We start from the raw sequence: 286,738 nt of genomic DNA on the forward strand, positions 1-286,738 counted from the left end.
GAATAATAATTTAAATCTGATCTGGAAATAAAACCCACCCCCAGAAAGAGTACTTGTAGTCCAACTTGTAACTATGGAAACGGGGAAAAATAAAAATAGTATAATAGGAAAAATGCAACACATCAGTACTTGGTTGTTGATGGTGGGAGGCTTCGTGAAGAAATGTTGAAAAGTTTTCAAGTTACGCTCCTGAACTGAATAATGGATGGATGTGACACACACAAACACACACCTTCATTTTGTCAGTGGTGGGGGGTTAATAACAAACACCTAACACACATCACCTGAAGATAACGAGTCCATTATCCAGTTAATAGAAGGAGGAGGAGGAGGAAGAAGAAGAACTTGTTGGACAAACGCAGTCATAATCTAATAATAAAATCTTTAAACTTCCTGCTCTTCCTCGTCTAATCGGATTCCTGAGGCTGAACCAGCTTTAACGTCTTTAAGCCGGGAAGCAGCGGCTCATCAGCGGGTCTGACGCGACCCCGGGCCGAGGGGGGAAAGGGGGTGCGGGGGTTCCACTCCCTCACCGATGTGAGAGAGTGTGTGTGTGTGTGTGTGTGTGTGTGTGCGTGTGTGTGTGCGTGTGTGTGTGTGTGTGTGCGCAGCCACGTCTCACACTGATCATGTCAACACACACGGGTGTTTACGGCATTTCAAACGGCCTCCTCTTTCTGCGTTCCTGATTGGTCTACGTTCCTGATTGGTCTGCTTTCCTGATTGGTCCGCGTTCCTGATTGGTCTGCTTTCCTGATTGGTCCGTGTTCCTGATTGGTCCGTGTTCCTGATTGGTCCGTGTTCCTGATTGGTCCGTGTTCCTGATTGGTCCGCGTTCCTGATTGGTCCGCGTTCCTGATTGGTCCGCGTTCCTGATTGGTCTGCGTTCCTGATTGGTCCGCGGGCCGCTGCGGGGCGAGCAGCGCGTCAGGAGACGGTCGGTTGGATCTCATCCTCCGTTCAGCACAAATGGACCAACGGAGGTCAGTTTGCTCACAAATCAATAGTTGCACTTACCAGCAAACTGTTGTCAAAAACAACATTGATACTAATGGACCACTTTGGGCTGACAGATTGACATGTGTGCGTGTGCACACACACACACACACACACACACACACACACACACACACACACACACACACACACACACATCTACACACACACACACAAAGACACAAATGGAAACTATAGCCTCCACTTTGGACCAACTGAATTATTGAGTCACAGTAAACAGGAAGAGAAGATCCCATTGGGAAGTGTGTGTGTGTGTGTGTGTGTGTGTGTGTGTGTGTGTGTGTGTGTGTGTGTGTGTGTGTGTGTGTGTGTGTGTGTGTGTGTGTGTGTGTGTGTGTGTGTGCGTGTTGGATGGGGGTTGCCCCATATTTCATGTTTTTTTTCTTTTATTGCTACATGCTAGTAAGTGCTAACCCATACACACACACACACACACACACACACACACACACACACACACACACACACACACACACACACACACACACACACACACACACACACACACACACACACACACACACACACACACACACACACACACACACACATTCATGGGGAACTTCCATGAACTGAACCTAAATCTACAACCCAACCATGAAACCAGACCAGAACCATGAGTGGAAACTATTTTCCCAGAAGATTCAGGAATTCCTGATCTGACAGGAAAATGATTCCCCGTCCATTCCCTGATTCCCACCTCCTCTCCGTCGATCAGTCTTTAAATCTTGGAACTTAACAGTTCCTTCGTCGGCCTGCTTTTCCAACCATTTCCATGATAATCCAGTCCAAAGAAAACCTTCAATTATTTTCACATGGATGGAATAAAACACTTCCGGTTTCAGAATGACATAGAATCAGTTGATGGTAGGAGTGGGAGTGCTGGATGTCGTTCCACAGCCTCTCTCCTCTCTGCATTACCAGTCGTTGCCTAGCTGCCATATTCTTCGCTTGATCCATCCTCTGATCTGCTGGTTATTAAAAAGATATCAGTCCCAGTCGTCTATTTAAAGTATATTCTGACAGAGAATTTCCTCTAAATTAAACAGGAAGACAATTTAGACTTGGAGAAATCTGATGTGTGTGGAGGAAGAAACCAGAATAACTTCCTTATATGAGCTGGTAAAATTCAACATGGTGCATCATCTCTGCTGGACCAAGTCTCTATTATTAGACTGATGCTCATCTGTAGACTCACATGAAGCCTGAGATATTTACATGACGGCAAGAAACAAAGCAAATATTGACAATCCGTGCGTGACTGCTGGTCTGAGTCATGGCACCCGACTGCTCTCTCCAGCCCCCCACCCACCCTAAGGAAATCCAAGCCAGATGGGATGTGTGATCCCACATTGTGTTCCGGGTCCGCCTTGAGGAAATCCTGCCAGTTGGATGCACCTGAAAAACACCCACCGGGCGTCCAGGGGGCCTCCTCATCAGAGGTCCGTCTCAGCAGGTGAATTTTAGCACTGGTGTTAGCAGTTAGCAGCTAAATGTCAGTATATCCCTGGTTTAAATCCTTTTAGTCATTAAAGTGCCCCCTCTCTTTATTTTAAAATGGGATGAGTTTCGTCGTCGTCCCACTTTTAATCATTTTATCGCTTAAAGCTAACAGATATAGAGCTATTGAGTGCGTTCCTGGTCAATCTTGTTTCTTCTCTTCTTAACAAAGCTCTACCAATTTTTCCGAGTTCCTGATGTCATAAAAAAAGATCAGAAACGGTCAAAACAGTGACGACGACTGACTTCATGCACGTTTCCACAGGCCGTTGCATTGCTTCAAATGGGAATCATGTGGGATCTGCTTCCATGTGGATCGACGAGGCTCTGCCTCCGTAGAACAAAGCACCTCGACGTTCTCCATCTCCCCCCTTGATGAGAGGGAGATGAGAGGGGGATAAGAGCCACAACAGAGACGGGAAGATGTCTTGTGTGGGCTGAAGGAGAGAGTGGGATGAAGCATCAAGGGTCCAAAACAGAGGAAGAGGAAGGAAAAGTTGAAAAATGGTTTCATTTAATCTTTTTTTTTTTCCAGTCACATGGCAACAGAGATGAAAGTGAGATGAAGCCTTTTTATGTACGATCAGTTTGTAGTCTGATCTAAACCAGTGAAGTGTTTACTCTGCATCCAAACAAGGCTTTTCATCTAATTGTTTTTTTAGGCCACAGCCGTCATGCTAGCTGTCGCGCAGCATTTAATTCTCTTCACGATGATAAATTATTTTAACACAAGCTGGAGAAAACATCATGTTATCCGTAGATTGTTATCATTAGAAATACAGTTGCTAAAGTAGCTGTGACATCATCCAGAAAGGGGGTGGTCAAATGTTAACTGACCAATCAGCTTTTATTAGCAGAATGCCAACATCTTGTGGGCCTTACTGAGAAAAACAAAGCACATTACTATCGCTAAGTAGTCATTTCATTTATGATGTATGAGCTATGCAACATATTCGCAGACTGACGTAATATTTGGGCATCTTATCGAGAAATAGGTGAAAATTATTGTTTTAACAAAAATCCTTGAAAGGCATTCCTGGTGACTCAGCCTCACTTTCCACCTGTACCATAGATGACTAACATCTGAACCCTCCATTTTCCGCTGCTGAGGTCGGTGCAGCGTCGCCTCAAACACGTCTTCGCCGCGGGTTATGGCGAATTAACCCGTGCTGCACGGGTCAATCCAGCAGAACCTACCTCTGTATGGTTCCCTCAGCTTCACAGTGTCGCACACAAAATACATCTTTATTGTCGTGACACTTAAAGGTCATTAAAGCCTCGGTTTACTTGAACAGTAAATGCCTGGGGAGGGAGGGAGCCTGGGGCAGATATTCAACCTTTGGTAAGAAGTGCTATTTAATTTAACTACAGCTGCTCTGAATAGGGCTAACCTTGATGCAGATAATGTTTGAGTTAAATTATGGTTCATATAAGATCAATACTTAGCCATTTATTATTACTTTATAAGCTGTTCCATCTTTCATTTTTGTCCACAATATCAGCAGCACTTTAACTTTTACATGGTTGGATTTTATTCTGAAAGTGAGTTTATAGAGGCCCCCCTTTTGCATTCTTTACGATAAGAAAATATTGAATACTTGGTACTCATTAATTTATTAATACTTCTAGTGATTAGCTAGAGGTAATGCCACTTTTCTCAGTCATATTTTAGAATTCAAATCAGAACACAAAAGCACTTCTTTCAAGACAAAGGTTAGTTTGTGATCTTGTAAACTAGAAGTTTTAGCCGATCCGATCCTTACCCGGACCCTGAACCAAGATCAAATTTTGATCTTGTGACGATGCAGAGCTCCAACATCTGGTGTGAGATCAGTACAGAGACACAAATGAAAAGTCCCACCAATCGACACAGCATTTATTTATTTCAGAAACTTTAATACTGCGATCACTGGAAATGTCTTTTTCATACCTTTACATTTTACAAAGACAATGGATCTGGAATGTAAACAGTATCTTTAATTCTGCACAAGTCTCATAACGGTGTACTTTATCGCTTCACTGTTAAGTTTGTTCTTCCTATTCTGCTGCAATCACCAACCTCACAAGTTGTGTTCGACTAAAAACCAGCATCCCTACAGTACAAATAACACCCAGCCTGCTTCTTGCTTCATTTGTGATGCATAAGGAAAAGGTTAGATTTTTGTTTATTTAATGTGAATTAAGTCAAGCACCTTCCTCTTGTCGTCGGGAACTGCACTGGCAGAAACTCTACGGAGCAACATCTAGACAGGATTGCACATAAATGGATCCATTCATCCAAATACAACCATTTTTATAAAACACTGTGCAAAGGTTCTCAAAAACAGAAAAGGACTGGCGTTCACATTTTCCCACGTTACGCTGAAAAGCACCAAAAACAAAACGGAGGAGAAAGAAACAGGTGAAATAAGACGACGTTCACACCGGAGCGACTGGTGGTTCTGTTTGTGTCTCTACAGCCGGCCTACTTTTGCACATTTTTTACTTTTGGCCATACTTCATCTGAAATACTAAAAAAATCTAGAGCACTCTCTATGTATAGTAAAACATGAACTTTTAGGCATCATCTAAGCACTGACACAAGATTTACAGTAAAATCCTCCCTGATCAGGAACATTTCTGCGTTTCACATTACTGGACGACTGATTTTCACAGCTGGCCGATTTAAAAAAAAAAAAAAAGTTAAACAACAACCGAATCCGTTCACTGGTGTCGTTATCATCCACACAGAGCGATTCCTAAAACAGAACCGAGACCTCCTTGTGAGCGGGCAAATCTCATCAGCTATAGCTATCACATTTATTTGGGCTTATTTTTATTTCCTTTACATTCAGACCGGGCAGCACTTTGCGTCGTACGCTGCAGGGTTTCTACTGCATCACTTCTTCAAGAGAATCTCCTTAAATTCAAAAACTAGGAGTGTCATTTCATCCAAACAACAGTGAATTAAGGCTTATACATTTACGAACCACAGTTTTACTGCAGACCTGAAACGCCCTAACACTCTGGTGATCCTGTCAAACATACGGCCGCAGAAACAACTGCACTGCTGCTTGAGTTATAATTGGCTTTTGTGAGTTGGGGGAAAAAACAAATTCTTCCAATAACACTACAATTTTCAAGTTGCACAGAAATATATACTGCATGAAACTGCCTGCAAAGGCACACGCAGACACACACCTCACACACACACACATACACACACACTTTCTCATTCCTGGATCTGGAGGCAGCCCGATTGCGTTCATTAAAAATATTCTTGTAAAAAAGTAAAAGGCTGAAGCCTCGCAGCAGATTCTTCCCCCGCAAACGTCTTTGAGTGTGAAGTTGATTAAAACTCATAAGTGTGTGAGAGTGTGTGTGTGTGTGTGTGTGTTACCAGGCGTTTAAGAGCCCTTCCCTTTCATCTGTTCCCCAGGTGCTGGATTCAAAAAGGCACATCCCTGCTCTGCCTGGGAGGAAATGACCAAAATGACTTCCTGTAGGCACTGATAGACTGATGCACATTCACACGATGACAACAACACCCCGCCGCCGATGCAGCGGGTTCTGCAGCTCCTCTCCCCCCTTATGAGTTTATCATGGCTATTAATCTAACTGCATGAGTCATTTTCAGTTTGTGTTACTTTCTCAAGAGATCCTCGTGTTCCCATAAAAAACACAACCTGAGGTAAACTACGGATCTTCCGATTTAACGCCCACATGCATAAAAGTACAGCTGAGATCTTCTCCGCTTATCAAAAATCTACCTGTGATTGTCGCTCAGAGCTGGCTTCTGGTTCCCCTTCCTGTTCTGTGTCACTGAGGCCTCCCATTAATGTCGGACTGATTGCTGAAGAGGCGTTGGAAAAATACAGGATGACTGGCAGCACACTGAATAATCATGACATTTCCACTGGTCTTCACTAGAGGGCACTGTAAGCAACACAACAGCAGGCTCGGGCACCACGAAACAACAGAATACAGAAAGCATAAAGCCAGGCTTTAGCCGGTTAAGAAACAAAGCCATTTAAATAATATCGCTAGCAAACCTTTTGTCGAGGAACTAAACATTGATGTCCGTTGTACTGTACGAATAGAACAACTTATTTATTGGTTTATAATACAAGGAAATAAATTAACCTGGGGAAGAAAAAAAAAACACGTCCTGCTTTCCGTCCCCCTCCTAAAAAGCTCTTTTATATTTCTCTGTCTCTATTTTTCCAGAGCGGAGGATGATGATTCCTTTCTTTACTCGTTCTCATGGAGGCTCTTTGTGCCGGTGGTGTCGACCAAGTGCAAACTTGAAAAGAAACTTCTTCACAGAGTCTTTTTGGAGGGAGAGAAAGGGGGAGAGAGAAAGAGAGAATGTAGTCCCAACTTCCTTCTATTGCTTTTAAGATACATACAAATGGACCAAAGCTCTCTGGATATCAGTCAGGGTTTGTGCCACCACTTGTCGATGGCGTAGAAATATACTCCTCTATCTCAGAATGCTGTAATCCAGGAGAAAAAAAGTGGGAGGGCGGGGGGGGGGGCAACACACTGTACAAATCCAGGTTTCCCAATGCAGATGGATCTGCTTCCACGTCCATGGATTGGATTCAGTGCTCAAAAGCTTTGGAGAGGAAAGTTCTTTCCTTTCATCGTACTTGTGAAAGAAATGAAATCCTCTCCGGTCTCCAGGGGGTCCGGTGGCTTTAGATTCATCATTGTGCTTGCGGTTGGCAGATTTCTTTGCGTACCTGTTCAGAGACGTGGACGTCTCTCCGCTACCCTCCGATGCGGCGGAGTCGATTTGGCACGAAAAAAAAAATAAAAAAATTTCAAGTCACCTCTCAGAGACGCTGGGCCACTTTAAAAAACAGAAACAAACAAACAAAAGGAACCATAAAGGAGCGGATATCTACAGTAAACAGTCACTTAAAAAAAGAAGCATGGTCGATTTGGGCGTCTGGAGATTCGTCTCGTTCACATCGGGGAGAGAAAAAAACAGTTTCATCTTTGTTGGCAATTTTGCAGAATCGGTTCTGGCACAGCAGGATGAGGGAAAGATCAATTAAACGATTCTCTCGTGGTTCCGTTGGAGAGAAGAGGTCAGTCCTTCATAATCTAATAAAAAACATCAATTTTTCTCATTCGGAGAAGTTCAACAGAGGGTCTGCGGAGATAGTCGATTTTATTACCCGCTGACGCGTGGAGCCAATGGACGACGATCGAGGGGTTTCGGCATCGGCCGAACAACATGTCTCCGCTTTTCTTGTGCACAATTTGTCATATCAGATATGCCCCCCCCTCTCTCTGCACCTCCCTATTTAGGATTGTTGTGCTGATGGGGTCAGTTCATGTCGATGGTGTTGAACACCCATTCGGTGAACTTCTTCAGCTTTGCGGCGGAGGTCTGGGATTCCTCCTGCAGCCTCTGGTTGTCCTCCCAGAGCCTCTTGATCTGAGTCTGAAGTCTCCCCTTCTCCTCGCGCTCCTGCAGCGACAGACGAGGTCATTTAATGAATTCAAACTGAGAGAAAAGAAGACATTCGAGATGAAAAACAGAAACAACAAACATTATTATCCATACAAATACAATAAACTATCTGTTTGGCCTTGAGGTCTGCAGACGTTGAGTCATAGCAGGAGGACTGAAGGGCAGCGTGGGTAGGCTGCAACGGCTGACATTTCCAGTTCGCCACAGGCGATAGTTGGGGTGCACCAACAGAAATATCTTGTCAAGTTAAAGAAAATAATGAGACGGACGGAAGACGTTCGCTTTTTTGCTGTCAATCAGCTGCGGCCCGCTGGAGGCTGGTGGAGGTAGAGGAACGAGTTTCCCCGTCCGGCTGATCGATAGCTACTTTAAAAATAAATCACGCATTTTCCCCAGGATTTCACAAGTTGAAGAGGATTTAGTGAAAAATTCACCACCAGTAACACCAGTATGGATCCAGTGAAGTCAACATTGTTTTCTTGAGAGGTCAGCACCAACTAAGAATTAAGACTGGATCTCTTTTCTGACCTGGCACCTGCGTGAACAGTTCATACTGTACGTTTACACTGCGTGTGTGCACATGGTTGTGTTTTATCTCCCACCTTCTTCAGGTCTTCCTGGAGCATCTTCACCATGGCCTCCAGCTTGGTCACCTTCCTCTCCAGCCCTATGTGGCCCTCACTGTGAAAAGGAAAGGAAAAACACCATTATTAGGGTTGTTAATGAGCTCTGTACAGAGGCAAACACTATTTTCAATTAATCACTTAAAATGGAACTAAAAGAGTAAAACTAGATTTTATATTATGTCCCCAAATCCATACAGACAAGCTACGGCTCAAGGAACAGGCCATTAGATTTTGTTCATGTACCGAATCTTCATATGCATCCAAAATCTTTTTATAAATATTTAACCATCTTTTGGTTCTTGCTACACCTGACATTCTCTGTCAGGTATTAGAAACACACTAGAGTAATCTGAGTGCGGCGTTACCTGGATGAGGGCCGGGACAGTGGAACCGGCTGCAGGTCTATGTGGGGCTGCTGGGGGCTGGAGGCACCGCTGCTTCGGTGGTTCGCATCTCCAAATACATAACTCCTCTGAACTGGAAGAAGAAAAGACAAAAGTTTAAACACATCAGTGTAACAAATACAAAAAACTTGAGAGACACGGCTGTCGCAAAAGTGTTGTTGCTGTTTTGTCTCACTTCCTGTAAAAAAAAAGTGAGTTTATTTCACATAAAGGAAACAGAAGGTGAGATGTTTGTGTTAAAGAATGCCTGTACCATAATGTGTGTTCCTTTCAGTCTCAAAAGTGTTGGCCACATCCACTAGGTGCGTCCACTCGAGGGGGCTGTCCCTGTCTCCTGATGGCAGGGGCATCAGCTCTGGAGGGAGGGGTCCACGATGACGTTCCACCAAATCCACCAATGAGGTGTCAGATGCTGAAAGGTCACCTATAAACCAGAGTAAAGTGGTGGGAAAAGTGGAAAAAAAAGTTGATTTTCCAAATGGTTCCTACAAACATTAGATGTTTTCAGTTAAAAGCACCGTCTACAGACTGCCCATCATTCCTCACCATGGAGTTTGACTCCTAGTTTATAGGAGGGTCGTCGGAGGGGGACTCCCCGGGTGGTGGGTGAGCGTGGGAGGGTGGAGCAGCTAAACAGAACATCGGGGCCGAGAGTCGGCTCGGCCACCGAGTCGGCAAGGGAAGGAAGGCGCTGACCGCGATAAATGCTCTCGTCTGACAGCGTCCGGTGGAGGGAGCGCCGCTGGCTGAGGGACTGGGCCGGAGGAGATTTCTGGGCGTGCTGCAAAGGAGGCACGAATGATGAGCTCCATGGATGAACTGCAACAGTGCAGAGGCCAGGAGCAGTGGCTCTGATTCACTAACCTTTTCCTTGTGTCTGCGTGGTGGCGGGGGGCTCTCGGGGGCAGCGTGTCTCTTCACGTCCTCCTCCATGGTAGATTTAGCATGAGGCTGGGGTGAGTGCATGTCCCGAAGAGAGGGCCTAATAGCTGGAGTTGGAACAGACTCCGCTCCACCTTCTCCTGGAGACTTCCTAAAACACACAGACGCAGAAGAAGCCTGATTAGTAAACAACCAGATTAATTACATGTGCTGAAAAATCTGTTTTCTAATGATAATATGGAAAAAGAATGTAGTCGACAGCAGTTATGCTACAAGTGCAGTATCGTCTTGAGCCACAAGGGGGTAGTCAAGTCATTCATATGTTCTCGCTACCAAACAGAAGTCAGAAATGTACAGGTGTTGGACAGACTCCCAAACTCATTCATTCATTCCTCTGTCTCTAAACCCTTCTTTCCCCTCCATCCTTACTTGCGTGTGTCTCCAAAGTCCACAGAATTGATGGTGGAGCCGGGCTTCCTCCAGCCAATCAGGTACTTGGATTGAGCTCCCTGCCGGGGGTAGAAACTCTTGGGCCCGGGGGACGCCGAGGCCTGGGATGAAGGGGAGGTGGCTGAGGAGGTGGACTCATCTCTGGGGGAGCTGTGGCCTGAGTGCCTGGCACTGGTGGAGGGGGATGATGAGAGGGGTTACTCATTCACAAATGACGAAAGCTTCAAAGATGATGTCCGAAGCAGAGCAGAGTTTGCATCATAATCCTGAAATTGAACCCATCTTGAATAGTAATTCTTTTTAAATCAAACAGTGACCCACATTCAGACCAAAAAAATCGTTCTTATAATTCCGTCTTTGCAACAATAACAGAACACAAACGGAACACTAATGCCAGACCGATTAAATCCAGGTCATGAACTGTAATTCGATCTGAATGAGTGACTGATTCTGACTTCCTCAAGCAGGAAGAGAGAAAAACTTGTGTTCTCACAGATCAGGACACCAGTTGAACTGTGAAAAGATGGACACGTGTTCCACATTTCCTGAGCCGTAATGTGGAAAGATAAGGGGGAGTTAAAATTACTCCCGCTCTTGGTTTGCAGGAATGAGGAGGTCGAGAGCGAGCGCTGCTCTCAGGCTAAGGAATACTGGCTGCTTGCTAAAATTTGGAAAAATTCTGTTGTGCTAGATCACAATTTGGGAGAGGTAAAATTAAAAATTTCAACTGAAAATGACTCAAACCTGTAAGATGCAACTCCTGATTCATTTCTAATGCTTCTGTGCTGATGAGGGGCGCTGGATTTATCTATTTTCAACTGCTTCTTAGACTTATTCTGAATATTTTGGGGTGCAGGCCGGTGACCGTGTGGATGTTGGTTAAAACTTCATTTCCTTTCAAGGTTACAGACTCAGGATTTATTTCAAGAAGCCCACCGATAGCTGCTCCCTCATAATGACGAGGGAATGAAACATGTTTAAGTTTGTGTTTGTTTGGCCTCAGGGCAACACATAAAAGGTTACTCTGCTTAAAGCACTGGCTCCTAACCTTTTTGGGCTTCAACTCAGTGCGGGATGCTTACATTTTTGAGCCGTGAGCAGTTCCACCAAAGGGGAAGATTTATCTGACAACCCAGATATGTAACCCTCCCTTAAAACTTTATGTGGTACACAGTTCTTTAGGTTTCTACATTCTCCATCCCCCCTAAAAAAAAGCCGCATATATATGGCCACAAAAATTACAGGCAGACCTCTGATGTTCGCTCAGACTGTAGGTGCTGCTGTCTCTAACGAGGAGATGGGTGGGGGGCGTTCGGACAACAGCATCCATACTCCTTTCTCCTGGAGGGCCTGCGGACTCCGCTGCAGCAGGAGACCTCTCCAGCATCCTGCGGCCTCCCTCTGTGGGGCTGTGCCACGGGGACACCGTGCGATCCCTGCCCTCTCTGCCTCCGCTGGGGGCCAGCAGGGAGGTGGTGCTGCCATGATGAGAGTGGGGGTGAGAGTGGCGCGAGGCTCCGTAAGAACTGGTGTCGATGCCGCTGTCTGCCGACGCCCCCTGGAGGTAGCCTCCTCCTCCGAGACCGTTGGGCTCCGTTTCGGCCTGGTCTCCACTGGAGCCTCCACCCGCTCCCATTTCGTACCATTTATCGCTGTCGCTGTGGCCCCCGCTGGAGGCGGTGCTGGAGAGGGTGTTGCTGCTGGAGTGTCCGGAATATGGCCCGTCCGACTGCAGAGCAAATAGAATGGAACGTTTACCGTACGCTAACAGACACAAGTCTTAAATACACAAAGATATCTATGCATGAGAGTTAGAAGAGGGACGGACGGTCAGACGGGTGGAAATCCTGACCTGGCTGCCTTTCTTTGGGGAGAGATGGATGACCTGCTCCTGCCTCTGGATGCGGGGAGCTCCAGAGTAGCCCTGGCCAGACTTAGAGACTGGTGCTTCTGCAAGAATAAGAACCAGTAAGAAACCAGCTGGGGTTGGTGAGTAATCACGCACAGGCCCTGTGGCACAAACAAACGATATGTTCGTGTTTCTAGACAGAAGCGGCGCTCCCCTCTCACTGTTGTGTATTTTACCGCTGCAGCAGTGATGCTTCCAGGAGGCCCATAATGCCTCTGTTTTCATTCTTCCTCTGACATGTCGACAAACAGAAATCACCAATCATCAAAAGGAGCACTTCAAAAAAAGAAACGTGTCCCCAGGTGGTCCCTGCTGGGTTTGTTTGTTCTGGGCAAGCTGCGCATAGTGATGGAAAGTACGTATGTGTCCTAAAGCAAAAGTCGGGGACTGTTGTGTAATTGTCGAGATGTTACGCAACGAGACATACAGAGTAGGCAGCTAATGACCACAGCACCAAGAGAGGGAGAGCAAAAGGAGGTATCATCACATCTGCTGGGTACAAGTACAACAGAAGTGTAATGAACTCCTGTATATCTCTGAATATTCATTACTGTGTAACGTGCCCACCAGGGCTCTGTGTGCTAATTAGAAAGAGCACCGACTGTACGGTACACATTCAATGTACTGTATATACCTAAACTGTGAAGGAACATTTTATTCTTTACTATACAGCAGATGTGACTGCGTACTGAAACATGATGAAACAGAAGTGGGATTCCTCAGCAGCTTGTGTTAATGTCTGCTCCAGGCTTCATTACAGAGTAAATCAAGCATAAATAAAAAAGGAAGAAAATTAATGACACATTGCCTTTTGCTGCAGCTCTCCAACCAGTGCATGAATCAAAATGGATCAGATATGGTATTAAATAATGCACAGACGTGGAAAAAAGTGATGCAATATTTAGTCGCACGCAAACCCTTTTTGTGGCACACATTAAGGGTAAAGACAAAGTCCGGTTTTGTGTGACATCCGAAATGAGAACTGAGTATCCGACCCTCTGCATGACTGCAGCCACATCATTATTGTTGAAGAATAAATGGTCAAAGGGGTAAAAATAGAAGGCCGACCAAAGCACAGAATTCTCAACCACAGAGGCAAGTGCTTTTTTTAAAGGTCTGGACACTTGGCTGACATCGCCTGAACCGACATGGTCCACATTGTTCTGCTGTGACCAACAAAAACACAACCGCTCTAAATGACCACAAAATGAGAGAGTAGGATTCTCCTCTGTGACTGCGCCAGGCGGGGACAGGTCGAGGATGCGGGTGAAAGTCAGCCGGTCAACAATCAACCAAAGCAGCATCCTGCTGGGGATCAGAGCAGCCAGCAGAGGAGCGTGTGGTCTTTGTGGCGTTCAAAGACGAAGCTGGTAAACAAGAAGAAGAAACCCAAAAAAGCAAGGCATGGAAGAACCCTCGTAATTACATGAAAGCCAGTGTTCGAGCACATAAAAAGATGAATGAGAGGCGAATATAAAGAGGAATATAAACGGGAACTGACTGGAGGAAGGGTGGGAAGTAAGGAAAGACATGAAAACAGAGAAGCATGTTGAAAGGAAGGAATTTATCTCCTTTGTTTAGAGTTAGAGAGAAGAAAAAAACACGTACTTAAATTGCAATCACTGATCTAATTTTCACCTTTCCACATCTATGTTTTTCCCCTTTTCTGTTTGCATCATTAGCTTCCCACCTTTTCACGTGTCTGCAGACACATTAAGGCATTCTTTATAAAGACAACATAATTCACAGGGAGGAGGATGAGGAGGAGCGGGGAGGGAAATAAGGGGGAGAGGAGTGCTTTTTAGAGGCAGTGCAGATGCTGTCAGAGTTGGTATCTCAGCTGAGGAAGGAGCATCTCCATAAAACTGTCATGAACCGATGAAGAGAAGCACACACACGCACACAAACACACGCACACACCTGTCATTTCAAAGCCTTGAGCAATGCAGATAAATATGGGTGATTTATTTCCTGTGCTACGCCTTCCTCCCCAGGATGAGGTTAAAACTAAGCTTTGAGTTTTAAACCTCAGCACATTCCTCTCTTATTAACTTTATCGTTATCACATTATTTCTCCAGGCGCGACATTTACCTGAGGATCCTCGTTCGGCTCCTCCTCCTTCCTCCATTCGTGACCAATTGGGAGTGGACTTGCCACTGGCGCCGCCCTCTCCGACCACCTCTCGTCTCTCTGCAGACATGGGAGAGTGTCGGCTCCCCACAAACCTGGGGAATGAAAACAAAATCGCACAATTATTTATTCATACTTCTTATCGAAACCAAGGAAATAAATTTCCATGGATTAAAAATGCAGACTTAAAAACTTTAAACAATGACTTCAAAAGAAAAGCTGATTTGGTTGCTTTCTGTAAATGAAATCAAGAGACTGAGCATCTCAAAGTAGCAAAGAACATTACGTTGAATCCATCATGTTTATGTTTAAAAACTGTCTCCCGTCTCTCCCTTACTGTTCAGGCATGGATTTCTGCCTCCAGTGAGCCGAGCTTCCCGAGGCGTCGCTGGAACAAGACAGGTTGCTGGGAGAGCTGCGATTGTGAGGGGAACGACCCAACGCCATTGACGAGGCCAGGCTATAGCTCTCACTACCAGGGGACATCCTGGAACAACAACAAAGAAGTTAACACACAAAGACAGGAAGTGGAAGAACTTACAGGCGTGTAAAGGTGCATTTATCTGAAGACGAAATCAAAACAGCAAAGCAGTGAAGGAGCTAAATGTTTTTCCTTTCTAGGGAATTTCATTAATTTTAGTTTTTTAGCTACGGTTAGAAAAAAATGAAAACTCATCTCATTAAAAACCCAAATCAGGAGTTGTTTTTTGACACTTCTGTTGATAAACTAGTTGGTAAAATTTTAAAATCCTGAAAGTACAAAAAATAATCAAGCTGTAGAGCCCAGTTTTGGGGCCCTACAACTAAGTAAGCATTGACATTGCACTACATTCAGTCCAGTAGCTTGAGATGTGGACAGAGTGTTCCCCATACCAGATGACTACAGTAACCTCACATGCCCCCTGTTGGGGAGGACACAAAATCTCAAAGGGCTCCAACCTCTTGGTGTCCAGGGGTCGGCCGTCGCTGCTGACGCTGCGTGGGATGACAGCGCCCCTCTCCAGCCTCTCTGCTGACAGCGTCTTCCCCACGGAGCTCCCCAGACTGATGGCCCGGTTGGGGGTGTGAGGCTGAGGCGAGGCGGTCAGTGACTGTTGAGGGCTGCTGGACGTCCGCTGCCACTTGTTGTTGTTGCTGCGGAAGGGGAACTTGTATTCAAAGGAGCCGCTATCACTGCTGCTCCCTTTGTATTCTGACACCGGCGTCCGATAGAGCTCTGAACAGCCCCTGTAGAAGGACGGGAGGCATTTGGTGACAACTCATTGTAAGCTTCTTCTCCAGATGAGCACATTAATAAAAAAAAAATGCATTGCAACAAAGGAAACTATTTTGTCCCATTTCTCCCTACCTGCGAGGAGTGGCATCATCATGTGGCGGGATGATAACAACTCGCACTGTCACCGATGTCCTCAGGAGGTCAATCATCTGTTCATGGGTCAGTGTTGCCACGGCAACTTTGCAGATTTCTACCAATCGGCTTCCCTGTCGCAGTCCTGCCTGCCAGGCGTAACCATATGGCTCCACCTGTTAGTGGCAAGTTTTGATAGCATCAATCTTAAATCAATCAATTTTTGTGACCTTGGCTAAAGACATTTCTGATTTAACATGCAGAAATGTACAGACAGATACCTCAGCCACAATGCCTTCGTAGTTCACGTGGAAGCCGAGCTGGCCCAAGCCATTTCGACGAAGAGTCATCTCTGACGTCTCGCAGCCCTTTGTCAAGAACTGGACATGAAAGAGGTCATGAGAGGAAAGATCAGAGGAACAGGAGGTAGAATAAAAGGCAAGAAGAGAAAAATAAGACTGCTGCTCTGAGGCACATTAATGTATTTTGTTAAATTTGCATAACCTCTAAAAGCTCTTTTATGTACAGAAACTGTTGTTTGAAAAGCCTTCATTTGCTAATGGGTCTGAAAATGTGTAGGTCTGAAAATGTGTGCGTGCCGTGAACATGTTCAGAGCGTATGCACATATGCTTCCTCTCGCCAACTTCGAGGAGGGACTTAAAGTAATCTCCAAGAGATTTATGGCCACATGTAAAGATGAACTAGTGCACCACGTTAAGTGGTAAACATCTCGCAAGATGCGAGTACTCAGACTGATATTTTATTGTGGTCGGTCACAACGTGTCCCTCTCTCTGCGCCTCCCTAATGACGTGGCTGACTGCTTTGGGGTACCTCACATCTCTGTCTGAACAGGATGTTACCAATGAGTCTATGGAAGTGTGAATACACCATGATGAAGACTGGCACCTGAGTGGAATTGTTATGATGCTGTCAGAAATCTCTGAATGTGAGTGTGGGAGAAGAACAGAGTATGAGAGAGGGAAAAAAAGGGAGGGGGGGAAATCATACGGAGCGAACAAGAGGAAAAATAGAGCAAAAGCAGCAGAGAGAGAGAAAGGCAGAAAGAGAAAGCGAGGTTCTCTGGCACTGAGGTTATCCAAATGACTCAAGATTAACACCAGATGCATGAACTGCAGCATGGAAGTGATACACTTCTGAGTTCTAGGCAGAATCCTGCTCTCTATGTGTGTTTTGTGAGTTTTGTATACTTGCAATGCTAATCAAAGAGGGTAGACTCAGTCCAGGTTGCACACACAGCTTGAAGTTAGGGAGAAGCTGGGGAAATCAATGTATTTCTAAAGCACTGATGATTACATAAGAAAGCACCCCCCCCCCTCCAACCAGTTCCCATGGAAACAACCGAGGAAGAGCTAGCGCCATTGCGCTCTGCATGTAACTGTGTGAGCCACTGGGAGTATGTGTCCAGATACGTTTCTGAAACTCCCCTAATAAACTGAGACGAATAATGAGAAAGCCGCTTTGGCAAGCAGACACAAAGATGTTGTCATTCTGGCGTTCTGACAGTCAACAATAAATAGTAAGAGAGGCAGTGAGTGGGCCAGGTCAATCAGTGTACAGCACATAGCAGCCTCAAGCCTGCCGATCCAGTTTCTCATGATTGTCTGCATAAATGAATTAAATGTTTGTCATCTCAAGACAAGCTTTGGCCCTCAGAAACACGCGATGACCGCAGAATGATTTCACGGCCCAAACTAAGACTCTACTGATGCTGATGAACTATGTCATGTCGCTACTTTTGGCAAATAAACAACATCAATGAACCTCATATGAGTTTGAAGATGTAGCTGCCATAACCTGAATCATGACAACAGACAGCCCGAAGTACAAGCTTTAAATAACACAAACGTTTTAAAACATTCATTTTCTGAGCAGGGTGAGCACACACTCTTCAGTCTTACTACATATTTACTGTATTTGTGTGTTTCTGCTAACCTCGAGACGTTTGACCACCTCCTTGAAGTCCTCAGTGTTATTACTGATACTCCTCAGAGAGACGTTTTCTCCACGTTCGTAGAAAATCCGCAAAGACGCAGGGCTGCTGAGTGTCCAGCCAATCACATCCTTAGTAGCACAGTTGAACACCACAGCCTTGGCCTCCTGGTCCACCAAGATGAGAAAATCGTTAGAGATGGCCATCAGGGCCTCCAGTTCCCCTGCGGTCCCATGATCCTCAGCGTGAACTTGCCAGGTCACTGCCCCCAGGCTGCGCAGCTCTGCCCCTCCATACGGACGGCTTTTTTCTTTTTTCTTGTGGGCCAGCGAGATGAAAGGGAACTTCCCAGAGGGGTCAATTGGAGTGCTGGTGGTGTGGCGCTCCGCCAGGTCGCGGAGGTATTCCTGGCGAGTTCGTGTGGCCATGGCACGGAACTTGTGTGATTTGTGGGCGGCGTTTTCCGCGTTAATGACCTTAGCAAGCAAAAAGTCTCTGAACACAGAGGATTTGGGGAAGGTCACACCTTCTGGGATGGGGGGGCCGAAAGAGGGCATGTCTTTGGAACGGGTGACCGCCACGCTGCAGGGAAAGACCAAAAGGAGATAATTATGAATTAGAATAATAGATATACGTCTAAGTACTGGTTATGTGAAGCTATAAATAATTATCATCGTGGAGTGCTGTCTGTATTTTCTATTCTTTAAAAACTTTAGTCTTCTGCTTCTGTTTCGCCTTTCACCCCTGTTTTTTCCCTGCTCCCTTTCGCCTCCCTTGTCTTCATCCCCCTTTTCCTTTCACTAAGTCTGTGGAATGGCCATCTGAGGCCGTTTGCCCTGTCTGGTATGTCAGGAACTCAGTTGAGCAGCAACAGAGAGGAAGGAGAGACAAGGAGGAGGAGGATGATATGAGAAGGGAGAAGACCATTCCAAAATCTTCTGCTCCCAAGTCCTGTAAATCTGACAGTGGGGGGGAAAGGAGAATATGGATGTGGAAGGAGGACAGCGTGGAGGGAGTCAGACAAGAAAGGGAAATGGTGCTTACTGCAAGAAAGTCTCTGAGTCTCCTGCAAATGGAAAAAAATCATTTTGTTTTGATTCTGATAGATAGGTTGATTTAAGAGAGACAGAAAGCTCGTGTAGAAATAATTTAATCATCAGTGGGCTTAAAACTGTAAAAGTCAGTAAACTGAGCAAACTACAGGTAATTACAATGTGCACGACTTTATCAGATAAAAGTGAAGCCTTTATCTGCATCTGTGAAATGTTAATGAATTCTGTGTAGCTGTTTGAGGCAATGTGCATAGACCGGAGTCCCTGGATGTGCATGAAATTATATGAAAATCACCCGCGTTCAAATGTATCTAAAAATGCAAAAACAACTGAATTAAAGCAACCAATGACATGCACACATGTTTAGGGTTTCCTATAAAGCATGTGTGATTTTATCATTAAATTCTGACTAGAGATTTTAGAGGAGACGAGAGATTATTCCCAATTAATCTACCTGTATACTGACTAGACTTGCTGATCGGTGGAGCGTTCAGGTCTGAAGCACTAAACAACAGAAATGCTCCTTTTATGAAATCCTAAAAATACTTGAATGTATTTACGGAACACCTACTGCAGACTCGATCTCATCTCGATTATAATCTCCATTTCAGATCCCCCCTCAGGTGATAATTACCAGCTGACATGAGTGGCACCGGATGTCAGAGCCCTCACCCCACACATCTGCTGGCTGGCAAGCAGCAGCTCACAAGCTGACACCAGGATGATTTAGCTTTGTCTAATAAACAACAGCCCGTGTGAGACAGACATATGTTTAAACATGAGTTCAACAGAGACGTGTGACTTATAATGACTGTTGTATTGTAAAGACCTGATTTGCCACCTTTCCTTGTCTATACCGTAGAGAAGTAGGAAGTATTTTTCCAGTTGAAATTGCCAAATCAAATTGCCATGTCAAAATGGCACTAGCACCCACATGCATCTGTCACATTCAAGGATGAAAGCAGCGAGCAGGGAAGAAAGCAGTACACGAATGTGTAGGTGGACAATTACATCAACATGTTAATAACATGAATATCCCCGCAGCTGATGAAGCAGAGGTTTGCGTCGGTTTTCCTTGAACCACCTGAGCTTTTATCATAAAAAAAAACATATTCCATCATTTCTTTGTCAGAGAATAATTCAAGCATAGATTAAAAAAAACAAATCACACATTTCATTTCAAGTTGGTCATTTTTTATATCTATTTTATTTGTTGCTAACTCTAAAATATTATTTTGTCTTTAGAAAGTGGAAGAAAGATTTTGTTCTCCGAGGTCAGAAGCATGAATGCGTGGAATTCTATAAAATCAGCCACCACATATAAAAAGCATGGAGAACAAACATCTGATTCTGCGTGTCTTCCTTAGATAAACTGCTTGAGCCTAAAACTGCATCATTTCCACATTTTTATCTTTAATTAATTGTGGAGTTCTGGAATTCTGGAGCGTGCAAATGGAATACACAAATGTTAAGTGCTGGTTGTCCTAGTTTAAGTTGCTAAAATCATTATTTTTATATGGATCACTGGATAGAGTAGCCTGTAGTGATGAAGATATAATTACGACCAGCTCTAAGGAGCACGCTTCATTTGATAGCTTAGATTTTCCTCACTTGCACTCAAATGTATTGTTCTGAATAACCATCGTCGTTCTCTTCAGCATCATTTCAGTTATTATTCAGATGCTCCAAAAACCCAATACCTAACTTGCCCAATATCAAACACCAGACAGACTACATTACTGACTCAATGGTGAATATAGTAGAACATTAAGCCGTGCTTCAAACATTACACTGACAGCACTTGTGCTGATCTCAACCATCTGTGAGTCAGTCAACCTGACAAGTGACTCGTGCAGGACATTGATAAGAGATGGAAAGAGTTATGACAGAACAAAAGCATAAAAACACTAGATGACACAAGAGACTGTGGGAGAAAATAGGGTGAGGGTGTGAAAGAGGGGAAAGGGGGAATGCAGTGTGATTGGGATTGCGGGTTGGTGTGGCTGCTGTGTGATCTACATGGCAGGAGGTTTAGCGCTGAAAATGAAAGAGCGGAGTGCTGTAGTTTGTGGTCTTATAAATATCTAATGTGTGGGCTGCTCCACTCGTCCAGTATCAATCACCTGCTGCCCACGGAGCAAAGGCAAGAAAAGAAAATGTCAATACCTGTCGGAGTGGGTGGTGGAGATGTTCTGTATGTGTTTGTTGTTGTGGGGAAGGTACTGTACATGGAATTGATTTAATCCATGTGTGACAAAATTGATGTTTTACTGTGTGTTTTATTTATTTATGCTTGCGAGTAATTAGAGATTTGAGTCATTTTAAGACAGTACATATTGCAGTGTAAACCATAGGGATACACTTTATGAAATTTTGCAGTTGATGCAGAAAATTACTGGTTTCCAGTGACAGATACCCGTAAAATATTGGTGTAACAGTTTGTCGTGAGTCATGAGTGTGACAACAGCGTGTTGCACTTCTTTGTGTTACTGACAGATCACAAAATAATTTGAAGTTTAGTGTGTCAAGCTGTGTATATGCTGCGCGTTCTAAGCCAAGGAAAGCAGATTGGCTTTGTTTTAACATTTTGTGAGCCTGCTATTGTTTAAGTAAATTTATTTCAAATTTATTACACCTGGATTCTTTGGAATAAAAGCCAGACTGAGCCTATAAAATGTATTTTTAATGAGTGACATGGTTCTAAAAATGCATAGGAAGCACAGCCAAACTCCATCAGTAAAAACAAAAGAGCTTCAGAGCATCCTTTTCTTAATATAGTGAAATGAGTCATAGTCAGACTCCCTGTGGTGTCTGCGATGAGCTTTACTTCTGAAAACTTTTGTTCCAGCGTTATTATATGTGAGAAATTAATTTTCATGTCATAAAACCTGATTTACATTCACAAATAAAAGATTATTTGCTCTATATTCACTTGACTGCTGGGCGCTTTGTTCATGCGTGTATGTGTTGCTCTTGCCAAGAAATGAAGCGGCACATGGGGGACAATTAAAGCCTCACACAATGTGCTCAAACAGCAATCAAAGCAACCATTAGTGTGGGGAGAAAAAAAAACACAGAAAGGGCAAGATAAGTGAGAAAAAAACAGATAATAAGACAGAGGAGTGAATGAAAAGAGAATGAAATGTTCTCCACAGAGCATTTCAAAAGGGAAAGGGAGGAAAGGCCCACATATTCGTATTTTCTTAGAAATAATTTCGGGTTTGTATTACATATTATAAATGTCTTACAAATTATTAATGAATTGTGAGGAAATGTCCATATATAGGCGAGTATATCTCACCTGTAAGAGCTGTTTTCAGAACATGGGTTATGAGCACGCACAATCACAAAAACATGCTGGAAGTGCGAGCGGATATTTTTAGGGGTGAAGGGGAGAGCCCCGGGTTCCTGGAACACAATTGTGACGATGTCGTTCCCAATATGACGCTTCCGCAGCAACTGGAAAAAACACAAGGACAGTAATTTAAGTTATATGAAATTATATGCGTAGAAAATTTAGAATAACGTCGAATTTAAACCACAGATAAATCATCACTTTTCTTAGCAAATGACCTTAACCCTATTTGAATAACATACCTGCTGTTTATTGTTTGGGGTGTAGGGCAGCATGGTGGACACGTGGAACATGATTTCATAATCCTTGTAGGTGGTGTACAGGGAGTGTGTTCCCGTCGAGTCAGCTGAGGATAACAATTAAATGTGAATTATTTCATGGTTTGGAATTTTAAAAAAGTACAGTTAACATTTAATTAATTAACATTTCTATAAACACTGGCGGTTTTAGATATGGAAAAGTGTTTAATACAAGTCCAGGAGCAAAAACCATTATTCATGATATACATTATTCATGCTGTGAAGCATTTCTATTATTAAAGTACATTCTATTATACAACTATAAGCAAACCTGACCTCATGTTCTGAATGCTACTGCTGATTACTTGGCCCAGTGAGCACAGAGGGGTTAACAGGTCCTGGTCCTAAAACAAGCCACCCACATGAAAAAGCTAGATCTAGCTTGATCACCAACATCAGTTACAATCTTTCTACAGAAAGAACTTTCCATGGCTGAAATAATTTTATTTTGGGCTAAATGAAGGTCGCATTACTTGTCGTGCAAAGACAGACTATTTTTTGTGTTATTAAGTTGGAGGCTTTAATGAACGTAAGACAATATCTGTGTTTTCCATGGGATGTAAAGAGACAAAGGAGAGTGCCTGGTATAAATTCAAATTCATCACTGCTGTGTCCTTCAGGAATGGGGCGGCAGTGGCTCAGTGGTAAAGCGGGCGGTAGAGCGGGTCGTCCTATGATTTAAGATCGGCGGTTCGATTCCCGCTCCCGCCCCCCCAAAAATACCCAGAGGTGAGCTAACAGTGGGAGGTGTCAGCTCATCTCCGGAGCACTGCCGAGGCACCCTTGAGCAAGGTGCCGTCCCCTTTACAAATTGCTCATTTGAGGCGCACCAAAAAGGAGCAGCCTGCCACTCTACCTCCCCTGCATGCCTACAGGCCCCTTTGTGTGTGTGTGTGATACAGGGGCCTGTACTCACAAATATATATGCATGCGTTTGTAATCAGTAGCTAGAGTGTCCTTTCTTAATTTCTTAATTTCCCTTCGGGGATCAAACCAGTATATAAAATTAAAAAACAAACAAACAACATAATAGAGAATAAAAGCAGCAACACTGACAGAATAACCTAACATATAAGTTCACGAGTGTCACAAGAAGTTCAAGGAATATTCGGTTTTTGACAAGTGTTACAAATTAAACTGGGGTCAGGAAGGGGGCTCTCAGTATATGAGCACTTACTCATAAATGCAGCATATGTGTCCCACTTATACACCCTCAAGACAAGAATTGTCAAGACCAAAGAAAAATCAGTATAATAATCAATAACAACATTGACTTCTAGTCATAACCATCGCGCACAAATTATGTGCTCTTTATAACTCTTAAAAACTTGAAATAGAGGGGGGGGAGGGGGGCATTGTTATTCCAACTCACAGCCAGCAGCAGAAGCAGTGACAGAACCAAAAAGATATGTGTAAGTGAAGAAGAAAGGCGGTGGGAGAGGTTATGGGTGTGACATTTTGAGGCTATTGTGTGTCAGACATAACCAGGAGTTTCATAGAGCAGTAGTTTGCAGCTCAATCAAAGAAGACAAAAAATCAGCCGATAATATCTTCAAACTGGGGAGAGAGCGTGAAGCCTGGCTTACCATTTGATCACCAAATGAGATCAACTGCCACATAACAGGAATGTAGAGGGATTACTTTTGCCAAGTTAATTTGATGCTTACAAAGACAGATGATAGATGGATGCTGATGCTGCTGTGCGATGCAGCATCAGCTTGTGGTGCATTGACATGCTATTTAAACACACACACTGGTTTTTACAGTGTGAATAACAAAAGCTCTAGTGGAGAGTTCTCTGTGTAAAAGGGGCTTTTGTTTACACTGCTGGATTAGGATATAGCTTTTGTGTCAATGTAACTCCATGTAGATGTTTTTCCCACAACAATTGCTGAACAACTAGCATTTTGTGTGTATTTACGTACTCTTTGTGTCCAGCTGGGCCCTGTACTTGCTGAAGCCTTTGAGCCTAACTCTCTCCCCCAGCAGATGAAGAAACTCCTCCAGGGCAGCACCCGCTGAATCGTTGTTGTACATCTCCTCCTCGCTGCTCTGGCCGGCCATGCAGTACATCACACCCACTTTCCGTTGGAAACTCAACTGCGATAGAACAATGGGTAGAAAATTATGCTGAACAGATAGAATGATGATGACAAGTCTGAGAAATGGCCTTTTTTTTAGTAAATGTATGAAAAGGAGAAAAAAAGAATTCTTAGATAAGAGCAATCAAAGGAATTAATCAAAATCATCATTCCTGAATTAGTTTCTTCTGTCTCCTTACCCCTTGCTCATCAAGCTTCATCAGCTGCTCCGTGACCTTTGGCGTGTTGAGCGCCAGTCGTAGACAGTGGACGTTGAGCTCTGGCACCAGGTATTCCAACACCTCTTTGAGGGGCAGACCGCGAGCTAAACCGTGCTTGGATGTAGAAGGTACCGCATCTTCCAGGATGGAGCCCCTCAGGGTGTTAAGCTGCAGAGCACAATAGAATAAGAAAATAAATATTTTATATTGCAGCTCTGCACAAAATGTCAGGAAAATGACATTTTGTGCAGTGTTTCATTACTTAAGCATGAAATAAACCACATTCAAAAGGAAGAGGCTGCTATCATGGGAAGGCCTGTAGAATATAAAACATGCTATGACAGCAAAAACAGAACTGTTGCTACGAATAAAACAATAAGGGAATGCTGATTATGTAAGTTCATACAGCCGTATATTTAATTTATTACAAAATTCACTCCGAACGCTTCTTTTATTAACTTTAAATTTGACGCCGGATATTGAAAATGTATCCTCAATTATATTTTAATTCACACACTGACACTTAATAAATGATGTGTGGAAATCACCTTAATTTGTGGCCAAATGAAAGTGCCATGAATTTGTTAGCTGGATATTATCTGTGACTATAACCATTTGATTCATTTTATTAGTCACTGTTGATTTAGATGCAATCCAGGCAGTGTTAAACAAAATGTGCAGACGAGTGGGATGAAAGATAAAAATGTAATTCAGAGTTGTATACTGTAGTTGTGTCTTCACCTTTATTTTATCGTATGAACTATTTGTTATGTAGCACACACACTCAGAGATACGTTCATCGGCTTAAGGCTTAAAATATATTGCTAAATCATTAATTACAATTACCACACCAGTCAGAGTTTTCTTGTTGTGATGAAACCTCATGAACTCAGCAAAATTTTCAAGCACCAAGGCTTGTTTGAAAGGGCAATCATGGCCATCTCAGCATAGTTGCAGAAGAGCTCGTCTGTTTTTCAATAAAAATCCATGCCAAAAAAAGAGATTTTGCTTTGCCAGTGTTCCATGCAAGTGTAGAGAACACGAAGTGCAGAGAACCGTCTGCCTAAGTGAGAAAAAAGGATGCATGTAGGGTTTGCTGCTGTAGTTTCACTATGAAGAGTCTTGAGCTTCAGACTAAAGCAAACTTGATAGATTCATGAATAAATCAGGAGGATTGTAGTAGGGCCAGGACCTGAATATCTATCATAAACCAACACAGTCAACATCTGTATTGTTACCAGTGCTCTAAGGAATATCTTATGGTTTTTTTCTTGACCCAGTGTTGCTGCCAACACCCTCATGGTTAAAAAAAACAAAACGGAAGACCTCTCATTCAACAGTCAACAATAATTGCCCTCGGTGGACATTTGGACATATCCCTTCAACCTCAATTCATCCCACTCACTCCCACGGAGACACATACATATGTGTGTATAAATCTGCTACTCTCTGCTCTCAAAATAGCAATTAGAGAGGAGAGAGGAAGGCAAGAGAAGAAAATAGAGGAACACACAGCACTGTGGGTCATGCATCATCCCTTGAGATTGAAAGGGCTGTTACTCATGGTGCACTTCAGCGTGAGTGCAATGCATTTTCTCCTCTACTCAAATACCTTTGGCGCTATTTTAGTCCTGTTTAACTGTGAAATGGCACAGCTCAGTCCTTCAAAGATGAAGGCTGACAAAGATGGCGGGTGGGCGTTCAGAATGAGGACATGAATTTCTGGCTCTAGAGCTTCCAAAGGAGGAAATGGTAGCAATGCTCAAGTGATGAACAACAGACTTCTAATCACACTTCAGAAGGAATATCGTGGGAAATCTAAAGGGAAAAAACACAGTTAATAAAACAGCGGTGTATCTGTCCACTTCCATGTACCTCACTCGTTCTGAAGATGACCCTGTAGTTGTACTGCTGGCCATGCTCCTTATGTTCGTCCAACTTCTCCCTCCTCAAACTCACCGCTACTGGACCCAGGTTTTCATCCACCCCCAGATAGTTCCAGTGTTCTAGGGGTGAGGAAGGCATATATGGACACAATAAATGAGCAGAGGAAGAGTAGGGGGAATTGTGTTGTCTTTATTGTTCAACAACAACCATTGTTGAAATCTACTGAGTAAAAGTAAAAACAATCGTAAGTCAAAAATTCTGACCGGACCATCATTTTACACTCACCTCTGAGGTAGAAGTACTTTCGGTAGTAATAGGCTCCGAGGTCAACATGTTCCACAATGTATCGTTTAGATCTATCAGCATGTTGGCTTGGTCCGTCCTTGGACGCCTCCAAAACAGCCACACCAGCATTGGTAAAATGAGTCGTTAAGGTGGCATCCAAGAGTCCCTCCTCGGTACTGCCAGAAGAATTGCTTGAGCTTCCCCCACTCCCTATACTGCCCTGCTGAAGGATGGAATTAAAGAAAACAAAAGACTTACTGAGAATCTTTTCAGTCCATCCTTTATGCACTGTGTTATTCTAATAGTAAAACAAAAATATACCTGTTTAGCAGGAGAAATGTTCCTCTCGCCCTCTCCTCCAATCTCATTCCTGAAACAAGGACAGCTGAGCACCAGGTCATTGCTTTTGTCATCTCCAGGGTCCAGGGCGGGATTGGCACAATGCCCTCCTGTTCCCTCTTTGCTCAGTTCTTCTTGTGAGCCACAGGGGGACCCATACACTCCACTCTGATTGGATGAGAGGGAGGATGTGGCTGAAGCAGAAGCAGCGGCGGCTGCTGAGGCACCAGTAGTGGTGTTCTTGCGTTTGGACCCAGATTGACGGCTTTGGATGACCTCATTCAGGTCAAAAAGTAAAGACTGGACATCATAATGAGAAAAGCCTTTTTGACATAGCCACGGTTTGGGAGCTGGGCCACTCTCGTCCCCCTTTCCCCCATCTTCAACATCAGAACCAGCTCTCGATGTGTCCCCCTCCACCTTCACACTGCGCAGTTTACGGAATATTGACTCTCCACCCGTCTCTGACTTTGACCTCCTCTTTAAGTGTTTTTCTCGTTCCTTCAGACGACTGGCGGGACTACCTCTGGCTGGACCTAAAGGTCCATCTGGGAGGTCCAGGGCAGCTTGTTTTATCGGAGCCACAGTTAGAAGCTCTGTTAGCCTCTCTGGAGCTGGGCTTCTCTGATCAGGAGCCTCAGAGGACTGGTATCCCTTGAGCATGTCAAAAAAGCTTTCTCCTGATACACCATGTTTGTCTATGGATGACGTGCTGCCGTACTCACGGTGCATCGGTGTCCATCCAGAGAAAGACCAGCCCTCATTGCCATCACCATCCAGCTCACTAATAGTGATATCACTGTTACTGCGTTGGCGGATGCGCCTCATGCCTTTGCGAGGTGATCCCAGGTAGCCGTCAGGTGAAAGGAAGCGGTTGTCTTTTCCCTTGCTCTGCATCTTGTTCTTCAGGGTGTTGTGGATGTTGCGCAGCATGGATGAATCCTGTGGGCTTATCAGGTGACCCAGCTTGGCAGATAAATTACTGTGGGTTGTGACAGTGGGGCCCGTTCCACCTCCACTGCCACCGCTACTACCGCTTCCTCCTCCACCACCCCCACCTCCACCACCCCCAAGTCCGAGTCTTTCTCTATCGCCACTTCCTGATCCTGAGGAGCTGGTGGTGTTAGTAGAGCTGGGGGAGTCCGTTTCCACAGTGATATGCCAAACACCCCCTCCTCCTCCATCTTTCCGTGGTGGCCAGTCTGCTACACGAGCCCGAACACCCATTTTGGGGACGCCAGGATTGGTGCCGGTGGTGGAGGAAGATGAAATGTGGGCGCTCTCGCTGCGGGGTGGTGGCGCCCCTCCATTGGGAAGCCTCAGACGGCGAGTGTAGAACTCATCTGTAGCTGGTACTGAACCCCCAACCGAGCGCTCAGTCTGAGAACGCTTAAGACTTGTCATGATGGAGATGGGAAAGGGTGTGGGGAGGGGAGATGGGAGGGAATGGTAGGGATGGGTTGCTGATTGGTTCAGATCAGGGTTAACATAATGTCCACTGGGTGAAAAGTTGAGTCTCCCAGACACATTAGGGGCTACAGAAACAGCAAAGGACAAGCAGACAGAAATAGATCTTATTTTCAGAAAATTAATAATCAATAAAAGACATTAAATGAGTTTTAAATCAAATACTATGCAAATCCATACACAGGGTGTAAACACACTTCTACACTTATGTTCAAGACTTCACAATTTTGTTTTCTTTTCATTCAGAGGTGTCTTACCTTAGAGAAGATGTTCAATTAAAAGAAATGTTGATGGGGAATTTTCACAGTGAACTTCACCAAAAAGCTGTCTGCATTGCAACTCAATTCATCAGGAGGGATTCAGCTCAGCAACTGAGGCAGGCAAAACAGCTACAAAGAAAAGTCAGAAGAGAAGAGGGAGAATTAGAGACCAATAAAGAGAACCCGATTTGGCATGTTTTATCATATAAAATCTCGCCTTAATGTTAGAAACTTCAAGAACCACCTTTATAAAGTAAAAAGTTGTAGAATTTCTGTGACATGCAGAACAATGACGTCTGTAATTTAATGTTCAAAATACAGAAACACAGACAAAACATCAGAAGAAATTAAAAAGGTGTAGCTCTATTTTAGGGGTGAGCATTGATTTTTGAATTCTTGAACTGTCATTAACTAACAAAAATTTCAACTGGGAACGTGTGCTCTGTAGAAGACTGTCCCAAAATAAACCTGATTATGTCATCAGATATAATTAACACACATATTACATTTTCTTCAAATACAAAATTAATAAAATTACAGACAACTTGATCATAAAATAGTTCCTTACAAAAAAGGACAAAGCTGAATTTTAATAAAAATGATTTTTGCTCTTGCTATTTTGAGACTTAAAAGAACAAAGTATATCAGCAAAAGTCATAGAGTAGTAACACGGCTTTGCCCTCCATTATAAGCCAAAGACACCTGTGAAACCTCACTCCACAAAACTACCTGCAGAATACATTTCTGTTTTCCCTCGGAGGAGTAGGAAGTGGTTTTTTAATGAGAGAATACAGTGAAACAGAGAGGAAGAGGATTATAGTGCATGTTAGTTTGGAGGAGTGGGAAATGATGCAAATCGAAGTGGCGCCATGTGCCTCTCTGCCTCCCCAGAGGACCAATTACATTGACAGATACTTGGTAACCTTTAGTGGCGTCTAAATGAGGTCAATTCCTGACATATATATGTCGCACTGCTTGATGCACCAAAGTTCTACAGAGGATGTCTACAAGCTTGATAACAGTGGACATCAATGAGGAATAACTGCATATTAATCTCACTTAAAATGGAATCATGGACCATTAGCGCTACATTAAAACTAATTAAACATACTTATACCACGTTATCAGTCGATATTAAAAATACAAATGTAGCATCTCATGAGCGTGAATTTAGGTCTACAGAGGATATTCTGCGATAAAAGGATAAACTTTGAAACTCCCACAAATCCAAGACTGCTGAGGTCTGGTGAAATGTAATGGAAGAAATGAAAACTTATTCTATGGTGGGATAATGCCTTCAGTTCCCAATGATACTTCCACTGAATCTTGCTGCAACTTTGTTTAACGCTGGTGGTACTTTTCTATGAAATTAAGTCAAAGCAGTGCTTTCTATAACTATTAGCATGCAATTTCTACCTAGAAACATCCCATAACTGAACCATATGCATAGCAATTCATTTTTTTATTTAATTCTAAGTCTGCATAGCAAACAATGATGAGCAATATGCAGCAATATTTATGCATGGATGAATTCAATGCTAGCAGGGTGCTTTAACTAATCAAAACATGTAACCCATAGTGACGCTTTGTCGTCTTTATAATGTGTTACTACAGTCAGAGACGGTTGTCGAGCTGCACCAGGTGCGCCAGTGTAGACACTGTGTGACTGTGAATCTGCTGCAACACTAATCAAGCCACAAACTAACAATTACCACGCAGAGAGGCAGGAGCAGGGAGAACCAACTGAGTGAGGAGAGGCCAATGCCAACGAGAGGTCACAAAGACCTCAGAAGAGGGTTCTTTGAATATTTTGGTTTCTACAATGCATTTGTGATTGTGTTCAGTTGTAAAAAGTGACTCCATTTTCAGAAATATGGTGAACTGGAACCACTTCATAGTTGCATACATTTGCTGAGTAAATCAGTGTTCAGACCACATTAATCAGCGTGCATTGTAGCCGAAGAGAATAGAGAGATTTTTATACAGGCTTCTTTTTAATTAGGATTTCCACTTTGCAATCACAGGGATGTTACTCAATGGAGCTGCGGAAGAGATGAATTTTAAAAAAATATGAATTAATTGTACGTAAAAAGAAGAAACTTGAGTTGGATACATTATTTTTCCAGAACAGTAACCTGCATCTTCCCTTATCCCTAACTAAGACTTGTCCCAATGCAGCAGTAGTAAAACCAGATTTTCATTGACCATCCTGACAATATACACTTTCAAAAGGAATGACAGAGTGAGGTTTTGGCCAAGAAGAGGAGAGGATCTTGGGTGCAACAGACGCTGTAGGTGAAATAATGAATGAACAATCACTCAAACTTTGCATGTCTTTCCAAACACCTGCCATTAAGATAATGCTTGTCATAAATGTAAAGGTTTAGGTAAGATACTGATGTGTATGAGAGCACATATTTGTTTGCTAGTGGGTAGAAAGTCACTGCAGGTAACAGCTTTAGGTCCAAAATAACAAGAACAAAAGTCCACATTATGTCTCAGGGATTCGATGTGTTCCCAAAAGTGTCTCCATCTCACACAGAAATACACACACAAAAAAACAAAAGACCCACATGAGGACTGTGACACCACATTATTCTTTCTCAGCCATATCATACTTGCCCAGGCACAGTGGCACTGGTGTCTCAATTATCAGGTGGTTAAAATGACGATTGTAACAAAGGTAACACATTACACGGTTCTACAATGGCATGAGATGGCTTCACACCGTGTGTGTGTGTGTGTGTGTGTGTGTGTGTGTGTGTGTGTGTGTGTATGTGTGTGTGTGTGTGGCAAGAAAGCTTGGCAGTCTGTCCCACCTACAAGGATATCTTAACACCAACTACTGAAGGTTCAAGAAGTTCAGATCAAAAGGATAGAACAAAATCAAGAAAAAAGGTTGTCATCTTACTTTTGTGACAGTTTTTAGATGTTTAATATACTAGGCAACAGTTTCATGCAGTGGAAAAACCCCACCTACCATGTTGTTTTGAGGAGACATTTCGCATAAGGCCCAAACCCAAAAACAAAAATCAGCAAGAAGCAGGTCGTAACTAACTCAAATAAGAATAACTTCAACTGGAGCACCAAATCCTTTGATACGGACACACGATGAGTAGTCACTGTAGATGGAAACGAATACCGTTTGTACTCATACGCAATTATTTTCACAGAAGATTAAGTGTATGCATAAACTTTTAAAGCAAGTAATTACAGTTTCAGATATTTCCTTAGACTTACACTTCACAGTAGATCAGTAACTTTAAATGGTCTGTTCTAATATGACCCACAAAACAAAAGCTTTAGATAAAATGCTGTTATTTCAACTAGTTTCCAGCATGTAGCCGCCGTGGCTTTACTGGTCTTAAATGCTACAGAGCCGTTTGAAAGGCAAGTGGCTTTTCATCTCAGCCTGTCTGAGTGTAGATGAAGAAATGGCAGACCAAGACACAGTGGAAAGATAAGGAAAGAAAAATAAATCAAACATTATTCTCTTTGAATTCTGCTAGGCAGCAGTCAGTCCAATGCGTTTCAGTCGAGAGCCTTTCAAAGTGAAATTGTAATTGTGTGGAAAGATAAATGTGCTTTCCCATTTCTTCCCCTTCTGCAGGGCTCAGCAGTGGGGTGGGACCTCTTCTCAGGCTCACTCAACTGTTAAAGGGGTTTTTTTGGTGCTCTGAAGTGTGCTGCAGTTGTCTTCTTCTGCAGCGTGTGAAATTGCAAAGGCGTCTTATGGCTCACACTCCCCAGTCCACAGCTATCACAGAACGGCAACGAAAGAAGTGGGTGGAGATCAGCATGGAGGATTGACAATGTGATCTGAGACTTATTCCGTACGTACATTTATGTGAGATCAAATTTGATTTGGCGCAATTAGGAGGCAAGGTATGCAAATAAGAATTATTAAGAAAATATTTATAATAACAGAAACAAACTGAAATGGCACTAGATGAAGCACATAATGATTAACAGCTATGATGAAGCTTCCCTCCACAGGGAGAAGAGATGGGAGCGATAGGAAATAGAACAGGGTAAACAGGATGGGATTTAGAGAAGGGACTAACAATAAGTACTACTTAGGGTTTCAGGTCCACAATGTGCAACACAATGACACAAATAGCTATGTTCTTCCTACATTCCCTACATGTAAAAGTGTCTAGCTGGAACCACAGCAATGCAGCTTAAAACTGGACAGCAGTACTGTACCCCTAAAATATGTACAGGAGGTTTTTACTTCACATATATGAATTAACTTGGCATGCACTTCCTTACCACCTTCCTACTGCGCTTAGCAGCAGTTCAACCCTTCTCCATAACTTGGAAATACAGCATAGATACAGTAAGTTTACCATTAAACTTGTGTTCAACAAAACAGAGTAGCCCACTGCAGTGATATGATGGGATATTTTATTGCTTTGTGTCGTGATGATACATGTTCCTCTTATTTTATCTGTGATATTTCAAACAACAATGAATTAAACCACTGCAATACTTTGAACTATACTATATTTGAATAAGTCCCATGGAGCTGGATAAACATCAAACTTTAAAAAAAATCAAAAAAACCTCCAGACCACAAAATACCCCCAAACAATCTGTGATCTGCAGATAAATATATGAGGAACTTAGTTTTGCAGGTTAAAAATTCCACAAATAAATTTTGAATGCAGACTTTCTGATCTTGTTCCAGTTATGTGAGTTGATTCAGGCAGCAGACCCACGTCCATATCTAAGCATCAGTGTTTATTCATGTTTATTGAAAAAATGATTAGAAGACACTTTTGAGCACCGGACAAAAAAAAAAGTAGAACCAGCTCACTGTGATAAGTAGAAGGCTATGTACAATGACAATACAGGCTTCACCAAAGTCGGAGGATTGGAACAGGGCAGGGAACTGACTTCCTGCAAACTGTTTTCTCAATTGAAGGTAAAAACTTGAAACCTTACAGGTAACCGTATCAAGTATTTTGGATCCCACCATAATTGCTGCTTTGCTCGTCTAATTTTAATGAAATGGCAGGTATGACACATCTAATTACCAACATGCCAAGCAACTCTGAGAGTGCTGCTTAATCTGACATGTTTCAGTTGTCTGGTTTTAGAAAGATCTGTGGTGCTCAATGGAGGATGCTGTGTTATTTTTACTTTGCACTCCACACGGAGAGACTTGTCAAGCAGTCTGCCTGCATGTCTTTTTAATTGGAGCTAAGAGAACATGTATGCAGAGCTCTAGTTTCCTGCATCGTTAAGCCACAGTGCCCATCACTGCTCTAGCAAACCTACACACTTCCTGTCTTTGACCTCACTGCTGCCTTCACTGGATTACAATACTATTCACGAGAGTTAAATAGGAATTGAACATAATAAACGTGCTAATAAACTTGCTCTCAAACAAATAAGAGAAAAAGCATCAGATTAAATACAGTATATCCCTTCTGTACCTAAAATATAACACCAGGAAATGGAATCAGGGTTTGTGTCATTCTAATTTGATTTTTCATAGGGTACAGTGTACCAATTTAGTTTTAAATATTCACATGGGCTTAGTAAATATTTAAAAAATATTCATGAAGCCATATAAAGTGGTAAGCCAGTCAGCCAGACAGCAACTGACACAATACCTTTGAGAATTTGTTACAATTGGGACACTTTGTCAGGCAAATTCTAAATTCTTCAGAAAATTGCGATGCAAGTAAGAGGGGCTTATATTTCCTGCCTCTGCTTGTCAGGTCTGTTGCATCTGTTTGCTGTCTGACCTTAGTAATGAGGCGGCACCGCTAAAAATACATAGAAGTAACCATTTCAATATCTCCATCCATCTGATTACACTTGATAGAGTGAAATGTCAAAAATAAAATAGTAAAATCCACTCGAGGCGAATGGCTCAGTCAGCCGTGCTCAGACAGCAGTGATGAAGCCACCTGGTCCTCCGCAGAAGCCGCCTCCGCATCACCACCAAGAGCCCTCTAATCTGTGCCAATCAGATAACGATAAACAGCCTTTGCTGTTGAACTGGGCACCAGTACACACCCCTCTTCTCATTTCAATAGCCACTGCACATTCTGGCAAAACACTGGCAACAGCAGGCACAGCATTAATGATGACAGAACTGGCAGGGCGGTGAACAATGGTGAAAAAGAGCTATGGTATAATTAACATTGTGGCTGGGAGCTGATGTACTGTAGAAAGATAAAGAAAGTGAATGAAGAGAGAGAACATTGAGAAAAATGACAGAGACACGGAGGGTAAGCAGGGTAATTATGGGGAGTTTAAGAATGAAAGAATGAAAAAGAGTAGGAAACAATTTAGAGGACTAAAGCAAAAGAAGGAATAAACAAAATCACAGAACAGCAATCAAATTTAAGAATAAATACAACCATAGGAAGAGGCACCTGTAACTTTGTCGCACTTCATTTGAATGGCTGCAAACTCTACGTTTAACACCTAAATCTGAGGCCATTTTCAATCACAAAAATCCACATCACTGTAAATGTGATTTATTTAGCCAGAGAGAGAAAAGGCTAGCGACCACAGAAAAAGCTGCAGATTTTCAAAATGGCGCAGGTCTGCGTGGGCAACAGTGAGCTGGAACAGCATTGCAGCAAGAAGAGGAGTGAGTGGGACTGAGCACTGAAAGCAGCTCGCTTTATGCAAGAAGGAGAAGAACTGACAGACACATGGAATTCAGCAAAGAAATTGTAATAAAAGTGCTGAATAAGGAAGGGCATTATAAGTAAAGACAGAAGGATGTTACAGAATTGGACCAAAACTGTCTACATTTAAAATTACAAGTGCAACTTTAACATAATTTTAGCCATTTGTAAAATACTCTCTTTTTTGCATCCAACAGTCTAATCAGTCTCCAAAGCGGATGAATCTTTTGAAATCTGTGAAGATGTCATATATTTTTGTGAAACACTGACATGAGCTTACCAACCGAGTCAGAGACTGGCCTACAGTTGAGAAGAGCTTTCTCACTTGAGGCTCATCTTTAATTTCAAATTTCGATCAGGCAATGTCCAACCCTACTCTTAAGGAGAAACGGATCAGAACAACATTTACATTGAACATTTGTAAATTTAACAACAAGATATGAAAGAAAAGGGATTGATTTTATATCTGAAGGGAGAAAAGGAACTTGCTAGTTTGAAATCTAGTGTGAATAAAACTGAAGTTTATCAGGAGTGACTGTAATATGTAGTGAATGTATGAGGAAACCTCGCTCCTTCCTGCACTTTAAAACACATGGCTGTGCAAGCCTTTTGCTTCAGCTAAGGAAGTTGTCTCACATTCCAACAGGAAGCACATCTCAGCCACTTCCCTCCTCCCCTGAGGAAGTAAGAGATCTGACAGGGAATGGTTTATCCAGGCACATTCAAGATGGAAGAGTTTCTAGGAAAAATAATGCAATATTAAGTCTCTCTGGCTACCTCCAGCGTCTACTCAAAGAACACTGCAAAGTAATCATATTAAAGGACTGGATGAATAAATGCTGCCTTTTTTTAATTCATTCTCCTCTCAGGATAATTTAAGATAAATTTTATGACATGGTCTCATGTGCTCAGCTCTCGTTTTCACTATCAATACCTTACAATCAAAGTTCTCTTATCAAAAAAGTTTATGCAGACGATTTGTCACTATTCTACAGGTTTATTTGATTTACAAATACTTTAATGAGCATGAATGGTGCTGGAAAAGAAGAAGAGAAAGACCACAAAGAATTTTTTATATTTTTCTTTTTTTTAAAAAACTGTAGAAGAAGGGAGGATAGAACATGGGGGGAGAGACAGCATGCACACCATACTGATGAACAAAATTTCACCACAAAGTCATATGGGGGGAAAAAAACCCACAGTTGCAGTAAATTTTGGGATACGTACACAAAATGGACTCACCTGTGTTTTCACAATGATCACCTAAATCCAGTACAAATAAAATGATAATGGCTCACAGTCTGTAAATTGTTTACTTTGACATAGAAAGCAAGAATAAACTATTTACATTTCATTCAGCAAAGGTGAATGAGCTCTGACTTCAGGACGTTACTAACGTTGAAACAAGACCCACTGTGGTCTATATGTGACTAATTCCTACGGTTGTCAGAAATAAATTCCAATATTTGTATTGGGGCTCCTGCTGGCAGGTAGGCAGAGGTGTTTGTCCAATTACGAGGGAAAAGGGATGAAGCAAGATGAGGCGGATCACTAGAATAGACCTAATGAGAACGTGGTATGACTGCTGTGTGACTGGAGAGACACGCTCATTTGTGCCTACAGCAAGTGTATTCGATTGCCAGAGGATGGCCAGAATGAAGTGACAGAGACTGTAATAGAGATAGATAGGGAGAGATAATGGGAGTGAGAAGGATTGATTCCTCACTCAATGTGAGAGCCTGTGGGAGGAGATGAGTTGCCGAGACTGGAAGTGGGAGAGAGAGATGGATACAGAGAGTAAGTGAGTAGTCACCCCATCAAGTCAACTATTCCCTCACTCTTTTCACCCATCCATCCTTTCATAAAACTCATAAAAACAAAACTGGCAGAGGCGGCACAAGGGGAAACATTTAAAATGGTACAAGCTTCCAAAGTTGAGACCCATCTAACTCTGTACAACAAAAAAATTATACTTTAACTGGATTCCTCATAGATGGGGAAGTAGTCATCTCTTTTCCAAAGTAATTGCTGTTGTTGCTCTTCTTCTTGGGCTTTTGTTGGCAGTTGACCACCAGGTTTTAGGACTATTACCGCCACCTACTGGGCTGGAATGTAACGGTTGCAAAATAGACGGGAAACATTAGGTTTACACCCTGAAAAATTGTCAGGCACATTGGTCGGAATCTTTTTATATGAGTGGTTTCTTAATGCGAGCTTAACCAAGAGATTCTAAATGTATTCCTGCAGGAGTCTGTTGCTCTGCTATCCTTTGTCTCTGACGGAAAGAGTTCATAAAGTACTTCTCTTTTCACTCTTAAATGTTATCATGGAGCTTTTACATCATCTGCTGTCAACCAATTAAGTTTTGTGAAGATTAATAACAGGATAGCTATAGCACACTAGAGACTGTCCAGATGCTGCACTGTCCACCAAGCTTGCAGGGCACTGGTGGAGGATGGGCATTTCCTTCCTGCGAGGAATATTACTATTAATGACATTTCCTGCTTAGTCACTCTTCTTTCTGAGATTGATGAATGATTAGGTAGATTTATACTGTGCTGCACTGTTAAGTCTATATGTGATTCTCCCAAACTCACATTTCATGGAAATGTGAGTTTGGTACATCAGAGCATCTTTATGTGCATGTCTTGCAAAATATTTTGCCTAGCTCCAGCTTGAAGGTCACAAAATGTGTATAAATAACTAAACTGGCCTCTACTGATCAAGTTCATTTGTCAAATCCATGCTTGCAGCCACCAAGATTTCATTTTTCTGGTGGGGTCCCCTTATTAGATTCCTTTTTCAATTCCTTCTAAATCTGTCTCTCGTCAGTGGTGCGCTTTTCTTTCATTCTACATCTTTTATGTAATTCCTTGTCTTTCTTCTGGCTCTTCCTTCATACTTGTGTGACTATAGTAGTGTCTGTATCTGTGTCTATGCATGTGTGGGAGGAGAAGAGAGGAGCATTGCTGTCTGGAGGAGGATGCGAGAGAGAGGAAGAAAGAGCGTGTGATAGAGAGAAAGAACCAGAAGGGAAATAAATGCACAGACAGAGCATTTACTGGAACAAAACATGCTGTTTCTATCTCATAGATAGGACTGCCTACTCACAATTTTTATCTCAGAAAATACCTTAATTTTTACATTATACTATTCAGTTTTGAATCTTAATATCTTTAATTAAAAGATTGCCCTAGCAACTACATTAGAATGTAAAAAAAACCACCATCTGTCCAGTCTATATGTAGTGCAACCCCGTATCTCCACATTAGATATTTGTGTGTCAGCGAAGACCAGTTGACTACACGGTGGGAATGGGCATACCACTTCAAACATAACATAAAATAAATGAATGTTTTAAGTGTCTAACAAAAAACCAGTGTTGTAATGAGAATGTGATGCTTGAAATGGCTCATTAAGTCATTAAGTGGAAAAATCTATCATTTTCTTTAAAAAAAAACAACCTCCAATATGCAAAAAACAGACTTATATTGCATATATAAAAAATGATGAATTGAAAGGTTCAATAAACCCTTTGTCTCTAAATTTGCACTGTACATACTGTATTTACAAGATCATCTGTATGCATGGAGCACAATCTGAGGAAGAGAAGTCTATTTCTCTCCTGGAGCAAGGGGGTCAGTAATGACAACATTTCCAGGTTGGTGAACAACAACCTCAGATGACCTTGGAATCTGAATTATCCAACAGATCATCAGGCAGTTGTTTTGGGACATTCTGTCACATACAAACAAACACACATTTCATTTTCTCTCATTGGATGTTGGATAGATTTCCTGGAATACGAAGACAGCAGCTGCCAACTCTGCAGACTTCAGGCACGCTTGTTATAAACTCCATCTGTGTGATCCCTGAAGTCATTAGACTTGACTTGATTGGTGTTGCTTCTTTTCAGATAGGACTATACTGTCATTGTCTTGGTAGTCCCAACTCAGAACTACGAGTAAACGTTCTTCAATTACTGCTTCCACAACATACTCTCACGCAACATACACACTCCCTCCACTATTAACACAAACTGCTGAACCTTGGACCTCTGCAGTAATTGTTTCAACAGGCTTATATTCTGTCTAATCTGGCGTGTTGATGGTCTACCCATGTCAAAGTGGGGGGAAACTCTTACAGTGCATCCTGTAACAAATGCACACAGCTGCTAGGTACACACTCTCACTTGCACAAGCTACTACTATCCACAGTTAAGTTGATCAGTCATTCTTTCATACTGTTTCTCACGTTCTCCATTCATCTTCCTCTGCCAAAGATAGCTTCAATGTTCGAACAGTTTTCCCTGCTTCCACTTCTGGTAGTTATTTTAACCACTTAGCCACTTTTTGTTTTCTGGCTAAGAAATTTCATTTACTTTCACGAAAGACGGAGCTGACAAAATCACTACACACATTTTCATGCAGTAGAGTAAGAGGAAATGGAAACAAAGACAGCTGCTTAAATAACATTGCAATGACTAAGTGGACTACCTTCCATTCCATTCCATCCCATCATTGATCCACTGGGACACTGGTGCGTACTGCTGCTACATGGGCTAATCTGGACTGAGTTAGCGAGGCCACAGTGTCACAGGAACTTGTCCATTAGTCATGCTCTGCTAATACAACTACCTGTAGTTAATGATTGTGAACTCTGCGTCAACATGTTAAGTTGAGGTGGTCTCAAGCTGGGGCGAGCGATAAAGCCGAAACCATTTTAAACCTCTAACATGTTTGTTTTAGAGCATAAGACATCTTAGAGTTGAATATTACAATATCCTTCTCTGACCTCTTTATCTCAGCAGTTCCTGCCTTCATCTTTATACAAAAAACAAGGCCCACACTTCTTTTTTGAATTAAAATATATTGATGCTATCAGTATTAGTCTAAATATGCATCCATAACTGAGAGTAGATAGAATGCAATGAGAGAATTTCAGAGCCGAGGGAGACAGGTGTCTGAGCTATAAAGGTTTTGGAGAGCAGACAAAAGGAGAAAAGAAAATGTGGAAGGCAAACTCGGTCGGAGCTGGTAAAGTCATAGTGTGGGCTGGCAGAAGTGTTCATGTCTTAGGCCAAAGCCACAGGCCTCTCCAGATGCTTTAGCATCAGCTTCTGGAGCTCAACACCAGGCACCTAACTATAATAGGAAATGAAAAGAAAAGAAAAATAGACATATCTCTAAATCTGTAAAATAGCCAAGTGTGAGGGCTTCTCCAGACCATCAGCTTTCGTTTGCCATGAGAATAAAATGTCTGGTGTATTTTACTTGGACAGACCAACTGTTGGTTTGTACTTCATTCTAACTGTAGATTTGAAACATGTTCCAATCACTGAGTTGGTAAAATACAAAAGCCAATAAAGCAAAAAAAAAGTCTGATTAAGAAGAATGTGTGCTTTGGCACTATTTTTTAGAGACTGACAAGACAAATTACGCTGCATTATACTGGATTCAGACAGAGCATTAGCTTTAGTTGCGAGCTGTAAAATAGACTATGTCCAGATGTCTGGCAGGAGAAAGCACAAGAGGATTTATGCAGCTTGTTCTCTATCCAATCAGCTACTGATGATTGGAGATCCTCCTAGATGAGAATCCCATCCTTATTAGGAACCATAGAACAAACAAAGAATTTAGGAATTTGATTACAATAGTCAAAAAATACCAGAATAAAGACCAAACCACACTACTCAGAACATATGCATTGAAGTATCAACTAGGAAAAAAACTTCCAACATTGTAATTTCTAATAAAGCTTATAAAAGAAAAACCAGTATTACATTACAAGTGTCGACAAAAATTCATTATCTGCACCAGAAATAAATTTAATGTCCTGGTTTCATCTTTCCAGGGGACTTGTTCACTTGAACAAATGCAATTAAAACACTGAAAAACAAAGAGGAATGTAAAAATATAAGACAATGGCATTGGACCTAATTAACTGTTGCCGCATTGGACAAGTTGTGTCTACGGCCTCAAAAGAATTACATTCAAACGAATGAGAAACTAACCTTCCACCGTAGAAAGTAAAGACCTGATGCTTGTTGTAATACAGAAGATGGGGAATTACCAATCCAATTTCAAAAATATGCAATACTGGAACACAGTGTTGGATATAAATTTCATTATTGTCATGTTTGCCATTTGATTCCACTTCTTGTCCAGCATTTAGCCTAGAAGAATAATTAAATTGAACCCACTCTACCTAAACCTGGGTGCTAATCCTCAAATTCAAATACCATTACAGTCACAAGAAATCTGCACAGCACTGATGGCCATCAAAAACATTTTGATTTTACTATAAAAATTCCAATCTCGCATGCATTCATAAAAGACTCCAGCCACTTGACAGGAGTGAGTTAACAAAGTTTGGTGTAAAACATCACGCTTAGAGGTGAAAAGTAGTGTTGTATAAAGCCCCATGAAGGTGTATGAGAAAGCTCAGAGAACTTGAGACAAACTGAAAGTGGTTGGATTTCATTTCAAAATCCATCGTGAGCCAGCATAAGCAGCTTTGTTTTCCAGCCACCAATCCTCACTTTCTGCCCATTATAAACCTTCTTCATTGTTTTGGCCAACACTCTATATCAATTCTCAGTTGTCTGCTTTTCATATTGCTCAGTCATGGGGATATAAGCTTCAGTTTTCATCTCCCACACTCTTCAAGCCGTTGGAAAACAGGGATGTCGGCTGGCGAAGCCACTGTATCGAATCTATTCGTCGGTTAAACCTTCGTCAGAGTAGAGTCTGGATCAGGCCTTCTTTTAGCAGCTCTTGCTGTTATTCAGTGAAAGTTGGCATTTGTTTCTGCTTGCACTGGTAGCCAATGACATGCAATGGGCCAAACTATTTGTGAATCTCCTGATTTGCCAGCAGGAATTCACCCAATGGCCACAACAGCCCCCCCGACTTCATATAATTATCTGCATGTGACTGTCTCTGCAACTTCTCTATTTTGCAGAGCTTTAAAGATTAATCATGTCATTAATTAAATGACCAACCACAAACTCCTTTTGCTAATTGTGAGAATTTTTGAGGAACAATGCTGGTTTCTGCATTTAATGTAATAACAATATATTTCTTTTCATCCTCCATTATCCATATTCAATAAAGAATTACATTTTAGGTGGCTTTACAAAAAAAAAAAAATCATTTTAGGGCTAAATGATAAAATGTAAAATAAGCGCCGGTAATTTTCCAGTCAACACATTATGACTCTATTGAAAGAATTATTGCTCCTCACAACATTATTAGAGAAAGAACATTGAAGTTCCATTGTGAAGACATGTTTAAAAAATCAGAAGAATAAAAGGCAAGGGAAAAACAAGTCAAAGAAAGAAAAAAGGAGAAAGCCAGTGTGAAGAAGTCTGGGAATCATCAGTGCTCCAAGGGGAATTGAGAAAACTTTGAGGGAAGAGAAGAAAGAAAGGCATGACCGATCATCTTCAGCAACTGTAAATCACAACAGAGCTGAAGTCAACATGAGACAAAGATGAGGGAAAAATGGAAAAGCGCTATCTAAATTATCAGATTACATATCAGTAAAAATGGGGACTGCAGGCCAAATACTGATAAAAATTGGACAATGTGAGGCAGTCAACAGAGAATTTCAAGTTAGGACACCAGTCTGTTCTTCCTCTTTGAGTTCACAAGTTCAACTTGTAAAATCTTTCCATTCCTGCCGTGCCTCATGCTCAAAGTCAAGATTGCTGTGTGACTTCAGAAGCCCAGGAAAAGGAAAAGACATAAAAGATTCAGGTAGACACATGTATCTGTGTGCATCTACACAATTATATGTAAGTGTCTGTGGGTGTAGTGCCTCAAAAAACTATCCAATACTCCCCTTCTGATACAGACATGGAACATCACTAAAATATAATCCTCGGGATCAAATCTGCCCTAAACTCTTCAGCACCTCTTTTTTATCCCATTTTGAAAATGTACAAGCCTTCACAGTTTTCTTAGTGTGTGTAGAACTGCATGGTGTCAATTGGCAACCAATAGTGTGGTTAACCATTGACAATACACACTATAAATCTCTGCTATACCATCCCAAGCCTCAGAGCTCATAAAACCGGAGCACGCAATAGCCTGCCAACAAAAGATGCCATTTTCTTTTAAATAAGTTTCTTCCCTCAATCTTTTCTTCATTTGTGTTCACACTATGAACTTCAGCAGAGTTAATCATGAAGATTCTTATTTGATCCTAGTATATTTCTCTTTGCCCTTAGGAGGAGTCTCCAAGGTGACTGAATTTAACTTAATTTTTCTGCCAAGCACTGAGTCACAAGCTGTTCTACAACTTCTAGAGGGATGACAAATGTGACAGTCTTAAAAGAAAGGATGGACTGCTTTGTGACACAATGTTCTTCGTGTGTTGTCACTGCAGCAGTGGAAAAAATATTCATACTGTGCTTTAAGAAATGTTCAGAATCACCTAGGTGTCTGCTTAAATTTGACAGCCTGGTTCTGCTGAATTCAAATGCAAATGCATATTTATGTCAGCAGCATTCTGAGTTCCAGCAAACAAAAACTGCTTCATTACAAACAGGGTCGGGTCCTGTCTTCAATGCCTTCTCAAGGGGCAGTCACTTGTTTCACTCAGCAGCAAATTTCTCCAAAAGATGATACATTTGCATCTATGAATTATGTTTACTTTTATTTACATGTAATTCCAGATACATTAGAATAGTCATAATACATACTTCATTGTGTATTCTGGAATACTTGTTTATTTGCATGTACAGAATCAATGGCACTATTTGTAATTGATCAACAGAGTGCTGACCTTTGTCAATGGATTTAATTGTGTTCCTCCCAGTTATCAAACTTCTATCTGTCTATCTGAATCAGTTTAACAACTCTTCACATAATTTTTCTAAAAGAGTGTTATTTAGTAGGACACAAAGTCAGGAAACCTTAGATGTGGATGTGTGCCAATTCACCAACAACACACACTCTCTGAACCTCTTTGAATGAGACAGAAAAAACTGAACATCAGATAGAGAGAAAGCACAGTGTATGCCAATTCTTTATATTCTGACATCTGAAGACAAATCACAGTACTCACACAAATAGCTCAGTCCCGTTTCTTGCTCTTCTTTGTTTTGCTGACACTCTAACCAGTCTGAAAGCATCAGTCTTAGTGCCAGGTAGGATAATTAACAGGCAAAGCCAAAAAACACAGTCTGAAAAGCTGAAGGCAGACAGCTTAATTTAACCAATCAAATAAATACGAGAAATGTTTCAACAACAAAAAAAAAGAAGCTTTTTAACTAGTGGTGTAACTCCACATTTAAAGTCTAGTAGTTAAAAATCATTACAGTAAAGGCATCTGAAGTGTGATCATTCCAGCCACATTTAATGTCAGCTAAATCAAAAAAGGTTATTAATTAGTAACCATTAATATGTGGTGGTGCAGGAATGACAATATGCATAGATATGTCTCACGTAATTGTATATAGTTTGACACCACTGACGAAAAACATCTGTATTATTATTGATAAGTGGTGCATACCCATCGGTCACATGACAAGGATGCAGATTGACAAGTGCACATTTAATGGTCGTGAGAAACATTGTGCTGGGGTTCCTGGGTAATTACTTTGTAAGAGGAAGGAGGGGAGGAGGATAGGACTACTGACAGCAAGCCCTGTGACATTTTGACAGATGTGGGGCCTGGCACCTCCCTAAGGGGCAAAATAGAAAAGGCCTTCGAATAAAAGGCCACCGCTGCTGAGCATTCTGAGCAGCGCCCTTGGTCCTCCAGCTCACAACCAAAGAAAGGGTCAAGCCGTTGCTTGACTACAGGCATCTGGGAATTTTCCTAGCAAAACAAAGCAATTAAATGTGGGGGCTGGACCTTCTTGAGATTCACCTTACTCTCCTTCATATTCATCACTTTTAAACCTTTGCTTCTTTAATAGTATTTCTCTTTACCTACTGCCCTTCTTATCTTGTACAAATCGAAAGTCTTTTGCACTTTCTTCTTCACCCTTACCTGTCTAAATGACCTTCTTGTTCTCACTCTAAGGCCTCTTAAGATCTAGTCCTCCTACTTATCTCTATGTCCCTTCAATTTACTGTATTTGTTGCATTCATTACAGTGCAATGTGAAACGCTGTGTGTGCAGCCAGACAGCGCCGGAAGCAAAGCTCAAATTTTGCACAAAAAAACTCAGAAGGTACTGTCAATCTTCTCCACGTTCCCAATCAATAAACAGGTCCTCCAGAAATGGACCCATAAGTTGTAGATGGTTGTAGTGCCATGATGGTTGATGGATAGAAAGGATCTCAGGGTTCTGTGATGATGTCAACACATCATTGTCTTGGCCAACGCAGCCAAAATAAAATGATGCAGTTTATCACCCCAATATTATGGTTTCTCCCAACATGGCAGGCCAATCAAATGACGGTTTAGTCATAGGCATGCTGTTTGAGTTTGTCAGTGGTCTGGAATAGATTACAAAGTTCCTATTAGCAATGACGCTCAACAACACACATGTATGGATGAGCCATTATGAAAATTATCATATCAAAACTTAAACATTCCTCTGGAGTCTGATATCGTCATTTTGATTTTACTCTGCCTGTTTAATACTTTTAAAATGATTCATAAAGGAGGGGATGACTGTGTTTTGCTGTAATACCATATCAAAGACTGGAAGAGAAAACTGATATGCCTGTTCCTCTAAACTTGGATAGCGACTCTGATGCAAGCTTGTAAAGTAATGGGTCATTTCCTTGAAGACAACAGTGGTCAACTACTCAGTCTTTATTCAAGCTTCATGCTTCTTGCAGAGCATGCAAAAGAAACAAACCAGCCGACTGGGGAAATTAACAGTAACACTCTTCACAAACGTTCCTGTCCACAATCACTGTGTAACACATTGCCACATGAGGGTGAATGATAGTGTGCAGTGACACAAGCTAGTGTTCTTGTGGTCTGTTTTTACAGCACATGATGAAAGGGTAGCTTGTCTCGGTGAATTTTTACACCAGTGAGTGGATGTAGGAATAAGAATGCAACAGGAAAAAGCTTTTTAAAAAATACAAATGTCTCCCAATTACGGTTAGAACCCTGCATTATCATTACACTGCAAGGTTTCTGACAAAACAACAGAGCTGCCATGGCAATGCAGTGCCAAAAGAAAGTTGGTGTAGTCTTTAACAATACAACCAAATCAATTTCCATGCTTACTACATATGATGAGTGTCAATTCGCTGATCGACTTCTACTCTAACACTTTAACTACTCAGGTGAACACAGGTGGACGCATCATTCAGCTGGGTTGGCATATCATGCATGGTTAAACACAGCATAGCTGGGTTGGCTTGATATTATGCAACACAGCACCACCCCCGCAGGCCCTGTTCACACTACCCCACTCCTACTTCAACTCCCACTACTGCACCATTGGTCATTTGCAGGCAGGGGTGTATTGAGAGATAAGGGTGCTTCATTGCTGACACAACCTGTGTTGATATTTCCAGCTTCGGCAACCTCAAAAATCTCAAATGAAGCAAATTAGTAGAGAATATGGTGTAGTTATGACTAGAATTCCTATTTGGCAAGCAGAATTTTGTTTTTTCTTTCCTATAATCGTGTGTTTTTCAAATTAACTCAAGGTTGTATGGATAAGAACACAAACGCCATTCATTGAGTGATTAGATAGCAGGGTTGTAGCGATCATTGATACCGCCAATGATTCAGTCTTTACTCCACTAAACTATTTGTTGCTGAGCAAAAATTGCCAAAAACGTGAACCTGTTGCTAGGCAACATTACATTATTATATCTTGTATCAGGGGAGAATGAGAACCAGTGGCGCTTTTAGCTGCCACCCTCTAGATATGCTTCTCATCACAGATGCATACTCTGATGTCTTACTATAATCATCTGATATGCGAAAATATAAAATTACAAAATCACAACCTACTGAAAATCACTGGTAATCATTCAAAAACTCAGTTCTACATTGGAAACTGTTTTCTCTGTCATTGATCAAGTGGGAGGAAGGTTACAACACTAAATACAGAATCAGTAGATTAGGTCTGAAAGTATGGATGTGTATAGTTACCATTTTGTGTTACCCCAGCAGTTCAAGAATCTACATAGTGCAATGTATAACCTTGATTAAATGAAAAACAGACACTGGCTGCAGCAGACTGAAGCGAGTCCTTACATGTCAAACTCTCCTCAACAGTGGCCATTTTTCCCACAGTGCTTGATGGGATGTTAAAGGGCTTGGGCAGTCACTTTATTAAAAACAACTCTGTGGGTCCTTGTAGAAGACGCTTTACCTCTAAATTTGAGCGCTGTCATTAGAAGGCAACACTAGGGCAGTAAACTCCCCTCCCATGTGCTAGTTGCTTCTTAATGAAAAACAGCAGTTTACTTAAGCTCAGATGTCTCACATCCATAAACCAGATTGAGCTTTCCTCCTCGCAGCTGGAGGGACCCAACGGAGGCATTAGCTAGAAGTTGTCAGAATGCCACTGGATTGGATCAAAGTGCTGTAGGGTAATTTGCCCCTGAAGACCATTTAAAACACTGTTACGCCCATAGAGTTGCCCGCACAGAGTGAGCGATTGGATAAAAAGGCAACCAACTCTGTTTATGGTGCTAGGGAGAGAAGCAGAGGAAACAGGTGTGAGGAGAGAGGATTCAGAGAGGGTGGTGTTCATCACCTGCTCCCGGGAGCTCTTGGGTTTTTTTTAAGCATGACTGAGTAGTGGCAGCATGTTATTAGGAGGTGACAATTTGAAAGAAAAATAAGCCAATTCTGTGAACATTAGGAAGTATTTTTGAGGGCAGCATCATACAATTATTTTCATGATCAATTAGTTTCCCAATTATTTTGTGAATTAGTTGTTACCTCTAAAATGAGAGCGAGAAAAAAAACAGCAGGAGAATAATCTCCATCATAGCAAGAATGGTTTCTTCTAGCTTCTAGCTGTTAATTATAGTCGATCAATGGATAGGGGATTTATTCTTCACTTCTACTATAAATTTATAACACATGACGACACACATCATCCTTGGTGACTGAAACTGAATGGCTAAATTAGATATTCAGAGGAAAGGTTTATCCAAAAATCTAAATGGCAGAGAGGCCACTGAACATCACAAACAAAACCCCCTGCAAAAGGCTAATATGCACTAGTGCGCATATCCTAACACTTCCAACCCCGCTTGTTCAAATAATCATTAACCAGTTCAGTCCTGAATAAATATTTTAAGAAACTTTGTAAACCAGACTGTAAACACACACGTCAGATATGAGACCATACAAACACACACACATTCACAATTTAAAAATGGGGGGGGTTGGGTAGTGTAGCACGCAAATGTCATTGTTCTAAAGCATGCTGAGCTTACATGACACTGAAAACAATTAGGTCATCCATTCGCTGTGTACAGAGAGCATTCTCACACATTCATCTGTGTGCCAGTTATGAACCCATGATGGGATGAACACGAGTTACAAAGTCATGGATAAAAGGAATCTATAGAATGGAAACTTCGCTCCGGCCTTCACCTAGAATGCCAAAAAGCACTCCCTCCTTGGATGTGCAGTGAGTCGAAGATTTCAGCAATACAGGAGATCATGGCAGGCCACTTTCCTGTTTTGGTTTCTGCTTCCACCACCTGCAAGCCAGATGTTGAAGTCTGGGTATCGTGGCCTCATTTCACTGGTTTAAAGTAACTGTATACCTGAGTCAGACCGATAATGCAATCTGCTTTGCGTCTCACGCCATGAACAAGCGTGAGAATTAAATAAATAGTTCAAATAATTAATTAACAGAAAAATAACAACAAATTGTTAACGTATAAAAATCACATTAATTAATGAATCTGTTTCACATAAACGCCACAAGACAAGCATTGTATGCGGCTTCCAACAGCCTAGGAATTCCCTGCGAACAGCATAATCTCTGGCTTTGTGCTGGTGTATGGATCTGTTGTGCTGGATGATTGTTGAGGATTCAACCAAAAGCCACTGCTGCTTTCAGTACATCACCATGGATTTGTATGTTTACCTTCTCTGGCACAATGTAGGACCTCCTTGAAACCTACAAACCCAAGCAAGATGTCTCTCATTACAAGGAGTCAACAGAGCTCTTTTTTCCTTGGCACAAAGAGCAAGTGCAGGTTTTATTACATTTTTTAGTGAATCAACAGGGCGATGTGTTGATTATTCAAATAACAATGTTTTGTATAACCTGTTACCCAAATGAAACTATTCTTATAGGAGCCCTCACTCTAAATTTGTAGTGTTTTGTGCAGCAAAATGTTTGTAGCAGCATACGATTAGAATTTAACTTATCCGGATCGTCAGCTGGGGCAGTGCATGGGTTGGTGGGAGCGGGAGACGATCTTTTCATAATCATTGTGAGCTTTGTCTGAATTGTTCGTTTCTTTTTCTCCTCATAAATTTCACGATATGGACGGAAAGCGTCGTTTGCCATCCGTTCAATCCTTGCAAATGTTTCTATGTTCTATGTCCATTTCTTCAAAGTGTGCACGGAGTTTATTTAACAGGGAAAAGCCTTCTGACAAGCCTTTGGTGGTGAACATTTTTTCTGTTTCCTCCTCTTCTTTCTCTGCTTCTCTTCTCTCTTCTTCTTCCACTCTTTCTTCTTCCAGCGTGATCAGTTCTTCTTACAGCGCGATCATTCGTAAGTTCTCCAAGGAGAGGTTTTTTGCCAGTTTCACTATTTTTTCCCGAATCTGATCAAGTTCTTCGTCACTTTCAAATCCAGCAGAAGAGTTCACGTAACGCTTGACAGTTTTCCCATACGCCATTCATACATTTCTCCGTCACAGCCTCCTAAGCAGCCCAGCCCATCAGTAGTGGGCTGGGCTATTGATCTCACGGTGTGACTGAACAGCGTGTGTGCGCCGTGGTGACTGAAGAGAGCGCGGGAGCCTCAGAGTGTGAGTACTGTGGCTGGAGGGAATGCCCGCGTTGCCCGGACATTGTGGTCGTAAAGTCGGTCGGTCGTAAGTTGCATAGGTCGTAAGTCGACGACTACCTGTATTAGTGTACAGACTTTGAACAAACAAGCACACACACACAAGGGGCCTATACGTGTGCAGTTGGAGGTAGAGTGGAGGGCAGCTCCTTCATGGTGCTCCCAACTGCGCCCAAATATTCATACTTTAAAAGGTGTCGTGACCGAAAATCAGTTGAAAAACACTGTATAGATTGAGTCAGCCTCAATGCCGGGGCCCAGAGCCATTAATCAATAGCAATTAATGTCCTGTTCCTCGGTGGCACAGTGGTCTATTGGGTACAATATAGCATCACCCACAACAAAGTAATGGAATCAAATCGACCTGATTCTAACAGGACTTTGTGGAGTTTATAAGCTTTACCCTCAACTACCCTGTGTTCCATCTGGGTTCTCCAGCTTCCTCCCAAAGTATAAAAACATGCAATATTGGTGAACCGGTGACTCAGACTCCATTTACACTGGAGAGTAAATGTGGCCCAGGTCAAGTACTCAAATGCAATTTTTTCAGCATGGAATCTGATCTTTTTCCACTTTGGGCCACTTTCACGTGTTCCAAAATCAAACACAGGATAAATTTTTCTGAACAGTCAGACTGGAATTTTGGCGACCCCGATGTCATCTTCCATTGATATTCATCACAAAGGAGCCTCTAAGGCTTTCAAGTACGCAGTGAAAATGGAGGAAAGCAACAATGGTGGTCAATTTTGGTCCTAATGATTTAAATCTATGGGTGATACCTCCATACAATTAAAACTTCTGTGGCTTAAGTTTTACTTTTCATTGCCCTATAAACTTCAATTGCATTAGGTGTGAATAGTTGCTTGTCCTTCTATAAAGCCCTGTGATGTAACTGTGACTTGCTTGGGGTGTATTTTGCTTCTCACCCAATATAAACTGGGACAGGCTCAATCCTGCCCCGAGGCTGTAGAATATAAACTGTTACAAATAAATGGTTGGTGAATGGACTGACCATCACTGACCATTTCTTTCAGAAAAGAAAAACAAAGATCCCTCTTTCATTTATTTAAATTATGAAAACCTCTTCAAAGTTTACACATTATAAAAATATCAGCATAGCCACAATAATATTAAAGCGGGGAATTCCAGCCAAAAAGGCAAGGTTAAACTGACAAAATCGCAGACTGACTGTGCTCTTTTAATGAATCACTTTCAAGGATGGGAAGCAACTGAAAAGCCCTGTTGATTTTAAAGACAGACTTTCTGAATCATCTCTTCACACTGTGGTGGATCTAAAATGTGTGCTATGAAACAGATGAGCACAACTTCCCTTAACTTCTTGACTAATAAAACAGGCAGAAGCTTCAAAGTTTGCTTAGAATTTTATAGACCGTATTTACAACATACTGCATTTCACCAAAAAAAGAAAACTTACTGCAAACAGATGACAGCCAAGCTGAAGTGGTTTCCTTTGGATCAGAGAGGCAACTCCATCCAGCAGTGATGAACAATAACCAGGATATGACTTCCTTTAATCCCGTGGCTCTGTTTCCCCTACTTGTGTGACTGTCGTCAGAGGAGGATTCCCTGCAGCGGAATACAGCAAAAACAAATGTCTGTTAAAGAAATCTAAACACAATTAGACCAAGAAAGTTGTCAAAATGTCACATCAATTGACTGAAAAAAAAAATTAACACTAATCATGGGTGAACATATTAATAAATATTTCGAGGAGGACACTTTGTTTTTGGTGCCCTCTAATTCATCACATCAGGCATCAAAGACAAGACTGCTTGAGTGCCAGCATAGTTCCATAAGGATGGGTTTGACGTTGACGGGAATATGGGTGGTAAAGCTTAGCCATGCTCTGTGTAAACAGGATTGTTCTGGATGGCATAACATTGCCTAGCAGATGATTTCTGGTAAACACAATGTTCTTATGGTTTTCTGTTGTCGCTGATGTGCATCACCAGAAGAATTGAATTTGCAGACTCTTAATCTATAGGTACACAAACACAGCCTAGAGTTTGGATCTAGTGCTAAAGATTATCTGCTGAACTGGATTAATGTGCTGAAAAAAGCTTTTTTTTTCCCTAAAATTGATTGTACTCCAAACTTGTGAATTACCATGCAGAGCGATATGCCAGTTCTGTGATTCTGAAAAAGAAAACAGGGCTCCACAGGGAGAGGGGAAGAAATATCCAGTGTCGCTGCTTCAGACAGGAATATATTCACCCTTCACAACCAATTTAGTCTGAATGGGGCTTTATGGCTAAAGCTTCCAATTACAGGACTGCCTAAGGTAAAACAGTCGCATAAAACTTCTTTTAATCTCTTAATACAATGTACTTTGCAGAACTGTAAAACATCATCATAATCTCCTGTGTCCTATCACGATTATCATTCATCCAGTATCTTAGAATTAAAAATGTATGAGTATTATTCCTGTACCTTAGATGGTATGACTGTTTGATTCGGCACTTTGTCAGTTTAGATGGTCCTGGATTATGCAAATTATGTGAAGGGTGATTTGACAATGCTGCCATGGTTACAGCAGGTGAAACCTCCTGATTTTTTGTCAATGGTCAATCATACAATTCATGCTCTATTCTATTTTCCCTTGACTATGCGCTACGATGTGATATCCTCTAGAACACATTTATTTAAAGTGTTGAAAGCTCTACTAGTATTATATACAACAGTCCTCTTAAACTGTCAACACTGATGAGTTCTTATTGTGCTTTTGTGCAGAACTGGATGTAAAGCATACTTGTTGCAAACCATAACTGGTTTTTGTGAAATCCCCACAACAATAAGTATTAAAGTTGATGGTCCATTGTGTGTGTCACAATGCATGCATTCTTGCAGACTGGTAATTTCATAACAGGCAAACTGGTTCTTACTCTACCAAGCAACATCTGAATCCATGTAAAAAGTGTGCAAAAAAAATCTAATGTCTTTTTCTTCTTTCATGTTCTTGGAATATACAAATATTTGAACTTAGTTTAGCTGATAAGTTATCTACCAGATATGAATTTTGATGTAACACATAAACGTTAATCTCGTAATGAACTGGAATACCCATAAAACAAAAATATTACTTTTGCAAAATTTGCAGATTTCTGAATGTGAGAATACTGGACATTGTCAATGTACTGCATAAGAAATGCAAGCACACATACAGTACATTAAGTGTCTCATGCCAGTTGTGATAAACCTGATGATTTTCTTCTTTAAACTGGGATGATATTCGATTTGAGCCCAGGTTATACAAAAAAAGGACTTATAAACATAGCATGTTGTCTGACAACTTGTGTTTATAGCAGTTCTGAAGGACTTCATTCAAAACAGAAAAGCCAGATCTAGTATGAAGATATTCCATTGGTATTTTTGGAAGCGGCATTTCATATTTTGTGCTGGTTTGTGTTTTCATTATGAGCTGGAGTTGTGTGTGTTCAGAACACTATAAAGCAGGTTTTACTGATGTCTTGCAAATTGTACCCAACTTCCAATGACCCATTCCCTCCAAAACATGCGTGTGTTGCAAGACTTAACTAATGTCTTTCCAGATGCAGAGAAACATTTTATAAAAGTCAATTAGCATTCAGCCCTCAGTATTTTTGATGGAGATTAAGTTTGAGTTACCAAATCTGAATTTTACTTTGTGCGTCAAGTTGTAACAGAGATGATCTGGTCCCTGGCTGACAAATTACCTCTTGAGTGTGGGAATAGCTCTGTAATTTCCTGCCAAATAGCTTGCATAAATTTAGGGTTGCAGCTTCTCACACACTCATGTGAATTCTCTCAAAATGGCACTGGAGAGACAACAGCAATTACCAAATCCAACGGGGTCACAAAAGCACTTCTATCACTAATACCAGCCTAGGCAGTCAACCATAGCACTATTAATTTCATCACTCAGCAAGAAAAGATTTTGAGAGCACTGTCTGCTGGAAACAAATGGCAAAGCATTCAGTGGAAATTTTCTTGATGCGCTTGTTTTTGTTTTCTTCAAGGGTGGATTTATGGTTCTCCTCGTCAGGTGCTTGTGATGTCACCATCAATTGTCAAAGAATGGAAGACTTGAGTAAACAGTATCCTGAGAAATCAAATATGACAGGTGCCATGTTATGGTTGTTCTCCAAGCTCTACAAATCATTCATGATGGATCACAAATAAATCACAGAACCTAGCAGTCAACACATACACTCATGCAAAGTGACAAAATCAATGACAACATACTTGATGGTAGGCTTTGAGGCCTTTGGGTACAAGGAGATTTGAGTGTTGACAGTTTCTTAACGTTAATTCACTTATTTGTTATGTGATGTGTCCATAATCCTTTGTTGTGCCCTTTCTTTAGCTACAGCTAGACTGCCCTCAACCATTTCCAATGGTACTGCTTCATTTTATCCAACTCTTCTGTATATATAAGCTCTCTGAAAATGTTTCCAAATATGTTTGAAACTAAAGCAGAAGTTATGTTAAAAGGCTCCATCCACATATGTTCTAAACAGTACATAAACACATCTTGAGTCTAAAACATTTCATTCTTATAGGACATGAATATGGATTATGCATCCTAAACACATTACTGTTGATGTCATCAAAGCAAGCTGTTTGGAATGTACATTTTACTCTAACTTCTACAGTTGGAAGACATTCATGGCTAAGGCTGAAAGCATTTAGGAATTATTCTCATAATACCTACACTCTCTCTCATTCTCGAAGCTTTCCATCTGCACAAATTGTCCCTTCTGTTCACTTCTGCATGGATTAGCCTGCCTAGTCATTGTTTCATGAGGCTTGTATAATTTTTTGCTCATCTGTCACAACTGAAATCTAAGCTTTTATCCATAATACACTCTTCTTTAACATGCTATAAACCACTCATACTTTTCTAATTAAGAAGTTATTCCATTATCTAGGAAAAACTGAAGAAAAAAAGGGTATCCAATACAATGAATATTTAGATTTTATGTTCATTCATCGCCAGTGGAATTGTGAAAGTTAACCACCTCTTCTTGTGGCATCATTTTCCTTCTTTCAATAAATTTATAAATAAAAGTTCTGACATACATTCTGGTTAATATAAGAAATATACAGTGCTTTTGGAGCAAAGGCGTGAATTTGAATTCTTTACACAGACAAAAACTGACTCATTGGGAGCCAGTGGTTTGATTAAATCATTCTGCTCTGCACTGTGATCAGTTTACTGTTGATGAGTAGTGCTCTGGTATTTTTCAAAAGACAGCCCACCCCAAGACCTTAAACATAGGAAACGCATTCCAAATTCCAGCGTTCAGACAGACGGAGAAGCAGGGGGGGAAACAGAAATACATAGAAACTACAAACTGAAGACCTAAGACAGGGAGGGGTAATGGCAGAAAGAGAGAAGGAGAGATAAGGTAAGGGACGTCGATAGAGATGATGAGAATGTCAGAGTCCTGGCATGCTTTCCACAACAGGAAGGAAGGCAAGAGGAAAAGGCACCGACAGTGACGGGAGAAGGGAGGAGGGAGGGATTTGTGGGAGGTGTAGAGTAAAGAACTAGCAACAGAAGTGAGACAGGATGGGAGGACTAGGAGAAGATGAAAGAAAGAAGCAGGGCGAGAGGGGAGGCAAGTGAGTGAGGTTGTAAACAGGTAGGAGTCTGTTTTCAGCAGGTATCTGTGCTATTACATTGCATGTAAAGAGAGAGAAAGTACAAGTTGACCAGCCATGAAACAAACATCTTTTTTTTGCCTTTGCATTAGCCAGATTCCTCGCTGCAAGCGATGCCAAAAACTTTGCATTTTCCAGATATGCCTACACTCCACTTTACAAAAGTCTTGCAAGAGGGACCTCATCCCATCACAGTGCATCTGATACAAATTTCAAATTAAAAATTATGCTTATGAGCAGTAACCCAGGGAAAATCTTTATTTGAAATAACAAATAAAAACCCCTGCCATAATTAAAAATGAAAGAGTTGAATTTGAGAAGCACGCCACCTGCTAAATCTTTTCCAACAACTCCTACATTTCTCTTTTCCCTCGCCACCCTACATATGTTTCAGAACATGCATGTTTCCACCTACACGCTCAATTTCAATAGCCCACTTAATATTGGAAATGTAACACAGCCTACAGGCATTCACAGTCACCAACAAGGATGGGCTGTGGCATCCGATGCTCAAATTTTTTAGGGAGGCTTGACACAACAACTGAGGTACGCAAGGCGCACAAAGCAGCTGAAATGTTGTCTCGGTAACAGAGTTCCCCGAATGCTGCTGTTGTGTTTCAAGTAGAATTTGACCCACCCCGGCCACCCGATGAATAGTGACGAGATCTCTTTGACCTGTCTGTTTAAGTACTTGGCAAAGGAAGAAGCAGTCTCTCTCTCTCTTTGTGTGTGTGTGTGTGTGTGTGTGTGTGTGTGTGTGTGTGTGTGTGTGTGTGTGTGTGTGTGTGTGTGTGTGTGTGTGTGTGTGTGTGCCCCCTGGAGAACTGAAGCTGAAGTTGAAATGGCAGAAAGAACAGAAGACCAAGCAGCTACAGGGGGTCCCACTTACAATAAAACACCCTCACAAGGTGTCATTGGGGCAGAACAGAGCTCAGACCAGGCTCACAAATTTCCATATAAGCAAACTTTAAAAAGTCTTAGAACTTTATCATTTAAATGAAGCTCCAGCATAACCTACAAAAGTGTTTTACTCAGAGATTAGTTTGACCGGTCTGTGGTAAAATGCTTTTATTGTCGAGGCGTTTATGGCTTTATCACTTAACTGAAGCACAGTTACATCACTGCTCACATCAGACCCCTCCACACTGACGGCCATTTTGATTAATGAGGCTGGTTTTGACAAGAGAACTGGTTAGAAATGACGCTTTAACGTCACATTTGATCACCTGCGCGTCACACGACGTGCGTCGTTCCATAATCACTCCATAATCCGCTGGGAGAATAATCAATAAATAATCTGACTGACTGAAAAAGGCGAATTTTAAGAAGAGACGATTCACAAACTTTGCCTATAAAACAAACAAACAAACCAACAAACGGTGGCACGTCCCTGGAGGATGTCTGTCCATCCACATCTGATGCCCCAGAGAAAAACGACGGCAATGCGCTGCAACGAGTTGCACTGTTTACGGACGTGATTGTGCACAAGATGAGCTCCTGAGGAGCAAAAATAAATAAATAAAATAAAATAATGGACAGCAAGGTTGATAATGACAGGAAACCCACCGGAGCGGTTGTAGCTAGCCATCCCAATTCCACGGCGGGCAGACACGCACTTACCCGGGCGTCAAATACCGTTATCCGACGGGCATTTTCACCGGTTTCCTGCTTATTTATGGGTCGCTGTCTCACGTTTAAACTGTGGGATATCTCAAGAAGAAGCTCGTATTTAGCTAATTAAAACAACAAGGTTGATTTTTTTTGTTTTTATTTTTTAGCTACATAAATAAAGCCGTGACAAACTACGCAGCAATTTTACGACAGCGAGCTAAACTTTTTTTTTGGGGGTGTTTCTATACCTGGAATTCTATACCTGGAATAAAACGCGTGTTATTGAATAAATATTTAACAATAGACTGGTGTTAATTAAAAGATGACGGTGGTGACATCGTTCGTGTGTATCGACAACAGACCAAGTAGAGACTCACCTTTATTAGTTTCCACCTTATCGGCTCTTCACACAGGAAGAATGGGGCTCACGCAGGTCAGTCACCGGCGTACGAAATAAAAAAATAATTAAAAAAAAAAAAAGACGCCACGGCCGCTTCACAACAAACGAATCATGTGAAAAGAGTTGGTAGCCTAAAAACAGCTGGGAGGTTGTTTTTTTTTTACCTTCATATGTCCGCGCACTCCTCCGACCGCTTCTCGGTTTGTTCAAATCAGAAGTTCATCCAAAGTTCCGTCGGCTCGCTCCGCCTCGCGACGACGACGACGAGGTCAACGCCTCTCGGCTCGAAGTCTCGCGATATTTCCCGGAGAGGCTTGTTGTAAAAGGTTACAGTAAACGTCAAGTCTCGCGAGATCATAAAGAAAGGGATCTAAAAAAAAGAAAAAAAAAACAAAGAGCGGCTGGGCAAATTGCGGTCGAGAGGATGTAAAGAGAGGGAACGCGTTGCTCTGGCAACAGAATCCGAAGGGCTTTTTAGCTATAGATTTTTCTCGTCAAGCAACTGGTGACTTTTTTGATGAGGACTGCATACGACACGGAACAAATAGCTGTGTTACATTTATTATCCAGGAGAAGCAAAGGCATCATCCAGTGAATGTCCATATATGAAAACTGTGACGTTGCTGTGATTATGCAAATAAACAAACAAATAAACATACAAACACATTTTGCGTCATATGATAAACATCAAACATCACGCCTTCCTATGTGTGAGATATTTGGAAAAACCAATAAGAATTTGCAACAACGACAAATTTTGTGTATGCATAATACATATATAAACTGTTATTGTAACTTAAGTACTTTAAGACCAGCTTTGCTTTCCTCGCAAGGACTAATTATTTCAGCATAAACATTTTAATTATATAAGGGAAGGAACACAGCCCTAATTAAAGCAGCTGAGCAAGTACCAACATAAGGAGTGGGTGAATTATGGGTGTCACATGAATTCACTGCTCCCTCCTACACAATCACCTATGAATAGTTACGTTATTGTTCTCTCAATCCTTTCTCTCCTGTCTGTTTTTTTTCCTGTCAATAATTATACATTAAGTATTTCACATTCTCGTCTTGTGTCACTCTGTTTACATTTACCTCTGCCTTCTCTTTATTTCCCCTTTCCATCTATGCATCAATTATTCTAAAATGCCATACAGGATTACATAAAGATCCAATAATGACAAAGAAAAAGAGATTACCATCATGAAAACCTCTCTGTTCCTGCAGCTCTATGGGTCCTTACACTACCCACCCTGTTCTGTCATGGGGCGGAAATTTGTGTGGGCGATTTGTATTGTTCTCTGGTGAAGAACTGCTCTCCCAGGATTAGCTGAATTAGTTTTATTGTGAAGACCAGAGGATGAAACTCAGCACGGATTAAAGCATAGGAAAGAGACATCACGACAATAATTGACAATGAAACCAATAAAACAGTGAAGCATCTGTTCCTAGGGTTGGAGAAAATTGTGAAAATAGTTTATACTGGATAAAAAGGGTCCTATATCTTCATTCAGTTTGATTGATAAAAATAAAATGTTAGAGTCTTCCTAATTTTACTAAATTGCACCAACAATTAAGCAACACATTTTCATGAATTTAACTCCATTATTAGATTAAACTATGAATGATATAGAAGCAGATTATGCAGCACAGACTTCTATCACAAAGGAGCATGTGTGTATGTGTGCGTGTCTGTGTGTCAATGATGCAATAAACACTTTACAAGCTGTTGATATTTCTCACATCTCACTTTCCAGCTCATTTTCCTTGAATGTGTAACTGAAATTGCAAAACTGTTAGGGGAGAAAGAAATTAGCAAAGCCCGGATTCTGTTCAACATATCCGTTACACTTGTTACGGCTCCTGTAATGTGTTCATTTTTGCTGAAATTCAAATATTGGTCCTGTGATAACAATTTTGATCCCCCCAGCCTGAGGTATTTTGCTGATGCTGAGTTCAGATCCAGTTCAAGGGTGGTAATGGAAACACTTCATAGCAAAACATTTGAATGTATTTGTAAAGTATCTTTAGGACAAAAATTCAAATTGTGCATTACAAGCTATGGTCAGAATTAATATTTTCAGTTTGAGTGCAGATCGCATTATCTTGACTCAGTTTCATACAATATACTAATTATATTCACTGACTTCTTTTGTGATTTGAATTTAGCATTAGCATATGTCAACAATACACTCAAGCATTGAATGTTTTTTATGTCCTTCCTGATTTTGATTAGAATATTTAAATTCATTTTCAAACATGGACATATGACATTTTCAGACTATTTGTAAGCTTTGTTTTTATTCCATGCATCCTGTCCGATATGTTCACATTCATCTTTGAAGTTCAGTGTTTTTCTCTTTTACACCATGAACATCTGACGTTACAACATCAGATTGTGACACAGTAGCGGCCGACCACTACAATCTGTCTCAGAGTTATTAAGATGTTGAGTACCGAGGCCAGACATGCGACGACCACCTGTGGGATACATGTCAACAGTAACCCACAGTGGGAGAGTGGTGGAATTCCTGGCTGCGTTGTCCCTGGAGGCAGAGGAATGAAAAGAATGGGCCCCATTCAGCAAGTTCCACTCAAACAAGGTTCTTGCGCTAATAGAGATTGACATGAAGAATGGCGACAAGTAGTATTCACATACACTGGCTCTTTTGTCTTCGCCACTGAGGGGCATTATGCAGGGAGAGCACTCTCAAAATACACAGAATTTGATGCGCTTGTTTTTCACAAGTGGAAACCAACGTGACTTAATTGGAGTGTGCGTGCGCAATTAGTGTTTTGTTGCACGTCGCTTTTGTGCGAGTAAACAGAGTTATTCACCGGTTTGAGTGATTGGCAGACTTCAGTTACTTAACAACAGCTCATGGGGTTCATTCCACTCATTACTTAAACACACTTTCAATGTTTGTTTCTTGGATCTCACATGTTGTCAAAGACTGCAAGGACATCCTATACATTTATATACTTGAACATGCAAAGTTTGCTCCAAACACTGGAGTACATACCTTCAAAGAGACCCACCATTACCCTTTAATTTGATCAAGCTTTAAAATTAAACTGTTTGTCCTATAATTTATAATATCAGTTCACTGAATTAGTTGTAACCTGGTGGATCAGGATTATTAGGATCTGCATCATATCGCACAAACTCAAGCATACACTCAGTATCACCTAAATATGTATGCATTATTTTTGGAGAAATTAAAGGAAATGCTGAAAAAATACACCTTGGATGCCCTACAAATTCAGAGATGTATTACTATCATAACAAATATTGGTCTCCTAGTCAGAGAAGTGCATATATAGTAGGTTGTAGCCTGGGATTTATGGGTAGACAGGCTCAGTTTAAAGCAGAGTTCTACAAATGAATCGCTTCATCACAGGCCGTTTGCAGTCAGCCTTATTTGAACATGCCTCAAAGTCCTTTCCACGCAGCAGAATGCCAGCAGCTTAAACAAACAAACCACAGACAAGACTAAGGAAAGGCTGTCCATCAATTATTTACCATTTGTATATTTTACGGGTGAGGCTCCCGCCGTACGCCAGAGGCAATGTTGAATCAAGTAGGAAAAGTTAGAGATAAATGCAGAACCTTATTCCGTTGTTGGTTTTCCCTCACATTCAGTCTGCCAGTGGGTAAAGAACCATTAGAGACACGTGTATGAATGTAGTCTGTCTTGTCTTTGGAACTGTGCAGATCAACACCTGGAGCTGCATCTCAAAAGCAAATCTGCACCATGATCCTCACATCACAGCCTCCCTTTGTGGAGGATAGGAACTTACAGAGAACTCCTAGGATATGTTTAAAAAAGCAGAGGCACAGACAGAATTCAAGCTGAAAATACCTCCCATTTGCCCCTGCATGCTCACGCACACCTCCCCATGCAGAGAGCTGGAGCGACGTGACTCATGCTGGTGTGAAAACACAGCGGAGAGGTGGGAGGATGACATCACAGCACCCTGCAGGAGAACAAGTGCCTCAGAATTGGACCCCACTCAAGCATGCACACAAGGGCACAAACATCTATGTACATATATGAACACATTCTACTGCTCTGACACCTCTTGTTGGAAAAGCTCCTTCCCCTCCTTTGAGCATGCTCACAAACACACTGAACGTTTCCTCTCCAGAAATAATACCGGTTGTCCTGAGGAGACATTGGAATAATGTTTATGAAGGCATGAAAGGGGGCAAGCCAATGGTTGGACAGGATGTGGAAACACTCTGAGAGGATTTGGGGGTCGAAGTTGAGCAATCCAGCTCAGACGATCCACTCTCTTTCATTCCTTTGCACATTTCACCTGCATTCAGGAGAAGTTCAACGCCGGCTGCACGGACTCAGCTCCAGCCTCTGATGACAGCACAAGTACAAAGAAGTGTGATAAATCCACACATTCCGCGTGCAAACGTGAGGAAGATCACATGCTCAGCGTCTCTAACAGGATTGAAAAGGAGGAGGCAGGATTGAAGCTCGATCCGAGAGGCAAGTTGCCGATGCAGTGATTCACCAACAAAAACACATGTCGCCATACTTCCGACAAGCGATGTGTCCTCCTGGGTAGCGATTAAAAATAGTTAAACGCAGGCTGGCGAATGCACACTTGAGTCATGCAAACATACTCTAGTCGCATTCAACCAAACAATCTCAGCTCGGGTCCATTCAGAAGATGCCCCGGATTTTAGAATTATGGGATGGAGCACTTGCAAGAATAATCAGTTATTACCATTTTTATCTAGAGCTGCAAGAAAGAGATAGCCACACATGATTGCGATGATGTTAGCTCCAAAAGCTGATGTGGCAAACCAGTTGGGAACACGTTTAGAAAATATGGAGGCTCATTTGGAGGCTGCTTCAGTTGTTCTCCTTCCACAGTCCACCAACTAAGACAAATGTCTGTCTAGGCTGCTAAAAGCCAAGCTTCCGCTCAAGTCAGAATTCAGAACTCCACATGTGACCTGTGGAATCAGCGAAATCAGGAGTCTATCATGAAAATTCAGAGGCTGAAGGATGGGAGGACAAACTTTCTCTTTATGTCCCTTGATTTCTGCTTGATTTATAAGCATTTGGGGTGAACTTAAAGCACACACAATGTGGAAAGACAGACTTTTTACACTATAGAGTGTGATGCTGAAAGGAACATTCATCTATCTTGCAGTATCTTGGTATCTGAACTATAGTCTCTAGGTTGTCATTACCCTTTTCCTCTGATTATTTATCACTTTTATTTAACCAGGAAGTCCCATTGAGACTATAAATCTCTTTTACAAGAAAGGCCTGGCCAAGGTAGCAGCCGTCTGAGTGTTTTTGTAGGTTATTCCATGACCATGGTGTGTGATAGGAGAACGCTGATCCATCAAAAATCAGGGAACATTCAGAAAGCAACCACTTAAGAGGTTTACAGAATGTAACTAAAGCTGATAGAAAGAAGGTTGCTGAGGTATTCTGGGAGTTTACCCACTAGAGTTTTATAGGTAAGTAAATACAAGTGTTGTTGTATATAAAAGCTTATCAATGTCCTACCAACCCAATCACAAAGAATGCAGTGATGAGTGAGAGATTTTGCATTTGAAAACACAGAGAAGCTGAAACAAGTCTCTTTAAGGTAGAGGAGTATGCGTGCATCTAGAGAACAGTATATCACCGTAATCAATGACAGAAAGAAAAATTACTTCCACAAGTGGTTTTCTTTGCAATAGTATGTAAAGCATGATTTATTCCTGAAGCAAAAGCCGATCTTCAATTTTAGATTCTTTAATAAATTCTATACATGCACGGTACATTAAATGAAAGCTTTTCATCAGTCCATATTCCCAAGTAGTCGTAGGAGGACTCCCTTGCAATCAATGCCCCATCAGGGCAATCAATGAGCACTAGAGGCAAAAAACATCCCTACTGCTGGTATGTATGTGTGAAGTGTTGTAAGGTGAACGTGGCATAACCCTGAATCGACATGAACAAACTGGGATGTGTGCTTCCTGTAGGAAGATTAGAGACAGACGGTGATTGGATCACAGCCAGGCCTGACGTGAACCAGGAAGCAGTGCTGCTCAAGGTCGGCCAATCAACTACTTGGAGAAAAGACACTGGTTACTAGGAGCTTATAGGAGCTGTGACAAAGACCTAAATAGTGTAGTTGGCTGCAGCAGCTTTAGCTTCAGTCGATGCTAAAAGTTGCCATTGCTGTTGAATGATGAAGAAAACGACGCCACAGTTTTAATTCCCACTTTTACCATCAATCTGCTTTTCTTGTCCCAAATTTCTCCTCATCTTCATCTCGTGCTCTCCCTTGAAAGATCTGTCGAATATCCCCTCCATGCTGCAGACTGTACCCATTCCCACCCAGTTTAGTTTTTAGATATTGTTATAGAGGATCGATGGAGAGGCTTCTCAAGAAGGAGGTGGCTCTAAAAGCACGGTGTGACCACAGGTGGTATGGGAGGATGGAGGACAACATGATTCATTGTTAGATCGAGCTGTACACGAAACCTTCCACCTACACTGCTGCTGCACCATCTGAACGTGTGATTTAGAGTTTATTTTCGCCTCTGATTTTACGGCTCGCTGTGACGACGGAGCTGCAAGCTTCATTTGGACTGGAGGCAACTGTGAAGCCCAGAGTGGAGGGGGGGGTGGGGGAGGGATCTGGGCTTGACAGGGGGCTGCAGCAGTTAATTAAAGCTGCTGGCAGGTATTTTGGGATTAGGAGTGGGCGTGTGGAAAAGGCCTATGGTGGCCTCGGAGTGGAGTCGTCATCGGATGTGTCAGAGCAGCGATGGAACGTTCTGATTGAAGGGATTAATTTATGTTTGTGTTTTTCTTTTTTTGTTGCTATAAAATCATAGATTACACATTCTGAAGAACATTTTTTAAATAAATAGATGTACAATAATTAAATTCATCAAGCTAAGAAGATGTCAATGCATATTTTTTGTCCTTTTAGTGTCACAAATCCACATTTTCACTCTCATGGCCAGACAAGATAGTAATTCTAGTATGAAAATGTGCATGCATACGTTCATATTGTTGTAAATAAATAAATAATGAGTTGCGTTCATGCTCACAGGTGGGTGGTTTGTGCAGCCTGAGGGCTACTGGCACAGTGACCGGCCCCGGTTCTTATAGTGGCATGCCAATGGGAGGGATGAGGCCGGATGTTCTTCTCCTCCTCCTCCTCCTCCTCCTCATCATCATCATCATCATCAGCTTAGGGCGGAAGGATGGGAAGGGTACCTGAGGATAACATCCGGATTTCTCTCCATCCTCTCCTCAGCGACCACCTCCAGATTGCCCTCTAGAACCAAACTGGTAGCTACTAACAAGTTATCATCTTGTGTGGAGGATGCAGTGATTTTTCTGGTCCGAGCAAAAACTGTGATGATTCTTTAACGGTAGCCTTAGAAATAAACGTATTAATACAGTGAAAGTTATACCTTAAAAGATAATATAATTAGATACTCATTGATGCTTTTCATGCAAAGCCAGGCTGTTTTCCTGTTTATATAGCGGCAATGGACCAATGACCATTTTTATAATGAAATTTTTTTTTTTTTAAATTGTTTTCCCTCGTTTTTGGTTGGTTAGTTGGTTGGTTGACTGGTTGGTTGACTGGTTGGCCATCAGGACTAATGATAAACTTGGATGAGGGTTAATTTTGGTGTAGATTCAGGAAAGGAGCAAATCAAACCTCTTACTGATTATCAATTTTTCATTCAAACTTTGATGACAAAACAGAATCATTCATAAATCCCTACATGTCTTTATTTGTTAAAATGAAACATACATTATAAATAAGCAGTAACTAAAGCTTTATATATAACAAAACGTTCAGTATTTCCATCTAAAATGTACATACTAATAGAATATTAAAATTAAATAAATGACTAATAACTCAGTTTAGTACTTGAGTAAACGCCTGGATCACTGACCACGCCTCCCAAACACTCACTTCCGGTCACACCTGAACGCATCATATGGCCGGATGTCGGAACAGCTGTGAGACTCGGTCAGGTGTGGCAGGGACTCACCTGACGGAAAATGACGATGATGACGTTTCACCCCCCTCCCCCTCCCCCTTCCTTCCCGGGTGTAAATACACTATGCGTGTGAACATGGTCGCGCGTGGGCGCGACGTGTCAGCGCGCGAGGTGACTCGTCCTTCTGTACGTGTGTCCGTGTGTCACGAAGCCTCGTGATGACACACTGAGCTGTGGAGCGAACGTTCCGCATGCATATTCATGAGTTATGCTAATCCACCCGAGGAGCTTTAATGAATTCTCCGCATTAACAACTCAGATGAGGCGATGAATAAAAGCTTTGCTGCTTTTTTTTATTTTATTTTTTATTTTTTAAATTCCTGGAATTCTCACTAAGAAAACACCATCACTGGTGATTACTGACAATTTTACATGACTGCAGGTGTTATTGGTATTCAGTGCACAGAAACTGTCAAGACTTTGAAGCTGTTTAAGGGTTTGGGGCTATTTAAAGTATTCCAGTTATTTTAATAAAAGTCATTGCTGGACTGCGGTTAGATGATTCTGTGGTTAACTAATGGTTCTGTTTATTTGGGTAAACCAATAACTTTCTTACCAAGTCAGATTTACATGACATCTGGGAAATATAAACATTCCTGAAACGCTCCATTCTCTTATTATGGCTTTGGATAAACGATGTGCAAAGTATGCAGTGTGATGGTTACCAGAGGAGCACTTATATGTAATATAGCATTGGATATACACACCTACCAATCTTTATCTGTGTATATTTGTATAGTAAGTAAGTTTTCCTGGAGTTGCTCTGTTTCCTGGGTCTCCACAGAACCAAGAAGAGACGCTGACACAGAGTCAAATATCTGCAAGTATTTACTCATAAACATCTGACATCTTTTCCCAAAGACTAACATGTTGCATGTCATATTGTTCCACAAATACAAGAAGAAGTAGTCAAAAAGAAAGGAAAAAAATATCATTCTTTAAAAACAACACTGATACATTGCTCTGACCTGGTGACACATCATTCCAGCACATCATTCAGTAGCACACACACACACTCCCATTTCACATGGTGCACATAACGACTGATCTGAGTTGTAATTCTGCATCTGATGACGGTCGTTCTGTATAACGAGTCCTCAACAGGCAACTGTGGTCAAATGCTTCACCTCTGTAATGGTCAGTTGATTTTTAACTTCACTGAAGTTGCAGTAAAGGAAAGGAAAGAAGGGCGGATCGCATGCAAAACTCCTGTTCGTCCCTTAAAACGTCTGAGATGGGAGAAAATAAATAAATAAAAGATATCCTTATGTTCTAAGAGGGAATATTTTGACCATCTAGAATATCACTGTGGACTTTTTCTTATACAGCCCTCTAATGGTAATACATTAAATCCATAGCACATGATTCTCCTCATGATCCTACCTACTGTATCTACGATGCCATGAAAATCCTAGTATGTACAATGTCATGTGAGCTATCAGATCATCTACGCTCTAAAGAAAATGAGGGTTGCTGCTCCTAATTTTTCCCCTTTGCAATTTTCTAGTTTATGGCTGCAAATAATAAATTAGGTGTGGCATTGCATTTCCGTAAAACATCCAGTGTGGTCAAATCCTTCATGTAAGCATTAAAAAAATGTCTGCATCTAATTAAAATACACATTTATCAATTAAATGTAGTCATTGCAACACAGTAAGATTAGAAAAAAAAAATACAAGGAACTGTCAGAACTGGACCGTGAACGCGTCACAGGCGTGTGTCCTGTGTTAGTAATGCTTGTATCTCCCCCTGGTGGTGAGATTCTTACACTGCATCTACTGCATTTCAACGGTAGAAAGGCTTGACGGAAGGAGTCTCCACACCCACATAAAGGAAAACATTCTATGTATGAATGAAGGCGACCAATCACAATGGTAAATTGATCAATACTGCAGATAGGATTGGAAAACAATCATTACATTTTCAAGTCGGCAGCGGACAATTCCAAGTCCCTATCCGTTACGACTCGATCAATTCATAAGTCTTACGTAGAAATTTGAGCAGAAGAGATGATTAAAATCTTCATCTCTGGTTCTCCTGGACATTTTGGACTCAGCCGGTTCAACTGCCGATCCAGCAATGGAATTGGTAGTAAATAGGAATCGTGTTTGTTTACAGCAAAGACAATAAAAAGAGCAGGAATTAGTGTTTTAGACAATACACAATCCTTCCCACTGACTCAAACAATGGACATTTGGACTTGAAACTTCTCTCAAACCTCTCTTTTAGCATTTTCAGCCAATGCGCCATCAAACAGAAACACACAGCTTGACGCTTCTCCACATTTCAACTTACAGCAAAAGGAGCAACATCTTGCCCAAAGCGTGCAAAAGTCTTTGTTGTTAACACACATTTTACTTAAATTTCATTCAACTTTAAATGATTTCTTCAACACCAGCAGCTTTTGCCTTCGCTGCCGGCGACACCGTCGCTCAGTCCTTCCTCTTCCTCCAGAGCAGCAAGATTAATCTCGTCATTAAGGGACATCCGGAGAAGATCCAGGTCCTTTCTGTTGGCTGCCAGAACCTGTTCAGCCAATCGTCTGAAAGTCTGGAGAAACACGACAGGAGGAAGAAGACGCATTCTCATTTATCAAGCCATTTCCTCCTGTTACATAATCATGCATGCATCACTTTGTTCTGTATAGACATGACATGTCAGCCGCCGTCCGGATCACCTCACCTCTGTTATGTTGTGGTTGGTGAAGGCACTTGTCTCAAAGAAATCCATCCCGTAAGCCTTGGCCAGCTGCAGAACAGATAACCGAAACACATTTTAATTACCTGCTTTTCTTTCTTTTCTTTTCTTTTTTATTATTCAGGAGAACAGAGACGACAGACAAGTTATTTTCCTTCACACGGATGCCGTGTGACTGACTGTCAGACGCAGTTGCGCGTTCAGTGAAGCTTTTAATAGAAAATGTGAGGCAATATGAGGCAAGGAGAGGAAAATGTATTCCGTGTCGAGGCCGTCCATCCGCTCTAAACGCTCGTTTCTCAAACCTCATCCTCTTCTCATGAACTTGGAGACAGTTGCAGGGTAAAAAAGAAAGAGGAAGGAGAGGCTGACCTACCTTGATTCCTTGCTCCCTGGCCACCTGCCTCTTGTCGACCTCATCTGACTTGTTCCCTACGAGGATCTTCTGGACCTTCTCGGGCGCGTACTGCAGAGGTTTGTCACATGAAGGGATATTTACAGGTAAGGATGAATAAAAATATTGACAGGAAGAGAAAAAGATTTAAAGTACCAGGCGAGTCAGAGGGGAGAAAACACCGAAGAGTTCAGGAAATGAGAAATAGATTAAAAGTCAGTGTGAAGCGTGACAAGATCGATAAAGTTTATATTTGGATGGACCGGTGGAGGAAATGAGGTTCATAAATGACTGGATTAATGGAATAAAATCATGTGGAGAACGACAGCAGAGGCAGAGGAGACTTTATTCTTTTCTGGAAACTAAGAGACAGATCTGAGATCAGATCATAGAAACAACAGCAAAGCGTTTGGTCTTCATCTCATGAAGCCGGACATCTGTTCTTCCTCCACCAAACAGGAAGCAGTTTTGTCAGTTTTTCCATCTCTAAAAATGCACAAAAAAAAGCAACGCCTGTTGATATTAAATCGCCGTGACTCACCTCGTCCACGTCGCTGGCCCACTTCATGATGTGTTGGAAGGATCGCTCGCTGGTGATGTCATACACCAGGAAGATCCCCTGTAGAGAGAGAGAGAGTGAGGATGACACGTTCAGGGTCGCGATTTCCCAAAAATTGATTGATGAGTTCCTGGGGGGGAAAAAATGATTTTTTCTTCATTTCTATATCCAGAATTCTATTAAATACAGTCGATTCCCACCATCTAAACCAAAATCAAAAGAAAAAAGCACAACACACAACTACGTCTAGGCGGAGATGGTCTGTGGAGATCATCGTCTGCCGGTGTGGGAATGCAACAGCAGTGATCCACGGCATCCCCTGCCAATACACTTAAACAGTTCATTGAATGGAGTATGACAAACACATCTGTGACAGATTTCATTCCTGAAAAAAAAGATTCTCATTTGTCTCCGCTGTGAAAACAAGATGAGGAGAATCAGCAGCAGCAGGGAGGAGGAGGAGGAGGATGTCAGGTACCTGTGCTCGTCGGTAGTACTGCTTAGTGATGGTCTGGTATCGCTCCTGGCCTGCAGTGTCCCTAGTAACACAACGAGTGTGCATTAACACAAACACACACAAACGCAGGATAGGATCAGTGATGAATAATTCCTGAAATGTTTAAACATCTCTGACATTTAAACTTGACAGAAAGATCTCGGTCTGCTTTTATCTCACCAGATCTGTATCCGGACTTTGACGCCGTCGATCAGAAGCGTCTTCATTTTGAAGTCGACTCCTGAAGACAGAGGAGAGACAGGGAGGAGGGGGTGGTGGAAGAGAGGAGCTGTAACTGGGATCTGGATGTAAATACCGAGTATCCTCAGAGGAGCAGTCACCCTTTCCACACAATGAGCGACTGGGATCAATGACGCCGGCATGTTTTTTACCGAGCTGGGGTTTGCCGGTGTCTGCTGCAGCTTTGTAACATCACAGGAGGCTTTAACACAACCAGAGCGACATCATCCCTGCATAATCAGCCTCTTTGAAGACCGAGATGAAAGTCAACACCGAACGCACAAAAGCATCATTTAAACTCTAAGCAAACGGGTGACTGCAACAACCACCCCCTTTTTGAAGAGTTACGGTCACCACGGCGATGGTAACTCTGTGCTATACAACTAACACTCAGAGAGCAGAAAGCTCCATCAAGACGGCTCATCTTCATCCGTTACATCATTGCACTGAAGAGCAACAGTCTTCATCAGACGTAACGTTTTCATGTAGGCTTCACCAGTGGAAAAGAATCATTTATTCTACAGGTGAGGATCTGATGGCCTCATCATCAACCTTTAACTGTTCATTCTAGCGTCTCCTCCGCTGCCTCAGATGACGAACGGCAAAGCAACAGGCTTCCACAGACCGCACTCCTCATTTAGAAATCAATTCCCAGTTCATCCCAATTAACCCGACGCTCCTCGCCCAGGAGTCACAGTCGGGGGGGGGAAAGCCGCCGCGTCGATCGATTCACGTTGAGGAAGGAACCGCCGCTCGGGATTTTTTTTTACGGCTGACGTGTGGAAGCGGCTGACAGATGTAGCTTGGATGAACTCACATGGTGTGTTTTCAGGAATGATGGAAGACTCGCTGAAAAGTGGGAGGCCTCGCCCTTTGACCAAACACACCCAAAGGTCAGCGTAACAATCAGAGGCCCCCGGATGACCCGGGGGGGGACGTAATGAAATGTAATGCTTGTCTTCCTGCTACGTTCTCAAGCTTTATTATCACTTCATTAAAGCTCCAGGAAGGAGTCCTCCATGGAAACAGCAGCGATTTAAATATTAAACGCAGATATCGACGGATGGGATTCAGCTGTTCTTCGGCAACAGGGTGAACCAGCTCTGTGAGAATAAAGATGACAAAGATTAGAATTAGAATAAATTAGTATAAATAAAGATCTGTGTCACGGTCCACTTTGAGTGACGCTGAAAATTGTTCCTGTAATTGTGGTGATTTTAAATCTTGGATCTTCAAACGGGAGATTAATTATCGCCTTTTTAAAGTCATTTCTGGATTAAAATTAGATCATTACTACCATTATTTCTGCTAATTCTCCTCAAATTGTTGCGTTTTGTCTGCTTGTTCCCTTGTTCCTGCTTTCGGCTGTTAAACAAATATATTGTCTGGTTGCTCTGGCCTGTTTTCATAGCAGCTCAGTAAAATGAGGTTGTTTCACAGAGCGAGGTGCTCACCTGCAGGGCAAACCGCAGCGCAAACACTGAGAGAAGCAGCACGCCGAGGCTGCTGGGAAGTTATAAAAAAAATAAAAAAGTCTCCCTAAGAAGGTTTGATGATGAAATTGTTCTGGGTCTTTCCATTAGGATGGAAGAAACTCCTGCCAGCTTCACGACCTTTCAATCTGTATAAGAAGTGCAGATCGCTGTTGTCACGGCACGGATTGGGGATTTATAAACGTACTCTCAGCAAAAAAATGTTTTATTTACGAGTGGTTGTCAGTATTTAGGTATCTTTAACTGGATCCTGACACATGAGTTACTGGAGCCACACAGTTATAGACTGATAAAATCCAACCTTGTGACTCTTTATTAGTTCGTTTCCCTTCATTCACTCCAAACCTTGATCATCCACCATCAAGTTGTTAATGAAGAAATAACCAGAAAGCCACAAACGGACTTGACAGATAGCTGGGATGGTCATGTTTAGATATGCAGTTACACCTGTGTGTGTGTGTGTGTGTGTGTGTGTGTGTGTGTGTGTGTGTGTGTGTGTGTGTGTGTGTGTGTGTGTGTGTCAGTGTGCTGTAGGTGACGGTGACGGCCTGCTAACAGCTGTTGCCTCCAGAAACGAAAGGACTCCACTGGTTTTCTGTCCCATCACAGCTGCTGAGGAAAACGTCTGCATCTTAAACACCAGCGACGGGCCGGTGAAGTCAAGATGATTGTTTATCGCAGCAGATTTTACATAATTACTTTAGGACATCTGTCCTGATAAACGGTGAAGTCCAGATGGTGGTGGCGACGGCTGATGACTCCGCTGAGACTGAAGACATGATGAAGATGGAAAATCTGGGAAGACTGAGCCGTTACCTGAAGGTGGAATGGAGGCATAGCGGCAAAAGGGTCTTAAAAAGACAAGCAGCATGATGATTGGCTGAGAATGACAGCGTGTCGTTGTTATGAAAGACAAGATGTGATCAGCTGATCAGGAACGCTGATATCTCAGCCCAGAAAGAAGCAGCAGGAAATTAAGAATGAGCGTGTGACTGAACCTCACCAGACTGGACACCAACTACAATCCAACTACTGATAGTGGAGCTGCATTATGGGTAATGTAGGCACAAGTGAAGAAGAATAGGAGGAATTAAACAATAACAATATATACATATATATCAATAATCAGCAGGCGCTCCAGTTAAAAAAGACCACACAACATTATTTCATTATGAGACTGTTCAAATTTGAATATTAAAGTCGGTAATGTCCTAAAATGGTAGGATTTGATCAAGATATAGTGGTAAATGTTTTAAGAACTGTAAAAATATGCAGGAAAAAGAGGCTTTATCGTGAAAAATGATCAGTTTAATGATCAGCATTGTTTCCTGTAAGGCTCTACAGAAGTCAGAGTCATGACTTCATTGATTTCTGTGTTGAACTATGCATGAGCTGAGAGCTCTCTGTGGTTTGTGTGACCCACGCTCGGGCCGTCAGTCTAATGATCTCTCTGATGTATGGAGCGTACGACCTGGACCGCGAGGATAGCTGCTCATTGGGTCGTGATTTAGGGCAGGCTTGTATTTCTCCGACACCGTGACAACCGAGACCTCTGTGGAGTTCGGTGATGAGCCCGATAAGAAAGATTAAAATCATCAGTGTGACTAAATCATCTCTGGTGATGCTCTTTTTTGCAAATTTGAATGCAGACTCTTTCTTCTTTTCTTTGATTGTGTGCATAAAATTTCAGACTGTCCTTCATTTTCTAGTAGTTTGCAAAAATAATGGGCTGGATTAAAGGATGTTTCTGCTGCTTCACATGTTTTCAAAGGTTGCCCGGTGGATACTACCACAAAAAGTTCCTCTTCTTGTAGCTGAAATGGGTGAAATCCCTGCAACCAGTGGTCAAAGTCTTGCAAAGCAGCTACAGAAACAAATAAATGACACGATTGTGGAATCAGATGACCATCAATCACATAGGAGTCATGTTTGTGCTTAGTGTTGTATCTGCATACACAGACCCAAGCCTCCATATTTAGGATTTTACTATATAAAATCCTATATATAGTAACAGGATTTTTGGGTTTTATTCTCAAGCAAGAAAATAATATGTTAAGACGCTCATCCTTTTATTCTTCAGTGACGTTCATGGAAAATCTTTAGATCTCTTTTGCTCAATCTTCTAAGCGGCAGAGCTCCCAGGAGTTCTGAGATAATTAAGAGGAAAAAAACTGAGCGAGCAGACAGTAACGGGTACTGATTCATTACTGAGCTGCCCATGAGAGGGTCACGGGGGGGATTAATATCCTTCTGTCACCATGATGGTTGGGAAATTATCTATTGATCCACAGCAGGAAAACTCAGATGGTGGTCAGTCTTGCTGTTTCTCAATCTTTGGACTTCAGGAAGAAAAGGACTTTGAGTCGGACTTTGAATCTATAAACTCCTGGCACGGCTTATAGAGACAGAACTCCTGACTGGAGCGGATGAAACAAAAAAATAAATAAATTCAGAATTCAGAGTGAGACGCATGAAACTTTAGTTCGAACCTCATGCTGAGACTGTGGGATGATCGCAGAAGCTCCAAAATCATCAAGGCTTCTCGAGATCTATAAAGGCTTCTATAAAAACACACAAGAGACACCATATAATGTGGATTTGTATGTAAGGGATTAATTACTTGTGTGATGTCCTTATTTCCCATCATTTTGAACACCAGTTCCTTTGTTTATATTTTTTTTAAAAAAGAGAAAGACATCAATCCGGGAGGGATTTCATGTCAAAGCCACAGGGATATCTGTATTTTCTTTTCTCCTCTTCATGTTATGTCCAAATACTGCAAACCGTGTCAGAAAGTAGCTGCCGCCTCACAGGACCGGAGCTCAGTGAGATGAAATGTGTGTTCGCTCAGCAGACGCACCGACACACACAAAGAAATGACAGCCCAGTCTCCACAGAAAAAGAGATGAGAGACACCACTGCAGCACGAAAACACACACACACACACACACACACACACACACACACACACACACACACACACACACACACACACACACATGCACACAAAACCCACAGCTTGCCGTACATACTTATTTCCCTCACCTCAAAGTGATGCATTAAAGTCAAAAGCTGGTTCAGCTCATAAACATTTTAAACTGCTACTTAGCTAACATGCCATCTCCTCAGCAATTAAATATAACCAGCAACCTATCATGACTTCTATGTTCTGATCCACCGTGGCCCAACAATGACGTTTAATGAAATTAAACCTTAATACAAATTCCAACAAGGCCTGCGTGATGTTTTTTTTGCAACGCTAACGTCACAGAGATGCTGTATTACTGCAGAATTCCTACTTCTTCAGGTCATTTCACACTTTTCATCCAAGTTTTGTGGAAATCTGTCAAGTAATGAAAGGAAACGACCCCTCGAAACAAAATAGACGCTGATTAATTCAACCCCTGTTCTATTTGTTGTATAATTATCTATAAACAGTTGAAACCCGGTCAGGGATGGGTGGTCAGGATGTGTCACATGTTTGATGGGACATTGGGTTGATGTTTCTATTAGGGACGGAGACCCTTCAAACCCCAAAGAACAACAACTGTAACCTGCTGATCTATGAAACACTAGAATGAAACTGTTCTCAGTTCATTCAAGAATCTGTAACCACTGAAGAGACCCAGTATAACTGTGATGTTACCTATTTCCACATATAAAAGGATGCCTTTGCATCTGATTTCATTGTCAGTGATGATAGTTGCAGATGCAGTTCACACTGTTTGTTAATATCTAGTCCACATCAGTAGAAAAATTAAATATAAAAAGGTTTCTTTGAATATTCCAAGTCTGATTTGTTCAATTTTAATCCAAATAGGGATGGAAAACGAGGTGATGCACAAATCAAATGAGCAGAAAACACTGAAAGATCCAGCAAACCAGCGGCAATTCACACACGTGATGGAGGGAGACCGCACAGAAGTGAGTGTCTTACCGATGGTGGAGATGTGAGACGGGTGAAATTCATTGTCCGTGAATCTGCAGAGCAAACATGTTTTCCCAACCCCGGAATCTCCGAGCATCAGGAGTCGGAAGAGCACATCGTACTGCTTAGCCATGGTGTCTGTGGGTTGTCGCGTGGAATCAGAAGAGAAGAAGCTAACTCAGCTCACAAATGTCTCCCATGTTTGCTCACACAGCCAGCAGCAGGCTTCGCTTCTTTTTTTGTTCACTGATGGGTACCAGAACGAGGATGCTCCAGCCTCCCAGTCAGCCTCCAGATTCCAGTGGGTGCGGTAAACCCCGTCAAGCTAAACGCTGGAAAGACACTTCCGGTGGTGACTACCAAAATAAGAGCCGCTGGCAATAAGAACGGTTTCGTTTCGCAGGAGGAATTAGATCGATGCTTTTCACATGTTCTTCCCATGTCTATGTAAATTTTCCTCTGGGTTCTCTAGCTTCTCCCCACCACCAAAAACATACAACTGTTGGGAAATGGTGTGTCTAAATTGACCATCGGTGTGAATGTGAGTGTCCTTAAAAACGGCTTATACAAAGCAAATAAAATAAAACTTATTCACAGTGCATAAAGGCGATAAAAAGACATCATAATAATAGTGAAGAAAATAATAATAATAATAATAATAATAATAATAATAATAATAATGTTTAATGTAATAGCACCGCTTCTTGCACTATTTTATTTAATTTACACATAATAGATGAATATCAAACATTAATCGAACGCGTGTTGTGACATTTCTTGTTTAGACATCAGTGACAATCCACAAATGAGACTAAGTACAGTATGCTGTATAATTAGACCGTAACTTTCATTGCATATAACTTTATTGTGAAAATATCGCCCAACAACTGTGTGTTAACGTGTCAATTGAGCGATTTTGAAATTTGAAGTTTGGTCCTTCGGAGCCGCCGTCGTGAGCGTAACTTCCGCCCACTCCAGCCCCAGTAGGAAGTTAGCGGAAACCAATGAAAGTAAGCGACGTTTCAAAACAAACAAATCCCCCCTATATCATCTTCTCCTTTCCTCTCCAGCACCACCAAAGTTCTTACTCTCGTCATGGACGGACTACCGACGGCTTTGCGATGCTTCAGGGAGAATCACGCCGCCGAAATGTTCGTGGATGACGGGATGGAGTCGGTGACTTCCGTGGAGCAGGTGAGCGGAGCCGCAGATTAGCTCCGTTAGATCGGCGTGCTTGACGCTAACGCTGTGCTCGGGATGGAGGCGCAACCGGATGGATGTGAACCTAGAACTGTCCTGATACTTAATTTGGAATAAAAAACAAACTCGTTAACGTTGATTAGCTCACTTTTCTTTAGCTACTCTCAGTTAGCAGACTAGAGCTTTTAGCCCACACTTAAGAGATTAAGTGTGAATTAACTTGGCTGTCACTAATGAACTTAAACGGTTAAACCGGGTTGGGACGCAGCCCGCTGGGTTTACCTTTTTTCCGTGGATAGTGTGGTAAAATTAATCCGAATGTTCGCTAATGATCAAATGCCTTGTTTTTATTATTTCTTTCCAATACGATTGCGTGAGGATCAGCTCAAACAAACACATCAACTTTGCACACACCAGCTGGTGAAGTGGTTTGAGATGACTGAGAAGCTGTCACTCTGAACTCTTGCAGGATTTCAAACATTTGTTTATAAATTTGTCTTAAATTTAAATAAATATCTCGATTAAATCCAGAACCAACAAAAGAAGCACGACTAAAATGACACTAAAAATGTAAGAGCGTCATTTCTCAGATGACACAGCTGGAGCAGGGAATAATGTACTCGATTGTGAGCAGTAATCCTCCTCCTCATGGACTGGCACAACCTTGTGATGATGTCACTCTCATAGGCCGGCCCACTCTTTATAACAGTGATGTCATATCCACCAACTGTGTGATATGATCCGGTCGGTCCCGTCCTGACACGAGATCGTCAGGCGTTTAATCCGTCATGCGTCTGATGTTTTCTGATCGCGTGGGCACAAACGGGTTTATTACGCATGTGAACGCTTTCTACCGCCGCGCTGACAACCGGTTCGAACCTGTTTCCGAGGCGTGGCGGGTGGAAATGTCAGTCTGGAGTCTGGGTTGTTGTATGTGTTCCACCAGGGAGGGGATGATCTGTTATTGTGGAATGGTGTGAATTTACCTGGACACTCGTCTGGGTGGTGGCGTGATTCGATGGTGTGATCCCAGTCATGTTGCCCCGGCGACAGCAGGCTTGGGAAGGGGGTTTTGGTCTTTTTTAATAAAGTTTTCTGTTAGCATCATAAAACTCTTCGTAATGACTAATCCTCTGCTCTCGCTTGTCCTCTTTCTACAAGAAAAAAGTGGAGCACAGCATTGAGGAGGTCATCAGTGTTTACAAGCAAATACACAGTTTACCACAGTAAGTACCAGATTCAGGTTCAAAACATGGGAGCATGTTAGCGGATTATGGGATGGGAGGAAGTCAGGGTTCGCTGCAGGAAGAGGTGCAAAGATGTTTGTATATAAATCGGTCTGAATAGATTTCAAATAGAATTGTTTTTTTTTTTGTCTTGGAAAATCATTTATTGATCAAATATTTGTACTGTTAGCTGTTCTATTAGTGAACTATCTTCATCCCTCAGTATGTTATAAAGAGAATAAATAGCTCGGAGGAAATGTAAATCAGAAACTAACGAGGCGACAGGAGCACAAATATGATTAGGAAAAAAATCCTTGCGTCAAGAAGATGATTGTTAATTTGTTTGGACCGGAGTTTACCGGGTTCTTTTACTAATGAGTGTTTTCCGTTGTCAGAATTGCTGTCAGATCAGAATACCATTGTGTTTTATATTGATGACGACGATGGAAGGCTTAAATGTGACTTCTCTGTCCTCTGATTGGTCCTCAGGCCAACGTTGCTGCGGGAACAGCATTATCAATATCTCAAGAAGGGCTTACGTCACCTATCAGACGCTTACGAGGTAGGGCGTCACACACACACACAGACACACACACACATTTTTTTCTCAGATGTGCAATTAACCCAGAGAATTCTTCTTCCTGTTTTTCTGTAACGTGTATTTGTGTCTGTGTGTGTGTTGTGTTGTCTAGTGTCTGGATGCCAGCAGACCGTGGCTTTGCTTCTGGATTCTTCACAGTCTGGAGTTACTAGAGGAGCCTATTCCTGCTGCCATCGCCTCGGAGTGAGTCACACAGGATCCGGATCCGGATCTAGATCTGGATCTGGATCCAGTCCGTAGACTGTCTACACTTCCTCCTTCTCTTCCTGTTACGCATTCTTTCCGTCACGTCTTACTTTCTCTGTCCTTTCCTCTCCAGTGTGTGTCAGTTTCTGGCCCACTGTCAGAGCCCCACGGGTGGTTTTGCTGGAGGTCCGGGGCAACACGCCCACCTGGCACCGACCTACGCCGCCGTCAACGCCCTGTGTATCATCGGCACAGAGGAGGCCTACAACGTTATAAACAGGTACAGACGCACGCTACACCGCCATGGAATGACGTCAGGGTGAAAGAAAATGAACTTAATGCCAATGGATGTATCTCCCTCTTCATCCCCATCACCTCCTCCTCCTCTCCAGGGAGAAGCTGCTAGACTTCCTCTGGTCAGTGAAGCAGCCAGACGGCTCCTTTGTGATGCACATCGGAGGGGAGGTGGACGTCAGGTACAAATACGTATATAATATATATTTGTTGCATGAGAGTTCAGTTATTTTATTAGAGTTAGTCAAATTTCTGGGTGGAGCTGCAGGGTTTGAACAAGTAGCTTTGAGGTGTCGGCTTCTGTATCCACAAAGAGCATCAGCAGTCAGTTTGTGTTTCCTGTTGGGCCTCGGGTGGGGGGGGGCAGCTGACAGACGCCTCAGAGGAACGAGTCAGATTTAAAAAGACTCCTGTCGTTATTTTAATCGATTCGACGACTCTCAAACTTCAGACCTGCCTCCCGGCGCTCAGTGTAATGTGTCCCCTTTCCGCTGCTGGCCATATGCGACTTCTGCGGTGATGTTTACCATAATAACAGAATACTGTGTGTCACCACAAACACGTCGGACCTGTGGGATCACCGCTCTGCTGTTACAAAGTCATCAAAAGAGGATTTTTCTTGCAGGAGTGCATATTGTGCAGCTGCTGTAGCGTCCCTCACAAACATTATCACGCCCAAACTGTTCCAGGACACGACTAACTGGATCCTCAGGTACGACCCCCCCCCCCCCCCCCCCGCCGCCGCTGTTGCCGTATGAGTCTGTTTTTTATGCCTTCATTTCTCCATGAACCAGGAAGTCTGAGTGACTGTTTCTTTTGTCTGCAGCTGTCAGAACTGGGAGGGGGGCCTGAGCGGCGTGCCGGGTTTGGAGGCTCACGGCGGCTACACCTTCTGTGGTACCGCCGCCCTCGTCATCCTGGGCAAAGAACACATGTTGGATGTCAAAGCCTTGCTGGTGAGAAACTGACGACACTTTATTTTGTACGTCTCCTACAGTCATGAAGTTATATTTTCACTCCTGGAAAACATCCCACCCTTCTGCAAACAGTCGCACTGAAACACGCTCAAGGCCCAAACACACGCCCACAGAACACACACCCTCCACAAATACGTTTACCCCCAGTGAAAGTCTATAGACGTGGCTTTATTTCTTGTAAATGAAGTCATGATCTTGTCCTCGATCGAGCGATTCCAGAGGAGACGCGCTTCATAAAAGCTCCAGAAGGAAGAAGTATTGATCCAGGGATCGTTAACAAGATTTATTTTCAAATATGACGAAACGATCGGGAGGAAAGCACGGACGTTTGTCCTCTTTTTTTTTCCTTTTGGGTTTGAAGAGGCAACATCCAAGTAATTTCAGTAAAAACCATTTGAATTCCAGAAATAACGCCTCTCAGAGTCGATTGGACTTCAACCTCGCTCGTCCAAACATTCGGCGTGTTTTTGATCGTGTTGACGGTGTTTGTGTCGTCTGTCCTCCCTCCTCCCCCAGCGGTGGGTGGTCAGCAGGCAGATGCGGTTCGAAGGAGGCTTCCAGGGCCGCTGTAACAAACTGGTGGATGGCTGCTACTCCTTCTGGCAGGCTGGACTCCTGCCTCTACTCCACAGAGCCTTATTCAAAGAAGGTACCGAGTCTTCAGCAGCAGCTGGAAAATCAGCCAAGAAATGTTCTTTTGCACATAATTAATTCCTTAAGGATGATTTAATTGTATTTTTATTTTGGAGTAAATCATGTTTAACAATGATATGATGGATCCCGTTGGATCAGTGTTCACGTTAAATGTGGCGTTTATATTCTCGTGCATCTGCATTTTCTGCTTCCAGCCGTCACGCGCTGCAGGAAATTCTATCTTATTTGCAAGCGTCGCTTGAAATGCATCACGCAGCAGGAAGAGAAGAAAAAAATCAATTTTTGAATGATGAGTATATTTTTCAAACTAAAGGACTGTAATGAGCGTAAAACGTCTGCCTGCAGGAGAGTCGGAGCTGAGTCGGCAGCGCTGGATGTTCGAGCAGCAGGCCTTGCAGGAGTACATCCTCCTGTGCTGTCAGAACCCAACAGGGGGCCTCGTGGATAAGCCTGGCAAGTCAGTCCCACACCATCTGGACACACACACACACACACCCACAAACACGGCTTCACATTGAGGCGTCACATGGTTTCCCTCACGCCACATGGCTGTCCTGCTTTCTTGTTCTTCACGAGTCCAGGTCCAGAGATTTCTACCACACATGTTACTGCCTGAGCGGACTGTCCATAGCGCAGCACTTTGGAAACATGGGCCTCCACGACGAGATGATCCTCGGCAGGGAGGAGAACAGATTGGTGAGGCCCGGAGGGAGAGATGGGCGGATTAATTCAGAGGTGGATTAGAACGCGTTCCCGATACGAACGGGAATGATTTCAGGGGAAAGAGATGAAACCTCAGAGGAGAAAACAGTCAATTTTTGAGTGTTTTGGTGGAAAAACATGCAGATAAATGCAGCAAAAGTCATTCAGAAATTACATTTAGTGATTGAATGTCTTCTGTTTTGTTTTTTTTGCCTTCGCCTGCAGGCTCCAACTCATCCCATTTACAACATTTGTCCAGAGAAGGTGGCTCAGGCCCTGCAGTTCTTTCTCCAGCTGCCCGTCCCTGAAGAAAAAGAGCAACCAGGATCCTCCGCCGACAGTCCATCGGCCGCCGCCGCCGCCACATTGGAATCAGCTGACTGTCAGTCCTAGTTAGGTTTCCGTAGAAACGTCGCAGCGGGCGAACCGGCCTCCACTTGGGGAGCGGACTCGAACCATCAAACGACAGCCGGGTCAGATGTTAAGTCGAGCTGAAAGCAGCGCTCGGACCAGTCGACCCTCAAAGGCGGGGTTTTTGGACCGGGGTCGGGTGGATACGTGTCAGCAGCGGCGTGTGGAGAGCTTCACATTCAGCCGAGTCCTTTTGCTCTCAATGGCTTTTTGTTGTTTCCTTCTCTGAAATAAAAGTGTCTAAGTTAATAAACATTTATAGCACTTTTAATGTCGTTTTTGAAGTCATTGGTTGCCAACTGTTTTCAGAGCAGCGAAAATGTAGAAGTAGGATACTCTATTGATGTCTTAAGTGGAACACTCAGAGAGGTTAAGATTTCAGTCACCTACAGAAACTGAATTATCTGGGTTGGAATCATGTTTACGAAAACCAGAAGTGAAATGAAGTCCGACAGAGGATGGTCAGACTGATTTGACTACTCAGTTAAAACTACATTTATTTGTAGGCTGACTCCAATATTTATAATCAAACACATTTTAATTCGATTTAAATTGAGACAATTGAAGTAGTGCTTTACTCAAGAGTAACCAGATTCCTCTACAAAACACCAGAAAAAGACAACAGAAATTCTAATCTTTGTCAAAAGGAGCTTTTGCCTAATCAAATAATGTTGATGATTTGTCAATCTACATTCCATACAAACAGGATCGTTTCAGGCTGTTCCTGTCTGCATTAAGGACACAAACTCATTATTAACCATCTGCACACCACAAACTGGTCAGATTCACCCAACTTGTCTAATCGAACAATACACAAAAGAAAAATCTAATCCCAAGTTTATCCTGCCCCCAGTCTTAATCTCAGACATCTGTGCGTCACTGGAAACGAGAAAAACCTGACAGTTGGTGTCCGGTCCTCAACGCCTCGGGGCAGCCATCATGCAGGTCGGACGGAAGGCGTTTGACAGATCAATAAATCACGGCGACAGCTTGAAAGGATAAAATAGTTTATTTTATAGTCTCATAGTAAAGGTAGGCCTCAACTTGCAAGACAATTGTTGGCAGTATGTACAACATACTTGTAACTTCCATGGAATGGAATCGGACAAACAAAGACCTTTTACACTAATTATATCCTCCTAAATGGAAAGAAAATAGAAACAATATACATACACACACATTTCCTAGACACGCAAAATGCATCCTTTTCTCCTCGGGGGGGGGGGGGTCTTGGGGGTGGGCTTCAGCAACATTGATTTTTACCGTGTAAAGCACAACACATCAGCAAGGACTCTTTTTAGTCCTCGCGCTGTAAAAAAATGGGATCTACCTTTGACATTCAATAACTATTTCATACCCTTAAGGAAAAAACTACATGTGACAAATTGGCATTTTTTCCCCATAAATTGTGATTACTACAAAAATGCATAACATACTTTTGTACTTAAACATCCAATCAATGCTTTTTTTTATAATATATAAAACGAGATGCCTAACGTATTCAGCCACCTAAAGTCATTCAACTACTTCAAGCTAAAGGACGAAATACGATACAAGTTTAGGAATATTCTCCTTTCAAAACATCAAATTTCATCATGTTTTCTTCTTTTTGTTCTTTTTCGTTTTTGTTTTTTTTTTTAAATCGTGTGTTAACAAAACGTTTCGGGGCAGAAAATATCTGCGATCCGGTGGGCCTGAGGTGGGTATCGCTTCAACACTTAGCTTCAAAAGAATCTTCACATTCTTAAAAGTGGAAAAAAGTCAGCTGCAAACGCTTGATTCTGGTTATTTTAAAAAGGTAAACTTCTCCAGGATCATTTATCTAGGGGTGTGTGTGTGTGTGTGTGTGTGTGTGTGTGTGTGTGTGTGTGTGTGTGTGTGTGTGTGTGTGTGTGTGTGTGTGTGTGTGTGTGTGTAAAATTCAAAGTTTTTTTTTTTTAAAATCAAGAATAACAAAGTAAACAAAAACAAAAAATATATATAATATCGCAGTGCTTGGAGAAGTATGCCTGCCATGCCCCTCGCCCACTCCCAAAAACCCACTGGGGAGGAAGGAGGGCTCTACTGAGGGGGACATAAAAAGCATCGAGTCCTTAAGTAGCCAAGCTGCCTCTTTTTGGGTTTTGGATGGTTGACATTGCTAGAGAGAAAAAACCAAAGACAGAAAGCCGCAGAAAAGGGGAGAAAGTGGGGGATGGGGGTGGAGAAAACAATCTAAAGCTCTCTGGATGGATCGAAGAGGTCGCCCCCCCGCCGTGCTGGTTTCCTCCCTCCTCTGTCTGGAGATCGGGTGAGAAGCTTGTGAGGAGGTTTGAGGGGTCGTGAGTCTCCAGTACCGGCCGACCCATTAATTGAGAGGGGGGCTCTGAGGGTGGGGGTAGGAGTTGTTTTGGGGAGGGGAGAGGTCGATGAGCCTTGACAGGTTTTGGAGGCTGCGTTGATTCCCTCCCTCCCGCCCTCCCTTGTGCCTCGCTGTCTCGACCTTGACCGGGTTGGGACAGCCGACCTCTCTAGGTGGCCTCCACGCGCAGCTTCTTCCTGTTGGGGGGCTCCTCGGCCTCTGACTCGGAGCTGGAGTCGGAGCCCCCGTCGAACGCCGACACGGCGCTGCCTTTGGGGTTGGTGTACAAGCTGCTGTCGGAGGACGAGTAGTTGGCCTGGAGCTGGGTGGAGCCCTTCACCTTCTCCAGAGCGCGAACTGAAACACACAGGACGACAAGGGGCGTGAACGGAGGGGGACACACACGACGGGATTTCAAAGTGATGTTGGGGGGGGGGGGGTTATATCTGACAAAACAGCTCCCCTGACAAAACAGCCTAAACACATGGGACTTGAGATCAGACGACGCTCGAGTTTGAATGATCAGATTCTGCTTTTTGGCGCCCACTTACAAACACAAAAACAAACGTTTAGCGTGACCTTTACCGTAGGTCACCAGGGCGAGGAGCCATCGGAATGCTAGCTAGCTGAGCTATGTTGGCTAATCCAGCCTTTGTTTTAGTGTCGGTAAACTTGCTGCTAGCGTTAGCAATCTGCAGACGTTCAAACACACCTCGTCGGTTGTGGGAGTTCCACTGTTTCCACTCAAAGCTTTTAGCTACTGGTCGTCAAACATTCAATCGTGGAGACGTGAAAAACAGAAGCCTCGCAAACGCCACAGAAACAGAACCATAATTTAAACAGAATGCAATTTAAAATGTCTTTTAAGTTTTAGAACCGGTTACTCATGCCCAACCCCAACAGAGGTGCAGCCTGAACACATTATTTTCTAGCTAATCTGGTTCACGAGCATTCTTTACTCAATTTCTTTATTTTCCTATAAAAGAGTTTGTGATATTTGTTACTGTCCTGACCTGCAGATTTAACTCTGAACACCGGGTTAAAAACTATACATATGAAACAGTTTTAACCATAAATAAATGTTTTGTTCAACCGAGATTTTAAACTATTTTAATGCAATTACAGCAGTACCTTGAGTTAATCCATTCTGGGACTGAGTTTGTAAGTCAAACAACTTGTAACTCAAGAGTTTCCCTATTTAAAATATAAAATCATTTTAATCCATTCCAGCCTTGGAAAAAAAACAAACTCCCTAAATTATGAAAAAACAACAACAACAACAACAAAACATTTATCAACCAATAGACGTGCAGGCTTTACTTTTGCATGATTAATTATATAAAGGTTACACAAACGATGATAATGTATGAAAAACACAAAAGTCCCGATCACACATGAGCTACGTCTTTTACTCCACCAACAAGAATAAGATCCGGTCTCAGCTGATGGGAGTTTGGATTTTATCTCGTGTGTCCAACAAAAATATGGACAGAGCGACGGCTCGTATCTCAAGGTACTAGTGTATTAGTTAAACAGATACACCACACAGATGTAGTAAAACATGTGGGATACCTTGCTGCTCCAGCAGAGCGTTCTGCCTCTTCAGGTCGTCGATGTCCTGCTGGTGCGTGTGGTTTTTTCGCCTCATGTACTGGATGTACTCTGTGGCTTTGTCTAGGATTTGAGCTCGAGACGCCTGTTTGGTAGACTGCTGTTAGTGACACATGCAGAAATTGAAGCAATGACGCAAGTATACAGAGATCTTTTCACTCACACGTCTAAAACACACACACACACACACAAAAAACATCTGTTCCCAAATATGATGCAACAAAAACCAGGCCGAACAAAGACGCGCCTTAAACTCCCAACGACTGCAGGGAAATCTAGGACAACTCGGTGTTTCTGCACAGCCTGCTTTCTTTTCAACGCTCAAAAACCTTCAGCACTCCTGACATTTGCAGGCCAGGAGACATTATGGGGTGTTTCACCCTTACAGGAACAAAAAGGAGTGCTGGAGTCTGTTCTGACCGACTGCTCCAAAATGTTACAGCATTTCACACATGCTTGCATATCACAGAATCAGGCTAACATCGCCTACAACACCTCCCCGTCTGTCATATCACAATGCAGTAAATAGTTAACATTTAAACTCCTCTGAGGTCGCTCATCAACAGTCGTTCAGGTAACACAATGGCAGTTTAGTCAACAGATCTATTGTTGGTTGTTACAGAAGTGGTTGGTTTGCCTGACGGAATATTTATGATTTCACTTGAGGAGAGGCGTGAACGCTGGTGAAACTTCCTGGAAACGCTCCAATAATCGACTGGCTGAGTGACGATGATGGAGGAAAGCACGGTTCAGACAAATAAAACCCATCCAACTGTTAAGTGTGACCGTAAGGACCACCATTGGTTTAAATTATATGCTCGTGTAAATTTCATAAAATGATACTGATGGGATGTCTAGAGAAAATAATGAAACACGAGTCTTTTAAATTTCAACATTTCATTCCGTTCCAAGAAGGAACAAAAGTTTGGTGCCCAGCCTTGACCAACTATTCATATTCTGTTCTGCTTGTTTTAGCAGTCTTAAAAAAAGAAGGATGCTGGACCTAAATCTGGCAATATGGACCAGGAAGAGAGACGTAATGAGACAGTGTTTTATAAATGAACACCAAACAACTATGGCCTCGTCTCATGAACCAACTGCCTTCACGCTGCATCAGGTTCCTTAAAAGAAAGATAAACCACAGCGGCTCCAAACGCTCAGTAGCACAGATGTCAAAACAGGAAAAGAGTAACAGAATGTCTTCATAATAACTTCCTGACTCTGGTCCCAAGTTATTTAGACGATGCTGCCATCTCAACGCTAACCTGCCCTCCACCCAAACAGCAAAGGAACAACTTTGCATGTACTGGAAATGAACTAACACCTAGCTCACGCAGAACATTAAACACTTCAAGTGACATACTTAACCTTTTAGCAAACACATAGCAATATACAAGTTGTAAAATATCTTACATGAGTCATTTGTGTGCCTGAGGACCTGTCAGGCTGAGCTTTACCAACCTTTTCTCCCTGAAGGGCAGGTACCGAGTCCCGGAGGCTGTGAAAGCTGTCTTTGATGTGGTCCCTACGCTTGCGCTCCAGCGCATTGTGGTGTGCCCGTTTGTCTGCCTGCAATGAGAAGAGTCACAAGGCCTTCAGGCTGGCAGCACAGCAGCGTGGGTAGAAGACAGCGGGCGTCCAGCTGTCCCTGATCCACCGACGCAAACCGCCCTGCTGCCGAGGCCGACAAAGAACGGCGGCGTCGACACCGAATGTCATTCAAATGTCTACAAGGTTATTTTCATTTGGAGATGCTCAAGTAATTAAATGTTTGAAATACACAGGTGACATCTTTCACTTGTTGTGTCTGGACCGCTAGACCATTTATATATTTAAAAAAAAAAGATCAGTTCAGTGTCTGAAGGCTCATTTTGTGCTAAATGATTAAAAACAGATTGGGACGGTGCAAGATGTCAACATTTCATCCAGATTTGGGCACATTTCCTAAAAGGTTTAGAAAAAAAGAAAAAGAAAAAAAAGGATGAAATGGCGTAGTACCACCAGTGGTCAATGGGGGCAGTGTTGCCACAATTCCAGAGCGAAATGATGTGGCGAAGGAGACATTCTGGTTGCAGCGGTAAAAATATTACTTTTCATGAGTTCACGTGAGAGAATGATGAATTTTAAAAAAATATTTCTAGTGTCACATTGACAAGAGAGGAGAGATCAGCTCAGAACACGATGTGCTCCCCCATACAGACATAATATGCAGCTGGTAGATAACAGAGCAGACATCCTGGAGGCCAAATTAAGGAGGGGGGGGGGACACCATGCCAATGTCAAGGTTTCAAAACAAGAGCATCCAAATGCAAAGCATGTCTGAGCACTTCAGTGCTCACAGGGGATGATTTCATGATGTCGAACATTTAGGAGAATAAAGTGGTAAAACAAAACACTAAATGTAGGGTCTGTATTAACGCTACACAATCTTTCTATTATAGTCACTATTATTCCATTCTACTATCTGTCTTTTCCTCAAACCTGTCTTCACCAGATCAAATTGATGTTTAAAAAAAATTGTACAAGCAGTACAGCAAAAATAAACTAATGATAAATCTGTTAAAAAAAACCAACAAAACCGTCTGGCCATCAGTAGTTAATCCATTGGGTTAATAAATCAACTTTATTTGTAAATCCAGGGTAATGGTAAAATTTCTTTACACCGAATTCAACTCGAACATTAATTTTCTCATTGGACACCTGATAACCTCTAACGCTCTGATGTCAAAGTCCAACTAAAGGTGTAATAAATATCTAATATCCAGCTTTATTCAGAAGTTTCTGCATTCTGTGATGTTGTGGCTCCTTCCTGGGCTCCCATCCCCCCATCGTCAATCTGACCCACACTGATTTACCCCCCCCCAACCTTACATTTCTGCCCCTCCTTTCTCTAGGAGTGTACCACAAAAGTGAGTTTTCCAAATTAGTCAAGTCAGGAAACTGAAGCCATTCAGATGCTGGGAGGGGTCAGACGAGGATCAACGCAGCCGAGTCGTCAACAGGTAAACGTCCATTTAAATAAATACTGAAGCTTTAGATTTTGAATTAACGAGCGGAATTTATTTTCCTGGTGGTCATCACTACCTCTGGGTGCGCTGCTGTAATTATAGAGGTCTATTTCAGGATGTTGTACAACATCAACTACATTTTTATAAAATCATTATCTTGCACAATCATAATCCTACCCTCATTAAATCCATGCTGAATTTATGCAACACTCACCCGGCTTAAAATTTCACCCATGCATTCGTATTTCAATCGGACCGCTGAGGCACAAGATCCAGACCAGAGTTCCGCTTGTTGCCCGTAGTTCAGCTAGTTTTCAGGCTGCAGCATCACGGCTCCCAATAACACCCAAGTCAGGCCTAATCCCGTGTTGACATCGAGCTTCCACATGTAGTGAGACAACCAATCAAATTCGTCCCAACTCGAGCGATCGCCTCCCTCCGTACGAGCAAGATCTTATTCAAATATTGGTAATGAAAACCACGGTGTGGTTTGGGCACGGCTGCTGCCCAATGAGAGTTGAGGAACATGTCAGTCAAGTTACCCGGTTGGTGTCACATGACTCATGTCCTCAAGTCACACCAAAAAAAACAAAAAAAAAACAAAGTAGCCACAAGCGAGACAACGCGCAAGTCTGGTCAAGCCTTCATTCGCTCGACGGAGAACTGTGACTCAAACATCTGCAACGTGAAACAAGGAAACAGGAGGAACCGTCAGAGTGACCGTCATACCCGTCATAACCCTCAGTTCCAGAACTCGCTATGTGAATAGTGAGTCTGGCTGACATGGTTACGGCTGCTCCAGTCGCACAAGAACCAAGAACCATCGAGCAGCCGAATCCACCAGGACCAGCAAAATTCCCCCATTACCTCTGGTACAAACACACCCCACCGGTGTGGACAACACGTCACCCCACGAGTCCGACAGCAGCATCCGTTCAGCAAATAGGAGCGTCTGCGGACTGCAAGTGGTCGGTCCATTCAAGGGCACGCCGCTCACTTTTAGATTCACTTTTATTAATTAAAATACTCCATTTCAGAGTCAAATAGGCAGATGTTCTGTTTCACCCAATAACAGCAAAATCCACATTAAATTCCAAGTAACATCCACCTCTACAAAGACAGGAAACTCATTTATTTGACATAGATTCTAGACACATGCATCTTATTTCCTACTTTACGACCATTTCACGTATAAATGATGCATGTTCTCCAACTTTAGCAGTACAGCTAAATAACAAGCTACATGATATAGGCCTCGTAACGTGTTAAAGACACCAGGTCCTGGTATTTAATTACCTACGTGCAGCAGCGATCATAAAACTGATGCCTTTAACTGGTCGCCTCAGAGGACACACCAGCAGAGCAGCTCCCTCTGTTCTTTACGCGTTATATAACCGCTCCAGGTGACGAGGAGACGAGCTGGTAACCGCCGATTCCAGGCCACCGGGAGTCGTCTCACGTTCTCTGAACGAAAGGCTACACCTCTGGAGTTGGTGGAAAACCCTCCGGGCTAATAACTATGGAAACATTAATTAACCGGACTCTCCAGATAGCTGCAGGAGCTTTGAGATTTTTCCCTTATGCATGCACAGGATGAAAAATACTTTGCATTTAAATAAAAAAGAGACTTTATTGGTGGTGTCTGAACAAGCTGCATCAAGCAACGGTTTCAGATGGGAGTCAAAGGTGCTATTAGACCTGAAGTTGACCCAACAACTTCACTCCATTTATGGATTGTGCATTCACCACCCGTGACAAAATGATCAGACTGACAGAAAAACGACTGCTGAGCCAACAGTAATCATGATCCAGAGAGGGCACCATTATTTACACCTTCGCTTATACAACACGAGTGTTTCTAGGCTCTAATTCTGGTCATCTGGAGGCGAGGCGTCGTGTTGGGCATCAACCAAGTCGTGCAGGGTGTTTTTCGCTAGTGGAGCTATACGTCATTCATTTAGGCCGCCAGTCCCTCAGTGGCCTGCAGACAGAAGATGGCTCTGATCACTGGCTGCAAACACGGGTAAACATCCCGCAGCACCTCTCTTCCTGACACGAAGATGCAGGCGCGGCTTCCAAGACACAACCCTGCCTCGGTTTCGCATGCAATATCACCATTGTGCTTCAACTGCAGACGGCTTTTCTTGTCTTATCCGACTTGTGGGGAAATTTGCAAACGCCCGATCACAAGCGGAATCCCCGCGGTGAGACGCGAACCGACGGGGAGGGGAATGCACGGCTTTGCATTTCAGAGTGCATTAAGATTTAAATCGGACGTAAAATCGTGATATATTTGCAACAAGAAGAGCCAGTGAAGCGGGATAAAGGGGTCTAAATATAGATGTCGTGTCACCGTCTCCCTATGGCTGCAAACGCACAGGATGGGGGGGAACCCTGCAGTACACTCCGAGCGCTGATGCCGTGGCACAATCACGCTGATGATCGAAAGCACCGCGATCCAACAGCGCAGAAAAACACGATTAAACCTCTGTGCAGCCGCTATAAACAAACATGCATGTGATCCCTACAGCAAAAAGAAGAGACCAATACTTTCCACACTCTTTTAAGTAGCATCGACCCCCCACCCCCCCCATAATGATCGACTAAATAGCACAAAGATAAGCAGAATGTGCTAAATTATTCAACTTTGCAGCAACGTTGACACATTTTCCGACATTGGACAAATCCCCCCAGCATTACGCACCACAGAGTGATATCTCGGCGAGTCTTCCTGCAAAGAAACAGAACAAAAAGTACAATTGTAGCCATAATTGTTCAGTAGATCTTACTGTTTCGCTGAGGTCACTAGTAAACACAGTGATTTAACAAATTAGCAAAAGTCTGGTTAAAGAAAGGTCGGTTTTGTTTATTAAATAACAAAAAATCGTGATGAGAAATTCGTATCCGAAAAGCAAAAGTAGCCAGCTTATAGTTAGCTAACGCTAGCTTCAGCCGCTAGTTCAGCTAAACCGTCAGCGAGCAAAATAACATTTTTCAAGCGCTAAAAGTGGCGATACTTACGTCACTGTCGACTTCGATATCATCGTTATCGCTCATTATTCGATAAAATGGTCTAGTTTAAAGGGACGGGTGGCTAAAAAACAACATGAATTAATTTAGCACCGAACGGCGCTCCGACAGGCAGCTAAATGATCACGTTCTGTTTGGACAGAATCGAGGTGGACTCAACCATTTGCACGTGACTACACTACACACACGCAGCTACCGCTACGCACCACGCATGCGTAAAGAAGGCGGGTGAACATGGGAGTTGTAGTCATGTAATAAGATTTTTGTAGATTTTAATGAGAAACGTCGTTCTTATTTGATTTTTATGTACATATATTCAGAAAATAAGATATTTTAAAATCTAGTAATTATACTAATGTCGGTAAGATACTTTTTCTTTTTATAATTTGCAAGTGACGTTTATTTATAAACTATAAGGTCCAGGAAGCTTTCGGCACGGTTGCAAACCTATAACGTAGTTTCTACCCGAAACGTTATGGGAATTGTAGTTTAAATATAGTTGCTCGCAGAGGATTAACCATGGCAGAGATCAGCAGATTGTAATACAGTAATACATAACAAAAATACAAGCACCCGTTCAGGTTCAGCTATACTAACGTACAAATATATGTTACAAAAGAACTTTATTTTGATTATCACTAATGCAGTCCTTGTAATTTTGGCTTTTTGTATTTTTTAAGATGATATATATATATATATATATATATATATATATATATATATATATATATATATATATATATATATATATATATATACACCTTATTTATCTGAAAGTAAAATTAGCTTTTATCCCACAGTCAAGTTTTACAAAATGAATTTGGAAATAATGTTTTATGACTGACATATTTTTTTCAAAATATTATTTGAAACTATATCTATGTAAATATTTAGTGCGGGGGTTTTTTCTGCTGTAAAAAAGAAGCTTAATATAAACTCATGTTTTATTGCTGTTGCTTTATCATCCATACAGGAATATTATCACACATTTATTCATATTTACAGCCCTAAGGGGTGTAGTGGTCACATGCACATTCCTGCAATATGAACTGTACTTTTAAAATTTCTTACAGATGTAACATAATGCTGTAGAAAAAAAATTCTATTTAATCTGGGTTGGTCTCTTCATAAACTGCTATTAATCTGCTGCTATGCATCCTTTGTAACAAAATTGTGCTGTAGATAAGGAGCTTACTCTGCGGATTATTCTGCGCTGTAATAGTGGGTCACTACATGTGAAAAAACAAGCAGAAAACAGCCTCTTCTTTTCCCCCCAGGACGTCAGGAGGCCACACATTGCCCTCGTCTCCCCTGCAGTGACATGGATTTAAACCTGAACCCACCTTGATCCCACCATCTTTTCCCCCTACCTCCTAATCCATGTATCATCCCTCTTACTGATTTACCTCTATATCTAGTCCACATGCCAATTTTAGCCTCCACCTTTCACTCAATAGACATTTACAGCATTTCCTACAGAGGCAAAGGCAAGCAGGTCACCTAGGAATATGATGGATAACAATATGTAAAGGATGGAAACACAATGTGGCTACCCATTAATGATGCATCCAATAACGTGAAAAATACAAGAACCAATCTAGCAATATTTGTAAAATGTAAATGCAAATTTACATTGTGCACTACAATCAATCTAGATATCCTCCTGCAATGAGGAGTGTCACAGAAAATATGATAATGAAGTAAAGCTCTGCAGAAACCAGCTCTCTCTCATCTGCCTTGCCACGCCCGTAATGCTATTCCCCCTGGGCCCTGGGCTGAGTTATGAAGTGGTTTAGCTCCATTTCAGCCCATAATATTCCAGCTTCAGGGAGCTCAGGCATTGATTAGCTGAGGCAGGGGCTGAAGGAGGAAAAGTAGTAAAAATTCAGGGATGTCAAGTACTGGCCTGTAATTACAGCTGGAGGTTGATCAGTCAAGGCAGGGCTTCACTCCCCTCCCCCTACTGTGTGTCCTTGCAGGGCCAGCCTGTGGAACCATTAAAATGTCCTCCTTTTGTCCCCTTCTAGTATTTTGAAGACAGGAAAATATTTGTTCTTGTTCTTGTCATTGTCATCAGTGCATGACTGATGAGAGGGAGGTTTGCAAATATACACTCAGATGAAGGTTGGAGTGTTTTCCCTTTTGTCATCAAATGCCACGAAAGAGCAGAAAGCTTTTAAATGCCGTGCATGCAATATTGAAGTTTACATGTGCAGCGTCAATGCAAGTAAATCATTTACAGAAGTGAAAATATAAGTAATCATAATGAACTAAATCATTATGTTAGTTTGAATGATGAATCCAGTGTGGAGCCCTGTACAGAAATTTACAGATTTTATTTACAAGACGTTATTATATGTTGACAGTAAATGATACAATATGTTAAAAATAAACTGCAAGTTTTAGAAGCAATTTAAGAAAATACACTATAACTAATAATAGTTATAATAATAATATAATAGTTTTGATTCTCCAAGGTTTTCCAAAAAGATGACAGATTTTAAAGAACATGCTTTAAGAACCCGCCTAATGACGGGTTGATATGATATTACCACTGTAATATTTTACTCCAGCTATTCTTGATCAACCGCCCATTACAACTAGAATCTCCAACAATTTCTGCCTGTCAGAAATCAGCCTGACTCTTCTCCTGAACGCTGATTTGGACTCTGTGTTGGGTAACCCAACAACTCCCACTCCTTGTGTCCACTTGGGGGCAGATTTACTGACTCCAGTTTCTGTTTTATTTTCCTTTGCCTGACTCTGCTGCTGTCCAAGTAGTTTTTACCCTGGAACTTTTCCTGGATACTGAGAATAAATCTCTTAACCATCCACTTTGTGTCTTTGTCTCATGTCTACATGTGAGTACTCATTCTGAAATGCCTGAAGCGTAACAGAAGGTGTACTGATTAAAGCCTAGCTTTGAATTCCTCCTTTGGAAAAGCTACACGCAAGTCAGACCAATGACCTCATCGGCATCATCTGAAGTCTGGAGGGAGTTTTAAGTTGTTCTTTCTCAGTGTGGTTATTTGTGCTTCTCTGCGTCAGAAAGAGGGCTTGAGCCTGCATGATGGGAAGTCCCACAACAGGCAGAATTTAAGATTTATCAAAAAGGAACGTTTTAAACCTGCTCTTGCATGTAGAGAGGGAATCTGCCTTCCAGACCCAGGCTGGAAAATGTTTTCACAGAGCAGGAGCTTCATAACCGATGGCTCACATTCTAGTTTTTGAAGTTCTAGGATCACAAGAAACCCTGCATCCTGGGAGTGTATTTATCTACTGTAGATATATCCTAATCAAGAATAACCAGAGCCATAAACTTTCTCACAGAGCTTGAGGCAAAATTAATGCCATCCGTAGTAGTTTTATCACCAGATGATGTGTTTCTTAGCTGTTTCCTGTCTGGGGCTTTGGGTGAATGTTGCTGTCTAGATACAGTCCTTGACCCTCTGAACACATCTTTGTATTCTCTGAGGATGTCTGGTTCCTCTTCCACTTCAGAAAATCTTTTATTTAGTCTCATTTGTGCACAGGACCCTCTTTGAATTGAATCCAGATACTTTTAACATCGGTCTTTCATGCATCAAGTCATTCACCCTTTCATTGGACCTACAGGACGAACCAGAATTTTCCCTTCAGTAGGTCCCAGTCAACATCATTACGAGTGCAATTTTGTGAAAACGCTACCATTCAAACATAATCCGGTAAAAACGTTGTTGAAATGTCCAGCTTTGTGCTGCTGACTCTGTTGAGCTTATTGACTTTCTTTCCATAAAGATTTACTCCACCAGTGCATTAAAATTTTGAAAACTTCTTTCAAATCCATCATTTAAGAGCAGTAGAGAAGTGATGCAAAGTTGTTGACGTAAGTTAGACAATTCCTTACCCGACCTTTTGCAGATGGGGAGGTTACATTTGTTAGCTGTTAGATCTATACAATCAGTAACCTTCATGTCATTTATTACTGTCAATAAAAGTCACACAATGCAGGAAACTTTTTTTTCAAGTACGCAGAAGCGTTTACGGAGCTCAAGGCCAGCAGGTAATACAATTTATTAAATTCTACAGTATACATCATAATATAATGTATATACTACATGTGTAAACTATATTGAATCAGGCCATATTATGTTTTTGACTCAGTAAAGTATAAATGGACCAGCTGTACAGTAAATGAATTATTTAAGGCTTTTTAGCTTTAAGAGTGGCCCATGCACTCAGTAAAGCACTGTTCATGTCTTTTGATTACAGTTGTGTTAAACAAAAATATATTAGGTCCTCAATGTGTTTTCATTACATTAAATACATATAAAAAAAAGATTTTTCTATCTCGCAATCGTGTGTGAAATAATAATGTTCTGGTTGTAAGAAGAAACTGTAGTATAAACTATAATGTGTTAAATAAGTTGTAAGAATTTCAAATTGCTGAAGGATAGTGTCCATCAACAAACTCTTGTCTGTGAACAACTACATTAAAATGTAATATAGACCTTTTAAAACCTTGGTGTTCTGCTTATAAACGCTAAATAAAGTGTATTTAAAGTACTTCTATAAAGTGGACTTTTATTTGCATGTGGCACAGGCTGTGAGATCGACTGATGTTAATTCTGAAATTGTCGGTCTTAACAAACCACCAAGGTGCAAAAGTGTAATCAAAAACAAAACAAAACTGGAGCCTAAGAAGGAAAAAGATAATCTGGCATAAAAGGAAATGAAAAAAAAATTCACAAAAGGAAGAAAATGGAGCTAAAAATGCCCGAGACAGTAAAACATGGCAATAAGAGGAGAGATGGGACTTGACTCTTAAACTGTAAAATATTAACACCATAATGGTTGAAAAGAACACTAAATTTTTTAGAATTTTACACTGCTGCCTGATTGTTTCTATGCTTTTAGCGTTATGTCAAGTCATCGATGTGAGCATGTTGGTGTCAGAACCCCAACAGTCTGGAGGTGACGCTCAAACAAACAGCTAAACCACAGCAAGCCAAACTGCAAACTAAAGCTAAACCACAACTAATAAAAATAGAAAACATCTAAAATCACCAATTTAACAGACTAAATACTTCACAAACTATAACATTTACAGCAATAACATCTACACAAACAAATCAAGCTGGAAATCTCAACAACTGAGCCGCGAAACATTTTTTCTCCAGAATTTAAAAAGAAAACTACACCCATAGGGTTATTATGCTAATGGTCAGGACCATATAAAATGTACTATGAACTTAAAGATTATGATCACAAAGTCACTTATGAGACATGCTTATCAAGAGAAACTATAACTGACTGACCTGTTCAGAAACAGAGAACATATGACAGAGAGCCATGGAGCTACCTGAGGTGAATGTCCCCACAAAGTATTTTATCTTGTTTGTGTTGAAAGTATTCTGATTTCATGAAGAATATAAATATAACTGATGCTTTTCTGAGTATGATGCATTTTATTTCAGGAAAAATTAAAAAGTTGATCAAATTTTAATATTTTTTTAACACCTAATCTGCACCACTGAAGTAAACGATAGTCTCTAAGGTAAAAACATGATATCTCTATTCTGTAGGAATCAAACACTATTTGATTGAGCTTCTTTATTTTAGTTGGTTTTTATTTTTAAGAGGAAATTAGTTGTTTCTACTGTATAAAACATTTTTATGCTACTGTAAAAGTATGAAAACTGTGTGTGTTTTCAGATCACAGCTCAGTGTGTGTTACTACCATGGAGGCCGGTTCTGACTTGGGAGCAGATCCGCTGTCTGATCCAGATTCATGGCAGAATGACAGCGTCTGGTTCAACATGACGGATGCAAACAGCACCTCTGTTCACGCGGTCATGATGTCACCGGCCATCAACAAAGCAGTCAACATCTTTCTCACCGTCTCCCTCGCCATCAACATGGTGTCACTGGGGTGCACCATGGAGGTGGCCAAAATCAAGGTGACGTCAGGCGATGTGTATCTGTAGAAAGCTCCATAGAGGGCTTAAACATCATATCATCGTTTCCCTTCTTTCCAGCATCACCTGATGAAACCTAAAGGGGTGGCCATCGCACTGCTGGCCCAGTATGGGGTGATGCCTCTGTCTGCGTTTTGCTTAGCTAAGGTTGGTATAGATTAGGACTGGTTGAGACAATTTCCTTCGCTTCTGGTCTGACTTTCAGATCATTACATGGAGCAGATATCGTATAAATCTCTTCTCATTTCGTGCTTCAGGTCTTCAGGCTCTCTGAAATAGCTGCTGTAGTGGTTCTGATCTGTGGATGTTCTCCTGGAGGAAGCCTCTCCAACGTCCTGGCCCTCCTGCTGCAGGGAGATATGAACCTCAGGTGCACAAACCACCTACTGGAAACGAAACGTCAACCGTACAACTTTATATTTGGTGTCTTTGTCTTATTACTTATTGTGTTTTCGCAGCTCATCTCTGCAAAACATGTTCTATTTTGTATATTAGGGGCCGAATCAACGTTAAAATCATGTGTTACTGCTAGAAGAAGCTTTCAAGGGTTGTTGCTTGTTCTGGCGTGAAGCGGACCCTGTTAAACCCACATCTTCACAGCTACCTCACCAGTTTGTGTGCCTGGGCGTAAAGATGGAACTAATGTTCTGTCTCCCCTCCATCAGTATCGTGATGACTTCCTGCTCCATGATCCTGGCTCTGGGAATGATGCCCCTGCTGCTCTTCATCTACTGCCAAGGCTTCCCTGAACTGCAGAAGTCCGTGCCCTACTTGGACATCGTGGTGGCGCTCTTCTTGATCCTCATCCCGTGTGGCATCGGCATCCTCATCAACCACTACAGGCCGCAGAATTCCAAGATCTTTAAAAGGGTGAACTGTTTACAGTAGTTTGTCACCTCAGACACGACAAATTACTTCAGTGAAGAACAAAGTTTGTTCTCCTGCGGAACAAATTACTCCTGATCTTTAGTAGTCATGTCTAATCTGTGCTCCTGCTCTCAGGTAAGCGCCGCTATAATGGCGGTCATCATCATGGTGTCTGGCATCCTCGTCAGCGTTGGCATCGGCGGGTCCATCCTGACGGTTCTGTCTCCTACCTTCATGTCCATCAGCGCTCTCATGCCCTTCATCGGCTACTCCTTCGGATACATCATCTCCTCCATCTTCAGACTCAAGCAAGCGTGAGTCCGGCTGAAACGTTCGGTTCAAGCTGAACAAACATGTACACTCACAGAAAAATACTTCCAGAGAGCGGAGGACAATCGCTATGGAAACAGGATGTCAGAACGTCCAACTGTGCATCACCATCCTGAAGCTGTCCTTCCCCCTAGCGACGATCGGGCCTCTGTTCTTGTTCCCCATGGTGTACGCCTCCTTCCAGCTCATGGAGGCGGGGGTGCTGATGGCGCTGCTCATATGTTACCAAAGATTCAAGCCCAAAAAGAAAGGTAGGAACACCTCCAGGTTTAATGCCTTACCCAGCTAAAACTCCCAGAATTCCCTGCCTTTGTAACCCTCTGGTCTTTCTGACCTACAGAGATGTACCTGCCAGCCCTGAACGTGGAACAACCTCCTGAGACTTCATCAGGAACACACGCTTAAGGGATTTGAAAATACAGAATTTTTCAGCCCAATATGAGAAAACCTTCAAATTTTGTCGTTATTTGTACATCAAGCACAGGATTTATGACACTGAAGGCCACATTAGTCACAGAAATAGAATTAAAAACCGACAAGACACAAAAAACACTACTTTATCTCTACAAGATTAAAGTTTATCAGTCGTCCTTACGATTGGAAATCCTTAAAAACTACCAAGGAATTTTTCCGTATAATTCTTAAAACTACTGAAGCTGCCAATACAGTTATGATAGTGGTTTGTATCTGACTTTTAATGATCAAATTTTTTTTAACAAACAAAAGCACATGCAGCCATTTTAAGTTACAGATCTCACACACACACCAGCTGAGGTTGGTACAGTAGATCAAAATAGAGGTAACGAAAATGTAAGAGATAATGACAAAAATGTAAAAAAAAAATTTGTTTCAAAATTCTACCACCGACAAGCAAAGATATCGCAAAAACAAAGAGAGATGTCCCGCGTCTTATCAAAAGTATTGTGGTTCAGCTAAAGAGCAGATTCCCTCTTCAAAGTATAGGACTAACTAACTTCACAGGCCAGGAACCGTGACACTAGATTATGGCGTTTAGTTGTTGGGTGTAAACACGTGTGTTCATTCCAATTTGATGATTCGTTTCATCTCTTTGAAGTTATTCGACTCAGAAATGCCCCTCATGACAACAATACACTTTATAATGAACGGACCAAATTTAGAAGCGGTGACAATAATCTAGACGGGAAAAGAACTTTACTGAAACTCTCATCCTGGCCCTCAGAATGGGTCACGGGACGTCAAGTGTGCCGACTCCTCCAACTGCTGGAAACCAGTTGGTCCGACTGACGATTGGTTGAAGAACAAACTCAGCTTTAGCGCTGGCTGTCAGTGGAAGGGGATCGGGAGCGGGAACGGGAGCGGGAACGAGAACGGGAGCGGGACCGAGAGCGGGAACGGGACCCTGAGGCTCTTGGAGCCTGCATGGGCGAAGGAGGGGTGGCAGACTTGCTCATCTTAGACTGTTTGGGGGGCTCCTTTGATTTGGGGGTTGGAGAGGAAGTTCCAGCAGGAGAGCCGGAGCGAGAACGGGAACGGGAGCGGGATCGGGAACGATCGTGGGCCTTGGCGGGGCTATGGGGACTACGTGGACTGCGGGGGCTACGGGGACTGCGGGGGCTACGCGGGCTGCGAGGGCTACGGGGGCTGCGAGGGCTACGGGGGCTGCGGGAGCGCCTGGGGGAGCGGGATGCGGAGCGACCACGAGAACGGGACCGTGAGCGGGAGGAGCTGTCAGACCTGGAACGACTTCTTGACCTGCGAAAACAGAAAAAGTTAAGTTATTATACGCAGAATATACTGTATATAAAAATATAGATTTATATACTATATATATATATTAACCATTTACCAATAAAAAATTATATACTATATATTGATTTTATACAAATAGTCTATCCATTTAATCTACACACCATTAACAGATTAGGTAATTGGGGAGGGTTCATAAACGTTTAAATTACCGTAAATAACAGTTTGCTGCTCTATGGCGGAATTTTGTTTTCCCCGGGTGGTCCTGGATCGCATTATCCACAAGTAACAAGGGATTACTGTATACTTTTACTTTCTCGTCCGTTTCCCACCAGCCTTTGCATTAATAATGACACTCCTGCTGGGCAGCAGACATGCATGCCTTTTCCAGGATTATAAAATGTCTCTGCGTCTCTACATTAAAATAAATGAGCTGTTTCAATCTGCACCGGCTTGCCTGTGGTAACTGACTTGTGACTGCTTTATTCAGTTTAACATGGAACTGATTTCTTCTTACTGCATATGAAAATGAAGCCACTGTCAACTTCTTTTCAACTAAGTGGAGGTTCCAGCAGATAACTCACCTCTTCTTGGCTGCCTCAATGAGCTTGATTTTTCTCCCATTCATTTCCTTTCCAGACAATTTCTCAAGGGCATTTTTCAGATCACTGTAAGAGGCAAACTCAACAACCCTGTAAAAACACCAGGACACACGTTCGGTCATGTTGTTTGAATAACAGCTTGGGATGATCCATACACTCCTTGTGATATTTCATTGGCTACTTAATGTCACAGCTGAGGCTCTTACCCTTCGTTGACCTTGGGGCGATGTGCATCTGCAAATGTCACCTCTCCAGCTTGTCTCATGAAATCTTTCAGGTCCTACACATGTAAACGTCAGTTAACTGAGGGTCAAGCTTCAGACACAAACACAGCTTAAGATACAATACAGAAAATATCAAAAAACAGAGCTGGTTAGATTCACTGTGAGGTCTACACAGGCTACTGCAGATAGAGGATGAGTCCAAGAACCTCTGACACCATTTAATCAGCAGCCTTATGGGTTTTACACAAAAATATGAAACCATAAAAATAAACGATAAAAAAAAAAAGGCATACTGTTTAGAATGAATAGATAGACCAATTTCTTTAAGTGTCATGACTGGATAGGCTGAGTGTTTGCACCAGCGGTGAGATTCTTGGACCCATTGCTCATTATAACTAGAGACATGAACACCATCTGCATGAACTGAACTGCAGTGGCGCCACTTGGGCAGCGTTTGGCACTAAGAGCCCCATTTTCCCTGGCAAAGAGGGCATAGGGCTCCGCGCCGGGACCGCCCTGGTCTCGGCACCCCGCCTCATTAAAGAGAGTGAACAGGGTGGAAGAGAGGAAACTACTACCTGAGAGTGAAACCCTTTGGGGTGGGCCGCAGGCTCTCCGAGCCCACCATAACATCAGGACAACAGCAGATTATATCCACGGGCACCTGGGTGGAATTCACACTCTCTCGCTCACGATGTGCGGGAACACCAGAAGGGGGGAGGGGAGGGGGGATATCGATCGATTGAAGCCCCTCAAATTAACGAACCATCGATCAACACGCCACCACCATCACCATCGACTCTCGCTCTCTCTCTGCCAACTCTCTGTTTCCTCTCTCTCGCTCTCAGCCTCAAACCAGGGGCGCCCCCCTGCGAGCGAGCGAATGAAGAGGCCGCCAGCACCTCTAGTGTGAAGCGAGCGCTCACATGACCAGCAGGCATCAACTAGGAGTAGGACAGACTGGCTGACACCACAGGCTCAACCCAGACAGAAGGACCCAGAAGGGGTTAACTCCACCAAAAGCGAGCTCTTCCATATGACACAACAGTGAGGCTGGCAAATAAAGGGGTGGAGAATTGGTTAAAATTTGAAAAAAGGTACAAATTTAAGTCTTTTCTTGTTGTTACTTCTTTTTGATTCATTACTTTACTGCATTAGATGCAGACAGCTGTGCTTTTAAAAGAACTAATAGGGCCTTACAACAAATAATGTAATTGTTTACACATGTAAATATATTAGCAGTAATTCCAGAATTAAACATTATGGATATTTAACAATTATATATGTATATTGTTGGAGGCAGACTGCTGGAGGTGATAATACTTATGATGTAGCATGTAAAAAGTATAAAAATCATGCAGCAATACTAACCTGCCAGCTGACGCGAGAGGACAAGTTCTCCACAATAAGACGGTTCTCAGTGCGCATCGGAGGAGGGTTTCGACTGAAAACAAAAAAGGAAATGTCAGATACACCAAGCCAGTGTAACCAGTTATTTGTTGCATCATTCAGTTTTTGGACAGCGTTTGCTGTGCCAAGTTCACATGGTTTCACACCTCACACATTCATTTCCACCATTAAGCAGCTCAACAACATGCTGGATAAAAAGAATCTCACATTCATGAAATGATCTTCTAATGGATAAATAATGATTTAAAATCATCAGATGACACAACAATCCTTATTGATCATCCACTGGAACATCCGAGCAGTAAAATGTTCCTTTCTCACCTGAATCACATGTTCAGAGCCTATATGCCATTGTAAAGCAGATGCTCTGTGATTAAACTGAAAATGTACCTCCGACTGCTCTGTGAGCCTCGGCCATAGCGATCAGAAAAACGGCCTCCGCCGCCGCCGACTCCTCTGCCCCGGCCGCCACGCAGACGCACACGGGCATGTTCAATAGTGACCCTGTAAAAAGAATCCCAAGAAAATGGTATTTCACACTAATCAATCCAACAGGGTATGTGGGGGAGGGTAACACACACAATTTAAATTTACATCACATTTACTGCAGTGGAAACACACACCTTTCGTTGCATAACTCTTTGCCATCGAGTTCATAAACCGCATCCTCAGCATCTCTGGGGTCGTCAAACTCCTACAATACAAACATCATGCCAATGGAACAATAGCATCCATCATTAACAATACGTACAAAGAAAATTTTGAACATCCCCACAAACACGCCAGTATATCAATGTTGAAATCTGTGCACAGATAACAAGCTGGATGGTCCTGCGCCTCTGGCCAAGTCCTCTGGGTCAGAGGAGATTCCAAAAAGTGTTTTAATATTGGTTTTCAGTTTCATCCGGATTTCCTCAGATTCTGAATCTTTTAAATATTCTGTGAGTATAGATGATGAAATCTCCAAATTCTTTGCAATTTTACAATGCAAAGCATTACTATGTTCACCTCAGGATGACTGATGAACATTCATCATTCTCAATCATGTTATTAACGTGTTACCGACGTGTTAAAAATGAGTACAGAACTTCAATTTGTAATTTCAACATTGATATGTCATATTTGACCTACTTTAAATTAAGTGTGGGAGTTAAACTTTTCCAAATTATCACTATATGTCTGCAATAACATTTTACATGACTCGAAAACTTTTTTGAAAAAAAAAAGATTTTATAAGAGCAGACAAAAGGCGAAGCAAATTTCATCTGAATTGTGCCAAAAAAGAAAGGATCCCAGTGATGTCTGTAATGTTTTTGACATTTAAAGCCTGACTGAATTTAGCTTGCTGAGCCCCCATCAAAAAGTAATTTTAACAACGTATCATAAAAATAGTCCAGAGGCTTCATATTAATCATTTTGAAGTGAATGAGAGCCAGATGTATTTTTTTGCCCGGATATAACTAACTGATAACGGTGCCGTGTCTCTAACAGTCTCCATTTCCTTAAAAGCCAAGTACATTTTAATTTTAATTGACTAGATATAGATTATAATTCGATCACATGTTCCGAATGAACACGCACACAAACATGGGCGATGACATCATTTCCTCATTAGTTTAGGCAAATGAAGGCCTGCGCGATATCTAGTGGGGATTTACGATGAAGTGAATAAAACCTGGATGATAACGTGTAACTCTAGTTATTATTTAGAACATTTTTCCGCACATTTGTTAACATATTCCCGTGAATGTGACTCACCACGAAGCCAAAGCCTTTCTTGAGGTCAATGTCTCTGATGCGACCGTACCCCTTGAAGAACCTCTCCACATCCTTCTCTCTCGCCGACGGGTTGAGGCGGCCGATGAATATCCGACATCCACTCATGATAACGTAGTTATCTGAAAACGGGAATATATGATATACTGTTTAATGTTTAAGATATTAACAAGGCAAAAAAAAAAACCAGAGATATAACGCTAAATATAAAAATTTTCCCTATTGTAGCAAGTAAGCTAGCAGTCGCCTGTTGGGCCTCGCAGGCAAATTTTAGTTATGCTACAAGCTAAAGCTAAGCTTTACACGTAAACGTTTAGCTTCTTGTACGACACTCTACCGTTCAATTAATTTAAATTATGGTACATTTAAGGAGTCCTGGTGGTAGTTTCTGTCTGAAAGCCGACGCTGACCGCAAACCCCAAAATAAAACAAAATGGAGACTGTATTAACGGGAGGGGTCGAATTTACGAAAGCTACTCCGGCGATGACATCCGCTTACCTCTGCCTATGGTGGCTTGTCTTGACAATGACAGCGGTGACGTATGCGGAAGTAATATCAGAGAGGGGGGGGAACAAAGGTAACAGCGGTACGGGTCCGTTCCGTGTCCTGCCCAACCACATACGTACACAAAGCAAAACAATAATCATCAATAAAATATTGATCTAATTTATTGATATCTGCAAGCATGCAAACATAAATTGTTAAAGATAATAGGATCGACAGGAGTTTTGCGCATTACTGATATCTCATTTATTGTGCAAAAACAAATAGTTTTTTTCTGTGGCCCACTCAGGAGAGGAACATTATGTTCGTTAGATGAATTTTGAAATTTTAATTGCACACACATGAAAACATGTAGTGATGACACTAAAGAACTGGTAGCTTAAGGGCAGGCACTCTGCGTCGAATAAAAATTGCAGTATCTAATTCTGACCACCAGGTGTCACTCTAAAACAACAGTACTGTATTTTGGCGTCAGAGGCAGGACACCATTCATCCATCCATTTTCTTCTCACATTATAATCAAGACTATTTAGGCATAAATATTAAGACGTGGCTTTGATGAGTTATGTGAAATACAGTAGGCCTTTAAAGGGAGCAAAATTCAAACTCCTTTGACTTTGGACAAATTTCATTTAAGGAGCAGATGACCTACCACCCTATATAGAGATTTAAAGGTGATCTCATAGGTAACATTACATGAAACACAGCAAAAACAGAAAGATGCATGTTGCCATGGATTATACTGAAGATGTCTTAACTTCTACCATACATTTTCTGTGAGGAATTGTGTACTTTGTCTATTAACAGATAACAAAACTTAAAACAGCAATGATGACACAACCTAGAATGAGAATAAATAACCACACTTTATATTCCACATTCAAAAGAAAGCTTTAATTAGAAAGTTATATACACACTGTAAAATTAAATTAAACTTTATACAAATATTAAATTACTATCTTCACACCCACTGCCATGTACAGAGAAAAAACAAACAAAGCTGAAAGCATTGAAACTTAAAAATCGGGAACCTGTACTTCTTTTGACCAAATATTTTCAGGGAAGCAACACCGTACAACAGTGTCTCTGAATGAAGTCATTTTCATATTTATTCATTTCAATCCCATGATATTTTAATGCCTTGAAACAGAAGCAAAATAATAGTGAGATATAGGTTCATCGTCATTATCATCATCATAGTAGCTGGAAAAGCTAGGGAAGGACAGAGATGAGATCATGTCCACAACAGAAGAAAACTTATTGATAAATACACAAAGACAGCTTTATGCATAGGAGAGAAAAGAACAGAATAAGGCCATTTGGAAAACAGAACACGCTGCAATACTGAAAGCAACCAATGAGGAGGCTTAAGATTATACTACCCCCCAAAAAAGAAAAAAAAATACATATAAGTCTAAGGCAACATTCTGTTAGCATTAATAATGCAGCTGTTGACAGACAGCCACAAATGCCAAATAATTTTTCCCGATGCCTTGAGTCTAACTGTTTTCAGGTTGACCAGCTCAACTGCCAAATCTTTTCAAGCGGCAATGAAGACCGAACACTAATCCTAACCAAATAACCTACGTCTCCTTTACGATTGCACTCGACATTAGGACGGTGATTGAGTGTGTGTGTGTGGCAGGGGTGGGGAATTTCATAACAAAAATTTCAAAAAAATATTTTCGCTGCAACCAGTTGCAGTTGTGTCAATAACACAAAAAAGTAGAGCGCTTTGCTCCGGTGTGACGGTGGGCGAGAGACAATCCCTCTAAGGAAACTCTTGTTTTCTAGCCATTCAGCAGAAAGTAATAAATATTCGAGCTAGGGAAGAGATAAATAATGCACGCATTGTGTAGCTGACTCGTTGCCTGAAGTCACGTTTGTTTGCTTATGTGACTTATTCATTGCTGGGAGGGATGTTTTCCTATGGTGACAGACGGGGACATTGTGCAGCCATGTCTCTGATAATAAGAGACAAATCAGACAATCGTTGTGTCCAGGCCAAACGCGTGAGGACATGTCATCTCCTTCCTAGCAGACCCACAAAGATGCACGCACACAAATACACACTTAGATTCAACAATTCCAAGCAGAACGAGCCACACACGAAACAATAAAAACATCAGGGGAAAAACAGGGCAAACAACCTCAACATCTTATTAAGACAACCCTCTCCTCAGCTTTCAGACAAAGCGTGACATCATGTCTCCCTCTTCTCACACAGGTAAGATCTACGGCCCAGTCCAGGAAACGGAATACCGATCCGTCCTGCCGGTGACAGGAAAAGCACCTTTACGGCCGGATCGTAGGCGCAGCCGGTGACAGAAAACAAAAGGAGCAAGAGAGGTCTTTTTATAGTTGTGATAAGGTGCTCCATAAAACACTGCATCCTGCTTTTAGCTCTTGTGAAGTGGTTCACGGTCCCACGAATCCACATGCTAGACGCCACCCAGATACGGATAGAGGGAGGGAGAAAAAGAGAGAAAGAGGAGGCTTCATGCGTCAATCAGAGTGGGACACCGCGCTTTGACAGCAACAACTAAAAACAACATGCAACATTCACAAAGTGAGCTGCAAAAAACTCAGCCGCCACTCACAACTTTTCAAGTACAGCGGGAAGACGGTTCTGGACGCCGCAGCGTCAGGAGCGAACATCAACAGTTATTTTTGTGGGGTTTTTAAAATTGAATACTCCAAGACTGAGTTGATGGGACTTGACTGCTGAAGCCTTCTATGATGAAGCCTCTGTAAGCCTTGTTAGTATGCAGAACGACACCTGGGAGGAGGTCAGTGTATGATAATACATACTATAATACATAACCGTTGCTCAGTATGTATGTTTTGTTCATATACATAGGATCTACAGGATTTACGTTGAGCTGGCACCACTTCCTGTGTCTGACTCTCAGTAATTTTTATCCAGTTGCCGGGTGCAGCGGTTCTCCATCTTGTGATGCAGGGAGTATTGTATCGTTGCTCTGCATGGGCAGTAATGGCAGAAGAGGTTGCATGGGCAATGGGTGTAGTTGTAGTCTTTTCTCTGCTGCTGCCGAGGAGAAGTTTTGGCGGGCGAGAAGGTGGGGGGAGTAGGTTTGACAGCCACAGTCAGTCCTGGTCAGCAGTGAGAGAAAGGGAAACAGGGGCTCTGCTGCTGATGCTGACAGCAACCTGGCAGGCTTCATGCTTCCTTCAACAGGGGAATATCTGCAGGGGCACAGAACACACATTAGAATGGAGTCATGGCTCTGGAGTCAGCTGTATGTCCCCGCCACACACATGCAATCTTTACTGAACTGAAATTATTCTGCTCCGATACTTTATGAAAGCTTCTTTTTGGACTTAATGTCTTGAAAACTAGCAAAGACTCTATGAAACAAATGATCAAATTAGAAAATGCAGAACAATGTACATGTTAAAAAAATTGGATGCAAATGCTGATGCTGCATTACAGGCAACTTGTGTAATATGAATTCTCAAGAAGACGTGTAAAAAAACAACAACCTACCAAAGCCTACCATAAAACTAAAAACTGCTCATTTCTATCTTTAGATTCAGTAAGTCCCTTTTAGAAAATCTGTATCGTCTTACCATCAGAAAAATCATCTGCAGAGGTGACAGAAAGCAGGCTGTGCTGGTCACTACTGTCAGAGTCTCTACGGAGTGGTAAGGGGCCAGCGCATGCACCCCCAGGGTGCTCTCTAGCCCATGATGATGATGAAGAGGAGGAGGAAGAGGACGAGGGGGCCTGATGAACCAGCACCGTCTCTGCATGACGCCGGGAAGAGAAAGATGAGGACGACGTGGATGGGAGACAGAAGTCTAAGTCTCTGTGGTGGCGGGTTCTGGGGGGGTCCTGGCCTCCCGTGGCCCCCTGAGGAAGACCCTCAGAGAGCACGATGGGAACTCGGGACTCAGGCGGAGCCGGAGGTGGTGGTGATGGAGGAGGAGGAGGACCGGAAGCAGCACAGTGTCCGCTGCTGCCGTATACAGCCTCTTCATAGGAAGGCAGCGCCACCTGGACACCCTCCACCATGATGGAACTGGGCTGGCCCGACACCCCCTGCTCCCTCCTGGAGGACAAAGGGGCAAAGACAGAGTGAGACGCACCGTCCCGTGACACCGGACTGGGGTTGATGGCATAATGCAGCAGAACTCTCAGGAGGTAATTAGCATTTCGGGTGCACTCCCTTCATAGCAGGTAAGCTCTCAGGCCCACAACATAATCAACAAGAGTGACAACGAGAATCAGATCAAATCATTCTGGACTTTTTATCTGCGTCACAGCAGAGACATTCGTGACTGTGATAGGATTAAATCATTTATCTTACTTTTGCTTTCATTTCTCAAGCAGTGCATGAATGTGTGCCAGTAAAGGTACCTGCAAGAACTTGTACAGTGACATATCTATGAAGCTAGACTCCACAAAACTTCAAAATAAAAAGGGGTGCCTACTGTAAGGTTTCATAGCACAACCTGCTTTTTTTATTTTCTGACATTTGGAGAGACGGTTGTCTCATTCAACAGAAATAGAACTAAAGCTTCAAGAGTTTCTGATGATGATGGTTTGTTTAAGAAGCAGAGGGCTGATGAAGATTCTTTTAACATTCTTCTTTTTGGTAAAACACAAAAGGTTGTGCACAGAACAACACAGAGATTCAGGAATAATAGGGACAAAACTAATGGGACATGTCTCATAGAATGATATTTTACGAACCTATTATTTTACTTATGTGATCTGGGAAAGAATTCTTTTAGTTTTCATAAAGAGCAGCAGTAAAATCCATTGAGCAGTTGGGTCATCATATAAAAGCTAATATACCAAGGATTCCTCATTTAATTTTTCTGCAAGTGGGTATCTTACCTGCTGTGATGGAAAGACTTGAGTCTGGGCTGTACCAGAACAAACAGCACTACTAGAAGCAGGATGAGCGCAACAGAGCTAGCTGTGGATGCCACAATAGAAAGCGCTGGTATTCCCAGTGGAGAGTTCGGCTCCTTGTCTGAGGGAAGAAGAAGAAGAAGAAGATGGAGGGTGAAAGGGTGCTCTGTAGACCTGGATTTACATTTCTTGCAGGAGGTTAAGACGGACCTTGTGTGAGTCGGCAGCTAATCTGCATGGGACTATCCCACTCTCCGTTCTGACAGGTGAGGAACTTGTACTCTCCCTTCAGGGCGTAGCCTTCGTCGCAGAAGTACTCAATGACGGTCTGCTGGGTGAGGCGGTGGCAGGGAGATGGGCGACAGCGGTAGCCCCCGTTCTCTGGTTCAGTGGGGGGCGAACATACTGGGAGAAGATGGAGCGAATAAGAGAGTTTAACAACAGTGGTTGATTTTATGTGTTTAGTTTGTGTACGTGTTGTGTTGCTCACCATTGCTTCTGATGCAGCGTGGCGGCTGAGGCGCCCAGACTCCAGAGCTGCTGCAGATTATGCTGGCTAGTCCATCTGCAATGTAGCCGGGCTCGCAGCCGTAGGTCAGCATGGTGCCCGGGGGGAACGAGTCCCGGTTAGCTTTGGTCTGGTTCAGTAGGTCTCCGTGCAGCACGCTAGGCGGCCGCGTACAACCTGACGATACGGAAACAAGAGAGCGCAAAGACAAGAGGGTTTAGTTGGGTGCTTGATGGCTTGAAGGACAGAAGACGGTCAGGTTACAGAAGAAACAGAAGAAGCATCTTCGTCTGGTTACGAGTAATCATTTTCGTTTTCTGCTTATTGCTGCTTCATCTGAGTGGCATAACCGCAAAATGACTACAAGAATAGAGCTACACACTCTTCTTAGACAGGACATGAAGCATCTTAATTGTCGATTTATTAGTAACTTTGTATTGCAAGCCATCCGAGAAAACAAGGACACTTTTTTTCCACAACGGATTCATTTAAAAACAATGTAACACGATTATGTGAAATAAACTGACTATTCCATTAGTGTATCAATAACGAGGCCTGTTGTGGCTGGCTCCATCCCAGTCTAACAGAAAACCCCTTATATTGTGTTCATATGGTTCCATCATTGCGCTGACATCCACTGCCGGCTGGTCTCCTCAGCAGGCAGCTGGGTCAAACAACTTTTCACAGGGAAACACTAAAGTTGACAGGTTGAGCTGATAATTAAAGCTCAGAGGTATTGTTACGTGAAACTAGGCTACATTTTACCCGGGCTTGGGAGAAGCACTGCATCAACATGACAAGTTACTGTGGGTGTCGACGACCACGCTCTGCAGCATGGAAAGTGTCTGCTGCACGGCGGATGAAGACGTCTCAAGAAGCTTCACATGGACCTAATTTATCTCGATTATCTCCTGCTCATTAAATTGTCTGTATCCTACTCCACCGGTGGCTGGTATCCGTCTGGAGGTGAGGAGGCGTCTTTGGTCGGGCTCGTTTGCTCAGCTCTAATGGGCGATTCGAAGCTCTAAGCCAGTCAATAAAGACGGGCAGAAAAAGAGTTAATGCTGCTTTCACCCACCTCCCAGTGCTTTATCTATGATGTGATGTCGCTTGTCGGTTCTTCTTTCTCGGTGTACGTTTGACGGTTAAGTTTCAGACTAGCTCCAAACCCCACAGCTCCAGACATTGTCCACACATGCACATGCATTTGGAGCTCCAGTCTGGATAGAGCCAAGCATCTAAATCTAGCACGTCTGTCATAACATTGCAGCACCTGTGTAAACGGTGGCTTGACAGCAGGAGGGCGAATTTACTTTCTGCGCTGCTGATCTTCAAGAGAAGGATAGATACAGGCATACCAGCTTTATTATCACTGATCTGGCTCATCTGGGAAGAAGCTAACCAGGAATTTTGGCCTCAGCTTGTTTGGAACACTTCAAACCCATCAGGGCCATTGTGCAGGAATCAAGTCTGTCATTTTTGTCAGTAAGCAGACAAAATTCAATATGAAAACACCCACACAATAAGGATCATTAATAAATCCAATCAACACTAATGGCTGCATGGTTCATTATTTAATCCTTTGCCTGATTTTTTTAATATTACATATTAGGGATCTTCTATTACAGGGCTTCATCATTTGCTTGACATAAACCAACACACCCGACGTTACAAACAGCCAATTCCCCCTTGTGTGTGTGTGTGTGTTTATGTGTGTGTGTGTGTGTTTGTATACTGAAAGGGAGACTATTTCCACAGCAGAACCTCCAACATGCTCTAATCTCCTGGGAGAAACGTCACTCTAAGCTGGCGGCACAAGATTAAATGCAAACACTCAAATGTGCGAGTGCCTCCTCCGCAACACACATGCAAATACAGATGCAGAAAGTCAACATCCACAAACAAAGACACTCCCGGGACTAAGTGCGACACCAGAGGGTGAATTATTGAATTCAGATGGGGACAGATTGCATGTGCTGCAGAGGTACACACAGCTGACAGCAGCCATGCTGGCTAACAAAGGTTCAGATTTGACTGCTTACAGCACTGGCGGTTGGTTCGAGTCTACTCCAACCCCATCTTTATCCATCACAAGACGGTCCGTCACATGACAACAACGAGCTATCAGTGTTGTTATCAAGATGTTAAAAGGGTAATTTTGGCCCGACACTGCCCCGTTTTATTCAGTTTTCCATCCCAAACACAAACTGAACCTTTGCCAGCAGTCGTAATAACTATGCTCTTCCTCTCACACGCAGACACACCATCTGCACATGCATATCTTTGGACACCATTTGACATCGAGACCTGAACAGTTGTTCACCGAGCTGCTTCGGGGCAGCTTAAGGCTCTCTGATGGTGGTGATGGTGCTAATGGAGGTGGTAAAGGTGATGAATTGATGACCCCAAGCAGGGAGGCATCAGGGGACAAAGAGGCCATAGGGGGCATTTTGAGAACAATTGCCTGTAGCCGGGGGCTACTGTTCCCATCGGTTGTGGTGTGTTGCAGGACAGTCAATAAAACTGCAGAAGATTGATGAGGGTCAACAGTACTCATTGTTTGACTATGAATCGCAGGTTTTTTTTATTAGTAACATCATGTGCCAAAAAATGCAGTCTTTCAAATACAATGCAATTCATTTAAAACACACAATCATGCCAAAAACTGAAGAAACTGAGTTATAGAAGTAAAAAAAAAAAATCAAATATGATGTCAGGCTAAGGACGACTGTGGCTTAATTATTACTGAGTATTTGGCTCACAGAGGTCAGAGAAGTCAGGTCGGTATAAACCAACGATGCAGGAAGTGAAAAGTCCATTTAGAAAATCCTTTTTTCAGAAGTGGATCAAACCAGACGCTCTCTTTAGATGCCAGGAAAACCTTGCAATCTTAAAATGCCCATCATCTTTTCCAAATACCATCTGCATCCACTGCACTTACGCACTTATACTCCGGCTGTGTGCTTAGGAGGCATTACAAAGACTTGCTGCAAGCCTTTACCTGTCATGGAATACACACAAGCGGGTTTTTTATTTCTGTATGTGGAAGAGCAAGAGGCAATAAAATAATGTTGCTGATCGGCTGTGTTAACAGAAACCATCACAAAAACCATGAAAACAAAATCTAAAACAGCTCAGGCCTGATGCTGATATGGTTTCAAAGCTGACAGATAGATCGATGCACTGATGTAAAACTAAGCACCTCCAGGCCATGATAATATACAGACCATAATGTAACATTTAGTTGTATTCCAGATGAAAAAGAATTTGAAGATAGATCTTTAGTTATAGATTGGCATAGATTGGTTAAGCAGTTGTTTTATTGTTTCATTGTCAAGGAAATAAGCCAAATTTTCATTGATTACTATCAACAATAGACATGCCTTTTGCAAACTACATCCTGCGGTAAAAGAACAACTCGTACTTATGGTGCCTTAAAACGGTAGATTAAGACAAAGCATTGGAAAAAAAAGACGTAATTCTCCCAAGAGATTAGACTTGTCAAAAGAAGTCAGAGCCTAACTTTTAAACTTTTAATACCAGAAAAGAGAGCAAGGAAAAGAGAGAAAGAAAGAGGGAGAGGAAAAAAAACTGTCATATTTTAGAGTTTGCCATTTTATTTTGGCATATATTGACTTTTAAAAATACAGGCAAAGAAGCACATTGTTTTCATCAATCTTTTTTCACTTTTGCGTGTTATGTTTTGTCCAGTGCTACAATGTTGTTTTGCCATGCACTGTACTGTATAAAATATTCAGTAAAGATACAAAATTTTGTTTGGGAGAGGGAGAGAGAGGGAGAAAGAGATAGAGATAGAGGGGCTGGAAAGAAGAATTAAGGCAGAAAAAGAAAGATGCTGACCGACAAACGCTACTCATCATCAGAAAAGCGTTACGAGGCAGAAAAGGAGGAGACTGCAAAACAAAATCATCAGCATCATGGGGCGGCGTAGTTCCGAATAATTATAAGCCGCTAAGAGTCGAGTCATGGCAAGTCCAGCAGATCTAGTATGAGCAGCAGTGGAAAGAGGAAGCAGCTACAGTACATACCACACCGTGGGTTGGGCTCGCAGGAACGGAGAGACTGTTTAAGGAAAGAGTGAACACTGCCTTGGTGGTTCAGATACCTCGCTGTCTTTTTTCCCCATTGGTCTTTCAGCCTAATGTTGAAAATTAGCTTTGAAAACACATGGGGCGGGGGGAAGAACAACGATTAAAGCACTAAGCGATGGCAGAGTGGATTTCAGAATGTCATGTTTTGTGCTTATGAGGAAGGGAATGAGTCACCGTTAGACACAAGCTGTTCTCCCACGGGTCTGATGTTCAGGGTTTGTTCAAGAGAACAGGCGTTGTAGAAACACTGTAAACAGTAATGACTAACATGGCGACACAAGTCTCTTGTGAAATACGTGGATTTTGAAACAGCAAACATACCCCATACATTTGGATTTACCACGCAAAAGATCATCCTCTCATGTCTGTGTGGAGGTGTGGGCATTTGACATGTTGAGCTCAAATAAAATAAGATACATAAAAAGGTGAGCCCATCTGAAATCTTCTTCACTTGTGACTTTAAGCTCATGAAGGAGCTTAACTGCCACAAGTTGGAAGAAACGCTTCTTTCATCGGGAGGAGCAGGACGAGGCGGAGCGCCCTTCAGGCTTACTGCCAGAGCAGCGACAGAGGAGACTCGGGCCATGGGGGGCGTTAAAATCCCTTGCCTTGCTCTAAAGCGCCAGCCTTGCTGTGAATATCTCCCTTTCTCCATCTGTTACTGGTGGCAATCGCCCGCCAAGAACCGGTAGGTGGGTTGAGGAAAGCATGGGTGAGGGGAAGACACGGGTTTTAGCCCTCCTTGCCTGGGCAAATTAAAATTCTAATTATCCTCTATTACAAACTGGGTACACTCTGACGAAGACCAGATACTGATGACTTTTGCAACCAGCAGTTTGGGTTCTCTGTGGAACAATAGGTCTCAAGGAGTGCATGTCTGTGTGTGTGTGTTGAAAAGCAGTTTGAATGTATGCTAAGAGGGGTTGTGCATCGGATTAAGCTTAAACCCAGGGGGATGATGATACCCTCTTTAGCCTGGTAAATATGTTTTTGTCCCTTTGATGGGATCCCTCCATGACCTCTGTTGTTGTTTGTTCTGCTGTCATACTCCAAATGAAGGTGTTTTTGTGGTCAGGTTCCTCCGTCCTGCTAATTCACGGGGGTGTTTTTTGTCAAGCTGTTCAAAGGTTCTAGGACGCTAAGATAAATAGAACAGTTCCGGTTTTTATTCTTCTTATATGAACTTTTGCCACAAAGAAGAGCTCAATTAGGCAATACAAACCAAAGAGAAATCTAGTGACTGTAAAGCAGTAAAGGGTCATGGGAGACGTTGTCTTCATTGTTGAACAATAACAGCTGAGGTCCGTTTATGTGACTCAGAAGTGCATAAAGGTTTTAAGTTTTATTCCCATAAGGTAAAACATGTTGAATCGTACTCTTTCATGGTCTCCCTGGTTTCAAGTTCAGTGTGGGTGAAAGTCTTTCACCTATGATTTGGTCTCAAAATCTAAAGCGTAGATACTATTAGTTGAGTCATAGTGAAACTCCTGAATGTGCTACTGTGTGGACGAGCTTCCTACATCTTCTTTCGTTCTTTGACACCAATGGAAACATCCCAGATGATCTTTCAGAGGGACACACTTTACACCCTACGAGGTGACTAGACTCTGTACACTGATCTGGGTAGGTGGCACGACATGGCAGCATAGCATGCTTAATGTATTGCTGAGTGACACCAGCAGTGTCATGTTCTGCTGTGTGCTATATGCCATCTTTCTGTAACACTCCTGCATACACACACTACTTTCTACTCTCATATTTTATCGATCTCAAACAGCTGGGCCCTGAATCATATTTCTCCAGGGTAGAAAGATGCAGAACAAAGATGAAACCCATTCCTTCCATAACAGTGCTGTTGTTCCATCTCCGGGACCTCTGGGAGAAGGTGGAGGGACCTAACTTGAAGAGGAAGGGGAGGAGGTGGATGAAGATGAAGAACAGGGAGGCAATGCAAAGGAGTTGCCGGTACATTTACACAGAATCCTACGTGCAGATATGGGAGGACTGTAATCTTACTATGCAAGTGTAGAACCCACGATGCTTTTGCAAACTGCAGGTTTGTGCTGCTTGCTAAGCGTCAGAAAGAGTGGTGAGCACCGTCACTCTTTTAATGGCCGGCAAGTTCCAGCATTGTAAGTTGGTGCTGCGGCAAATGGGAAATTTGTCGGAACACATGAATCATGCGCTCGCTGAAGAGAATTTCCAGGGAACTTGGCGGTCTACTCATAACATCCCTTCCTGCATCTGCAAAGCACAGCGGCAAACAAACATGCAGCACACACCCAGGGTGGAGGAAGTCTCTGAACAGACACATCCTCCACCTCCCCACCCATTCCCCTCATGCTGATGCGGTGCATTTAGCGAGCCACGTGTGCTGCCATTACGCTCCATTGTCCCTGTTTGCTGAGGGATGGGGCACAGTGACACATTTAAGCAGCGTGCCTCACAGGAGGACAACAGGCAACTTTGCATTTGAAGGGTTAATATGCATAAGGGGCCAAAATGGGTGAAAGCCAGTCGGGGTGGGATGGGTGGAATGGGGGGGTGGGTACTATTGTCTGCGACACCCTTTCTAACCCTGAGATACAAGCATACACACACACTCTGTTCTCCAGTAACAGATGGGAGGATGTTAGCAAATGCGAACAGTGATCTCCCCCTTCGCTCCTCTATCATCCTCACTGCCGAGGACAGCTGGGAGGCAAACATTCCTTCTTCTCAGCTTTCAGAGGAAAACAAAAGAGTGTGTGGGACCCCTCCTACACACACGTGCATGTGTTCAGATCCCCCCCAGCTCCCACCACCCCAAAACCCCCTTTCAGAAGATGTCAGTGCATTTCTGAGCAGATCATATTTCAGCAGCGAGCAAGCGAGGGAACAAGCATTGAGCTTGGGATAGTTGTGTGAAGTCGGGGTGATAAGCCCGACACCACCGACCCCGACTGGGACTAGAGTGCTCATGTGTTGGTAGGACAAGTACAAGTGGGTAGTTTCAAACCGATGAGAAATACGACAAGGCTCAGTCTGCAGGCGGTTGCTCTTTTTTTCTTACAGGCACATTTGAGTTGTTTGAACATGTTTGCATTCGTAGCACAGCACATCCTGTACTACAAACACTGCAGCATTCGTGTGCAGAATGTATCACAGTAGAGAGAAAGACCAGATTCATTATTAAGGATACAATGTTATGGACATTTATCCCTGTAAGTCAAGTCAAGTCAGTTTTATTTTTATAGCACCAAATCACAAAAAAAGATCCGACAATTCCCCTCGTGCAAGAACACAGAGTCAGTGGCCAGGAATCCTGGAATATGCACTTTACATTTGTCACTATAACGTATATATTACATACTATAATATACTATATTGTTATCATGAAGGTAACAAAAGGACAGACCTGTAAAAAAAGGATAATGCAAATCAGCGCCACAGCTTTAAGTATATTGACACGTTTGACACAACCCAGCCTTTTTCTTTTCTTATCTATTTATGAATCCTTGTTATGGATATAGCAGCAGTAGTGCGATAAGAATAGCAAATAACCAAAATCCCTACATATTAGCAAGCCAAATAATAAACTGCAAAGAGAATAAGGAGTTGATATGCATCAAGACTTTAATGAAGTCTGTGAGGGCATTCCTGCTAACTGGTACCACTATGACAGTTTACTGAAAGAGACTAGAAAGCCTGGCGTTAGAAGCAACTGAAACTTTGCATCTGGCAAACAAAACACAACTTAAAAGAAATATTAAGCCAGTCGAGTCACGTCGACACAAGTTCAATGACGTCTCAGTAGTCAACTTGAACTACCACCATTTTCTTTGCGATAATATATACTGCTACTAACTAACACTGAAACTGAGGATGTGAATCAATGCTGGGAGACGAATCACCAATATAGTAAAAGAATCACCAATACAGCAGTATGTTCGTGCCATCATGGGGAAGTTGGAGTTTTATATTGATCGCTACACATACAGTACGGCAAAGAATTTATGGATGCAACACAGATATGAATCTCCTTCTGGATGGGTGTGATGCCTAAATAAATGTTAATAAAATCCTGTAACAGATAGTGTATGAGAAAATGTGAAAAATAACGTGATGACAATTTTATATTAATTGTACAGACTTACAGAGTGATTATGAATAAGACGTATTGAGAGACTCTCATAAATCCTGACGCAATCATCTAAATGGACGCTGGTGAAACATACTGTAAATAAAGGCCTTGGGCATTTGGCTGTTTGTTACAGAGCGGTATTTACAGATGATGTAATGAGGACACAGGGCATTAGGTTGTAGCTCAGCCAACTGGCCACTAAACATGTCAGCACTCACAGTTTGAGGGATGTGACTAGAGGGGAACAAAATAAAACAACAAAACAGGAAGCAGTGACATGCAGACAGGAAATGAATGTTATTAGAACATCCTGCAGGCACAGATCCATGAATTGTGGAGTAAAAACAGAATAATAGCTGTGTAAAAAGGGTACTATGGCAAGCAAGTCAGCAAATGTTCACTAAACTGAAGTGTCTTTAACATTAAGACATTTATGACAGCTCCAACTGTTCTGCTCTGAATCAAACTTTTCAGAATCTAATTAAACATCTACTGAAGTGCAAATTGCACCAAAATAAGACAGGAAAAACAGGAATCGCTGAGTCATTTTTTTGACATGCAGTCAGTTAAAGTGAAACAGCTGTACACTACCTCCACCCATGACAAGCCATCCGGGTGAAGCGGAATAGCACATGAAGGCCTAGCCCTTCCCCTCTGCCAGATCATGTGGCTTTTTTTATGTCCCTGCCTTGGACTGGTTGACGTCGGCTCAATTATTTCCCCAAGCAAACTATTACAGAGTTTCTGACAAACTGGACTAAAGCTTAAACGCTGAATCAACACTTTGAGGGGGCCTGTGCCGGTTGTAGTACATTATCACCCCATTTCTTGTCTTGCTACAGTTGTGGCATGTTGAGGCATGACAGCATGAATTTCCACTCTGTGGATTCACAGCAGTTGATGACCATTCTGACTGCCAATATTTTGGTCCAAACATAACAGCCGCTGCTCTCGGCCGAGCTATTGTGCTCAACTGATGATCACGAGGGCGGCTAAAGCGAAACCACTGTTTGTTTGTTATCTTAAAAAAAGGCGTGTTATATCCAGCTGTCAGTAATTTAGTAACTGCAGTCTGACCTAAGAATGTCTGTGGCTTGGAGTTGAAGCTGCTGTTTAAAGATACCATTAATGCAACTCAAGCATTTATTGCTACTGCGGCTTCTCATGAAATGCCCAGAAATGGTAAGATAGCTTTATTGCCATTCAAAATGTCTTCTAAATGACATAACGATGAAAGGGGAAACTAGTTAGATCCATGAATTTCACCACTGTTTTTCCATGACGCTGCGTGTAAAATCATTCATGACGTGCCTGCATCATCAGCTTTGTCACGGTTGCTCACTGTCTAGCACAGACTGGATGTCTCAACCGTTGGTGAATCCAGCATGTGGTGGATGCTAGGTGCCTTATGTGTAAGATGATGAACTTGTTTGAACAGGATGCTGCATTGACTAATGGTGCAATGAAAAATTAGCCCAAATCAAAGAGTAGATGGCACAGGAGGGGGAAAAGAAACGACATCAGAAATGAAGAAAACAGGACATGTGAGTTTATTTAGCTTAATTTTGTAATATTTGGCAAGATGTTGAATAAAAATACCAACAACACAGAAAGGTACAAAGAGGTCAAAACCCCAGGAATAAAAGCAGAGAGAAGTAAAAGAGTGAAAGAATGAAATGAGGCAGAAGCAGCAGAAGACAGGAGAGACTGGGGGATATATTTAGCAGCTCATTAGTCAGAGATGTTCTCTACTCAGCAGGCCGGTCCCTCAGATGAGGTCCTTTGGAAATCATTATGACTGCCTGCTGGTTCAGACAACCGTACACATTTCACTGAAAAACAATTTACAAACTGCCTATCTTGTCCCCGGCCCTAATGTAGCTTCAAAATAATCCCCGTGTTCTGGAGAGACGCCTGAAAACAAAGCTGTGTGAACGAGGAAAACATAATGCCGTGGATTTTAATATCACATCCACTGCATTGTCGTAAAAAATAACCACTTCTGCTGTGACTGCGTGCTGCTTTGACATTCATTAACCTTTACAGTACAGCTCCTGTCACTGGCGGAGAAGGAATTTGGAACCTAGCTAAACTATCTGCATGAAGAAGGAATTGTGAATGGGAGGGTAGTTTTCCAATAACAATAATTAGAGTAGTCAAAAAATTTTTAATCGTGTCTTGTGCTGTATGTATTTGCACAGCAGAAGCAAAATTTTTTTCTTGTCAAAATGTTTAAAACCTTCAATGGGCAAGAGACATGCTAAATTACAGGAGGAGAGAGCAGAGGGTTATGGCTCAAATGATAAATACACAGGTAATGGAGGAGAAAGGCTGATGGATTCGACCAGGCTGCCTCTAATGGGCTCTGATCTCACCTGGCTAATGGTTAAAGCCCGACAGAAAGAGACGAAACAGAGGTGTCTCAGAAAAGGGGGCTGTGCTGCACTCAGTATACTTTGTGACACACACACACACACACACACACACACACACACACACACACACACACACACACACACACACACACACACACACACTAATTGCAGACTGGTGATCTAGTGGAGCAGCAGCTCGCTGTGGTTTGGCCTCTGGCTTCCAACGGCCCCCTTAAAGACCTCTTTGTTCTCACATTTCAGAGAGGAGCTAGTAGCTAAAGTATTGCTTTACTCCCGCCTGCTTGCGAACCACGTCGCTAAGAGGACTTCAGGGGACAATTCTTAACAGTTAATTGCACAGGACCCTTTGTTTCCTACTCCCTTTGGGCTATACCATTTGCAAACTCAGTCTATTGAGCAAACTGACTGTGAGGGGAAACCAAAAGTGCGCTCGTACTTTGTGGGTTTCTGGAAAAAAAAATGCGCTCACACACACAATTTTGGTTGGCTACAGAAGGCAACAAGTTTCAAAGACTGCAGCTGTTTGAAGATGCCAGAAGTAGGCAATGGCTCATTCAGATATCTTCCTCTGTGGTCAGAAGCAATGACGCTGCGCTGGCCACTAAAGTCTACTCTGCCTTAAAGAGGAAAGAGGGGAGTTGTCAAGTAATTTTCATTTGAACAACTTTCGAGAAAATATCACCCTTATCCTATCCAGTCCTGAACGCTGATGCAAGACCTGCCAATACAGAGCGCTCTCTCAATGTAATGTCCTTCATCAGGTTGAGAAAAATGTATTCAAGTCAAGCCAAGAACGAATAACAATCGATCGTCAAAAACAAACAGGTCTCAGAGGAAATTACAAAGGCGACTTTCTGCTTCTTTCCTTGGTCTCGGCTTTCAGCTCGCCCTTTTCTTTAACCGTATGACTCCACTTTTCTCCCAGGCTTAAGGAAAAGTACTTCCCGTTCTAACACATGATCATACATAAACTTCCCCACCAACACAGAGCAGACAGCAGGATTGTAGAGGGAAGGCTTCCAGCTCTGCTGACATTCCCCTGTATATCTTTAACTCTACTTCACATGACTTGGTGTTCAGAGAGCATAGTTTATCTCTCTAAGTGGATGCACAAGGAAGATTCCGGTCATTTTCCTCCTGGGGTGAAAACATGGAATGTGCCCAGAAGAATACATCCTTATGGACAGTTCCCGTCGCTAGTCTCTCAGCCCTGAGTCATTGTCTAGGTCCACTTCCTTAGATGGAAACCACAAAGGCTCATTGTCGGAACTGACACAATATTAGGAACTGAGCTCCGTGAAGCTGACATCAGAAGGACGTCAGATAGGCTGAGAAACAAACAATATTTGCGCCGTGCCTTGAAAATCCTCAACACTGATGTCGTTTATCCTGCGCGTACGTAAACCCAGCGCTGCTTTGTTGCTGTTTGTTTACTGGCGTCAAGATGTTTTGTTTGTTGCATTTGTACTTTGGGAAGATTGTTCTGAATCACAAATACAGATGTAATCATACACAATCACAAACACAAACTGAGGAAGCCATTTACAAAATACCCCACTGGTAATCTTGTTTACACCGAACGACTGAACGTCACATAAAAAAGACGACTTGAACTGCTATCGCCTCTAAAAACACATCGCTCCCGATGAAGCTTTGTGACGACTTCCGCACGGGATGTGTTGACGGATATGAAAAATTGTTGTCTGACCTTTCCATGAACATGAAAACCATCGCAACCTTTTCTTTATTTGTTCAATGAAGTAAAAATGAGAAAAAGGAGTCTCATTCTATTCTTCCTTCTCCTTCCTATTTCCCTAAATGCCATATTTTCTGAGTAATATCCACCATAGGACCAAACTGACAGTAACTTCCACATAGTAAAAATAGAAGTTCATTGCTCTGTGGTGTATTCTGGTCCACAGTATGCAAATCCCATATTATATACATTTCTTTAGCAACCATTTCTATTCATACATTGCAATGCTATTTGCATGAGGAGCAAGCCTGTCAGCAGGGATGAAATTTCATATTCATGAAAAATTTCTGGACCAATCGCCATCCCTGAAATACGTCTAGGGATTACCTACTGTTTGTGAATTATGTATGGAGAGGAGAGAGAAAGGGAGGCCAGTGAACAGGAGAATTAATAACACAATTACTTTAAAGCTTCAAAATGAGTCTCGCTTTTGTAGTAATATGAATAATTACAAGCTTGATTTCATATTTTCATGCTTTGGAGGTTTGTAATTTATGTTTCGTTGTTTTGGTGCTGTAATTGCTGTTATATCTAATGTTGACATGCACCCCATTTGCGCTGTTTAAATTTATGTTTACCCTTCTTGGCAATATCCTCCTTTTCTAAAAATACAGAGAAGAAAGCCTATTCCTCATCAATAACAAAGTTTTATTAAGAATACACCATTCAGCTGAGGTGCAGCTCCTGCACTGTGAGTCAGATTTAATAACGACTTGCTTATTATGAGGAAGTAGCTATGTTTGGGAAACACCTAAAAATAACCAGTCGGTTCGCTCAAAGCACCATCCATAATGTTCCAGTGCAATTTGTAAAACAAGGGCAATGGCAACAGAAAATGGTACGGGTTTTTAAATGAAAACAAGAATAAAGTCACATTAAGTACAAAGAGGAAGTTTTTTTATAAAGGTGCTTAAACTCATCCTTAAAGATGCAGCACTATTCTTACAGCTACAGTAATTTCTTCAGTATTTTATAAGTGTCAGGTATTAAGCATCAAATAAAAAAAAAAAATTACTGGGATGTTGACAGAAAAAGCCATTTCCACCACATTAAAACATATTTTATGTACGTAACATGACATCGTAAATACATCAGGGACGTCTCCCCGATAATATGTATATCACGAAAAATAAGTCAAATCCCCATCTGACACGTGAGGGTGACACCAGCCCCTCTGGCCTCCACATGGATGTGTGTTACATAAGACAAAGTGAGAAGAATGATACACGGGATCAGCAGCAACCCCCCCCCCCCAGTCTCTCACTACACAAATACACACATTTATTCACTCGAGACAGTTAACAAATTAAATTAATTCACGTCACAATCTTAAACTGCCCCGGAATACACATGCAATTATTCACACACATATAAGCAGTTCACGTCCTTTCTGAGGCAAGGACATCTGGTACATCTCACAAGCTGGCTGTGTGAGGGGTGTGTGTGTGTGTGTGGGGGGGGGGGTTAGGGTGTAGGTAACTTGTATCTGTTTGGGGGAAGGGGGACCAGCATACGAAGGCTGAACTGCAAGGAAAGCTGGCAGAAGTGAGGGGTTCAGTGAGTGCATGCCACCCAGATGAACTCTTTTTGAAGAACAGGAGCTCTATGAGTCCCGCCGGAACTGCCTGTGTTTCATTTAACCTCCAGGATTGTTGCACTACACAATATTCGACTCATTTGATGATTTGATGCTTCAGATAATAATCAAAGCTCACAGGGTGGAATATAAAGCCCGATCTGAAGGTTGTTGTGGAGTAATAACAAGAGCTGGCTAGCCACGCTAAAAGCTCTCAAAGGACAGTAAATGTCATGGCTGATTAAAACCTTATGAGAGCAATGTGACCGCAGACAACATAATTTCTCTGTTTCACTCAGCAGCGGGGGAAAGCTGTTGTGACTCATTAGGACACTGAATGGATTCACAGAGTATGTGAGATTGAGCATCCTGACAGAGGCAAGGGTAAAGGAAGCCAATTTAATCTAACTGACCCGCAAAACGAGGGGAAAATAACCTCAATCAATTCACAAGAGATCAGCAAAGATGGCGTCGGAGTCGATATGTATCTTGTGGGAGAAGGAGATGTTATATGTGGATTTGTGTGTCCGCTCTTACCTGATGCGTGAACATGAGGGAGAAGGGTGAAAAGGAGGAGAAACACAGAGGCAGCCAGCCTGTGGGCTCGAGAGGAGGTGAAGGGCGAGGAGGACGGGGCTCTCGTCTGAAACGCTACCATTCCATCGCACATCTTTTCCTCCGGCGACCAGAGAGAGTCCTCTACGGCTTAACCTGTTCGGACCACAGAGAGAGGAAGGGATTGAGTGGGGGGTGGGAGGGAGTGATGCAGATTACTATCAACATTCAACCAGGATTATGTAACCAAACGCAACACAAAGCGACACAAGGGAAGCGAACAAGAGAGCTGTACTATAAGTCTTTTCTGCACGCCATCAAGTCACAGTTAATGATAGCATCCACTGTATGCTTTATTTTAGGCACATTATCTCTTTGGGATACTTGAGTTCCTTAAACAACTTCCTGGTTTAAAATGACAACTGCTCACACTCACACCTTTTCAAAAACAATCACTGGCAGCAGAGAAGGACCCTCTAATCTCTACTGGATCCCCACATTTGGCTCTGAAACAAAACCTAACTTAAAAAAAAACAGTCACTGTAGATGATGTAAGAGGGAAACAAATCCCTGCCGCAAGTGAGTAAGCAGCATAAGATGAGAGAAGCTAAAAATGTGTGTGTGTGTGTGTGTGAGAGTCGAGGTAAAACTAAACGATGCTCACGAGGTACCCGAGGTATGGGTTCGGCTTAATCATAACATAAATGAATTGTCTATAGATTTATGAGTTCACTGCTCCCAGGTTGGTGTTATAATAGCACAATAACAAAAATACTTGTGACACACAAGTATTCCTCAAATATAGCTTATAAATGAAATAGAAACAGGATTCAGTAGAGATCGGTAATAACCAGATTCCATACCACCATCAGATCAGCTGTGATGTTAATCTGTTATACTGCAGACTGAAGCTGCTTTCTGTCATATCTCCAATATTCTTAGGTTGCAATGTATGCAAGATGCAAAATATAAGTCTATGGTTTCTTTGTACTACTGTTTCTGTGTGTATGTCTACTTTGTACGTTGCCTAGACAAAGTGTAAACGTCAAGTCCATACACACTCGCAAAAAATTAAACCTCCATCCTTTGATAGAAAGTCTCTCTCCATGACACCGACTCAAATAACTTCCTAAATGCACTTGTTGGCTGATTGGGGAGACGTGATACCCACTCTGCCACCACATAAAATGAGTTGCCGGTGCACACAGTCTTGGTCATGGCGCTACAAGAGGAACTGGGTTAAATATGCAGTTGCTGTGTTTTGAACGGACCTAGCTTGCTGGCAGGCAGCATATCCTCAAGAGAGGGCAGAGGGCCCATTACAGTAACACAAGGCTGCTGAGCTAATGGCTAAAGTAATGGGCATAGCAGGGTTAGAACGACACAAATTTGATTGCAGATCTGCTGCATGGACAGTCATGCTGCTACAGATAATCTGGAACTAGCGCAATGAGGAAAATTGCTGGACAGATGCAGAAACAGCTTTGTGAGAGTCCCCGATGGGTCAGGTAACCTTCTAGGTGCTCAGTGGAAATTCTCTCAAGGTATGAAAATCAACTTGGATATTCTTAGAAACAATTCTAGATACTTGATGTACAGACACCCAAACTGCTTGCCACCTTTCTGAAGAGTGAAGGGTATACCTGGTTGTGACCCAGGCATGTGGGATTGTGTGACGTAAGTAGGTTCTGGCAGAACAGTTTGGCCATCGCGTTAAGCCAAGGAGGAGGCAGTCAAAAACACATGCCTGGGACCTGCGCCAGCCAGTTCACAAGACTAGCATACACAGAAGCCTTCTATTAACTCAGGTGACTTTATTATCAGATGAATCTTTCAGAAGCATACAACAAAAATAAAGGCTAATTGTAGGTCAACGACAACAAAAAGCATGTGCTCCATGAAAGGCTAATTTTTTGTTGGCACGTAAATTTTTTTGGTATGGTGCTTGCAATGCAGTGATAACCTTCAAGGGAAGCTAAGGGCAGAGCATTAACCAGCCAGTAGGTGTGCAAAGTGACAACTTAAGCAGAAACAAGTCTAATTGCTTTCACACAAGAGTGTCAGAAAAGGAGAAAGTCATTAACACTGTGCTGCAGCATCCTACAAAGCACAGCAGTCCGTTTTGAACACCTGAACATCATAGCTCCAAACCTTGAAGGTATTTCTGTGTAGATCTTCTAATGCATTGGCTTCCTGTTTGTGCATTTAAAATATTATTAAGACAGCAGGCATTTTGACAGCAGCAAGGTACGGCAATATTTGATGTTTTGGATGTCAGCTATGAAACTTGAAACTTCTTTGTGTTTACTGTCAGATACTGGCTATGATGTTCAGCATGATTTGCCATATTAAAGTCTGTGCTGCTATTTTAAACTCAGTGACATGTAGTTCATGTTTCCTGGAACAACACTTCAAAATGTTAATTTTAAATGCATGGCAATCAAGCTATTGCTGTGTGACTTTTAGTTACTATATTAGTATCTCTGATATGGGAGAGTTGACATAATACAGAGTAATATAAGCTGAAAAGCTATTAAAAGGAATACAAAAAGAAGCACAGACTACTTTTAATAATTAAATAGAATTAGCTTTTGATAAGACACCAGAAGACATATGATGATTAATGTCAATATTGCATGGCATGTCATTAAGTGGTGTGTATAATTAATGAATTTATATAGCTTTCTGTGCCTCATGAGAATAAAGAGGCAAAACTAGTACAGAACAAAACTGGTGTTACTAGTAACACAAGGAAATGGAAGAAATACTATCAGAATTACAAAGAGGGTGCTCTGAAGTTGTCCACTTCAAAAGCTGTTAAGCATTAATGTAGCAGTCCAGGTTCCAACAAGTTATTGACACAATCATACATATAAGACTAGAACTGATCTTATCTGTTGCTTAGTCACAGCACTCTTTGCTTATCAATATAACCAATAAAGTAATTTATCAAGAAAAAACTCCCCTAACAGAGTTCCACATTTTTCAATAAGCGGATTTCTTGTTGCTGCCTCTGATTTACTGAGTTTATTTGGTATCTGAACTGTAGGCCAGACACCAAATTATCACCAATAATGAAAATCAACACCACTGTACCTTTACAAAACTTTAAGTAATTCCATTTCCCGAACTGTTTACTTCATGCTTCAACCCACTGCATTCAGGAAGTAGAGTTTAAACAGGATAACTACACTGCATTTTCACTTCTCGGAGAAAAAACAACATCAAACTCTCCTCTTAATGCACAAGCGAGGCAGCCGGCCATCCAGCCGGCTGCTACTGCCGCTTTTCAGCTGCCCAGGACTCCAGGAATGCAAAGGCAGCCAAGGAGAGCAGCAATGCAGACATGTGTCCGGGAACAGAGAGCACTCAGTGTGCCAAAGAAACAGCCGGGAGAAGATTTCCACCCGATAGGCCCCAACGCTACTGCTGCTAGCAGCCCCCTCCTAGGCTTGCAGTCGGAGCGTAGAGATGTGGCTCTGCATGCAGCACAGAAAGGAACCTTTGTTATGAAGTATTATGGAGTGTTAAGCCCCAGAGTGCTCGGGCATCCCACTGTACTGCCGCAAGGGGGTACAGTGGGACAGACAGATAGGGAGATGGAGAAGGGCAGATTAATTATAGCCAGAAAGAATACAAGCAGAAAGGAGTAAGATGAAACAAGAGAATACAGGGGGAAACACACTAAAAATGAGAGCAAACATGTGATGTCGACAGTGGTGAAAGACAAGGAAATCTGAGAATGGGACTGAAGCCAAACAGTTTTCTTATCTTTTGTCATAAGATGTTTCCTCTGAACTATGTTGTCAAACATAATTCTGTTTTGAGAGTTATTATGAGACAAGCTCACTGCCGCTATAAAACGGGTTTTAAAATATAGTTATAGTCTGAGTTTGTATAATGTGTACAAACAAATATCTCAATGTGTAATAAAAATGTATTGAATCAAGACAACAAGAGCAAAACTGCAGGAAATAAATTGCCTCTAAATATTTTTGAAATCACTAGATTTTTTTTTTAAAATAACAGGCATACAGAGGTAAAAGTGTGACCATTTTATTAGAACGTCCAAGCAGCTGCCTAAAAGTCTTACTGGTTTAATTTCGGGGTTTTCCCACTAATCAAAGAAGCTCACTGAGAGATTATTGTTCTCCAGCACTGGGTTTTACATTTGTGAGCAAAGAATTAATTTACAACACTTGAAAAAAAAAATGACGTAGAAGCTGGGTTCACAAAACGATCTTGATTAAAATTATGACCTCAAATGTTGACTTCATTGGAGATCGTATCAACCTAAGCCAACAGAAATCGAAAGGAAGTTTCGCTGAGATGGAAATGAAGGTGTCGTAAATCAAAGCGCTAGCACTATCCGAAAAATACTTCCCCACTGTAACTGTAGGGATCGTGGTCAACTAAGAACCTTCATACAAGAGTCACACGCTTCAACACGTGCTGACTATACAGCGAGCTATTTAAACAAAAGGGTGGGCTAGCAAGACACACACACACACACACACACACACACACACACACACACACACACACACACAAGCTGTAGGACAACAACAAAGACGAAACCAAAGCATTCCTCAATTCAACAAATGAACACGACAACGCATACAATTTTAATCTTTTCTGGAGTCTGATGATTTTAAAATCTAATCGTCATACTTCCGCAATGACACAGGTAACGGCTAAAGTACGTTTTAATCACATGACCAGAATGTAACAATACAGTAATGCTGTTCTATTAATGGTTAACTAGCTTCTCGATACGGCTTTCTGTTATTTTATCTCTAAACTCGTTGCCAAACTAGGTTATGATAGCTTATACAGAATATAACAACCCTGGTGAATGTAACAACCCAATCATGACAATGTATTCAGGTTTGTTATCTTCATGTCAACCATTGTCGATACCTAAAACTAGCTTAATTATAAAGACACTTCGTTAGGTTGGTAGACCAACAAAAAACTGACACCTTACTAATGATTTTGACAAATTAATAATTTAATACCCCATGATGAACGACTTTTTTTTGGTTTTTTTTTAATTAAGGTAGATAATGAACAAACATTAACAGACGAAAGCAAGATATCTCGCAGTGGCCTATCGGTGCTTAGTTTGCGAAAAAACAAAAGACAATACTCACGATTAGCAGCGAGCCGTCCTCTCAGTCCTTCACATTCGAGGCATTAACAGTCTCAAAATTGAGTTCACTCAAACCAGAACGTGTTAAAATAATTGAATAAAGGGCTTTTGTTGTCTTGCTCCGTCACGACCACAGTCCTTTTCGTTGTCCTCGGCTCACCAGCTCTTGATAATGTAGGTGTGCGGAAACCCGACCAGCTGCCTGGGTCTCGCGCGGTCTCCATGGCTACCTCTTTAAAAGGGCGGGTCCTAATCTGTCAAACCAACTGCACGACAAGACTTCAAAATAAAAGCACGCAATCTGGTGGGGAGACAAAGGAGTCGATATAAAAGAAAACGACGTAAATAATCAGATGAATAGACATTTCAGACATTTCCTTCAGAAATAAACAAACAATGGGAATATTATTAAGTTTTCGCAATAATAGAGAAATTTCCAATAGTAATATACATACATCTATCTTGTGTGATTATAAACTGATTCTGGAAACTGAGATACTTAGCCGTAATAATGGAAACTGAATTGACGGATAAATAACCTTCATATTGTGAACTTTATAAGACATATAGCACGATTGTGTTCATATGTTCTGACTGTCCTAATCCTTAAACCTCTTTTAAGATGACACCACTAAGCCCTTCTAAATTGAGTTGACAAAACAAAACAGTACATTAAAATAATTTTAATATTTAAAGTAAACAAAAATGAAATTCTGTACTGCGCTATCAATTATATTTACTCTTACTCCGACAGAAAGGACACGTGAACCTTTCAAACTTGGTCAAATGTTAACACTCTGCCCGTGCTGACACCTAGTGGTCAGTTCATCTTCTTGCATATACGTATATAAATTACATTCCAGAATCGATCATGCTCCGCAAATGAAAAAATAATGAAACAAAATAAGATCTTGTAGATTATTTTATATGACTCTAATATATTTGTTTACTTGCCTCGAAGATAAACTGTCAAAAACATGGACCGTTCGATTCCAAGGGTGGAATCAATAGTTATTTTGCTCTCTGGGTATTACTACTGTTTTGTCTTTGCATTTTACTAAACATACTGGAATTAATAAATGTTATATATGATGAGGTAACATTAAAAAAATCCTCCCATTAAGCGAATAAACATCGGGCATCGCTAATTCCAAAACGGATCCCACTTCTAAGGAAAATGGTTGCGACAAGGTTTCATACTTCCTGTTAAATTTCCGCGTTCTGTAGGCGTTTAAACTCCACATCTTCCTACTACTGCAGGTAGTTTGTTGACCAAATGAGATTAACAATAGTCGTTTTGCTTAGTATGCAAGCGGGGGGGAAAAACCCATAACGTAGATAAAGCGCAAATCTGCATAATGACTAATTATTTATCTAGATAAAAATCATTTTAAGACAGTACAATTGCATCGTAGTTTACTTCTATTCTAAACGCTACATCCTGATTAATCTTGCTGAGATCTTTCACCCACTACCCGCTAGCCTGTCCCCAGATGATCTCTCCATAGGAAGACCTTCCTGACCTTCACTACAACTTGTCGGTGAGTAGCCTCTCAAATACTCTGAATTGATGGAACACTCTTGTACAGAACTGTTCAGATAAAACGATATTGGGATCCTACATAAAAACGCACAAGCTGGTAAATTATATTGTACACTAGCGGGAACCCGTGGAAATTCCACGATGAAACAATAATATCAGACTTAATACCCAACATATGGAAACAAATGTATTGGTATTATAAACCAAGCGCACCTAACGTAGTCAAAAATCAACGTGGTGACGTCACGACTCTGTCGGCAAATCATGGATTGCGCTGGGAGGGCATTGCGAAGCCGTAGATGAATGTTTGCAGGTTAACTGGAGAAAGACAGTGAGTTTGGGAAAGGAGATAACATTAAAGAGTAGCGTAGAGTGTAAGTTTATGTATCCCTTAAGGAGGTTCCATCAGGGAAATTAATTTCTCCGTCGCACACAGCACAAATAAGTACACAAAACACAGATTTAGCTCACAGAAAGCACCAGCACATAGAAAGTAGTACAAAACCAAATAGAAAGATTAATAAATAATCCATCAAGAATATACAAATAGAAAATCATAAATAAGTGTAGAAATAAAAAAAATAAACAGGCCTAGTTAAGTATGGGTATAGTGAAATGTCTATAGTGTTTGCATTGTTTTTGCTGTATTGTTTGTGTCATCCCTCAGCTCTCGTGTGGACTTTCTTCTTCCTCATCTCCCCCTGAGAGGAGTTGAGCAGTTCAATTGCTCAGGGGATGAACAAGTTCTTAAGTCTGTTTGTCCTGCACGTTGGCAAGACAGTTGAATTCTTGATTTCCTCAACAGGTGCACTGACAGCAAAGCTATTCTGAAGTAAAGGCCTAAGGAAAAATACAGAAAACTGACAATCTTATGAAGCTGAAATGGCGTACTCACAGATTCGCCTCAATATTCTACCCAGCATCCGTTCTCTGTTCGATAGAATGGTGCAGGTAAAAGTAGAAGGACTCGCTCCTCACAAATCAGTTGAACTGAGGTCCAAACTGGTCGATGACAGAGGGGTGACTTTCAGAGCTTCTGCCGTGTACAAAGCAGATGAAACTGGCCAGGTGGACGTCTGTTGTTCACCTGCTCTGAGAGGAAGTTACACTGGAGTGGAGCCCATGGGTTTGTTTTGGGCCATGACTCCAGACACTCCACACAGTAAATTCCTGAAGAAGAACGTTCTCACTCCAACACGAGTGGAGCTTGAAGCACTGAGCGGAGAGAACGGAGAAGTCTTGGCGTCTGAAGTCAATGAAAGAGGATACATGATAGAGGGGATGAAGAGAATACCTGTGCAAGACGGATCAATAAGAGGGGTCCTGTTTGTACCACCAGGTTGGTTTTGAACTGTGAGAATGATGCATAAATGTTGGCGTGATGTCTGTATTGTGCTAAACTTTCCCTCCAACTTTTTATTTTACTGTTTTTTTCCCCCCAGGAAATGGTCCATTCCCAGGAGTAATGGATCTGTACACATTTGGTGGGGGTCTGTGTGAGCCCAGAGCCAGCCTCCTGGCTAATAAAGGTTACGTCGTTCTGGCTTTGGCCTATTATGGTTACCAGGATTTACCCAAAAACCCAAAGACCTTGCACTTGGAGTACTTTGAAGAGGCTGTGACATACCTGAGGACACGTCCAGAGGTCAGTTTTGAATAGTAAGACAGTAAGACATTAAGTGTGATTCAGTTTTCTCCATGTTGGAAGTTTGCTTTTACACATTTATACTTTTTGTTTGTATGATGATAACCACTGAATTCAGTGACCACAGACGAAATTTCCATTTTACAACAGTGCTGCCATCTGCTGGTTAATTTTAAGGATGTGCTGGAAGGTGTTTATAGTCCTTTGTAAATCCTAAACATTTAGGATAATTTTTAGAATACATCAGTAAACTAAAATTTAATATTAAATTCCATCTTCATGTCACAAGAATGTGCTGTTTCAAATCATAATGGGATTAAGCGAATATGTTTGTATTAACGTTCTTCACAGGTCAGTGGTCCTGGGATTGGCATCATATCCATCTCTCACAGTGCCGGCTTGGCTTTGGCGATGTCATCTTTCCTCCCTGGGATTTCAGCAGCAGTCTGCATTAATTGCTGCAATGGAAATACTGTGATTCCCTTACATTACAAAGACATTGTTATGACCTCTCTTCTTCCTGTGCTGAAGAATATTAAATTCATGGAGTCTGGGCTTGTAGACATCCGTGATGCCACACCAGACACCTCCTTGGAAGAGAACAGGGCGTCTGTGCCTCCGATTGAACGCGCCAGTTGCCACTTCCTGTTTGCAGTTGCTGAAGATGACCACAACTGGAATAGTCCGTTGTTTGCACAACGGGCTGCCGCCACGCTGAGAAAACACGGAAAAGAGACTTTCCAGGTTGTGATGTACCCCAACGCTGGTCACTTTTTGGAAGTCCCTCACATGCCTTTCTGTCCATCTGGGTTTCACGCAGCAGTAGGGGGTAATGTGGTGTTTGGTGGGGAGCCAAAAGCTCACTGTGAGGCTCAGGTGGACTTGTGGGGGAGAGTCCAGGAGTTCTTCAGGAGACACTTGTACAACAAGAGCACTCTTTAGCAAACAGAGCAGCATCAAGTGCCTCAAACATCCAAGAAAGGCTGCTCTTAACAATGCTGAGCTTTTCCTTCAATTTGTAATGAATTAACTGTGAAAAGGTCACTAAGTTAAACTGAGTATAGCTGAATGCCTGATTTAATGATAACTGAGTATCCACTCACTGCTACAAAGACAGACATAGTTTGGTGGAGGGAAGGTGTCAGAAATAAAAATCAATTCAATTTAAAATATTGTTTTATTTAATGGCAAAAGTTTTCTTGTAGTTCAATAAAGGTTAACTTTTAATTTGTGTCAGATGGAGAGCACCGTGTTAGCAATGACAAGTGTGTGTGGTGCTTAAACAATAAACTGTGAAATAAACCTATTGTTAGGTCATCAGTTCATTTGTTGGAATGAGGCCAATGTATTAAGTGTCCAAGAAAATTAATCATGCTTTAAGTTTTTGTCCTTTTTCACAGTTGGTTACGAGTGAAAAATAAGAGATACTTCTGATGCATATTGACCTTTATATGATATGAAAATATTTAATCCCAGTGGTTTTGAAAATTATACCAATATGTCTCCTAGAATTGGGGAGTAAGCTGAACACAGTATTCTGCTATTTTGCTCATTCATGGAAATGTGTGTATTGAGAGCCACTTTATCCAACTCCCAATTAATTGATCATTGACACAGGTTGAACATGTCGTTCAAAGTCCTTTCTGACCAAGTTCTCTTGTGTAACACCTTGATCCCCAGACTGCATCTTAACTCTCCTTTCACTGGAAAGGACGGGCCTTCAAATCGCTCTTTGTTGATGCTGACATCCAGTGGCCGATTCGTCATCCTGCGTAATTTATAAAACTACATAAATAACTGCGTATATGATGGAAAATAGTTAGAAATAAACATAAAGGACCCTTAATTTTCTTTTTTATCACATTTAAATGTGGCTACTTGGCACTTTTTTTTTTTTTTTTTACCAATACAGTATAATACATGTATGGAGCGTTTAATTCCACAGGTGGAGTCCGTCATTTTTATTCATTTTCAGAATATTATTATCTTATTTTAATGGATACATTTCACTACATAAAGACTAGATAAAGTTACTTTGTAAATAGACGTGTAAAAAAAAAGTGAGTTATAAACAGAAACACAGCCGAAGCATCTGATTTAAGAACGGAACACCCCTATTCTAGAAGAATGGTTGCGCTAACTTTTTTTTTTTTTTTTTAAGTTCTTTAATATCCGCGTTCTGTTAAAATTACAAACATTAGCTCTTCCTACATCTACAGTTAAGGTATGACAGACATTTTCATATATTTCAGTAACTAGTTATTACAAAGTTATTAAACGAATTGTCAATTTGTTTGAAATACAAGCAGGAAAGTAAAAGAAGACTGTTGAATTTAACTCTTTTATGTTCACTACTGGTTATCTAGCTAGCTTTAGCTCGATCAAGCTTTACCTTCGAGAAGTCACGTGTTATATTCAGCGCTGTCGTGTTACCCGGATGCTCCAGACTCCATCCACACTGACAACATTGGAATGACCTTCTCAGCAACTTCAGGCAACTCTGTGAACAGATGCTGTTGTCAAATGATTAACAGCTCGACCTTTGGTGTTGTGAACTGTCTCTAGGAGGGTAAAACAAGAAAGAAGCAACTGTCATGTAAATTTTATAAGATAACAATTGAAGTTCCGTGCAGTTTGTATGTTCTCCACCTGTGTCTGCGTGGGTTCTGTCTGGGTACCCTGGCTTCCTCCCACCTCCAAAAACATTCACTACAGGTGAATTGATAGTTCCAAACTGTCCTTAGGTGAGAGTTTGTGCCTGAGTGGTTTTTCTTGCCTGTGGAGTGCCCCCCAGCTCTCACCCATAAATCAGGTGGAATAGGCTCCAGTGACCCACAAAAGCAGAAGATGAATGAATTATTGAAGCATTTATTGTTTACACTTACACCTATTTCTAACATGGGGACTACCAGTCTAATAGTTTGACATCATATAACAACCTTTGGGGCTTGAATTATCTGCATGTACAATGCATGTAATTGCTGTGTACTGTTCTGACTGTTTTTATCATTTTCTTTACAGACAAAGTAGCTGTTGTCAACTAGAGAATTGACAGCAGTCGACAGTTTCTGTCTTGAAGAGCTGAAATGGCGTACTCACAGATCCGCCTCAAAATTCTACCCAGCGTCCGTTCTCTGTTTGATGAAGCTCTGCAGCTAAAAGTAGAAGGACTCGCTCCTCACAAATCAGTTGAACTGAGGTCCAAACTGGTCGATGACAGAGGGGTGACTTTCAGAGCTTCTGCCGTGTACAAAGCAGATGAAACTGGCCAGGTGGACGTCTGTTGTTCACCTTCTCTGAGAGGAAGTTACACTGGAGTGGAGCCCATGGGTTTGTTTTGGGCCATGGCTCCAGACACTCCACACAGTAAATTCCTGAAGAAGAACGTTGTCACTCCAACACGAGTGGAGCTTGAAGCACTGAGCGGAGAGAACGGAGAAGTCTTGGCGTCTGAAATCAATGAAAGAGGATACATGATAGAGGGGATGAAGAGAATACCTGTGCAAGACGGATCAATAAGAGGGGTCCTGTTTGTACCACCAGGTTGGTTTTGAACTGTGAGAATGATGCATAAATGTTGGAGTGATGTCTGTATTGTGCTAAACTTTCCCTCTCACTTTTTATTTTACTGTTTTTTTTCCCCCCAGGAAATGGTCCATTCCCAGGAGTAATGGATCTGTACACATTTGGTGGGGGTCTGTGTGAGCCCAGAGCCAGCCTCCTGGCTAATAAAGGTTACGTCGTTCTGGCTTTGGCCTATTATGGTTACCAGGATTTACCCAAAAACCCAAAGACCTTGCACTTGGAGTACTTTGAAGAGGCTGTGACATACCTGAGGACACGTCCAGAGGTCAGTGTTAGATTAACATGTAGCTTTTGTCCATTTTCTTGATCTGATATTCAGTGAAATCAATGACAATGTATCGCCAAGATTTCCATTTTTTTTCTGTGCCGACATCTCCTTTAAGGCTGTGAAGTTCCTTCTTGGAAAATCCTAAATATTTTGGATAAATTCTGAGTAGATTCAATAAATTCCTGAATCAGTTTGGTGCTTGACAGGTGATCAAAATACATTTTTAAGATCCATCTCCCCGACTTTCTGTCATATTTAAACCTTACAGCTGAAGCTTTCAGTTTCTTGGGGAAAGTTTGATGGAAAATTATTGTTATTAATATGTATTGATCTTATGTTGGAGTATTGAAAATAAGTTCTGCTTTCATGTTGAATTTAGATATTTATTTATCAGCTGTGTTTCATCACTTTTTGTGATTATAGTTCGTGAGAGCTGCTTTAGATATAACATGATATTAAGTCATTAATGTTCTTCACAGGTCAGCGGTCCTGGGATTGGCATCGTATCCATCTCTCACAGCGGCAGCTTGGCTTTGGCGATGTCATCTTTCCTCCCTGGGATTTCAGCCACAGTCTGTGTCAATAGTTGCATTGGAAATGGTTTAATCCCCTTGCATTATAAAGACATTGTTATACCCCCACTTACCCCTGTGATGGAGAATGTTAAAATCACAGAGTCTGGGCTTCTAAACATGTATGATATCTTACCAGACAACGCCTTGGAAATAAACAGGGCGTCTGTTCCTCCAATTGAACGCGCTACTTGCCACATCCTGTTTGCTGCTGCTGAAGATGACCTCTGTATCAAAAGTCTGACTTGCACCAGATGGGCTGCTGACACACTGAGAAAACACGGGAAACAGTCTTTTCAGGTTGTGACATATCCGAAATCGGGACACTTTTTGGAAGTCCCTCACATGCCTTTCTATCGGTCTGGGTTTCAGGCAGTAGTAGGGGGTAATGTGGTGTTCGGTGGGGAGCCAAAAGCTCACTGTGAGGCTCAGGTGGACCTGTGGGAGAGAGTCCAGGAGTTCTTCAGGAGACACTTGTACAACAAGAGCACTCTTTAGCAAACAGAGCAGCATCAAGTGCCTCAAACATCCAAGAAAGACCTTTGTGATCGCCAGCCACACATGGTAATAGCCACACCTCACCACTAGTACATTTTTATTTTGCAGTCACAAGCCTCAATATTAAGCATCATGTTATACACTATTTAGGTTAATATTTTCCAGTATTACGCCTGGACACTGACAGTTCAAATCATGTTTGTATTAACATTTGTTTCTTTTCTTTTGAGTTACCTGGAGTTTTATTTCCTGGTGCAGCAAAGGCGTGGCCGAGGGCTCTGATAGGCTGCTGCCAGCCTTATTGGACTATACCATAGCCTGCTGTGTCATGGGGGGGGGGGTGTGGGGATTTACATTGAGTTTTTGGCCGGTTAAGTATGTAGTGGCTATTTTATTTTCCCCCTCTGTTAATTCTTTGTTTGGCTTAACTAGTAATTAAATTCATCTGTTTGGTTGTTTGGGAGGTCAGTTTGTTCTGTTGTGTCCATTCTTTCGCTTCGGTTCTGAGTTCTTACGAGTTTGGTTATATTTAGTTGACCTCTTTTACTGCTGCATTTGGTCAAACTCTTTTTGTTAGTTGTTTTGCTTTTTGGAAAATTAAAAGAAAAAGCCTGTGTTGGGACCCAAAATCTCCTGTGTCCTGCTGCCTTACTGCTTGGTCCTTCACAACCTTCCACAGAGATATTCAGAGTCCGTCATCTGTTTCTCTCAGATTATAATTGTGTCTCATCTTCCAGCAATCTGATTGTAATGAGTGCAGCGCTGATAATTACCAGCCTCCCAGAATAAACATTATCAACGGCGTAAATGACTGCATGGTGACAGCTCGTCCTTTTTGAATTTTACATAAAGCACAGTTTCAAATTGAAGTGGATTGACTTTGCTGGTGGGGGCTGTATTTATTCACAACATAGGCTGCATTCTGATTCTCGCGTATCAAACAGTGATGATGGCGTCTCTCCCACCACATCTTTCATCTTTCTAAAAAAAAACAAAAAAACAGTGGAGAAAAGCCTTTAAACGTGTTAGTCTTAATTGCAGCAAAAATGTCAGTCTCATCTGTTCTATACTGATTTAGTAAATCTCAATTTAACACCGTTCTTTTCCAGCACTACCTCTGATTCTTGATTCTCATAGGTGGGAGTAATCAATCACTGCCGGCTTCCACAGTGGAAACTGAATGGACTCACTTTTACCAATCAAGCTGTTCAGGATGCAGTGTAAACAGTGAAAATCTGTTTTCCTTTCCTGTCCACTCCTACTGTGGTATTTTCATCAAACCAAAGAGGAATGTCACGTGCTGCTGCGAGAGGACAGCCTGAGATGAGACAACAGTTGTGTTGTTCTGGGGGGCAAACCTCAGGTGTGCAGAAATTCTGTTATGTTCTGTGTTAAAGAAACACCTTTTGGGGGTTTTACGTAATATCACAGATCAGCTCCTCTATGGTTCAAATCCAGACTGAATATTTTCCGACACTAACAATTTGTATTTTTGGGTGATGGAACACTATTGGCTGCTTTTCCATGTGTATTACTGATCAGCAGAAGTATTTTTTTTTAGTTAAAGTCACTGTAAAGGTTCACATGGCCCAGTATGGATCTGCTGCTCCTCCAGTAAAGACTGATTTGGTAGTGGATGAATTTAAAATGATTTTTTAAAAATTAATCCACAAGATAATACGAATGTGTTTGCCATGGCATGTTAATGGATTTCAAGGTGAGATTTTGTAGAATATTTGTGTAAATGTGATGCCTGTTATATCCAAACACAGGGGCCTGGGCCCCTTTGGAGCGCCTGATGTGTCACATCAGGTTCCTTTTTATTATCTGATTGGATTTCCTCAATGAGTGCACGAATACTGTTCCAAGACTTACTCCTGTTCATTATGTATCTCCATTCCTACCTACTTGTCATTCATAATACTCCATCGGAGTTTCTTGGCGCTGCGAAAAGAGGAGGAAGGGGGTGGAGGAAGAGGAGGAGGGAGGAGGGGCTCTCCTCTTCCAGTCTTGCACTTTACGCGCTGCGATATACAGTCGCAGGATCTCCATCCCTCCAGTCCTCCAATAAACAGCTCCAGGCAGGCATGGCAGCCGGAGTACCAGCCTGACAGACACCGCCGTGCTGCGCGGCGGGAGATGACTGGTGTTTTTCTCGGTGCTTCATTTTGCATCCAGACAGTCTGTGCGTCCATCCAGCGTCTCTGCGCACGGACTCCAGTGGCTTTCATTTCATCCGCATTGTGTCAACGCGCGTTTGCGTTCGGCCGGTCGCTTCCATGTGTTGTGGTGAATGAAGATTATTATTACACCATGTTTTTTAATTTGGCAGTCATTTGTCCATCATCCCTCCAGCCTTCTTAAAAAAAAAAAAAAAAACAACAAAGACGGAAAAAATCCCCACCGGTCTGAACCGGCGATGGCTGTGACGGTGGGGGACGGTGAATTCAATTTCACAGCAGCCCAACTCAGACTGGATGTTCTGAACGCTTCGAGCCCGCCGACCCGGTGGGACAGCATCACCCCGGCCCAGGGGACGGGTCCGGGTCCGGAGGGGCAGGAGCGGCTCGTCCGGGAGCAGGCGTACCGGGACTTCACCACCGCCATTCAGGTTTTCATCCTTTTAACTTCTCTGCTCGGTAAGTCGACCCATATTAATAAACCTATTAAAGGTGGATTACCCCCCCCCCCTCCAAAATTATTCAAATTATGACCATATATTTTTAAATCGGATGTTACATCATGTTTGCCACAATAAGCAGTTCAATCTGTGTCAGAGGAACCTACTATGAGGACATTTGTGACATTTATAGATTTTTTTTTCTCTCAATCTGGATTGCCCTCATCCATGCGTTTACAGTAGTTAATATGTCAATGCATTTAAGTGACTAATGAATATGAAAAAAATTTCTCAAAAATAAGATGAGAAAATATTTGCAATCAAAAAACAAACAAACAAACAAACAAGTGTGCATCTTTACATTAACTTCCTGGATCACTTCAAAACATAAAGGCCAGTCAGTCAACCTCATTGCACTGCTAAATTTATTAATTATAAAACAAAACAAGTATTTATCACTTAAGGTGGCTAGCAAACTAATAAATCAAAATACAGTACAGCACTTATTCATCTTTTTTGAATTAGTAAGAAGATTAACACTTATCGCATCAGAGAAGTAAATATGAATCTATAGCTCGCTTGTTATCTTAGATTTTGGATAATGATTCAGCTAAATCTAAAAAAAAAAGGTGTGAAGTGCCCTAATTCAGAGGTGACACATGCACACACACACACACTTATACACACACAAAACCCTGCCTCAGTCTCTACGCTAGCGTAGGCTAATATTCCCCCCTGCTTACACATGAGACACATTTATTTTCATATCTAACTCTCAGCAATAAATATAACCCAACATTTGCCCAAATATTATACTGTATTACGTTTATAAATTTCCCCACTGTGGGACAATAAAGGATTATTATCTTATTATCTTATTATAACATGTCTGGAGTAGATTACTTATATAATTTAATTCTAGGAGATGATTCTAGACATTCCTAGGTAATCAGAATCAATTAGCCACATGGCTAACGTTGCTGATGTAAGGCCCTTGAGACATCTGGATCTACAGTTCTGTTTCTTTCCATTCATAAAGTCATTCATTGAATTCCATTAATTTTTGCCTCCACAGGGAGGCAAGTAGGAAGGTGTTAAGCAATGCTAATGATGTTTCACACTTTCCATTATAACAGGACACGCTACTATGGATAGACTACAAATGAGTCATAGTTGTAAGTGTCCTCACTTATAACAGCATCTTATGTTGTTATCACCTTGCCCTACCTTTGTATTGATGTATGTGTGTGTGTGCTCGTGTTTATGTGTGTGTGTGTAAGTGGATGGGTAGTGGGGTAGGTAAGGTAATCATGCTTAGTGTTTACTCGCCGGTTGAGTTCAGTCGATACGAGTATGGTTACCGAGGCATTCTACAAGTAGCAGGTGAGCGTTTCAGGCGCTAATGGTTGTAGTGATTCCACAGACAATGGAAAAAAAGTCCCAACGTTGTCAGCATGAAGGTATAAGCATTTTATCTCATTATATTTAATCATGGCTACATGAAGCCACTGGTTACCCTCCTTTTACAAACTGCTAAAATATTTTTATCAGTATTCTTAAAAACCACAAGCAGTCTTTCTCACAATATATAATGGTGGTCGAGGTATTTTCACAATAAAATGCAAGATTATTGGAGAAAATGCAAGTTTATCGGATAAAATCTCTACATTGGATATGATGCAATCCAAACAAATATTCCTTTCTATTCATGGATTCCTAGTCCAGCACAGATTGATGGTAGAAATAGTGTTCAAGCTGTGTATTCGCATACATCACACACGCTGTAAACGCAGGAAGGTGTGACCTCACCCCATCGCAGCTGTAATAAAAGTGAGATTCTCACCGCTTCTTTCAACAGCCCTTCTTGTGCTATTATTACCACCAGTGATTCACAAACACCCAACATGATTTCACTCTTTCCTTTGCTAGGAATGGTGAATTTTGGCAAGTGTTAAAGGCATTATGTCCGTTTGAACAGATTGATGCACTGAAACAATTTATTTTTGGTGGGGATCTGAGGGACCAAGTTTATTCATGAATGCCTGACACACCATTTCATCATTGACATCATTTGACTCATGAAATCACATCAAAGCATGTGTCTAACATATAAAGGTTGGTCTGGGATGGCGTCTTATTGTTAATCATAAATTAAATTCTGCAGAAAACAATTGAAACCTTAACTGGATTGATATCTGATTATCACCTTAGGTATTAGCCACAGTAAATAGGAACTACTATAGGATCTACATCACTGTCAACATCCTGGTTTATGTCATGTTACATAGTAAACAATAAGTATTTGTGGTATTTATTCAGAGCCTCGTGAAGGCAGAGCCTGAGCACTGATTACAGCGACGTTGGGGTTTCCCTGAAACACTAATCGTGTGCTGCTCTGTAAACTAGACCGTGCACACCATCAGCAAAGCACACCATGTTCCCCACACAGCTCCGTCTGAGGCCCCCCCAGGCCAAATTTCAACCACCTAATTCACAGTAATTGATTTTTGTATATAAAACCTTGCTTTTTCAGAGGCGAGCCTTGTTTTTCCCAGAATAGCTACAGCCTGTTTGTGAACATTTACACATGTCAGGCATAAATTCGCTCCCCCGGTAAATACTCTTTTACTCACCGGATGTCTTGTTCCATTTCTGACAGGGAGAGCACAGCGTTCAGGGAGGGTAATTACGTTTGGAGAGGCTGCCGTGTGACATGACATTAGTTAATGCGCCACTCAGGGGGTATCAAGATTTTCTTATTAAACCTAATTAACAATCAGTGTGGTGTCATTGCTCTGAATGAAGAGGAGGTCTAACATAATGGTCTCTACCTACATGATGGAGGAGGGTTTGCACCTTCAAATGACTACTATTACTATTCTTTTAATAGTTGTGTTTGTGGTCTTTCTTTGCTTTGCACTGTAGTCGCAATTTTATATGAAATAAAATTATTCATCATCCTCAAAATGTAAGGAGTAAAGGCAAGAGGCTGTAAAATGAAGTCCTTAAAACCAACATTTTGAATGGAATTCTCTCATTTTGAACTCTGTGGGGCAACTTAAGTGTACATCTCAGTTAAATTTAGAACATCGTTCGCTGATGGCAATCCTTTCATTCCATAATTCATTCAGTCAGGATCTCTGCCCTTGGTGGAAGATCAAGTGTATAAATCATCCATCCAGCTGCTCTGAGCCGCTCAGATCATACAATTCTTTTCTATAAATTCATGATCTACCGTCTCCAGGTGACCCAAATTTCTTTGGGGACTGTAGGAGGAAAATTTAGTTGCAAAAAAGATTTTAGATTGCCTTTTTTGCATGAATTTTAATTATAAATAATGTTTTGATCAAGTAAAAGACCACCTTCAATGTTGTGTCAGTGTGCAGTGATCAGATGAATGAGGTGTGATTTATTAAAGGCGATAGCATTTGACTAAAATTTATGACCCAATAATGCACAAATATGTGCATTAATTTGAATGCATGTAGTTTGGATCAGATTCAATCAATCAATCAATCAATCAATCAATCAATCAAACTTTATTTATAAAGCGCATTTCATACTAAGTGTGTATCCCAAAGTGCTTTACATAAAAACAATATAAAAACAGTTTACACAGGTTTGATGCATAAGGAGCAAACATGATGACATTTGTGTTTCTGGAAATGGTGACAAGTGAGAAATCATGTTAAAATGATGCACTTTAACATCGAAATCAGTGTTTATCTTTAGAAAACCTCAGTATAAAGAGCAGTCTGAGCTGCTTCGCCATGAAATTCTCTTGATACACGCTGTTCTAGCAGTTAATGTGGCATTTTAACCCCCATGTCAGTAGTATAGGTTAAAAACCGTTGCAGAAAAATTCCTATTCTGTGACATTTCGCCTGGAAGCCATAGGCAATCGCAAGACAAAGTGTGTATTTGCTCTTATCCTAACGCCCCTCTTTCCTGCTCCTCACAGGAAATGCCACTGTGCTGTGGTGCACGTGCTGCACCAATGTCTTTAAATCCGTCACCAACCGCTTCATCAAGAACCTGGCGTGCTCGGGGATCTGCGCCGGCCTCATCTGCGTCCCGTTTGACGTGGCCCTGGGGGCCAGCCCTCGCTGCTGCTGGTGGCTTCACACGCTGGTGCTCTGCAAGGCCATCAAGTTCCTGCACAAGCTCTTCTGTTCGGTCACCGTGCTCAGCTTCAGCGCCATCGCACTCGACAGGTATACGCATCGATTATGCAGGATTTACTCATCGCGAATCGACGCCGGCGCTTGAAATGAGAATTCACCTCTTGCAAAAACAGGTGAAAACCAAAACAGTCCTTTGTGTCGGATGAGAATGATGTTTCATTGTTGGCTCATTGAAACCCCGCAGTAAGAAGCACTTACTTTGAAATGAAAGAGGCTACTCCTCCCACTCACTACGTGGGATTTGAAACACTGCCTCAGAGAGGTGGAAGATTTAAATTAAATCTCTAATCAGTTTGTCAGTAGACTGCAGGGCCGAGTCAATCGGAGTGATTCTCCAAGGGAAAACAAGATGTGGATGTGTGAACATACACAACGCAGAAAACCCTGTTATTTGTTTGTGACGTGAAGAAGACACGTCCGGGTGGGGGTTGGAGGGTTATGATCAATCCATAGCTCAGACCGAGCAAAATCCCTGCGGAGTATTGAGCTATACAGGAATTAATTACCTGAACTAAACATCTCTGACTTTATTTACAGCTTCAGATTAGCTGTCTAAAGTCATTTTAATTACAAGTAATCCTCAAGATGTGTTAGAAACGATGTCCTTGTAGAACGTAGAACTTGTTTGTGATCAAATCCACCCAGTGAACAGAAATAAGACGTGATGGATGTGATGTTACCGTGATGTCATTAACGGATGCTGCAGCCTGGCCTCCTGCTAGTACTGCTAACAGTGATCCATCTGCAGTCTCTCAAGAGTATTTCACGCCCACCTTTTTTAGTTTTTAGTGTCTTTTTCAGGCGTTTTCATGCAGTAGGTGGATCAGATAGCACTCTTGGTCCACAGGTGGACACAGCTTCCGCTACTATTCCATCAAATCTGGTGTTTTGGAGCAGGATTTTTAAGGGTATAAATTTTGAACCCCACTTTAAAGTAAAAAATCTGGAAAGTTTCAGCACAGAGAACAGATAATCCTTCCTTTTCTATATTTTTTAAGCTCATATTGTCCATAAGACTCACATGTCCATGCAAACATCTGATCATCTTTGCTTCCAGAGTGACTTGAACTCTCATTTTCTGCCTCCTGGTTTCTTAATGTTTAGAAGATTTTTCATTAAGTTGTAAAGTGGAAGCAACAAGAAACTGACTTTATCATTCAATGCCAATAAATACTTTTTTCCATCTATTCTAGGTCACATGCACAATATTAACATTAAAATTCCCAGTTATCTAAATATCGTGAATTGACTCCAGGATAACCACATAGATCAAGATATCAAACCTCAGCTTTGGTTTCATCTTTCCATGATGATGTCTGTCAGGTTTTGCCGCCACGACTCATCCTTTCTTTCACTGCTGCAAAGATTGCATTGGCACCATAGCAACTAATACAGTTATGATGTGTTATGATGATACCGAAGTGATGAATTATTTATTGTCGAGGAGGGCGATTGAGGCTGCGTTAATATACATGCAGCCTGAGACTGCAGCAGTTACAGGCTCCTGCAGCCGCCCGCTGCGATGAAGGGATACTCCAGGGAAATGAGCAGGTTGTGTGAGATATATAACGCAGTTACAATGTGATGCAGACACGATGAGATGTAATATGCATTCATGATATTCATTAAAAACTATTTCCTTACAAGATTAACGGAGGGTAAATCCTTTTATCCTGAATCATTCTTTTCCTTCCCCATTTAATCCAGTTTACAAGATTATAGGTTGGAGTCATTTTCTTAAATTTGTGGCATTATTTCTGAGGTTAAACTTGATTGAAAATAGAGCCAAGGTGTTTGGCAGATGTAGCTTTTCTGGCAAAAAGCCCAACATCTTGTGTTTTGACTGCAAGTGACCTGAAAAGAGATCTTCTTTGGCGTGACATTGTTCAGTTTTACGCTGCAGACTCTGGTAGCCATGGTGTCGCTAATAGTTTTATTTCAGAAAAGACCTATTTCATCATCACAAACCTGAATCTGCTGCCTTTAAAAGTCTTGCTGCTGAAATATTTTGTGCTTTTTTTTGACCAGATACTGCTCTGTGCTCTACCCGCTGGAGAGGAAGATCTCGGACGCGAGATCACGAGATCTGGTCATCTACATCTGGATCCACGCCACGGTGGCGAGTCTCCCCGTGTTCGCCGTGACCAACGTGACAGACGTGTACGTTACGTCGTCGTGCTCGGACGACCACGCCCGCTCCCTGGGCCACATGGTGTATGTGTTGATCTACAACGTCACCACGGTCATCCTCCCCCTCGCTCTGGTCTTCCTCTTCATGCTGCTGATCCGCCGGGCGCTCAGCGCCAGCCAGAAGAAGAAGGTGATAATCGCGGCGCTGCGGACTCCCCAGAATAGTATCTCCATCCCCTATGTGTCCCAGAGAGAGGCCGAGCTTCACGCCACTCTGCTGGCTGTGGTCTTGGCGTTCTCGGCCTGCAGCGCCCCCTATGGAGCGTTGGTGGTTTATCGCACCATTTTGGCAGAAACTAAAGAACTACCGATTTCACTGTATCTGACGGCCCTTTGGTTGCCCAAGGTGTCTCTGCTCACCAACCCGCTGATGTTTCTGACTGTTAACCGCTCGGCCCGTCACAGCTGGCTGGAGCTGCTGGCCAGGATTCACAGACGGTACAGCCGCCGTAACGTGGTGACCACCGGGGGTCTGGTCTCCTTGGGAGCAGAAGGGGCGATCAGGGAGCCGGCGGGACTGGAAGCGACCGGCCGCTCCGGGAGCCAGCTCCTGGAGATGTTCAACATCGGACAGCAGCAGATATTCAGGCCAGCTGAGGAAGACGAAGAAGAAGAAGACGAGAATGAGACTCCTTCTCAAACGTCAGGCAGCTGCTCCGGACCGAAAGAGGACCACAAGAATGGGTCGAGGGGCGGAAGCCTCAGAGAGGAGACGATGCCTAAGAAGGAGCCTCAGCAGGGGACAGGCGGAGCGCTGGTCATCACTAAGGACGGCCCCCCTACCGTCACAGCCCCACGAGCCTCTCAGGTCCACACGTGCGTCTACGCCTCTTCATCTCAGGTGGCTCCGGCTACACCTACAGAAGCCGACGACTCCACACAATTCGGTTTCGGGCCCTTTGAACTTCCACCTCAGTGGTTACCAGAGACCAGGAACAGCAAGAAGAGGCTCCTCCCTCCGCTGGGTAACACACCCGAGGAGCTGATCCAGACCAAACTGCCCAGACCGAGACCAGAACGGAGAATCAGCAGGAACAACAAGGTCAGCACCATCCCCACTGTGGACTCCTGAACTATTCCCACGGGTCATTGATCTGCAAATGAATTCAGCACAGTCTGACTCTTGGGTCGACCAAGCCTCGGCAGGATACTGACTTTTTTTTTTCCTTCATTTTATTGGATTTTTATTTTCAAATTTTCCCAAAACTGCAGCACCAAACTAACCAGCATCCAGGTTTCCTTCTCTAACGTACAGAGACTAGACGAGCGAGGCGCCGCTGCAACATCAATCTGATATCAAATATTTACAAATGCTGTGAGAACAAAGTCTGCTCGACCCAACTGCACTAGTGTTCCGAATATGGATCCCGTTCCATGATTGATGGCTCCTGCGGCAGCGACATGAAGAAAACGTTTTGGATTCTTTAATTACGGCTCGCATCAATATTAAATGGACACGATGTAGAAATGCAGCTGTCCTGAGAGATGCACTGACACGGGACGAAGTATTTCCAGAGCAAATAATTAAAATGAGGACATCAAAGCTCCTCGTAAAACATTTTGTAAAATGGTTATGATGTGATTGCACTTACTGTAAATGAACACATCTACATGTCCGTTCTCCTCCTAACCCCTTTGTAAGACTGTTTTGGTTTTTTTTGGTTTTTGTACACGTCTTTGCCAAGTTGTACTTCAAATGTTTGGGATTGACTTGACTTTTGCTAGTCTCTTTTCTCAAGTCTCTGTGTGTTTTCGTCATTTGTACTGTGAATGTGTCTGGATTTGATTTAAAAAAACAAAAAGTGCTGACGATTAAAAAAAGTTATGCAAATAAGTGTTTACAAAAATGTGAAAATGTCCGAGTGTAACTGTGCATTGAGAATAAAATATATATGAAACACACATGAAATCCGAGAACGTTACCGTTACGTAATGATAGGAATAAAATAAAAATAAAAAACAGCAACCATCCAGGTCAGACATCTGTTTAGTCTCCTTCGATCAATATTATTGATTTTTCCAAAGGTCTCCTGGAAGTCAATCATTCATTTAAATGACTGTAAAATAAAGAAGAGCAAAAACGTTTTATATCATCTGAATCTCTGTGAGTTTTGTTTTTTTTAAAATTTAAATTTCTCTCAATTTCACAATGTCTGCTGGGTCTTCTTTGTGATGAATAATGTGAAGCATCGTCCTCCACCTGAGCCTCCAGGCGAGGTAAACAGAATCAGGCTGCATTTCAAATATTTGTTAAGCCGCAACTCCCTCCTGGGCCTTCCCACAATCCCTTTCTGTGTCCACACAGAACCGGACTCTACGCTGCTTCCCATCCTCGCGCTTATCAGGCAGATGGAAACAAAATTTATTGCCACAACTTGAAAGAGATGAGTCATGTGTTTATTTTCAAATGGCTGCGTTTGTGATAAATTTACTGAATCGTTGCAGAAAACAGAAGCTGCAGTAGAGCGATCATTGATCAATCTGCAGAACCACGTGAGCCATAAGAAGCTGATGGTGATGTCACAAGAATATGCATGCACCAATCGTAATGTAGCAACAGAGTGCGGTGTAAAACCTTTGTGTCAAATATTAAAACTGATGTTCTACCAAAAAGCTTGTTTCTTGTTCGTTCAAGAGCACAAAATCTGAAAAGAAACAACATTTTCAAGACTTCAGTTCTTTTATTAACTCCAAAGTTGAATTAAATTATGTTCATCTTGAGTGCAACTGTCGAGAAAATCGACTTAATCGACTTAAATCAACATGTAAGATGTTCTTTTAATGAAATGAGAGACAATATTCAGCTTGGACATCATTTTTAAACTTTTAAGGTGAAATAATAAATCTTAACCCAACTCTTTACAGGAGGAAGGTTATTATTGAGTGACTTTTCAGTGGAAGTAATAGTTTTAGTTACACGTGTCAAGGACTTTGTGTTTTGGACTTCATGGGGAGTGAATGTCTAGACATGTTAACAACAGATCAGAGGCTTAATGCCTAGACAAAAGCTCCAGTGTACAGCAGCAAAACCTCCTTCAGCTGCACGCCACAGATAAAACACCAAAAACTCACATTGTCTTACACTTTCTGTCAACTCTGTAAACCATTTACAGAAGAAAAAAATATTATTTGAATCATATATATTATAGCAGCAGCGATTCAGACTATAAGTAAGCTCAAGCGGTTTAATCTGGCGTAAGAAGGAGCACATGAGGGGCTTTTTGGAAACACCAGCAAAGAGAACAAAGTTCCTGCTTGTTATCAGCTGAGGGTCGTTGTAACGTGAGCGGGAATTGTCGTCAGCGATGTAATTCCATGTCGTCACTCATGTCGTCATCGTTGCTCTTGATCTGCATGAACTGGACACATGTGGAAAGTCACATTGCATTAATGAGGCCGTGCAAATCGATGGGCTGCCACCGACTGAGCAGAGAATGTGTGCAGGAAGGTTTCAGTTTTGTTAAGAAATGTATTTCTAGAAACGTCATCCTTTCCTTTCGTGAGCTGCTCACCATAAAATGCATCTTTCTGCACATCAGACAGCAGATGATAGAAAAGCTCCATTACGACCACATGAGATTTTGACTCATGAATTGAAATTCTATCACTTGCTGCTGACTTCAGATGCAAAACCGAGGTCAGCACGAGTGTCGGGCTGAGGGCGTCATATGGAATGACGGCGTCCGTGTGGACTCTGGCTGTTGGAGATGCGGCGCTGTCCTTTCAGTTTGTTTCATGAGGACCCTAGAGGCACAGGAACACGCCTAGATGTTGATTTTTTTTCCAAACCAGTTTGTCCTCAAGCGCCTCTGAAAACCTATGTGACATTTGATCCTTTTTCCTAATGCCTCAATTCAGCTTCTACAAACACTTCTGAACTGTAAACAGCCTCAGTTTGCTGATTGGGTGTCCAAAAAAATTTAAAAAATTCCAAAACACATTCAACAGATTGAAAATTTACATGCAAATGTCATTATAATCTGATATTTAATTCATCTGATATTCTTACTGAGAAAAAAATGAGTATACTAAGCACAGCTAATCACATCCAGGTTCTGTGGTAATACAGAAACTTGTTATATTACACCAATCTTTTCATCTAAAAGTGTAATTCTTCTTCTAAATGTTGAGAAAGAGACTGAGGTTGTTCCTGAAGTCAAGGTGTTTTCACATGTACCTAGAAGTGTAACATGTTTGTCCGATTCCACACTGGTTGTTGTGATCTTAATGAAGAAAGGCAGCGCTATCAGACGGGTGGAAGAAAAGCGTCTGAGTGCCGGAGGTCAGGGAGACACAGCTTTTCTCTCCAGCTGGCCTCACACTGCGAGACAGCCCAGAAAACAGAATGGTAGTGAGTCACACACGTTTTCTAGTTCCACACGAAAACAACACGCAAAAAAAACCCCCAACGTGAAACACGCAAACCGTTAAGCACGTGTGTAAAATGACAACTGAATGATCACCTGACAAACCACACAGGATGTGAGCTGATGGAATAACACGGACTCAACAGGTAGGACAGCATGGCTGCCTTTCAGAACCAATGGTCGGTCTAGTGTGTGTGTGTGCGTGCGTGTGTGTGTGTATGTAGTGTGTGTATGCACATCATCGGTGGTTGCGTCAGGTCATCTTGACTCTCGACCACATGTGTGAAAAAAAATTTCCTGTCCGTGTCTCTTGTTGTCTTTCGTCTTCCTTTTTTCCCTTTTAAATTTTTTTTTTTTACCAGATTCTATTTTTAAATTTCAACTTAAATGAGGAGAAAAACATTTTCACTTACAGACGAGGCCTCGGGTCTCACCTTTATGTCACCCTGATAGTCTCCTCTTCAATAGTCTTGTATTTACTTTATATGATCTAATGTCAGTCTTACAAACAAACAAAACAACTAAACAAAAACAAACACAAGTCTCCTAGCTGGAGGTGACAACAGAGGTTTTCCTGAACCTCCCATTCCCATCTATTAATAACATGCGCTTCCTGGAACTGTTACGCAAGATACTGAACCACTACAGCAGTAAACAGCACCTTTCACATTTAAGTGTGTGTGTGTGTGTGTGTGTGTGTGTGTGTGTGTGTGTGTGTGTGTGTGTGTGTGTGTGTGTGTGTGTAGAGAAAGTAGTCTATTACCCATTTGTATACACAAATAACGTGCATTAAAATCCAATAAGTATTCAAGTTTATTCAGGTTGGAGCTGGAAATTTTGGATAAAATTATGATATGGACCAAATAATCACTGGCCTAATAATTGTGCATTATGTGTAGATTGAAAATTTCACCCCAAAAGCCTGAGAGCTTGGAACATGATAAATCAATAAAATTCCTGTTGAGTTGCAGTTTGGATCGTCAGATGTTTCCCATGACAAAAAGATACAGATAAATCATTCTTTCAGGGTGATGGTGTGTTCAAATAAATAACTGATGTATATTTGCATTTGCATTAAAATTATTATGGGATGTGACTGGTGTCAGCTTCAGATCCAGTCTAATTATCCACTACTTGCAGCATCCATTGTTGTGCTCGTGCTGCCCCTTGTGGACAACTCATGAACTACATCTGTGAGATGTCTACTTTATGTAAGGCCAATCAACTTATTATAAAACAAAGCATCCTGATGAATCTGTGACGTCATCACAGAGTCTGCTGGACTAGCATGGGGCATATTTTCATAGTTACAGCTAAATTCAGTGAGAAGCTTTTAATCCAAGACACAAAAATCACTTTTAACATAATATGCTGCATACTCGCCGGCATTGAGGATTCAGTGCATCACCATTCTGACTTGAGATCTCATTCGTGACAGAATGAAAGTTGCAAATCAAATCTGAAAAATGCTGATTAAGTGTTTTAAACACACCCTTTACCACCTAATTACCTAACACTTCTTTAAAAAGCAAACAGCTCTCCACTCTAAACATGCATGGAGTGTTGGGAAAGTGGTGATGAGAGTGAGGAGGACTGAGAGAGGGAGAGAGCAACACAGTGAAGAGGAACAATTGCTAGTGGAGATGAATGGAAACCAGCACAGATCCCCATGACAACCTCTTCCCCAATTCTGGCAGTACAGTATGTAGCTGGTTAAAGATGGAGCAGATCTTTTTTTGATCACTGCTGTCAGATCACAGAGATAAAGTACAGGCTAGTTTCTTCTTCACAAAAATTGTTTAATAGTTTCTAACGTGTGGTTTTGTTTTTTTTGGTCAGTTTTTACCGTCTGTTGATTTTTATATGCAACCATTATGGTTTGGTTGGATTCCGACATGTCAGGACATCAGAAGCAGTTCTGCGGGAGTCACTGACCCACATCCAGCCTGCTTCAGGTGATGAAGTCATTAAACTAAGAGGTGAGTAGAATCAGAATCAGTCAAGACATTAAGTTAAGTAAACATGTAAGAAAATGAACAAAAAAACTAAAAAAAACCCTCACCTGAACAGAAGCTGCTCACACACCTGTGGGCAGAACTTGACTTCCACCAACAGGGGGCAGTAGAGCCCCACAGAAAAGATTTTTAAACAGCTGTTTTGCCAGCAGCATCCACAGATATGGTCATTTCCTAAAAAGCTTCCATGAATGGAACAAAGCATTCATCAAACTGAGACATGTTACTCCCCCTGGACATAAATAAACATCTGATTTCCTGGGACAGATCAAACCGGTAACATTCCCAGGTCATGCTGGCAGTGTGACAGATGACTGGCTGTGATGATGAGTCGTGACTCATGATAATAGGCTGTCGATCCTTCAGGCGCTCTCCCTCTCTCCATCCCAGACGATGGAACACACACCACAGTCTTCACACACACATTTGTCACGTCTGTCATTTACATGACAGCTAACCATCAACCCTTCAGAGTTTAGGAGGAACTGAAAACAGGCCCACATGTGGAACGTGGGCCACAGCTGTCATATCTTTTAACAGCTGCTCAGAAACACCATCTAACACGTGTTGGATGGGTGTTTGGGAAATGTGACGAGTAGCTTCAGCATCTGGTTAATCAGGCATGAAACATCCACTGCATCGCATTATGTATTATAAGAGGATCATGTCAGCTGGAAGCAGAAGAAGAAGAAGAAGCAGAAGAGGGATTTAAAGCTGCCAAGTGACAAAGAAAAAGAAACTAGCAGAATGAATGCATCTGCCAAAGATCATCTTTAATTCCGTCAGGTCTGATCCAAAATCAGACCCACGCTAGGTGATCTGGTTTTTAACAGTCACACAATTGAATTTGGTGGATCCAGATTTTTTTATTTAGATCCGCATCAGACTGCACTTTGTCATAGATACTAATCCACTAAACATGGTGGGTTTGTTTCATCAATATTCATCCAGCGTTCATTTATAATTGAAATAAAATGTGAGAAAATGTCTCAAAACGTTAAAGGAAGTGGAAAAAAGGGAGGGAGAATTCAGCTTTTAAAATTCTATCTGGACCAAGCAACTAAGCAGGCAAGACATAACTTCTTTGACAGAGATTAAAAACAAATCATCAATTTGAGAAGGATTTGTGAAACAAGTTGAACCAGATCGTTTGAGCTCTGATAACAAAGTCATTCCTTCATTTGCATAAGTATTATAACCTCTTACTGCCGTGATTTCCATGTATTCATGAGCCACGTTATCGAATAACTTTAAAATAAGACGTCACAGATGGAGGCCCCTGAGGGCACCTGATGCTGACTGGGGTGAAAACAAAGATGTGTTTTTATTTTAACCAGGTCCAGTGTGACCGGTTAAACCAGACGTAAATCAGACCGACTGGCCTCTCAGGTCTGGCTTTAGGCTGGGGGTCTAAACGGGTATGGAACAGGATGCTGCTGCTGGAGGGAGTTAATCACCAGAGTCTCAGTCAGCCACTGTGGCTGGAAACTGGAGTTCTAGTCCCACCTGCTGGATAAAACCGAGTAAAACAATGAACAGGTTTCATTCAGTGGATTGGACCTGTAGATTGTGACACCCCCAATCTGACACATTGGGGCTTGAAAAATACACAACTATGAATGCAAATCCTGAAAATAGAAGTTTATTTGTTTGCTCTAGAACGTGCATTGTGATCTAGAGCTAAATGATCCTGATTTACGGCTCTGTGGAAAGATTTACTGGCGCCGTGGATTGGAGAGAAGTCTTGTTTAAGAATCTTTGCAATCCTGGGGCACAGAGCTGAGTGGACATTTGCAGCTCGCATGAAACAGGCTCTCACCTCGGTGCCAGAAACACCTCCTGGGTGCCAAATAGACTTGTTTTTAGGAGAGGAGTCCCACAAAACGTGCAAGAAGCAAGACGAACCGTCGGTTCAGTGGCAAAAAACACTGACCCAGAAATATTACCTTCCATACAGTTTCAAGTTCTTTTCCTTTTTACAATTCCCCTCATATATGAATACATGTGACCTGTTTATTGCTGTGTAATAAAATAGTAATCACCATTAAATTACCAACTGTGAAAGCAACAACACAACACTTTGCATGCGATGTAATACTGAAGGCTTTATCCAAACTTTATGGAGCCTGCATGTTAACAACTGAGAGCACAAAGAGGTGTTCCAATGAAGTTTTTATGTTGCTCCCCTTAAGTGAGCAGCTTTCTGTGGATGTTCAGAGGTTGTATTCGTGTTCGTTTGGACCTTCCTTCCAATCCTTGTCTATTGTTCGAGTGGTCTCTTGTAATTTTAACAGAGATTCTCTGGTTTACCAGCATTCTCCGATCCCCACAGTAATTTGGCCGCTGAGTGGCTCCAGTTATTTCCATCCAATCACCTCTCCCTGCCACACGCTTTACTGTGTCTCAAATAAAAACATGCACAATGGTTCTCAGAGTCTAGAGTTGTTGTTGCTGCCGAGGTCCAATTTTATCATCTGGAAAAGTCACATTTTGTACCGTATTGAAGAAAAAGACAGGGTGGCTGCCGTGGTAACCACTGGTTGCCGTTAGGATTAACATGTGTTGTCCATATACAGTAGGTATGATTGAGGAATGTCAGGCTTGTTGTGATGCAACCAGAGAATTATCAGCCAAATCTGCAGACTGCCTCAGTACCAGGAATAACTTCAAGGCTTCTATTAATGATTTTACTTTCTATTGCTTTGTATTACTTATAGACTCCCCATTGGAAACCATAATGCAGGGGTGTCAAAGTCATTTTCATCAAGGACCACATTACTTCTTAATTTTAAATATCTGTGAATTTATTAATTATTCAAGTTACAAACGTTGCAGTTACACAGAAAAAAACTGTGTTTGCTTGTTACTCTGTTTTAAACATAAAACCTTTGAATTTGTCAGGTTATTAAACCCACACAACTCCATCAGTCAAAAGGATCAACCTGTTCAAGTGAATAAAGAAAAATAACATCATTTGTGCACAACGTTTTTGTCATTGTTAAAATGGGCTGAATTACTGCCTTGTGGGAAATGTAGTTTTTTTTGTCAAAGTACGCTTTTGACCTTTCTGTTTTTAGACGCTCTGAGATATTTTTTCAATCACACAGCAGACTTGTGAAACAAAACCTCGTTTAATCCCGCTGCGTAATCCCGGTTTGTTGTGTGCTACCAATCCCAAAAATGACCCGAGGCACAAAAATGAGCAGTCGTCACCGTAGTGACCACCAAAGTGGAGATTTGAAAAGGGATGAGTCACGAGTGTCGCAGCCAGCCTGTCAGCGTGATTGGTTCCGATCAATAGAACCTTGTTTGGAAGTTTGTGCGGTTTAGGAAAATATTTCACGCGGCAGTTTTTCAGTGTCGGGACCGATCATGTAAAAAATGCCTGCTGGATGAAGGATGAGCAGCGGTCTTTCCATCGATTGTTAATGTTTATGCGTTTGGCTTGGCGGCGCTCACGTGAGGGGAACTTTATTCCTGCCAAGCGAAGGTGACCTCAGAGAAGATTTTTTCTCATCTGTGTGTTTTTCGCAGTCAAGGGCCTCGTCTCATAAGACTGCCAACTTGTGCCTGGCCATGGGGGTGGATGGTTGGGTGAAGGATGGGGGGTGTGTGTGTGTGTGCGTGTGTGTGTGTGTGTGTGTGTGTGTGGAAAAAAAAAAAAAAACAAACCCGAGGGTTTCCCATGTGAAAGTGGTTCCCTCATACGCCGGCGAGAGCTCTTGTTCTAATTATCAAGAATGAGTTACAGCTGGAAAAGCTGAGCTCAGGCGGCGGGCAGGGTGCGATGGAAGCAGCAGCGCCAGAAGCAACGGCGCTGTTTGTGCGGCGAGACGGAGGCCGAGGCGGGACGGCAGGGGGACGTGGAAAACCTGGAAAACATCACGTGAGATGGAGAAAGATAAAAATCTGACGGGTTGAAGCGGGGTGAAGCGTACCGCAGGGGGTCCTCCAACCAAAACCCCTCCGCCGGTCGGTCATTGGAAGTGGACTCTGGAGATGATGTAAGACCCACAAGGCAACACAAAGACCTGCTTGTGCCACGCGGTACCACACCGTACCTCGCCGTGCCCTCCGTGTGCACCAGTGGCTTTCAGGGAGATTAGGTTTCAGGTAAAAATACCTTGAATTGCCGAAACTCCTTCAACGTGTAGCCCTGAGGGCAAAAAGAAAGGTCCAGGATGTCTGGTTATGTCGTCACATGTATGGATTATACACACAAAATGTTTAATTGTGTAATTCCAGCTTCCTGTTTTTATTTTTAGTGTCAATTTCAGATCAAATACCAGATTAAACGTCATTAAATTGATGCAAAAACAAAACCGCCAGATTAGAAAGACCTCAAAAAACATCATCCTGTCTGAAATCAGGAAATAGTTTCCAGGCTCTGTCAAAATAAAATCCCAGGAAAGCTGTTAATCAGGGAGGATGTGGGAGGCAGAATTAACACACAAGCGAGAGAACAGAGATGTCACCGTGACGATGTCGTTCTCATCAGGACTTCCTCGTGACATATTTGGTCATACCAGGTCATTCCTTGACCCTGAAAAACCACCTTCTTGGACTCATTACTGAAAAATAAAAAAAATATGACGCGAGTAATTCTAGACTAAAAAGTATTGACTGTTGATGTATTTTCATTTTGATTGGTCTCTTCTTATTTGTCGTGACGACAGCCGTTCTTTTCAAGTTTGTCGTGTTCGATCTTGCAGGCTTCTAACGCTTGCATGTCATTATTCCTATATTCGCTCTGACAGGCCCGGTTTGAAAAAAACCCCAAATAATCTTTCAAACAATGAGACTCAGAAATAAAAGAGGTTTTGTTTGACCAATTGTGCTATTGTTAAAATCTTGATCTGATTAAGATTATTAGGGGTGTTTACCTAACACTTCCGTTAACGGTCAAGAATTTGTTTGAAAGAGAGAAAAACTTTTATCCGGTGTGATAAAACGTGTGATTTTGTTTTCCAGGTGCTCCATTTAAAAAACAAAACAAAACAGAATCCACGTGAGCCACCTGCTAAACATCCTGTGTCCGGTATTCTAAAGCTTTTCCATCCATCATTAGGAACGTCTGTTGATTTTGTTTTTTCAATGCGTCACTCACATTCTTGGTTTGGTAAAGGCCGGTTCGTTCGTTTCACGTTGGAAGCGGACGGCGATGTGTTTTTTTTTTTGCTGTTTTTTTTTCCACGACACGTGCAGGAGATCCAGGAACTGTCTGGCTGCCGCTGCAGTAAAAACACGACGCGGCTTGCGGCCTCTCCTCCCTGCAGGAGTCTCTGCAGGAACGCCACGGTTATGAGACCTTCTCCACAGGTACAAGCTGCGACGTTTATTGTGCATGGCAGTCAATTCTGCTCCGGGTGCAAAAAAATAAAAGCATCTGCAGAAGGGGAAGTGGTTGTCTCTTAGGGACCTGTCCAAAATGAAGAAAACCACTGTCTGAATGTTGGCAGGGGTTACTCTGGATCGGTTTGCTGGGGTTTTATTTGTAGGATATTGGTTAACCATCTCTTTAAAGCTTCATTTAGCTCCTGTCGCATTAATACCGTAGCAAATGGAGGAATGAAAAGCATCTAAAAATGTTTGCAGGGTAATCGAGCAGAGCAAAACACCCAGAATGCACATTTAACATGACATGAAGATAAAACCTCTCGTGCAGAGCTCTTGCACATCCCAAAACGTTCCAGCGATGTTTTAATGAAGATAAAAGGTCCTCATCCTCTGCGACTGGAAGGTCGTGCTTCTCCAGCTGAGTGGAACAGTCTCCCTTTGAGATCCGGGCAGCTGACCAGGGTTTATTTGGGAGGAGGTTGACCTCGGCTGTCAGTCCGGGAGCATCCTCCACATCGGCCCTTTAATCTCTGAGGGCTACTAGTCAGCAGATCAGGGGTTATTAGGCAGCCTGCAGAGAGACCCCGGGGTAGCATTCATCGGCTGTTGATTAGCGGCAGCGTGCAGACGGGGGCAGGTAATGATGAGCGACCGTCTCCAAGAAGATTTAATCAGCGACCTTTTAGCATTTGAAGACAGGAGAGTTGTCCGAGCCTGTTATTACACCTGAAGCTGAGGGATGTCGCCGATCACTGACATCTACCTCTGGTGTATTCTAGATTTTTGGCACCTTTTCATGATTTCCTTTATCAAGCATAGAGCTTAAAGGAACACTAACGTTAATTCCCTTTATATCAAGGCGTTAATAAAATACACACCTGGTTATTTTTTCATCTTCATGCAAATCTGCAAGTTTGAAATGATCTCAAACCTCCCTCGCATGCAAAAACTTGAATGTATTAGACTTCCCTGCTGACAGTTGACAGCTTGTAGTAATCTCTACATCATGCATCCCAACAGATCCTGTTATTATCTGTCTATACATGGGTATTCTTTTTTTTCCCCCCCAAGTAAATTTCAGTGGAATTGGAGTTACGACATGCAGAACAAAACCAGAGCAGTCCAGGGCAGCTGCCTTATGCCAGACGTCTTTGTCTACAAGCGTCTCTTACTTTGGAGGGATTTGGAGCAGAGGTTAATTTGGACTAGTCGTGGTCAGAGAGAGAGGACATGATGCTGCAAACCAGCAAAACCACATTTGTTCCACCGCAGGCTGCTCGTAATCAAATGCAATCTAATCCGAAGATTGTGCAAGTCCTGGGATGAGAAAAATAAAAAAAAAAGAAGAGCAGATTTTTCTTACGGCGTCGTTGTAAAAAATAAAAGAAAAAAAAGGTTGTGAACAAATACTATAAGACCATAGCTGAGATGACGCCACGTTTCTCAAGTATCTTCTCTCTACATCAACAAATAACATGTCCTGTCATCTGCTGGTTAAACACACACACAGTGTCGGCTTCTGCTGAGCCACTACCCTCTTGTTAAAGGCCACATCAAGCCAGGGGGCAAAATCCATAAAATATGTGGAAAGACACCGAGACGACTGGCAGACTGCTTGGTTTTGGGTGGTGTGCAGATACATTTACGCTTCTATTTTGAAAGGTTTGGCCGTGCCAGACGGGAATTTCTCTGGCAAGGAAAAAGTAATGGATGGAGACGCGTCAAGGAGGAAATAATGATGGGTAGAGACGCAGAGAGCTGGCTGTTGTTCGCTGTGGGCTTCAGTTTGTGTAGCTGTCATGCCACAAAGTCATGACAAAGTCAGGACCACCTCAGACAAACAGACCGTTGACCTTTGACCTTTGTCAGGTCTTTGATGTTCAACATAAATAAGCGGATGAATGATGCAGCCAATCAATGATGACCATATATTTATAGTGTTAATATAACATGGGAATAAAAACTTTATTCATGTTTAGTCGTCACATCGCCCCCTATGGGCGATACGTGGAAGAACACTTTCATTTCAATTTGACCTCTGCTTTGCATTTTGACTTTGTGACTTCAGCTGATGATATGAACGCATCCTTCATCCGTCACATTAAAGCGACGTGTCACGTGTCACAAAAAGCACATCAGCGGTCGACGTGAACCACATCCATTACGATCAGGCTTTAATTTAAAAATGCATCCAGCGTCAGCTTTTGGGAATTCCCGATGGATAATTAAACGTTTATCCATAATCTCCGTCGATGTTTTCTTCCTGCTGGCGACATTTATATATATTGCGGTTTATGAAGTCACAGTCGCCCGCTGAGGGGACGGGTTGTGTGGCGAAGCCACGACATGGCAGCATCCAATTAATGGTTCCGACCATAATGACGGGTCGGAATCCAAACGCTCATAGAAACACAACAAACAGAGGATATTTTTTTCACAAGTCTGACTTCCTCATGCATGAGCTGGATTTCTTGTTTGGAGGCTTTACAACCTGGCATCTTGTTTTTCTGGATTTTAAAATGAAAAACAAACAAACAAACAAGCACTTGTTTCTTGATACCCGTCTCTGAAATGAAAATTAAGCCACCAAAACATGCAGGACCATCCTTCATTCATTCACTAAACACCTGTGTTCTGGTATATCCTGATGCATGGTTGGATTTTTCTTCCCAGAGCTGCATCAGTCAAAGAAAATGCAGAATTTCTGCTCTGGTGGATTGAAGATTGCATTTCTGGTCAAGTGCAAACTGAATTGTTGTTGAAAGGGCATGTAGGATCCAGCCAGCTGCTGAAAACAAACTAATTTTGTCTGTCAGATTCTTGGAGGAGCTGAAAGCATCTGCTTGAAATCAGCGGCCTATCGCCGAAGCTCCGAAAGCTCAGACTGGATTTGGAAAAAAAAAAAAAAAAAAAAAGAGGATGGTGGTTCTGCTCATGAGAAGCAAAAGCTCGATTTTAGCCAAGGTGGAGTTCAGGTCAGACCGGTGAATGCGTGTCAGAAGATCATCAAACTGTCCAGGAAAATACTGCTTGCTTCCATAGAAACATTTTATTCATAATCTTGGCGTCCAAAAAAAATTCCTATATTTATTATATTTCACTTTTCCTTCTTCATATGTTGTTTATGGAGCTGAAAGAATCAGAAACATTAAATGAGTGTTTTTTGTGGGGTTTTTTAATGTAGTTTCTAGAGTTTTATACAGAGTCACCGGAGTATGTAAGTTCTCTCTTCTTAATGATGATGATGATAATAACATTAGTAATAATGATTTCACACAACAAAACAAACTCACATTTGCCACACTTAACAAAACACAACTATTTAAATTCTGTGTGTGAATAAATAAAATAAATAAAAACATAATTTTTCCTAAAACAGCTCAGTTTGATCAAAAACAAAGTTTTACGGTAATTTTCTGTCTTGTTTTCCTGTAAAAATTATAGATCCAAGGAAGTTTTAAGTATAATGCCAATATTCGTAAATGACTTTCATTCTGTAGCTTTTGACAGAAAAAGCTTGTAGCCTTGTGGATTTAACGTTTGTCTATTTACGGATGGGCCGTCAACACTTCAATGCGTGCGTCTGGACGTCTGGCTGCTGTTCGTATCGTTGATCCCCCTGGACTGAATGGGCTGGACAGCTGACAGATCAACCTTAATCTACCAGGGCTTCATTAAATGCTCAACGTCTAAATAATAACTGGATACGTCTTTGCTTCCACGTTGGCCAAGAAGCTTATCTTTACACCGACATGTGCTGGGCTTTAGTGATCAAACGACAAATTGGAATCCCTTTGATGAGAGATGGAAAAATTTTACTGGCTATTACTTTAATTCTATGATTTTCACGTTACTGCAGGGATCCAAAAGGTCATCGGTATCAACGCTGTCCTTGGTGTAAATAATAAATCTGTTCCACATGAGTTCAGTAACTTAAATCTGAGGTTTGAAAATAGCTTCTGTTCCAATAATACGCACAGGAAGTAATTTTTTATTTGGAAAAGGATTTGACAAGATGTCCCAGGATTCCTTAGACTGTGTGCTTTATGTTTGACGTACTTTTAATGTGTGTGTCGGTGTGAGACGCTGGTTTTCTAACATCTAGTTGGAGTGAGTGTGTTTAGATTGTACAAGAAACTTCTTGGTTTGAACCTTTACACAACGGGACCTCGACTTTTTGAGCCTTTGCATGTTTTAATGGCGACGTTGATGATTTAAATCACGTGTTTCTTCATCAATAGATCCACATCCCTGCTCCCAACCGGAGCCTCTAATCCAGGCTCTTGTAATCTGGTCAGTTGGTTTTAGGTGGATGACGCGACAGGCCTCCCTCTTTCAGCCACATTCAAACGCCAGACTGACCGATGAAGACGAGCCCTGTCATTAACCCCTCGCCGTACCTCCACAATGCTAGGAATGGACTTTAATATTAAACGGCAGCGCTTCATCTGGGTTAAACAACGGGAAACGTGTCCTCGACCAATTTGCAACTGAGATAAATAAGCATTTAAAGTCATTTCAACATCTGGAAAGACTGAAAATAATTTCACAGTCCTCCTGATAAAAGTAAAAATATAGTCCTCTGTTTGTTTTGGGAAGAAATTAAAATTAGGAATCCCAAATTCACCTAAGCTAAGCCCGTGCTGTATTGATTGTGGGTCCTGACAGTTGCTTTATACAGTATGAATAATATATAATGTGATCTTCTTGAATAAAGTTCTGTCTTTTTGTGACTTTAACTCTTCTTCTTTATCTCCATTAAACAGCTGTTGTCATTCTGCAGGTGTCGGGGGCGCTAATCCCATAAAATCATGAAACTCAGTCTTCATGTTTGGCTAAAACCCTGAAAAAAGTTTAATTTTTTTTAACATTATGTTCATCTGTTTCCACGACGACGTCTGCAGATCCTTGCAGATTTCTCTGGACCCCCTTCCGTTTGTTCCTGTGTGGTCCTTCCCCAGCAGCCGTGACGCCGCAGCCCATCTCGGGTAACCCAGAGCACTTCTCATGCATTTGGGTTTGAAATTGTGACCTTCATGCTTGTGTGCTGCGTAATAAATGGTCCTGAGCTCATGAAAATTCTGAACAGCGTGTGATTTAACAGAGACGTCGTACGATAATTCCTGGTTGGTTTGCGTCCTAAATAGACGTGGGGAGAGGATGGCATCTGGCGTATCTCAGAAACTTTGTGGGCGAGGAAGCGCTAGAAATTTAATGTGTCCCGCCTCGTTTTCACCGATGCATTTACAGTTTTAAGGAGGATCAGTTTGGAGCCTTCATGTTCCTTCATTGCTTTAAGTTATGAATTCCTACAAATAGGAAAATGCATGATTGAAATCTCACCAATGCAATAAGAGGAGTTGGAATTTGGAACTCCATCAGGGAGACCTGGAGGAGGCACAGGGAGGAGGAGGAGGAGCCAATCAGGCACAGGTGAAAACAATGGAGGGAAAATGGAAGAAAGAAAACTAAATCCGCAGGAAATAACATGGCCCAGAAGTAGGGCTTTCAAAATAAAACACCTAATGCTGTGGACTCAATTAACTTTTTTGCTTTGATTTTTTGGGGGGGGGGGGGGGGGGGGCAAGAGAAGAAAATATAAAACGACTAGAAATTAAAGCCAACGTTTGTTTGACGATGCTGATTTTGTGTGCCTCGGATTTAGAGAGCTTTTGAAGCTTATTTATTATAAATAAATAGAGGAAAAATGGTTCCATGAGATGAAATCAATTTGGTTTGTGTGCCAGATAATTACAGCTGAACTTTATGATCACCTGAGGTCACTTAGAGAGAAATAAACCAATAGAAATTTCCATTTTTAAAGTTATAAAGTCAACCCAGGAGGATCTGCATCCAGTAGATGAAAAAAAAAAAAATCCACACGAATGAGGAGCAGCTGAATTATTTTTTTTGCCAGCTCAGAATTCCTGTTTGAGGTACAGCAGAGTGTAATCCAGAGTGTTATGACCACCAGTTTAAATTATTCCAGTTTTCTCTGCGAGAAACCCCGTTTTTGTTGTTGGTTTGGAAGGACAGATACAAACACTACACACCCATGAGTTTCATGTCACGGAGAAGAATCCACAGCACAAACCAAATCAAATTATAGCACAGTAGTAGAATATTCAAAACACTGTTATAGATGGGAACAAGACAACCCAAAGTAATATTTGAATTATGAATTCAAACTTAAATTGGTAAGTCAATAAATTCTGCTATAGACGTTAACGATACTCAAATTCAAATATAGTAATTCATTATTCTTTATTTTTACTATTTATTTTTTAAGTTATCCATTTAAAAGCCAATTTTGAACGCAATTCAACGCGTAGCTGTTGTTTAATTGTTAGTTTAGGTTCATTAGGTTGAGACTGAAAACGATTTGTCACTTTACTTAATTTTACCTAATCATTAGAAGTCAACAGGCGACGCAGACCGTGGATTAAACTCTTTGCGATCGCGATGGCGAGAAAAAAATCTGGGTGACAATAACACACACGGACCAAATGGACTGAAAAAGTCACATTTTCCTCAATATAAAAATGCTGCCTGCTAATGTTAGACCTGCTGTGGCTAATATAGTGTGTTCTGTGTGCTTTAGCTGCACAGTTAGACTGTTTTGTGTGGTTTGGTGGTTTTAACAGTGAGTAAATACACCAGTCGCTAGTTTTTTCCTTTCCCCTGACAGTCAAAATAAGTGACAGCGCCTTGGTGAAGACACTGCAAGGCCACTTGACACTATGGAGTGTGTTTTTTTGCAAACTGCATGCTGTGTGTGTCTCTGTTTGAAGCGTGCCAGCTTCTGTCGTGAATCTTTCCAAAACACGTGACCAGCACAGAGCCGAACGCCCGGCCATGACTTCTCAAGGCGTATGCAGGGTCGCTGCCCCTTTCCAATCCGTCCAAGGCCTTAAGTCAGCCTCTGGTCATCCGGGGAAGGGAGAGCAGGTGTGACGGGAACACTGAACACCATTCAGAGGAGAAGGCCACAGGGCAAAGAGGAGCGAAGGATTTACGCCGTGTACGCATCTTTACTGTATGACAAGATTTACAACCGAGCCCCACGCAAATTTAGAAACAGGGGAGTCGTCACCTGTTAACGGGACGGTCAGATGTTTACCGAGTAGGTCGGTGTTTTTACGGGGAGGTCAGACCTGAATGAGCAGCAGGTTGATTCGTAACTTCACCCTTATTGTTGGGTGATTTTGTAAAGACATTTTATTGGAATAATTTGCAATTTTACAAGCTAATTCTGCGCATGCATTTGCAGTACTTTCTGATGATTCTACAAACACACTCTTTACTTAAATGCCACATTTCACACGACCTGAAAATTCATTTGTGTTCCACTTTAAGAAATACCAGTTTCCCTTTTCTGCTTCTTTTCCCGTCATTTTTTGTGTAACAGTGAGGCTGTTATAAGAAAAAAAAAAAAAAGGATAATTCGATCCGCCGGTCAGTTTATTTTCCCGCTGATGTGGACATCAACCAAAAATGAAACAAAACATCTCAACCATCCTCTCTGAGGTCCGCTAGATTGTGTTAAAGTCTAAACCGAACGCCGTGAGCGATAGCGTTTGTGTCGGTTGTTTGGGACTCGAGGAGACCGACGTGGCTGCTTCTCAAGTTTCCCAAATGGTTGTTTATGGTTGGTGCTGCTGTGTTTACTTGAGATCTAACAAAGGTTAAACACATTTCCCCCAGACGGTTCTTTGGTTTGCGTTTGTTGGAGTGAACAGCTGTACGTTAATCTGTCCTGTTTAAACTTCTGTTTTGGCTCACGAGCGCCAGCGGAGTTCACCGTGTCACGATTTCTCCTGAGGATGGTTTGCACAGTTACAGCTGTGATTTTTATTCTCTGCCACCCACAGAAAATACACTAGAGAAGAAATATCAGTTTAGATTTTTTAGTTTAAATTAAACTGGGGCAGAATTGTGTGCAAAGCAGGTATTTACAGTATTTAAGTATACTGTCTTCTCTTGTCCCTATTTCTTTAAATAGAGGAATAGTCTTGCCTCGGATGAGTTCCGTCTGTCGTATCTGACAAAAGGTCAACTTGGTTCTCCTTTTTGGACCAACTTAGAAGTGAGGATACCATTATCTGTGCCTCCGAGGGAGCAAAGAAAAGGAAATACCAAGATTCCACAAAAAAATCTAATCTTTTTCAGACGAGCAGCAGAGTGCTGCAGCTTATTAAGTACTTTGTGTGCCCCTTTGTAGTCGAGTATCATCTGCATTTCCAGTTTCCTCTGAGAGAAACATGCTGAGGTGAACATTATCCAGCGCAGGTATGAACCGTCTTCCCTGTTTGATGCTTTTACACTGAGCAGGCTTGACTTTTTTACAAGTCATACCAAAGCAGGAACATATGGATTTATCTGGTTACAATCATGCCTATTATACTTTTTATTTCCATTTAATTCCATTTTAATAGGAAAAAAATGGACCTCTCCAGAAATGCCTCTCTGGTGCCATAAAGACTGGGAAACTTGTAAACTTGAGGGCCAGGAGTTCATAGGAAAGTATGCAGTAAAGGGAGCCTTCATAACAGGCGAGAGGTGGATTGAACGAGGGCCAAACTGATGCAGGGAGGACAGGGGACCAGGCATGAGGACTAGGGTAACCAGGCTACCAGACTCCAGGATGGGGTGGTTGCTAAATTTAGAGAGGCTAACTAAAAATCTGTAGAAAGTTATCATTTACTTTCCTTTCTTTTGGAAGGTTGAGCTGTGAAATACCCTTTACTAAGAGGAGAAGTTGATATAACTACGATGCAGAGCCGTTAGTTCAACAACAACATGGTTTGGCCGACCTCTCAGAAACTTTTACAAGAGCTCCGACTGACTTTCTGTGTTACCAGCGTGGACACGGAGAAACTGACAGCAGCTGCTCATGGCTGGTTAGCTCTAACTACCGGCTGCCTGCTCCTGCCTGGCTAAGCTGTGGACAGTCGCGCCCACACCCTCGGCCACACAGCGTATTGGCACAGGGCTACGCCCCACGCAGCGGCTGAACTTTGCAGTCACCAGCTGCAGTTTTGAAAATCTGCAGGGGCGGAGGAAGCTAGAAAACACTCCAACATCGATGTAATATGGGATAAAGGTTTGGGTGGATGGCAGGCGGATCCGTTATAGGTCTACCTGTAAGCATTTGGAGGAACTGATGACCTGTCCAGGGCTTAACGCGCCTGGTTTCAGGTGTATGAACAACTCAACATTTGTACTGCCTGTGTTGTACTGCCTTTATTGTCCTGCCTGTGTTGTACTACCTGTTGTACTCTCTGTGTTGTACCGCCTGTGTTGTCCTGCCTGTGTTGTACTACCTGTTGTACTGCCTGTGTTGTACTCCCTGTGTTGTCCTGCCTGTGTTGTACTACCTGTTGTACTGCCTGTGTTGTACTCCCTGTGTTGTCCTGCCTGTGTTGTACTACCTGTTGTACTGTCTGTGTTGTACCGCCTGTGTTTTACTACCTGTTGTACTGTCTGTGTTGTACTACCTGTTGTACTGCCTGTGTTGTCCTGCCTGTGTTGTACTGCCTTTGTTGTACTTCCTGTTGTCCTGCCTGTGTTGTACTCCCTGTGTTGTACTGCCTGTGTTTTACTGCCTTTGTTGTACTACCTGTTGTACTGTCTGTGTTGTACTGCCTGTGTTGTCCTGCCTGTGTTGTACTCCCTGTGTTGCACTGTATGTGTTGTACTACCTGTTGTATTGTCTGTGTTGTACTGCCTGTTGTACTGCCTGTTTACCGTGGGTCAGAGAGGATTGTAATTTCATCTGTGCTGTATGTCGTGCATATATTTCACACTTGACAATAAAGCTGACTTTGACTTTGACAGGAACAACCTCTCGTAACTAATTGTGTTGGTAGGTTGAGGACTACCTGTACTTCATTCCTGTCAATCGTGGGGCATAAATTATTCTACGTTCGTTTCTCTCCTTATAAAACACAGTTTCTCTTTCCACCCTGGTCTCCTGTGTCGCAGTGGAGTAAATCCACAACCAGGCCACAACAGGCAGCTCCATCATCAAGTTGTCCGTAAGCCTCCAAAGATGCCTCTGCCTTTGTGGTCAACGTTTTCTTCTGTGTTTGGCTTCCCTGATAAGCCGACAGAGTCGACCTGACCAAATTAGTTGTCTGGGGTTTGTTTGGGTTTTGAATTGCTGCTGTGGTGTAAATCAGCAAGGAACTGGCAGCCAATGAGACGGACAGAAGCCACATTAAAGGACAGGGGGGGTGGTGGTTTCTCTGCCGCCAAACACATTAATTGCTCAGCCGCTTCCTATTGTTTTGCCTCTGGGACCGGAGTAACCGCAGCTGCAGACTTTATCCCAGCATCTACAGCCAGAGACTTGGTTATAATTCTTCTCACTGTCTGCCCCCTGCTGATTTCTAGTGTTTTAATGTGTTAAGACTGCAATGTAGGTCGTATACCATGGAGACTTCTGCATGCGCCAAAGTAAAGGATAATAATTACACTGATACTCACCATGCACGGTGCACACAAACTATAAATCCACCGTTTGGATCATGCAAACATAGAAGCGGCAATGCCAGGGAGCGTGCATACGAAGTTTACGTTATGTATGGAGAATAAATGCGGCTGCTTCACCCTTGAAATGATAAAGTCGAGGCACAGACAGGGAGCCGGGATGTCTGAGTAGACGTACTTTTAGTCAAAGGGAAAATCTCGACACGTGCAGAAACAGGTCACCCCACGGGTCAAAGTGTCTGAGTGAGGAAAGTTGTTGGAAACACGCTAAATAGAAACAAGGAAGAGAAACCGTGGCTTTCTGGACACCCCTCCCTCCCACTGGAGATATTTTTACGACGCTCCCAAGGCTATAATCGCGGTTTCTTAACTATGTCTGTGGTATTGTTGGATGGAAGTGTTTATCTGAACCCCACGGAGGAGTGACAGGAATAGCCAGAGGCAGTATAACATGAAACAGCCCTCTGCTGGCCGAGCTCGACTTGGACTCGGCTATTTTGGTTCAGGAACCTCTGCGCTCGTTTTAGAGCCTTACGAACCGACCCTGTCATTAATCGAAGGATCAAAACCGCTTTACAATGAAAACTGGCGATTACAGTTCCGACTGCATTAAAAATGGCATCAGAAACCTTTGCTGCTTCGTTGGTGATGAGTTGTTGATTTTCGTCACAGCTGCTTTTTTTTTTTTTTTTTTAATCTTAATTTTTTTTTTTTCGGAAAACATGCTGACTAAACATTTGTCATTTAGACAAAGTTGACTAACATGCCGAGATTCAGTTGTCCTTTTTGTCAGCTGATTTAAAATTTTACTTGTTTAAAAAAAATTTCAAAAATTGTCTTTGGTGTTATGTCTTGGGATTAATACCGATGTAAACATTTTGTTTGTGTCTGTGCACAGGGAATACTGTTTGCTCCGTACCTTGACTCAAAAAGCAGTATACAGCATACATTTCTCAAAACGTAAAATTAGATAAATAAATAATTAAATAATCAAACGACGACACATACTGTAAATGGAATCTGTATAAAAATGCAAATTATTTCACAAACTTTCATTTCTGAAATCTACAATTATGAGGATATGAGGAATAAAAATGCTATAATATAGATTTTTTTTTAAATTTTGTGTGCACTCTTACACAATTCTGCCAACGTTGGTTGTTGACTAAGTATAAAGACTGAATCGATCAAGTGAAGAATGATTTATTCTCTGTCTAATTCTCTATCCTGTAAATGTTTTTCACCCATCAACATCAGTGGATTAAAGTCTGGTCCGTTGATCAAATTCCTTCCCTTGTTTTGATTTTCTGCAACTATTTTTGAGTCCTTGTCTGAACTTCATTGTGTTGCGATATCAGCTCACCCCCGCGTCCCCCCTCTTTATCCAAACACAGTCCATAGGGGTCCCCCATGAGAGGCAGTCATCCCCGCCTTGAGAAGCACTAAGCTCAGTGACACGGCTGTCAAACAAAATCTCTGCGCTTCCCTAAGTCCAGGTTGCCAGGGGTGAACATCAGGAATGTCGCCGAGTGACAAAGGACTGATTTCTCCATATGCTGACATTTGTGAGTTTTCGTGTTTTGTGTGGGAATTCTCTGAATTGAGGTTGGTTTGAACACCACAAAGGGTCCCGAAGGTCCTCTTTCACACGTCGTACACAAAGGATGTTGTGGAAACGTGAAATATTTGTCTCAATTTGACAAACTGGAGAAAGTGGCTGGATGACAGTTCTGGTTTTGTTTTCGTTCGACCGCTCTTTCTCTTTTTTTTTTATTAAAGTAATGATGGAAGGATATCACAAAAAAGGATGCTAAAAACAAATATGTTAATTTCAGCCCTGTGTTTACAACGGATAACAGAGGATACTGTCAATACAGTAGGAGAAGTTTTGATATAATAATGAAATGATATCTTATAATAAGTAAAATCAATCATTTACATAAATAAAACATCTCAAGCAAGCACAGATAATCGGATTCAGAAAACAATATTCCATAAATATTACCATTCTCCTATTGGTTTTTTTATTTTTTATTGTTGTCTGTTGATTTAGTTTAGTTTACAAAATGTTAAAATTAAATATGTGGTTTGGGTTGAAAGAACTTTTTTCAGTGATGTTTTGTACTTTCTGTTTTCTTTCAAACCTGTGGGGCTTTCGGAAACACAATATTTGCTGCAATGGGACATTTTTGAGACGGGACCTTGGAAAAAGGGCTTCTCGAAAGACGGTAACGATGGCACCAGAAATACACTGGTATGCATGAAGTCCTCCCATTAAATCCTGACAAGTCTGATCTGGATGAGACATGGTGATATTAATGATTTGTTCTAAATGAACATCACAATTTGTCAACGTTGGAAAAGGCTCTGAACTGCAGACGTTTGCTTTATATAACAGAACTGAAGCTCCAAAAGTCTTTGCACTGGAAGGCACTCCTGTTCCCTCTGTAAGAGACACACCGTCCTTGTTTACAGGTACATTTAATTTGTCTCTTTGTTTAGATGAATAATGTTTGCATGTTGCAGGAACCCAGTCTGATGTATTAGTGTTACCACAGTAGCTAATCGTTTTGATCCCGTATTTAATCCTCACCGTGTTTTGGGACTTCCTGCTAAGGCGATGTAGACTGTAATTACCCTGCAGAACTGTGAGGCTGTGCACTGGAGCGATGTAAACCACTTTTGGCCGAGCTCTGCTTTGATCTTATCCTTTGATACGACACGTACAAGCAGCAATTAGGTGTTTGCTTATTTCTTTTGTCAGAATAAGTTCCTTGTGCGAGTGCTGCCTGAAACAAAGGCCCTAATCCACCTACAAAGAGGTTTGTCTGTCAGACTAGCAAAAAAAATATTTTAAAAATCCCCATCAGGGATTTGGATTCATACGTAAGATTAATAGATGGTATTGTGCTAAGCTTTAACATGAACAGAAATATATATAGTAATAATATATAATAAAATCTTGGTCATGGCAATAAAAATCATGACATTATGCAAAATTATCTTTTTTAATGGGTTTTTTTCTTCAATCCACTCATTCCTGTCACCTGTGTTGCTGCAGCCACCTGTGTCCCATCTCCAATCAGACTCCACCCTACTTAAGCTCTGCTCAGCCCTCAGTTCAAGTTCAGTTTGTATTGTCTCATCCTGCTCTTCAGCATTTTTACCTTTTAGTTTGATTTTTGATTGTTTCCTGTGATTTTTCTTCTTCTCTTAATTCCTCGGTTTTGACCGTTTGCCTGATCTCTTGAATAACCTCTGCTTATATTAAAAGTATGAATGTGGATCAAGTGTTGTTTAATTGAAGCACTGAACCAAAACAAGTAAAGACATCTTAAAAAGTTATCAGAAGTTTCCAAAAATGAAACCAAATGTCACAAAAAGAATAGTTTCGGTATAAAAATCAAAGTAAAGACTGATATGTTTCTCTCCCATCAGATTCATTAAACTTCGACTTTCATGAGCTGAAAATATTTATTGGAGGTCAGCTGATGATAAGTTAACAAATGCATTTTGGTATGCATCCAAATCAAAGTAATTATTAGAAATACACTGACTTTATTACGTCCACCTTAGTCGTACCGGGTTGGACCCCCTTTTGCCTTCAGAACTGCCTTCATTCTTCATGACATTGATTCAACAAGGTTACTGGAAACCTTCCTCAAGAGGGTTTGGTCCATATTGATACGACAGCATCAGTCAGTTGCTGCAGATTTATCGGTTGTTATAAAGTGATGGATATGGTAACAATACTCATGCAGGCATTGTTGTTGCAACGATGCTCATTTGGTACTAAAGTCTGCAAAGAAAAAAATCCCCCACACCGTCACACCACCATCACCAGCCTGAACCATTCATACAAGTCAGGATGGATCCATGCCTTGTCTTCTGCACACCTCTGTTGTAACGAGTGGTCATTTGAATTACAGTTGTCTTTCTATCAGCTCGAACCAGTCTGGACAGTCTGTTCTGTTTTTCAGACCATTCTCTGTAAACCCTCGAGATGGTTGTGAGTGAAAATCCCAGTAGATCAGCAGTTTCTGCAACACTCAGACCATCCTATCTGTCACCAACAACCACGCCACGTTCAAAGTCACTCAAATCACCTTTCCTCCCCATGTCTGATTCTCGGTTTGGACTGCAACGGATCATGTTGACCATGTCTACATGCCTAAATGCATTGAGTTGCCGCCATGTGATTGGCTGATTAGAAATTTGTGTTAAGGAGCAGTTGGACAGGCGTGCCTAGTGAAGTTATTTATTTACACAGATATCTTAACAAGCTTTCTCGCCCCAAGTTTAGCCTCATCGTTGCACGTCTCAGCGTTTCTGTATTTAGGTGTGTAAACCCAGCCAGGTTCGCCCTTTGCCTCCAGGGGGGATGCGGTCTTTGGGACCACCTGGAACACCCTGCAGCTGTGGGACTGTCCTCCATTAATAGGCCTGAGGTTTGTGCCAGACACGGTGAGGGCTGAGCGGGACCACATCTGGCCTCTGCAGTGACAGCCCCCCCCCCGCCCCCGTCCTTCCCCTCTGCCTCTCTTTCATATTGTGCCTTAATCCAATGCAGGCCGTCCAGTAGCGGACGGAGAAGGGTTTCCTCAGGCACATCCAAAGAGCTCGCCTGGCATCAGCTGTGAAGAGCTGAGCTATGCACACACACACACACACAGACACACACACACACACACACACACACACACACACACACACACACACACACACACACACGCTGACTTGATTCTCAGTTTTTATGACTTACAGTAAAAAGTGAAAATCCGTCTGAGCATGACTCTGACTTGAAGTCCAGAGGGTGGTCTTTTGGGGATTGTTTCCTTTCATCAACTCTTATCTTTAACTTGTTTAGAACTTAAAACTGAAGCAAATCTATTTTAGATTAAGCTGCCAACCTCACGGTTAACGGAAGCCGTCCATAATGTCACGCCCTTCGTCGGAAACACCAGGGTTCAGCGTTAAATAAAACGGTCCGGTCTACAGAGAACCTCATTAGTGCCTCCTGGGACGAATTCAGTCTGCAAATAAAAGGATGGAAGCTCTGAAATTGTCTTTCTTTTCAAATATAGAGACATTTTCTATTCATTGCCTCCTCACTATTAAATTCCCATATCTGGATTCCCACCGATACACACATTGCGTTCCATTAAAAAAAGCTGAGGACAATTAATTATGGCGTCTGATACAATCCCTATCTGCGTTGAGAGGAAAGTAAAATGCAGTCATCCATTAGAGGAACATTGTCTCTGTCCAGCGAAGCCAACAAGAGAGAGACAAGAGCTCACGTCAGCGGTGCTGGAGACGAGCCGGGGCTGATGTAGCGTGGCGACCCCATTTGGAGGGCACTTGTCGACTGACGCACGGCGATGTCGAGCAGAGCTGAGGACAAACAAACAAAAAGGAATATCTCTAACTCTTCCCACCGGGTTGAAGTTGTTATCAGTGGTATTCTAAAATAAATGGGGGAGTTTAAGTGAAGTTTTTAGATTATTCAAACACCAAGATTTCAAGCTCCATCTTCAAGACCTCACGTTTTTTGGTGTGTCTTTTTTTCTAAATTACCTCCAATCTTGCTATGCTAATCCCGCTCACCGTCTCCTTAAGGGACATTTTAAACAGACTATCCGGTGAGTAGTTGTGTTTGTGTCTGGAGGCCCCGGACCACACACCTCTGATCTGTTCTGGTTTTGGCGCCCTACCTATCAAGCTCATTTGCGGTTCTCTTAAACCGTCGACTTCCCTCGACGCGACCCGCTGGGCTCCGGATCAACCCTCACACGAACGAACCAGCTGCAGGTTTAAATGGATCATTTCCACACTGATAATCACAAACTGGATCTCTGCGCTGGATTAGACGTAATGCCTTGAGTCTTATTTCTTCGGACATGTTTACAGACGTGATGGTTACACCAGGATTAACCCTAATCAGGCTCTGTGCTTTAAATCAGCGGCTCCCAAATGTTTTAGTGTCAAAAACCTGGAAACTAACATAAATTAAATCATGGTCCCCTTTTTAAATAAACCTTTTCCCAGGATAAATTGTCACTATCTTCACTTGGGGAACCCTGGAACCCCTTTTATAGGGTCTCAAGACCCCACTTACGTGTGTTCTAAATGGTTTAAAGGCAGATGTTAAATCCACAATCTGCTCTCTGGACACTGCTCTAAAATAAAACTTCATGCATTCTTTAGATGGATGGAAAAATGAGAACCATTCTTTTGCTTTTCTGTGGTCGGCATCCTAAAACGCTTTAATTCCTAAATTACTACGTAGATAACGCCGTAAAAACGTGGTCGCAAAGTGAGCGGAACACTTTAAATGTCAAAACACTGTAATTACAGGAGCTTTAGAGATAAAAAGAGCAAATCTGAAAGCGTTCGGTTCAGTCATCGGAATGAATGCAGATAAAGACACAAATCGCAGCTTGAGTGTGAGTCAGTTTTATTTCTGTTAGCTCTATTATTTCTAAATTACTCTGCAGGTGGATTTCACACCTCAATGGCTTCAGATAAGTTCTTAGATGAGATATAATTTAAAATATCCATTTATAAGTCTGCAATACTCACTCTTTTCCAGGTTGTTTGCATTCAGCATGGTGCAATTTGCCTTAAAATGTGGAAAAATTTCATGATTTCATACAGTTGTTTTATAACATAAGCACCACAATCGTTTTTATTTAAAGGTTGGTGTTTTATTTTATAAATGCATAAAGTCTGGATGATTTTTTTGGGAGGTTGGTGGACTAGAAAATCGAGAAACTGTTATTGAAATCGACTTTTACGATAATTCTATCCAAAATCTTGTCGCCAAATATCAGCTCTCTCCTTTAAGTGTAAAGTCCAGGAGTAGCTGTTTGTGCCCCTAGCAGATATACCTGGCCTTCGTCACGTGGTCATAAAATCCCTGAGTCTCCATGTAATTATGAGGGGTGTCCAGCTCCAAGCAGATGACAGCTGAAACAGTTTAGCGGTTCTTTAAAACGAAGGTCAAAGATTTTCTTTTCTTTTCTTTTCTTTTCTGCTCCTCAGCCAAAGTGTGCAGCAGATGAAAGACGCTGGTCGGGATCGTCCCATTAAACCCATCACGTGTTTGCACTGATGTTTCCCCCTGTCATTATTGATGTCTGCAAACCTGACGCTGGCGAATCGGGACACAACGTCTGTCCCCCTGCAGCCAGTGCTTGGGTCAGAACTGGATCAGTGTTGCAGAGGTTATAGGGTCAGTTTGAATGAAATGTAATGGTCCCACATTTATGTTCAGCACAGAGGATTTGTTAATGTTTTTACAGTGGTTGCATTTTTCTTCCACGGTCATTTATATTTCCCAAAACCCACAGTGGAATGTTTTGGGGGTTTTTTCAGCGGTTTTACTTTGTCCAGAAAATTGTGAAGTCTGAGGTTCAGTAAAAGAGAGAAACACTAAAAGTTCTTAACCACAGCGACGCTACTGGGAGCAATAAAGCTGTAGTAATATTGGTTAAATATCCTATCAGGTGTTTCCACTGAAAGTCGTGCTGCCTCACTGGTGATATAAACTCCATATAAACTAAACAGATGAGATGGAAGCAGGACAGAGCATGGGGGCCACACCCAAACACATGCAGGTACAGATGGAGGTGAACGGGTGGCCAACAATCAATACAATGCAGATGATTCCAGCAGAAATGCTAAGACTGAGGTCCACAGCCTCCAGATAGGATGTAATTTGTCTCATGCAATAATGTGAGTAACAGCAGGTGCATTCATACCAAAAATCCCTGCTTCAAAAATGATGCTTTTATTACTGAAACGAGTTTTTGTCGGCTGCATTCCTTCTTTTATAAACCTCATTGCTCATTAATGGATGCCTTATGAGAGAGAACAGCATATTGTCTGTGTACATATGTCTGGCTACAGTACTGTATAAGGCATCCACTGTTCTCATAAGCTGCCATGTTCCAAGCAGTGGCCTGTAAGTTCTCCAAGGAATGTTAGTAATTAGCTCAGTGATCACAGGCTTTAGGAAATCTGCAGGAAAACAGACCTTGTGTGTCAAAGTCTTCAGCCTTGCGGTATGGCTTTAAAAAAAGAAAAGAAAAAAGGTTTGATTATGACGGTAAAGCAACTTATCAGCTGGGGAGGGTTTACTGTTGGTCCAGAAGTTTGACCAAAGATTCTGGGTTCTACATAAAATGCTACTGCTACAACAGATTTCCTCATTATTATCTATGGTGTAGCATAAAATAGGGGGAGAGAAGTAGGTGTCCTCCTGAACTGCACTGTCCTACTCTTTTAACACCTACTGGAACAGTCATGACATCCTATTCTACAACATAAATTCATGGCATTAACCTGGACTTGCTCACCTTTTGCAGTCATTACTGCTTTAAGAGATTTCTGATCATGCATTCAGGCAATGCAGTCTCCATTCCAACTCATACCAAAGTTTGGGTTGTTCCTCAACACCAAACCCTGAAAAACAACCCTGTGCATCGTCCCTCCTCCACCGCACACTACAGTCAGACAGCTAACATTCTCTTGGCATCTGCCAAAGTCAGACTTAAGACTGATATGTCAGTCCATGGAACACGATTCCCCTTCTTTAGAGTCCAGTGACAGCATCCGTGATGCAGCATCATCCAACGGTTGTAAAGCTGACATGGAGCTGGGTGGCCATGGAAGCCCACTCCATGAAGCTCCTGGTTCAGTCTTTGTGCTGCTGTTAATGCCAGAGGAAGTTGGAACTCAGTTCTAGAGTCAACAGAGAGTCGGTGATTTTTCCGCGCTATGCCCCTCAGCACTCAGTGACCTCTCTCGGTGACTTTATGTGGTCTCCAGCTTCCTGGCTGAATTCCTGTTACTCCAAAATGCTTCCACATTTCAATAATACCACTTTTAGTTGACTATGGAATATCTAGCAGCGAGCTTTCATAGACCTAGAGACTTGAACCCAACGATTAAGACGTGTGTCTTAATAGTTTTGTCCATTTTGCGTAGTTTACATCCGGTTGTCCGCTCTGCTTCTGACTTGTGTCTTCTGTAAAACAGTTTATGGATATAGATTAGCATTTGAGCATTCCTCACATTCCCAATTATCAGAAATTCACATGTGGCTTTACATATGGATTTTCTTATTCAGGCAATCCTAAGACTCCCTTCTCCTTGATATGAAGGAAACCAGAATCATAATGTTTCGTGGCTTTATGTAATAAGAATGATAAAAATGCATCGCAACTGATTGACGAGATGCTGATAGATGTCTAACAGATGAGCTCAGACCTGAGCTGCTATGAATTTGACACAGAATGTTTGGCAGAACTTTCTTCTGGCTTTCACGTAAACACAAAGGTCTGTTTTTGTACCAAGACTCCGGGAGGCCAAAATGCCAGGATAGAGAGTCTGTTTTTTCTCGAAAGGACGCAGTATCAATTCAGTCAAGCCTTTCAAACTTTCAGATTTTGTTCTACCACCACACAAATGTGACTGTAAGGACAGTCAGGTGAATTTACACCAACGCAAAATACCTCAAACCCACCCTTGCCTCTCTGTATTGGGTCTGGCAAGCAAAAGAGATCCTCTGTATGTGTGTGTCCATTATCAAGGTGACCCATCTCCCCTCGGCGCTGAGTGCTTCTCCAAGGTGTACAGTCCGGTCCGGCAGGCCTGACGGAGAAAGGACTCCATTCTTCTACCCCTCCTGACTGCGGCAAAAGTGCAGCACTACCTCCATCTCTGGTTTCTGTGGTTCTTTTGTCTCACGCCACTGATTGAGGACAGAAAATGGGTCTGGAGGGAACCCAACACCGCGCCCTCATATTTTCTCATCGAAGCTACAGTCGAAGCTGGAATGAAAAAGAGAGAAGTTGTTTTCAAGAAGAGAGACCGAATTTGCATTTGCATCTTTTTACCCCAGCAAAATCATCCAGTACGTCTTACTTCTATACCCCCCCCCACCTTCAACCTGATATGAGATGGAGCGCTATCATCTTCCTGTAACCTTTAAATAGGTATTTCCTACTCACACTTGGAATGGTCTCACAGGGGCTGCCCAGTAAAAGAATGCCACTGACCCAGTAACGTGAACAGAATACCTTCCTTGTTAGAAGCTCCACAAGAAATTGATTTAAATATTACAGCAGCCAATCACAGCAGAGGTTTGTAAGTGGAGCTTGTTAGTGACAGAATGTTCTTCCGCTATTCACAGGTTTGGCACAAGCGACACCAGAGCTGACCTTCACAGTCAAAGGGATTTGTGGTACAACGGGGAGATAACAAACCAGGAGCCGACAAGATTGTATCCGCATTCAGGCGTGACTATCTGAACACTCCATCTGGAATGTAGTTCTCATCCAACTTGAGTTTCTGTTCAATATTATAAAATTAAATTGTATATCGGATTCATTTTTTTAAAGAATTAGTCAGACAGTCAGACACCAATCTGTGAAAATCACAGGTTCATGAAAGGACGACACGTAGGCAGTCTCTCTACATTATATGAGGAGTTTCAGAAGACATTCTGGATCTTTCTGTATACTAAAACAGACGCAGTTTTATAAGAAATTACTTCGTCTGTGTTCTCGTTTATAAACTGTCTATAAATGAGCAAAAAGGTTGACTTCTATAGACAGACGAGGTTAGCGGTTGGGCTGCTGGGATACCCATTTGTTCCCAACGTGTTGGCATCCACTGGCCAGTTGGCCTCATTTGGATAATTCCTCAATGACTTTACCCATTTTCAACTATGGCCCAGCCTGGCATTGACCCATGGGATGCTTTTGCGACCCAAGTGGAAACCTTGGGTCTGGATTGGCCCTGTTGCCCACATTGTGCAGATTTTGCCACACCATCGGCCACGGACTGGTTTGCTCCTTCCGGACTGGACTGGACTCTCCTGGTCGGATAACCCAAGAAGCTCAGGCTCAAATGTTAAATGTTTTGAAGGACAGCATTTCAAAAGGTCATGTTTTGAAGAACACAGCTCATAGAATTTGATTGAATTCTGCATATTAAACCTTGAGTAGTTCAGAATTTCCCTCCCAAAGTTGAGAAACCCTTAAGAGTAACAGACGTCTGTGTCATGATCTACATAGCATACAAGTCAACGGGTCCACCATCATAACACATGTCAATTCAAATAACCCAACGAGCGTCGTACATCATCCATGAAGCGACGAATAAACGAAACACAGGTGTCTCTATCTCAGCTGTTTACGTCTCTGTCTCTCACGCAACGCTAGCCCGTGGAAAAGGTTAGTGTCTGTGTGGAAATCCGTCTTCCACAGCTATCTCTAATATTTCACACCTCTGTGCGTAGAGCGGGGGTGGGCGATTTGCGGTCAACAACACAGAGAATGCTTGACTTCCTCTAGGTCATCATTCATTGCCATGAGTGTTCAAACGAAAGACATCACGTCCATTTTCAGAGCGAGCTCTGTGCTGAAGCCTACGTTGGAGACGGCTTGCTGAGGATGCACTCAAAATACCAAGTCAACGTGTTTACAGGGTCGGAGGAACAATGATAGCAGGATGATATTTACCAGTTCTAGAGATCAAACAGATGTAGAGATATCTGAGAGCATGAGTGATCACTATGTTGGATAAAATTGCAAATTAAGCATGCCAGAAAAAGAAGTATTAAATTTTAGATTTCTGTCTTACAAATTTTGGTCCGATACACTAATGCTGTTCCAATTAATCTGCTTTTCCAGTACTCTTGACTCTACTCACCATTTTTTAGTCGCTCCAGAAAACCGATCGCTTCAGCCAGCCTACTTCAGTGTAAGCAGCATTTAATATTTTGGATGGTAGCATGAGGAACTGATGGTTTGTCCCACTGCAGGTCATGCTGCTGTATAGGTCATGCCACAATGGCGGGGTACTGTCGCCCAATGGAAAACAACCTCAAGAAAAAAAACCTAAAGCCAGAGCTTGAGTTGAACGGGTACCACCAAATGGATTGAGACTCCTCAGGTCGTTTTTGGTGATGGCCGTACCCATCAGGACTCCAAATCTGTTCTTAGTGTTCTGACGTGCTCTTAATCCTCTACAGCTGGGCCCCTGGACATCATGGTCATTAGAAATGGTGACGTTCTGTGCAGCTGAATCACACTGGTACTGATAGTAGGGGTACACTGTTTGGGCACACTCTGTCTTTGCTGTGGCAGGGACTGTGTGCGTTTGAAGCTGAGTCTGTAACTCGACAGAAGCCCAGAAGGAATTACAGGCCAGTGGATAAACAGAAGCTGGAGAGCAGTAGCAGGGCGTACTCCCTCCAGGAAATTAAAAGCCATTGCTTCTTCCTTCAGTCTGCCTGTCCTCTCTCATCTGCTGCCAGCCAAGTTAATGCATAGCACACTAATAGTGTCTGGGGTATCTATTTTCTGCCGTTGTCTGTATACGACTTCCAGCCTCATACTTTCAGTGTCATATGAGTGGCATGTTACGTGTGATCAAAACCGAACAGTCAGCATCTGCTGTGTCAGGTTGTTGCGTAACACATCGCAGACATTATGATGACTCCACGTTTTTAGAGACATCAGATGTCTCACATTCTGGAATATAAAAGAAGAGCTGCATGTATTTAAAACAGCTGCCAAAGAGATGAACATGTCTTAACATTTAGAAAGACTTAAATGCCAAATAGAAGTTTAAGATTTATCAATTAATGTCACTTTATATAATAAGAGATGGAAGCTGGGTGCCAGATCCTATTTGTTAAGGGATTGTATTCATATACTGGATATACATCAAGATAAATTTTAAATACTATGGTTTCATTTAAAGATATCCCAATCTTCTGTATGGAACTGGTAAAATGTCAAAATAAGGCCAATAAGGCTTGATTATTCTGATTACTTACTTTTCACTACATTTCCTTACAAGTTAAGAAGTTTAGGTGAACATTTTTTGAAAAAGAGCTTGCAAAGAGATAACTAGAGCCAGCCAATCACCATGGAAAGGTGTATGAGCGCTCCTTTGTGTTACCTTTATGTTTTAATGCTTTTATGAACATGCCACACATGATGAAGGTGGTGTCTTCACTGCGGAGCAGAAGTTGGCCTTCGAAGTTTGCTTCTAAGCAACAAAATACAGAAAAGAACAAATATAATCCATTAAATAGTTCTGTTGTTTCCAAACTGGTCCTCTATGGGTTGTTTTGGAACTTTCACTTGGTCTGCTTCACTTTTGTGCTGGAGAAGTTGGAGGAAAAACAAACAGCAGCAACACACAAAGAACATACTGAGCAGATGTAAGAAGTGTCTTGGCGAGAACCTCAGAAACATGCCGGTGGTTGGGCTTTCATACCAGACACTTGAAAATTCTTCACAATTTTCACTTCTTTGTTTTGAATTATTAACGTTCTTTTCATGCCCTGTCATTTTATCGCCCCCGGAGGAGCCGAGAAGATTTATGACATCCTAAAAAAATGATGTTTGGAGATGGAGGTTTTTTTTTGTTGTGTATTGCTGCACCTCATTTGGGAGGAAGGTTCACCTTTTGAGTTTGAAGGAGCAGCCAACTCAGGGCTCACAGGTTACAGCGCAACCTCTTTAGGAATCCCACTGCTGCTGTCAGCAATCAAAGGACAACCTATTTATTCTTAGTAGGAAACTCAGCAAATGACGTTACTGGTCCAAAATTGTATTTTTAGCAAGTTTTGGTTGTTAAAACAGGGATCCAGATGAGGCATCATATTTTGTCCACTCATATAGACGCCTAGCTGTCTCACTCTTAAAACTGTATAAGGAAAGATTTCTATTCCTGAAGAACCTAAAATTGCACATCCTCTGCAATGTAATAGCAATTTAGCTCCCAGTTTAGCTGCTTCCTTCAGGAAAGAATAGATAGCATCCAGGACTTTCCAGTTGTGTGCTATAGCCTCTTAGCTCAATGTCTTTTTGTGTCTACACATTGAGGATTGGGGTTTTTAAAGCAAGTGAAATAACACCAAGCATGACTCCAGATGTTACGCAACGACCAGGGGGATTAAAGTGATTTTCTTACACTGTCAGCAGTGTTTTGCTGGGTTTTTTTTCCTAGAAAACGTAGCGTGCAGGTGTCATTGAGGTTTAGTTCTAATCCTACTTCATGCACTCACCTAAACATTATAATGGAAAGAAAGCACCCCTGCTAAACCCACACAAACACATCCCAGATTTAGTCTTTATTGTTCAAGAAAATGTTGTTCTATTCTTATTCGCGTCTCAAATACTGTATGCACAGGTGGTTTCGTCCGGCTCCTGCGCTTACAGATGTGCACGCTGGATACATGCTGCAGCATTCAGTGGGGGGTCCTCCCTCTTAACATAACACTTCAACACCTGAATACAACAGCAGCATGAAGCACAAAGGTGTTGAATGAAAGACCAGAGGAGGAGGGAGGCCGGATCAGATGTCTTGTTTCAAGTTTGAACTTTGAGGTTTGAGGCCAGTTGTGGCGACGGGTTCTGAAAATGGAGCTGAGTCTCCCCACTTCCCCGGGTGGATTACAGGAGCTAAATAAAGCCGTTGTTAACTCCAGGGTGGATCGCCTTTGTTTCCGTTCATCAGCACTTTGCATTAGTCACCACACTTCAAGGCTCATGTATTATCCTTTTACAGCAAAAGGTGCTTTTTGCAGCCCCATTAAAGGTGCTAAAGGTAATTGGGCGGGCCTTTTTAAGCTTTGGTCTCTCATTATTTGAGTTGTGTGTGTGTGTTTGTGTGTGTGTGTGGTACTTGATTGTGGACATGACTTGCTGCCAGTTGGTCTTGCTGGGAAATATCTTAAAAAGTGGAAATGTGACACATTGTGGGTTTTCATCAGTATTCACGCTCAAGACGATCAAAGTTGCTGCAAGAGACGGATCTGAGTGTGGGTCCGTTTTATGTCCAACCTGTGGGGATTCTCATTGTGGCAACACACATCCTGTAAACGTGGTGTTTGTAGACTGCTGGCAGAGGGCTGTGAGATTTACAGCCGATATTAAGATGTCTAGACATCATCGTTGCCATATTGTAATAATCCGTAATAACCCGGTCATTATGTTTACGGTTTTACAATCGACTTTCTGGATTAAAAGATGCTTTACTTTTATTGTGTAGATGTTTATTTGCTAAGTTAGAGAGGTCATCATTTTTTATTGCCTGTCCCCAAGTGTTTATACACGTGAAAACTCCCTCTGGTGAGATGATGAGAAAAGTTTATTGACAATTATCAGACTGATTTTACAGTTTGTGTTTTTGCTGACATTCCTCCTAATTTCCTGATATTATTTCCACCAATTTTGAGTCTTTTTTTCGCATGCTAATTTCCTCCCTGTGCTGTTTAACCCTCTGCAGAAGTCAATGCGGACCAGAGAGGTCAAGCAGATCAAGGTGAGCAGCAGGAGACAACGTCACATTCCTCATGCGGCCTTCATCACAAAGGTGATGCGTGCCTCGCTGCAGAGGAGGCCCGACAGGACAACTCGGTTTATTCCTTTGGAAAATGAACGACGGTGTGAAGTGTTGAACGTTTTGGGCAAAAGTAAACCAAATCTAACCTTCATGTTGTGATAGGTTCTGGTCGGAGGAGGTCGGAGGTCCAGTCTGAGTAAAGTACAGTTCTGTGATGAACTAAATGTTAAAATAAATCTAAGCAAGACACGATTAAAAATTTTCAAAACTATTTATTGTCTTGAAGTATGTAACAAAATAATCGCTATGAATAAAAACAGCATTTTGCTTTGTACACCTAAGAAAATGTTTACAGACAAGCAAAACTAATTGTACAAAAAAAAAAAAAATAACGGTAAAAATGATACACAATAACAAAGAAGGTAAAAACGATAAAGAACAGAACATCCTCACGTCAGTGTGCAAACTGTTCATACAGATGGACGTGCGCCCTTTGGCGAGGCAGCAGATCCTGATAAATTATTTAAATAGCATTTCTCTACACACACGCTCACACAGGCACAAATCACCTCTCACAATCAGCTAAGAAAAACAAAACAGCAATAATTTATCTGCTAAAGAAAACAATATTGAACATACGTAATAAAGGAAAATTATTTTGAAGTGAAAGAAATCTCCCATATTTCGTCATTTTCACCGGCGTAGATCACAAATTTGGGAGCTTGGTCTGTTTTTAGATATGAAATATCCAACTATTTACAGCTCATGCTACAGTAGCTAAAAAGAGTATGAAAACGTACTGAAGTTGTGTTTTGATTGATCAAATCATACAAAGGCAATGAGGTAACATCTGTACAACAAAGAATAGGTCAATGGCACACAAGCTGCATACACTTCATGCTCAACAGTTCTATTTGAAGAATAGATAATTCGCTTTGTACAACAGGAGATGATAGACAAGCATCCTGCAGCCTGGCTGTACCTGATTTTGAATTTTTCACTCTGATATCGGATAGATTTTTTTTTGCTCCTACTTTTTCAAAGCATTCAATTTTTCCTTCTCTACCTACATTGTAGGCAAGAGTCAATAAATTAAATGTATTTACAAAATTTCAATTTGAAATCCTCAAAAGCTGAGGGCGATAAATCTCTTCATTGACCAAGATTGTAATGTGAGATGGGGAGTATTTTGCATTTTTCGAGATCACTAGATCGAACAATTTCTCCACAAAATACTAGACTCATGTTTTCTTACTGCTTCGACGTGGGAAGGTCGTCGCTTCCATCTTACCCTGAGAGTTGTTTAGTTAACCAGACAACATAAACAAAGCCCAAGAAAGTTGTTAATTAAGAAGATAGTTAGCCTAAACTTAATCTTGTTTCTCTTCTCCATGTATTCTATTCTGCATAGAATTTAGATGCGCAAAAAGCACTTTCTTATTGCATTAACTGACAGCCTTCCAAATACAGTATATGCATGAAGACGAACATCTAAAACCCACTTAGTTGTAACTCCCAATGGTTTCAAGTTGTCATGACAACTTAATAAGTTTCCTTGATATATTACTAATGCCTTCAAGTCCTTGAGAGTTAAACCATTCAGAATGTACACCCTGGCAGATTTAGTAAAGCAAAGGGAATATTTCATCATTATTTTCTTTGGGATGTTCATCCAAAACGTAAGGTAGAAAGGCACACAGTCTACAGAGGGGAGAGAGAGAGAGAGGAAAAAGAGAGAGACAGAGAGAGAGAAAGACAGGGATGTAAAGACTTGGAAGTGCATAGTTGTCTATCTGGAGTCATTCCTGCACAGAGATGAATGAGGTCTTTCAGAGAGTGACAAAGCAGGCAGAGCCAGGATAGAAAGGTGTTTGTGTCCTACTGGCAAATCTCATTTGTTTTCTTTTCCCCCCAGCTCTCCCTCCTCTCATGGATGTTAAGGGTGGAGGAAAAGGGGGCTCTCTGATCCTCAACCAGCAGTCAACAGGTTGGTGCTCTGCCCAAACCAGCTTCAAGCTACCCTGATGCCGACCACATGCCCTTTGCCCCGTCCGAGTGTGCGTGCCGCAGAAGAAAGAGTTGCGGAGATAAAACGGTCCCTGGACTTTGCATCAGAATACATGTTCTTACTTTGTACAAAAAAAGGTGCATTCCTCAGAGCTTCCTGTGCCATGCATTAGACATCTGTAAAAGAAGAAGACGTCGTGTAAGGAGTTGGATATGGGCTCCTCTGGGCTAAACAATCCATGCTTTCACAAATTTGACGTCAATCCTCACCTCTGCATTCATACTTGAGGTCTGAGAAGTATACCATCTCCTGTGAGAATACAAAAAGACCTAGCCTGCCGCCTGCGTATGTCTTGTCATAAATGCTTCCAGAGTCCGCCATGATCTTCTTGCCTTCGTACATCACAACTCTGTGGAAAGAAAGAAAAATGAAATGTTGATGGCTTCCAGGAATTCTTTCATAGTGTTTCAACATCCAACCCATGTGAAATATATGAATCTCTATGAGGACTAGTTAGTAATCTTTGCCAACCTAATAAGTCCTGTTCTCGGTCTATGGATCAAATGCCATCTGTAAGCAGTAAAGTCTTTCCATCCAACATTCTTAGGGTCATGCCAGAGGGTACGGACCTACAGCACAGGGAAATGAACAGCCAAGAGTTTGTTATTTTATACATCTCTAGGTGAAGTTTATCCCCTGGATGACTGAACTTCCAGAATGTCACCAAATTTCCTACCTGGCCTGCGGTATGCCCTGTGTGCCAGAGGGCATTCCTGAGGTGCTCTCCTGGGCCAGTGGTGGAGTTGACCACTTTAATGGACAGACCAGAGTAGCCCTGGGCCTTGGTGGGTTTGTTAGACCAGTAAGTCTGCGTAATCTGCTTCCACATCACAACATAGAATCTAGAGCTGGATTGGTAGCCGAACACAAAGCCAGCGTAATCATCATCCCGCTCTGTGTTAATGAAGAAGGTTCCACTGAAGTCCACTGAATTGAACTCATGGTAACCTAAAGGAAAAACACATGTTAAAGGTCAGAATTCCAAATAAATAACATGTGCTCAGATATTGTATGCATTCTCTGAAATTTGGTCTATTTTGTAGCTAGCCACAAGACGCGTACATACCAACAGCAATGCCAGGGTCACAGTTGACAGTCTGAACCAGTTCTTTGCCCTGATGGCGAACAACCCAGTTTGGATCGATTTGTGAGGTACCCTTGGGGTCCAGAGGAACCATCTGAAACTTGCGGAAATCTGTCTCACTAATGTCAAAGTTCTCTGGACAAACGTCGTAGATGTCAGGCACATTGTCTTGGTCGAAATCATCTTTGCATGCATCTCCACGTCCGTCACCTGAAAGAAAAGAGTCATTAATGCTCATATCCTAATTGTTTCATAGATCTCCACACATGTACTTTTGGTCTTTTTTACGACAAACCCTTCAGGGTGGAATATGTTTTGCTCACCATCAGAGTCCAGTTGGTCGGGGTTAAAGGCCAGCCTGCAGTTGTCTTTTTCATCAGGGATGCCATCGTTGTCATCATCATGGTCACAGGCGTCTCCCTTTCCATCCTTATCATGGTCAGCCTGGTTGGCGTTGGGGATATATGGGCAGTTGTCCAGGTTGTTCTGGTGTCCATCCTCGTCAATATCTTGATTGCTGTCACACTTGTCTCCCACACGGTCATCGTCTGAATCCACCTGAAATAGAACAATGTCAAGGATATAATGTAAGTGTAGTTTAAGGGGACAACAATGCATTGCTATACTAACAATATTTTCACTGCAAAGTTTTTGGCTAACATTTTCCTCTCCAGTCCTGTCTTACTGTCCTTTTGACAGTATCGTGCAAAGACATTCTCTGAGGCATTGATAAAATATGTGGCATAAAGGAGATGAATGAAAGGACAGGGATGATCAGAGCAGGGATGGGCTTTGAGTATTTGGGTAAACACGCAGAATTAATCATTTTACTTTCGATACCAACACTATTTTCAGTCTTTAGAAAAGCAAGTATTGTGACTGGTCCATGTTTGAACTTGTCTCTTTTGGCCTTTATTCGCAGCATGCAACTCACAATTTAAATGGTACACCGGTGCACATTCAGACTCCCATCTCTTTCCCCCCCATCCTTTTCCTGAGTCCTGTTGTTCAACAAATTCCTATTTCTCAGTGTAGCATGGCACAGGTGGACTGACTCAGATTGTGGTGTGCAGAATGGGTATGCACACAGCCCAGGGCCAACCCTTTCCTCGGTGCTCTCCAGCCTGGGGCCTCTTCTCTCACATTAGCTACCTAACATCAATAGGACATTGAAAAGACCCAAAGCTCCCCACCACGCCCTATTGAGCTGATGCGCCCTAGCATCGCATGCAGGATTTGCTCCCCCTTTACATGGCATGAAAAAAGCTTAGACTTTAACTACACAGGGCTAATCACTAAGACTCAATTGAAAGACATATATATGCTGAGCTTCAGAGAAAAGCACAGAGATGAATGTGGATTATTGTTGGTTGGTGAGGTGGAAGGAAATGGGAATTGGCAATGCTTATGCGTATCCACACACCTGATCTGGATTATGTTCCAGAGGGCAGTTGTCACACATGTCTCCAACTCCGTCCAGGTCTGTATCTCGCTGGTCAACATTGTACACATAGGGGCAGTTGTCCTTCTCATTCAGTATGCCTGGGAAATTAATATTAACATTTGTAATGAATAAATATATACAGCATAATCCCATTCTGAAAATGATATAGACTTCATAAGGACTGTTTTTATCAAACTTTCCAGTTCTCACCATCTCCATCAATGTCCACAGCGCAAGCGTCTCCCTCTCCATTGTTGTCTGTGTCCGTTTGGTCTGGGTTACTATTGTAGGGGCAGTTGTCGCATCGATCACCCACATCATCACGGTCGTAGTCATACTGCCTTGGATTGTACACAAATGGACAGTTGTCCTGTTTTCAACAAGAGAAAGACAAAGAGGAAGAGTTGATCATAGTTTCAGGAATGCTGCTCATCATTTTCCCCCTAAACCTGAGTGGATCTTTTTACAGGGAGTGAAGTGGGATGAAAAGACGCTTTATTTTTAGGTCTTGTCCCAAATCTACAACTGGAATTTGCAAATGCACAGTGCTCCTTTAGAGCCGTCCATTGGTGTTGGAATTTGAGGTTTTGGCTCAGGATATGGAGAAACATTTGCTTTCCTGCTGAACCTCCAATCTACACACCACCACCACCCCCCTCTCCACCTGCCTACAGCATGAATGATGGATGAAAAAATGGCTAACGGAACTAACACACACTCCTTTTTCTTCCACTTTGGGCCAAATCTGGAGGGTTTCACTTACCCTATCGTCAGGAATGCCATCATTGTCATCATCATTGTCACAAGCATCTCCAATGCCATCTTTATCATAATCTTCCTGTCCAGAATTGGGGAGGTTGGGACAGTTGTCCTGAACAGACAAACAAACAAGGTATTTGAATTTAACTGTGAACACAATATAATTTAAGGGTCTCTCTCTCAGCCCTCTTGTTATTGTAGACTTTTTGCTTTGCTGTCTACCTTTTTGCAGTGGTAAGTGGCGTTCTCCACACAAACCAAGTCAGCATTGGGCCATCCATCCAAATCTGTGTCCTCTCCACAGATATGACCATTGCCAGCGTAGCCGGGCTTGCACTCGCAGCGGTACATGGGATCGGCAAAGTGTCCAAGGTAGTTGCAGCGGGCGTTTTTGTTGCAGTCGTGGCTTCCATCGAGGCAGGGATTACGGGGTGTGCACACCTGTTGAGTGAGGCAGGGTTGCTTAGTTTGAGGGATCAGTCATCAGGCTGACTATGCATAATCCACATTCATGACATTCTGTTCTTTAAGACGGACATTCATCTAACCCTGACATTGGAGTCAGGAGTCTATTTTCTCTTGCTCTGTGATTGGCTGCATTTACCTGTTTCCTGGCAGTAGCCTGCTCCACACCTCTGCCAAAGGGTTGGGGTCCTGAGTAACGGGGAGGGCAAGGCAGACAGTTGTATCCAGGATCCGTGTTCTCACAGCGGTGCACACCATTAAACTCAAAGCAAGCATCTGGGACCTCCTTGCACTGTTTTTAGGAGGAAACAAACAACTGTTATCATTAAGAGAAATTTGGTAGATGTTTCTAAGTCTAAAGATTTTTTTTTCTTACCTCATCAAGATCTTTGCACTTGATTCCATTTCCAGTGTAGCCAGCTGGGCATTTTCCACATTTCCAAGAACCATCGGGGAAACTGGTGCATTTTGCTCCAGCAAAGCAGGGATTTGAAAGGCATCCATCTGAAAACATTAAAAATATTAAAAATCAAACCAAGTACCGCAATAAATAATAATCATGGGAATATTACAGATGCATGGAACTCAATTGTTGAAGCTCTGGACGATGTCTCACCAACTGGGCAGGTTTTCTTATTGCACATCTGGCTGTCCTTGGCATCACCAACACACTCTTTGCCACCATATTTTGGTACAGGGTCATTGCACAGACGTTTACGAGTTTGGATGCCACCTCCACAGGTGAGAGAACAGGTGTCCCACGGTGCCCAGGGTCCCCAGTTTCCATTGACTAAAGGAGACAAGAAGGAAACATGATCCATTTCTATCTTTAAAGGACACAACATGTTAAGAAAAAAATCCACCACGGGAGGAACTTACTCGGGCATGGAGACTTCTGACACTTCTCAGTCTGCCGGCCCTCTCCCTCACAGTTCTTGCCCCCAAGTTGAGGGGTGGGGGAGTTGCAGAGGCGGATACGGGTGATGACACCAGCGCCACAGGTGACGGAACAGGATGACCAGGGTGACCAGTGGCTCCAGCTGCCATCCTGCTTGACTGAAGGATGCAAGTAAAGGTCAGAGGTCAGACATCAGGAAGTAAAGGCTTTACTTTAAGACATAGAAAAGATGATGGATGAGCGGATCTCAAGGTGATGGATGATGGATGCGAGTGCGTTGTGTTAACTCACAGCGTTTGTCACACTCCTGGAGGTAGCAGTCGCGGGTCTGTACAGAGGTGCCCTCGCAGTTGTTATTGATACGGTCGCAAGAGCGCCCACGCTGCTGGATGCCACGCCCACATGACACAGAACAATGGGTCCATTCAGACCACGGTGACCAGCCGTCCTCCGCATAGTCGCTCGCTGAGCAGAGGGAAAGAATATGAGTGAGAAGGGAAGAGGGAGACAATAACAGCTTATCCAGCAAGGCAGCACACCCTCACAAACACCCCCGGGGCTTAAATGAGGAGGGAAAGCTTTTTGAGCAAAATGGCTAATAGTGTGGATTCAGCTGGGACTTAAACAGAGAGAAGGACCTTCTGCTGAGAGGGAGGGCAGGGAAACAGAAAGAGCCACTGTCCTGGGGATACACAGGGATGCCCCCGTCGGCTTATGTTTTCCCAAAGAGGAAACAGATCCTGCAAACACGGCCCCGGGTGCGTAATGGCTTCAACAAGTGGCTGAGGTCTGGATGAATGCGGATCCCCTCCTGTTTATTTAAGTTTGAGGGAAGCATTGCAGCCAGGACTGCATAGGTATGAAGAAAATGTCACTTTTCCTCATGTAGAAGATGGCTTCGCTCAACAGCCAACTGATTTTTCCATTCCGCTTTAACCAATTTGGCAAATTGCAGCCATTTCAACTTGAAGATTCAAAGATGTTTGAAAGCACAAAGCGCCAATGTTCCAAACACACAAGCGTCCTTTCATTTCATCGGATATTATTGCAGTTAAACCGTCTGTAAGTTATGCCTTTGCGTTTACATCAAGAGACATACTTGTGTGTTGTTGTTTTTTTGCTTTATATGGCAAATAACGTAGAAACAACTCTTTCTTTAAATGGTGTCTGAATGCCGAGTGTGTTAGTTTAAGCATTTACATTCCCATCTTATAAGGGCCGTTTATGCAGTTGCATATAGTGAATTTTTGCATAACAGCGTATTTTCACGTATGTGTGTGGCTGACAATGGATTGAGCTTTTAATTGCTTACGTGTTCCACAGCGTGGGCAGCATTCTCCATCAGGAACAGTAGCATTAGCACAGGGGATTAGGGGGCAGGAGATTTTGCGGCACACGGTAGCAGAATTCTGAAAACACAGGGATTATATTCATGGTTAAACATATGGATATCACCTTAAAACTAATGCAGTTCTATTATGGCCAGCCGCTGGGTCGACCAGTGTTGTGCAAATAGAATTTAGATCTTACAGAATACTTTTCTAATGTAAAGGCGATTAATGTGCAAAGGTAAATCAGCGTCGGAGTGTTATTTCTTATCTAAGACCAATTCCGTGCAACCAGCTCATTAAATTATGTGCTTAACATCTGGGTTTGGACAGATTCTACCATGCAAGACAAACTTAATTAAAAAATTTTTTTTTAAATTCTGAGAATGGAGAGCCCTGTGGACAATCACCTGCTCACTCGGCCAGGGGAAGGTGGGAAGGAGGCCAGCACCCTAATAATGGAGGCTGGTTTCACTACTGGGCACCGCGCCCCACAGACAAGGAAAAACCAGTCTGTGTGGGTGCACTGTGGATGACTCAGGGATAACAACCCGCCTCTAACTATGCATGCTATTCTTCTCCATTCTGGATACGATCGCTAACGGAGAAGGAAAGGGGAAATAGGGATAACTAGTGTATCAATAGAAAAGGAAATCAGGAAATAAAGCACGTCTGCCAAGTATTTTGCAGCTGTAATCCATCTTTTCTTTCCACTTGTCAGAGCCAATTTTTCGTTCTTAATCGCGGTCGATGTTTCACGTGAGGTCTAGTCCGGCCCCTCTAGGCCACAGCTGAGTCGATGACACCACAGTAAAGGCTACTGACCCTCAGTCAGGCCTTCACACAGCTAATTACTAACCAGTCCAGCTGAGTCATGTAAGTTGTGTGTATGCAACGTCGCCACGGGGCGCACAAGTACCCCAGGTCTCACCTGACAGGTGCACTCTGTGCAGTCGTCCACGGTCCACTCCTCCGTGTTCTTTCGTACGATGCCGTTGTGGATGCAGACGCCGCTGTGGATCCCGATACGGGACTTAATCAGCTTGTTCTCGTCCGTCTGGTGAGGAGGCGCAGGAGACGCGTGAAAAAAAAAAAATCAATTGGTTTGATTCAATATCAAACCAGTATCAAACACAGACGCTGAGCCGTTTACCAGTTGGCGGAGTTCGTTGGACAGCTCCTTGACCACCACGCCGAGGCCCTTCAGCTCCTTGAACATGCTGATCAGGTCCTCGCAGGAGAAGCCACAAACCATCTGCAGGTCTTCACCGGGACATAAACACAGGGAGGGAGGTCATTAGGTGGGGGCATCATCGTCATTCTTAATCTGGTTAGTCTCCAGGAGCCTCTGACCACTTTCACGGTCTAATGGTAGGGTTCTAACACGTTAATGTCACTCAGCAGTGTTCACCTTTAGTCTTATGTCCCGTGTACTCGGTTCTGATGGCTGAGGAGCCGTTCAGGTTCTCCAGGATCATGGAATCTGTCGTCATGGCTGAAAGAAGAGCATCCCCATTAATCAAATCACATATCTGCGCTTCATCGTATTGTTCTTAACATACTCTACAATCCACACAGCTATAAAAAGTCATTTATCACTGATGATTCCTGTGGAGCGATTACAGCTTCACATCAAACGAAGCATTTAGACATTTCTTTGATAAGGATCTCCTCGGACTTGGCAACAGGCTGCATGAAGCAGGTGAGTCAATACGGGAGGTGAGTCATTACTTACAGCTTTGGCATCCTTTGTTGCGCAGGATGGCGTCCAGTGTTGTTCCAAACACAAAGTGCACGTTTTGCAGGACGCCCTGCAAGTATTAAAGCCCACTTTAGGCTGGGATGCAGTCTATCAGTAAATAAAAACGCTTGCATCTCACTAAAACGCGTCAAAGCATGCAACAGGTGAGGTTTACGCAGTTGGACCAAACGCGTTTTTGCATTAAAAAAAAACCCCTCTGTGGGCATTTATAAAGACAAGGATTAACAATAAAATCAATCTAAACCCTTAAAATCAAATCTCCTATCATATAATGTCGCGTTCTCTCACCATGAACCTGTCCTTCACGGCTCCCTTCCCGATCCTGAGTTGCGCGCCGGCCGGAGTCTCCTGCGTCAGGATGCTCTGGATGGGCGCGTCCAGCTCGGCGTTGTTCACCTCCTCGCATCCCGCGTAGAGCAGCGCCCGGTCCTCTTGTACGAACAGCGTGATATTCTTCCAGTGACCCGTAGCCAGATCCACATCTTCGATGGAAACCACCTGCTGCTTGTTCTCGGTGGAGTAAACTATGTCCAGGGTGTTCGCCTTGCCGTTGGAGACGATCTCGAACACGGGTCCGGAGCCGTCCTTCTTCTCCACGGTCAGGAGGCTTCCTCTGGTCCGTTTGAACTGCTTGAAGTTGAGCAGGAGGAGGAATCCCCTCTCGGCGTGGATGGAGTCGATCAGGTCCCTCAGGGCGCTCTCGGGTACCGGGGGGATCAGGTCAGGGTTGAGGATCTTATAGGCGGGGCTGTACGGGTCGTCTCCCTTCACCAGGGTGACCCCGTGGTTCTTTCTGGGTACTTTGACCAGCTCGAACAAGTCATAGACGCTGTTATCATCCCGGTTCTCTGAGGATGAGGGATGGATGAAAAGATCAACACTGGATTATCATTAAAACTATTTTTTTTTAAAACACACTCCAGGATCTCTCAATCATTCTCAGAGAAGACAAGTCTGCTGGAAAAGCTTCACAAATTCAAGCCTGGGTCCATCCACACTCACCTGCGACCCTCGTCCCCTCGCAGGTCCAAAGCATCAAGAGCAAAAATATCCCAGTCAGCTTCATGGTGGATCACCAAGCCTGCTGCTGAACAGACAAGAGGAGACAAGACAATCTAGGCATTTATAACAGCAATAAACCAAAAAAGGATCAGTGATCAACAGGTGGGAGGGAAATATTGGTTTGGCTGTAAATCAAACTCACGCTCCTTCAGAATATATATGTCACTCACCTGCTTCAGAAAAACAGCAGTTCAAATAATGCGATTTAAATCCCGCAAGATGTGTTGAGATCCAGCAGTAATCCTCAAGAGTGAATTATTTAAATGAAAAGAGTTCCACTGTGGAAAGAAATAAGTTTTTTGTTTTTTTTTTGGGGGGGGGGTGGATAATAGAATCTCGCGTTAATTTGATTCTGTCCTTGATGGAGAACTTTGCCCTGCTGGTACCGGCCGCTAAAAAATTTCCCTTTTAAGCCGAGGGGGGACAAAGTGCCATTTAAATAGTTTGATGCCATTCCTTTAGAAGTGACCTCGTCCAATCACGATGAGGGGGGAAAAAGGGACGAGCTTATCCTCTTAGAGAGAGAGAGAGGGAGGGAGAGAGAGAGAGAGAGAGAGAGAGAGAGAGAGAGAGACGCGCTCATTTTTAATGGACCACTGTTTCCTCTCACATCTTCCATCCATCAGTCCTCACAAGCGTGTGTGTCCCCCCCCCCCCACACACACACACCCTCCACTACAATCCTCCTCCAAGCACATCTGCAACTTGGATTTGCTGTTCAATACTTAATATTGTTTCATCTCATTCCACGTGAACACAGTCTGCTTCGTGTCTAAAATGTCCCACAACATACATCAACTATTCTTTTGGATTAAAATGATAGTTTTATTCTGTGTCTGTAAAAGCCACAGATTCATAAGCACTCATCCTTGTTTGGACTAAAAATAGGCTTTTTTAATTTATTTTTTTTGACTGAAATGATCCTGTGTCAGTTTTATTAACGTCCTCTTGTTGCAGTTCCCGATCCGGCCGCTAGGAGCCGACGTGAGGTCGCTGGAGAGGCGGCAGAGGGAGCGCTCCTGAACCGACACCAGAATTAAACTAGACTAAAAGAACAATTTGAGTATTTAAACATATGAAATTTCTTTTTCAAGAAACAAGTACATTTTAATGTATTATTTTATTAGCTTTCCGTCTCATTTTGCCTTTTTTTAAAAATCTAGCTTCTCATCAGCATTCCTGGAATACAGTTGTCATCTTTCATTCATTTGCCAGTATAATATTAACCATAGAGAAAACACACATCAGTATCGTCTAAAGAAACATTTCAGCAGACTTAGATCATTCAGGCTCTTCTCCCTGTACTTGATGCCAGTGATCTTCATAGATGACTTGATGATATTTCATATAATATGAGCTGTGGGTTTAACAGATATGACACCAGTGGAGCTGGAAGCTCGGTTCATTGTCTGAGGATGAGCACTTTAGCCTCAGGGGTCCTGAGGTCAAAGCTGGGTTGACTCCTCTGGTGCCTGAGAGTCTCTCCCTCTGCATGGCTCTTGATGCAGGCAGCAGGTAGCTTGTTTCAGCCTGTGGAGGATACATCGTCCGACCCTCGGGTAGCCGGACACTCGCCGTGTCTGTAATGTAAAAATAAAACGTGATTGGTCAGTTTGAGAAAGTGGCCAGGAGCTCAATGGAGTTTAGATGTGATATTGTAAGATTAATTTATGGAGTAGGAAAATTTCCCTGCTGTTTATGGAAGGAGAAAATATAAAGGATGGAGCGATTTCTCTGAATGTACACACAAATTGTTGCATGCAGCCAATGAAGTGTGTTGGTATCCGGATGCGAGCAATCATCATCTTCTTTTCCCTTTCTGTCTCTTTCCTGCTTTTGTTTCACATCCAAAAGGGGAGGGAAAAAATTAAGAGCAGAAGTAATGTGAAAAAGAGGGAAGGAATGGGAAAAAAAGATAACAAAGCAGAGAAGAACGAAGAAAGACGGATAAAACAAGGTTAAATGTGAGGGGAATAGCATGAAGAGAGATAATGAGGAGGGAAGAAGAGAGGAGGAACAAGGAGGACAGGAGTAATGTGGGAGGACAGGGCGATGGAAGTAAGGGAAGGTAAAGAGATGCTGAACAAAACGGAAAGCAGAGGAGAAGAAAATGAGAAGAGGAGGAATAAAAACAAGAAATGACATGAAAGCGAAGAGGTTGGAAGAGGACGGGAAAGGAGAAAAGAGATAGAAGAAGGAAAGGAAAGAAGTGAGGAGGAAGGAAAGGAACAGATACTAATGAGAAAATTGTAAAACAAACTGATAAATGAGTAAATTCCCTTGAATCCAACAGGAAGTCCTGAAGTCACAGTCATTTAACCCCAGGTGCCTTGTTTCTGTGCTGATGAGTTAAAAAAAAATAATTTTATGGTTTCCAGAAGAAAAAAAAATCTCTGGATGTTCACTGGAAGTCGTGCTTCCTTGGAAAACCATGAGAGAATAATTTACAGTCTGGTGGTTAGCGTAGCGGCTTGGTTGCGGCGGTGCATACATAATGATAGACTCGTCACCGGTCGATCGTACACGAGCGTGAGGTCATCTGCATTCCTGGTTAACCTCATTTGTCACAATAACCTCCTCACCGTGTTGGGATTAAACCAGAAGAGGAACTGAATGAGACACAGCAGGAGTTCAGCACCAAACATTTAGCAGAAGTGTTCAGTGTTTCTCTTAAAACGTTTACACGTTTGGATTCAAAAGAAGAGATTTGAAGATGAAGGGTAATCCCGTCACCTGTATCCCAAGTCATTTTGTCCACTTTGACCAGGGATGACCCTCCTGCTACCCGTTGGCGTACGGCGCTGCAGCAGGACCGTCAGCCCGGGTCGTCTAAAAATCTAATGGTGTCGAGGAATGTGCTTTTGATCCAGTTCCATCTCCAGCCTATTAGGAGGTCACGGCGTGCCAGCTTCTTTTCATATGAGCCTCCACGGAAGATGTAATTTGCATTCCTGAGCTCGGCCAATTGGGGAGCGAGACGTTAGTGCGATGTGAATTGTCAGATTTAATTGCTGCGGGGAGGACAGCAGGCAGTCGTCTTTTGTTTTAAACGGGTCTGCCTTTAGATATTTGATGCTGCAGCTGTTTAGCAGCTGTGTGTGCAGAACACACTCGAGATACAGTGTGCCCTTGTGCATCAACACGCGCGACTTCGCCTCATCGTGGATTTTTGCTTGGTAGGCAGTCACGTGATCTCATACGCGCATCCTATTGGCTGACAGCATCCAGAAGTGCGCTACGTTCCGTGAGTCTCGGACTTCCGTGAGACACAAAAGTGCTTTAAACAGTCGATAAGAGTGTGGGGAAAGGTAATACAGATATAAGGTGGTTTAATATCAGTATGGGGAGGGTTCATAAACGTTTAAATTACCATAAATAATAAGACAAATAGTTTGTCGCTTTAACGCGGAATTCGTTATTCGCGTGTATGTTGCTGGAACGCATACGGTTTAAACTGTATATCAATCTGTTCAAGTTATGTAGGATAATCTATAACAGAAACAAATGAATAATTTTCACGTTCACCATCTTTGTGGGGCCGTATGCTAACAACGGCTGATTACCGTTAGAAACAGCTGAAAAGTGGGAATGTGGTGAAAATCAAACAGTGGTCATTCCTCACGGCTCCATTTTCATTTTCTCCAGGAAACAAACACAAACAATCGTCAGCCGGCCTTATTTGGAGATTTGGAGGTCACCTGCCAAGTCCACATTCCTGACATACCTCTTTAACACACATAAATATCCTGGAAGCCTCTGTTAGTCTGTCCACTACAGCCGATCCTGATGGGCCGTGGTTCAGAAACAGGTCCCGGCTAACAGGCTGTTAAATCTGTGGAGTGACGTCGATGATGTTGTTTCTCAGAGAGAATTGAATCAAAAAGGAATGCGGTGCTGGATAACTGACACCAGGGCACGGACAAAAGGGAGGATGGGTCCAGACCTGCTCCGCCAAAATCAAGCAGCGCACAATTAGATGCAGCGGTTTGAGGGAACTGGCGCCCATCGGGACCTGGCAATGACTGGGAAAGGCAAAAATATTCTCTCAACACTTGCTGGTACAGGTTCTCCACACCTGGAAAATGACTTACATTGTTGGGTTGTTTCACGTCAAGGTTTTCCAGAACATTATGCATCACATTTCTGTGGAATTGAAAGCAAAATTGAGCAAACCTGAAATGATTCATTTCTGATTTAGAACCCATCATCATCTTCTTTTCTTTTCTTTTCCATCTGTTTCTTTCTATTCTGCTGCTATATCATTTGAAGACCTTTTGACTGACCTCTACGTGACCCGCCCCCCCCCCATTTCAAAAGTTCACGACCGCCCGGTTAAGACCCTCTAAGTGAGACGTCTCTCAGCAGCAAAGTGCCTGAGTGAACAAGTGACGGTTCAACAAACGTTCACTCAGCGAGACACAAGTTACGGCAGAATAACCCACCGAAGCTAACCAGCAAATACAAATTTTTATAAAATTTTTATAATATATCTGTTGCCACGGCAACCCTCCACAGTCACATTCCCACCTTTGTGGAATCTGGAGTTAAATATGCCGCTATTTCCCGTGTTTCTTCATGTCATCAGGTGAAACGCGGGTATTTGAAAAACCTCTCCATCCGTGTTGGTGGTGAAACCCTTTGTTTACTCAATCTGTCTGACAAAGTCATGTTGGCAGACATTGAGGGCTTAAACTGATGGGATTAATCTGAGAAAAACCAGCGCGGGATTATTTCTGTCCTTCTGAAATAATAAAAACATTCTGAATAACGATAGAAGAAAATTACATCTTTTTTTATGCTTGAATTTGGATTTTTAGTTTCTTTCTAAGCCACAATTTAAATGACCCCCCCCACACCACCACCACCACCACAATCTTTCTCACTTTGACCTTTCTCCATCATAACATCCTTTGATTTTTCCAGAACTATTCCAAACACATCTCATTGTGTGGTTCCTCCTTCACACAAACCAGGCTTGTATCTGCGGTTGTGTTGATGAGGTTGCCGAGCATTCAGACATGGGGGGGGGGGCAGGGGGCGGCAATTCTCAAGCAGCTGGTTCAGCCTTATGACCCCAAATAAAAGGTCACAAACTCGTAGATCGTCTGAGATGTTGACCTACACAGTTGTCAGTATTGTCTGGGTGACACTGATGTTCCACCGGTCTGATATTCTCCAGTTTTCTAACATGTTTTTTCTCCTACATTGTAAAAGTTGAATGATGTTGTTTTATTGTAATTGATGTGAATATATCATATGATTTTTCGTCTTGTTTCGACTGTCCTTGAATCTTAAACGCTCCCGTCTCTGGAGGACAAAGCGGAGCTTTAAACTTTAATCAACACTCTTGACGTTAATGTTCCTTCTTTAGCGCCTGAGTGAACTTTGTAGAACTTCAGAGTTGTTGTGAATCGCTGGAGTTTTAAGCTCCTTAACATATCAGGGTCACTGAAAACATGTCAGGCAGGTCGACATTTCACTTTCAACTCCTGTAACCCCTCCTGAGGATACGTCCGATGTAACCGAAATGAATGTTTCTGTTACCTTTTTTGTTTTTACATGCGGCCGCCTGACTTTTAAGCCTCAACACGGGATGGATGATTGTTCTTTTGGGGCTTCATTCTTTAAAATCTAGCTTTTAAATAGCCACAAATCTTTAAAATGGCTTCATTTTATCTGGTTTTGCAGTGCATTTAAAAAAAAAAAAAGTTACTCGCCAGCGGTCGATGGGTCAGTCGGCGCTGACGCTCTGACCTCTCGAGCGAAGCACAAATATCACCACCTGTCCAAGGTGCATTCCTCATCTTTCATTTGAACATGACTGGAGGTTAGCCTCGCCTTCCTCGAGGTCATGAGTTCAGTATGTCAGACGAAGACAACCGGCAAAGGTTTATTTCATGCATCGTAACAGCAGCGCTCCGTCCAAAGAGCGACTCTGCAGACGGAAAGGGCTCCAGTAACTAGAGGAGGTATTTCTGAACCAAGCGTGGGTGTGAATGACGGATGCAGAAGAACTCACGCCCTGTTGAACGACTTGAGTGTTGATGAGCAAAGGTTTAAGGCTTGTTTATTTTATTTTTTTGAGAAGCTAAAGCCAAAGTGACATTCAGGCTTCAATTTGTTCCATAAATGAAGAGGAATAATTTGTAAAGGGAACGTATGAGCTTAAAAAGGTGAAAATGGGTCAAGGAAAACGATGGCTGTTACTGTAATTCAATCCCAAATATGATTGGATGGCGTTACATTAATAAAACTCATTTATTTCTCTCATAGATTCTACTAAAAACAACTGGAAACTCATGAAAAAGTCATATTTGAGCGGCGGATTTTCATCCTTTAAAGCTTCTCTTACGACCTTTGAATGTGAAATACCTCCATAAATGCATTTTTTAAAATCATTTTTCCATTTCTCCTCTCATTTTTCCTTGAAAGCTTTGTGCCTGTTTTACGTTTTAGACCCAGACTTTTCAAATGTTTCTTTCTCTGAACTCAGTTTTGGAAACCATCCAGCGGAATGTCTGTGGCCCCGGCATCACGGTCCCGGATAATTAATCTTTTTGTTTGTCACTGCAATAACTCCTGAAATGGAAAAGCTGCTGTTTCTACTTTCGCAGCAGCACAGAGAGGAAGTTCTTTTAGAAGAAGAAGTCTTTTAGTTTCAGGATCATAAAACTCGTAAAGTTTCGATCCATGACTGCTGGGCGGCACGGTGAATAAATTAAAGTGTCTTTTATGTTTTTCATATTCTAGCAACAAAAAAAATTTGGCACATCATCTCCATTTTGCCACAGTTTATTTAATACCTTTTACCGGGTGACAAAAACAACTGTGACCCATTCTCTGCAGCTCTTTTGGGCATCCTAAAAAAAAAATAATTCACCTTCTCTGCAGGGGTCTAAGGAGAAATAGCTGCAAACTAATCACTCTTCATGGTGCTCTGGCCCGAGCCCAATAGCATCAGAATCCTGAATGGAAATGTCTGCAGGGAGGTTTATGACCCGGCGTCCCCTTCTGTTGGCGTCAGAAGGGTCATGTTTGTGTAGATAGCAACAGGATTTACGGCACAATAGCAGTGAAGTCTTTCACTTTGATCCGGAGGGGTGTGACACAGTTCATGTTGAATTTGAAGGCCAGACTCCTTGTTGCTTTTCGTCAAAGAGGGGAAGAAATTATTTTTAGAAAAGATGGAATTGACCTGCTAATGTATCACGTGTATTGTAATCCCAATTCTCCTCTTGTAACCGTATTCGGAGTGTAATCTCTGTAAAATAATGGTGCAACCTGACAGTGCAGTTTTATCCTATGAGAATATGAAAAAAAACAATGAAGAATTATACAATAAAAGGGGTACATTTTCCACTGGCGTGCAAAACAGTTGCATAATTTTGTTTTTGTGAAATTGTATGATTGAAAATTCCAGGATATTTTCTATTTTAGCTCTTAAATGCTGACATAAACTGACCTGCAAGTAGAATATTTGTGGATTCAAAACACTGGAACGCCACAAACAAATGCATAACACCCACATGCCAAAAATCAGAGATTTATTTATTTGTGTGGCAAATAATTTCCGCATTCAAACTTTTTTTTTTCCAAGTTTCCCTTTCAGGGTTTTCCATTTCTTTTATTCATTTCATGCTCTTGACTTTTTGTTCCCTAAATTATCAAAGAAGGCTTATTAAAAACATGGCAGAAGACTTTCTAAGTAAATATCTCGAGTGTGGACAGAATGCCCGCCATTAGGGTTCGATGACGTTTTTTGGAAACACTGAGACTTAAATGTTCCCTTCTTCAAGTCCTATTTGAGTTTCTCTACCAGGTGACATTTTTGTGTTTCTCCAAGGAAATGACTAAATAAACAAACCATAATGTTGCCCTGACAAAAACAGTTTGAATGTCTTGACCGTCCAGCGGTTGAAACCGAGTTGAAGCAGAGGTGACTGATGGGACTGTTGGATGAAATGAAAGATACAATAATCGAACTTGCAGGCCCCAAATTTCTTGACAACATGAATGATACCGAACCTTTCAGCAATTTCTAACTGGGAAAAGAAGTTGTGTATTTCATTGTTTAAAGTGATGGCTAGCATAATTCCTAGGGGGTCTAGATTCACACCGCTTTACTGCAAAATCACTTTTCAGACTCGCACATTTCCTGTCTCTCCTCTGCGATGGTCCAACAAATCCATAAAAAAAAAACTCCAGTTTGAGCTGAATATTCCACTGAACATAATATTTCATAGGTTGAGGCAGTGATGAAAACACGGAACAGCAAGTGATTTCACTGATAATCAAGTCAAAGACACATAAAACTGTGAAGTGACACAAATGGGTGGATTTAGTTTTTCAGGATGTGCTTTTCAATCTGTGAGTTTTGATCTGAATTTATATTCCTGGCCATCGATGCAAACGGAGTTTAACAGCATTATATACACTTTTGCAGATGACATCTAATTGTTCGTTTCAGAGAGAAAACAGCGGTTTTCTAGTTTTCGCTGATGATAACACCTTAACTGTGAAGCAGAGAAGATAAAGGTGAGTCTCCTTTCATTTTATAACCTTTTTTTACCGTCTTGAGTCGATTCTATCACCTTTGTCTGCTCCCTCCCCGCTGTGTGAATCCCAAAATCATTCCCTCTGCAGGTGTCTGTTTTGATACACCTCAGATTAAGCCCTTATCGCAGTGTCAGCTTCCAATCTTCTTTCCTGTATCTGTTCAAGTCATCATTTGTTTGGAGATGAAGCTGTCAGGAGGGAGCTCTGTTTGGCCTGGGAGTCATCCTGATCTCTGTGAAAGTATGTCACGGTCACGACGAAGGAATGCTTAAAGACTCCGAGGATAGGAAAACCTGCTGAGGTATGATTATTAACACAGCCTGGGTATTATATTAGGTTACACCAGCCGCGATGGAAACGATAGCAAATCTTAAAACCAAATGGTTAAAAGTCTTTTGTTTTTCACCAGCATCCATTGAGGGATGAGCCCTGTGGTGGACTGAATTTCCACCTGCCCAAAACATTCAAGCAGTCACCTCCAAGTCCAAGGCCGTGCTTCTCTTTCTGGGTTGAGAATGAGTCGCCTCGAGCAACTCGATTTAAGAACCTGTGATCAATCCGCCAGTTTGAAAATCATAAGTTTATGGTTACCTTAAGAATGAATAGGATCTTAAAAACCAACTTCACTGCTTTAATCCTCCTTTCATTTGTTTTCCTGACTCCACCATGTGCTTTTGTATACGCTGCTCAGGTCCATGAGGTAACAACACAATATGGCTTCACTTTTTCCAAATCTCTTCCTTCATTCGACCATCTAGAGAAAAAATGTTCTCCATGTGGGAACTGCCAGGTCGTGTCCTCAGCCACAGGTCCAGTGCCATTTGGCTTCAGGACTGTCCTCAGCCCAAGGCCAGCATGTTGAATCTTCCTCTCTTATACTTGAATTTGAAATGTACACACCAGCAATTCAGCAATACCTTGACAAATAAATACCTTATTACATAACCAAAACACATGCGCTCCAGCTGTGCACTTTGTTTTTTAATGGTGATGCAGAATTTTCCTTTGGCGTCTGTTGTTTGTTCTTTCAGAGCTGTTTTTATTGAAGCACCTGGAGATACCAAAAGGTCATTAATATTTACCATTTATATCCAGCACATTCCATAATAATCAAGAATTATCATGTCTTTTTTTGACAGAAAACCTACTAACTTTGAAGATTCACAGGAAATCAAAATTTGAACTTGCCATTGGCCTGTTCTACCATTAAATGTGTTTTCACCCAAGTACAACTGCAATTGTTGGTTTGTTCTGTTTAAAAGCCACTTGAAATGACACGACGAATACATTTTAATTCAATAAAGGCTTTAGCTAACTAAATAAATCTGTATTTTCTTCATTTCCTTGCCGCCATCCTTCTTCAGTGTCTGTCTCATATTTTTTAATAATCAGTCATACAGTATATTGACAAGGGTCTCCATTTCTGTGCAATTATGTCTATATCTGTAAGTTTTAATATATCTATTTAAAACATTATGTACAAACTTACATGAACATTTTTTAGACATATTATATACACATTTCTGTACTTCTAACACTGAATCTCCTCCATGTCGAAAAACTCATACGCTGGGTACGATTCGCTGCTGCGTGTATTTGAGCAAGAATCATTTTCCCACACACTGCAAAGCAAATATTTGGAAAACCTCCTGTGTTTTTTCCTCTGGAAAAGTGATTGCACAAAATGACACTGAAGACGGAGCAGAAGCATCAGACTCATGCATGTGGCTCACAGGTGTCGTCCAGCTCCGGCGTCTTGCGTGGATCTGCATAAAGGCGACAAACAGCAGACAGATGAGTCATTAGATGCAGGTGAGGCTTCCGTAAATTCAGATCCAAATCACTTTGAACACCCTACTGGTGTTTACTGGAAGGGAGGAAGAATGCAAAGAATGTCTGCCGTCTGAGTCAGGAAGGTTGCTCGTAAATGTTTTTCCAGATCAACATCGAAACAGTTTTCATTTCGGAAGCTGGAAGCTGGGATTCCCCATATTTCTCTATCCCAGGTGGGGACTGAAGAGGTCCCACACAGACAGCTGTTACTTCCCCCCTCCCACTGCGTCCTACTTATGGCCATACATAACCTTCTCATCAAGCACAACTATTAGCAGTGATAGATTTGATCCTGCTGTGTGAAACTTTTACTCGCCCCACTTGGAATGAGAAAAACTACACAAAGTTGTGACGCCATAGGCTTGGTAATAACGCTGTTTGCTCAGCCTGCTCTGTAGTTACTAATGCCCCCCCCCCCCCCTTTCACCTCTGGCACACCACTACTTACTGATTGACGTAAATCATCTTCCGGTTTCCACGGATTCCAGATTCATACAGAGAGGCTTATGGCTGCATTATTCTTATCCAGGACTGTGTTGCTTTTTTTTTTTTTTTTAAATGCAATGAATGTTAATTTGCATGCAGGTTTGACTTTGTATTTAATAGTACTTAATTTTTTTAATGAGTGAGGATTGATTTTATTTTTTATTTTTTCCTGCAAGATCTTTTTATCATTCAAAGAAACATGGAATCCAAAAGTCACCTGGTGCCAGGATCCTGCAGTGGTTGGTTGCCTCCTGCTTCTTGCTGAGACTCTGCAGTCCTTGCTTTCTAAAATAATATTGGCTTCATTCGCCTACTCCCATAGTTTAGCAGCTTAAAATAAAAGATGCCCTGAATAGGAAACAGTTATGGTTGGCACAGCGAACACAACGAGATGCTGACATGTGCAGGGCCTCAAACTTTCAACCAATGTCTAAATGTTTGGAGTCTGGTTTTAGTTTTTTTGTCAGGACTAAACTTGATCTTAACACTATGAGGAATTCAGCTGAAACAATCGTGCATATTGTTTCTGTTACTTGAAAGCTGTTAAGTTTGAAGGTGTAAACAGCCTCTTTGTGGGAAATCCAGTTTTGCAGAAGTTGTCAGCAGCCGTAGTTGTTTTAAAGTAAACAGTGCAAAAATTGCAATTTGGTGGCCAAAAAAAAAAAAAAAAAAAAAAGACGAGAAAAGGAAAAGAACCTCAACGACAGAACTTCCATTAACAAAAACAGAGCAAGATAGAAGACGTGACAGTACTGGACTCTGTTTGACCACAATGTTGGCAAGAAGAGGCCAAAGGAGAATTATTATTTTTTTGAGGGGTGGGGTTTCATACTTGTGAAATAGAGGAACAAATTGTTTTGAGCGCTAGTTAAAGGAACTGATTTCAGACCACTTGGCTTTGGGTTCCGTCTCTTCAGCCCAGCTAAACAGATAAAAGATTATAAAGGAGTACTTATCAGCTCGGTTTCTGCTGCTGTTAAAACATGGCTCATTCAAAATGCAGATTCCATTTAAATACACACCTTGTTTTAATTGGGTGAGATCCCTAAAACATTCCTTCGTCTGTTTTTTTCTCTTTTAATTCTTTTTTATTTCAGCTACGATCCACGCACCCGGCCCGTACGAGCACAGCGCTCACGTTGCCGGCCTTGTGACTTCAGCGTTCCACGTCGAAATGTTGTTCTGAAACGGTCAATTTAGCAGGAGTTGGAACGGAAATGGCTTTATTTCAGTGACTCATGCAGGTTCTCAGGCTCGTCAAATATTGGGCAAAGAAAGGTAACTGAAGATGCCCTCGCAGCTGGCATGAAAATGACTCTGCTGACAGTCGCAAATTACCTGAAAGAAGAGAGACAGGAGGCGACAGTAACAGGAAGGGGAAGAGAAAAAGTAGTGAGTGAAGGAGACTCGCTGGAGATGACTCCTAGTCATGGTATGCACCACTGCTGTGACTCAAATCTGGTAAATTAAAGATCCGTGGCCATCATCAGACCAGAGCGTGGTTCCATGTTTATTATCAGTTGAGAATGACATCCTTGCTCCTTCCTGGGGGAAGTCTGTGGATTCACTAGCTGATAATGTAAAGAAAAAAAAAGAGGGAACTTCCATCTACATTGTGGTTTTAACTACATTCAGAACTTTTGGCTGATTGTAGCAGCTATCCATTGCTGTAAAATCTATTCTTTTCCTTCTGTGTTCCTAAAGTAAATTTTCCAACCTTAAATTTGGAATCCATCCTGAAGCGAAACCACAAACTGAAAACATGGCAGGATATCTGAAAGTCATTCCTTGCACACCCGCTGCACTCATGTCCCCTTCACGATTACAAAGCACACTTGATGCACAAAGTGTAGATGACATGAAGAAGACAAACACGACATGTGATCCACGGGAAGAGGAAGTTGCAGCATCTTTTAATTCAACGATGGAAGTAAATAATAAGTAAAGCACCAGTTGTGTTTTGTTTGTGTGTAATTACAAATGTCACAAGGTCGTGGTTAGACATACCGTATACCGGCATTCATTATTATTTTATTCTGGAGAATAAGAATGGTAACAATGTCTGCTCTGCCGCAAATCAGGACTTCATCAAGCCCTGCCACAAACCGGGCGACCCTATCAGACGGTCAGGAGCTGAACTGCACCCACAAACTCTGTTTTCTTAAACTCGGTTTGGTACTGAAGTCCTGTTTCATTTGGCCGGGTCGGCTTTTTGAAATTTGTCCTGCATTTTTCGTACTTTTTTTTTTTTTTTTTCTTACCCATACTTTCTTTTTTACCTCCAGGGATGATGGTGAAACCATCGCAGCTCGAAAACTGCTTCCAAGTCCAATTCTAAAAGTACAACCCGCTGTTAACTATCAAAATGAAATGCGCTGCACCCTCTGCTGTCTGTCAGCCTCTCACCACTAATCATAGTGCAGGATTCCCTTTTATAATGGTGTTTGGATTTAAATTAAACAGCTTGCGTGCCGGCAGTGGATCATCATTTTTTAACAAGCACCAGGAGCAGTGGGAAACCGCAAGTTCATGGGAAATGTTATACACAAACATGACTATTTGAGATTAAATATAAATATTGCGATGTGCCTTTTCCTCTTATTTTTCACTTTCCATTTAAGATTTCAGCCACAGATGAAGTATACGTCTGAGTCTCAACTCATTTCGGTTGTATTGTTTGTTTAGTACCACACCATGGCACGGTTGTTTCCATGAACAAGAGTCAAAAAGACCTCTCTAAAGCTTTGCCTATGGAGTCTCTGTCCAAGCATGAAACAAAACATTAAACTCACTTCCAATGAAACAATACCAGGATGTTCAACTATATAATTTCCCTGAAATTCAAAATGAAACAAGTCCATGAGTCTGAAAGAAAGAAAACAGCTTGTAAACAGTAAACACTGAGGAACATCGCGTCTATAACGGTAAATATTCTCCTACAATATTGTGTCTAAGAGCCATTTGGGAGCCTTCGTCAAAAACATCTCAGTAGATTCAGTTTACTGTCAGTAATAGAGAAGAGAATGGATACCTGTTTCTTATTTATAAAGCATTTGATCAATATCGTATGCAATAAAAAAAAGAATTTAAAGCTAATGAATGTTTAGAATCATTACAGGCAATAAAGACTTTGCTCGATGTGTATTCGAGCAGGTGGTTCCAGAATTGTCTTAATCTGAGCTTTGGGGGAGCAGATCTTTGGATTGAGCCAGGCTTTACGCTAAGCTAAAATAACAACTCTGAGCTCTAAGTAAGGACATCAGTACTTGTGATTTTATCTCAGTTTGAAAGCAGAGGAGAGGAATGCTTTTAAAAGATACTAAGGCTGACACATTCCCTTTTGGTTAAGTGGTTAGGTCACCTCCTACTGGTTCACCAGGTCAGGTCATAGTCAGGTACCTATGGGCAATTCATTTATTTATAAGGAGGAAATGCCACGTGACATGTTCTGGCGTTACTTTTATCCGAGGTTTGAATCTGAATGGCTTTCAGAGATTACGTACCACTTTTTTTTGGATGTTCCGGTTTTATTAAAATCCAAACAATTAACACTCTTGGCTAGTTTTTTTTTTTCCAGATTTAACAATTTAGGAGAACCAAAATGAAAATGCTGGTTTAAAACTGAGGACATTTCAGGATCATTCTGACTTCTTTGTCTGATTTCCGTGACTTAACAGGACTTTCGTCTCTGCATCTCTACCTTCTTTGCAGTCCATCTCATGTTTGGGTCTCTCTCTTCCTGACTTCCCATATCCATCTCTCTCTGTCTATAAGTCTTGTTGCCAGTGCAGGCAGCATCTACGACTGTTTCTTTACAGATCAAAGTGTTAGTCACCCAGAGTGAGGAAACATTAACGCTGCTTATACCGTGCCATCAGACTATTTGCAGCATGTTCTCAATAACAGGAAGCCAGGAGAAATGAGGTCTCCCATAATTACTTCAGGCTTGTTTTCCCCTTCCTCTCCGTATGGTGTTCTTGGTGTAAACTAGCACTGAGATCAAACGCTGGAATGTTGAATCTTATCAGAGGGGGCTTCCACAGCACAGCACCAGTTTAATAAGCCCTAATACCGCTTCATAAATGGACCCTTCCATTCTGCGTTTGGACAGGCAGACGGCTACAAGTGTATAAGAAGGATACATCAGGAACAGCTGCAGTATTAATTATACTAGACAGACATGTTTGTTCTGGAACACAAGCTTTTATATGCATCTATAATTCATCCGCAAACCACCATACTTGTGTCCCATCCAAATGTTCGCCTATAATTTGTGCACGTAGTACAAAATGGTGAGGGACAATAATCCGACAACATTCCTCTGTTTGAATCTTAGACGCAGGGTGAAGATCATAATTTGAAAGAAAATACAGAAAGAATGAGAAAACATGCCGTATGTTGTCGGATGAAATGACACTCATTGACTTTTCTGTCCAGTCATTTTTGGAAGACTTGGGTTTCAGTTGACATGAGTAGAAAATGGGTTTACAATAGAGAAATTGGAAATGAAAATACACCCAGGGAGCTCTGTGAGGGCCGGTAATGTCCCCAAGCCAAAAGTCGATGTCCTGGGCAATCAAATTAGCTGTGAAGCTGCCCGAATGGCCACCGTCTCGTGGTGGGTTGGACGAGACGTAACTGGAATTTGCCAACTCCATTGACCCAATTTGTTCATCTCCTTCCCTCAATTTTCAGCTTAGATCAAACTTGTGTTGTGTTTCAGAGGGAGGGTAGAGACGTGACATGAGAGGAACAGCTGCACGGATCCGTAGCTAGAGGTTGGTTCACTGTTCAGGCAGAAATACAAGAGTATGAGAGGAGAGGAGATAGATGCAACGAGTCTGAGCACAAATATCCTGGTGGGCAAAACTACACAGCTGTGGTGCATCATGGGAAAGCATGACTTTTGACCTCACAAATTGTGGACATGGATTCATTGCCAAGGTTCTTCCCAGCAAGGGCAAGCAAACACCAACCTCATTTCTCGGAATGCGGAAATAAAACTTTGATGAGCTCCTAAATTTGGAAAAAGGTAACAAGCGAGAAGTCACATGATTCAACATTCTATTTTAGTTCTGTTTTAGTGTCTGTTTGCGAGAGCCCCAGAATTTTCATATTTAGCTGAGATGCTAACAAACATCTCAAACTTTATTTTGTGAAATTAAAATATTTAAAAAATATAAAGGAAATATATTTAATGGCAGTATTGCATAAATTTGATCAAATTCCTTAGTGTTGAATGTTTCCTTTTATGAAATATCTCGCAGCACTTTAGCATTTTAATCAACTAGACATCAAATACTTGACATATTTTCACTTTCAATTCAATTAAAAAAACTTAAAAGGAAATGCAAAGTACAACAAGCAAAAAAACAGACTCAATACACAGAAAGCCAACATTAACACTAAAATACACAATAAACAGATATGTACAATATAAACAGGTATGTGCAACGGGCTAAGACTGTAAAATTGTAAATCTATTAATATATCTAGACCCTTCGTATTGTGGCAGCATATTTTCCAGAACTTCAGGAGAAACCCTGACCCCTGTACATCATTCTTTTAATCAGTGTTTTAAATTAAAAATAACTGAAAATCTAAAATAAAATAAAAGAAGACAAGTCATGCAGAATCAATAGTAAATTCCCCAAAGAGTCCTACGTTTATAAGTAATAAACAATCAATGATTTCTTGCAGCGTGACAGGAAATGGCTTTGAGGGTTACAGAGATAAAATGTGCATGAAGTTCAGTGCATAACTATAAAAACCAGTAAAACACTGCAGAAATCAATGTATTCTGTGTGTATTTTTAGTAAAGGTGACAGTGTGAACACAAATAGCGTTGCATATGTGCCTGACTGAATGCACTTGTGTGTGCACTCAGCACACATGTTATAGTTGTTGTGTTTGTGTGTTTTTCCAGCTGAGTGGGAGGTTATATAGAGGAAGCTCTTAGCAGGTGCTACAGGCTCGCCGCTCGATAAAGACAGAGTACTTGACTTTACAGGACTCCGATTGGCCTTGTCTGTCTGGGGCCGTGAGGAGTGTGTCCCCAGGGTGCACTTGGTTCTTTGGCCCCTAGAAGAGAAGGCGGGAGGTGACGGAGCGATCGCTCCCATCGCCTCTTTCCCTCCTGACCTCCTGAGAGGCTCCGCTGATACCTCTGTGAGGGTTTGGGATGTCTTTGTCATCACCAGCTGTATTTGAATCAAATATTTTTTTCTGTCTGTAACTGTAATAGATTACTATTTAACAGTATCTTGTTATTTAGGCGATAAAAATCTTTTACAGTCTCCTGCACTGCTTATGGAACTACAATCACAGAAACAGAATCTCTGGAATGAGATCAGAGCCTCGACAATCAAATTATTTTTACTCCCACGGCCACACGCGGTTGATCCTGCTAAGAACTTTACATAAGAATACAGTTTACCTTTGATTCAACTTTAATTTAGCCATCAAATGGATTTTAATACCTTAAAACCGGCGATTAAACACATTCACAAGTCTCCGAGGTGACACTGCTTCGCTTTGAAATCATTCACGCCTCCTTGCGCCGTTTAAGCACTTAATGGCCTGTCCAGACATTTAACTGGGCGAGGGACAGACGGGAGAATGGAGCTGTTGTGCAGCTGACCGGCATGGGACAGCGAACAGACAGAAATAAAAGAAAGAGAGAAGAAGTGAAGGACGGTGAGAAGATCCACTGAGCTCTGGTTCTCTGTGACATAAGAATAAGGATTAGAGGATGAATGGCGATCACCTCCACGTTGACCTGCCAGCCACTGTAATACAGGACAGTGTGACTGATGCCGTGATTGTCCGAAGGGAAGAAGCCAGTGACAGTAATCCTTGGGAAAATGTAAGCCACAATGACAGGTTGTGGAAGTAACAGAACGGATGGCAGGTAAAAAAAAAAAAAAAAAAAAAAAAAAAGCAGCTTCCCTTTTCTTTTAAAGACTTTTAAAACCCTTTATGAATATTATAAAAACAAGCCATGGGGTAATGTCAAAGAGCCAAAACAAGAGGAAAGAACTTCACCGCAGACCCGGATGATGAAATACCTCAGCATAACATTTTCATAATAGGATCAGACTGTGCTGCTGCTAATTCTCTCTAATGACCCACATGATAAGCTAATTTCTATTGTGGCAATGCCAACCTGACCAGCCGCCCTCATACGCTTTTCTGATTATAGTCTTTGCAAAGATCTCCTTACAAACTGTATTTGCGTGAAGTGGAGAGGGATACTTCAAAACTATAATCATCTAACTAACACTGATTAGATGCTACATTTGCAGAAACTTGCAGTAAAATAAATCCATGTAGATATCCTGCATCAAGCTCTACATTTGTACTAAAAGCAGTTTTCATGTTCACAACCGGAATCCCTTCACACCTCTTCCTCTGCAGACTACGAAGGTCCGACGGCTCCTCGGCCTTTCAGGGACTCAGTTTTAGCGCTTGATGTCCCACTGATTCCACAAAGAACATGTCTTCATCCATTCAAACCAACCAAAGAGGAGCATTGTTCTCCTGTAATCCAACCTCGAGATAAAATCATAAGAGAAACCGAGAGTTCGGTTTCCTCAATGTCCCCAAATGCAGAACTTTTCAGCCTGTAAATTCACTGCTGTGGATCCATTATATAACTTATTTTGAAAGGTCTCACAGCTGGTGAGAGACTCTGAGCCAGACTTTATATCTTGTCCATCCTGGAATTCTGTGCTACCTCGGCGGTAATCTTCGATCTTGAAACTGGAAAAAGACGAGACGGGAAAGAACAATAAAGAAAAGGAGCCAGAGAAGGATCCAGTGTGTGTGTGTGTGTGTGTGTGTGTTCGTGTGCATGTGTGTGTGTGTGTGTGTTTTCTGTGGTCACTGAGACTTTTCTCTCTGTTTTTACAGGCCCACCACAGAAGCCCACACAGTTTACAGTAGAGTTTGACAGAATGACAAATATTTTGTGTCTAACTGTTGTTTGGTGACATCATGCTATGGTTCAGGGGCTCAGTCTGGGGTGGGCGTCGTATTTTATGCAAAATCAAAGGAAAATGTAACCGTTCCAAAGTTTGTTAACAGTGGGATCTTCTTACATGTGTTTAGAATTGGAATTCCAGACTGATTTATCTGTGAGGTTCTTCACCACGTCAAGGGGCAACAAACAAGAAACAGTTCCTTTCAGTTTTTCACGTTATTTATCTGCTAATTATTATCTGATAATCATTTCTTCCTTCTAAGCTCTTTATTTGTCTATAGAATTAGTCTGTGAAAAGTTTTGGATACTAGTTAATGAGGATCACCAGTCTTGCCTTCACTGGAGGCCGATAATCCCCAGAGTTAAACTTACTTTTTGGCTTCTTTTTTTTTTTTTTTTACAGCTGGAATGAGGCGACGCCCCCTGCACCTGACCACATTTCTTACATGCTTCAAGGATCCCAGGTGTAATCTTACATAAGATGAGCCACTGACGCGACCCGTTTCCCAAACGGAGTTATGCCTGGAATGGACTTTTTAATTAACTCATACAGTCTACATCTGGGTTCTTCTACCTCCCCCTATCTGTCATTGGCTCAAACGTACAGAACGACCCACGAAGGGTCCGTAAGACGAAGGTCGTTGCTGTATTTTCCTACGTTTTTTCGGCCGCCTGATTTGGCATGTACTCAAACTGATTTATTAACATTGGATCAAGTGCATATTGTTGTAATAATAATTTACCCTCAAATGATAATGGTTCTGCTCTGGTTACGCTCCCCTCTTTGGCGAGACGTTCTACCCAGGCAGGTGTTCGCTAATATAACTTACCGAGGAGGTGTTGCATCAGGGCAGGTTTCCAGTGAGTTCGTTTTCTAGTCTTTATGTGCAATTTTAATCCTCACAGCTACCGGTAACTCAATCCCGCTATTTTCTTGTCAAAAGTGAAGGTCGTTTTCTCGCCCGTGCATGAAAGCCGAGAGACGCTTCAGTTCTAAAGGTCGTCTCTTTTACCGATGAGTGCAGTAACGTACAAAAGAGAAACGGTCCCGATTTGAAGCAACTTCAGCGCTATTTTTCTTGTCTTCATCACGTGAAGCCCAGAACAGAAGCCCCTCTCCTCCAGCTGCGATGCTATTTTTACCTTCACAAGAGGAGGCGTCAGTTGTGGGTTCAGTTATGACACCAACTTTAAAACGTGCGGTATCTCACGTTTCGTTGATTTATTACATTTGAAGATTTTGTTTCCCTCTATTTTCCCCAGCTGACAAAGCGAATTACGTAATATACGAAACAGCGGCGGACCTGTGACACCCCCCCCCCCCCCAGGTCGCCACAGGAGCTGTTTGGCTTTCCTGAACTATGATTCCAGTGGAAACATCCACACGTCCAAAATAAAAGACTGTCTTTCCCGCCCAAAAAAAAAAAAAATGCTGATTGACTTCTCCAGAAACAGGCTGCGGCGGGACAAAGGTGGGTTTTGTGTAATGAAAATGGTCCATAAAGGCCCTTTGAGGGAGCAGGAGAGGGAAATAAATGTGAGCTGATTGAAGAGGGCGTGTTGTGACGGGACGGGACTAGTGGGGGGGTTGTGTCTGGAACAGGCGCTCAGCTGTGAGATGGCCATATGAAAGTGTTTGCCATCCTAAGAAAACCTGTGACTGGAGAGGTAGGTATGCCAAAAATGTGTGTTAAAGTGTGTGTGTCTGTGTGCACAACATAGATGTGTGTGGGTGTTCCATGTGGTTCCTTCTCATGCAAATAACTTGTTAATAATTCAGGTGTTAAATTGTTGATTTGAACTTCAGCTGTCAACTGTAGAAAAACAATATTGTTACCCCAGTTTGTTTTTTTAAAAATCTAAAGAAGTTCTCTTTCCCCAAAACCAAAGTCCAAAAACCAGATTTTGATATTTTGGAGCCACAGATTGCAAAACTGCAGTATTTTCCGCACTATAAGGTGCACCTAAAAGCCTTTAATCCAATTTCTTATAATCCAATCTGCCTTATATGTGAAAAAAGTTTTAAAATAGACCATTCATTTATAATCCAGTGCACTTTATAATCCAGTGCACTATATAATCCAGTGTGCTTTATGTATGATTTTTTTTTTTAAATAGGCCATTCATTGAAGGTGCGCCTTATAATCCAGTGCGCCTTATAGTGCGGAAAAAACTGTACTCGATCTATTCGTACCATTCCCGATCAAATAGTGTTCACATGTTCGAAGGGGAGTGTAGTTAAATGAAATGACAAACAACAAATTGTTGTTGTCCTAAAACTTGAACAGTCAAAATGAATGAAAGCACTCCACCGGGGCCCAACAGAATCCTACAAATGTTAAACGAAAATAAATTGTCATTATTTTTTTATTATCACGTAAAAGTCCAGACAATCCGATTTCTGATAACTCCACTGCAACACGATCACCCATTCATGTACTCTTGAAAAATTTGTGAGGAGGAGTAACATCCTCTCTGCAAGAAGGAGCCACGAAGAAGCGATTATAGGATCTATTTTAAGCCTGAGTAGAATACTGTGTTTTCCATCAGGAAGTGTCACAATTTACAGCACATAACTACAAAAGCACATGGTGCATGGTCAGACAGAAAACCCAAGTCTCTGATTGCTGACTGATAAAACCGTAAATCTAAGTCCCAGTTCTGCGAAGCTCCGTGGCACGATTCAGCATCGACCAAACAGGTCAGTGCCTCAGTGGGATCCCGTCATTCATGAGAATCAGTAGCAGGAAATCAAGTGCTTTCCAACTGTTTTATTAGCCATGTGGGAGTATCTGTCATCCTCCCGCTGTTCTCTGATGAGAAATAAGAAAGTTGGAGGCGAGCGGCCGCCCCTCCATCATCTCAGACGGCTTCAGCCAAACTATACAGAACAGAAATACGACCGGGTCCAACAACACAGGCAGGAAATTAATGACATTCCCAAGGTGAAGTGGCTGTATTTTACTCTGATTGAAATATATGCATTTGGTCTGATCCCTCAATCAATTTTTTTGAATGAAAAATACAGTCGTACATTTATTTTTACAATTCAATTAGAAGATGTATGACTTTAAAGAGGTAGATAAGTGCGGAATACGCTGGGATGCAATACGTCCACATGCCAGAAGCTGGTTATGTTACCAGTTGTGCGCATCAATCAATGAGGAGACGTGGGGGGGAGAAAAGCAGGGCTATGTTTGTAGTCGAGGGGTCGGGGCACGACCTTCCTGACGGGAAGTGAAAACCTTTGACGGGAGACACAAAGCGAGGGTGAAGATACATAAATCACACCAAGAATAGAACCGACGAGGCAAAAACACGATCCGTGCTCTTGAATCTGTAAAAAAACAAAAAAAACAACAAAAAAAACCATCATATATTTTTTCCCAAGTTCCCAAGCAGCTGGATGGATGCTGGGTAATAATAAATCACACACAGATATGTTTTTATCTCGGTGGGTCATAATGTGTGGCGTCTGCCTCCTGATTGGTTCATCACTCTCCAGATTCGTGAGGGTAAAACATAGTTGATGAAAGAATCCCCTCAGACATGATGCTCAACCTACAATTAGCGTTCCTTTCTAGCTTGTTCAGAGTAACACCTTAATTTTGCTTCATTTAAAAAAAATAAAAATTGATGAATAAGGTGATCGATGAAGAGGAAACAGCAAACATGTTTTTTTTTTCTGCTTGTTTCAAACTCCTCTGAAGGTGTGAATGAAACGCAGCTTTAAACCGAGCGCTTCTTAAACATCAGTAATGAATTCTAAGTTGTGATACCTCAGGTTATAATGCAGCTAAACCACTGCTAACGCTTCATCGAAAGTGTTCAGTCAGTTACAATAGAAGTTTTTTTATTCTGTTAGCATCAGTAAAAAATGTTGAGTTCCTTCAGTTTTTGGAGGTGAAGATGGTCCTTGTGTATCTTTCTTGATTTTTATTCCACTTCTCCATAAATGACTTGGAAAAAACATGACAAACTGACATTAAACCACACAGTAGATTAGTTTTAGTACCTTTGAGTGTCTTGATCTATACCTGAAATGGACTCTGAACAGACCATGAGCACTACGTCTGCATACTTGTATATTTAACAGTAGATTTGCTGTCTTTAAACTACCTTCATCCAGCGTTCTGCTGTTAATAAATGTGAAAACTGCAAATTGAATGCTCCGTTCTTGTCTGGCTCGTCTTCCATGAAGCAGGAAAGAAAAACTCTCCCTGTGGAATTTGACAAAGTCATCAAAGTTGGAATCCATGACAGCAAAGAATAAGAAAACAGAACATACTAGAAGCTGAGGTTTAAATGTGATGAAAAAAAAAATTTAGATCTGGAGTGTGGAAAAACAAAACATGAAATGATTGAATGAGGATTAAAACATTTTCTCCAAATAAACACCCTAACCAGACAAGTGATGCAAATTTCATTAAGTCCAGCATGAAGTAACTGGAACAGATTATCTGGACTGGGGAGGTCAAAGTGCTGCTGGAGGTTTATTGCTCAACAGTCCCTTTGGAATAAATCTGGTGGCTTAATTAAGTCTGAGTTCTCTGCAGCTTATTTTTGTGTGCTTTGAAATAAACAGGTTGGAGCGGAGGCTGGTCTGAGGATTCAAATCAACCACCTGTAACTTAATCATGCTGCAAAATTATACATAGTCCAACATTTCACACCATAATGCATTGAACTGAAGGAGCTAGACATCCATTAAAAGCTTTTAGAACAGCTAGTGAGCTCCTTTGTCGTTGTGCAGCAGTGAAAGTGACCCCCATCCGCTGCTGGCCATGCATTAGCCTCACACGCCCCGACGTCGGCACGGCGCTCAGGCAGCAGACGCAGGGTTAAGTTGGTCACGATCGTATCTGCAGACGAGGTCTCGGAAGCATGAGAGGCAGCATATTTCAATGGCAGGTCCTCTGCTGATAACGTTAATGACGGCGCACGTAGAACAAAAATCGCAGCAGCTCCAAATTAGGCCTGCGGACGAGGAAACGTAATGGAATGCGTTGCTTTTCAACGCTCCCAGAGTGAGTCAATCAAAAGCCGACACGCCAGCGTCGTGTTGTTGCTCTCGGCTTTTCAACGCTCACTGCTTGATGTTCAAAGATTCCAACAAATAATTGAGATCTGAGGATAATGAAGAAATGATGAGACTGTCAAGAATTGTCACGAATATGTTTGTGTGTGTGTGTGTCTGTGTGTGTGTGTGTGTGTGTGTGTGAAGCGAGGAAAACCGCCTCTTGAATCATTTCTTTAAATGTCAGACGTGCCGTTTAATCTTCACACTCATGCCAAGTTCAGATTCAGCTTTTTTAATTTGTTTTTTGTAATCCACACAGATTAAAGGCCGAATGAAACAGAAAACGACAAAATGACTTTGCACAGCTCAAGTTTCAGGTGTGTTTTCAGGCAAAATACCTGCAGACAGATGATAGAAGGGTCTGAATTCGCTTTGGAGAATAACTCGTCACAACTTTCATCTGTAAATCTTAATGTTTAACATCAGCATCAATACCTCACCGTCCTGATATTACATAACATGAAGGATGCAGTCGTTCTCAGACGTTGCTGAGTCTCCAAAAGGCCTTAAACTTTAAATTTAAGCGATGCTGACCTGATGAGTTTCCCACTGTTCTCTCTAACGAGCAGTGATGTCACTAGCTGTCTTAAATGTCTTTCCAATATATTTTGGATGCATATTTCCATTGAAATGTATTTCATAAACCTAAGACTGTCGCTTTTCTCTGTAAATTAAATGTACTTTTCACTCTCTTGGTTTCCACGAGTCAGCGTCGTATAATTAGCTGTATTATTGCAACAGAAAGGTGCTGTCAGCCCGTCAACACTGATTTTTATGCTCTTCTTTCTACGCCCCATGAATGCCAGGAATTTTTTTTTTAAAAATAGTTGAAGAACATTTTCACTTTTGACAAACGGCTGTGTTCTTGCTATGTCATCTCCATTTGACGAACCATCATCCACTTAAGGCGGCATCTATAAGTTATGTCACTTCTGATCGGATTTGATTTTTAAAATGCCATAATAAAACCACATTATATTCAGCCTTCCATACGTTCTGACATGCTACAAGTCGTTTCCAACCTGGACTGAAAATTACATAAATCCTGTCATTGGAAATACATTTATTCATACCGTATGCCGGCCCTTGGATTGAAAACCTCTCCGTCAGACAGATGAATCTGTCCAGTGTCTATACGGAATGATTCAACGCCAAGTGAGAGCTTCGCCAAGTCACATATTGAGTACGGCGTGTTTCATCCGTCATCCGCCCGCGAGTCAAAGGGTTCGAGTCAGCGTGGCGTGTCCGCGTGCTGCCGCTGCCATACATTAGCACGCTTCCTCATCACCTCGCACAATAAACAATCTGTGCAGTGAAAACGTATCAGAGTCATTTGTGGCCAGCAGGTGATTGTTATGTAATCTACCATAGTGGGTAAATATTACATAATGAGGAATGGGTTGAGGCTGAGTGGACACACTTCTGAGATTAAACAGATGCTGTTTTAATTTTGTTTTGGGAACACGCTGGAGTCATGGAGTACAGAGGAGGCATCCTGTGTGTGTGTGTGTGTTTGTGTGTGTGTGTGTGTGTGTGTGTGTGTGTGTGTGTGTGTGTGTGTGTGTGTGTGTGTGCGCGTGTGTGTGTGTGCATCTCCACAGAATCCACACTCTCTTATGTCGATCAATCGTGTGCACAAAGATCACTATGATGGCGTTTTAGGATCAACCTCTGCATCGTCAGTCGTTGTCATTTAAAACTTGAAACTTCAGTATCTTTAATTACTAAATAAACATTTTGTAATATTGTAAAGGTTACATGAGGATCACAGGGTGCAGACGGTACTGTGGGAATGAGCCACACGCAAAACGCTTCGATGTGAAACGGTCGTCAATTATCATTTTGATATCGATTCAAACTCTTGCTGTTGAAGACGGCGTAATGAGGCCATTATAAACACATGAACAAGCAATAAGGACAAATGCACTACGACTATAACAGTGGACTACATAATGAGATGTGATAATTGTTGGACTTGCTTTGCTGCCAAAGTTGCATAACTGCAGAATAAATTGTCTCTTTATTGGTGCGTTAAAGACGAAGCACCGCCGCCGCGGCAGCTTCTGGTGCGCCTGCAGGGCAGGCAGCGCATGAGGAGAGCTAATTGCCCTTCTAAACAGAAGTCAGCTGATGCTAATTGCTAACATATGGAGAAACAGATCCTGGCAAGGCAACCTGTGTTTCAGTCAAAGGGTGATGGATGGACTGAATGGCTTCCAGCCCCGGGAATAAAAGTCTTGCTTCCGGGTTTTCTTCCCGCTGTGCAGCGCAGCAGCTCGTTCCCCTTTGTTCCCTTTGTATGGCCTCCACCATAAACAGTACATTTAGCAGATTTAACACAAATACAAATAGCTCCAGGATGTAAATATACTGCCCAACCTGTTCCAGGTGTATCTCTGTGATCCAATTATTATGTTGCAACCCTCATCAGGGAGCACAATAAGGAAATATAATGACAGATCTGGAACTAGACGCTTTCAAATCTCTTTCCTTTAGCCAGAAATGTAAAAACCGTCTGTTTTCTGTGCCTTTTAGAGTCAGATCTCTGTATATCTTCTTGGGCCAAGCCTGTCTTTCATGTAGTTCCTCTCCCAGGGAAGGTCTTCTGCTTTGGGGCTTTGGGAATGGGGAGTAGATGCTGGAGGGAACACCAGGTCCTGGACAACCAGTGGATGGGAGAGATGATGTCACCAGTCTGCAGGGAGCCATTTCGTCCTTTGCTTTGTGAACTCTAAAATATTCACTGGTTGTGTCACACACAAAACTTTTTTCATGTACATATTTGAATCTTCTTCAGCTTAAATGAGTTGTGGACTTCAGTTAAAAGATAAGGTCAGATGATCTTCATCAATGTCAAAGTCGTCATTGGGAACAGATGGGTAGTATGTGGGGTAACAGTATGTAAGTGATAGTTAAATATCTATCAGTCTATGTATTTACCCATCCATCCATCCATCCATCCATCCATCCATCCATCCATCCATCCATCCATCCATCCATCCATCCATCCATCCCAAGTCCTTTGTCATGTATTGACTTTAAACTTTACTATGCTGACTGTTTGGCTGCCTGTAAATCATTTTTATTGACATACTGAATCCACACATTTGACATTGTCGTTTGCCAGCCTCCTTCTTCTCCACTGTCTGATTTGGCAAATTGTTGCACATGTCAGCACATTACTGCCACCTACTGGTCAGTGGTTGGTCCGCTTGCATGTTACACCATACAGTACAATATTTAGGTTTTACTGTGATGTAGCTTTATTTTCTACACTTCCGTGTCTAAACTGATATGATTTATTAGGAGACGTAGGATTAGTTTAACCTGCTTGAACTTCAGCGAATTGACTAAGAAGACCTTAGAGGTGCTCATGGAGTTTGTTCATTTGAAAAACTGCCCCAAGATAAGTGTATGTCAATGTGTTTCTCATCTAAAAGACATTAGATCCAATTAGATTTACGATTTCCCGATTTCTAGTATGCTGAGATGTTACACAAATACATCCCCGCAGACTGGCACACTTTAACACAATCCATTAAACAGCCGATTAATCTGTGATATACACAAGCATTCGAAACAAACCCGAAGTAAACAGTTTTCAACCTGCTGTGTTTACCTTGGCCTGTCCTGATAAAACCCAACGGGGCTTCAGTGATTGTGTGATCTGGATTCAAAAAGCCGACACCAGCTGAATCATTATTCAAGCTTCAGAACAGCCATCAGGCTAATTTACTTACCATCCAGCGGCTTTGGTGGCTCAGGCGAACCAGCGGCCAATCAGAGAGGAGCTACGCTGTCGTCCTGCATTCAAAGTGGATCTTGTTTTTCAGTTAAACAAGCCTGTGTTCTGCTTTTGCACTTTTTATCTTAAATTTAAAGTGCAGCTGTTTTACGAGAAGGGAGTTAGACCTTAGAACAGCACCGGGAGAATTACATCACTGATTGTTTTACAACTCAAGAGTCTGGCGGTGACTTAAAAGAACGCTCATTTGCATCAGCATGATAATGAAGGGTTAAAAATGTTTGTCTGGTGTTCAGAGGACAGTTAAAAATCAAATAAGATGAACTTTGTTGATCATATTGATCGAAGATGTCACGTAAGTTCAATATGAGATGAGTTTTAGATTAAAACAATAGTAAAACGTTAAAACTTTTTTAATTTTATTTAGTATTTTGTCTACAGTCAAATGGGAAAATCGACACCCATCTCTTGTCTGTCAGGTAGATTTTAGGTAAACTAACAGCTAGTTGTCTTAGCTAGGACAAAAAATGGAAACTCTTAGTTTTGCTCTATCCAAAGATAACAATGGGTAAAAAAAAAAAAAGGGTCTTATTTATGAAGGTAAACCCCAATAAAAACCTATTTTACACAGCACTAACATAGCAACATTAGCAAAAAAAAAGATGTACATTCTTTTTTACATTCATTTTCTAAGCAGCTAACATTCTGATGACCTGATTTGTCCTCAAATACACCAAATTATTCGCACAGCTGTGATTCCCAGTTGGAATGAGATAAGTGTGGGTTGTGGCCATACCATTAAAAATAACTGACCAAACAAGCGTTTAAAAAAAAAGAAAAAAAGAAGTCGGATAACTAGTGGAAAAACATTTGTAAGATTTGGAACTATTCTTCAAATTTTAGCTCAAGAACTTCGACATTCACGTCTCTTCTTGTCTGACTCCCACGCTTTGGCGAAAACACGGAGACGAAACGTTCGAGCCAAAATCTGCTGAGTGTACGTACACAAACGAGCGCTCAAACTTCTCCTTCATGATTTGAACTTTAAGAGGGTGAAAGTCCACATGGGTTGGGTGGAAATCAAAATCCAATTATCATAAATTCTACAATTAGGCCTCCTTATTGTTGGTTTCCCCGGCATAAATCTTTCCACACACAGCACAGAAGCTTCAGCGCAACCATGACGTTTTCTCTGTTTCTGACAGAACGAGGACGTCTGCGGCGCGCCGGGTTAATGAGAGGTTGGGTGGTGCACACCCTCTGTTGTCCCACGGTGGCTCATTAGCCGTCGTTTTTCCAATGACTTATTATGGGACACTTGATAATGTAACTACGCTGCCGTGTCTCTAAAGAGCCATAGCTTTCTTTTCCAGGTGGCTGTAAATTGGATGAATGAGAGCTTTTTAATGCGATTTCCTCACCTGTAGATACGTGGAAACATAAATTTACCTTTCATGTCTGATTTCAGCTCTTATAAATTCAATTTTACTTAAATCGCTGAGAAAATACCGGCGTTTTCGAGGTTATATCAGGACATAAAGGCAAAGAAAAGCCTCCCAGGTCATTAAACATGTGTTGAGTTCTCTCTACATGTGTGTGCAGCATGTTTTTGCTCGTCAGACCTGCGAAGGCACTCAGAAACAGTCATTGATAAAAGAAGAGTGGGCCTCCAAATATTGACAGAGTGTTACGTCACAGTTTCTCAGGGTCAGACCTCGCAGAACCCCAGCGCTCCTTTAAAAACCCAAAATAGCCCCAGACTGCATTCCTGTCTCACTCTTGAGACACAGACGTAACAGTGTTTTGACTGTGCATTGAAAGGAAAGAACTGTTAGCACCTTATCAGCGCCGCATGTGTCAGGGGGACAGTTCCACTTGTTTATAGCACAAATATTAACCATTCCAGGTAAATATATGTTTGTGAATATTAGTTGGAAAACTAGAAATGAAGCAATTTCACAACAATAAATCCCCTTCAGCTGCTTTGATGCATCATCGTTGGCAATTTATGTAATGGAAGTGCAACATACCGAAAGGGAAAATCCGATTTCAATTATAGGATTGTGTAATTTATGTCCAGTCTCGCATCACGAATTGTAAACACAGCTGCAGCGCCGGCCGTTCGAGGTTTCACAAGTACGCTTCCTGTTTTATTTAAAGGCCTAAATGAGCTTAAATATCCTCATTTTTTCCCACAGGCACAAAACGGCGTTCAGCGCTTCCTGTTTCAGTGTAAAACCTTCGAAATCTTCATCGTACTACATGTGGGTTGGATATATTAATCTGTCCCGCGATATAAAATATTACAACTGCAGTTAGTAAAACTTATGACCGCAAATGGAAGTAGTTTTAACAAATTTAGTACTTAACAACTGTTAGCACCCGTGAGCTATGTTTGTGGTATTCTGGCTCTGGTAAATAAGCCTTGCTTGTTGTTTAGAGATGGTTACGTTTAACTTTATCGTTACAACGTGTGCAATTAGTGTTGGAAGGTGCATTTCCAGAAAGAGCAAAACAGTAAAGTAATAGATTACAACTGAATTAATAACGTGTTTGTTTGTTTTTACACCAATGCAAGATTAAAAAATCAAAACATCATCTGTTCGTGTGACTCAGGCTTTAATTCCTTAAGAGCGTGTCATTGTGGAAGGTTGGAATCCAAAATGCTTAAATAATTATAGCTTAATTGTGACCCTCACCCCCTGGCTGTCATCAGATCATTACGTCTGATTGCCAAACATTGCAAAACTGATTTATCAGATGTGATGAGTCATGTCTGATAAATCCACGTCTGTGTTGAGTCAGTCACTTTACAGAAGCTCAGGCTTGCAGGATCCTGTCCGCCGGTCGCTCTGCTCTGTCTCAGATGAAGCACGCCATGAATACGTCTTTGAAATATTTTTCGCCCCAAAAAAATCATTAGCACTTTCCCCATCTTTGCTTACATTGGCTCGCCTGTTGTTTTGGGTGTTTGCGGAGCTTGTCACAAGATGATATTTCTTGTTAGAGGAGCGTCTAAACCGCCGAGGGTTGACATACGACTTAATATCTCCCCAGTATCTGCAAGATAAAAGGTTATAATGAAGGGTGAAGTAGCTGAGAGAAAATCTCCAACATCATCTCTTCGCACGCTGCTTATAGCTCGGGGCATCTCGTCTTGGCTGCAGTTGAACCGCAAATTAGCATGCAAAGGTACACACAGCAAAGCATGTGTTAATCCTGCATCTATTCAACAACTCTGTTAATCACATCAGTGTGAAGAGCAGCAGGAAAACTTCACAGGCTTCATCAAATGTGGCAGGTTTTTTTTTTTTTGCTTCCTTTTGTTTGTTTGCCTGCAGAATTTTGTTTAATTCTCATGAAGGTTTTGGACAGATGTAGCATCTGGAAGGAAGAAACGAGGAAGTCATTAAAACTCTAGAACAGATTTGAATCAAGCATTTTTTAAAATTTAAAGAAGTCGCGGTGAGTTGCAGGTTGGCCCCTCGTGTCCGGTTTAAGACAGCAGCTTTGGTCAAAATAGCAAATCTACGATTAAAGAGCGCTAAAATGGAACAGCAAATCAGCAAAGATATATCAATATGACCCCCATTATTATTAATAATAATATTTTATGGTTATTTCTTTGATTGTTATATTGTTGAAGACAAATAAACATGTATTTGTCTTTGCACAACCCTACAGGAAGGTGTAGCAATGCTGGATTTTAGTTTTTTTTTCATGAAGAAGAGGAGAGACTTGATGCTTGGACAAAGAGTTTTGCAGAACTGATTTATCTAATTAGAAACTAATGCAGTGTAATTTAGAATAGATGCTTATAAAAGAAATAAATTGTAAAGGAAGGACACCTCCAACAATCTTGTGACCACCGTCTGTTTGTTTTTCAGCTCACACTTGATGAATGTCTTAGACAAACTTTCCCCTCGGGTCACGTTGATGTTTTTACGTTCCCGTCACCTGAAGTTTGATTAATTCGATGTCAGGACTCTGATTCTTAGAAGTCATGGGACTCGTTCCGGCCCGATACACTTTTATCACTAGAATGTCCTTGGCAGCCCACCGACGTTTCCAAGCATCTTGCGGCGGCAGCGATCCACGAATGGGCGGATTTGAAAGCATGCCAGCAGAAGATGGAAAATAACATTGCGTAACTTATCGATTTTCCGTGTCTCTTCAAAAATCTTTCAATTCCCACATTTTTAATGCAAACTAATATCCTTTTTTTTTTTCTTTCTTCAGCCTGAACCACATGTTCCTGCGTCATGCAGCTTTGCTTCATGATTGATGTAAAAAAAAAAAAAGAACAGGAGAACAACACCTGCAGCTCAACGTCGAGAAAAGCTCTTAAAATAATATATGGGACATACCTGTGGGACTTTTAAAATAATCTATGTTCACAACTTTTTTTTTATTTTTCAGGCCTTGAATCTCAGCTTCATCCCCTGTGAGGCTGATACTGATGGGAATAGGGAAGAATCTCCAGCGGATGAGAAGCACCGTGCCCCTGTGGTGATACTCAGACTATCTGGCTGTCTTCCACTCCAAGCTTCTGTCTGGAGCTGCATCCAGTTAAGCCTTTACTTCGATTTGACTGCAGCGCTTGCCAACTTGAAAAGCACTGGCTTTCACTAAACAGTCCTCGAGGGTTTCCCACTGCGTGAGCCAATACACAAACAACAGCACGATCAACAGTTTTGCAATGCATCCATTTTTTTTATTTTTTTAGTCTCAAACTAAAATGATGGCAGCAATGCAGGATATTCTTCATTTTCTATCCTTTTAGCATATTAGTTTTCAACCCTGTGCCCCCAAATTCAGAGGAAATGCAAAGTGTAGACAGTGTATCATCCGGGATGTCGCAGTTCATGGAAATCCAAGTGAAATCTCAATCGTTCCACGAAACCTTCTCGTCTTGACGCAGCTCTCCTCCATCATCTCATCACTGTGTTGTGAGGTGGAACCAACTGCAGTGGAAAAGCTGTGATGCTGTTGCAGAAGGACGTCTCCGTTCTGGTTACAATTAAATGATTTATAATCTGGCTGCTCCTCCGTCTGCTGTGGAGGTTTCTTCTTCTTTTTTCTTTTCTTCTTCTGGTGTTCTGCCACATCAATAATTACAATTGTGAACTAATTTACATTTAATACATCTTTAGGGCAGTAAGATATATCTCCCCAATGGTGTCAAGGTCCTGGCGGTGGTGATGGCGGCTGATGGCTCTGCTGTGACTGATCAGGTGGTAGAATAATGAAGTTGGTTAATCCATTTCCTCCCTTTGCCCAGTAGGTTCTCTACTCTTTTGAATGAACCTCAGTTACACAAATTTATATTTAAAACTTTATCAGCCAACAATGAGGCTGTGTCATTGTGCTATTTTATAGATGTGAATATCTTCCACTCTAATGAGAAGTAAAATATATCTTAGGTGTGCAAAGGAAGTTTTCCTGGTCGCCTGTTCGCAAGAACTTCTTGAAACTATCTTCTTCCGTTGGGCTCTAAAAGCAAGCACCACATTCCATCCTCAAACATGTTCCTCTGTCAATCTATTTTAAAGCACATTGACTTTAAAACCCCGTCAATCTTATTCCAACAGTACTTGAGGTCAGCAGGCGGAAACAGGGTTGTAAAGATGGCCCGTTATCTTGGATGCACAACGGAGGAGTCTGGCTTCCTTGGGATTTTTTTTTTTCCCCCACATGGCTGCAGATCAGCTGTTTAACTGAGCGGCGCTGCAGCGGCGGCCGTAACAGAAACACTCTTCCTTGATCATGACCAGAGGAGAGTACTTACAGACTGATAAGGTGTGCTTGTTCGGTATCAGATGGAGCCTAATTGCGTCAAGGTTATTATTGTGTCTGAGCCTTTGTCAACGCATACCAACGTTAATGAGGGCCAATAGACTTTAAACAAGAGCTGTGATGTTAAACAGAAGGACGACATGATAGACGCTCTACAATCTTAAGGTGGTTTTGTGGTTTTTTTTATGGGAAATGAAAGTACAATTTGTATGTCTGAATGTCATAAAGATTTGTTTAAATCTCACCAGTCTTTAACCTTAATATCTTTTCCGTATTTGTAATATATATTCTTTCAGATGTCAAAATCCACCTTGGCCTAGTTCCGTCCGTTAGGATTAAAAAGAGATGCTATGGCAAAAAAAACAAAAAACCAGGGTGAAATTCCCTTTAGCGGTATAAAGCATTGTTACATAATGGGTCTAATGCATCACAGAAGCTGGACTAAACCGACGTATTACTGGCCAGTTTAGACAAGTATGTCTTTAATTCAGGAAGGCTCCAGGCACAGTCAGCACTTTCAGCGATCTGCAGGAGAGTTATCAGACACTGAGGACTTCCTCAGAGAGATCTCCTCTTACCTTTTCATCGACGTGTGAAGTATTAACACTTAATAATAATAATAAGGTTTAACAGGCTAGTTGAAAAACGATTGCTTCGTTTTTAATTGCATAACAAGGTTAATGCTGTTATTTGGTCTGCCATTAGGGGCCGTGTGAGGCTAATCCGAATGCAGTCCACATTTATTCTAAAGAGATTTGGACTTTGTAACCGATGGAGCATGAATAATTTCTTGACCTGAACACTTAGTCATGAAAGCCTTATTCCATTTTCGTTGGGTCTTTACATTTCCTGCAGCTCAACAGGGCAGCCTTTCCAACACTATGACCTGGAAATCATACGTAAATCTGAGGCTAATTTGCAATAGCAAATACATTTCAAATGGAAACACAGTCACTGCTTGGATTATCTTTAATCTGAGTAAATCTCGCATTTAAAGGATTTACAGAGATAGGTCACTCCAAAATCAAAATCCACCAAATATATGGGAACGAGAAAGTATGTTGTTGCTGTGCGCAAAGAAAAATTAAACACCCATGTTTTATATTTCCAGGCATGGTTCCCTGGTTACTAAAAGTAATCCACAGATTTTACAGCGAGCAGAGGGATTTCCTCACGTATGCAAAACCAGCTAAATATGCTAAAATCAGAGCTGGGACAACAAACTTTAAACACAACAGTTTGCCCCAGTGGTTCAGTCTTACAGGAGTTTCGACTTATATCTCTACCTTCCTCTCCTACTGAAGTATCGGGTTCAAATACAGCTAAAAATGTGCTGGAATTACTGAATTTGCAGAGAAAAAGTGAAGACAAACTTCCGAAAATGGCCAGGTGGTTGTGGTTCGCCACGTCTCCCCTGCACAAGGCAGAAAATAAGGTAAAGTGTAGTCAGCTGTCCTCCTGGGTTACATAAAGGTTGTTCCAGCCACTGCCCTGCAGCTCGATACAAACACCAGATATTTATTAGCATTTATTTTAACACGCTCAACCCAAACCGCAAGGTCAGAGGTCGACCTTTAAGGGGTCGGGATGTGAAGGATCAGTTTCTTCACGTAGCTTGTTATGACATATATAAATGGACATGCCGGTTCCTTGGCTCCTTTGGTTTTTACATTAAAAAAGACAGAAGTGGACATTATACAATATATTTCCATATGGAAACTTACACCGAGGCAAATTTGGAGCTCATCAGGCCTTTTTGTTCTTTTTAAAAAAAAATCTACTCCATCCAATGGTTGGAAAGCTTTTAATATGATGTTCCTCCTTTTACTTCTGTACTATTTGCATCTCATGTGATGATTTTGTAGCACCTTCTGCTGCCAATGTTATGTTCTCTCGACTGCACGGAAAAAAACATGAAGCAGTTTCAAGATGTGAAAACAAACTCGTACGTGGATCTAAACTTGTAGGATGTAGTTAAATTGTACCAAAAACAGATTTCTGGGATTACTGTTGCACTTCCAGTCCAATCAAAGGATGACAGGACTCTGTTAAAAGCTTTTCGTTACACCGATTGAATATCCAGATGAATTAGATATTTGCCTGCTGGACTTAAACAAAGGTGCAGCTGGCGTGTACAAATGTTCTTGTTCAGTTGTATTAAACAGGGCTATTTCATTTTATTTTTAGCCCTAATCATTCATTACTGCGTGAATCATTGCAATCCAGGGGCTGATGAGTAAATATTTTTCATGTGTTTGCCACTATTTTATAGTTATGGACTGTATTCTTTGTGTTGAAGCTTGTGCTCTGAAGACAGATCTAACAAACAGTGTAGATACTGTATTTCTGACAGTGGGTATGAGGTCACAAATACAGCAGCAAAAAGCCACTTTTAGGACACATTACAATTCTTCTGTGTCAAAGTGTGTAACAACCTCTACCTGCTTTTTGTATTTTATGAGACCAAAATAGTTTTTATTGATTATTCTGCTTAAAAATATGTCTGACAAATCAAATAGTCGATGTGGAAACCTCACAATCAACCAGTTCATCAAACAGCAGTGCTTACTTTGGGTTTTTAGGGTGAGAATTCAAATATAAAACTTAAATCCTAATTATTAAAATGAATGTAATATTGTGTAATAAAACTAGAAAGCCTATCCGAAGCTTCAAATATTCTAAATACCACATCACACACTGCTTCCAGTCTTCCACAGTCCTCATCCAGAATCTCTCGTTTCCTCATATCGTCGCTCTCCATCTGGTAGATCCAGTGGTCTGAAAAACAGCCTCAGGTGAAACGGCTCGTGTCGTGTGCGCCAGACGAGGATGCCTTGGATTATGTTCATCTGCTTGCGTGAAAGCCTATCGAGCGAGGAGAAACACGAATCGTGTGAAGGAGCACTGTGAATCCTCTGCTGTAATCGACGCCTTTGGCTGAAGATCAAAATGTGAATGAAGAAAATCTTTTGAAGATCTGAGATTTATGGTTAAGAAACGTGGCAGCGGTCAAATGGTCATTTGAGGTGTCCGACTGTTTTTCTCGTGTGGACTTCATTTTTTTGGGACAATCTCTGCAGGCTGATTTATTCCTCATCAATTCCATGCTTTAAAACGAGTTGTCGATTCATCTATTTCAGCAAATAGGCAAAAATAATTATATTTTTTCTATCCTCTTTTACAAATATAACAGATTAAACGTAAGATATAAATGTGATATTTGCATAAAAGTACACAATAGATAAAATGAAGAAAACTCAAATAACCTTCTGGATAAAGGAACAAACAGGTAAATAAACATACTTTATCTATTTATGTATTTGACATTCAAAATATAGAAATTGAATTACATTTTAGAAAAACTCTATCTTGCTCTGATCTGCAGAACTGATTGTTGCTCCCGGAGCGTTCTCCCGCGATGGCGTCAGGGAACCTTAAGTTGAGGAACCAGAATACAGCAGTGAATCATAAATATTTGGAATGATTTCTTTAAGAGATCTAGCAGAGGCCATGGCGTTGTCCCGTCAAGATGTGATTTGCTCAAACAGTATAAAAATGCAGGAGACCAGCAGGCCTGCAAAGTCAGACATCTATTCCATCAAGAATAATCCACGCTGGAAGATATTGTTTCAAAGCAAGAGGAGACCTGAAGAAAGCAGCAAAGGGAATATTCAAATGTTTTCCCAGACCTTCTTCAAAGCAGTGACCGGCATTCATAGAATTAATCTGATGTATTTGTGGTCAAGGGGAGGAATTGAGGCCTGCTACGATAGCGTGCTAAAGATCCAAATCCAATCCAAAAGAGTTTATGTGCAAAAAAAGTCAGTTTATCATCACTTTAAGGAGACCAAAGGTAACAATCGTTAATTTACAAGACAGGAAAACACATCATTTTCCCCATGCTGTGATAATTGATTGTGGGTTTGCAGTATGGAGCCCACAGCAGGAAGCTGCCACACTGCTTCCAGCAACAGAGTTGGGATTGTTTGGCTGTGCGGTGGGTGGGCCGGGAAGGTCGCCGTGGAGCAGAGTGGAGGTGCAAGCCCAGATCTGAAGCATGTGTGTGGATGAGAAAACTGCCAAGCTACACAGGCAGGAGATAAGAACATACACATGTCCAGATGAACTGAGAGCACGTGGTGATAGAGGGAACTCAAACCAACAAAATTCCACATTTGAACACACTGTACCTGTATCCATGGGCTTATTCTTTTCCAGTTCATCTACTTGTTATCAAGCAGTTCTGACATAAGTGTTGACTTAGTTGTGACTGTGAAGACGAGGTAAACCAAAGCGCCAGCTCGTAACCTCTGCGGCTTTGTGTCAAAAGTGATCAGTTGAGGTGGTCCAGACATCTCATTAAGATGTCTGAGTTTTCCACATGAATCCAGGTAGGTGAACAGAAGTCTGTAGAGCAGGGGTGTCAACCTGGATCACACAAGGGGCCGAAATTAAAGACACAGCCTACGTTGCAGGTCAGATAGTCATTGTATTTATTGTTCCTGCAATATTTTGGCCTGAAAAGATCGATTTGAAGAGATTATGACTGCTTTTTTATCAATAAAATAGATTGGTGATTCAATAGGACCATGAGTTGGACACATTTGCTCTAGAGGGATTATATCCCGCTTCAAAGCAGTCATGTATTGTGATTGTCAGTGTTCGTGTGTTCGTCCGTCCGTTCGTCCGTCCGTTAGTCCACCAAATATCTTCGGAACTCGAACAGCAAAGGGGATGAAAATGAGATGATGTCCTTGACCTTGAGAAAACTCAGTCAAGGTCAAATTTCAACTTTTGTACACTCAGGAACCAGATGGCGGGATGTTGCAGTCTCTGACTGCCTTGTTGTATCTGTTTCTGTGCTTTTGCTTCTCAACATTGTCCTGTTTTTGCCCCTCTTTCACACTCTCCATGTCCCCAAACTGGATTCCCGTTTTGTTTCCCTCCCAGTGTTAAAACCAGGCCTCATCTGGATGTCCAGCGAAGTCACATAGGAGTCGTCAAGTCTCCTAATGCTCTCTACCGCTTGGTCACGTTTCCACTCAATTCAATTGGCTTCCCCATCACTGCTAAGGTGACGGAAAGGTCCGTGAGGACAAACTCTTGAGATCGTCAAAGTCTGTTGAAGAGAGAGGAAACAAGTGCTGTTTCACATGTCTGGCCCGAACGTGGCTCCACTTACTGTCAGGAGAATTTCCTCACTGCCCGTGATGAATTCAAGGAGGATCGCTCGTCTCGCTCGCGGGGATGGAAGAGGCCGTCTGACCACTGCTATCAAAACAGTTTTCCTCGCCCGGCGGAGAGAAAGATCAAACACAGGAGGAGAAAGGCGGAGCAGACTTCCCTCCTACTTATTGAGTAAATACAGGGAGATCTACCTCTCCAAAGGGATGATTAGATTACGTAGGACTGCGTCATCTGGGTAAACACGAGCTACTATAGTGACCTGCATGGAATTCTCACCACAGACCAAGTGTTTTTGTCAAACCGTTGTAGTTTTTAAGACCGTTTGAGGTCAGTTTGTTTGTGCTGAGATAATCAACGGTCATCCATCCATCCAGAACCGATTTTAATGGCCACAATGGAATTGTTCCTACAAGTTTGGACAAAAGAGCTTTATGGATGTTGTAGTTATAGGTCATCTCATCAACATCAGATGCCATAAAAAGAAAGAATCACGAGGAAACAGTTTGACAACGACCATCAAAGTCATCTCCGATGTCCTTCTTCTGTGAAACCACCATCCAAGCCTTATCTTCTGACAGGGTGATTAAAAAACGGACACGTTAGCATGTGCTTGTCGTTCATTTGAAGGTAACACAGCGTAAACAGGAAATATGGATTTCCTGCCACATCAAGATGACTGGCAGATGAAGTTATCGTCCACCGGCCGATGAGCTGCTGGCGTCAGAGGACATTCAGCCAACCGTAGTAACGATGGCGGCCTTTTGATCTACGACACACCAGAACAACATCGCCACCCACTGACCTGAACAATAAATCTGATGCAGAAGTTTTACCTTTTAATGAAGTATTCCAAGTGTTCCTTGATTAGCTGATTGGTCTTTAATTATTCGGTCTATTGGCGGCTGGTTGGTTTTCCTGGTTGGTCAGCTGTGGTTGAATGGATCTCCATGAAATTTGGTCGGAGGGTGGATCTTGGGCTACAATAGTCTGATTTATAACGATAATCAATTATAAAATAAAAATTTTGGTGCACATTCAGATTGTATTAAGTCTAAGGCGCCAATCTGGTTTTCTATTCTCTGACAGAAACAATTGCCATGGTTTTTTTAAACTGTGGCAAAATCCTACAAATTATTGTGAATCAAATAAATAATTTGCCAGAGCTTTCATTTAATTATGTTATTTTTAATCCAATTCATCTGAGCCATTTGAGCAGAAATGGAATTTATTTCCCCTTTTACTTTTTCCTTCCATTTGCTTTTATCCAAAACACATTAAGAGACTCAGTCGGTAAAGCTTTGGATTTAAGTTCCCTAAAGCTGGAGAAGGAGAACAGCACCGATGCTGTTAAAGTACTTTTGAAAACTGATTTAGATGTAAATCAAATGAACATAATGGATGACATCATCATAAACCATTTTTTGTGTATGATATGTTCACAGATGGATTGATCAGTTAGGTAAGAAAAAAAAAGGATTTCTGCTTCTGATCCTCACTTTTCTTTCCTAACACTTAACTTATGTCTAACAACAACAAAACAAAAACAACAACAACATTAATAATAATGACAATAATAATTTTTAGAATTTTGATAATTTTAGTCTGTTTTAATTATCAAAAACAGAAGCTATTTTCATTTAGCAAAACTCTGATTATAAAAATAAAGTTGAGTCAAGTTTATTTCTGTTAATTTTAATACCATTAGTTTTCTTTTGCTTTAAAATAAAATAATCATGTGTGAAACATACTGTAAAACATCTGAATCATTGAATCATTTTAAACGCTGACTGGACATGTGCAGAGGACATTAAGAAGAACCCCATCCAGCAACCGTACAGCGTGGAGCACCAGGAACCACAAGGCCTGACGAACTTTATGAACCAGCATGTCAAATGTTTTTATTGTGTTGAATACGTAAGAGCAGACTGTAGGGCGATTTTGGGTCTTTGCTTGCTCATCGGAACATTTGACCTTTGAGGTCAGGGGAACGGTGTTTAGAAACAACAGGCAGCGGGGTTAACAACAGGTGAAGACAATCAGGGCGGAGAGATCACATGACGAGCAGGAAGTCAGAAACAAGGGAATGTGAATGGCACTGCACCGCTAATATTCTGTTATACCCTGTTATATTCTAACATGGCCTCATGAGGTGAGTTTAAAAGATCATTTGATCTTGCAGGAATGAGAAATAACTGTGAAAACTGGTCAGGTATTCCTATAAGTGCGTCGTGTTCAGGTGTCCTCAAAAAGCAACTTAGGAAAGTCTAATTCTGTGGAGTAAACAAAATGCTAGATCATGTTTTACTTTGGCTGTGGGAAGGGTCAGACTCCAGGTGAGAATAATCCTGACGTAGGCGAGCCACGGTTTCCATCTGCCTGAGTACGCCACTCTGGAAGTTCTGGGACTTTCTGCCAGATTCCTATCTGCTGAGCAGTTGTTGAGATATTCCGCTTTTATTTCAAGAAAAAATGACCGATTTATGTTCTTAAGTCACCAGAAGGTGGACACACTTCGCCGTTCAGTCACTGCGATGGGTCTACAGAGGAAGGAAGTTACGCTGAAAGGTTTGGACGGATAAGTTTGTTGTGACTCAGCATGAGTGTAGGCGCAGATGGTTGGGTTTTTATTTTATTTTATGGGATTATGTAAGCTTGTGATAAGTGCTGATGTGATAATTAATAATAATTGGGATTTAACTTGGGACATGGGGAGCGTTGAAGGCAGCAGTAGGGCTCGGTGCCAGAGAGAACAATGGGTCACTTTGTGGTTCTGGTTCAGTCTGGCCGGCCCCAATCTGTTCCTCTGGTCACCTTGTGCAGTTAGCGTCTGTGGGCATTCCTGGCATTCTGCAGATCTGCGGCTGACCTTACACAACGGGTTTGGGTGCCACAGGTTTGCACTCGCCAATGAATCTAACAGTCACTGCAAAGTTCCTGCATTTGCAGGGAGTTTAATGGACAGATGTGTGGAATCGTTAAATGTGTATGCTCTGCCTTCCCCACAACATATTCCACCTCGCTTCACACACTTGAAATGGTTAAGGAAATGTATTCTGGATTATGACTGCTCAGCTGAGAATTTAACAGGTATGGACGTCATGTGGTTTGAGTTACGAAGCAGAAAGAGGTGCAATTCCATTCCAAAGCGCGTCCCAAAATATCGGTCCGTGCTGACAAATCTACATAAACACAACCTGGAATGTGCTGTCCTTCCATCTGTACTGTCATGGGGTTTGAGTCGAGCTGTGAGATGACCAAACATGGGTAAAAACAACCTTTTGTTGGAGGTTAGAGAAGCGACGAGTTCATATCTTTGTGTTTCTGTGGTCCAATAGGAAGCATGTGTCGACATCTGACTGACACCCATCAGCCCAGGACTGTGTATCAGTCACACACACACACACATACACACACACACACACACACACACGCACACAAAACCCACAGCTGTCCATCTTTCCCTGTTATGTCACTCAGCTGAGACGATGTCTTCCTCTGCTTTATGGCAATATTTACACTCTTCATCCACAGTCTGAATCTGAACGATTGTGTCGTTGCATTTGGGGACAGTTTTTGCACATTTTTATGAGTGAAAACTGAAAAAACAAAAACTAACATTCACACTTTTGGCCTAAAACTCCGCCCCCCCTGCTGTTATTTACATTATAAGCCATTCAGAAGCCAATTTATGGGTAACATAAAATGTCATAAATGTGCTGTTTGCTTTACCTGCCATATACGTACAGAATTTACAACACATTTAAAGTCTTGAGATGAAACTGTCAATAATGTAAACATAATGTACATTTGAATCATGTGAGGATTATTAAATATGTTTAAGCACATTAATCACTGACGGCTACGTTTCAGCTCCTTCGAGCGCTTCCTGCAGGTCGCAGGATTTTCTCTTGACTTTTTGTGCCAAAGCTCAGCCGAGGTTGAACTTTAACAAAGACGAGGAAACACTGGATTGCAGGTCACCCCACGCAGTGTTTCTGTTCCGGTGGGGGTTCACATTCTTGACAGCTGATTAAGACACAGAAACTGTGACCCGTCTCACAGAAGTGATGTTTATATGTAACTAACCTGCAAATACATTCCAGTGGGAAACATGAGGATGTTGACATAATGAGCAAAATGATGTTGGCACTGAAATTATGAGTAAAACATTCACTGACAACTTATTTCATTTTTTCCAAGGACACCAGACAGCTTCTGTTTTCTACACGTAGCAACAAGCAGCAGTTAAACTTTGACTCCCGCGTTGTGCTTAATGGCTCTCCACCCTGATCACCTCCTTCTACCTCCAATATGACTCAAAATATGGATTCTGTTTCATACAAATACAGGATTTCATTTTTCTTGCAAATTAGTAAATATCATATTTGTGAAACCAGCACAGGATTGGCATGAGCGACATTTAACCTGTGAGACGGGAGTCAAACGATGCTACGTCAAGCATTTAATTAGTTTAACCCTGGGAAAATGATTACACAGACTGTCTGAGATGCTTCAACTTCAGTTTCACTTGGAAGCCTTGGTTGATTTCGAAGCCAGTGAATCGGATGACTCGTACAATCAGACATTACTAACAGTACATTCTCAGAAGGTTCAGTTTGGTTGGAGTTCAAGAACAAATGACAAATATCAGAGCGCCTTTCTGTCTGCAGAGGGAGTTGGAGTCCATGTTGGACTGTTGTGTTTCTACGGAAGCCCAGAATGGACAAACCAAACATTGACAAGATAAAGGCTCTCAAATTGGGGGTTTTTAAGCAATCATGCTAAAGAAGTATAAGAATCCATATTCTACTGGGTGATGTGATTTATATCTCACAGGGTACCTCCAACATCTACATATCTGAAGATCCAAAGAGTCACTGAAACACGATGTTGGACACAAAAACCTAATGTTGATGTCTTGCTGTCAAAGTGTCAAAACAAATAGGTTTTACTAAATATTAGGACTTGTATTGTTTCATGCGTATCTGCTCCGATAAAGAAAAACACTCCGCAGAACATACTTGTGAAGCCATGTGACTGCAGGTTGCTGCCATACATGAAGATAAAAACATGGATGATTTACAGCCTCCCTTTGGCAATGACCGGCCCGGCTGTGGCTGCCCGGAGGTCCATCTACTACAGATAAATTCCTGGAACCAGGACTCTGTATGAGCTCCACGTTGGTTTTTATTAGCAGTAAAACCTTGACAGTCCTCCCAGGCAGATCTCTGCTTCGGATGTTCTTCCCCCCACCGTTTAAATACGGGAATAAAATGGTGGATTGACAACGGGAATGTACGATGCATGGTTGGATGCAATGTTGAGGCTGGTGTCGCATTTTACTGACGGCCGGGAAAGCATGCATTTCTTTTCCATCATACTTTGGAAGCAGCTGGAGATAAGTGGAAGAACATTTGATGCAGCAAATTGTAAAAACCTTTTCGGGCCTTTGTTCTGAATAACAAAGGAGAAAGTTTCTCGTAATAAAACAAGCCTGCACAAAGACGATCCTGACAGTATTGTTGCATAACTATTTAGGTCAAATCTATTTAGAAAGCATTAGATCCACCATGGCAGAAGCAAGTCAAGGCCATAAAAAGAATCCAAAATGCCAACGTCAGACTTTTCATGGCCAGTTTCTGTAGAAGTGCACCCTCATGCCCGCTGACTGATCCTTGATCTCATTTATAAAAGTCAACGTTTTTTGGTCATAAAGGAACCTTGTATGCCTGCTCAACCCCGCCTGGCCCTCTCTTGACGGTCTTTTTCCTCTCACCTACAGTGCCTCCCCGTGTTCTCTCCCCTTTGAAGCACATTTTGATGAGGAGCGCTGTTTTCCGTGTGTTAAACAGTTCAAAGACGGTTTGGTGAGGGCGATCAAAGCGGGTATTTTTGGGCATGAGAGCCCGTCTCTCTTTCTCTCCAGTCGCTTTCCTCAGCCTCATAAACCTAGGAGGAAGATGTTTTGGTCAGATGTTTGAAACTCTTCTTCCGTCTTGTTTTTCTGCTTCTGGAGCCTGATCCAACGTTGATGAGACAATGGCGATGACACCCTACTCACCCTAATGCCGTCTTTTTGATTGTAAAGTCAGGGCTTTCCTGAGGAATCTGCCCTGGCGGGGGCTCTCTATCCCTGTCTTTGAACATGCAGCAGATTCCCATTAGGAGGACCACTGGGGGGTGAGCCCTTTGCTTTCTGAGGTCCATTCTTTATCATATAGTTTAAGTTACAGACAAAGGGATGCTTAGAAATCCTCCATCCTAAAAATGTTTATCACAAGCATGTGGAGGAGAGAAGACAGATAGGGTGTTGTTTTTATTTCTGTTTTGGTCCTCTCCATTTGATCAAAAAAATTTCAAAAACTATTTTTCAAATTTATCGAAATAATCCAATCTAAGAGTGAAACTTTTTTGTTGTTGTTGTTGTTGATTTGTAGACATTCAATAATCCAGTTTTGGGAAACAATTCGCCACTCAACATTTTTAAATTCTCTGCAAATAAAATGATGAAATTTCTAAAAATGCATCCAACATTATTTCCCCTGTGGGCAAGACCCAGATAGTTCATCTATTCTACAGAATCACTAGTAGCAGTCCAGTCTGTTCGTTAGTCTTTTAATAAAACCGTTAAAAGATATACTGACTGTAAAAATAATCAATCATTAATAATCATCCAGTCCAAACTTGAGAGATTTAAAACCATGATTAAAATCTGGTCTTGTACGGTCAGAACTTGATGCATCTTCTCTTGCTGACTCATCAATCTGTATCAGGGTATGCAAATCCAAATAGTGCAGTCCATGTAAAATCTAATTACTCCAAACCACCTGAGTGAAATTTACCAAGTCTGAAATGCGGTTTGTTTGTATTTTAGCATCGCGTCGATAAGGACAGAACCATCGTTGTGAGATGTGAAAACTCGACTGGAAATAAATGTTTACTTAAAAAAAGTTGCTGAAGGTTAGCAAAATAGTTTCCATGAGCTGCAGAGAGAGAGGGGCCTGTGCATCTGAATGGGAACTGGATTTACCTGTCGGACTTTGGGCCTGTGTAGGACAGACCTGATAGTGTGTGAATGAGTTTACTGCTGAAAAACATTTGACAGTCACCTCTCTCTGGTTTCAGATGCTACTGAATAATGAAAGATTCATGAACCCACAAGGAATCCAGAAATGCTCAACTCAACTTTTTGGCCCTCGTATGAGAAAGTAATTTCTCTACTTTCAAATTTGTTTTGCTTCTCAATGCAGATTTAGTCCTAATTCTACATGGTTTAGTGAGTTTGTGGGTAGCCTTGAGCATCCAAGCACAATAGCCATCATGCTTTCATCTAAATATGTCTTCTATTGGATCCGTGGACTCTTCGAAATTAATTAATGTACCGAAAATTAAAGTATATACATGTAAAGCTTAACAAAAAAGCTAAATAGTCAAATTAAAAGTATAACTTAAGACATTGGCGTGTTATTTATTTGAAATTTGGTGACACCAGACTGCTGTTTGTGAAAGTGAGGAAAGAATCGGTATGTGGGCTCGGAAAAAGGGATGAAAATGAAAAAGAAAATGGTAAAGACAGGAGAACGAGCTGGGAAAGAAGAGAAGATTTTTTTAATGTCATGAATGAGCTGTGGATTCATCCCTTAGCCGAGTCCTGCCTCTGCCAGAGAAGAACGTTTACCTTTCCACAAAGCGTCTCTACAGCTTGTAAATCAATCACATTATTTTGGGTTCTAGTTATGACACAGCTCTGCCCTTCCTCTTTCCCCCTACAGTGAATATGCAGTTTTTAACTCCCGCTTCACCAAACTACACCACCACCCCCCCCTCCTTAAGGGTTCTTTGGCTTCACCAAAGTCTGCACCCACATCCAGCAGCAGTTCCTGTGTGTGCGGTGCCAGGAGCTGACAGCCAACGACACTTCAGGTCCGGACCTCCAGCTAGAGACTGAAGACCCCTCTGTATCAGGTACCCCCCCCCCCCACACACACACACACACACCTCCCCGAACCGGAACAGGACCTCTCTGTGGAGCCCTAAAGGTTCACATTGTTACCTGTAGGAGGTCTTCCTCACTATTGGATCGGTGCTGGGAAAGACAAATCGAATTTCCATGTGGATGTGAGTTTGGAGCCGCTTCCTGTGAGCAGTCTCACAGAAGTCTTCATTCAGCGTTTCTGCAGTGAACAAGTCTCCCCGACAAACCCATCCATTCAACAAGGAGCATTCCTCCTCCTGTCTGTCCTCCTATCATCCCATGATGTTCAAAACTATGTAAGAAGTCGTCTTGCGTTGGCTGAGATTTGCTCCATTATGTTCGGATCCTGTCGTCCACAGCATTTCCTGTCTATTTTTTTTCTTCTATGATATCAGTCATTTTTTGGCTTCCTCTTTGAATTTATTCCTTGTTTTTCCACTCTGGAGGCAGTGGCTTGCGTGACAGATAAATGATGTGATTTGTATTTATAGCTGAAGCATGCTAAAGCGATTGACTTGATTAGTTTTCCTGTCGGGAAAATCAATAAAAGATGGGCATAATATGATATTTAGCAATGCAGCGCTTTGAAACTACGGCTTCAAAAAGAACAGATTATATTTAGTGCCATTTATTTGCGTTCTCGTTGCTAGAATTACAGCATCAGTCCCAGATAGAGGGAGGTGTTGTCAGTTTCCTCCACAAATCCCCCTTGTTAGCTGTGAATTTATCATTCTTATTCCTTTCCAGATCATTTCATCAGGAATTTCCTCATCTCCAGCGTGGAGACAATTTAAAATGTTTGACAGAGGTTCCTGTCAAAATGCAGCCTCCAGCGGGTAATTTGCTTTAGATGAAACATGAACTTCGAGGAAAGTCTGGAAAATTTCTTAAAAGCCAAAACACGGTCAAACATTTGTCAACTCATTGATCATGATCGATACCCCACAGAAATATGGAAGTCAGTTTAAGTTAAGAAGCTAAGAAACCAAATAACTGACCAGTTATTAACCAGGTACACCCAGCAGGCCCTGGTTAAGTCCATTAATACAAGCCCTGAGACACCGATGGTAATCAGCTGATGCAGCAAATAAGAATCAAATCTTCTCGTTTCAGGTTAGTGATCGTCGATTCTGTCATCTGAAATAAAAACCGCCTCTCAGATTTTATCAGCGTTTTTAGTCAGTTGTTAATGTCATCTAAAACGGTGCATTTGCGGTTCCTGACTCAGTGTTTCCTGTTGTACAAACCTTTTACACACCTATCGTGTCCCCCGTCAATATCGATTACAGCAGTAATCCACACCCTGATGGACTAGAACAACCTCTGGATGATGTCGTCTCCATTGGGATTAGTTGGATAAAACCATCATTTCTGTTTTGCTAATGTCAGTTGAGAACTTGTGGAGAACGATCACAAACGTTGGCATACATCTGAATATACAACAGACTTGTGGTGTGTTTCCCTTTCATAGATTACACATCCATGATAGACACAGCAAACAGGACAAATCCAAATGATGATGTAACACTTGGACTCCGTAGTCTGATGTCACATCCTGCTCACTCTTTTCGGCCAAGCCTTTGAAAAGCCACTGAGGTGAACCTTCCCAACACAGTAAAATAAAAATGACACTGGAAGAGGTTCTCTGCGGGGCCGGCCTCTGCGGTGCATGATTACGCTGTGATTGGACAGTCACCCTTATGCAGCAATCCCTTCAGCTCGTAAAATAACCGAGTGTTGTCCATCGCCTAGCAACACCTGGGCTTGGACATACAGTAGCCGCCCCTGTCTCCTTCGTGAGGCGACTCCGGGTCCAGCGAGGCTGGATGCTGACCTCGGTCAGTCTCCTCCACCGACTTCCCCTGATGGACGGAGCGTCTCTTCTGCAGGTGTGCATCGGCCTCATAAAGAGATGTCTGTGCATCGTGTTTGCCCTCTGCCCGATTCATCATTAAGGTAATGGGATGAGAGAGAGAGAGAGAAAAAAGTGCTGTGCGGGGGGAAAAGAGACCAGCCTTCTAGGTTTACCAGTTTATGAAGCTGCTTTCATGAGCGAGGGGGGCCCCTGCTGCAGTTCCTGACAAACACACAGCTGTCTGTTTGCGAAGGGAGCGCTTGCGGTCGTCCCGTGCTGGCTTGTTGCCCCCACGGCGGTACACTCCTCCCTCACAATCCTTTATACACCCCACTAACTGCACTACTAACTTCTTTTTTTCTTTGCTTTTGAGTCTGAACACTTCGCAGCTCTGCAAACCTTTAATTTTACAGTTTAGTTCCCGGCCTTTCGGCTGCCTTCATCCTTGCCTTGAGTGTTTTTACCCTGGGAAAATAAACCAACCTATTCCAACACCTGGGACACAAATCCCCTACAGTTGGATTGTTATTCAGGGATGAAGAAGAGAGGAAGAGCAACCCAGTGGCTGATATGCACTTGTAAACTTAGCTGCCTTAGAAATGTTTACCTGGACATCCAATGTCATACTTTCCTTGGGTGTTGCTGCTTCTCTCTCTTCAATCAGAGAATGGGGCCTTTGTGAAAGAGGGTTCCACACTTTCCTGGCCCCTCGGCTACACTTTTAAGCAAATGGTTCATCACATCCCAGCATAGGAGGTAGGGTTCGCTCCCAGGCCTCCAAACCCACGTGACCATCATCTCCCTCGAACGTGTTTGTGTAAACCTTTAGGAAATGTGTTTTTAAATCATGCCGATTCAACTCTCTCCTGCCTGATGGTTTTTTGAGTGTTAAATCAGGAGGTCCTGTCGATTGCATTTACCTGCCCTGACCACTTAGCGTACATTTGCTTTGGCACAAGCCAACTTCGGCGTTTCCTTTACAGAAAGAGCCGCCATGTGTTAAGTAATGTCAGATGGAGGTCTACAAGTATACTGGAGACATGGAAAAAGTATTTATCATTGCTGAAGTGAATTCATCACGGTGCCCGTTGAGTTGTCACAAACAGGTCCAGAGGGGTTTCGGTGTTTTTGTCTCAAGCCTTTGGCTGCGGTTCTCTTTCTGGTTCCCCTTGGATCCATTCACATCTCCCTCCTGCTTCCAGTTCTTGAACTGGTATTTTATAAATGTAAATGTTTTCCTTTATCATGTATTTTCTCAGTGTAATGAAATTTGAAAAGGAAAATGTGTGGCTGTTCTGTGTGCATCTGGCCACGGGTTGAGACACTCGGCAGGGGGCTTTCATTATTGAATATAGTTGAATTTGGAAAACAGAAAAAGGCAAAAACATCAAAGCAGTGCCAACTGTGCATAAAGAAAACATTGAATTTGATTATTTCTTTGTTAGAAACAGGGAAACTGCGAGACTTGGATTAACAACCTACATTTAATCATTTCTTAACTGTAACCACAGGCTTCTGTTTTTGTTTGTGGTAAAATTGGATAATTATAGGTGTGGAAATTATTTGGTTACAGCTTCAGTTTGTGTGCAGCAACAAGGTAAATCTACAAAACAAGGTTAGGAAACACCTCTGTAGGTGGGAATGCTTTATGTAAATTGTTGAAGTCGTTGACAGGTATCCAGGTTTGACTTGATGTTGGGACCAGGGGCCTCTGTGTGGATGAGGCTTCAGGGGCCTCTAAGGGCATCAACTGTTCCTAACAGCCTATCAGATAAGATGGTCCGGTGCATTCCTGAGTGGCTGGGCCCCTCCTCCGGGGCCCGAGCAGGGATTCCTCTTGAGCCCTGGGGAATCAGCTCCCTCTGGAATCTTGGGATTTAATTGATCCATTGGAGGCTCAAACTAAACCCACCGAGGCCGGTGTGGATTCTGGTTCTGTTTCTCAGATCCAGAAAAAAACTCTGTTCTGATTCATGGTTGTGTGCATGGTTGTATGTATTTGTGTGTGGCTCCACGGTGCACTGGCGTCGTGCCCGGAGTGTCCCCCGCCTCACGCCCTATGCCAGCTGGGATAGGCTCCGGCCTTCCGTGACCCGCTACAGCGGATACAGCGGCGGTACATGAAAATGAATGAATGAATGAATTCTAATATTATGATGATGTTTAAGAGTGAAGATAAGAGTCTTGCTGAACAGGACAGAAATAAAACTGTGCTCACCCACCCCCACCCCCACCCCATTTTGTTTGAATGTGATGGAAGAAACGTCCACAGCGACAAACAGGCATTTTTTTTCATCAGAAATTCCTCTTACTATCTTTTTGTTTACATAGCATTTCATTAGTCACTCAAATGGTACATTTCTGCAGATTTGTCATTTTATTATCCAGCCACAAATCAGTCTTTCTGCTGTTTTCCATTATTTTTCTTCCAAACAATCCTCTGTTGCTGCAGATGGAAATGTAAAATGCCAGGAGCACTGTGGGAATCTTCAGCCCACAAATGCGAGGCTACAGCTCTTCATCAAATCTCCTGCTCTGGCAAATCAATAATATTTTTCCACCTCCACATATGAGCAATGTAAAATGATCAATTAGACAACACTTCATGGATAAAGTTTGCTGGAGTCTTTCCTTGCCTTTACAGCAATTAGTATTTATATGCCGCTTTTTTCAGACCTGGAAGTTTATATTGATCAAAGTTAATGAAGAAAATCCAGCAGAAACGACGCTAAAAGATTAAACTGGTCAGCGTCAACTGCCAAAGACTCCAAAGTACGTCAGAGTTCCTTTGTTATTGCAGCACCTTGTTGGTATTCAGTTACAGCACGTCTCATGATGAAAGAACTGTTGATGATGTCGGCGTTCCTTTTCCTGTGTTCAGATCAGTGGCTTCATGCCACGTTTGTTTTCTGGTCTCCCATGAGCCCCTGGGAGTCTCTTTGACAGCAGCATGTGTGACGGACTGATGTGGCCACGCTGAAAATGAACTCCTACAATTAGACATATTATGACTTGGGTCACAATTTACACACTTTATTTTTAAGTTATTATTTATTGATTCAGTATTATATTGCCAGACTACAGGGGGTCCCTCATGAATGATGTTAGAGGTGACGTAGTCTGAAGAGGATTCATGGCCAAAAGGTCAGGAAACAATCCCATAATTCTGACTTCATTCACATTCTGACTTTACTTCTGAATTCCTACAATAAAGTCTAATTTCTTTTAGATAGATATATGTTCTCTTTTAATTTTCCAAGACAAATCCGAAACATTTTTGTCATGTTCTTTTCTGTAGACCAGTTTCCACATTTGATGCATTGTTTATTGCGGGAACTGGATGTTTTACTTGCTAAGACAGAAAGGAGGGCCTTAACACCTCCCAACCATCACACCCATCAAACTCATTTGGAGATGACATAAGTATTCAGAAAGTATTTCTGATCATGCATCAATATCTCCAATTTAATAAACCAACAGCAAAAGCCTGCGAGAATCACTTCTGACACATTCAATCCAATAAAGTTCAAGAGGTTTCAAGCACCTCAAAAGATCAACAATAAGGAATTCTTAGCTGCTGGAGTTTTTTAGCAGTCTCCATCTTTTACACCCAGCTGGTAGAAATCTCTTAATGCTACACATGAGACTCGGTTGAAGCCCGTTTGAGGTGCATGATTTTCTTTGCCCACCAGTAAGTCCAGAACTCCTGTTGACATATAACCACCCTTTGTGTGCAGAGATTAACAGACTCGCATAAGACAGCATTTTGTTAAATTGAAGGTTATTGTAAGTCAAAAGAAGTGGTTTCTGTTTCATTTCTCTTCAGTATTCAAAGCAGACGCTTCTGATATTTAAGGAAAACCTCCCACTAACCCCGAAGAAGTCTGGTCCTGTGTGGCATGAGATGTGACATTCAAATCAGCAATGTCTCACCACAAAATTAACTTCACCTTGGATTCTAATGCCCTGGCTGAGAGCAATTTGTCCATTTGTTTGATGGTGAAATTTTGCACGGTGCTTATGGGCATTGAACTCTGTTTGGGTTTTTCACTGAAATAATGAAATCAATAGTTGAAAATGAAAACTAAATCTTTGTGTGTTTGTCTGGTAAAGCTATGCCTAGAAAGTGTGTGTTACAGTCCTGTCCACATTTTCTCCTCGTTTCTCTTAACAAGCACACTTCATTGTATTCAAACATCATCTGCATACATGTATAAAAGCAAGTTATAGCAGTACGACTGGCTTCCACTCTGGGTTGATAAGAGATTTTATTTTTAAACATGAAAAAACACTGTTCAACCCAATCCCCACTCAAAGGTGCATATACTTTTATTTTGAAAGGTCAAAATCAAGTTTGTACATTCCAAACTGAGTTCAGAAATCCATATTTTTTGCAAAGCTACGCCCCTGGTGTAGCTTTGCAGGTGGAGCTGCTTGCTTTGCAGTGTCAAAGCAAGCAAAAAGCAATCTGTTATGTAAGAAATGAACATCCCAGCGAAATGAACAGCGTCGTCTCAGGTGTCTCATCTTGAGAGGCGAATGTTTCTGGTCGTTTTCACTGCATTTGAAATCTGTGACATTTTAGTCAATAAAATAGGACGGAGGACGGAGGGAGGATGATCTACCGTCTGCAAATCTGAAGAGAGACAAAAGTGCCAAAAACATAGAAGTTGCCAAAGCGCTCGCTAGAAATCATCAATCAACATCCTCCACGTGTTGAACGGTAGGACGTTACTTTTAACAGATGCTGATATAATTTAATAGGGAGTTCTCAGAATCCGACAGGAGAACGAGGGACTTGTCACGCATTTCTAGCAATTATTTTGATGGAAGATTTTCCACATTAATTCAAATGATGCAGAATAGGACTGGAAAGTGTAATTTGAACACAGGGACCTTTATTTAAAAAAAAGGCAGGACGCATTTGTGGATGGCTGCAAAAGGAGAATAACTTTTTTTTTTTTCTCTATAGCTGCAGGAATCTCTACAGTTAAAATTGAATCCTGAAATCAAACGGCGTGTAAGAGAAGACAGAGCTCGCCGTTCTCCTCCAGCCAAACATCCGTCTTTGCCAGTGTGGTCTGGCCCTCTCGCGCATCAACAGCAGCTTTGTGCAGCTTTGTGCGTTGCGTGAAGGTGTTCCAGGACGGCCCGTGTGGCACCGTGAGACCTCCTGAGCTGTCTGTGAAAACAAGATGAGGGATTGTCGGTGCTGGAAATCAGCATCGGCTCGGGCCAAGTCTCAGTGGGGGTCCGATATTGTAACGACATAGAGGAGGGGAGATGGGGGCGGAAGGTTTTCCGTTAGATGTGTGTAGAATCTGAGGTAGCCTTGCCTTTACTGTCACGTTTGACACGCCGCAGGCCCGAATCCTGGCTGTCGCTAAACTCACATTGGATGTTATTTAAAGCGTCTTTTCCCTATGAAATCATCGGTTAAATGCTACCACATGTGTTGGAGTGTTAACTAACACAAGTTATGAATATTAACCAATTAACACAGCTGATTGCTGAGTGCAGAAGGCAATATTTATCATTTTAATTGCTTTTAAAAGGATCCATCTACAACAGTTTACAACACATGGAAGTCAAATTTGCTAATGGAATGATTATGTGCTCCTGCTTGTGTACATTACCAAATTTTATAAGTGTTCTTTTAAAATTGTGTTGATGTAAAAATTGTTCCACATCCGCAAAACTCAGGTATAATAGCGGTAATTGTGTCGTACAAAGTGATGAAGAGCTTTTTGCAGTAGAAGAGTGAGAATGGAGGAGTAATAACGACAGTTTGTCCTTGTTGGTCCAGCAGTACCAGGTCTCTTCTTGCGGGTCAAGGTGTTTATGGGCTGGTGACCAGTGACGGCTGATGACCTTCATGCCCACGGTCAGCTGCTGACATTTTTATATTTCAACCAGGAGTTAACCCAGACGCACACAATCAAACCCCTGTTTGGACGAGACTGGAGAAGTTATCACGACTTGGCAGAAATGTCTGTTTTCTTCGGCGGCTCCTTATCAGACGACTGGATTGCCTCACCGATGAAAAAAAGGTTCTTAACCCAGATTCACGTGTCATAAAAGTAATGGTAGTGGGGATATTAAGCTTGTGAAGCAGCCAATCAGAGAGGATGATTATTTAAATAAAATATTCCATCCAGCTTTAATGAAGAAATCGATTTTTAACCTGAGTTATAAAGCTGAATTATTCTCACCATGGCTTCAGGAGCCAGTGAGGCATTTATTGTTCTAAGTGCAACCAGGGAGTGATGAGTTACTTTAATATTATTGTTTGCTGTAATAATTACTGAATCTACTCATCTATAATCTTACAAAATGTATTATTGTACATCTATTATGTGATTATATGATGAATCATTATCTTTATACCTCCTTCAATGGAAGCATTTTAGCTATAGCACAGATTTTACCCCATTAAAGCAAATAAAACTCACTGAAACCACCTTGGTTAGTCTTTCCACCTGGGTTTAGTCTAAATATACCCAGAAGTCATTAAATCAGGTGTTAAGATATTCTAGCTTTGTAAGAGGGCCAACTGTGTGTGTGTGTGTGTGTGTGTGTGTGTGTGTGTGTGTGTGTGTGTGTGTTTCCCTGCGAGTTAATGTGTTTTCATCTTTGTCAGCAGCATCATGTCATGTTTATTCACTGATGCTGACACATGCACTCTGAAGCCTTAAAACCTACCCAGAATGCTCTTCTCCGTGTCTACCTAGAACCCAGGAGTCCTAATGCTTTCACTTCACCGTACCCATCTGTGTTGTGGACTTTTGTGTTGGGTGATGTGTTGTTTCCTTCGGGGATGGAGGGGTCAGGAGTGTTTTCAGATGCAGATACAAAACAGAAGAGTAGAAGATAGTGGTAGAAAATCTTTGCATAAAATGTGCAATAATTTGTACTTGTTCTTTTATTCCTACAAATTTGGTCATCTTCACCGTTGGTTATCACCAGGCCTCTCATTCCATTTACAGCAGAATAAGAAATCTGGTGCAAAACTGCTGTGACATTGAAGTCTGTCTCACAGGGTCTTCCTGCTGCCGTCCCCTTCTCTGTTGGCTTTAACTACTTCGTGTGGGAAGACGTAAAGGAAAGCAGCGGCCCAGGAGGACTCCGTAGAGTCCGGACCCAGCCAGAGGCCTGACCTGCAGTGACTGAGTTCACGCGTGACACACAAACACCAACACACAGAAAGGGGTCTGTTTCTTGGAGGTGTAAATTAGAAATGTAGACTGCAAGATGCGTGAAGACCTTTGGTGTGTCTGATGTTGGCCGGCGGCAGGATTTTCCTTTAATTTTCAACATTACTCAGCAGCTTATTGCACCGAGGCGTGAAGTTAGTCCTGTTTGTCTTCTGTGATGAACCTAAACACTCATGTGTGCATGAATGCACTGCAAAGGCACGTCGCACAGACATCACAGCTCTACGATGGAAATCTATCCCAAGCTGCTCACAACCAAAAAGTTGTTGAAATAATGCTGCTTCATATTCATTCAAGGTTTTATGCATCAGTGAAAGGTAAAAAGTTGCTTCTAAATCAGACAGAATATTTTATTGGTACGCCACAGTTCTACTCTGTCAATCCTTAAGACTGTAGCCTCATTAAAAGTTACCCAACATCTCAAGGCACGACACTTCTTCACCAACATGCTTTTCTAATAGACTTTCATGGACATCCCTGGACCATGATCCTGTCAAGGTAGAGCACATATCAGGAATTTACCTAAAACCACCCTGAAATACCATAGGGATTACTATTTCTGCAGCATATAGCCAAACTAATTATCAGACTGCATGCAAGCGATACCTGATACTGAGCAGCTGAGGTGTCCAGGCCTGTCCGACACTTTGAGGGAAATATCCATCTTAATAATTGAGCAGTAACCATGGAAACCTTCCCAGTTAGCGTCTTATTTGATGGAGCCGACACTCCTGTTTAAATCCTGTGTAAATATTAAGTCAGAATAAAGCTGAGGGTTGTTTGATATTCAAAGACCCAGCCACTATAGTTTATTTAAATAGCAAATTATAACCGCAGTTTGTGATTTGTCGATTCAAATGTGACAGCACTACATACAGTGGATACCTTGCCTCTTAAGGGCCCTAAGTTGGGTGTAGCTGGGGTGCCTTCAGATTGATTGGGAACCCTCCACCGTGCCCTCCATGCCCTATTTCTTTTGCTGGTGTTCTTGCACCAACAAGATCACTGCATTTAAATATTGGCCAAACTTAGGGTGCATCTCGCTTCTTCATTGAGGCCCACACCTTGATTATCAAGCCACAAGAGGATGCACGCCTTGATATGATTCTCTGCACCAACCACAGGTGGACCCTGTGGAATCTTGGAAGAACGTGATCACGTTGGCCAAAGCAAGAAAGCTTAGATTTGATCACAAGGTCACCAGACAGGCCTTTTTCTCTGAAGGAGACCAAGTATGAGAAAAAGAAATATGCAGAGGCCCCCGTTCCTGCAGCCCTGGAGCATATCTGGTGGTAAAGGGGGTGGTGACAGGGAATGTGAGGGAGTTTCGGCCCATAGCTGGCTGAGCGGTCCAGACAGAGAGGGCCATTGTATGAGTGGACTCGCACAAATCTACACCACCCGACACCCTCCCGATCCCCCCCTTTACTGTACCTCAATGTCTGGCTTCTCTTGATTACCCAAGATAACATTAATTCAACATTAAACAAACTGGGAAATGAGGCATCATTGAGGAATTTTGCCGTCTTCCCTCTGTGTTCCTTCATATTCAGCCTCGCTTTTCAGCGAGTCTCCCTGCATCTCGCTTTTCATTCGACTCTTCGCGTTCCCCTTGGATCCAGCTCAGTGTGAGTCCATCTGTGTTTCCTAAATCAACCTTCTCCATTTAAATAAACAGTTGCTTCCCCAAACCACTGATCTGACTGACTTACAGTATAGTCTGACTGTAATTGATCACTTTAACTGGTTTTTGGAAAGATTTCCCTTCCTGTTTTGGAACACCTGGGTGGTGAGTGATCTTCAGTTCTCTTCAGCAAGTGTAAGAAAACTGAAGACTTTAACCATTCGTTTATTTCCACCAGGGAGCCATCAATGAATTTTGGACAGTTGAACTTTGATCCTTGGAAATTCAAGATTTTGGATTTATAGAGCACTTAGAAACACTTGGGAGCTCAACACAGAGTCTTGCCAGTAGATTTTATAAACAGAATCAGGTGATGAAGATCATCTGGCCGATCCTGACAGGGTTACATCAACTCGCCTGGCAACCTGTGGACCAACTTGTGATGTATAGACGATTCAAATAACTTACAAAGCCTCTTAATTTACCTTTGGGGATTACTAAAATATATAAATTAAAATTCAACCTGAAATGGGATTTCTTGATTTTCATAATTCAACTAATATATTGGAATTAGCACTTTTTCTTTCTCAGCAGCTGTTTGTTGAAACCCACCGTCACTCATGAATGGAAATGCTAGACCTTTTTTCATCAGGAATGAGGCCTGTGTGCAGTTTTACAGGATTATACCAGACATCAGAAATCACTCTGCAAATATTACATTTTTTTGAATCTGATAGTTCTGTAAATAAAGAAGACACAACTGAAATACAATAAATAACTGAATCTGAGGATAAAATGACCTCATGTTGGTGAATAATGAGTCCATGGAGCAAGAAATCTATAGTTAGTTATTCTAGTCTATAAATAGATGGACTAAAATAAAAAAGAAAGTAGTAAATAATTTTTAAACAAGACATTTCTAGGTGTAACTTTTTACATCTTGACTTCTAACACGTCACAGAGTCCATGTAAGAACTATGAATATTCTGTACGTACATCTGATGATCCACTTTCTTCCTTTTTGGGTGTTTTTGTCAACTGCAAACATTGTGGCCTGACCGCTGTGACTCAGCTCGGACAGACACCGCTCACATTTCCTTGTGTCAAACCATCATCTGTAAACTATCGGGTCGATGGGGTGAAAAACACGTCGGATGAATGACAATATTTTCTCTCATTTTTCTCTGGGTGACTGCTGGGTTGAAACAAGCTGTTGGATTCAATGTGGAGGTATGATTGCCCCTCCCTGGCGGTTTCTCTGATGACTTTCCATTTGCATAAAACAATATTTGAATTATAAAAATTAAAATGATTCATATAAATGATGCATGCTTCAGAATAAATGGCCTCCGTTTTAGGATTAATTTAGAACCGAAGATGACATAAGAAGTCGCTTTGATTATTTCTGTTTAATGGAAGCCTCGCGTAATGGGGAGTCACCAGAGGTGGTGAGGAAATGCTAAATTAAACCTCTGTAAAGCACTATGAACATGATCTGAAAGTTGTTTCAAGAGTGGGATGCAATAAGCTAATGGAACAAATACATTTTCTGTTAAAAATAAAGAACAAATAATATTTTGGACTCATGGGTTACATCACAGAGGATGAACTCTAATTATTTATTTGTTTACGTCTTATTACAACAGTCTTCACCACCTTCATCTCATTTGTAACATCAAGAACATCCAATAAAAAAAGGGCTGACAAGTAGACGACATCTGGCTTGTGTAGTCATTCATTTTTGTTTCTTTGCTTATTTCTAAATCTAATACAGTCATCAACAGCAAAATAACTTAGTTACACATATTTTTCAGCTTCATGAATGGACGCAGTCACTCTTGAATCGTGCAAACCACCAAACTAGATTGTTTATGCAGGCAAAACCCCTTTAAAACCCATCATGTCTGATCATCCTGGAGTTTTAAACGACTCTTTGATGAGACTGTTGTGCCGAAGCAGGTTGAATCTCTGTTGGAAGGTAAACAGTGAAAGCTGGCAAATAAGTCGAAGCTTTGAGTTGATTCGAGCGCAGACAGAGAAGATTAGACCTGCAGACAGAAACAGATGAGGAGAGATGTCCTCTCAAAAGACCTCTTCAGTGGAACAGCGGCTCCTTCATGTGCTCCATACGAGGATTAGCCCATGTTTGGCCGAGAGGGTAACGTGCCACTTTTAAACCAAGTGAGCCAAAAGTTGATTCGGCAAATTCTAATGCAGAATGCGATCGTGTGCAAAGAGGAACCAAAAACTCAACCTTTACATATTTGTAAAAATGAATCAATAGATTTGATTAGTGCTACTGTACTTTTAAATTACAGCATAATTATAGTTTCCAGTGAACCTTATCTAATAGAAAAAAAAGGTTTTTTTGCTACACCTTGTCAATTGAATTTGTTCATATCGATCAAAACAGATGAAATCAAGTAACCGTCCCGTTGATTTCAGCCTAGATCTAATCTGTAGCAGCAGCTGTTACTAATACACTTTAGAATACTGGATCCTAGGTAAGAAAGCACTGTGATTCTTAACTGTTTAAAATAATACAGATGTGCGTGATGATTCAAAGATCTAGAACCAGGATAGTTTCTAGTTTGGGTGGAGAGCAAACTGCCAGGTGGCCCTTTGCAACCACATCACATCCCCAGTGTCACAAGCTCTCTGGACCTTCCTAGTCAACACTTACATCATGTTTAATCACCCAAAAGGTCTACCTTTCATCGGCTTCTGGTCAGGAGTCGATAGCACCTACAGTATACGCCACATTCCTTGGGGTCTTACCTGGGTAATGTGATCCGGATTCCAAAGATCTCCATGAATGTCACTGATTAAGTTATGTGTGCTTTCAAGCAAAAGAACCTAAGGGGCAAAAGTAACATGAGATCTGCCTCGCTGATTAGAACCGCAGTAACCCCACAGGAGCTTGTTCCCCGTTATTTTAAGAGCTTATCAGCAGAAGTCTCTCGTCTCCAGGAGCCTCGATAGTAATTGTTGGGTTGTCGAGTTATTAGTGGGTAGTTTACCTGATTTAGCATCAGTGAGTGACAATTTCGCTCTTCATTGCATCCACTTGTGTTTCTTTGTGCACAGGTATAAGGCAACAAAGGATTGTCAACGGGTGCAATCAATGTCAGTCAATCTAAGGCAAGTTAAGGAGAAATGATAGTTACTGTAATGACGAGATGGAGTTAATTGGACTGTGAAACAAGACATTGAACATATGTGGCGGATTACGAGAGCAGAATGTCAATACAGTCTATCAAACAAGAACTTCAGCGATCAGGTGAATCTGGACCCTAGAAAAATTAATTCACAAGTTGTGAAGCTCCAGGCTACGAAGTGTTGTTCATGATATTTAACAAGTGGCAACCCTTAAACCACAGAGCAGGAACAGTAGCCCTTCAACAAGCCCACGTCTGGGCATTCATTCCTCTCATGCTTGGGATAACTCGGTAACTCTCTGTATCAATAGACAGAATCAAACAGGGGGGTCCGGAGGGCAGGAATTTGCTGGTGTTTAAGTCTCATGACCTGAGATACTCTTGCAATAATAACAGAGTAAAAAAGACTTAGTGACTAATCAGAACCAGCAGAACTGTAGAACGACTGAAGCGTGAGGAGACGGGGAAGAGAAGGCGCCAGTCGATTCCAGTGTGAACGCACTTCAAGACGGAGGCAGCGTTTAAAGTAAAGGATGGCAGGAGAAGTTTATGTGTAAGACTCCACTCTATAAACCAAATGGTTGCTTCAGAACAGCTTCCTGCTTCTTGTGAAACATCTCCGATGAGGGCTGCCCTTCAGACCAAAACAAGCTGAAAGACGCTTCATCGCCTCGTATGGCTGAGGGAAACTGATGACGGTTATGTGGTTGGATACAGGATGTAGGTACATCTGAATAGGGGCTGGTTACGTATTCGCTAACCAGTAATGACATTACTCACACTGACAACATCACACACAGGTGTATTGCTGACCCCCACGGGTTTCTGGTGTTAAGACAAGAACTTATGTGACCGTCCAAAGTCCGATTTGGAATTAATAGAATATGTTTGTCAAGTTGTCATTATACAGAGACATATTCCAGGGCTGAAACTTCTAAGTGTGTCCATATATGAATGTGTTCACATTACATAAAACCACTAACCATAGTTTCTACTTAAACATTATGGGGCCTGTTATCACTCAGCATAGTTTATGTGAATAGTTCCAAATTTTGCTTTCTGGCACATTATGTAAGGCAGACTGGCTCAAAGGCACTTTTTCCACTATTATTTGGGAAAAAAGCTGCTGTTGAAGCTAGGAGAAGTCAATCCAAAGACAAAATGTAACGGGAAACCAAAAAGAAGGCACAGATTGCAATGCGAACACCTTTGGTGTCTGTAAATAGCAAGTGTAAATCTTTATATGTGTCTGTTCTGGTCTGTAAAAGTTTCTAGTGAATCTGATCCATTCATGCGGTCAGCGTTGGGAAAACCTTTAAAAACTAGCAAGAATCATATTTTACAATCCCATTCATGCGTTTCAGAGTCAACAAGAATAGATTGCTCAGAAACAAATCGAGGAAGGACTTCAGAACTCCTGGTCCACACGCCAAAGTATGCAAAAGCTCAAAGAGGCATTTGTGACCAATGATTAACTCCCATGTAGAATGCTTTGGATCATGTGACCAGTGGAAGAATCCAGCTGAAACTTGAAGGTTTAAAGGTTTAAAAGGAGAGAAAAGTTTCTTTGGGGTGACCTTTAAACTCTGTGGGGCAGGAGCTTTGCATGTGGCAGAAAACCTGAAAACGTGACCAGGAAGTGTCCCCCCCTCCCCCTCCTCTCTTCTTCACGTGATCATGTTTTGATGAGCAGAGTGTTATTCCACCAGGAGGGTTTCTCACATCTTGGCGTGCCACTGTGTCCACATCTACCAGGAGGCTGAGCTGACCAGTAGCGGGTGTTGACAGTACAAAGAGGAGAAGCAGCATAAAGCTCTAGCGATCTGGTTAACTGAGGAGGACGTGTCCTCTGCCCACACATGGTCAAATGCTCCCCCATTCCTCATCAACACTCAGCGCTCCTCGACACGCCAACCAGCAGGAGTGAAGCTAGATTCTGTTCCTGATATTTTTTGAGTGGCTCATTGACAGAGATGTTTAGTTTAGCATGGGAAGTTGCAGCAGCTCAGATAGTTGTATTCCCTCAGCCGTTTATGTCCTCTGCCATGAACGACGTGAGGCCGTGGGGGTGTAGGAATGTGTTCCATCCATCATGTGTTGGTTTCCAGAATGTAACCCAAAAACAGTTTGATACACTTTCTAGACAAAACCACCAAAAATGACTCTTGTTGAGAGACTTATCATGTGTGTGTTTTTCATTTCCAACAACTCAAAACTGCACTATCAAAACCCATTGATACAATATCTCTGGAATTCCATTTTTTCACTGTAAAGCTAATTCTTTACTCAAATATGTACTGAAATAACATCTGTCTTCAGTGTAATTTGCTCGTGATGGTTTGTTCTTCATCATTGTATCGTCGCTATATAAAAGAGAAAAACATACCGGAAGAGATGGGATTGAAAAGAGCAGGGGAAAGTTTTCAGGATACAAAACTAAAAGAACCTAAAACAGACTGGTTTTCCATCGGGTTGAAGAGCCAATAAACTGATTGACCTCTCTTGGCTTCGCTTTGTACCGTGTCGCTTTAAAAGCTCCTGCATTTCAGTCTGAACTCAGCCAAAGAAATTAACACCTAGAGATGGGAGCTCCCCCCATCGACCCGGTCCAGCTGTCAGGTGAGGCACGCACCACTATGTGGAGGGCGTCCATGAAGTAGACAAGTGGGAACATTTTCTCACCTGCTTGCGATGCATTAAGTGGGAAACACACACATAGAGACACTTAGACCACATGGGGAGGGGTGTAGTCTTTCATGGAGGTGAGACCTGGAATGGTTGCAGGTTCTGCTTCAAATGTATTCGACCATTCAAACATGAATCTTCTTTACTGCCTTCACAAACCCTCCATCGTGTAATCCGGCTGCACGTGACCATATGCATACAGTCGTGTGTAATCCTATAGGGATGCAACAACAAACTTAGAAACAGGCAATTATTAACATGCAGCATCATTGGGATTCTTTGCAAATAGTCAGGAACCTAAAACTGCACCCTTCTCCTGCAGTCAGGATCTACTTGATATTGTTTAAATCTGATTTGTGCAAACCCGATAGTAAATGTAAATCAATCCCATGCTTTCCTGCACCGTCTGCATACATATTTGTTGTATAGATTGTTGCATGAGCAGAAAGGTCACCTATAAAGAAGAAAATCCTGACTGGCAAAGCAACAGCCATCATTAATGTGGCTCCGTTCAACACCTTCTCCCTGCCCTAGTTTTAGAATTAAAGACTCTTTAATGTAGTCATTGGTGCGAATCGCTCTTTCAGGGGATGTTTGTGTAATGTTTATTCATTTGCACATGTAGTCAACTTTATATAGCCGCAGAATATTGACTTAATTTGTGGGTGCTGGGAATGGGACAACCAGCCTCCTGTATGGGGCCATGCTTGGATGTCAGGTCTTAGGCCTGCAGGTAGGGAAGGTGTTGGGATCCTGGGGTTACCAAAACAAGGAGCTGACAGGAGCCACAAGGGACCGGGTTGAGATGGAAATTGCTCCACTCGTGTAAAGGAAGCAGGTTCTTCCCTGTTGAAAACAGGTTACTTGTGCAACTCACACTTTTTGTGTGAGTAGAGGTGGATTATAAGAAAACATTAAGGAATTGTGACCCATTAAAAAAGGATGCCATCGTAGATACCAAGTTGTTTGTAGCTCAGGTCCTTTAAAAATGTGCTGAGGTTAGTATTCCTAGCAAAATAAATAAAGATTAGGTATTTCAAACAGCTTTCATCTTAACCAAAAAACAACAAAAAACCCCAAATGTTCTTCTTCTTCTTCAAATTTAAAACAGAAATTAAAATTATCTTAAAATTAAACACACAGATGGGGATGGACGTCTACAACCAATCACTGGGTAATAATTTTACTTATATTGCTTCATTTTACATTATAACTGAAATCAAAGTTGACAAAAATGACTCAGTGAATGCAGAGTTATTGGAACTACTAGAACCACAGATGACTGTTACAGAAATAAAGTTGTGATGATTTGATGATTTATTTATACAAAATGTAAAGTCACTCCAAAAATCCGTGACACGCTTCCAAACAAGAGTCCGAGCCGGAGGGTCAGCCTGCATTACAAACAGACCTATTGGTCCAGAAAAGTGTGCCTAGATACAGATACTTCCTGTTTCATACTAGTATTTCATGCTATGTGTTACGAACGACCGAAGCACGGAACATTTACTAAGACTCCGGGAAAAGAAACATATTCAACGAATTCAGTCTGTAAATCTCTGTCTGGAAAATTAGAAATATAAGGAGATTCTCAGTGCAGGCACATGTTCTATACATGCTCAGAGACGTGGTTCATGGCTTCCAGCGTGAGGGCATTTAATCATCATTTGGTCTGCACACATGCTGCAAAGTTACACAAGTGTATTTTTACTGGCCAGGCCTGAGTTACACATCCTGAATTCAGTTGGTAATTGAGACTAATGTAGGAATTCGATAATATTGCACACCCTGACAGGACACAGGCAGGAGCTCAAAATGAGATGTATTATTATGGAATAATAAGCAGACACGGTGAAGTATATGGAGGGGGAGCTCTTATAAATATGGAAACTGTGGACGTTAAACAGCCCAGGGTCAGGGATCAATCGAGGAGGAAGCAGCTGAGGTTTGGGGTTGATACATGAGAGTCGGCGATGGCCTGACGGAGGTGACGCTCTGAGTTATCGCTTGTCAGACCCGACTGCTGCGTCTCTGATGGGATTTTGATTGTTAGTGGTGTAACTGAATTATTGAAACCACTGCCCTTTGCTCTGGTTGTAAATGATCGTGGAAGACAGCCGCATCCCGCAGCACATTTCATGCATTCCGAATTAACGGCGTCCACCTTCCAAATTTCGAGAAGTAAACTTGGCCATGGGTAGAATCCCAGCATTCTGTGATTGGTGATCTACTGCCATGCCCTCAAGAAAGAAACATTCAAAATGAAGATTTTTGATTATAAGCGACGCTACTTTCAAATAGTGTTTCAAATTGTGCATACGCCCTGAAACCCTGGATTTTCTCAATGTCAAAGTGTTTGCAAACTCTACCTCGCTCATAGGGTTGGGTTGGGCTCAGAAAGAAACTGAGGTGGCTTCCGTCCTTTGTCATATTAAGTCTAGAAAGCATTTGGCACTCAGGCTCTTTGAAGGAGATCATGATTGATGAGCATCCGCCCTTAGCTGAATCTAAATAAAGTAAATCCCCGACAGTCTTTACCTTGTCTGACCATCTGAGTTTTTTTCTCCTAAGCTTTGTGGCTTCTTGAGGATTGTCAGACATCGGCCCCGCGACCGGGCGAAACCCTGTGAGACCATTCAAGGTGGACTAAACAGCTGGATTCCACAGCCGCTGGCAACAAACTCCATCTAGACGCCAGGCAAGATGTCCAAAAAGGTACAGACACATGCTGCCATCTAGTGTTGGAATGAATCTCAGGGGACGTTTCCCATCAGCAAAGGGTCACCTTATATAGTATGTAGGGGTCAGATCATCTAAACATGACATTCTGAAGGACTAGAATTGATAAAAAATTTTGAATTTCTTTGTTCCTAGATTCACAAAATCAATTTTTTCCCCAAACTGAATCTCTTTTTCAGCCACGAGGAAACAAAAATGAGCAGATACTGAATTCGTGCCTGAAGAGAAAGTGCTGCTTCTCGAAACGTGTGAGATAAAATCTGAATCCAAACAATTTCTTCTGAGTTATTCCCTGAAGACCTTGATTATTTCACATATGGAAAAAGTATATGGAAACATTCAGCCGCACAGCTGATGCGCTTCAGGCATCATTACTTGAAGTGAAATTACATCAGCATGTCTCCTTCTGGCCCTCCCCATGAAAAGACTGGCAGTGTACAGTAAATCAAAGGATCCTCAGAGGACACGGATGTCCACAGAGGCTCCTCTGAGATGAAGCCGTATTGATTGGAAGGGTTATTAGAAAGTTCCCGAGGGAAATTCACCCCAGGACCGTTGAGTCCAAACACAAAACTCCTCAAACTGAGATCGTATGACTGGAATGTTCAAATTGCTGCCACCTCTCCCTTCCTGAGAGCTCTGCCATCCCCTTTGATTTCATTTGGTTTTGCGGTCTGTGGAGGACACCCCGACTCATTCATTATGTCAGAGAGCTGCTCTGAGAACAGACCTGCTGTGTGTGAAGCACGTCTCAGGACACTCTTACATAATGTCAACACAATTACACATGCTAAGCTCGGGTGGCTATAAGTAAATTTAAGGACGACGGGCCAGAGTTTTTTCTCTTTCCCTGATCTGTGGGCTTTTATGAAGGGGTGAAGGCGGGGGGAGACAGGAAAAGACAGATTAGGCAGTGAAGTCTGAGGAAGTTCAGCGGCGTGTCGTCTCCCCCCTCGATAAATGAAAGTACAAGATTGGGTTACTTGTTAGTTGTCAGCCCAGAGGGAAAGAGCGCCGTGCTTCTTCTTAACGGCCCACACTGTTTCGCAGTCGGTGCCTTATTATTGGATTACATTTCCACTTACTTAATAGAACGGTTACATATTCATGAATGACACGGCGGGGTGAATAAGTTTCCAATGACAAAGGGACATTGGTTGAACGTGAAGAAGCATGTCTCTTTTTATGCTGAAGTATTCAGTGTAGCTCTAAGCTAAAAGTCTGGGCTGCAAATTACATTTTTGTGCGAACTGATCCTTTAATGAATTCATGGTGAGAGGTTCCAACACAAATGAACAAGGCTCATCAGCCCTGCTAGCACCTCTGTGAGCTCGTACTTGAAGCCATAGATACTAACACGCGTACGATCCAAACAGCTCAGATTGTGGGACAGGAAAAGAATGTTTTGCAGAATAAAAAAAACACTTCGGTCAGTTAAAATGTCACAAAAACAAAATATATTACACTGCATCATAAAAATCTCTAGCCAGTTGTGCATGCAGACTGCTTTAACAAACATTAATGAAAGAATATGTCGCTCTCAGGATCTAAGTGAATCCCAGCCTGGAACTGTGATAAGACGCCACCTGTGCAACAAATCCAGTCATGACATTTCCTCGCTCCTAAATACTCCACAGTCAACTGTTAGCTGTATTCTCATAAAGTGGAAGTGTTTTGGAACGACAGCAACTCAGCCACCAAGTGTTAGGCCACGTAAACTGATGGAGCGGGGTCAGCTGATCCTGAGGCACAGAGTGTGAAGAGGTCACCAACTTTCTGCAGAGTGTATCGCTACAGACCTCCAAACTTCATGTGGCCTTCAGATTAGCTCAAGAACAGTCTGCAGAGAGCTTTGTGGGATGGGTTTCAATGGACAAGTGGCTGCACCCAAGCCATACAGTATATCACCCAGCATCCTATGGGCCTTCACCAAAACCAAGCTTCATCCTTTAGGAGTGATAAGAATTTCATCATTTTACAAATATATTTTAAGAATAAATTTCAGAACTAATTAGGGGATTCTAGTTGGTGGTATTGTTTCATTTTACCTCATTCAGATCACTATTATTGTTAAATAGTAGATCCAGGTTTGTGTTGGATTCTAAAGTTTCCACTGCTCATACAGGACTGGTTTCATTTAATCCATCAGTTTGTAAAGACCTGGCGTTTCCATTCATGTTAAACTGTTCTCTGTCATTACATCACGCTGCCTCTTAACAGTAAGTGCATCCTGCTGTGAGAGACTTAGCCTTTTCCTGAATATTAGGAGAATTCCCCTCCTGCAGACTCGAGCGCTCTGTTCTCTAATGTAAATCTGCTAATGCGCTTATGGACTTTGTGGGTGGCTGCTTTTGACGGACAAAATCTGATTTAGCCGCCCCTGTTTGTTGTTTTTAAAGAGAAAATATGTTAAATTTGTCTATGGAATCAACACAGTTTATGCCGTTTCAAATTTTTTTCTATGAGCCATTTGTGGCGATGGTGAAAATACTTTTGTCCAGAGTTTAAAGCAAATGAAACGAAAAATAGAACGATATATTAACCGACCTCAAACAATATTTCTGCAGAGGTCAAATGCAGGGACAGATCTGGAGAGAGAAAGAAATTAACAGACTTACATGTGCAGTGTATACCCCAGGATAGCCTTCATACAACTTGATAGATGACCAAACACAGTGGAGCCCATGATGTGGGGCAGAACACATCGACCGTGAAAAGGCTGACTGATTATAGCTGCAAATATAAAAAGGTATCAAGATACAAAAGCCTGCAAAGGCTGTTCCGAAGATATTACACAAATCATTTCATGTGCTAAAAGCTAATACAAAAAAAATCTACTTTATTCGAAGAATGCAAAAGTGTGCATGAATGTAAAAATAATGACTAAACCAGTGTCACAAAATAAACGTATCATGATACAAAACAATAAACGTAACCAGTTTCCTCTAACACTTAAAATACACTGCAATAAAACTACTACTCAAAGTAACTGCAAATGTAATTCCACTCAAAACTTTTCAAGTGGACCATAAAGTGTGATGAATTATAATTTAATTCTAATCTGTTGATTTGTATTAATATTAATTTAGCCTGTCTCCAATACAGAAGGCCGTGACTCGCTGACTTGCTGAGGGTTAAACTGAGAAATGACATTACTCACTTACAATAATCACATTTGTCTCAATTTTCAAGCTGAAACATCTGTGATTGCTAATACGACCCAAAGCAGGATACTGCTCTGTAATGGCAAACATGTGCTTTAGTAACGGCCCGCTGCCTCATGTTATATAACTACACAAGAGACGGACCTGGGATCATCAGCATCTGTGCGACTCATTTAACGACGAGGCAGAATTTGATTCAATTTTGTTGTGGTGTGGTTCTTGAGGTTTTCAGGAAGTGTCGGACAAATTTTAAGATTGATCCAGGTATGATCTGTTGCTTTTACTTCACGGAAGGGCAAAATACAAGAGTCACACAAGCCAATCCCGGCAAGGCTCAGTTCAGATAGGTATCAATCCCTAAGCGATTGCCAACGTACCTCGAACTGATGCACGGAAGGAGTCAATTTTCAACATATCTAGCTGAAGACATGTCGAAGTGTGTTCTCGGACTGAGATATTTCGACAACTATTGGATGGATCTATACAATTAAAAACCATCTTTTCCTCAGGAAGCTCTGATAATTGAGTTGCAACAGCTACGTTTACTCTCTCATCTGGGTCAGTAGCGCCGATTAGCAAATGCTAAGTCAAGATCTCAATTATTCTTTCCTATCATCTTTTTTGTCTTTAAATATATTTAGCCTCATCCACCTGCTAGCTGCTAACTGCTGGCATAGCTGTCAACTCTTTTGTTTTGTTCTTTTATCATTTGTTTTCTCCCTGAACATTTTGTAAAATCCCTTTTTAAAAGCAGAACCGATCCAAGTATCCTTATTCCAACAATGGCTTAATTTGATTTAAACTCTCAATAGTGCCACTGAAACAACAAAATTCAACAAAATCTAATTATGCTTCCATCAAACAACTCAAACATTTTGTTGGATGTTGGTCATTTAAACCCATAGCATGGCGATTTGAATTCCTCCTACATGTATTTTCATTTATATTTCCGAGAACAGTTGTGTTTAGGTTGGTATGTGCAGCTGGACTTCTTGGTAACAAGAGGAAAAGCCACTAGGCATTTTCATTTTTGTGGCCGTCTGTTGGAAAAAAAGAAGAAAAAACAAAAAAAAAACGCCTCGATTTCAAACCAAGCTAATTGCAGGTAACTGCCAAAATAAAGGAACATGAAATATGTTGGAGCTCCTTCTCTGTGCTTTGGCTTAGATTTTACAAACTCAACTAATGTATTCAATGTACTTCACAGAATGTCCTACTTTTCAGTGTTTTCCCACTAATTTCTGGAGTTGCGTTTCCACTGCCACACCGAGACGCTGAATGGAGTTGAGGAGCGGTGACAGCGCCAGCGAAGCGATTTACATTGTTGTATTTTCACCCTTTGAACGACCGCTCGACGGAGACAATATAATTCCGAGAAGATTCCGCTTTCACCGCGATAGAAATGCTCCGACACAAAAACTGCCTTGTGTTTCTTGGCTTTTGCGTCGCCTCCTGCTTTCCACTTGCCAAGAAATTATCCTCCTTCATCTCGCAGAAGAGCCGACAGAACCGTTCAATCTGAAATTAATCGTTTGTGAAGGAGGTGTTCAAAGAAAAAGAAATGTAGGATGAAGGGTTTGTAGCAGCAGTCACCCCTTTGAGAAATTCTAGAAAGATGATACGAGTTCTGTGTGAGTTCAGGGACTTCCAGCTCCAAACACTGTCTGATATATATATATATATTTTTAAAAAGACACTCATTCACTTTGTTTGCTGAGAGGAGAACACACTTGAATATCTGACACTGGGAACATGGGAAAGTAGCTAACCTGGCTCCACACAAAAACAACTCAATCCTCCTACCGGCAAAAAACCAGTAATGAAAAGCAGCAACTCTTCTGCACTTTCTCCGGTCGTCTGACACATTAGACCTGTGAGAGAAAGTTTCATATTTTCTAGTGCAATTGGTTTTTATCTTTGTTTGCCTGCTCTGGCTAGATTTGGCTGTCTGGTGAGACTTTGGAGAAAGGACTTAAAAGGTGTAGTTTAAGCCAGAGGTGTTTTAAACCCAAATAAGGCATAACAATTCCTGTCCAATTATTTCTGTTATATGAAGATAAACAAAAAAAATTTTTTTAAAATGTTTTCTCTCCTCAGACTGTTATGTGTGTTTCAAAAGTAAATGTTTTTGTGTGTGAGGTTTAAATTTTGTTTGTTTTTTTGATTTTCTTTCCCTTCTCTGCAACAAAAGAATTGTAGAATCATGAGAATATTGGAAGAAAATGTTTATGTAGCTACAGGATCACCTAGAAAACAAGCAAGATGTTTAAGATGAAGGTATTTATTGGGGCATATGCATCACTTCCCACACATACCTTCTGGCAATAGGGAAAGAAAGTACATTTATAACGGTCTGTAAATGATAGGCAGATACCTCAGGGTGATCAGATCATCAGGATGGTCGGTTATTGATCCATTTTCATCTCTACCGAGGTGAGGATGGGGACACAGGTTCATTAATACTTTTATTCCAGGTATCTCAAGCTCATTGGAGGAGATACTGTTTTGCAGTAAGGACGCCAGAGGGCGCTATGGATACAAAATCAATTGACAGCTTCTGCAACAATTCAGAGGATTTATTGCATGCAAGTGCAGCGTGCAATATTCGTTCGGATTATGAAAAGATTTATTTGTGGTACTTTATTCAATTAACTTGGTCCCCGCACAATTATTTCTCTCATCAATGTAGGTTGGAACGCTTTGGGCCACTTAACAAAGACTCACCTGCATCACCTGATGTAATTGTAATGCAATACCTATTTATGTCGAAGGGTGGCAGTATTGAGTTTAAACTGGAGGTGGGGCTGACGGCTGCTGTTTCCGGTTGAAACAGGAAGTTGTTAGGAGACGGAACGATACGAAAGCAGACGGGAAAGTTAGATGAATGACCACACGCTGATGACTTTCGACTGCAGTTGTTGCTGTCAATAAAATAAAAGGATGAACGTTTTCATCGTTTTGTAGCATAATTAGGCTAGCTAGCCAGGAGAGTAGAAGAGACGAAGAGACGAACCAGTAGCGATACAAGACAGAGATGGAGCGGGCCCACGATGAGGTCAGTGTAGTGTGGTGGACACTGTCAATACATAAAAGTAGAACTGATCATGCAGAAAGTCAACAATCTGAGCCTAGATTAACACAAAGACTGTCAACAAGAGTGTGTTTAGCTCCAGCAGGCACCGGCACGACGTGTTCGAGAAGATTGAAGCTGTGGGTTTCCAGCTGAGCAGCACAACACCTGTGAAAGAGGGACAAGTTCATTATCCTCCATCTCTGGCTGAACACATCCTAAAGGAAGAAATTGCTAACAGACTTGTTTAGTCTTCACTAGCACCATAGTGCCACAGATGCTAATTTAGCTGATGATGAACACATGCTGTCGTGCTTTAAACTGGAGACAGTGTGGTAACGGGATAAAGCGGAGTTATTAGTGATTAGTGAGTCTAGTTACGAAGAATAAGAAAGAACCTTTAATGATCCCTTTAGGGATTTTTTTTTTAATTTTCCAGTGGAATGAATGTGTTCAATGGTTATCCTTGATAGGAACTTGTATTCTGCATCAGTGGAATGGTATTACAGCCTACTGTAGGTTTAAATATATTTAATCTAACGTATTAAAGGGTTCTTTCAGTATGCAGAAGTCAATTTATCATAGCAGTTGTTCAAGGAAAGGCACAAGTACTGTAGTAATAAGTGTGTATGGAGGGGGGGGGGGTTAACGCCTTTTTAAAATTATGTTTAAGTAGGGAGGGCGTAGCACTGTGGAAATTTTATTCAGATTATGTCCGGAATTGTTTTCTGTTACTTCTTTCAATTACATTATTTTTCTTATTAATATCTTTGAAACGTTTTTCTCCTGTCAAGCTGATGCTGTCATCTTTGTATGAGTGTAACGCAAGGCAGTGAAAACTGGAAGTGACTACATCAGTCAAGCAATAAATTAATCAGATTTTATTTGTACAGCTCAAATTCACAAAATCCACATTGAAAAGGGAAAAAAGTATATTACATCGTTATAATAGTGGTATTTAATTGAACGATCGAGTAGTGGATTTACTCCTCCAAACATGAGAAGAGCTTTGTCATCTATCTCAAGTCCTTCTCTAAACTCAAATCCTCCAGGTGAGGTAATCCACAGCTCTCTTCTCCTTTCACTAAAGGTGATGTGTGCAGAGGTCATTGTGCGCGTTTATTCAGCATCTCTGAAAAGAGTTACAACACACCCCACTAGAAATGAGAGGCAGAGATGTAAATATTTTTTGTTGTCATTCTGTTTTGTTCTTTCTTTAAGGAAAATTGCTCAGGGATCTGTACCCTGACTAAAGGACCAGATGATTAAGCTGTGAGACAACAATCTGTATGGAAAAAATACATCAACGCTAAAAATTAGATTCCCTGTGTGATGGTAAACAGGTGAACACATGTGTGCTGTTGTAACGGCAAGTATCCTTAGGGTGACTTAAATGCACATGTCATTCCTGCTGCTATGGATCTCTCAATTGAAACTAAACAAAAGATGCATTTAATGTGAGGTCATGGGAGTTGTTGTCTTCTTTGTTTATCGCCGCAGATGATGTGATTCAGGCAGGAGTTCACGGACCAAGTAGTGCTTTCCTCAACCCGTTCAAATGTATAACAAAGAGCTTGATTTTAAGACATTTTAATGTGGAAATGTTACATATTCTATCTCCAAAATTGAATGTTGACGTAACTTTATCATTCAAAGCATATGATAAATCCCATATTTAAAATTGTGCCTAGATACAAACAGATGAAGCAGGATTTTTTTTCGTTTTTGTTAAATTGATTTAGAGGCCTGGCAGTCCAACACCTTTTCCACTTCTCCTTCCCAATGACCTTTTTGTTTTAAAACATTAAATGACCAAAGCTTCAGAATCAGGACAGTTACTTCACTTCAGTTTCCAACCGTGGTGCATTCAAATTCTCTGAAAAGAAAGTGGAAAAATGTTCTGGTTTATTGCTGTTTTATCTCACATTTCTTTCATACCAAAGAAGAACATCTTTCAACAGAAGGTCAAACAGGTGAAAATAATGTCAGTTGTTTTTTTTCAAATTTACTTTTAGTGAAGTTCTTCAGTTCTGAGTACTGGTATACCTCCGTTTACGTCATTCTCGATTATGCCTGGAAAAATATAAGTTTACTTCACTTTACCCGACTTATAAATAATAATAATAATAATAATTGCTGTACTTGATTTTTAACCTTATAAAAGGATTTTATTTTATCACTCACTGAGAAAAGAAAGCATCCGCTATGTACTGTATCGTAAACATCAACAATTTTTTTTAGGAAATTTATATTTTTGTTTGTACTATATAAAATAATTTACATTGTTGTCATTTTTTGACTAATGTGTCTCCTCAAACCAATTAACGACGTAGAGTGAGGTATGCCTGTATCAGACTTACGAGTGACTTTATTTTAAACACAATAAAACCTGTCATGGAATCATATGACTGTGTCCTCTTTTGATGACGAAATCATTTATAGTTCTATTTAGTTATATTCCGTGTTTAGGAATTTCATCTTAACAGATATGCTAGAAGGGACTTGAATTGTGTAAATTTGAGAGAACGGGAAACGGTTTCTTGTATACTGTATTGTGCATTTTTGAGACCGAACACCATGAAATAATCTCTGGTACAGACATTCAAATTTTGATGGCTCAGTTAGATCACTGAGAAAAATAGAACATGGTGATCTTTTTAATTGGCTTATGTTGTGATTTATTTCCAAGCAGAGTGAAATTCTAAATTTGCAATAAAAAATATATACACATACACACACTATAAATACACACACAGAATTCCCACCTTACACAATAGGTTTTGAGAGGGTGTTGTTATATATGAAATTTCAATTTGAGGTCAGTTAAATTCCATAACTATTCTAAATAAAGTAATATTCCATAAGACTTACCAAACATCACTGGACATATAAACAACACAAACATGATTTACACTATACAATAAAAACAAATTACGGTAGTACCAGAGTAATTTACCTTAGATAAGTAGACCGGTTAGGAGGCGTTAATCGGACAGATCGTCAATGGAGATTTCTATGTAGAAGTCTTCAGTGGAGTGTTCCTCAGAGATGTCTTCTTCTATGGGTGCCTGTTCAGGTGAGGGTGCTGAAGTAGGAGGCCTCAATGAGGAGGAAGGTGCAGATGAAGGTATTGCAGAGGATGCAGCGGCTGGGGTCGAAGGCCGAGGTTTGTAGCAGCGGCCCGAGGATGTCTTCGTGGTCTTCCTCTTCTCCTCATCGTAGATGAACCGATAGCACTGCAGGGCGTCCTGAATGCCTGTTGAAACTTTCGAAAACCTCTCAACATTCGGGTCTTGGCCCTCCAAAAGTGTCAATGCTTCTTCAACCTTCGAGAAAGCAGCTGCGAGCAACTTGGTTTGGAACTGCTTTAAGGGAAATGGCTCCTTGGTCTCCTTAAGCTGCTCCTGTTGACGCTGCATCTCTTCCAACGCAATCAGGTCATCATTGCTCAACTCCTCCGGGTGCCAATCGAGAATCTCCTCAAAATCTTCCTCCTTTATTTTGAGCTGCAACGAACTGTGGACCACGTTCTCGAGATCAGGTGGGTTCACATCACTATTCACTGGAGCCCTCAGCTCGAAGTCTCCGGATGCGTTTCCGCCAAGCGTCGGGGTAAATCGCTCCTCAGCTGCCTTGACCCCTGACCCACTGTTCTCTCCACTGATGTCGGTTTCGCTCTTCCAACACAGTCCGATTTCGTTGAAGATCTGCTGGGAAGTGCATCCTTCATTATCAGCGATTCCTTTCTCGGATAACGAATAATTCGTAGGGAATTCTTGTGCAGCCTTCTTATCCGCACTCGCAGTCTCACCCCGTAGTTGGATATTCAGATTTGAACGTTGCTTGAATCTAACAAACCAACCATGGCTTGCTATAAAAGACTGGTCAGCAGCATCCTCTCCAGCCTTAGACTTCACATCTTCGAAAAGGCTTCTAGCCTTTTCCTGAATCAACTTTAGAGAAAGTGGCAAGTATTTTTGTTGTTTATGTTCGATCCACATGGCTAGTAGTTTTTCCATCTTATCGATGCACTTCCCTCTTCTCTTGGAGATAATAGTCGAAGACATTGGCACAGCACTCTTCACATGTTCCATTATGCGGTCCCTTCCTTTGTAAATTGTTGCGATCGTTGACCGATTCATACCGTATGCACGTGCCACATCAACTATCCTCTCGCCATTGTCCAACAGTTTGATAATGGCAACCTTCATTTCCAAAGAGATTGCCTTGCGTTGCTTGCGACTACTAGCCTTTAGTTTGTTAGCCATGATACAGGATCCAAAGCCTTGCCTGCTGAGCTGCTCACAGAGACATGTGCAAGAATGAGCCGGAGGGATGGAGGTGAGAGTTACGTTTCGGCGCTCCTGGGCGTGTGTTGCGGCAGGTCTCCAAGGAGATCTACAACAGTCAGATGTTACAGGCGGTTGTTCGTATATATGATATGTTCGTATGTCGGATGTTCGTATCTCGGGGAGCACCTCTCTATATATATTATCATACCATCTATATGAAAAGTACGCGAGTAACAGTTTTTTCTTTTACGTAGGTTCGGAATTATTTCTTCTGCTTCTTTAGCTCCTGCGGAGTCTTTTTCTTCTTCGTCTTTTTTTTTCTTCTTCGGCTTCCTTTTCTTCTTCTTCGTCTTGTTTTTCTTCTTCGTTGCCTTTATTTTCATCTTCTTCGTGTTCTTCTTCCACCCCACTAGGCGGCGCCATAGGATAAAGTGATATTGAATCGTTTTCATGACGTCCGCTAGGAGTCGCTAAACAACCCTGTTTTATTTCGACATCAGTCCCACCGTCTCCTTTCACACCGGCGCTGTATTCATTTGAATGTTAAAACTGTGAGACGCTAGCGAACCTGTTTATAGAGGAGTTGTTAAGTTTAAATCCCTTTTCCCACATTTTGGATTTTCAAACTTGATGCGACTTCATGAAGCTTCACGACATGAATCGGTTGGTATTTAACTTTACGACTTAAACGTAACATTTGAACTACATTTAAAAGTCGTATGTTTCTTGAGTTGGAAGGCTAACTAGCTAGCTCGCATTAGCGGCCCTGTTTATTACGTTTGTTACAAGTCAGCGTCACCGTTTATTCTTGATGGTTGAGCTCTGAGCTAACAATTAAAGCTAACTATAGGTCTACATTACCAGGTAGCACGTAACAAGTTAAGTAAAGGGTGAAACAAAATGCAGCTTCATTCCAAAACATAGCTTCGGGTATGTGTGTAGCAGGTTGGACAACTTGTTACTGTAACTCTAAATAACAACTAGTAACTTTAGTGAGTGTACGTAAGTGTTTGATCCATAGCCGGGAGGCTAACTTTAATGTAGCATTTTAATTGGCGTAGCTCATTTGCATTTGCTTTCTTTCTTTTTTTTTATTCATTCGCACAGCAACGTCATATCCCACATGTCAAAAGAAGGAATTTAACGAATCAGTTCTTGTTTTTCCTGCCACTACACAACAAAACGACAATCATAAACTCCAGATCGGGGCGGATATATTAATGATTGCTCTCAAACTGTTATTTGACAGTGCACCTTGTTATGACAGCTTGTAAGCATCAGCCAGTTAGCATGTGTGACAACAAGAAGTCAACCAGAACAAATCAAATGGCCTTCAGCGATCCTGCCTGGACTTTACTGCCGCAGAGAACATGAAGCAGGTAGGTTTGACAATCAGTAAATACCGTGTTTTGTTTGTGTTCATAACTGACCTGTTGTCTCTTCAAGCCTGGTAACTGTGAGGTACAGTGAAGTGGTGTTCTACAGACTGTAGTAGTGGCTTCATTCCTTATCCTTTTGTTTTAGGTGGATATAATAAGTAAGGAAGATTTAGATAAAGAAAGGTGAGTCTCTTAGTCATTCACCTGCATTCACTGGCTATGTTCCACAGACCATCCCATCTCAGTCACTGGATCATTGGGGCACCTTCCCATCATCATTAGCATCACGTTTGTGGATGTGAATTGTTTTAGTTTTTCTAAATTGAGACAGCTGTGCTTCTCAACCATATTAACTTTCCCTTTGACAGATTTCAAGTCCATTACGGATTGCACAGCGCGGTCAAAGTGAAGCGATTGTCGTCATTGAAGAAGAAGAAGTGCTGTCCAGTGGTGGAGGTGGGCTTAAAGCTGCACCGCAAAACAGCAGATGTAGGCTGTGCCCATGACCCCGGCATGGCCAACAAAGAAAATGAACTGACGTGCTCCGATGATGTTCGGGGCATGCACAATGACAAGTGCGGGCTCCCTGTAAACTCTGCAGAGGGCTCCAAGATGGCAGGGGCCAGCTCCAAGTACAGCGACCTCTCTGAGGTGATATCTCAGTCATGACAAATGACCAGTGTTTCTTTTCCCTGTACAGCAAACGCTGTTCTGTCTATTTTTGATCTCAATTCTTTTTGTGCTCTGTTTGCATAGCTATCAAAGGACCATGAAACAATGACACACGTCCTATTTGGAAGGAATCTACGACTAAAAGTAGCTCAAACACTGTGGAGAAGAAACACAAGTGAATTTGTAGCCTACTTGATAAGGTGAAAGCGACTGCTGGTCATCTGTAGTTTGTTTGCCTCTGTTGCATAAAATGTATTAACTTTGATCGTTTTTGATTTTTCCAGAATTCAAGACACAGGGGTGTTGCTCGACTGCTTACCTGTCTTAACTAATGAGTGAGTTTTGCTCTGGATATTTTGCCTTACTGATTTATAACTCATTTGCTACCAGTGCCTTGTCAGCAGACTTTCTTTGATTTTCCTGATATTTATCCATCTGTTCTTGACCGATTGCAAGATGCTTCGTTCAGAGCAACACCATGTTCACTCGAAGGGGCATGCTGACAAACGCAGACTTTGTAGCGTCTTTCTCTGATTCTCCATCCTCTGTTCTAACTCTATGTAGATCATTGCGCTAGATTCCATGAGTAGAAGCCTGGTTTTAACTGACAAGCTCCGTCCCCCAGCCCCCTCTTGAAAAACGTAATTGGCATGTGGTGGAAAGTTGTCAATACAATAAAATAATACAATAAAATAACACAATGAAATTATATTATTTTACTATAAAATAATATAATATCACTGGCTGCCAATGATGTTTATAGACGTCTGTGGTGGAAAGTTTTTAATACAATAAAATAATTCAATAAAATAAAACAATGAAATTATATTATTTTACTATATTATTTTATTGTATTTTATTGTATTAAAAACTTTCCACCACAGACGTCTATAAACATCATTGGCAGCCAGTGCGTTAATAATCCCCTGTAGTAGACCGTTTAGGGAAAGTTGGTTGATTGGCCTCTGTGTTGTTGTTTCAGCCTCCAGACTGAAGCATCATGTTTGTCACTTGGATGCTGCGTCGACCTCATACCCCAAGTAAAAGCGATTCTTGCTGCCAAATATGAAGAGTAAGTTTCCCTGAAGGATATCATAAATCTGTAATAATCTGTCTCTTTGACACAAAATTTGAAATCATTCAAGAAGTCGCAGCCAGTCTGAATGATAAATAATCTGATTAACATGTTTGTTCAGTAAAATATGTTCGAATTAGCATTTTTAACCTTCTGATCTGGGTGACAGACGTCTCATCAATGCCTTATGTTCTACTTTTTCTGCAGACACATAACGGTGGGTCTGCGTTGGATTCAGTCTGTCATCAAGAAATGGTGGCCAGAACTTTCTAAGAATGAGAAAAGACAGCGGGACAGTCGTTCAGAAGACAGGTGAGAAAAGCATGCTTCAAAAAATGTAAACTTAGTCCTCTTCAAGTCGACACGGGCCGTTAGTGTTTCACATGATGACGTTTGTGAGGAACAGAGAGAAAGAGCGACACGATATAGTAAAAAAAAAAACTGCAGTGAGGATTCATTCATCTGTTCTGTGCCTGTCCATTTGAGTGAGCCGTCAATGTCAACATGATTTCTCTGCCTCATCCACAGCCATCCTTCCTCCCCTCCTCCCTTCCTTCCTTTTCTCCTCCCCTCCTCCCTTCCTTCCTTTCTTTCTTCCTTCCATCCTCTGTGGTGTAGTTGAATACGCACTATTGCAGTAAAACTAAGTTGAAATTTTCTTATACCCCTACTAAAGGGAGCATGTTGGGTAACACCGCTGCTTTCTCCTTATTATTTCTCCTCAAATAATGCTAGACAGTATTCAGCGAAACTTCTCACACACTTTGTCGGGGCCCTAAAGGTGTGCATCTCACAAATGGTTTCTGTCGCACTGCTGCTATTCTGCTATGATGGGGGTCATGGCCTGTCTGCATCGTCTGTCAGATTTTCTAGTTACCTTCACATTTTTCAAATAAAAAAAGGAAAGGTCATATTTTCTATTTGATTGCGCTCTAGTAAAAACAAATATTAATCCTCCCCGTTATGCCTGTTTGCTGTTCATTTACTTGGGCTAATACGTTTGTGAAACTGACAGTAAAAGTTAATGTACAAAAATATATGAGTCCAAAATTCAGAGCTGTGGTTTGTGTTGCTGCCTTTAATGGAGTTTATTAACCGGATCTTTTAAAATGGGGAAAATTCCAGATGATTTTCCATTTGGCTCTCATTCACTTGTTAAAAAGAGATATCAACTTAAATATGACCTTAATGCATGAAAACGTTTCCTCCTTGCACTGAAACTGAAACATTTATCCTGCATTTATCACAGGGGATTTAGAAGAAAGTCAGACTCATAAATGAAATATTTGCCTCACTGGGTTTTTTTGAACCACGTATCACTTCTCAAGTAATTACATGGAAAAAGCGGCCCCTCACATTTCTAGCTGAATTCATTAGCTTGCAGTGGGTGGAGGGCTTCTCGTCCTTGGCAGGAGACGGCGTTCTGGTTTCCTTGCGTCAATGGAGGGTCTCGTGTTCACACACCATCACCGAAATGCTAATGTCTGGTTTTGCTTATCGCAGGAATATTGAAATAATCAAGCAGCGGTTGAAGGACTTATGGAAGGAAGGAACCCTATTATGTTTGGTTCCCGGATCTACAGGTGAACTGGCAATGGTGAGAAGGCTTCAGACGTTTGGTTACACTATGTGCTTTTTTCCACCCTCTGTTTATTTTGTGTGGACACAGCAAACTGTTCCCACTCTAAAAAAAAATCCTTCCTTGTCGGGTTGTGTTTAATTTGTTTGCATCATCAATGGAAATATATCTCCTATTTATAGCCAGTTTTTCACAAAATAATCCAGATTGTCGTGACGTCTCCAATGAGAAAATTATGCAGCGGTTCAGGCTGCTGTGTTGGCCATGACAACACCTGACTGTTATCTGTGCTTCATGTTACAGGCTATCGAGGCTTATCTATCTAAACTGCCCTGAAAGCTGTCGATGTAGCACTCTGAAGATGTGACCACTACTGCTGGATCATGGCTGTGCTATGAACTGATAATGATGCCAGACATAAAGAAAGGGTTAGCTCCGCCGCGGAAAACTCAAACCTCTTACTGGGACTGAACCTGACAATTCAGACACCTCCCCTGGTTAGAGATGGAGACTCTTAAGGAGGGCTGAGAGAACCTTTCTGCAGAACAAAAGCGAAAACAGCAGATGACTGCTTCACATTGAAGTGGACCGTGTTGTGAAGGGACTTATTCACTGGACCTCTATGAGACCGGATGTAACGTCGCTCTATGAAGTGCCAAGCTCCTGGTCTCTCACTACGACAGTCTTGCACCTGTGGATGTAATGAATACTCCCACTGTTACGTTTTGCATCTGGGTCCACCAGAATCAGGAATATAAAACTGAAAGAGTCTTAAGTTATGAGAGTGCCGCAAATTTCTTTTTTTTATTGTCTTGCATCTTAATTTGACGTTGGACTGGGAAATGTAAAAACAAGTGATTCTTTTAATCGTCTTTTAATAAATTTACTTAAAAAACATAAATGTGTATTTTAATTTGCGCATGGTGGCTCATTGAGTAGCGATGTTGCCTCACAGCAAGAAAGCTCTGGGTGTGATTTCTTCCTCTTTGGAGTTTGTGTGTTTTCTCTGTCTCTACGTGAGTTCTCCACCTCCAAAAACATACAGCTTAGGGGAATTAGTCACACCAAGTTGTTTGTATGTGTGAGTGTGAGCGGGACTGGTTGGTTGTCTTTCATGCAACGATTAGCTGGAGTCTTATCTGGGGTGTATCCCGGCTTTCGCCCGCAGCCAGCCAGGATGGACTCCAGAAGATTGGTGAGCCACAAGGTGAACAATGCAGTCAGACTGCAACATCCCACAACACCCCTGAATTTAAGATTTTACTCTTGAGCTATTTACATAGGTCAAAGATCAAAGCTAGTGCTCTGACCTGCTTTCATAGATCAAAGTACTAGCTTTGGTCTTACATTGGCCTTCTCCCTCCTCTTTCTATTTTATCCAGTTCCTAAGTGTACAAAAGTTGAAATTTGACCTTGACCTCGTTTTCTCAAGGTCATCATCTCATTTTCATCCCCTTTGCCACACGAGTAATGTGCTTTTTGTTTCATCTTTCTATCTGCAATAGTTGCAAAGATATTTGGTGGACTAACGAACAAACAAACGGAGAGACGGACAGACGAACACACCAACGCTGACAATTACTATACATCACCGCTTTGAAGCGGGATCTAATAAGAGGCAAGAGAATGGAGAAATGAGACGGTACATCAGGCGGGATCTGAGGGAATTGTGTTTAGATATGCAGTGACATAGTGGCATAATATCATTGCTGCACCCTTCTGATCTTATTGAATTACCACAAGTGGTCAAACAAGCTTTGCAGGATTTCCTGTTTGTGGTTGTACTTTTTTTCTTTTTAAACAAAGCTTCATTAAACAAGAAAAAACAAAAAAAAATGGTTCCTTTATTAGCCTGGAGGGTTGATTCTTTGGAGATCATTGACAAGACAGGTGAATGAGATAAACACAATAGAACTGACTGACTTTTTCAGTCAAAAATGCAAATTTAATTATACTTTTATACATTTGAATGGGGTTAATAAGTCAAGTCAATGGAAAATTAAACATTATTTATTTAAAAAAATGTACAGTAAGATCAAACAAGCTCCATTAAAATCAGAATATTTGCTGAAAAACTAGGTATATACTGTATATATATACACACACACACACACACACCCATGTGTGTGTAATTAAAAACATATACTAATGCTAGAGTGGACAAATATTTTTCCCTTCGGTTATTAATAAAGTTGATTCAATATTCAATCCCTTTGAACAATAACGGATTTCATGCATTTTTAATAAAGTTCCAAGTTCAAATGTGACGTCATTTTCCGCAGAGCCAGCTGATCGCCCCGGTCTTCCGCTCCCTCCGCCAGCTCCTGACTAAGATACATGTGGACACGCATATATTTAGATATTAAGGCTTCGTTTTAATTCGACATACATAGAAAATATGTTATCGACGGCTAAAGTGTCGCTGCTATGGTTTTGTATCCAGGCTGCCTTTGTCGTTGTGTTGTGTTTCACTGACATGGAAACGGGGCCTGGCGCAGGTGTATCGACACAACCGAACGGAGATCGGTTCAAAATCGAAGGAAGGGCGATAGTTCCGGGGATTAAAACACAAGACTGGGTCTCTACCGCCAGGGTCCAAGTGGACGGTGAGGAATACGTTGGATTCTTGAGGTAAGAAACAAGTCACAATTGTAGCCTAGCCTGCGAGTTAGCCTGTTCGCTACTAGGCTAGTTAGCATTAGCAAACAGCGAGCTATCTTCAACGTCAGAGTGGCTTGAAGTGATCATTCTCTTGCTGCTTTAGTTAATTGTCTCAAATTATTTACATCCTAGTAACTGTTTATAATCTCCAACCTTGAGTTAATTAATATTTAACTTCAACGAGGCCTTCTTAGATTCAGAAATGCTTTGACTACTAACTTTACACCTACCGATAATTTTCAATATTATCGTGGTGCATTCATGGAAATCAAGATAAATGCATGTATGCGTTTTAAATGGATACAGTTAAAGTATTTTTTTAATGGTTTGAAAATAATATAATCCAATTAAACTTCAGTCAATCAACTTTATATATGAAGTACTTTTCATGAACGAATTTGTAGCGCAAAGCGCTTTACAGAATTTAGAGCAATAAGCACAATTAAAGAAAGAGAAACAATTACCAAGAAAACCTTCCCGCTATTCATACCACACACACATGAAAAATAAAATAGGACTGAAACAATAATTATAATGAAATTAAATACTAAAAATATGTAAGATTACGTGGTGCACTGGCGTCGTGCCCGGAGTGTCCCCCGCCTCACGCCCTACGTCAGCTGGGACTGGCTCCAGCTCCCTGTGACCTGTTAGGGCGGATACAGCGGCGGTACATGAAAATGAATGAATGAAAAATATAGATACAATACCAGTAATTAAGATTAAATTCTTAAAAAGCAACATAAAATTGGGTAGACCCAGATGAGAACATAAGAAGGGTTTTTTTTATTTTATATACCCTAATGATCCGGAATGGAAATTAGTTGCACACTCTTTTACACTGTTAGTTCTTTGTCATGCATATACAGTGTATACAGGCTTTAAAACACCCACTTAAGGGACCCATAGGCATGCAGTGTGGGGGAGGTAGAGTGGCGGGCAGCTCTTACGTGGTGCGCCCTAATGAGCAACCTGTAAAGGGGACGGCGTTTTGCTCAAGGGTGCCTCCGCAGTGCTCGGGAGTTGAGCTGACACCTCCCGCTGTCAGCTCACACTCCGTGGTGACTAGGCGGGAGTGGGAATCGAAACCACCGATCTTGGGAACATTGGACGAATCGCTCTACCACTAAGCCACTGCTGCCGTATTTATGTTTCAGTCTAGTAGTCAGTGATGGGAATCACAAGCTTGGCGAACTGTGACCAACGATTATTTTATACTGTTAGCAAGTATTTGTAAATATGGCTTGGAATGGCTTAATGGTTTGAATCTAAGCTGATTGGGTCATTCAAAGCTAACCGGTTAACACCTCTTAGGTGCGGCTGCTATATTGGACACGTTTTCTTACAGGACTTTCATGGAATTAAGTTAAATGACCGTTCTCATCATACTGGGTTTACCACGAAGACATAAAAGTTCACATTTAAAGTAAAGACTTATTTGTTAGCTCCTTTTTCTAAAGACTGAACCTTTGCTGATAGATGGATCAAACCACCTTTGTCTCATTAACTTTGAAAAAATCCAACTGTTGTTCTCCTCTCATTACAGAACCGATGGGAGTTTTGCTGTCAATGACGTCCCCTCGGGATCCTATGTTGTGGAAGTTGTCAGCCCTAATTATAGATTTGAACCCGTACGTGTTGATATCACGTCGAAGGGCAAAATGAGGTGAGATCTTCTAATTAAGAAGATCAAGAACGCACTGTTTTGTGTCAGTTAGGTCAGCCATCTGTAGCATTCAGATTAGAATTCTCACAAAGGTTATTGTGTGTCGTTCCACAGAACACGTCTCGTGAATTACATCAAGACTTCAGAAGTAATTCGCCAGCAGTATCCTCTTCAAATCAGGGCTTCTGGCCTTCAAACCTACTTCATGAAGAGAGAAACCTGGGGCTGGACGGACTTTCTCATGAACCCAATGGTGAAAAAAATGCATGCTTTTGCACGGAACTGACAATATATATGATGTCCATACATATAGTTCCAACAGGTTAAAGATATTTAATTTGTTTTTTTTCTTAAGGTCTTGATGATGGTTCTGCCTCTCCTGATCATTGTTTTACTGCCTAAAGTAGTGAACACCAATGACCCAGAGATGAGAAAGGTAAGGAATCCTTAATAACTGGTGTTATTTCAAAAATATTGAATATATGTTGAGTTCATCGTCTCAAATCTTGTTGTAGAAATTGTTTTTAAACTTCATTTAACCTGCCTTTACAGGAAATTGAGCAGTCCATGAACATGCTGAGCCCCAACCCTGAGCTTCCGGATATGTCTGAGCTCGTGACGAAGTTCTTTTCTGGCTCCAAGGGTTCCAGTAAGGCAGGCGGCAGCAGCAAGGGCACCAGGCCAGCTGTCAAGAGGAGGTAGTACCATCCACACCTCTGTCTGCCTCATGAAGCTTGAACTGCGCCTTGGAAGCAGGATTTTATTCAAAGTGTCATTTTTTTCCCTCCCCTTTGGATCTATTGTACAGTTTACCTTATTGCTAGTTGTTTTCAGCAGATCCAGAATTAAGATATGCTAAAAACAAAAAAGATATGTTTTCATGCTGCACTGGTAGAAAGTTCTTATTCTTTGCAAAAGCTATTAACCTGACTCTATTTCTGTGCTATAACTATCCAGCGTGCATTTTTCCACTGCTGCTACTTCCACAACCCTAAAGAGAAAGAACATATACTGTATACAGAGACTTTTTTTTTCCTTCTATATCTTGTTTTTGATTTCAGTACATGAAACTGTGAATAAAAATTAACTGAATTTTAAAAATGATAAATTCTTATTTAAATGTCTGGATTAATAAATTACGATGATATATTACAACTGTGTTTGAATGTATGTATATTGAATAACAAACACATGGCTTTCTTAATTTCTTTAAAATTATCATCCTGTGTACACTTTGCACCTGAGGTCTATACATTAAAATTTGAATTATTAACCATTTAAAGATTGGATAAAGCTGCTTGCACAATCTGTCGAGCTATACTTAAAAGGAAGCGCATCAAATGGTGAGTCATTCAGTTTAGCTCTTTCACCAAACAATTCCTGCTCAGTGTCCAGTTTCTGTTCAGTTGTAGCAGTGTATTTTGTATTTTAATAGAAGATGCTGCTTGGCGCTCACAACTTGGATTAGTCCTAAATGATCTACTTCTTTGAGACAGTGTCAAAATCTGATTTGAGATGATGAAAGGGATGACACACAAATGCCATCATCTGAATAATAAAAACTTGCTCATTTAAAGATATTTGAAGATAGAAGTAGAACAAAGGTCCTGAAGGCTAAAGCTCATTAGATTTTATTCAAATCAACATTTTGGGGGATTTTTTTTAAAAATTTGTCAGGCATACAAAAATTGTGTATTTATTTGGGATTACCTTCTTTCTGGGTGAGCTACTGCCAACAGGATGTTGTGGTATTGACCATATATGTTTTGTAATGGATGAATATACCATCCAGTAAACACAAGTTACATCCAATTTTATATATATGTTGGTTTTAGTGGGAAAAATAAAACATCAGCTCCATTATCTGACTTTGCGATCTGGACTGACCAAGAATAATGTGCATTGAAAAAAGTAATCATTTAGCCTTTGAGTTTATATTTCACTGTTCATATCAGTACACAGACTCACTTTCACAGAATCGCACAGACTGACAGAGCACAGATTCATTTACGAAGCGCTTTTTCCTCTGGGCAGAACAAAAGGCACAGAGTTTGGTAGATAACATTTGAAGTTACATCATTAAAAGACAAACGCAATAATTTACAACAGAGAAGATGCCTCAGGTGAAATGCATCCTAGTTTTTCTCCTACAGCAATATGACATGAATAGAATTGTGATCCAGATACAATCTCATACACTTTGTCACAGCTGTGAATCTAATGTTTACACACCAAAATTTACACATTAGCCCTTCAACACAAAAATATCAAATGCAAAAGCTGAGAAAAATGGAAAAAAAAAAAAAAAGAAAACATTCACCAAACACTGAAATACACTAAGCAATCTACACGAACCATTTGTGAGGTGTATAATCAGTGAAATATATTCTTTGTACTTTATTTTAAAATGTGTAACCCTACAATAGTTCCCTTATACAGAGTAGAAGTGAGCGATAGGATAAATGTGGGTTTATGTGAGGTTTAATGGACAGGTTCAGGTTTGCTTCACATTTATTCAGTAGGTTTCTAAAGTAAGTAGTTATTTAGCTCAGTAATGAATCCTTCTGTACACGTCGGCCCTGATTGACTCCAGAGAATTTTGGGGACAAAATTCAACATCCTTTTTACTTTAAAAGATCATTTTTGTCAGAGCTAGCATGAGGCTTCAAAAATAAATAAATAAATAAAACATTTTTATTAGGACTCAATACTGTATTAAAAACTTAAATCATAGATTTAAGGTATTTCAACTCATGGATCTTACATAATGGCATGTAGGTTAAACCCATAAACCCATAACTCAGCGCACGCTGACACAAATGTCAAGGCATTCTGGAAGCATGTTGATTGTTTATCTGCCATTATAGGTAAATATACAGATTCCCTGCAATGATGTCATGTGTTTACTCAGCAAACAACCCAAGGAAAAGCTTGACTGGCATCTGCCTTAATAGACAATGTAAATAACAGGAACAATCATGTCAGAGATGGTGATTATTATTACTATTATTACAATTATTATTATTAATATTAATATTATTATTATTACTACTACTATGAATGTCTAATTCTTGGAGTTATTAAAGCAGAGGGGGGAAAAAATCCCTGGAGCCTCATATTAGCTTTAACTTCAGGTTTACTGACAGACATGCTGTAAGTCAAGTCACACAATGTCCTCCCAATGCATTGATATTAAACTATGAATACATTATAACATAAGGAAACACCGTATAGCGTGGTGGAGGACCCTATAAGGTGTTTCATTATAACATAAAGAAACACCTTATACAGTCCTCCACCGCTCTATAAGGTGTTTCCTTATAGATCGGTGGAAAACCCTTATAGAGCGATGGAGGAGTTTCGAGCTGATTAACTCCAGATTTTGTTCCTTTACATTTTACACTGGAGTCAGACAGATGAGATCATTTTACCATCAGTAGTGAAAGGAGGAATAATTGCATGATCTTCATTCATATTAGCATGTTAATGCGAAGTTAAGATGAGGAAGAGGAAATGGACATCTGGTGAGCTCTCATTTGTCTAACCACACATCTCCATATTTTATTATCTCAAACATGTAGTCTTAAACCTATGCTGACATCACTCGAGTCAATCAGATTTTAAGTAACTCTCTCTGGAGCGGCAAAAGTTGAATTCTTTATACATGCCACTGTTGTTTCCTGGTAAAAGTCCACTGATGTGTATAATTTCTTAGCCATAAAGATAGATTTGAAGTAATCTGAACCCATCCTTTAATCTTTAACCTTGATTTTCCACGTTAAACACAAAAATCACATGCAGCACTTCATACTGAATTTGACCACTGACTAATATATCAAGTAACCAACATGTGGACAAAAGCAATAACTCTAACCTAACACGGCGACACCACCTTAAGTCATTTTATTATTGACATTTTGGTTTTGCCCACACCAGTACAGCTTGTCCTCGCCTCTCCGCCTCCTCCTCCACTGGCAGAGCAGAAGCATGCGAAAGGTCTTCTGAAAGGTCTTGTTGCAGAGGGCGTAGCACATGGGGTTGATGGTGCTGTTGACGTAGCACAGCCAGTATCCCAGGTGCCAAAGGGACACAGGGATGCATGTGGCACAGACAGTGGAGATGAGAACCATGATGTTGTATGGAGTCCACGTTAGGATGAAAGCCAGGAGGATGGCGCTGAGAGTCTGGGCCGCCTTCTTCTCTTTCACCAACACATTCCTCTTCCTCTTGGTGATCTGGTTCTTCAAGACGGGGTCCATGGGTTTGGATGTGGTGGAGGAGGAAGGGGAGGCATCTTTTGTGGGTTGTTCCACCTCAGGTGGGCATGGTATTGCAAGCGTGGGATTGCCATTTTTACCCTTTGAGCCAAGCTTGAACTTATAAGAGATGTGCTTCTTGCTGTTCTTTTTTTTGGGAGGGGAGAAATACTGGTTTCCTGTGTAATCAGCCACCTGCCCATTGTTGCTTTGTCTGCTACGCTGCTCTTTGAAAGATCCCTGTGGGGTATCTATTGGAATATGTTGATCTTCCTCATCAGATGAGGTATAGCTGTTAAAGGAAGTAATCTGATCGGATTTCTCCCAGGCCTCATCTGATCTAGTGGTAGTTTTAGTGGCGTTACTTTGGTTTGAGGAGGACCAAGAGGCCTGACTCCGGTCTCGTCTCTCTCTGGTGAAATTAAAGCAGGAATGAATGATTGTTTTCTTTGCTTTAGTCCCCTCCAGAACGTTTTCTGTCGCAAGCCCCTGCAGTTCTGCCAAGTCTTTGGTCCGTCTCTGCGTCTCCTTGTAGATTCTGCAGTAAAGGATAGTCATGACAGAGACAGGGATGTAGAAAGCAGCAATGGCTGTCCCAAATGTGATCACAGGCTCAGTTAAAAACTGGATCTGGCACTGGTCAGGAGGCACGTTTC

The 286,738-nt window shown here is 41.8% G+C and overlaps 15 protein-coding genes across 38 annotated transcripts in view; 7 read left to right on the top strand and 8 right to left on the bottom strand.

Annotated features, from left to right (window-relative positions):
* Positions 1–4,388: 4,388 nt before the first annotated feature.
* On the bottom strand, positions 4,389–58,476 carry sipa1l1 (signal-induced proliferation-associated 1 like 1). Of its 4 annotated transcripts, XR_011038920.1 has the most exons (26): positions 58,215–58,334; positions 51,998–52,149; positions 28,928–29,059; positions 27,186–28,738; positions 26,865–27,087; positions 26,568–26,698; positions 24,672–24,860; positions 24,316–24,490; positions 22,334–22,437; positions 22,038–22,195; positions 17,687–18,266; positions 16,013–16,111; positions 15,732–15,907; positions 15,323–15,610; positions 14,721–14,870; positions 14,345–14,478; positions 12,196–12,293; positions 11,594–12,072; positions 10,323–10,514; positions 9,876–10,044; positions 9,558–9,792; positions 9,265–9,435; positions 8,973–9,084; positions 8,584–8,662; positions 6,267–7,978; positions 4,389–5,969 (listed from the first exon to the last, which is right to left on the bottom strand). XR_011038920.1 is itself a non-coding variant. In XM_068342156.1 (25 exons), the coding sequence occupies exons 4-25, from the start codon at positions 28,605–28,607 to the stop codon at positions 7,835–7,837; spliced, it is 5,508 nt and encodes a 1,835-aa protein (XP_068198257.1). In that variant the 5' UTR covers positions 28,608–28,738; positions 28,928–29,059; positions 51,998–52,149; positions 58,402–58,476; the 3' UTR covers positions 4,389–7,834. The 4 variants fall into 4 exon arrangements, 3 of the variants coding, with proteins under 3 accessions (XP_068198257.1, XP_068198258.1, XP_068198256.1); XM_068342156.1 differs by lacking the exon at positions 58,215–58,334 and adding an exon at positions 58,402–58,476 and having other exon boundaries at positions 4,389–7,978; XM_068342157.1 differs by having other exon boundaries at positions 4,389–7,978; positions 26,865–27,084.
* An 8,675-nt stretch (positions 58,477–67,151) lies between these two features.
* rab15 (RAB15, member RAS oncogene family) lies at positions 67,152–76,230 on the bottom strand. Of its 2 annotated transcripts, XM_068342976.1 has the most exons (7): positions 76,107–76,230; positions 70,617–70,677; positions 70,419–70,479; positions 69,923–70,000; positions 69,364–69,453; positions 68,973–69,038; positions 67,152–68,840 (listed from the first exon to the last, which is right to left on the bottom strand). In XM_068342976.1, exons 1-7 carry the CDS (start codon positions 76,228–76,230, stop codon positions 68,679–68,681), a joined length of 642 nt encoding a protein of 213 aa, XP_068199077.1. In that variant the 3' UTR covers positions 67,152–68,678. The 2 variants fall into 2 exon arrangements, with proteins under 2 accessions (XP_068199077.1, XP_068199076.1); XM_068342975.1 differs by lacking the exon at positions 76,107–76,230 and having other exon boundaries at positions 70,617–71,299.
* Positions 76,231–77,059: 829 nt separating this feature from the next.
* On the top strand, positions 77,060–82,603 carry fntb (farnesyltransferase, CAAX box, subunit beta). Its single transcript, XM_068342377.1, has 12 exons — positions 77,060–77,291; positions 78,459–78,523; positions 79,013–79,085; positions 79,216–79,307; positions 79,444–79,590; positions 79,703–79,786; positions 80,230–80,316; positions 80,431–80,560; positions 81,098–81,230; positions 81,581–81,692; positions 81,817–81,931; positions 82,163–82,603. The coding sequence occupies exons 1-12, from the start codon at positions 77,193–77,195 to the stop codon at positions 82,328–82,330; spliced, it is 1,305 nt and encodes a 434-aa protein (XP_068198478.1). The 5' UTR covers positions 77,060–77,192; the 3' UTR covers positions 82,331–82,603.
* Positions 82,604–83,576: 973 nt separating this feature from the next.
* On the bottom strand, positions 83,577–92,487 carry max (myc associated factor X). Of its 14 annotated transcripts, none has more exons than XM_068342179.1 (5): positions 92,330–92,487; positions 92,013–92,039; positions 87,762–87,869; positions 86,262–86,385; positions 83,577–85,046 (listed from the first exon to the last, which is right to left on the bottom strand). In XM_068342179.1, exons 1-5 carry the CDS (start codon positions 92,363–92,365, stop codon positions 84,859–84,861), a joined length of 483 nt encoding a protein of 160 aa, XP_068198280.1. In that variant the 5' UTR covers positions 92,366–92,487; the 3' UTR covers positions 83,577–84,858. The 14 variants fall into 14 exon arrangements, with proteins under 14 accessions (XP_068198280.1, XP_068198279.1, XP_068198274.1 ...); XM_068342178.1 differs by having other exon boundaries at positions 86,262–86,397; XM_068342173.1 differs by having other exon boundaries at positions 87,714–87,869.
* A 5,393-nt stretch (positions 92,488–97,880) lies between these two features.
* slc10a1 (solute carrier family 10 member 1) lies at positions 97,881–100,024 on the top strand. The gene is made up of 6 exons (XM_068342596.1): positions 97,881–98,277; positions 98,356–98,442; positions 98,553–98,665; positions 98,961–99,165; positions 99,298–99,476; positions 99,544–100,024. Exons 1-6 carry the CDS (start codon positions 98,059–98,061, stop codon positions 99,779–99,781), a joined length of 1,041 nt encoding a protein of 346 aa, XP_068198697.1. The 5' UTR covers positions 97,881–98,058; the 3' UTR covers positions 99,782–100,024.
* A 142-nt stretch (positions 100,025–100,166) lies between these two features.
* Positions 100,167–105,749, bottom strand: srsf5b (serine and arginine rich splicing factor 5b). Its single transcript, XM_068342595.1, has 8 exons — positions 105,596–105,749; positions 105,215–105,354; positions 104,080–104,150; positions 103,847–103,960; positions 103,418–103,490; positions 102,029–102,102; positions 101,805–101,912; positions 100,167–101,226 (listed from the first exon to the last, which is right to left on the bottom strand). The coding sequence occupies exons 2-8, from the start codon at positions 105,338–105,340 to the stop codon at positions 100,785–100,787; spliced, it is 1,008 nt and encodes a 335-aa protein (XP_068198696.1). The 5' UTR covers positions 105,341–105,354; positions 105,596–105,749; the 3' UTR covers positions 100,167–100,784.
* Positions 105,750–106,616: 867 nt separating this feature from the next.
* Positions 106,617–130,993, bottom strand: susd6 (sushi domain containing 6). 2 transcript variants are annotated; one of them, XM_068342065.1, is made up of 7 exons: positions 130,799–130,993; positions 125,628–125,801; positions 111,110–111,304; positions 110,830–111,024; positions 110,602–110,740; positions 109,329–109,810; positions 106,617–108,944 (listed from the first exon to the last, which is right to left on the bottom strand). In XM_068342065.1, exons 2-7 carry the CDS (start codon positions 125,758–125,760, stop codon positions 108,919–108,921), a joined length of 1,170 nt encoding a protein of 389 aa, XP_068198166.1. In that variant the 5' UTR covers positions 125,761–125,801; positions 130,799–130,993; the 3' UTR covers positions 106,617–108,918. The 2 variants fall into 2 exon arrangements, with proteins under 2 accessions (XP_068198166.1, XP_068198167.1); XM_068342066.1 differs by lacking the exons at positions 125,628–125,801; positions 130,799–130,993 and adding an exon at positions 115,177–115,986.
* A 1,038-nt stretch (positions 130,994–132,031) lies between these two features.
* Positions 132,032–135,269, top strand: acot20 (acyl-CoA thioesterase 20). Its single transcript, XM_068342795.1, has 4 exons — positions 132,032–132,338; positions 133,146–133,679; positions 133,783–133,985; positions 134,337–135,269. The coding sequence occupies exons 2-4, from the start codon at positions 133,223–133,225 to the stop codon at positions 134,925–134,927; spliced, it is 1,251 nt and encodes a 416-aa protein (XP_068198896.1). The 5' UTR covers positions 132,032–132,338; positions 133,146–133,222; the 3' UTR covers positions 134,928–135,269.
* An 897-nt stretch (positions 135,270–136,166) lies between these two features.
* On the top strand, positions 136,167–139,537 carry LOC137613445 (acyl-coenzyme A thioesterase 1-like). 3 transcript variants are annotated; one of them, XM_068342676.1, is made up of 4 exons: positions 136,167–136,209; positions 137,007–137,528; positions 137,633–137,835; positions 138,318–139,537. In XM_068342676.1, exons 2-4 carry the CDS (start codon positions 137,072–137,074, stop codon positions 138,906–138,908), a joined length of 1,251 nt encoding a protein of 416 aa, XP_068198777.1. In that variant the 5' UTR covers positions 136,167–136,209; positions 137,007–137,071; the 3' UTR covers positions 138,909–139,537. The 3 variants fall into 3 exon arrangements, with proteins under 3 accessions (XP_068198777.1, XP_068198779.1, XP_068198778.1); XM_068342678.1 differs by lacking the exon at positions 136,167–136,209 and adding an exon at positions 136,218–136,700; XM_068342677.1 differs by lacking the exon at positions 136,167–136,209 and having other exon boundaries at positions 136,725–137,528.
* A 1,420-nt stretch (positions 139,538–140,957) lies between these two features.
* Positions 140,958–150,500, top strand: gpr176 (G protein-coupled receptor 176). The gene is made up of 3 exons (XM_068342831.1): positions 140,958–141,547; positions 145,490–145,742; positions 147,741–150,500. Exons 1-3 carry the CDS (start codon positions 141,202–141,204, stop codon positions 148,972–148,974), a joined length of 1,833 nt encoding a protein of 610 aa, XP_068198932.1. The 5' UTR covers positions 140,958–141,201; the 3' UTR covers positions 148,975–150,500.
* Positions 150,501–185,736: 35,236 nt separating this feature from the next.
* Positions 185,737–196,749, bottom strand: thbs1b (thrombospondin 1b). Of its 2 annotated transcripts, none has more exons than XM_068342264.1 (23): positions 196,525–196,749; positions 196,295–196,376; positions 195,581–196,140; positions 195,266–195,341; positions 194,942–195,025; positions 194,684–194,793; positions 194,462–194,587; positions 193,515–193,611; positions 192,494–192,667; positions 192,184–192,360; positions 191,921–192,094; positions 191,681–191,808; positions 191,444–191,596; positions 191,062–191,280; positions 190,844–190,951; positions 190,291–190,450; positions 190,060–190,178; positions 188,960–189,194; positions 188,619–188,846; positions 188,229–188,500; positions 188,024–188,121; positions 187,762–187,901; positions 185,737–187,668 (listed from the first exon to the last, which is right to left on the bottom strand). In XM_068342264.1, exons 2-23 carry the CDS (start codon positions 196,356–196,358, stop codon positions 187,661–187,663), a joined length of 3,510 nt encoding a protein of 1,169 aa, XP_068198365.1. In that variant the 5' UTR covers positions 196,359–196,376; positions 196,525–196,749; the 3' UTR covers positions 185,737–187,660. The 2 variants fall into 2 exon arrangements, with proteins under 2 accessions (XP_068198365.1, XP_068198366.1); XM_068342265.1 differs by having other exon boundaries at positions 196,295–196,379.
* Positions 196,750–267,763: 71,014 nt separating this feature from the next.
* On the bottom strand, positions 267,764–273,089 carry LOC137613386 (tigger transposable element-derived protein 1-like). 2 transcript variants are annotated; one of them, XM_068342581.1, is made up of 2 exons: positions 271,459–273,089; positions 267,764–268,670 (listed from the first exon to the last, which is right to left on the bottom strand). In XM_068342581.1, exon 1 carries the CDS (start codon positions 272,768–272,770, stop codon positions 271,487–271,489), a length of 1,284 nt encoding a protein of 427 aa, XP_068198682.1. In that variant the 5' UTR covers positions 272,771–273,089; the 3' UTR covers positions 267,764–268,670; positions 271,459–271,486. The 2 variants fall into 2 exon arrangements, with proteins under 2 accessions (XP_068198682.1, XP_068198681.1); XM_068342580.1 differs by having other exon boundaries at positions 267,764–270,378.
* Positions 273,090–273,321: 232 nt separating this feature from the next.
* katnbl1 (katanin p80 subunit B-like 1) lies at positions 273,322–278,412 on the top strand. 2 transcript variants are annotated; one of them, XM_068343135.1, is made up of 10 exons: positions 273,322–273,457; positions 274,062–274,173; positions 274,319–274,356; positions 274,542–274,824; positions 274,930–275,045; positions 275,130–275,180; positions 275,828–275,917; positions 276,128–276,232; positions 277,424–277,517; positions 277,803–278,412. In XM_068343135.1, exons 2-10 carry the CDS (start codon positions 274,165–274,167, stop codon positions 277,833–277,835), a joined length of 819 nt encoding a protein of 272 aa, XP_068199236.1. In that variant the 5' UTR covers positions 273,322–273,457; positions 274,062–274,164; the 3' UTR covers positions 277,836–278,412. The 2 variants fall into 2 exon arrangements, with proteins under 2 accessions (XP_068199236.1, XP_068199235.1); XM_068343134.1 differs by having other exon boundaries at positions 274,044–274,173; positions 277,803–278,411.
* Positions 278,413–279,784: 1,372 nt separating this feature from the next.
* Positions 279,785–283,033, top strand: emc7b (ER membrane protein complex subunit 7b). The gene is made up of 5 exons (XM_068343137.1): positions 279,785–280,130; positions 281,707–281,826; positions 281,941–282,079; positions 282,182–282,262; positions 282,379–283,033. The coding sequence occupies exons 1-5, from the start codon at positions 279,898–279,900 to the stop codon at positions 282,526–282,528; spliced, it is 723 nt and encodes a 240-aa protein (XP_068199238.1). The 5' UTR covers positions 279,785–279,897; the 3' UTR covers positions 282,529–283,033.
* A 2,149-nt stretch (positions 283,034–285,182) lies between these two features.
* The window catches only part of chrm5b (cholinergic receptor, muscarinic 5b), a 13,862-nt gene continuing 12,306 nt past the window's right edge, over positions 285,183–286,738 (bottom strand). The window contains exon 2 of the mRNA XM_068341968.1: positions 285,183–286,738. This exon is cut by the window's right edge and continues 587 nt beyond it. Coding sequence (XP_068198069.1) covers positions 285,720–286,738 — 1,019 coding nt within the window. The 3' untranslated portion in view covers positions 285,183–285,719.

The sequence above is a fragment of the Antennarius striatus genome, chromosome 19 (assembly GCF_040054535.1).
Source record: "Antennarius striatus isolate MH-2024 chromosome 19, ASM4005453v1, whole genome shotgun sequence".
Taxonomy (NCBI): domain Eukaryota; kingdom Metazoa; phylum Chordata; class Actinopteri; order Lophiiformes; family Antennariidae; genus Antennarius; species Antennarius striatus.

Bases quoted from the DNA above. Each gene is read 5' to 3' on its own strand.
- sipa1l1 (XM_068342156.1), bottom strand. From the start codon at position 28,607: ATGACAAGTCTTAAGCGTTCTCAGACTGAGCGCTCGGTTGGGGGTTCA. The intron at 10,045-10,322 runs GTAAGGATGGAG...TGTGTGTTTTAG, and splicing joins GACTTTGGAGACACACGCAA to GAAGTCTCCAGGAGAAGGTG. The intron at 9,436-9,557 runs GTGAGGAATGAT...TCTGGTTTATAG, and splicing joins ACTAGGAGTCAAACTCCATG to GTGACCTTTCAGCATCTGAC.
- rab15 (XM_068342975.1), bottom strand. From the start codon at position 70,819: ATGCCGGCGTCATTGATCCCAGTCGCTCATTGTGTGGAAAGGGTGACT. The intron at 69,039-69,363 runs GTAGGTCAGCCT...TCTGTTCTGCAG, and splicing joins CCAGGGAGCAAGGAATCAAG to CTGGCCAAGGCTTACGGGAT. The intron at 68,841-68,972 runs GTGAGGTGATCC...GTGTTTCTCCAG, and splicing joins CCAACCACAACATAACAGAG to ACTTTCAGACGATTGGCTGA.
- fntb (XM_068342377.1), top strand. From the start codon at position 77,193: ATGGACGGACTACCGACGGCTTTGCGATGCTTCAGGGAGAATCACGCC. The intron at 78,524-79,012 runs GTAAGTACCAGA...ATTGGTCCTCAG, and splicing joins CAAATACACAGTTTACCACA to GCCAACGTTGCTGCGGGAAC. The intron at 79,591-79,702 runs GTACAGACGCAC...CCTCCTCTCCAG, and splicing joins GCCTACAACGTTATAAACAG to GGAGAAGCTGCTAGACTTCC.
- max (XM_068342171.1), bottom strand. From the start codon at position 92,365: ATGAGCGATAACGATGATATCGAAGTCGACAGTGAC. The intron at 92,040-92,329 runs GTAAGTATCGCC...GTTTCTTTGCAG, and splicing joins ATATCGAAGTCGACAGTGAC to GAAGACTCGCCGAGATATCA. The intron at 87,870-92,012 runs GTGCGTAATGCT...TTCTCATTGCAG, and splicing joins CGCCGAGATATCACTCTGTG to GCAGACAAACGGGCACACCA.
- slc10a1 (XM_068342596.1), top strand. From the start codon at position 98,059: ATGGAGGCCGGTTCTGACTTGGGAGCAGATCCGCTGTCTGATCCAGAT. The intron at 98,666-98,960 runs GTGCACAAACCA...CCCCTCCATCAG, and splicing joins CAGGGAGATATGAACCTCAG to TATCGTGATGACTTCCTGCT. The intron at 99,166-99,297 runs GTGAACTGTTTA...TCCTGCTCTCAG, and splicing joins ATTCCAAGATCTTTAAAAGG to GTAAGCGCCGCTATAATGGC.
- srsf5b (XM_068342595.1), bottom strand. From the start codon at position 105,340: ATGAGTGGATGTCGGATATTCATCGGCCGCCTCAACCCGTCGGCGAGA. The intron at 103,961-104,079 runs GTGTGTGTTTCC...TTCTTTTTACAG, and splicing joins AAAGAGTTATGCAACGAAAG to GGTCACTATTGAACATGCCC. The intron at 101,227-101,804 runs GTGAGTTATCTG...CTGTTTTCGCAG, and splicing joins ATTGAGGCAGCCAAGAAGAG to GTCAAGAAGTCGTTCCAGGT.
- susd6 (XM_068342065.1), bottom strand. From the start codon at position 125,760: ATGTGCGATGGAATGGTAGCGTTTCAGACGAGAGCCCCGTCCTCCTCG. The intron at 111,305-125,627 runs GTAAGAGCGGAC...CCGTATCGTCAG, and splicing joins CCCTCATGTTCACGCATCAG to GTTGTACGCGGCCGCCTAGC. The intron at 108,945-109,328 runs GTAAGACGATAC...GTGCCCCTGCAG, and splicing joins TGCAGATGATTTTTCTGATG to ATATTCCCCTGTTGAAGGAA.
- acot20 (XM_068342795.1), top strand. From the start codon at position 133,223: ATGGCGTACTCACAGATTCGCCTCAATATTCTACCCAGCATCCGTTCT. The intron at 133,680-133,782 runs GTTGGTTTTGAA...TTTTCCCCCCAG, and splicing joins GGTCCTGTTTGTACCACCAG to GAAATGGTCCATTCCCAGGA. The intron at 133,986-134,336 runs GTCAGTTTTGAA...CGTTCTTCACAG, and splicing joins ACCTGAGGACACGTCCAGAG to GTCAGTGGTCCTGGGATTGG.
- LOC137613445 (XM_068342676.1), top strand. From the start codon at position 137,072: ATGGCGTACTCACAGATCCGCCTCAAAATTCTACCCAGCGTCCGTTCT. The intron at 137,529-137,632 runs GTTGGTTTTGAA...TTTTCCCCCCAG, and splicing joins GGTCCTGTTTGTACCACCAG to GAAATGGTCCATTCCCAGGA. The intron at 137,836-138,317 runs GTCAGTGTTAGA...TGTTCTTCACAG, and splicing joins ACCTGAGGACACGTCCAGAG to GTCAGCGGTCCTGGGATTGG.
- gpr176 (XM_068342831.1), top strand. From the start codon at position 141,202: ATGAAGATTATTATTACACCATGTTTTTTAATTTGGCAGTCATTTGTC. The intron at 141,548-145,489 runs GTAAGTCGACCC...TGCTCCTCACAG, and splicing joins CCTTTTAACTTCTCTGCTCG to GAAATGCCACTGTGCTGTGG. The intron at 145,743-147,740 runs GTATACGCATCG...TTTTTTGACCAG, and splicing joins AGCGCCATCGCACTCGACAG to ATACTGCTCTGTGCTCTACC.
- thbs1b (XM_068342264.1), bottom strand. From the start codon at position 196,358: ATGAAGCTGACTGGGATATTTTTGCTCTTGATGCTTTGGACCTGCGAG. The intron at 194,794-194,941 runs GTGAACACTGCT...GTCCCGGTGAAG, and splicing joins CACGGGACATAAGACTAAAG to ACCTGCAGATGGTTTGTGGC. The intron at 190,179-190,290 runs GTGAGAACTGGA...TTAATTTCCCAG, and splicing joins TGTGGACATTGATGGAGATG to GCATACTGAATGAGAAGGAC.
- LOC137613386 (XM_068342581.1), bottom strand. From the start codon at position 272,770: ATGGCTAACAAACTAAAGGCTAGTAGTCGCAAGCAACGCAAGGCAATC.
- katnbl1 (XM_068343135.1), top strand. The intron at 275,046-275,129 runs GTGAAAGCGACT...TGATTTTTCCAG, and splicing joins TTTGTAGCCTACTTGATAAG to AATTCAAGACACAGGGGTGT. The intron at 275,918-276,127 runs GTAAGTTTCCCT...CTTTTTCTGCAG, and splicing joins CTTGCTGCCAAATATGAAGA to ACACATAACGGTGGGTCTGC.
- emc7b (XM_068343137.1), top strand. From the start codon at position 279,898: ATGTTATCGACGGCTAAAGTGTCGCTGCTATGGTTTTGTATCCAGGCT. The intron at 281,827-281,940 runs GTGAGATCTTCT...GTCGTTCCACAG, and splicing joins ACGTCGAAGGGCAAAATGAG to AACACGTCTCGTGAATTACA. The intron at 282,080-282,181 runs GTGAAAAAAATG...TTTTTTCTTAAG, and splicing joins ACTTTCTCATGAACCCAATG to GTCTTGATGATGGTTCTGCC.